The sequence below is a fragment of the Vipera ursinii genome, assembly GCF_947247035.1.
Source record: "Vipera ursinii genome assembly, chromosome: 2".
Taxonomy (NCBI): domain Eukaryota; kingdom Metazoa; phylum Chordata; class Lepidosauria; order Squamata; family Viperidae; genus Vipera; species Vipera ursinii.
The window spans coordinates 115,747,164-116,035,521 of NC_139513.1; the positions used below are offsets into that span (position 1 = coordinate 115,747,164).

Consider the following 288,358-nt stretch of genomic DNA (forward strand, 5'->3'; position numbering starts at 1 on the left):
ATCCAAGAAGCTCCTTGGATGTAAGGAAATTCAGAACTGAAGAAGCTTTTTGGATGAGAAGCAAAATGTTTTCAAGGAAAAAAAAATCATGAAAGTCAAGTTGCCTTTTGGAAAAGTGCTTTTGGAACAGCCATGACCTAAATGATTGAGACTCTCCATAGACACTTTTCATGGAGCTGCCTTTAACAACTTCTTGAAAACTGCAGTTGGTTCAAACTGCAGCAGGCTCCTTATTGACTGGCACTAACTGCTCTGAGCATATTACATGTAATTGGCCTGACCTCCACTGATTGCCAATAGACTAGGAGATGCTATTCAAATGCATAGTTCTCATTTGTAAAATCCCATCTGGTTTGGCACCTATATATTTCCAGGACTGTTTACTACCGCAAGATTCAGCCTGACAAAGGAGGTCTTCCCAGAAAAAGTTGCCTGTAGCACCCTATTTCCATGAGGTGAAGGGGACTGATAGTACAAGGTTCTGCTTTGCTATTATTATGTCTATATCATAGAATAGACTTCCTTCCTCTAGAAATGAGGCAGCAACACCCACCTACCCCCACCCCCAGCAATGGCTTTCTGGAAGCTTTGAAAGGGTGGACATTTCCAGAGAGCTTTATGAAATGATTGCAACTGTTACTTCTTGGGCATCCATTTTTTATTGTTGCATATATAATCATTGCTTTAATCATTAATTTAGTGTTTTATTTTAAGGTTTTAATGTTTTATTTTTCCTGAATATTTTTAGTGCATTTTAGTAGGCTGCAAACCAGTGTGAGTCATGACGTTTGGGTGGCATACATGTTTGATAAATAAATCCAAGAAATAAATCAGGCCTGGGGAGCTAGAGAGAGTGGTAGGGAGCTATGTCATTCGTTTGCCCTCTGGTAAATTAGTGACTTGTGATTGGTGATGGCCCTTTGACAGCTATTTTGTGAATAGGCAATCCCCCTCCCAGAGTAGTCATTTTATGAGAAGACACATGATCAAAATCTCCTGTGTGCTTTTCAGCCCTTGGTAATTGCCTACCTCCAGTTTACACAACCTAAAATCCTGCATATGATTACATAGGAGAGAATCCCACTGATTTCTTTGGGGAGACAGCGTGTACTTCCCTCAGTGTGTCTAAAATAAATTAACTGATACATCTGCTTGCAAAAGGTAGATATGTAAATAATTGTGCATGTCTGGAACAAAGTCAAAACTTCATCCCAAATCCCTCTTCAAGTTTCAGACTATATTTCAGGAGCAGAGGCATAGTGTCTGATTTAGTGTCTCTCTAGAAATTGTCTGCATATTGGCTGAACTGCTGAAAGGTGGTGTTGGAAAGTCTTCCAGAGCTTTGAGAATCAGGTATGTCTTCCCCTTTTCTGTTATCTCCCCAGCCTCCACTTAAGTTAGCAGTCGGTAGTATTAGCAAAAATAAAAATAATTGCCTGCTTTGGTTTGTCCAGATGAGATCCATCCTTGGTGGTGCCTGGCTTGTTCAGGATGCTCTTTGCACTCTTGACAGGAGGCAGCTGCTTGGCTCTTCTGCCTGCACTTGGCACCCTCTAAAAAAGCACATTTTTCTATCATTTGTTATGTAATATTTCTTCTACATAAGCCAAAAATGCAAACACCGCTGTAATAGATGGGATTCATCTTTTATCCTCCTAATGGGCTTCCTCTCTTAGAATTAAACAAGGCAAGGAAAGCATACAGGTTATGGCTTGTGGAGTTTTGTCCAACCCCTTGTCCAACAGTGGCTGTAAGAGGCATTTGTACTTCCTTCTGGGTATCCTCTCTATGTGTGTTGAGAGTATGTCTTCTCTCCCTTTATGCTGTGTTTGGGTGCATTACGAAACATAGGGCTGCTTACAAACCCTCTTCTCCAGGTCATGTGACCTGCTGGCAAGGGCCTAGATTGGCACAGTTGCTAACATTCCAAACCAATGCCCAGTTGCCTCTCCCATGGATTTTTTGGGATCTGGATTACAACTCTCAACCAGATCAGATCCATTTTTTTGGCTTCTTTCCACCACAACAAGCCTGGTCTCATTCTACTCTAAAAAGGCTGTCATTATGATTATGGGGAAAAAGGGACGCGGTGGCTCAGTGGGTTAGGATGCTGAGTCTGTCGATCGGAAGGTCGGCAGTTTGGCGGGTTGAATCCCGAGTGCCGCGTAGCAGAGTGAGCGCCTGTTACTCGTCCCAGCTTCTGCCAACCTAGCAGTTCGAAAGCCCGTAAAAATGCAAGTAGAAAAATAGGGACCACTACGGTGGGAAGGTAACAGCGTTCCATGTGCCTTTGGCATCTAGTCATGCCGGCCACATGACCACGGAGACGTCCTCGGACAAGCGCTGGCTCTTTGGCTTTGAAACGGAGATGAGCACCGGCCCCTAGAGTTGGAAACGACTAGCACGCATGTGCGGGGGAACCTTTACCTTTACCTATGATTTGGGGGGGGGGAAAGACCCACATCTTCTTCAGGTATTAAACTTTTTTATTTATTTTTATTCCTTCCTCTGTCTCTTAGTCCATGTTCCTTTGACACTGCTTTCACTCTTTGTTGGCCCACTCCTGGCTAAAACATTCTGATTCTTTCCAGCCTGCATATAAAATACACACTCAAATTACCAAGAAAAACTCTTTAACTGCAGTTTGGTTGTTCTTGATAAAGTACACAAAGGCACAGCAGCTGCCCTTGTACTGTTTATTCTATAAAAGGGATGAGATGCACTTGGGTGCTTTTAGCATATCTATTCCTTGTAAATGTTGGACTGATGTATTGGTCACAGACTAGTCTCTCTAATAATGATCAAAAAAAGGGTTCTGCAATATAGGTCCTTAATTTGGGAACTGACTTTTATGAGCCTCCAGACATGTTTGCAACAGTTGTTCACCATAAAAGTCAGTTCCCAAATTAAGGACCTATGGTGCAGAGCTCTTTTTTTGATCATTAGAGCATTATGGGAACTGAAGTCTCTTGGAGGGCACCAGGTTGGGAGAATTAGGCTAGCATGCAAGACTAACCTGATTGAATATGTTTACATGGAAGGAACTATTGAATACTTGTAGTGAAAAGCCCTTAATATCAAATCAAAGACATTATTTTATCTTTTCATCTTTAACAGATTTCCTGTGATCAAAAAAATGAGGAAAAATGAGGAAAAACAAGATTGCAAACACAAAAATTGAGACTGAGGATGCTTGCTTACCAATAAATCAATCACTCATAGAATTTCTTGATACAAATGTTAGTGAGAGTATGTTCTCAGTTTATATTGGGTGCGCAAAGGCTAACTGGACACTTAGTTTATGCATATGCATTTCTTTCTCATATACACATATACACTGATACCGTGTTAAGTTCTAGGATAACTGGGTTTTTTTAGCTGGTATCGGCATCACTTTTAAAGAGATCTAATGAGTTTAGAGTACAATAAATGTCTGATCTTTATGATGTTAGAGGTAGTCTTTGATTTAAGAACATTAATTTAATCTGCAATTTCAGTTGTAAGTGGTGATGCTTGTAAAGCCAGGTCGCCATGTGATGGCACCCAACTTTACAAATTTTTTTGTGGGGATTGTTAAGCAAACATTGCAGTCATTAAGCAAACCCATTATTTACTATGGTCGGTTTTTTGCTGGAAACCAGAAGTAAGTGACGATATCCGGCAAAAGCATTGAAAACACAGTCACATGACCATGGGACACTGTAAACAATTGTAACTGTTGCTTAGTTGCCAAGCACCCAAAATGCAGTCATGTACCACAGGGGGAGCCCAGATGTCAGATCTTCAGGTTTACAGGTTTAAGTAGCTTTTTCAGGATCTGTTGTAGCTTAAAATAGTCACTAAGCAACCTGTCATAAAATTGAGGATTATCTGTACTAGGCTCTTGTTTAGTTTTGCTACAGGAGTCCAACATGGCTGGTGTTCCTGAAATTTCAGAAGGAGGAAGCACTCAGAGACACTAAGAATGGTTTTATAGCTTAGGTGGTTCCTAAGGAAGTAAATTTCCTGTCAAGTACTAAGCTTTTCAGAAATATATGGCCTTGATGTTTGAACTCAGCCAAGCTAAATAGTGAAACTTTTGAGTGCAAGAGAAGAGTATCCCTTAAAATCCCAGAGCAGTCTTTTGCCTTAGGCTTTTTTGTCTGGTTTTCTGTATGGCCTGCATTTGGATTTCTTCAGCAGTTCATCCAATTCTCTCATTCTAAAGCTTTCGAAACATTTTCAGCAGGAGTGCCATCTGGAACAAATTGCAGTGGAGTCAGCCAAGAAACAGGCAAGGCATAGGTAAACGTGGCCAATTATCACTGTTGAACAGGATTGCAAGGTAGGCCAGTAGCATTTTACCCTGAGGGCTGGAAGGGACCTCCGAAGTCTTCTAGTCCAACCCCCTGCTCAAGACAAGAGAACTTATTGCATACCAGACAAATTGTTGTCTAATCTTTTTTTGAAGACCTCCAGTGATATAGCACTAACAACTCCAGGAAGCACGCTATTCCATTGATTATTTATTAACTTTCCATCTGCCTCCTTCTTTCCCCTTTGGACTGGGACGGACCTGGGCACAGGCCACAGTGGGAGAGTGGCCTGTTTTACATCGGCAGCCCCATAGAGGTGGGAGCTCTGTGGGTGCTGCCCCACCCAGGGTGGGCATTTTGGACCATCCCCGGGGGCAGACTCGCGCCCCGTTGTGAGAGGACGGGTTGTGGTGTGCCCCTGGGAGCATCCAACCAAGTGGCAGTTGGTTGGTGGATGGCCCAAATGTCCCACTCCTTTCCTTCGATCCTCCTGTTGGTTTTAATCATTGGACTGCCCTCTCTGGACTTGCTGACTGTATGCATCGATATTCCGATACGGACTTACTCGCCCTCAGGGGTGCCCCCCTCTCCTGGGTACGTCCCGCCTTCTTTTCTATCCCTAGTCTCGATGAGGGGCCCAATTGTTGGGACCCTGAGAGATGGCCGGGTAAGGCCAGGGGTTCTCGATATAAATTTAATAAGAGGCCCCTGGTTAATTTTTTAGTCAAATTTTTTAGGGGGTTGGGGAGGGGGGTGGGGGGTAGTGGTTGTCTGGCTGTGGGGGGTAGCCAAACAACTGTGTTGCAGGCCAGGCCTGGGTCTGACGGCGTTCGGGGGGAGCGGGTTGTGGTTACATCTGGGGCTCATGAGCGGGTCGTGGGATTACCAATTCCCACGACGGGGAAAGGCAGCAGGCGGATAGACAGGGGGCCATATCGTTACCGGGAGGGCCGTCTCCGCTGTCTACAAGCGGTGAGGCGCTCCGACCCTCTGGTTCTTCCCCGAGGTGCCGGGAGCGAGGATGTGCAGCCTCCTGAGCTCCGGCTGGTGTACCTGAATGCCAGGTCCGTGGTTAATAAAGCTCCCCTCATTAGGGATTTAGTTGAGGGTGAGCATGCGGACCTGGCTTGCATCACGGAGACTTGGTTGGGCCCAGAGGGTGGGGTCCCTTTGGTTGACCTCTGCCCACCAGGCTTCCGGGTGCTACACCGGCCACGAGCTCAAGGTAGGAGTGGGGGAGTGGCGGTTACCATTAGGGAGACCTTATGTCCGCGGGAGACCACCGTTCCTCAGATAGTCGGGTGTGAGTCTCTCTTTATGAGATTTGGTCCTGGGGCGCAGTTGGGCTTGCTGCTGGTGTACATTTCGCCTAGTCGCACAGCGGCAGCCCTGCACGAGCTGCTCGATATCCTCTCGGGTTTGGTGGTTGAGTTTCCCAAACTTATAGTTTTGGGAGACTTCAATCTACCATCCCTGGGAGGTTCATCTGAGCTAGCTCGGGAGTTCATGGCTTCCATGGCGGCCATGGACCTGACGCAAGTAATTTCAGAGCCAACTCATGAGGGAGGCCACACCCTTGACCTGATTTTTTTATCTAGACGGTGGTTGGATGATCTAGGTGGGGGCTCTCCATTTATTATGCCCCTGTCATGGACCGATCATCATCTCCTGCAGCTGGTCTTCCATTTTGCCACCCCCCGCCGTGGGGGTACGGAGCCAATTAGATGGTACCGCCCCAGACGCTTAATGGATCCTGATAGATTCCAAGCGGCGCTGGGGTCCCCACCTGCCTCCACTGCTCACAGCTCGGCTGATGCCTTAGTGGAAGCCTGGGAAAGGGCAGCCACTGAGGCACTTGACCGGGTTGTACCCTTGCGGCCCCTGACCCGGCGCAGATCCCAGCGAGCTCCATGGTTTTCCGCGGAGCTCCGGGAGATGAAGCGTCGGAAACGGGGCCTAGAGAGCTGCTGGAGGTCTAGCCGATCCGAACCCGACCGGTTGCGGTTAAGAACCTATATTAGGTCTTATCTCGCAGCGATGAGGGTGGCGAGGTGTAATTACTTCTCCACCCTCATCGCGTCCGCAGATAATCGCCCGGCCGCCTTGTTTAGGGTGACTCGCTCACTTCTTAATCAGGAGGTGAGGGAGGATCCCTTGCAGGGTCGTGCCGAGGAATTTAGTCAACATCTGTCGGATAAAATTGCTCGGATTCGGACCGGTTTGGACTCTAGCTGGGCAGAGTCAGGCGATCAGGACACGGGCGGTCTTGTCAATGTTATCTGGGAAGAGTTTGATTCTGTGACCCCTGATGAAGTGGACAGGATTATGGGGAGGCTGAGCTCCTCCACATGTTTGTTGGACCCGTGCCCTTCCTGGCTGGTTTATGCAGCTAGGGAGAGGACACGAGGCTGGCTCCAGGCGGTTATATCTGCTTCTTTGAGTGAGGGTTATTTCCCCACCGTCTTGAAGGAGGCGGTGGTGAGACCTCTCCTCAAGAAGCCTGCCCTGGACCCAGCTGTTTTGAACAACTTTCGTCCAGTCTCCAACCTTCGCTTTCTTGCGAAGGTTGTTGAGAGTGTGGTGGCGCATCAGCTCCCTCTAGTCCTGGATGAAGCGGATTATCTGGACCCCTACCAATCGGGTTTCAGGCCCGGGTACAGCACGGAGACGGCATTGGTCGCTCTGGTGAATGATCTCTGGAGGGCGCGGGATAGGGGATATTCCTCTGTCCTAGTCCTATTAGACCTCTCAGCGGCTTTCGATACCATCGACCATGGTATCTTGCTGCGGCGTCTCAGGGGATTGGGAGTGGGAGGCACAGTTTTTCAGTGGTTCTCCTCCTATCTCCTGGGACGCTCGCAGTCGGTGTTGGCAGGGGGGCAGAGATCGGCCCCTAGGTCTCTCGTTTGTGGAGTTCCTCAGGGGTCGGTTCTCTCGCCTCTCCTGTTCAACATCTATATGAAACCGCTGGGTGAGATCATCCGTGGTTTTGGAGTTGGGTATCATCAGTATGCCGATGATACCCAACTTTTCTTTTCGACCCCAAACCACCCCAGTGATGCCCTCGCCGTGATGTCCCGTTGCCTGGAGGCGGTTCGGGTCTGGATGGGGAGGAACAGACTTCAACTCAACCCTGACAAGACTGAGTGGCTGTGCATTCCGGCATCCCGGGACATTCAAAATGTTCCATCTCTTTCTATGGGGGGTGAGCTCTTACCCCCCGTGGATAGGGCTCGCAACTTGGGAGTCCTCCTAGATTCACGGCTTACCCTGGAAGATCATATAGTGGCCGTGACTAGGGGGGCTTTCGCCCAGGTTCACCTGGTGCGCCAGTTGCGGCCCTATCTGAACCGGGATGCCCTGTGTACGGTCACTCATGCGCTCGTGACCTCTCGCCTTGACTACTGTAATGCTCTCTACATGGGGCTTCCCTTGAAGACCACTCGGAGGCTCCAACTGGTACAGAATGCGGCCGCGAGAGTTGTCTTGGGAGTTTCCCGGTACTCCCATGTTACACCTTTGCTCCGCGAGCTGCATTGGTTACCAGTTGTCTTTCGGGTGAGGTTCAAGGTGTTGGTTACGATCTTTAAGTCCCTACATGGCATGGGTCCGGGATACCTCAGGGACCACCTGCTGCCGGCATCGACTCCCCTCCGCCCTGTGCGTTCCCACAGAGAGGGCCTCCTCAGGGTGCCGCCAGTCAGGGAATGCCGACTGGTGGCCCCCAGGGGGAGGGCCTTCTCTGTGGGCGCTCCGGCATTATGGAACCAACTGCCGGTGGAGCTCCGGATGGCATCAGACCTCCGAACTTTCCGTCGGGGCCTGAAGACCCACCTGTTTGAAATAGCTGGTCTGGCCTGATGGGGGATTATGGGTTTTTAATTGTTTTTTAAATTTGTATTATTGTTTTAATTGGGCATGGGTTTAATCTTTTTTAATTTTTGTATTGTCTTTTTTATATATGCCCTGTGAACCGCCCTGAGTCCCTACCAAGGAGAAGGGCGGTATATAAATCAAATAAAACTAAACTAAACTAAACTAATTGTTCTTACTGTCAGGAAATTTCTCTCATTGGATCTCTCTTTAATGAGCTCCCACTCACTGCTTCTTGTCTTTTGAAACTAAATCAACCCCCTCTTCAAGTACTGGATGACAGCTATCACATTACCCCTAATCCTTTTCTTCATAAGGTTAGACATACCTAATTCCACAACCGTTCATCATACAGTTTAGCCCACACACACCTTATCATCTTTGTTGCTCTTCTCTGCATTATTTCTAGGGCCTCAGCATCTCTTTTTGTATCACGGTGACCAGAATTGGATGCAGTATTCCCTGTGTGGCCTCACTAGTGAATTGTAGAATGGTACTATCACTTCTTATGATCTTGATGCTATCCCTCTGTTGATGCAGCCTAGGACTGCACTGGCTTTTTTGGCTGCTGGCTCGTGTTTAAGTGTTATCCACTAGGACACTAAGATCCCTCTCACAGTTACCACTGTTGAGCCAGATATTGCCTATTCTATATCTGTTCTTTTGTTTTTCCTGCCTAAGTGCACGACCTTACCTTTCTCACCACTGAATTGCATCTTGTTGGATAGGGCTCAAAAGTCAAGTCTGTTGAGGTTTTGATTTTGGAACTACCTGCCTTACCTGTCCAGTAAGGCTAGTATTGCAACGAGCCTGAACAAAGGACTTTCAGCACACAGCTCAGGTGTCTTGCTAAATGATTGCTTCTTTATGATGCAATCACAGATTAAGAAAAAAGCTTTAATTGGGAGTTCCCTTGCAGAACCACCTTCCTGATGCTTGTCCCACAGAAGTCTAAAAGACTTTTTTTAGGTACAGTATTTTGAGCCTTGCAGCCAAGATTGATGGGGGTGGGCTGACCCTCGATGGTCCATGTGGACGGCAAGGTATTGACTAAGGAGAAAATGGATGAGAAGGAAAAGCTGTTGTTGCTGCTGCTGCTGGTTGGTTTGTTTTTTGTGCACTGAGTCAGTGTTGACTTCTGGCAACTGCCTGGACTAGTCCCTGCAATTTTCTAGGCAGGAAGTTGCCTCCTTCCTTGGGATGAGAGAGAGCGGCTAGCTAGCCCAAGATCACCCAATTGGTTTTCTGCTAAGGCAGCACTAAAATTCACAGTTTCTGAATTACTAGCTTGGTACCTTAATCGCTACCCACCCCCACCCCCCCACCCCGCTCCCTTGGCAACTTTAAGATGTGTGGACTTCAACTCTCAGAATGCTGGCTGGGGAATTCTGGGAGCCAAATCTTAAAGTTGCCAAGGTTGAGAAACAGTGCACTACATACATGGGCTTTCTAATATCTAGTTGGGAACACTTTAATTCCTGTGTTTGAATGGGATTTCATTACATTCCTAGGTCCATTCCATTTCTAAACTTCCCCTAGCTTGAGCAGACCTCTGACACCATGGTACAAACTTTTGGGGACTAGGATTTCCTGGGCCTGAGAGAGCAAAGGGCTGAGGCAGAGCCTATCTGCCTGTTTCTTGTCCTGTCTGACCTGAACACCTTTCTGGAAGTGTGGATAAGGAAGGAGGGGGGGGCTCGTCGGGGACTACTCTTGTGTGCTTAGAAGAGTGATTGCCAGGTTCTGAACTTTTTAAGCTGATCTCTGTCAGCAGTGACAAGAGCTTTGGAGCATTGCTCCCAGCTTTAGGTATCAGCTGTGATAAACTAAGCTCAGACCACCTCTAGTCCCTGGAGTGTGTAGGCATCTCTGCTCCTCTTAAGTTCAGGATTGTCAGTCTGTTGCTGATGGGGAAAATTCAGAGAGGGGCTTTTCAATGGATGTGCAGCCGAGAGCATCAGCAGTGGGTGTTTCCAGCATCCTTGAACGCTGCCGCCTGCTGCCTTTACAAGAAGGCAGCTCTCAGGCAATGGGGGTGGACAGGCGGCAGAGAGCCTCGGCAGCCCTCTCGCTCGGCTTCATCTCTTTAATCTTCTCTATCACAGCCTTCAGCAGCAGCTACTGGTGTGAAGGAACTCAGAAGGTAGCCAAACCGTTCTGCAGTGAACTCGCAGGTGGGACCCACTGCATTCGAATTAACAGCCCAGGTGGGAATGACAGCAGCATGGTTCAGTACATCTGGGAGACAGGGGACGACAAGTTTGTGGATCGAAAGTTTCATGCCGGCATTTGGCATTCTTGTGAAGAGATGATCAGTGGAAAAGGTGAGTGCCCTTCCGGTAAGCAAGTCTCCCTCATCCTGATTTTCTTTGAGACACAAGACAGTTGTGTCTCTTCTTTCACATTTTGGCGGGGGCTGGGTGAAAAACAGTGGCTGTGGTGCAATCAAGGTTACAACTGCAAGAAATAAGGGCTCCCTGGAATCAAGCATGACTCCTGTTAACTCCCTAGATAAGTCTCTGTAGCTCTGTGTGTCAATTTATGGAAGTAGTTTGGTATTGCCCTCTTCTGGATTTATTTTTGGTTTATGATTTCTCAGTGGTCTCCTGTCCAAGTAATAATTAGATTTGCTGCTGCTTGATTTTTCAGGATCAGCCAGTCAGCTTGCTGTTTTCACCTGGCAAAAGCAATGTTCAGATTTTAGCTGTTTCATTTGTGGGTTGTTTTTTTTTTTTTTTGCTTTACTCTTCCATCTTTATAATGGAAGTATTTATTTACATCTAATCTACATCCTATTTATAAAAAAGCTGTTAAATTACACACATCGTGTTAGTCTATAATGTGATTTGATTTGGCTTTGCATATTATAGGACAAGGTTTCTCAGTCATGATTTATGCGCTAACACATGTAAATGTAACCATGATGATTTCATCAATAAATTGTGGATAAAACAAACCATGGCTTAGCGCATACCCAACCAATTCCAAAACAATCTTCAAAGACTATGAAATGCTTTGAGGATAAAATTTATTACCCGATGGCATCGGTTGCAAAGTTATTCCCCAAAGCTATGTTGATAATTATTTCTCACCCTTTTTGGCAACTCACAAATCAAAATTCTCTTGCTGTTCTAATATGAGGTTGGAAGGGGAGAAAGGATTATAGGGATTAAAATGATTTCTCCCATATTATCCTGATTCAATACAAGAAGGGACATCGTAGAATGCTATTTAGAGAGAAACGTGTGTGATGTGGCAGAAATTATACAGAGCCTTAAACTCCACTCACAATAAATATTTAGACTTTAAAGGGCCATAAGACACTCTATTGTTTGCAAAGAATACAGCAGAATTAACACTGAAATGAATAGTATTTGGGTGGAAAAGAAGTAATTAAAACTCCTAATGTTATCTCTTTCACCCAATTTATAAAATAACTAGAAAAGTGTTTAAAAGAGTAATCTCTGATGAGGTAGGCAGACATAAAAAAGTAAAAAAAATGGATACAACATTTTTAACTTTGTTTACAATTTTAGGACACACAAACAAACACAGAAACACACAGAGAGACTTTTATGAAGAAGAAGAATTGGTGCTAAATCTGTAGAATCCATAATTTGGAGGAACATATTTTAAAATATAGCATATGATTGAAAAAGATAAAACCTTGTTCCCTTTTTTCTTATTTATTGGGCCACCAGTAAAGATGGATTCTAGGAGAATCAGGGTAATTGCCTTTTACTTATATTAGTAAATAAGAGAGAAATGTTGATATTATTCATCATGTTTAATGCATGAAGAATGTAATAGCTTTTATTAGGTATATGGATTCTTCAGACTCTATGCAATACATTTACCAAAATATTAGCAGACTGATTCAAATTATAACTGAGCAGAATAGGAAACCTGAGTAGGCAGCCAAGGACAGAATTAATGTTGCAGATCAAGTGTGGGATTGCCAAACCTTTATTTTCTCTCCAAATAGAAGCTGAGTGCAAGACATTAAACTGTAATGGTCACTGGCAATTGCCACATAGCACTCTTTTGGTTACCTGTAATTGTTTTTCCTGAGCAAGAATAAGTCAATTTATGAGGACATGAGGGGGAATGAAGAGCACACATACAGATAGATGAAAATTAGGTTTGGAGAAGTTTTCAGGCTGATTTTTCTCTGAAAACTGCTGTCAGCTCTCTCTCTTGTCATGGATGCAAATATAAGAGGTAGATACATGTTTCCAGAAGTTTTAGAACTGTCATTTGCTGAAATGACCTATTCTTTCACTCATACAGCATAGAATGGGAGTCACAAAATCTCTTAGTCACCTCTAGTGTGATCATAGAATGGCAGTGCTGAGATGCCTAAGGAAATGATGTTAAAAAGCACTGAACTCTTGGAATGTGCTCTTATGAATGCTATGCCTTACTTATTTGTAGGAGGGAAGCAAACTAAATCTTCCTCCCTGTTTACTTTTAATGAAAAGGGCTTTTCTGTTTTCAAGTAAGTAAATAAATATGGTTTTGCTCCCTGAGTTTATGACCAACCTGTAGCCTCTGGAGACATGACTGACTGGCAGCGTGGTTTCCTGCCATTTTTAAGCTTGCAGCAATAAAAGCATTTCAGTCCAATTCTTTTCCCCTGATTAGAACAAATTCCTGAAATCTCTCTGCCTCAAACAAAAGAAACAGGAGAACTTTGTTCTGGCAAATGTGATGTGACTGTCCCCATTTTACTTCATTTTCCAATCCTCTGTGCCTCTTAACTCCACTATGGAAAAGCTGACCACCCTTGCTGAATGAATGCATAGCAAACCCATCTTAGTAATGGTATCTATAAATGCCCCAGACTCCCATAAATAAGAGAAGATTCTGAGAATTTTGGCTCCACCCATTCTTGACATCACTCTGTGGGACACAGATGAGATGCTGGAAGCCAGTTGCTAGTCCTGCCCTGAGTGGTCATTTTCTCTCTGGCAGCTTTCATTCAGCCCCTCACTGCATGCCTGAAGATGGAAGATACATCTCACTATTAGAGCTGCTAGTCTTAGAACTTGGTCTCCGGCCCATGGATCACAATGGCTTCTGAGGGTTTTTTTAAAAATCTTTTTTAACAATAGATCTGCTTTTCTTCAAGATGGTGAATTATTACACCAAAACACTCAGCCCAGTTGCTGCTTCTGCAAATTAACTGCTGTTGGCAAGCTGCTATTATTATTATTATTATTATTATTATTATTATTATTATTATTATTATTATTATTATTATTATTATTTAGTCCAAACATGTAAGTCCCACCATGCATTGGCAATCATTGTGAAAAAACAACATGTTTAACACCAAAACATTCAGGTCAAAGAAGTGCTTTATATTTAGTGCCTATATTATTTCTGTATCCTCTTGTACCATCCATACAGGAGATGCTTCAGAAAGTGCAGAGGAATTTAGATGTGGCCTCCAGAAGTGGGTGGGGTGAAACCATTACTGAGCCCTAAGAAGAAAGACTAAAAATCACCCAGATTTTATCTTGTTCTCTTGAAAAAGGAAAAAGCAAAGGTTGTGGCAGATTTACAAAATTCTGCTAATGTATCTCACAATAATAAAGTAGCCTCACTAGAATTCCAGCAGTATCCATTTCTTGACCTATCTCCAAGCAAATTTCATATTAGATTCTGTCCAAGAGGAGATGAGTTTAGAGCAGCCTATAGCACAAGGCCCACCCACTTTGATATTCAGATGATTCCAGCAACCAAATAAAGCAATGGACGTGGTGGCTCAGTGGGTTAGGGCGCTGAGCTTGTCGATCAGAAGGTCGGCAGTTTGGCGGGTCAAATCCCAAGTGCTGCATAACAGAGTGAGTGCCTGTTACTCGTCCCAGCTTCTGCCAACCTAGCAGTTTGAAAGCACATAAAAATGCAAGTAGAAAAATAGGGACCACTACGGTGGAAAGGTAACAGCGTTCCGTGCACCTTTGGCGTCTAGTCATGCCAGCCACATGACCACAGAGACGTCCTCAGACAAGCGCTGGCTCTTCGGCTTTGAAACAGAGATGAGCACCAGCCCCTAGAGTTGGAAATGACTAGCATTCATGTGTGGGGGAACCTTTACATTTTGCAGAGATAACGTCATCAACTTCACCGAAGGACAGTGGGCTTATAAACCAGTTACTGCAGAGGTAACACATAGCTTTGTCCTTCAGAAGACTGACTGCTGCTTTCCTTTCTACAGTGCATCATCTAATAGTGGAGCAGCTGTAACAATCTCAGATGATCATTACATTGAGAGAGATTTTGTAATTAAGAGCCAGAGAGAGAAATTGGACCAAATTCTGGGATTGAAAAACAAAGTTTCAACTCCAGATTATGGAGTAATCTTTGGCAACAGTTACATCATATTCAGCTGTGAAGTCAGAAGAGAAAGAAAATGGCTAAGGGAACTTGAAGAGCTTAAGACAGGGGTCTTCAAACTTGCCCCTTTTATGACTTTTGGACTTCAATTCCCAGAATTCCTCAGCCAGGCACACAAGTCATAAAAGGGACAAGCTTGAAGGACCTTGGCTTAAGAGGAAGGGAAGGGGTTTAGGATTGCAGTAATTTTTCTAGGAAGGGAAAGTCATTGAAGAAATTAAAATAAGAACAAAAGACCTATGAGATGAACTCTTCAGAGTTGGAAGAGTTTCATTCATGTACTCCAAAACCTAACCTGTGGAAAAATCCAAATTAAAACACTCACAGCAAGGGGTTGTCTAGCCTCTGAATAAACACATCCAGTGATAAGGAGACTGCCATCTGTCTGGTCACCGAGAGTACCTAAAGCAATGTTTCCATTTTTGTTATGATAATTTTATTACTTTATTAAAAATAATATTTTATTTAAAAAGATAAAGATAAAAAACTAATACAAACAAAGGAAATAAAAAAGTAGAAAGCGCAAAGCAAGAAGAAAAAAAGGAGAAGGGAAAATGCATTTTAAAAGAGATAAAAAAAAGAAATATAGAAAGAAATGGCTTTCCGCTTCCTCAATACAAGCACCAACATTTACTTAACGCCTTCTCTAATGCTTCCTCCCAAATCTCATCTTTTATCTACTGGCAAATAATAAAGCCTCATTTTGCAGTCAGCTTCATTTTTTAACAATGATATTATATATCCCTTGTTTTATACCCTTCATATGATGTCCAACAAAATTTATTTCTTTTCATCTTTTCTTCATCTTCTCTCAATTTTAATACCATAGCTTATCACTGTCTCTAAAAATACAACAAAAATTATCTTCTTCCCATATCTTATCTACAAACAACTCTTAAAAGCTTCATCATGCAGTCCTAGTCGAGAAAAGCTGTTAGAAAATGAAATAATCATATACAATCAAACCTTGATCAAATAAGCCAACTTTGTAAATATTCATTTTACTTTTAAACATCTTGATAATTATTCCTTTTAAGCAATGTCTTTTCTTTCTCTCTTTTCCTTTTCTCATGAATTCTTTCATAAGTGCAATATATCTCTTTTTTAAATCCGAAGTAAGAAAATTGTCCAGATCACTTTTCTGAGTTAAAACTCACTTATCCAAGTCACTCTTTTGATTTATTATTTGGGTGTCCGTTTTAATTCATAAAACCTCAGCCAATTTCATTTGTTAGTCCTGTATAACATCCTTGTTGTCTGTATTATTCTAATATCCTGTCAATTTTAAATCTGAATCCAAACCAGCCTGATTTTCAGTTATATTTTCTTCTATCTCTTCTTTAAGCTCATTCTTATTGTATGAGACAGACTAAACAGTAAATTGTTATCCTTGAATATTTCCAGAATTAAAATACTTTTTTATATTTTGTATTAGTGGATGTTCTCCTTTAATTATCATCTTTAATTTGTTTAAGTTGCTTCTAGTAATGAGCCTTGATGGTTTTCTCTTATCATGTTTTTCTCTCATCCAGAACATTTCCCCAGGAAAAGATTAGACTACTTCCTGTAGTTTGTTTAAAGTCATATTAAAATATAAATAAATATATTATTATTTAATACATATTAAAGATACATAAACCTCAGAATCGTTATATATTTCTAATATGATTTTAAACAGATTACAGAAAATATTCCATTTTTTAAAGTTTTGTTTCTAGTCAGTCTGGACTAGATTGTTAGTCCAGTTTTAAAAAAATCCCCAAATCCACATTTTAATTATGCTTTTTCCACTTATTTCCAAATAAAGAGCTTTTTAACCTGCATGAATCTTTCACTGAGGGTTGGAGGAAAAATCACCCAGTGTAATAAAACATGTTCTTCTGAAGATTCTTAGTATCAAAAAAGGAATTTATATCATTTCCTGTAAATATGATTAGGAGGAGAAGAGAGCAAATGGACCCCCTGTTTGGGCAAAGCCAACTCTCCCAGTTCCCAGACCTCTAAAATCCACCAGAGACCACTGTTTTATGGTCTTCTTGTGGGGACCATCTGTAAGAAGCACTCTGGGCAATCCCAAGTCCTCTCATTGATCCAGAGAGAACTTTGGGGAGCCAATTCCTTCACTAGTTCCATTTTCTGCTGCAATCATGAGCATTGTTAAAAATGAAGCTGTCTTTTAGTCCACTATTACTTCTTCAGAAGCCTTAAAATAATTTTTTTCCAATCTGTCTATGATGGGAGTTGTATGCAACCCATCTGGTTGTGGGGAGGTTCTTCTAAAAGCTAGAAAATAATATTGAAACATACCAAGGTTATTCAAGGTTTATCCACTGAGTTGTCTCTCTGAAGATGCTACATGTTTTGGTACAACTGCCTACATTTCCATAAATAGGAGATACAATCGGTTATTTGGAGAGTCTGTGCTACTGGGTGATAAACTCCCTCCCTCAGGGGAGTTTCTGATGAGATAATGTTATCCTGGCATTTGAGAACAAACATAAAAGTGCTGATGGATTATACCACCAACAGCCCCTTTTGTAAAAGTGCAAATAGCACAAGTGAGAAGAGACAGTCCAGATCAAAAGCTGCCTGGTTATATCTGCACCCTGGTGCCATAAACAAATACCAAAATAAGACACATGAAACCAGGTGGATGGATGCTTTTCCAAAAGATGACTTCCACTGGGATTTGGATAGTGGAACATCTTATCTCGGTGCTTCTGGCTTCCCCCACCATCTGCTTCCAACTTGCTGCTTGTGGGAAGCTCCTGTTCTTATAAATGTTAAGAAGATAAGAACCTGAGGCGGCAAATATGACACTTGTGTTTCTTTAAAAAAAATCTTTAATTTTCAAGTGCTCATTTTATGTGCCTTATAGGTGAGAAATGCAGAAGTTTCATCAGCCTGATACCCCCAGCAGTTCAAGGTAATTATATACTGCCACTGTTTCAAGTTCCTTCTATATTTATATCCAGTGTTCTGAATCACAGGGGAAAACAGTCTTTTAACACATACACATGCACACACGCACATCCAGGCTTTATGAAACATACATTGCCTTAGATAGATGTTCAGAATTTTTGCTGAATGTCAGATTTGGGCCTGGATTAGACAGTCCTTCATTCTCCAGACAGTCAGTGTATATGTCAGTTTAGAGATAAATCTTAAAGATGCCCAACCTGGCTTTCTAATTTGAAAGCAGGGAAAGCAAGGCTCTTCTGCGGGCTGAGTCCAGTCCTGATGGCAAATTGATGGCAAGCTGGATAGGAATGCTGATAATTATTGTCTCAAACATCTGAAGGGGTCCAGATTGGGGGAAGAGCCTGTACTCATCCATCTTTAAAATCAATTGCCAGCTCCTCTGAAAAGAAATCAAAATTGATAACCATGTATGTAGCTCTATTGCTGGTTTGTAGAAACAAAATATTACTTTAAAATGGTCACAGTGCACTGATTTGTGTGTGTGTGTGTTCCAGGAGTTCTATGGTTGTCCATTGCAGCTGAGATCCTCTATATTATTTTACTTCTGATGGGCATCACACTCATGTTGATTGAAATCTGTCATTCCATCAGCGTCCTGGATGGGCTGAAGCTTAATGCATTTGCTGCTATATTCACTGTTTTAGCAGGTAACCGTTTGGTATTATTTCTGTTGAGGGTTAAAGTCAGCCAAAGGAAGAAATGGTCAATAGAAAGAAATTATTTCTATACTAGGCATAGAAAGATTGGTTCTTAAGGATGGGAAGAGATGTCTTGTTCTAAGAGAATTAGCTGCTGATACTCAGACTCTCCACATTAACGGGAGTTTTTGTGTGAGGAAAAACTACCACCCTTTTCACCAAAGAAACAAAAGATTTCTGGGAAGTGATGGCTGCAATGACAGTCAAGGAATGGACAGAAAGTCCAAACAAGATGGAGCACCTGCTTTGAATGTAGAAGGTTCCTAGTTCTTTTCCAGTTAGTACAATTCCTCACACTAAAGACACGGAGGAGGATGGATTAGTTTTCTACTTGTCATCTTCTGCTTATTTATCTTTTATTCCCACTGTGACTTAGCAAAAGCTAAATCTGTTCAGATATGTCTTCCCCCCCCACCCCCCGGGAAATCCACTCAGTATTTTAAGTGCCCTAGCATCAATTCATCAAGGAGTAATTTGTTGAAACTATGATCGACTGTTACAGGTCTCCTTGGAATGGTGGCTCACATGATGTATACCACTGTATTTCAAATGACGGTAAATTTTGGCCCAGAGGACTGGAGGCCTCAGATGTGGGATTATGGCTGGTCTTACTGGTAAGTTCTGAAGCAAAATGTATCACAAAAAGATAGGCATGAGTCAAATCATTCTGAGGGAACCATTAACATTAAAGCTATCATATTTTTTTAATTTCTTATCTCAATGACAAAGTATTGTAGCCAGGTCTGAGAACAGAATCATAAGAACTTGCAGGCTTGCTTCTCAGGTGTATCAAACGGGTGCTTAATATTGATGGTGACATCTTAACAGCAACGGTTGTGTGTGAAGTTCAAAGATGAAAAATATCTTGTCTTACTCTCTGTACAGTAAGCTCTGTATTAAGTTGGCTTTCTCCTATCACTGAGGTTTTTCAAAAGAATGATTCAGTAACCATTTTCCTCCATATACTAGTAATACATTTGTTTGTGCAACCATTTTAATGTTTGGATTGGGATCCCCAAGAGGATTGTCAAAGGAAAGATGATCCTCATTCTTAACCAGCATAAATTGCATTTGGTGGCATTGCTACTGGTTGGTGGTTGAAATATCAACAAATCATCTCATTTGATGGATTGTTTTTCATTAGTTGGACCTCCTGTGGTGAATTAAAGAGAAATGCTAACCAAATGACAAAAATATCATTGATGAAGCGTAGTGCAGGGGTCCCCAACCTGTGGGCCATGGCCCACTACTGGTCCGTGGCCTATTGGCCACTGGGCTGTGGGACAGCCTGGCCAATGCACGCACTCACCCTCACTCATGCTACCACCACCGCTATGAAAACGGAGCTCTGTGTGGCAAAAATGGGGCAGTGCTAGGGAGTGTCATGTGGCCACTAGCACCATACTGTTTGTGTCGTGTGTGCCCACAGCCCCATTTGTGTGTGTGTATGTGTGCATGTGTAAAATGCTTCCACCTCTCTTTCCTTCCAGTCCACCAACCAAGAAAGGTTGGAGACCTCTGGCCTAGTGGCATTTCTACTTTTTGACTAGTGGCATGAAAAAACAGTGAACATGTGGAATGAATTTGCCTCTTCCCTCTGCAGAATTTCCTGTAGAGATGTTCATGTGTGATCTTTCAGCTCTACTTTAGAAGCAGTGAGAGATAAAAGCACAAATGTGAAATCACAGTGAGTCTTAATAGCAAAACAAGTCCAACAGGATGTTCTTACATGATGGAGAAATGGGGCTTTTTTTTTTTTTACATAGAACACCCAGAACCGAGTTCCGGCACCTTTTTTGGATGGAACCTTGTAGGGTAGGCAAGGCAGGTTGTATGACGTGTGCGAGTTCCAGCACCTTTTCTTTCTTTCTTTCTTTCTTTCTTTCTTTCTTTCTTTCTTTCTTTCTTTCTTTCTTTCTTTCTTTCTTTCTTTTTTACAAAAAAAGCACTGTGGAGAAATGTTTTAAAAGATAGGTTGTTTGAAATGAAATGTAAATTCTTGGACTGTATAAGAGATCTGAGGGCTGTTCAGTCTGGGGGGGTGGGTGGGCGTGTGTATGACTGTGTCCTGTCATTTGTTTCCCCTTTTTTTCTCAAATTGACAGCTTGGCATGGGTTTCCTTTGCCTGCTGCATGGCTTCCTCTGTGACCACAATGAACAGATACACAAAAACTATTTTGGAATTTAAATATAAACAGAAGAAACTGGAGAGAAGTCAACAAGCTAAATCCAAGCCTCCTGTTCCAGAAAAGGTTTGGAAGATGTACGTTAACACCCTCCAGAGCACAAACGAGGACTTCATGCATCCCTTAACAGACATTCACAACCCATCCAGTCCTATGGGATTTGCAGAGTTAAATAATATTCCAGTGGCACATTGTGAAGAATATTGCTAAGAAGGCAATCCAGGATTGTTGATTTTGTTTTGTGTTATGGAAAGTACCAATGTATGTATGTTGCATTTTTCTTTTGTATGTTAAGAATAGTGGTGATGACCTACAAAAGAAACACTTTGGAGAAAAGTCTTCTTTCTAATTTGGGATGTTCTCTTTTGCTTTGACAGCAATAGTTAGGTAGAGAGATTGATAGCATAACCCCATGCAGGTATCCTCAGAAGAAAATTCCACTGGTTCCAGTGGGACTTACAGTTCATTTGCACAGCCAGGTTGCACCAACATGAGTATGGATCAACAACCATTTCTTGAAGATCTGCTAATATCAGATCTGTTGATAGCTTTCTCTTTCCACACTAGCCCACCAGGTAGGTAACTTCTGTCTGTCTTTCTCTGCTGTGCATTGAAAGTAGTGGTTTCCGACTTATGCTGGCACAACAGCACTGTCAGCTTCATCAGTTGACCTCATTTCATTGTTGGCACATGGTTCCACTCCTGTTGGCTACCACATGCTATTACAGGAACCCTTCTTTTCATCTGCTCATTGACACTGCCTTCCCTGGCCATTTGTGCCAGGCTGCCAATCCACTTCTGAAGGGACCTCAACCAGGGGGACCTGTGGGTTTTTTGTACTGTTTTCATTCATTTCATCAGTGGTCCGGTGAAAACCAATCCTTCCTTCCTTCCTTCCTTCCTTCCTTCCTTCCTTCCTTCCTTCCTTCCTTCCTTCCTTCCTTCCTTCCTTTCTTTCTTTCTTTCTTTCTTTCTTTCTTTCTTTCTTTCTTTCTTTCTTTCTTTCTTTCTTGTAGAAAGCAGTATTGCAGACTGACTCTGCCCACAGCCATCGATCCTAACTGGTTATTAAATGAGGACCCAGATTGTTGGGGGCAACATGCTTATATCTGTAAACCATTCAGAGAGTCCTGTAAAGTGATTGCTATTGCTCTTTTCTTTTTTTCTTTTCTTTTTCCAAATGAAATGAACTATGAAATGGCAAATTTTTTTTTTAATCTTTCTTTTTAAACCAGATTAAATTGATAGAACTGTTCTAGCAGTTTCATCTCCTAGCCTAGTCATTTGGGAAAAGAAGTAAAATAGTATTTTAAATTTCTTACTGGTCCACTGATGGACATGCCAGATGGGAAATGTCTCCATGGAAAACTCATGTTCTACAGATCTGCCTGCTGGAAAGAAAGGGGCTAATGCTTGATTTCTTGACATGGGCCAGGCAGATGAAAAGCAGGAGGGGACCAATAGTAAGCATGGTTTATATCAGGCACCATTGTGACTAAAGTGGAGGAAACCAGCTTTATTTTTGTTAGTTTTTTAATGTTATGTTTATTATTTTTATAAATAATTCAAGATGGTGAATGTATCTAATACTCCTTCCTCCTCCTACTTTCCTCACAACAGCAATCCTGTGAGATACATTGAGCTGAGAATGGCTGGCCCAAAGTCACCCAGTTGGCTTTCAATCCTAAAGTGGGACTCCAGCCGATACTCTTCTGGTTTCTAGCCTGGTGCCTTAACCACTAGACCAAACTCACTCTTAGTCAGTTCATACATGCGAGTCAGGCAGCTAAAGGTTATAATGCAGAAAAGTCCTTGTTCTCTTTTAGTGAGTCTAGCACCTTTCCAGTTAATTCCTCTCTGCACAATGGCATTTTATCTTGACCAGATCATGCCATTATAATGAAAATTTACAGCTGGTATATTTGATGTGTATACCAGTAGTTAAGAATATTGAGAAAGTGCTAAATATTTCAAAAAGGATAGAAGAGTAAAAAGTACTCCTATGATTATTCATACATTTTGATGAAGCTAAATACAGAGCTCAGAAAACTTTTGTGTCTTGTTTTGTCTTGTTTTGATCTGTCCTTTTTTCTTCAAAATGTCTTTAGAGGATTCAACTCTGTGAAACTTCCGTAGACTTTTCTTATTAGAAGTGAAGTTTTATAATTTAGAATGGAGTTTCACTTCTCAAATCACCACACAATTTTAATAATGCCCAGAGAGGCACCTGCAAAAGTTCCCTTCCAGCAAGTAATTAAGAAAACTTTCATATTTTAACTTTTTAGGTGCCAAGAGATCCTTTCAGCAGGTAATTATTATCTGACAAGCAAATCTTACCAAATGGGTTTTATACTTTTGGCTGCAGGCAAAGGTGAAATAAACAAAGGAAGCAATTATGAAGTATTTAACAGCTCAATCTTGATGCCTTTCTTGGCCTTAGATAGAGTTCTGTAATTTTTGCTGTGAGTGACAGTTAAAGCAGCCTGTATTATTTGGAACAGTAGGACAAAATCATGAATCATCAAACTTTATCAAAAATATCCAAGGTCTTCTTACCATAACATAAAATTGGCTAAAATTTAAGCTTCTCTTCCTGAGCCAGGTTGCAGGACTGCCCTTTCCATTATCAGTTGGTATACAGTGCAGAGAAAACAGTAATTTGATTATAGAGGAAGAGCAGGATTTTTTAAAAAACTGACCAGGGTGCTTCTCCATGACAGTAAAGGAGAATATTTGTAACTCAAGGTTGAAATAATGGGTCCTTAGTGCTCTCTGATCTTGGTTGTTTTCTTGCAAACGTTTCATGAGTGCTAGCTTCAGAAAAGAACCTCTAATGGATTTCAGAATTCAGTAAAAAAAAAAAAAGTTCAAATCTCTCCTATGGGTACCATTTTTCCATCTTTGCATTAGATGGGGTAAGAAAACTCATCATTGTATTTTATTCTTACTGCGATGTGCCTCAGATGCCACACCCTTTTGCAGTTCCACAGCCTGGATCAACAAATGAAATACAGAATGTCAAAGAAACCATTGATCTGCAATATACAGAAAAAGAGTTTTATATATTACACCTAAAATCCTATTTTTGTTCTACTGAAATGCAATAACAATTCCTACAAGGCAACTTATATAATCAGACTATTGTACAGAGTTCTAAAATCCAGGTATCAGTCCAAATATAGCTTAGAGGAAATATTGTATGTTCCCAGATTTATGGACATGTGTAGCAAACTGGCAAACATATAATATGAATTATTGCTTTAAATGGGTTTTACTTTCAAATTATGTATAGGTTTAACTAGACTGAGCTTGTAGAAATGTTGAGGAATTTATCATGCCAGATGACACTGATATGAAAAAGAAGACATCACTGTTAGTTCTGCTTCAAAAAGTCACGTCTGTCACTTTTCAAGACATAGTGTAAAAGTTCTGTAATAAATTTTTTTTGGGGGGGAACTGTGCTTGATCTGCAAAATCCCTCCCACTCCCCCTTATATACAGTTTCCCACATGTTTAGCTGGATCTCTGAAATGATTGGAGGCCTATATTAACCTAAGCTGAATTTGCCACTTAAATTCAAATGTTCAAGTTATGATGAGTGTGCCTGAGGATTGAACTTTTTTTTTTCATTTCTTCTCCCTGTTTCATCTTTTTACAAGTATAAAAACCTTTCTTCACTTGTGATGCTTGGCAGAATTCGATTCTTGCTGTATAATAAAAAGAGCTGCCACTCTAACAGTGCCCTGGTCCCAATTCTCTGAACTCTTGTTGTGGTTTGAAATTGGTAGATGTTTTGCAGTATGAAAACATTTCCCTAAGAATGTAAAAAATCATGGCTGGGGATATGGAGTTAAACTGGGGTTGGCAAACTATTCTGGTATCAGTATGAGAAAAGATTTCAAGTCTAGATTCAGATCTTAAGCTCCTCCATTTGCAAACTGGTTTTCCCCTATATGTATTTTATCTTTTCCTTTATCAAATAAAGTCCATTAAAGTGGGGGGGGGGGATGGATGGATGGATGGATGATTACTAGCTGGATAAATAAATCAACCTTTATTGTCAAAGTACAACCATGTATACATTGAGATTGGCTGAGCCTCCCTTCGTGCCCCCACCCCAACTTACAGTGACACAAATCCTCCATCTTATTACACCATGTGAGCTAATTGCACAACACACAGGCCTAGCAAGTCAATCATACATAAAGTTTATAAAATTATATCCCATTCAAAAGCCTAACAGCCCATGGATAAAAGCTGTTCTTCAGCCTGTTGGTACGTCTGGCTATACTCCTATATCTCCTACCAGATGGTAGGAGAGTAAAGAGGTACCGTCCAGGGTGTGAGTCATCCCTGAGAATTTTCCTCACTCTTCCAAGGCAACGAGCCCTGGCGATGTCATCCAGTGGTGTCAGGGGACAGCCCACAATGTCTTGTGCTGTGCTCACCACCCTCTGTAATACTTTCCTATCTGCAGCTGTCAGACCAGCATACCAAACTACAATACAGTACGAGAGGACACTCTCTATAGTAGACCGGTAAAAGAGGGTCATTAGCCGTTGTTCTACCCTGAGAAAGTGAAGTCTCTGTTGGGCCTTTCTGGCCACCTGGGTTGTATTAACTTTCCAGGTAAGATCTTCGCAGAGGTAGACTCCCAGAAATTTAAAGGAGGAAACTCTCTCCACACAGTCCTCCTTGATGTAAAGTGGGACAGGTTCCTCCTTTTTCCTCCAGAAGTCTAGTACCATCTCTTTCAGCTTGCTGATGTTCAGGTGCAAATTGTTGTTACAACACCATATGGATAGTTTTTGTACCTCCACCCTGTATGCTGTCTCATCCCCACCTGTAATAAGACCCACCACGGTAGTATCATCTGCGAACTTAATTATCACAGTAGATGGGTCGGATGATACACAGTCATATGTGTACAAAGAGTACAGATAGGGGCTAAGCACACAGCCCTGTGGCGAGCCGGTGCAAAACTTCAGGGGGGTGGACAAAGCAACCTGACCCTCACTATTTGTAAACGGTCCCTGAGAAAGTCTTGAATCCAATCGCAGATGGAGGGGGGAAATTTCAAGTCAGTCAGCTTCTCGATGAGAGTGCTCGGCAAAATGATGTTGAAAGCTGAGCTATAATCAACAAAAAGCATCCTGACATAGCTTCCAGGTTTCTCAAGATGACTTGCTACAGAGTGCAAAGCAGTAGCTATGGCATCGTCTGTTGACCTGTTCCCCCTGTAGGAAAATTGATGCTTATTGAAATCCAGTGGGAGGCATGTCCTGAGATGTTGGAGAACCAATCTTTCGAAGCATTTCATCACTACAGACGTTAATGCAACAGGTCTGTAGTCATTCAGGCACTCAACTGCAGTTTTCTTGGGGACTGGGACAATGGTAGCTGCTTTCAAGCATGATGGTACACATGCCATTTGCAAGGAGATGTTAAAAATCCTTGTCAGGACCCCTGCTAATTGGTCGGCACAATTCTTAACCACTATCCCCAGCACCCCATCTGGGCTGCAGCTTTGCTGGGATTCATAGCCTTCAATACAGTTCTCACTTGGTCTTCAGATAGGGTGAGTTGCTGAAAATCAGAAGGCTGGCCAGCAGAGGCTACGGGGTTTGGTCTTTTTACCTCGTAGCGAGCAAAGAAGATATTCAGCTCCTCAGCCAATGAGGCATCGGTGTTAACCATGCTCCTCGTACTGCCCTTGTGGTTGATTAAGTGCTGTAGTCCCTGCCACACTTGCCTCGGATTGTTGTCTGCTAGATGGTTCTCCACCTTGTGTTTGTATTGCTGTTTCGCCATGCTAATGCCTCTTCTGAGATTTGCCCTGGCCTCTCTGTATGTGTCCCTGTCCCCTGCCTTAAAGACAGAATCCCGGGCTCTCAGGAGTGTTCGTATCTCTGCAGTCATCCAAATGTCTTGTTTGGTAACAGTATGAGTGTTTTTTCACAAGAAGCAAATAAATTCTTTTTTCATGTATTTTTCTGGTTAGTATGGATAAAGAATCCCCAATAGGTCTGGAATAACATTGTAAACAATGTGTGTGGGGGGGAGTGGGGAGTAGCCAAAATGATGTTCTGAAATGTGGTGTTCTCCAGAAGTATTGCTAGAGGAAATTTGGGAAATTGTAATCTCATAATACCAAAAAGAGAGCAGGTTAGAGATGGATTGGGCAAAGCAACCCTTCATAGTTTTTTTTCCCCATTTCCAGTTATTTTCCCTTTTCTATGGGTGATAAAATTCAATATTTCAGTAATTTTTGCAATTTGGGAATGTTAGCAATCTGCTTCTGTGCATAATACAAATCCTGCAATTAATTCTTGGTTTGTCATGGATGCAGACAGTACGCAGCGCAGTATGTTTTTATTCTGAAATCTTTTCAAGCCTCACAACAGGATGGTATGATGTCCCACTGTGCCTAAGAAGTATGCTAAGCTTCCGTCATCTTCTGTTATTGGAGAACTGGGGAAAATCCTATAGATTCGATTCACTTTTCAGAATTCTTTGCATGTGCACATGGGGCGAGAGAAAGTGACTTTGGCTTAAATTACTATCTTTTCACCAGAAATGTCCCATTTCTTGATGGAAACAACTGCAGTGATATTGGAAGTAATAATAAATCAGAATGAATATGCTCATCTCTTGGAAGATTGCATATTTATATTCTTCCCCATCCATTAAGGACAAAATGTACGTCAGATGTTTGTTCAAACTGGGTTTTTTCCCCCAAGTTCTTTTTGATTTCTAGCTTTAGTTTATGTTAGCAATAATGTTAATGACCATTTTGCATGAGAAAACATCATGAAGCATTTTGTTGGCCATTTAGGTCAGAAGCATCCTTTCTGCTGGATACTGGTACTCTGGAGCGAACATCTGCACCTGCTCAAGTTAGAGACCTACATACTTGTCTACCCTAGAAGTGGCAAAACTACTTCCTGGAGCTTGTTCCCTTACTAGTGGGGCAATATTGGGAAACCTGAGACACATATACTTTTTACTTAGTCTTGCTTCTTGTCAGATCATAATCATTTGACCATTTGCACATTTTGTTAAAATTTCTGAGTGCTGCAGCATGTCACTGGAAGAGGGAATGCAATTCTTATTTCCTAATGATTTTACTCATATCTTTATATGGCACTTTACAAATGGTTACACACTAAAGATGTTTATAGTTTCATGTTCATGTAGAAAAATCCCGAAGGATCATAGAAAATAAAATGATGGCTAAGTGGGAGAATTCGTAATTAGTTAAGCAGACATACATTGCATTAGCTGCAGCAAGGTATATGATTGATCTGGTCATTGATTGGCACAAAAAGAACTGGTAAAGTGTAAGTCATGTGACAACAAATAAACCAAAGGACCACACAATTTAAAAAAAAAGAATAACATGATGGATTACATTTGTCACCCACATTAAATCAATCGTTAAATCCAGGAAATGATGATTAACTTTCCTAGTCCCTTTTTCAGGGTTTTTCATGAGCTGAAAGAGAGAGAGAGAGTGGAAAGGAGGTCTGGCCGTCATATTGTTTGTACCAACCCCAAGATTCTAAGAACCTTTTCCTGCAGGTCTGCATAGATAAAAATATAAAGGATGAAATAATGTGCCGGGAAAAATCCTAGTATAAATGCAGAAGCATCCAGTGAAAATAATTGATGGGAAGGTAGCTTCTTTTTCTTTTCATCGACAAGGGATACTAAGCTGTAATTAAATAATTGGCATCATCATCATCACTGAGCCTTTTCTAAAAAAAAAAATTTCCCCTCAAACTCTACAAGCATACGTATTAAATAAAAGTGGAGATGCAACGAACCTCTGGATTTCTAGCCAAACCATTCAGATGGAACCGACTCCAGAACAAAGCAAAATGTTCTGCTAGACCAGTCCAATAAAACTCATCTGGTTCATTTTCTCATGGTGATCAAGCAAGAAGCCAGAATATCAACCCACTAGTACCTTTTGTCTTATACCTCTCAGCAAGTAGTACTGAGAAGCATATTATCTTTTATAGTATGTGAAAAGTGACACACAACCATCAGGGCTAATAACCACACTTCCCCATGCATTTCATTTTGTGTTGCAATGAAAAATTGCATCTGTCCTGCATGTCCCATCCTTCCATTTGTAAGATGACATGCATTTCCTATGATGGCTGAGAGTACTTTTGCATAGATCCTATGGGAATGAATACTAAGATACAATACTGGAAGAAGCTTTAACAGCAGAATAGCTTAGTAATCCTCTAATCATCACGTACACATATGGTCACTGAATTTGTTTTCAAGCAAGAGTCCTTTCCTTTCTTGACTGTCATTTAAAAAAAGCAGCAGTTGTTTGACTTATTAATGTTTATCAATCCATCAACTGGGGGAAGATATCAGTACTAGGGAAGCAAAAGCAACAGCCATTTTCCTGGTGGGTGTTCATCATGATGGTTATATGATTTTTTAACATAGGCAAAGAGGATCAGCCTGGAAAAATGATGATGGAAAAAGAGAAAGCAGTTGAGAGAGAAAGAACTTATTGAGAAAGGTGTTCTGCTAAAAGGACTGTTCATAGATTTACAACCCTGAGCGCTTTCTCCTTCACTGCATTCTCCGATCCAGCTTCCCTGGGCCAAGAAAGTCTGCTTCACTGGAAGGTTATTGACTTCTATCAAAATCCCTAAGAAAAAAATATTGTTTACTTAAAACAGCTGCAGAGAATAACTCAGAATGAAACAGACATCATAATTACATACATGGGGAGACATCTAAAGGTGCCCCAATGTACTGCAATATCTATCATCTATTTTCCTTTCTATTTATCTGTCTGTCTGTCTGTCTACCTACATATCTATATATCTATTTCTTTCTATCTATTTGTCTGTCTGTCTGTCTGTCTACCTACATATCTATATCTATATCTATCTATTATCTATATCAGGACTGTCAAACTCACAATGTCACCTGACGTGTCACGACATATTGCAACTTTTTTTCCATTGCCGGCAATGGGGTGGGTGTGGTTTCAGCATGATGCATCCAGCCCTTATCTATATCTATCTACACCTATCTACCTATCTATCCCTATATTCTAGCTCCTTATCCATCCATTGATTTATATCCAAACATTGTCAGGCAAACAGTCACTTAAAAGAGACATCATACATTAATTTCCAGTTGGAAAGGATACCCTTATAGGATCTGACTATAAGCAGCATGCAAGCATGGGCCTCTATGTATGAAAAAGAATTAGCAGAACAGAACAAAACCTGTATATTGTGGCAGTCGTGCTGGGTTCTGGATCCTGTTTCTCCTCCTGTTTTCTGCTCCATCAAACCTGTATTTTCATATTTTGATTATAAGCTGGACTCCAGAGCTACCAAGTCTATGAGTCTATGCCAAAGTACCATTGCTTGTCTTTTTGTAGGACTCTCCATAAGAAGGATATTGCCAGTGCATTTCAATAGAAAGGATGAAACTTAGAAATTTCGCTTAATTTTGCATGTCTCTACAGGGATTACTTTCACTTACTAACTGCAGAGTAAGGCAATACTGAAACTTCTTGCAACTGGCAGTAATATAGATATGATGAATCACTATATTCTGGAGAATGATTTTCATATACCTCTAGCTGCGCCAATGTTTTCAAACTCAGTTTCCCCAAACAGAGAACTTTCAGAATTTACATGTTCAGAAGAAGGAGCGAGGCACTATATCAACTTTCATGTTTCTTTACACTTAATTTAAGAGGAACTAATCTTGTATAAGGGATGCGGTGGCTCAGTGGGTTAGGACACTGAGCTTGTCAATCAGATGGTCGGCAGTTTGGCAGGTCAAATCCCAAGTGCCACGTAACAGAATGAGCACCTCTTACTCGTCCAACTTCTGCCAACCTAGCAGTTCGAAAGCACGTAAAAATGCAAGTAGAAAAATAGGGACCAGTACGGTGGGAAGGTAACAGCATTCCATGCGCCTTTGGCGTCTAGTCATGCCGATCACATGACCACGGAGATACCCTCAGACAAGCGCTGGCTCTTCGGCTTTGAAACGGAGATGAGCACCGGCCCCTAGAGTCGGAACGACTAGCATGCATGTGCGGGGGAACCTTTACCTTTTTAATCTTGTATAATTTAACTCTCCCCTGTATCCAAATGAAAGGATTTAATTCTAATTAATGTATTAAACTTTATAATATAATTTCACAAACACAAAAGGAATATTTGTTTCACTCAGTTCAGCGTGAGCTAAAAATGCACAAGATTAAGACAATTTGAATTCATTTTGTTGAGGCAGCTCTTACTTCAACTTTTCTGGCTCTCAGCATTGGGAGCGTGTCACTGTGGCTTTGCAAAGCCTACATTGGCTGCTCATTGGTTTCCAGATACATTTAAGGTGCTGGTTTGGACCTATGCAGCCCTTTAGGGCTTGGCACAGGACCACCTATTTCACCCAGTCTGACCAATTCGATCAAAGACAGAGAAAATAGTACAAATTCCACACTTCCAAGAAGTTCACAGGACTGAACAAGAAGGAAACAGAATAAGAGTTGGAAGGGATTTTGGAGATCTTCTAGTCCAACCCCCTACTCAAGCAAGAAACCCTAATTTATTTCAGACAAATGGTTGTGCAATCCCTTCTTAAAAACTTCCAGTCTTGGAGCATTCACAACTTCTGGAGGCAGGTTGTTCCACTGATTAATTGTTCTAACTGTCCAGAAATTTCTCTTTAATTCCAGATTGCTTCTCTCCTTGATTAATTTCTATCCATTGCTTCTTGTCCTGCCTTCATGTGCTTTGGAGAATAGGTTGACTCCCTCTTCTTTGATTTGTGTGTGTGCTGGTGTCAATGCAATGAAAAAGCTTTTCAAACTATCCCATTTTTGTTGACCTTTCAAAAACTTCTAAAGACAGTTTTTTCAGAGAAACGTCTCTGAATTATGCCTGATTATGCCATCTGTATTTTTTTTGGTAATTACCTTTATTATTCTTTCAGTTGGCATGGTTTGATGGTAAGTTATGATATATTTTTTACTCATTTTGAACTTTGTTGTGGATAGAACAGAACAGAATAACAGAATTGGAAGGGACCTTGGAGGTTTTTTACTCTAACCCCCGGCTCAGGCAGACAAATGGTTGTCCAATCTCTTCTTAAAAACTTTCAGTGTTGGAGCATTTACAACTTCTGGAGGCGAGTTGTTCCAAATTGTTTTACTATAATCTATATAAGCTGCCAAAAATCTTTTTGTTTGCAGGAGGATGGGAAAGTGTTTAATAAATAGATAAATAAAGAAACAAATTACTCTGGGTGAACTGCAGAGCTGTTCTGATCTGGAAAGGCTTATGGTCAACTCACTGTGCAATCAAACATTTTGCTGTGCCAGAGAATGCAATTCACAGTTTTTCCTGATGGTCATGTAATTATTTTTTCCTGATCTTCATGCTGACATACAGAAACTAATCAAGAAACAAATCTATTATGTAGAAATGAAAGTTTTTCATAACAAACAGTTAAAAAGGAAGGGAAACATCACCTAGTGATTCATAAGTTGCAAACTACTATTTAAAGATACACGGACAACTAGGGTAAAACTACATTGTCAAAACTTCATCCAAAAAACGCCTTAGGTTCACATGCAAAAAAGGGGACTTTTGAAACAAACCACGTATTTTAAATATGTTTTTATTTCCATATGAGCCATTCCATGAGCCAGTTTACTATACCTTACAGGTTCTAAAAAGAAGGAATTAAAACATTTTTGCACATTTTTTTCTGAGTTGTGAATCAATAGCAGAAAACATGTATTTAAAGGATTAAATGGTATTATAATATCATACAATATGTTATTCTTTACTATTCCACCTACAGAAGGCTCAACTGTAAGTTAAAACTGAGGTGGAATATATGTGCCCATGCTTGGTTGAGGAAAAAAAGACTAGCCTGAATGGATGTTACCAATGAATTTCTCCCTCCCCTTTCTCAGATCAGGTCTTTAATAGGCCCCAAGCTTCAAGAATCCTGCTAAAGAAGCACTCATCTCCTTCTCTAACCTCTTATTGGTTCTCTTACTCAAGCAAAAGCTGCTCCTGAATCTAATCTGGTTCAGAGAAATCAGCACATAAGCTGATATGTGTAGGTAAGAACTCTAATGGTTTAGTTCTTTGGTTTTCTCTAGGACATAGATCTTCAGCTAATTGTAACTTACTCAAAGGACATTCACACTCTCCTCAGTTACAGAAAGCGCAATATAAAATAGGTAAAAGCTCCTTAAGGCACTGAATGTGCAGACTTGTACTATATGCAGGTATTATTGAAACAGAAACAATTGTTTCACAAAGGCCACGGGGAAGAATTGAATAAGAAGAAAATATTATATTTAGCCAAATGGAAACCCGTCTTGAATGCCCCCTTGAAAAGGGAAATTTAGATACGGAACATTCATCTGCTTCTGCTGGTGCCCTTTTGTCAGCAGATCTAAGAAGATGCTCTCATTTTGTAGGTACCTTTTCTGGGAAGGAAGAAAATCTAGTCTTTATTTCTAGTAAATATAGTACCAATAAACTGACTAGTAAGCCTCTGTAGAGATCCGATAATGCTTGGCCTGGATTTTTAAATATGTATAAAAGGCTAAAGAGGAATCTTTTCAAGAACTTTGAAAGATCCTTTCCTTTACCCATCAAATGTTCTGTTTTCTTGGCTCACTACAGATATGGTGCTTATTCTCAACATCCGTTTCTGAACAGAGCTGAAGACAGCACCAGAGTCACGTCTTTGGAGAGGTTGTTTTCTTTCTTAATAATTTTCTCAGAGCACCCTTCACCTCCTTGTTCCTAAGGCTGTAGATGAGGGGATTCATCATGGGGGTGACCACTGTGTAGAACACAGACACGGCCTTATCCTGGCCTGTGGCAGAACTGACCGAGCTGGGTCTCATGTAGGCAAAGAGTGCTGTGCCGTAGAAAAGGCTCACCACCAGGAGATGCGAACCACAGGTCGAGGCGGCTCGGCGTTGGCCCTCAGCTGAGCGAATGCGCAAGATGGCAATCCCAATGCGGCCATAGGAAGCAGCGATGAGGACGAAAGGCAGAAGCAGCAGAATGGAGCCAAAGACAAACACCACTACCTCCGCCTCTGATGCGTCAGCAGATGCCAGCTTGATCACAGCCGGTACCTCACAGAAGAACTGATTGATGCGATTTTGGGTACAGTATGGCAGGCGCAGAGCAAAAGCATTGACAATGAGGGAATTGAGGAAGCCACTCAACCAAGCAGCTCCTGCGGTCCAGCTACAGAAGTACCAGTTCATGATGGTGGTATAGTGTAATGGGTGGCAAATTGCCACGTAGCGGTCATAGGCCATGAGACCCAACAGCACGCATTCTGCCATACCAAACACCAGGAAGATGTACATCTGGAAGGCACATCGGCCAAAGGATATGGCTTTATGCCTAGAGAGGAGGTGCGCCAACATCTGTGGGATGGTAACTGAGGAATAGCAAAGGTCCAGCAGAGACAAATGGAGGAGGAAGAAATACATCGGGGTGTGTAGGCGATGTTCAACCCCAATTAACATCACCATTGTGCAGTTGCCTACTAAGGTAACTAGGTATATGGCCAAGAAGAGAACAAAAAGCATGGTTTCGGTCATGGCCCCCTCTGCCAGTCCCAGGAGGATAAACTCAGCCACAGAGCTCTGGTTGCACTGCTCCATCACGTGTGCCAGCCAGGCAGCCTCTGCAGAACTGAAACAGGAAGAAGAAGAATCAGAGGGAAGTCATATCACTGCTCTCAATATTCACTCATTTTGCACAAAGGTGTATTGTCTCGGTCACCTACTTGCACAGTGTTTGCCTAGGGGTGACTCCAGAATGAGTGTCAAGCACCTTCTGATAAATAGTTACCTCCCACACTGAAACTCTTGAAGTTAATGTAAAATATGTCATTGTTTGGTTTCCAGTCTCTGGTGTAGGACACAAGTCACTCACCCAGAGATTTACTTTGCTCCTTTTATGCCCTCTCCCTGATCTCTTTGTTTCTGGTGATCCCGCTGCTTCCTCTCAAGCACTTTAAAGAGGTGTCTGTGTTTATTAGTTTTTAGTTAATTTAGTTATTAGCCTGTGTAGACCTTAGTCTATTTTTTCAACCCTCCTTCCCTTACTTGCATCATCGATTTTATTTCCCTATAGAAAGCTTGTCATCTATAAAGTAATAACACAAGGCATAAGACTCACTTCAGTAAGAGAAGGCTGGACCTGCTCTGGACATGATCCTACTTCAAAGTGGTCCTGCTTAAAATGGTCTCACCTTGACTTGCTGTTCTTCTGTTCCCAGAACACTCAGATAGCAACATGGCCATGACAAGCACAAATGTATGTTTAGACATGCACCTATGCTGATCTTTAAGAGGAAAAAAAAGTGTAAAGCTAATACCTTTCTCATAAGGGACGTGGTGGCTCAGTGGGTTAGGACGCTGAGCCTGTTGATCAGAAGGTCAGCAGTTTGGCAGGTCGAATCCCGAGTGCCGCGTAACAGAGTGAGCGCCTGTTACTCGTCCCAGCTTCTGCCAACCTAGCAGTTCGAAAGCACGTAAAAATGCAAGTAGAAAAATAGGGACCACTACGGTGGGAAGGTAACAGCATTCCGTGCGCCTTTGGCGTCTAGTCATGCCGGCCACATGACCACGGAGATGTCCTCGGATAAGTGCTGGCTCTTCGGCTTTGAAACGGCGATGAGCACCAGCCCCTAGAGTCGGAAACGACTAGCACTCATGTGCGGGGGAACCTTTACCTTTAATACCTTTCTCAACAATTTAACATTTAAAGCAGGGTTTCTCAAACATGGTAACTTTAAGATGGGTTAACCTCAGCTCTCAGAATTCCCTAGCCAGCTTTGCTACTAATTCTGGGAAATGCAGTTCATATGTCTGAAAGCTGCCAAGATTGAGAAGCGCTGCCTTAAAGATAATTTTCTTTCTTTCTGGGCACAGTTGCGTAGAATGGTAGCTGCTTGGTGTCTTTCTGAAATAGGTCACAACTCCCTGGCTTACAGAAAGAAAAATAGACAGACCTTTCCCTGCCAAACAGGCTTGTCCTCACCGTGATATTTTGTTCATACTAAAGATACAAGATCTGGCATAACAACGGTGTAATCTGGAAGAAATTCTGCCTGCTGCCTTCTAGAGGTAATTGTGTCTACACCTTTACAACTCTAAGCCAGCTTTTCCCTATCAGTCTGGCTGTGCACCAACTTTGCACAATCGCTTTGTAACTGGAAACACTGGCTGGGCAATTGCTTGCTGTTATTGATTTCTGTCACAATCCAAGCAACAAAATAGCTTATTTAAGGAAACAGCTGCAGACAAACAATTTCTTCCCCCTTCTCCCCCCCCCCACCTTTTTTTTGCACAAAAAAAAACATAAGCAGAGAGACATCTAAAGGTGCTTCAGTGTATTGCAACAAGCAGTGCCTTTGCTTTATAATATAAGTCCAGAACTGCAAGGGCAAACATATTGGTACAGTTGTATATCAATGTCCTGGTAAAGCAAGGAGGGACATACAATTGGCTACTCTCCCGATCTGTCAGTTTCAGATAAGGCCAATGGCAAGAGGTTGCAGAAGATTGCATTCTAAACATCCAAAAGTCACTCAATTGCTTATTCATGCTTGAAGTTAATTTATGTGTTACCTTCTAGTTCTAAACAAACATTCTTGGTATATGTGGTGAGATATATGTAAAATACAGCCATTTCTAAATGAAAATAAGGATCTGATCTCCATGCATTAGCAAAATAATCAATGCAGGGTCTCTTGATTGCAGGAGATCTTTTACACATCGCTCCTTTACATAATCTGCTTATTGCTTCTCATATGTCAGGTACTCTCTGCATGGATGCAGAAAATGGAGAGCTTTCCTAGCGAATATTTTGGGGATTGCAATAGCGAAGGATGAGCTATTTTGCCTTGAAGTAAAATGCACAATAGGAAAGTTGGTTGCATCCTGAGAACAGTTATACCAGGGGTCTTCAAACTTGGCCCTTTTATGACTTGTGGACTTCAACTCCCAGAATTCCACAGCCAGCGTGCCTGGCTAAAGAATTCTGGAAGTTGAAGTCCACAACTCATAAAAGGGCCAAGTTTGAAGACCCCTGGCTTATACTGACCAGAGCTAATGGAAGATGCAGTCAAAACATCCAGACATTTACCTGTGCTGCTCAATTCTAGAAGTGAGGCAATGACAGCTAGAAGAAATTATGAAATCTTTTCTAGAATAGGCTAAAGATCTGCCTAGGTGTCCATACCATAAGGGTCCATTGGATGCCTTAGTGAAATCCAGTCATGGAACAAAGGCAGTAATCTTTCCCCTACCTCCCCCAACTGAACAATTAATGGATGTAATTCCCTTTATATACATCTTGCTACTGCATCGGGTAATAATGAATTCTGTAACAAGGTATGTAGTTCTATATGCATCTTGAATATAGTGAGACTTAATTCTGAGAATATAACAGAATAACAGAGAATTGGAAGGGACCTTGGAAGTCTTCTACTCCAACCCCCTGCTGAAGTAGGAAACCCTATACCATTTCAGACAGTTGTTCTTTTAAAAAAACTTCCATGTTGGAGCACCCACAACTTTTGAAGGCAAGTCATTCCACTAATTAATTGTTCTAACTGTGAAGAAATTTCTCCTTAGTTCTATGTTAATACCAATACCGGAATAAGGAGAGCTGGTGTAGTATGACGTTAAGATGCTGGTGTAGGACACAGGTTCTTAAGACAAGACTCAGGTTGTAGTCCTTCTTTATGCACCAAAGCCATCTAAGTGCCTTTTCCCTCTTGCTCAGCCTGGGGGAATCAAAAATGTTGTCTTCATTGGATCAGCCTGAAAGATTATGGTCTCTACCTTAAAGCCACCAACCCTATCTTCTAGAAGATAGGACATCAAGTCTAATCATCCCAAGCCAACCAGGCCATGCTGATAGGGCAGAGGGAAGCCTGTTAGGAAAAAGTAATATATTAGTATGCAGGGAATGCAGTTATTCTTTTATTTATCTTGAACATAGTTCTCATAGGGAAATTTCAAAGTCTACCTTGTGGAAGAAGACAAAATAGAAAGAAATAGAAATAGAAAGACTGTGGCAAAGGCAAGCAATGATAGTACCAATAGTAATAGGCTCCTTGGGTGCAATCCCAAAACAACTGGAGCACTACTTGAACACCATTGGCATTGACAAATTCGCCATTAGTCAATTGCAAAAGGTGGCCTTACTAGGAACTGCTTCCATCTTGCAACAATATCTGTAATACCATCGAACATCCACATCTGGCTATCCCAGGCCCTTGGTAAGGACTCAATAGACAGACAAAAATGCCAAATCCAGTCTGAACATCTGGCTGACTGTGCAATTATTATTATTATTATTATTATTATTATTATTATTATTATTATTATTATTAATAATAATAATAATAATAATAATAATAATAATAATAATAATAATAATAATAATAATAATAATATCACTATTTTCACTCAATTGCTTGCTTTATGAATTCTCCAACACTGGAAGTTTTTAAGAAGAGACTGGACAACCATTTGTCTGAAATGATATACAGTTTCCTACCTGAGCAGGGGGTTGGACTAGAAGATCTCCAACATCCCTTCCAACACTATTATTATTATTAGTAGTAGTAGTAGTCTGTCTTTTCTTCCACTGTCTGCTGTACCCTTTTTGAGGTTGAGTGATCAGAAAAGAGCATAGCTTCACTTAGTTTGATATAATGATCTAATTTTCAATTGCATTTGTTTCTAATTTCTAGAATTGTTTATTTCATTATAATCATATGCTCCATAATTCCCAGATTTCTATCCTGATAGGGAAAAGGGATAAACTCATTGCTCTGTGACTAGAACTACTTTTCCTTTCCTTTTCTTTTTTCATTGCACTTTCTCTCCACATTTGCTAGTAGAGAAGCAGAAATTTATTAATATAGTTTTTGTTACTCATTATTTATTTATTTATTTTATTTATTAAATTTTTATACCGCCCTTCTCCCTTCTCTATTTTCTTTTATACCGCCCTTATCTGTTTCTTCCCTTACAGATAATGGTTCAACTGGGGCTACTATGGGAATAAGGAATAAGGTTTGGTTCTTTTTTCCTATGATCACATCTCTACCAAATTTTGGTCCTAATTTTATCTCTACTATCTTTAAAGTCACAGTGATTATTTCATTCATAGGTTTTAAATTAATATCTAACTTAGACCAATATGTTCCCAAACAAATGCTAAGCTTAGGCATAGATGACTTTGACCAAGAGACAGAGATGGAAAAAAAACACCAGGAAATCTTTTATAGCGTCACTAAACAGCACAAATCACATTGATATGATTTTTATTGGTTGCCCTGCAAAATCTGCCCTTCTGCAAATCTCTTATATTTATCTGAGCAACTAGTTGCTAGAGGAAGAATGTTATTGGCATTGGATGCAAACCATGTTTGATACGGGAGGTCAGAAATTTGATCAATGCTTGAAAGAACTGATCATCTGATTTTGGTAATGTCTACACTGTCACCTTTTTGTTTTCTGAAGTTAACCCTGTGCCCATGCAGCTATTTCCCAATGCCCCGCAGATATAAAACTTAGAATCTTGGGATGATTTCAAAATGAGAATTGAGAATTCTCAAGGAGTTATATGCTTTTCTTTGGCTCTTAAAACAAGCTATGATCATAGACAGAATAGTTGTAATCCCCTTGTAGATATGCCTTGTCATAAGGTATGTTCACATCCACTCCTATCTCAGTGGTAAATTGTAAGTCTGCTGCTATTTGAAAATCACATATGGAATTGACCTGCATAGTGATGGGATCAAATATGCCACTGAATGAATCAGAAAATGCCTGATGTGTAAAAGTTACTATCTGCTCTATTTTCCATTTCCCAAATATAATAACCACTTTCTTAAAATTCACTGGGAGAAATAAATGAAATAGAATTTGAGAGAGAATCTATATATTTTACAGCAATAATGAACTGTTTTTCAGAAAAGCCACAGAGGAATTTTTAATGGCAAACCAGGACGAAAATGAATTTGACTTAAGGTAATTACATCCAGTTAATACGATTACTCCTACATATAAAATATTTTCCTCCTGCTGGCACTTAAAATATACAGACTGATGAGATTTTTTGAAAGGACTTTAGGATCTATCAGAAATATTAAGCTCTGCACCTTTGGTTTATGATTAATAAAATCAAATTGCTTTATTCTTGGTAAAACATATTTAAATCAACACACTGTGCTATGAAAAGAAAAGCTTTTCTGAGGAAAAATTATGCTACAAATCTATAGGATTTATTTTTTTTTAAATCTATAGGGTCATTAATAATTGGAGATATTTCCGAATAAAATTCTTAGGGATTCCATGAGGTTTATGTGGAAAAAAATTGTAGAAAAAATACATTTGTCAAGGTTCACACAATTCATATGAAGACATACAATCATATTACAATGAAAGGAATCCATCATTTCATGATACTCAAGAATCCATTAAATAATACCTATTATCTGAACTATTACTCAGATAATCCAATGGTCAAACAATGCCTAAAGAAAATTAATACACAAAACATACTGAGCCCAACTATGAATTTACTTGCATTATTTTGGTTTTCCAGGTATACAGGCTTCATGAGATCCAGAGATGGAATGATTTCACTGCCGAAAGTATTTGATCTTTCAAGTATCAGACAAAAATGGAGTGATCATTTAGCATGAAGTCCCATGGCGTCAGACACAGCCCATTATAAGATGAAAGTGCTAGTTGGGAAGTCCCAAAGTGCAGACATACCTTTGTCACAAGATGAAGGACCAAAGCATCTCCTGGGGATTATAGGAACAAAGAAGACAAAGAACTTTGCCCTGCCTTTGACTCATATCCACAGCTAATAATGATGACAGGCTATTTTGAACTCTACAGGGGTTGGTTGAAAGGGTATGTGGGCTTTGGAGGTCTAATGCAAATATTTTAAAATATTCTTATCTACACATATAAATATTGTAGTCAGTTTCTAGTGGCATTTCCCCCATGTAAGTACTGTGAAAAGTAAACAATTCCATCTTGCACTTGCCACAAATGGGGCCAGAAACCTTGCTAATGGACTGGAGGCTCCTGCCAATGATTTCCATGTTAAATAGAAATTCCAAAAACAAGTTTAGAATTAATTCAAGGTTCCTGCTAACAAATAAATGAAGATCATTTCTTCCTAACATTCAGTCATTCCACTGTTCCAAGCTGCAGAAGGACTTGGAAGCCCTGTGAAACAAAATAGGTCAGGTATGTGGCTGAGACCACAGATACTATATTTACTTTTTTAAAGTCTGGGGTGCAGCTGGGCACTATACATAGCTGCTTTTGCTCAAAGGACTAGGCTACAGCTTGTGGGCTGCTTTTCTTTTCCAAAAATGTCTACACGTTTAATTAAACTTCTGGAATAAACCAGTTTTGGCAGGAGACACCACCTTATCAGCAGGCTGACTGCTTGCTTTCCAAGTAAGTTATTAGCTTTATTGCCGAACTGTAGTTGGATATCAAATGGGATTAATGTCTGAAGTAATTGCTTTTTGGCCTTTTATAATTGTAAGAGGAAATATTTAAGGTGGTTTTTTCCCCCCTCCAATCCTTTCCTTTCCTTTTTTCCCCCCTTTGCATTGCAATAAATGAATGGACTATTGCATGTAAGCTGTTTATAATATAAAGTAGAAAATAAGGAAATGAATATAACATAGATTGAAACAGATTTGTGTCATTGTCTTGATTTTACAAAATAAAATCTTGTGAAAATGGGTTCATTTGCAAAAGAAAAGAAATGCCTTGCTTTTCCAAAGCAGAAACAAACAAACAAACAAAGATTTGTGCAGTTTTGAAAATCTCCATATGCACTGATATATATGTGCACATAAATAACTTCCTATGGGGTTGATTCAAAATGTGTAATATATTACCAATTTTATTTTATTTTTTATTTTAATTCCATTTATATCCCGCCCTTCTCCGAAGACTCAGGGCGGCTTACATCCTGTTCACTGACCTCCATGAAAGTATATTTAGAAGAGAAAAATAATTCTGTGTAGAAAGTATGATGAACCTTCTGTGTGACTTTAATTTGTTATCTTTTTTTGCTAGGTGAAGATGGGCATTTGGGCTATTCTAATTCTCCCACTGCTTGTGGTAGGAATTAGTGGAGTTGTGTACATTTATCGGAAAGTTACTCAGCTGATGACAAAGTCTGCTGTGCGGAGCAAAGTTGTAGTAATCACTGATGCTCTCTCTGGTGTGGGCAAGGGTAAGTATAAATAATTCATATTCTATAGTGTGTGTGAGGGAGAGGGAGAGGGAGAGGGAGAGGGAGAGGGAGAGGGAGAGGGAGAGGGAGAGGGAGAGGGAGAGGGAGAGAGAGAGAGAGAGAGAGAGAGAGAGAGAGAGAGAGAGAGAGAGAGAGAGTGCAAAAATAGGAATTTCCTCCTAGAAATTTTAGGAATGTTTGCTTTCTGGAATTTAGCCATATGAAGCAGGACACATCCAGGATTCTAAGAACATCAGCATCCCTTTAAAAGAAGTAGGGAAATGTAAGCCTTTGTGATTATAAAAGAAAACTTGGAAATACAAGAAACATTAAATACTCAGAAACCAGTATTATAGACCAGAGTCAAGGCTTCAGCCCTGTAAATCAATATGAAAGCCATATTTGAGCAGAAAGGGCTTTCTTAAGTGAGTGTATTAGGAATTTCTCCAAATTACTATGTTTATTCTTATTCATCAACAAATTTCTTCCTACAGAACACAGTCTACTGTAGGTTCTCTTGCTCAATCTGAAGCATTGCCTTCTAATGGTCTGTGTGCATTCTGAACCTGCTTTAATACCTTGGAACAAATTACATTGTCTGCAGAATTCCAAATGTTGCAACTGAAATAAATTAGAGAAAGCAAACAGAGACCATGTGGCATGAAGACTCAAGAGGGAGAAGAGAAAGGGGAACTGAATTGTGTATCGAGAGTGTATTTTTTTTAATATTTTAAAATTTTATTTATGAGATTTATATTCCACCTTTACTTGTACAACTCAAGGTATACATAATATTCCTTCATATTATCTACATCAACAACTCCAATGACTGGCCCATGGTCACTCACCCAGCTTCTGTGCCTGAGGGAAGACTAGCAGTCTTTCTGTTTCACACCAAGCAAATTTAATACAATTAATTGAATATTGAATATTTTTAAATAGTTGACAATCAATCTAGTGCCCAAGAAATTAGATTCTACATTGCTTGGTTGTTTTTGTTTGGAGCCAACTTTCAGAATTCCATGTCATTAAAATTACTCACATTTTGCACAAACTGCAAACAGCAATAAAAGCTGTATTTATTTAGGGGCTGGTATCCACTTACTATCTCTTACAATGCAACTATTGAACAGTGTGTTAGAAAGGATAGTACTTAGACCCACAATTAGTTAGAAAAGTGCCTCCACACACTCTCTGTCTTAGGAGAGAAAATATCTATTTATAGGTGGCTGGCTGTGCTGTAATGGTGAGAACCATTTGCACATACAGGACTTATGAAGTGGCAGCAATCTGATATAAATAGCTTATTTCTGTAATCCCTAAATTATGCACTAGTGGAGAGCTTTAAGATCTTGCACCAAGCAGTTGAGGTACTGAGGTTTATCTTGAAGCAAAATTATTGGCAGTCCTTGTAGTGAAGACGTTGAACCTGCAGCCCTGGATTGGTGAATGGAGGAAAATCCTAGCCAGAGAAATGTCAGGGGAATGGAAAACGATTCCTCTCAGAGGTATGCAGGAGGTTTGCTGCTCTGCTGCCTATTGGAGGGAAGGAAACAGGAGATGCCAACTGAGAAATCATCAGGGTCATGTGCACCACTGGCAAACATACTGGGAGAAGTGCATCAAGCGATAGAACAAGACAATTTTACACTTTCATACCCAACAGTGAACTTTGCAGAACTCTTGTGTTTATTGGAGCTGGAACAGGATGGGAAGTGGAAGATTTATGAAATTCTTGATAAGAAGGTTGAGATTATTCTAATTTGTAGACAGATATCCTAGTCTACTCTATCAAATTGCGTAACTTTATTGCCAAATTTCCCCTATAAGAAGACTGGTCTATATGACTCATCCTATAAGAAGACTGTAGTAGGTATTTATGAAAGGGAGAATATTTTGTGCTTATTTTCACATAGAGAGAGAATCATATTGTAGTTGACTTCCTGCAACCCACTAAACTTAAAATTGTGTTAATTTTTAACACCTGTGTTGAGTAAACCCAGGAAATCAAGTTTGATTCAGTTAATGATTTTACTCTGGCTTTTGGACAGAAAACCATTCATTCCTTCCAAGCTGCCATTTTGTCTCTTCCCCTGCAAGACAATATTTCCTGGTTTTCTTTTCCATCTGGCATTCCATGCTGCAACTACTGAGCATGCTCTGTGTATCCTAGGCTATTTCTTGTGAGGATTTCCAGGGATGGAATTCTTTCTTTCAATCACAAGAGAACAATCATTGCAACCATCATCAGTTGATTCTCCCTTGGGCATACTTACTACTGACATACATCACTCAAATGCATGGAAATGTTGGCTTCCCAGGGTTCCCAGTCTTGCCTTCCCAAGATGGTGTGGAGAGACCTTTTATATGGAATATATTTCCAGCAATTCATTTCCAAGCTGCAACAGAGGAAGATAAATCTTTTTCACCACAACCTTTCTGGAAGATGCCAGAGACAGAGCAAAAATTCTGAACTGGTATCTCTTTGTATTTCTATATTAAATGGGGAATATTAACTCATTTTTTTACCTCACCCAGCATAGACATACAGCAGGCTCCTGTCCTTGCTGTAGCAACATGGCTGAGCTTATAGTTAACTGAGAGAAATGGTTATTTAAATCCTATAGCTGCAGGCCCCTAACTAAGCAGTGTTTCAAGCTTGATGATTTCACTTAACTTTTTTGCATACCTCTCTCACTACAAATGATCTGTTCAGTGGAAACATCATGACTTCCTTGCATTTTCAGATCTATAGCCCAACGGTAGTGGTCCTGAGTTCTAGCTGTTGACCTTAGTGCCAAGCACAAGACTTCATAGAATCCTCCAAGCAAATGGAGGTACAAATATATTCAGGCAATGTCTGGATTATACATTTGTTTAACCATCCACAAGATCTGTATTCGAAGCATAAGGAATTCCATGGGGGAGGAGGGTTTATCTGTGTGCTAATGCTGAGTACAGGAAGAATATTTTTTTCCCTTTTTTTAGGGTTGAAGGAATGAGAACAGATATAATGTATTACAATCCCAAATTAACTGAATTATTCCTTGGTTTATCTTCCAGAATGTACACAAATATTTCATACAGGAGGAGCAAGGCTGATTTTGTGTGGGAAACATCTGGACAAACTAGAAGCTCTCAGTGATGCTTTAAATAGCGTGGGCGATCCTACTGCAGTAAGACTCTTGTATATCCTTAAAGATCTTTCTATAAAGGCAACAAAAGAGACACTTGCTCTAGAATGGCCAAGCACTTTTTTTCAGGGTTTTTGAATTAAACATTTCTTCCTAACAAATTAATTACTCACAGGGTCAATCCTGCCATTAGGTAGAAGAAGGAGGGAGGTTTCCTTGTTTATTTTCACCTTACCTTGAACAATTATGAACGGCATACTGTTTCCTCTGCTTTCCTTAAAATTGCTCATTGGTCTTAGATGCAGGGGAGGAAAATGCTGGCCCATTACCATAATTGAACTAAAGGACACTTGCTACTCAAACTCAGGAAGGCAGATGTTTTTCCCTGGTTCTACTATAAGGGAACTTGAGGGATCAGCCTAAAAGTTGAGAAGGTACATACAAGTAAAAAGCAAGTGGTTGAAGAAATTATGGGACAACAGAAAATACATGGAAGATTATAAGATTATATTCCAGTTTTCCCCAGTCTGGAAACTTCCAGAATATTTAAATTATCATTTCCACATCTCCACCTGTGGATGAGGAGTTAGGGCAGCAGTATTCCAACAAGTTAGTTTTGGAAATTGTTGGAATGCTGAGGAAGGCAGTTAAGGATTAACTTACTGTTTTAACGACATTGACAAATTATGAAACCTGATTCTGTTCCTTTATTACTCACATGTAAGTATGTAAGAGATGGATCTTGTGTCATTTATTTATTTATTCATTCATTTGTTTGTTTATTTGTTATATTTCTACGTCACTGATCTTGCCAAAGAGATGCTAGGCAGCCTGCAATTAAATGATAGCATTTAAGCATAGCATAGTAATGATAGCAAAATGCATATTTTGCTTGCTGGAAAAAGACTTGTCTCAAATTGCTAGAGATGCACTTGTTTGAAGATAGTAGCAACCAAATAAAATTCATTTAATAAAATTCACATGTAAATAAGCATTTAATCTCTAATCTTGTTGATGTACTATAAAAAGATCCGTTAGGAAGACACATCATTTAAAAAAAAATAGAACAAGGATAACTTTCAACTGAACAACTCTTAGTGATTAAGGGATAGCAATAGACCATAGACTGTAACAGGCATTTTCAGAAAAAATATAGATTAGTATTCAATATTTCAAACAGTATGCAGGGCATTCAATGTAAATGTTGCAATATTTTTAGTGTTAGATCAAAACAAATGTATTTCCCAAGGCAATTTAAAATTAGTTTTACTGTCTGTCTTCTCAGTTGTATGCTTTTGTTGTCTCACAGTATTGTCTTATATAATGAATAATCACACTTTTCATTGACTGTTACTGCAAAATATCAAAATTAAGGTTAGTCTAATCAGTTTGTTTTTAAATGATGGATGAAAGATGCTGCTAGAGCTGGAGTATATCATTCACATATTTTTTTTCCCATAGAAATAATCACAACCAGTTATTTCCAAATTTAAGGCCAGACAATTACATAAATAGGAGATCCTGGATTGAAACAACGAGAGTACTACCAAATTTTTAAAACTGACACTTTTTTCCCCCTAAGGAACTATTACTAATTATATTTTTAACACATCAGTTCTTCTTTATCTTTGGAACTGATTTCCTTCTACATAGTCATGCTCATCTGATAAACCCCATTTCCTTTATTGTGTGAGCCACGTGACTGGGAATTTTGGGAGCAGAAGATCCAAAAATAGGCAAGTCACCAAATTGAGGAAAGTGCTTTATTGTCTCACATAGGAATTATCTCTCTCTTCTGTGTTGTTAAGTATTGTGCTTCAAAAAGTACTGAGATATCTCTGTCTTGTAGTAGATTAACCCCCAAACCCTCCTTCTTTTGTAGACATTTACACCGAAGCTTATCCTTTTAGATCTCGCTGATGTAAACTGTATCCAAGATGTAGCTAAAGAAATCCTGGATTGTTATGGATGTGTGGATATTCTCATTAACAATGCTAGCACAAAAGCCAAGGGGACAGTTCAAAACGTGTCACTGGAACTCGACAAAAAGATCATGGATGCCAACTACTTTGGACCTATAACACTCACCAAAGGTATACAGAAGACTGTCTATTTTATCGTATTATGTTTTAGGGATTCAGTTAGTCCTCGATTTACGATCACAACTGAGTCCCAAATTTCTAATGCTAAGTGAGACAGTAGTTAAGTGAGTTTTGCTCTATTTTATGGCCTTTCTTTCATCGTTGTTAAGTGAATCATTGCAGTTCTTACATTAATACCACAATTGTTAAACGAATCTGGCTTCCCCATTGACTTTGCTTGTCGGAAGGTCACAAAGATGATCACATGACCCCAGGACACTGCAACTGTCATAAATAGGAGTCAGTTGCCAAGCGTCTGAATTTTCATCACGTGACCACGGGGATGCTGCAACGGTCATAAGTGTGAAAAATGGTCATAAATCACTTTTTTCAGTGCCATTGTAACTTTGAACAGTCACTAAATGAACTCTTGTAAATCAAGGACTAACTGTACTATGTTTTTGCTCTTCAAAGGGAGGAATCCTTAGTCATTTTATGTATGTACATACAACAAACTATCTTAATTTTATCTCAGTTTAATTGTCATGCCTTTCCTCAGATAATCTCCAGGACATAGAGGTCCACACAAATCTAATTGCCTAAGACTCTCTGGAGGGAATAAAACGTATCCATAGGGCAACTTGCTTTCATTTCCAATAGCTGTTTCAACTCTTACTTGATTTGACGTGGTGCGTGTAACCACTTCAAACACCTCTAGTTACTGTAATCTATCATTTCACATGGAAAAGTGGAGGAAGGAGAGAGAATTGGAGGTGATTAAATCAAGAAAACCGAGGCAGTGACTTTAGCCGTTTGTGCTTACGTATGCCTTGATTGGAAACTTAAGGTGCATTGTGGAATTATTCCAAAGACTTGCTGAGTTTGATGAGAGATTTATTAATGAAGGGGATTTGGCAGAATATTGCTTGCTGGTAAAGCATTTTCCCCTAATGGTACATGTATCTAATGATTGGATTGCTGAGCTTAGAGTTACTGGAGGTGTTTGCTGTAGTGGGATTGAGTCAGCCCTGACCCCTGGGGACTGTATGGAAAAATATTTGTCATCTTAACCTTTCTCTGATGATAACTACAGCTGCTTTCATCTTTGACCATAAAATCAATCTGATCCATTCAACATGTCATTCAGTTGTTGACTGATTGATAATGCACAGCTCTTCCACAGAATTTCTAGTTCTAATAATAGCCATCTCTGGGGATGTATTAGTTACAATAAAAAGGAGCATACAAAGGGGCTTATGTGGTCCAAAATTGCAGCCATCTTTAAGTGCAGCAACACATAGCCTCTGTCCTAGGCATCCACCCAGAGTTTTACAGGGAATGTCACCCCAAGTGTACATTCTGAGACTGCTGTGTGCTGCAGAAGCCAAATAACATGTGGTTTAGGAACCATTGGAGGTGTCTGCCTCCAGCTAACCAAATGAAGCTTCCCTGTGGGTGGGGTGGGGGAGGTGTAGAATTCCATAGGTTCTAACTTACACATTTTTGTTAAATGTAATAAGAGTGTCTGAATCCACCAGTTCAAAAGCTGGGATTTATTCTGTGTGCTCTTCGTTGCAATTCCTCACCCCATAACTACACTGAGCACATTTACACCTTGCCCAAGACTATTCCATTTGCCACATGCCTCAGATATTTATGTGCTATGAACTAATCTCTGCAGCAAGAGTCCAACCTGTCGGGAATGTCATTTTGGAGTCCAAGGGGAGGTTAATCACATCACCTGGATTTGCTTGTTAATTTTTTCACTAACAATTCTCTGTGGATGAGTTCATTACAGCTTTAGGTCTGGCTTCTGAGGTCCTCAAAATAGTTTGAAATGAATACTAACTCCCCCAAAAATAATTACTATTCATCTGAAAATGTATCTCAGATGTGTGGTACAGTCACGAATATATAGAGATGTGGTTTATCAGGCAAAAATAAAAAAAAATGAGGAAATACATAAACTCACTCATACAGTATCACTCACCTTCTCAGATTACAGTACATCCTGGCTGTTTCAGATTGTAACTGGCCTGTATGTCCTGCCAGATTAATAATGTGCTTCCAGATCACATGGATCTAATTCAAATTTAGATCATAGTACATTTCCAAAGGTTTCCTGTTCATTTTATAATATATTCACACAATGTTATTGAGTGTCCAGCCCTCCACCTGCAATCCTGTATTTCCTCTACTGCATCTTCCATCTCTCTTCTCACTATAGGGCATCTGTTAAAAAGGTAAATGCCAGATAAATGCAATCTTTTTTAAAAAAAATTTGCTAGTGATATGAATCCTCCATCTGGCAGCATCCCAAACTCCTAAGTAGCAATTATAGCATGCAGAGACTCATTCTAAAATGAGAAATGATATGAAGTTTCCATGCAAAGGTTATGTCTTATGTCTGTCTCAGGACACAAGCTGATCAGCTGAATAATGCCAGTTGCCAGCTACTGCTGGTGCACAGAAAGGAAGAAAAACTTCCACCAGGTTTGCAGGCTTTGAAAGACAGTCTCTTTCCACTTCCTGTAGTTCTGCATTGGGCAGACAGTGCCTCCTGCCTTTCAGCAATAATTAGATGAAAGTCTCTGTGATTGGCAGTTGACAAAAAGAATGCAAAGGAGAAATGCACTGGTTTAGCATGCAGTGGGAACTGTTTCCAAAGTGAATGAGCTACGATATGGCACGGACAAGCTCATTGTGTCAAACTAAAGGATGCATATATGGTTGGTTGCATAATTATTTACTACGTGTAAAAGAAAGTACAGGGAAAAAAATCTGTAAGTAGCTTAACTGCAAGCAGCATGAAGAGCCCAGAGTCACCATTTAGGGGAGATGGGTGGCATAAAAATTTAATAAATAAATGAAAATTTTAAAAAAATGATGAAACCATGCTCAGCAATAAATCAGTTCTAAAAATATTAGTTTAGAAGAGACCACATGCTTTGCATACATTAACACATGCGTTTCAATACAGTTTTTTACAAGAGTATTCTTGGAAGTGGATGGCCTTCTCCATTTTTATTTACCTAAAAGATATCAAAGAGGAAGTACTTTTAGCCCTCCCATAAGCCAAGATATAAAACAAAATGTACAGTTTAACTACTGCTTGGATTATTTTGTAAAGCAGGCTTGTTATCAACTTTCAAGTTTGTAGATTACATGAATCACCCTAATAACAATTGACATAAATACTATTTAATAAAAAAAATTAATCTTCCTCAGTGGGAAGCAATTACTGCTACTAAAAAAATATATTAAATATTCAGATTTTTCATGTTGCTGTGATTAGACACTAATCTGTTTACCAAAAAAAGACAAGCAAAGATAGGAATTGTCATTTTTAAAAATAATTTTGTTGTTGTTTAGTTGCTAAACATTTTTAAAATGTGCAGAAATGAATTCCATCATTGTTATCTGGATAGCTAATGGCAGCGAATGTGAAGTAGGACAGTTCTGTAAGATAGCCTAGCATCATGATGATGATGATGATGATGATGATGATGATAATAATAATAATAATAATAATAATAATAATAATAATAATAATAATAATAATAATAATTTGGAAGGGACCTTGGAGGTCATCTAGTCCAACCCCCTGCTCAGGCAGGAAACCCTATACCTTTTCAGACAAATGGCTGGCCAGTCTCTTCTTAAAAACTTCCAGTGTTGGAGCATTCACCACTTCTGTAGGCAAATGCTCCAACACTGGAAGTTTTATGCCAATTTTGCAGGCAGGGGGAAATGGTATACTACTTCTACAACAGTGTTTCTCAACTTTGGCAATTTGAGGATGTGTGAACTTCAACTCCCAGAATTCCCCAGCTGGTAAGGCCTTACCAGCTGGGCAATTCTGAAAGCTGAAGTCCACATATCTTCAAACTACCAAGGTTGAGAAACAGTCTTACAGAGTTATCCAAGACTATAATTCAGGTGTCTGCCATACTATTATGTTTTAAGGGAAATGTAGTGGAACAGTTGAAATTAATTGTAGTATAAAGCAAAGACTCCCTCAAGCTGAGCTCTGGAAAATAGAAGGCCGTATTCATGTAATTTTCAAAACCTTGATATGGAAATAATTTGCCATTGCCTTGTTCTGTTTTTATTATTTATTTCCCAAACTAGCCTATAGCCATAGGATTTACTGATAGTTTCCCATCCGATTATGACCCAGGTCCAAGCCTATTTAGGTTTCTGATGGTTGGCACAGTAAACCAGGGCTTTTCAACCAGTGGTATGCATATCACTGGTGGTACTTCGGCACCTGGAAGGTGGTACGCATACGATGGGTTGAAAAACACTGTAAAAAAAGGATTAAAAAAAGTGTAAAAGTGGATGAGGTGAAGCAGCAGCAGCACTGCCCAGGCCTGTGGGAGATTCAGCTGGAGCTACAGTGTTGCCGGGGTTCTGCTGAGAGCCCAGGATCGGCACGTGCAGCTCCAGCTGATCAGCACTTCCAGTGCATCTGAAGAGCAAAGGAGGAGGAGGGGGGAGAGGGGGAGAGGATATAAAAGGAGGAGGGAGGAGAAGGGGAGGATATAAAAGGAGTGGGGAAAGAAGAGAGGATATAAAAGGAGGAGGGGGGGAAAGAGGGTGGATATAAAAGGAGGAGCGGGAGAGAGGAGAGGATATAAAAGGAGGAGTAAAACCAGTACTTTTTTCCTTTGTTTTACAATTCGTAACATTTTATTAGATTATAGAATAAAATACAAAAATACAAAAGTAAACAGTAGGACACAGTGGGGAGGGAAAAGGGAAAGAAAAGTGAGGGGGAGAAGGGCAAAAAGAAAAGAAAAGGCATTCCGACGTCTTCTGTTGCAATAGAACGAAGCATTAGCATTGAACTTTAACTTTTTTACTTTTCCATAATAGTATAAACTAGCCATTTCTAAAACAACAAATCAATCTAATCAGTAAAACTCCAAATTCCCCCCCCCCCTTTTTTTTTTTTTAGTCATCAAGTTTTTGACACCTTGTTCAGCACTGGTGGTACTCGAATATTGTCATGTCCTAAAAGTGGTACAATCTGTGAAAATGGAATTAAAATAAATAAAAATAAAAGGTTGAAAAGCCCTGACCTAGACTGCAGCAATGTAATCGGTTAAGAACTGAAGGAATTGTTAGGGCAAAAAGTGTCGGTGTTTAACAAGGCTGTAGATTTTCTTTTCCAATCTCCTGGAATGGGGTCTTTTCTCCCTTTGAGAAAATCTGTGTGTGGAAGAGGTTTTGTTGAAGATGTGGCTGCTTAATATGTTGTCTCATATTGTAAAGATCTCTACTGAGCATATTTAATCTCTTGTGGGTCACCTAGAAGAAATTAGATTAATTGACATTGAATTGATGAAAGCAACCAAGGAAATTATTTATTTCTTTATCAGATTTATGCCTCCTTCCCCCCCATGACATTCAAGGGAGTTAGCAATTATCTAACTGCTTTTTAATTGATCAGAAACATTTCTGCCTTATCTGCATTGTTCAGCAATGCATTTTTATTCATCCCAGGCACAATTATCAATTGCTCTTTTAGGACCTGAACTGTTTTCTCAGCTTTAAGTTCCTGAGGAATGTAGCTACAGGTAGAAAAAAAAATTATCTGAATCCTGTGTTTACCACTGAAAAATGCATACAGAGAAAAAAATGTTTCATAGTTTCTATATAGTGTAGTGTAAGCTGATATCATATTGTGATCCTTTCATTTGCTATTGGTTTAGAGGATCAGGAATTAGTATTTTCATATCTGTTAATCTGAAATGATTTTCTCTCATAATTTGCTCTCCAGCTTTTCTTCCCAACATGATCTCCAGGAGAACTGGTCAAATTGTGCTAGTCAACAATATCCAGGGAAAATTGGGTATTCCCTTTCGTGCAGCCTGTGAGTTTATGAATCTAACTCATTATTTCTTTTTTTATTTCTGGGCAATTAGAACAATATGAAACTTGAGGTCTTCCAGTTGGAGTCTAAAACCACTGGAGAATCTTAAATATTTTTTAGTTTCTCCGAATCTAGCTGTTATTAAGAGAAAGCCAAAGAACTTTAGTTTCACCAAGTAGGAATAGCCTTCAATTCTACCACATGCTTTCTTCACTGGTCTTCCATATTTGTCAGAAGATACAGATACAGATGGACTTGATCATCTGAATCCATGTATTCCTTTAAGTTATTACAATGCCACTGAACAATTATTTCAGTTGTCTGAGTACCCCATTTGGATGTAGGCAAACATGCAATTTGCCTGATTTTGATTAAATGTATAGACTATAGTTTAGTTAATAGTGCAAACACATTCCATTGTGGCTAACTCAACGAACCATAATTATACACATCACATTGCAGCATGATGTGGGAGCCTTGTCATTGCCTAGATCCTGCCTGATTCTTATATTTTAAGAAATCCATATAAAACTGGCATGTGCTAATAGTTTTGATTGTGTAGGTTATCTGATTGGTGGGAGGTTTTTGTTTTGCTGAAATGACTTGGGATAATGGATGCTTTAAGAAATCCTTAAGGGACTTTTGGAGAGACTCGTAAAGGTCCTAGCCACAAGTCCAGCAGTACAATGCATTGGCTTAAATTGTGTTCTTTCACCAATGAATCCAATTTTGCAAAAAGCTAGCAAATGTATTGTTCTTTCTTAATGCAGATCAAAATAAGGAAAGAAATTGATAGATTCCATTGATTTTATTTTCCCTCCCACCAAATGCCACACACTAATGGGAAATCCTCCTTAATATGGGATAAAATAAATTATTGTGAGCAGATGCTTGGAATGGCAGGTTTAGACATCTCTCAGACTACCCAATTGGTAGACTTGGAGAAGGACATGGAGAAAAACAGAAGGGAGATTTCATCTTGCTCCTGGTAAGAACAGCTCCTGTTCCAGACCTCAGAACCATCAGATGGGGAACCAAGAAAACCAATATTGATTTTATGTCCAACAGTCCCAAAGGAGGAGCCACTGGGATATTGTGATTGGCCAGTGCATAACAATAGTCATTATTTTGACATTTAACTTTGTCCAAATAGAATAGAACAGAAAAATGCCATCACACTCCCTTCAGGTATTACAAATAACAATGGTGAACTGCATGAACACTGCAAATACAATTGCATAATACTGGTTCTAGAGATAGGAATGGTCAGAAGATAGTCCTAGAACTTGTGTGTAGGTCCTCAGGAATAAATGTAGTAAATATAGTTAAAACAACAACATGTGAACTAGCAATACCCAGATGACAGAAGGCTGTCTGTAACCTGCTTTATACTGACCTTGAATAGAATAGACTGGAAGGGACCTTGGAGGTCTTCTAGTCCAGCCACCTGCTCAAGCAGGAGAACCTATACCATCTCAGACAAGTGACTGCCTAGCCTCTTCTTGAAAATCTCCAGTGATGAAGTGCCCACAATTTCTGGAGGCAAGCTGTCCACTGGTTAACTGTCCTCACTGTCAGGAAGTTTCTCCTTAATTCCAGGTTGCTTCTCTCTTTGATCAGTTTCCAACCATTGTTATAACCTTCTACGTGGCAGAGGGCTAGCACCTTTTTAGGGCATTATTTCTGTACTTCAAGATACAGATTGAGCATTTTTTTCAGGAAAGTGCTAAACTTGTGTGGTAAGGAGCCAGATATAAGACTTGACAAGTGCTGCAGCAAGCATTGGTTCAGCCTTATGGAATCAGATGTTTTGCAGAAGCCAGGCTTCTGGCCTCTTCAGCAGCATAAGCCAAAAAGAAACTTGGAGGAGGAAGCACGAACACGACATATATTTTATTCTTTTCTTAGTATAGGAGATCCTGAATCCAAACATTAGACAAGCTAATGTGGAAGGATGGATGGATGGATTTTTGGATGGATGGGTATTTGGTATATTATAATATGATAGTATGTTTCTTGCATGAATCTCTCTCTTTGTCCTAGATTCTGCTTCGAAGCATGCTGCTCTAGGATTCTTTGATTGCCTGAGAGCAGAACTGCAGGAATTTGGTGTTTGTGTCAGTACTGTGTGTCCAAGTTTTATATGTTCCGATCATAATCAGCCGCAGCCTAAGAACTGGGAAGGTGCCTCATGGAAAAGTAAGTCATTCACACTGGGATGGTGACCAGAACACAAGCAGAACTAAAAGATAAAAAAATACCAAGAAGACAAAGATGATTTAGGCAAATAACGTGGTGACAAAATTCAAAATCACCAATCTTTGGAGACAAAGACTTGCAATACATTTCCTCTAAAAAACCTACTATCATCTACTACTACTAGAACCATAAGTGATTATTTGAGGTTGGAATATAAGGCAGCACATTAACTAGAAACATAATTTTTTGCTTTCAAAAGTAGGGAATGCTAATGTTAACTCTTGGCATTCATACATATTTTTTTCTGTCCAGTTAATAAATATGGGCAAACCAGTTGTAAAATACTTAGAAAATACATTACTGCTTCGTTTCAGCACAGAAAACAATGCATTGGCTGTGAACCACTACTGCATTGTAAGTAACAAAAAGTGAATGCATCTGACATCCTTGTGCTAAATAATGCAGCTCCCTTCCTAACATGGCCACTAGCCCTTTAAAGAAAAAAAATGTCTTTTTTCCCCCTTTAAAATGTAGAATTAAAAGTAAAGGAGAATACATCCCTCATTTTGACTCCCTGGAGCAGTTTTTATCATTTTTTAAAAAAAAGTTTTGGGTCTTCTTTTTATTGTGTAGTTTATTAAAAGCAACAAACATTAACCTGTCTGCCTATTTTCCTGGAACAACATTTCACCATTTTATTTATTTTATTTTATTTTATTTTATTTTATTTTATTTTATTTTATTTATTTATTATTAGATTTATATACCGCCCTTCTCCTGAAGGACTCAGGGCGGTGTACAGGGCAATTAAAATACAGCATACAAAAGTTAAAATAGATTAAATTAAATTTGGCCCCAAATAAATAAATTTAATTATAAAATTTAAGACCCCAATCCCTCAGTCCACGCCGGCAAGCTCAAATAACCAGGTTTTCAGGTCGCGGCGAAAGGAGCGAAGGTCGGGAGCCATCCGGAGCTCCACAGGCAGCTGATTCCAGAGGGCAGGCGCGCCCACAGAGAATGCTCTCCCCCTGGGGGCCGCCAGCCAGCACTCCCTGATCGACGGCACCCTGAGGAGACCCTCTCTGTGGGAGCACACGGGTCGATGGGAAGTAGACGCCGGCAGCAGGTGCTCCCGTAAATAATCTGGACCCATGCCATTTAGAGCTTTATAGGTCATCACCAGCACCTCGAATCTCACCTGGAAGACAACTGGAAGCCAATGCAGCTCACGGAGAAGAGGCGTTACATGGGAGTATCGGGAGACCCCCATTTTAAGATTCCTTCCGGCACTTTTATTTATTTATTATTCTTTTATTTATTATTTTCCTTTGAACAAGCAGCTTCCTTTCATTCCTCCAAACTTCCTTCCTTCCCTGTCCCCACAATGGGCTTCATATTGTCTTTGAAAAGAGACAAGACCATGACACGTAGCAGCTAGTTATCTCTTTTAATGGTTTCTTGTTTGCCCAATTCCCAGACTTCTTCAGAAAGTCGGCTTGTGGTGTCCACCCAACAGAGGTAGCAGAAGAAATTCTGCGGACAGTGAACAGGAAGAAGCAGGAGGTGTTCATGGCAAACCCCATCGCAAAGGCAGCTGTTTATATTCGCACTTTCCTCCCAGAGATATTTTTTGCAGTGGTTGCTGCTGGAGTGAAAGAAAAACAGAAAATTGAAGTTGAAAACTGATACATCAAGCTCAGCTCCCTTGATAGAAGGGTTATGCCGATTCTCTCTTGCAGAGGCACCTTGGAAGAATGTTGTATAAATCCAAATGAAACAAACAACAAAGAAACAAAAAACCAAAGTTGTGTTTGAGGATCTGGAGGCAGTAGAATAGGATACAGCCTTTTCATCTATCATTAAAAGTGCACTGCTGGGCTATGAAAGAGAGCAAAGGACATTTTTTAGAGTGCCAAGTGAGTCATCTGAAATGGGGCCTCTGGTTTCCTGGACAATTGCTATTTCAATAGAGTTAATAGAAAGTGTGAATTGTCTGCAAGTTGGGTGAAGTGTTCAGAGCAGCGGTGAAGGTCAAGAGAATTGTAAACTAATATTGGAAAAATGAGGAATTTCAGCAATCGGGGAGAATATAAGTGATGGATGCATGGAAAAGAAATAGAGAGTATAGAAAGAGTATGAGGTTCTGGGTTCACACCAGAGTGCTTAGATGTTAGAAAGCAGATGGGTTTGACATTTAGGAAATTCTCACAGGAAACTGAAAAAGGTTTCATAGCCTTTGCCTTTTTGGTGTGATTAACTGACCTTTTCAAATCTGCAGTAGTGCTTGGTTTTGATAGCTTTTAGTTCTAAAAAAATAAGCAAATGCCTGGAGTGGGGATGAAACATTCCACATTTCAAAATGTTGCATTGCTTTCATTCCACATGGGTAGCTATGTCCAGTTTGGGCCAACTGCATAACTTTAAAAAAAACCACGCCCACAAGATAGTGGTGGGGAGCATATGATGAAACGCATATCATGATGTTATGATGCACATCTTCATGGTTTACCTGCTGGTGTCAGGTAAGACACCAGAACACAAATGTGTAAGAACAGATTATGTATCATAATGTCAGCATGTGTGTGTTGTCATTTTTACACAACTTGTAAAGCTTGCCGCAACTGACTTGTTGCGGACAAAGCAACTGATCACCACTGATAAATGCATGTTTTTGATGAATATTGGCACTCATCTTCTGACACTGCCTCCTTCTCCTCATGCAATGCTACAGGTTCATAGAAATCTCAAAATGTAAAGACATTACAGCTCTAAAGAGAAAAGTATCTTTTTCCTTAACATTTTTATCTTTGCTGTGTCGTTATAGTAGTATTACAAAGGCGGCAGCAATGCTCAAATTATCTCAGAAAGGTACTCCACCTTAAATTTGGAATTAGGGGCAGGGATGACAAATTCCAAGTCTTCTCTAATGTTTCAAAGTAGAATGGACTGCGAGTGGATATTTTCATGAGGCTAGTTATAAATTCAGTACATTGCTAAACCTCTAGCATCTATATTCACTGGTTATAGCTACGAGGTGATGTGAACTTTTATTGATCAGATAATCAAGCTGTACAGTTTCTTGGGATTTAAATTCTCAAGTCATATTTGTTGTGATGCACCTTCAGTCAAGCCCCCATACTGGACTGCAAGGAGAGGTGGGGGGGGGAAAAAAAACCACACCAAGCTAGAAACCAGGAGACTGTCTCTCAGTCCAATCACCTCCCAGGTTATTGTTGTGGGGAAAATAGGAAGAGGAAGGAGAATTGTGTATGTTCTCCATCTTAAGTTACTTATAAAGTAATAATGATGGGATAAAAAAAATCTAATAAATAAAATCAAGATGAACACTAGAAATCCACACATTATTAGTGTTTGCTATGTGTCTTTGTTGCCATCTAGTGGTCATTAGAATTTTTGGATTTGAATACTGCAGAGTACAATGTGTTGCATTTTCCCTCAAAATAATTGTTCCCCAGTCCCCCTACACACACACACACACACACACACACACACACACACACACACACACACACACGGTCAAGCAATAACTCTAGTCATTCCCAGTCATCATGGCCCACAGTAGCACTAATGTGGATGATAAGGGTGATCATGCAGGATCTTAAGTTAGGGGAAGCTTGAGACTGAGATAAAATCAGTAAAAAGTGAAGGCAGATGAGTGAAGTTTATCAAAAGGTTTATAGAGACTACTTTTTCAAAAAAAAAACCAAACCTGGAGAATATTGGCACTATCTTGGTTCAGCTATTTTATATAGCAAATCTATGGGAGGTTCATCTGGAGATCACCAGATTGGGCAAAGTGATCTGTTTACCACAGAAATGAGAATGCTTATATTCTTACTATATGAATATGGTTCGTAGAAAGACCATGCACACCTCTGCAAGTGTGAGGATGTCCATTATTAGTGAAAAATAATAGGAAGTAAGTGGGAATAAATGTACTCTTTGTGAAAGTGTTGCGTATGTGCCTGTATGAGAGGGAGGTGCTGAACTGAAAGATGGCTGCCGTTGGGCTTCTATTTGGTGCAACGTTTTGTAATGTTGGTTCCCAAACAATGTACCTTTCGGAGATGTGTTCAATCTTTCTTGACTCCTTTGCCTGTTTATTTCTCTCCCAATCGCCAGCTGACATTTTGTTATGCTCATCAATAAAAGCAATTGAAAACACGTCCATTGATTTAGAAACAGCCATGAGGGAAACAGTGTATTAGCATACTTAAAGTTGTGATCCCCTTTGCTCCACATTTCAGGGCCAACAATCTTGCCTTGGGGTGGTATAAATAAAACTCCTGTTTGAACAAGCTCTTGTCCTCTGCTCAGGGTTGTGTTTCTGCCACTGTCATGTAAATTTGGCCATTGCTAGTACAATGTCTCGGCACAGTGTCCTCTTTTAAACTGAGTGGGTACCAAAGTGGTAAAGAAAATAGTTAAGATTGGAGCTAATTTAAGCTCCAAAGGGAGGCCATACCAGAACTTAGATTATGAGCTCTGCAAAAGAAAATTAGTCTCTGAGAATCAGTCCCCACTCCACCCCCTACACCAATTCCTAAACATGGAGAACCATCAGCTGCAAGATCAAATTGGTTTGGGCTAATTTTAATGGGCAAATATAGTCTTGAAAGTAACTCGAGCCAAGCAATCAAGAGCTTTATAGGTTAAGCCTACAGAAAGCCAATGCAATGCCCATAGTTGTAATATATTTTCTCTGCTGAGCCCTGGATTGTACACAGGCTGATGCATTTTGAACCAATTGAAACTTACAAGTGATTTTCAAATGCAAGTCTTTGCAACAGTCTAAATAAGTGCAATGCAATGGTCTAAATAAACTGTAACGAAAACCTGATTCACTGTAGTTAGGGCCTCAACTAGAGTCAAGTAAAAGCCTTGTTAGCCATGGCTTCTACCTGTTATTTCAGCAAGAGCTACAATTCAGATAGATCCCCAAGCCATAGAGCTTCTGGTCCACAGGTCATGCTACCATACCTAGCTACCCAAGAATACTAATGGGCAAACTATAATGCCATCTTGCTAGGATTTAATTTTAGATTGTATTCTTACATTCAGATCTTCACAGCTTCTAGACACCAAGATCCCAAGAGTACAATCATAAGGCTCAAGTAGAGAGGTAAAACTATCATCAGCATACTGATAGTTTTGCACCCTGAAATGACAGGTGATCTCACCCAGTTAGTTCATATAGATCAGGGGTCTTCAAACTTGGCCCTTTTATGACTTGTGGACTTCCAATCCCAAAATTCCTCAGCCAGCTATGCTATGCTCGCTGAGGAATTCTGAAAGTTGAAGTCCACAAGTCATAAAAGGGCCAAGTTTGAAGACCCCTGATATAGATATTAAACAGCAGTGGGGAAAGCAACAATCTCTGTAGCACTTACAGGGGAAGAGTCATCAAGCCAACATCCCCTCTCCTAATATATAATCCTGGTGATACAGGATTTGCTATTAAACATGTGACATAATACTAACGTATAACAGAATCCCTAAAGAATTTTAGAGAACAATGTATAAACTAATCCTGAGATTCAGAATATGTGCCTGAGTTACATTTAAATCATCATTTTAGATAATACACTATTTTTAAATAATGTCCAAAGCCATAATATCCAAAGATCTAGAAGCTGTTCCATCTCAAAATCTATACTACAATTACCTGAACATCTGCAGCAAAAGGAAGAGGCAAATTATCTAAGACAAAAGATGAGTGCACTGGAAGCCTTTTGGTTTATGTGAAACATGCATAGATGAAAGATGAAAAAAATTGCCCTCTCTGTCCTGGGGAGAATTAAGTAGATTTTTGCAAACTTCCTATCTGCTGGCAGGCCTCCAGGGTGTGGTTAGTAGACAAAAATAGTGATTTGAGGAAATAATGCTTAAACTATGTTGAAAGAAAGGATGATTAAGATAGTATGGAGATAGTGGTTAAAAATATTTTTTGTTTTTGTCATAACATTGGAGTTTTTTGATATGTACTTTCATCCAATTATGTCAAGCATGACAAATGTTCTCCTTTTCATGGTATTGGAACAATACCTAAACCAAGGTTGTAATTTGTCCAAAACTTGAAGAAGGGAAGAGTTCCAAGTAATCCATGGTGAACTGAGCTATTTTTTGAATCACTAAATCTAGAGACAAGTCAAATCTATGTTCTGTATATACTCCTACAAGATGATGTCAGGCATAAATTTGAAAAACTTGTAATGAATTTCTCACAACTTCCAATGCCTTTTAGGTGGAGCCCCTGGTGAAGAATTCAAATGCTAGGAAACTGAAGAGACAGTGCAACAAATAAACAGAGAATGAGTATGTTTAAACAAAAAGGAAAATGAAAAAAAATGAAAAAAAATATGTCACTGAATTTGTTTATATGTTTCATCATCTGCTCTAAAAAGATCTGTTCCAAATACAAGATTATTCCTTAAAAGTCAATAGAATAAAACTGAACACTGCTTTCCACAAAGTAATGCAAAAGACATTCAAAGATAAAAAAAGATTTCTACACTTTCTAGTCTTCATACATCTAAAAAGGTACTGTTTTTATCACAAACTGCAACTTTCAAACTCTTTTTAATCAACTCATTTCTGATCAGCTGTGAGCAATATTCCTGCACATCCAGGGTGATTTTATTTGAGATTTAGTAAAATTCCTGCATATGTGTGGTGGCAGAATGGTAGCATTTCAACCCAGTTTTAGAGTGGTTTTAAGATCAGAAAGACAACCACTTAAAATTCTTGAGAAGCAAAAATAAATACATAAAAATCCAACTCCCAAATAGACCCTCATGGTTATATCATAGCATCACCAAATGGGTTTTCAATAATCTTTCAGAAGGTTATGCTTCCAGTCTTCAAACTGCCCATCCTCATGTCACCTAAACATGTCACCTAAAGGCAGCTGAATGGATGGATGAACAACACCTCAGAGCAGGGGTGTCAAACTGCCGGCCCGCAGGCCGGTTTCATCATACTGAAGCCATGCCCATCCCATTGACGGCAATGCAAAAAGAGTCATGACACGTCACATGATGTGGCGAGTTTGAAGCTTTGGGTAGGTAAATACAACAAAAATATATCAAGCAGAACATCCAGATTCAGTCACAGTTTTGTTCCATACAGTATCAACTTTGTGAACTCTCAAGCTTCCTCTTTCCTCTATGTATTCAAAATGGATAATGATGAATATTTATATGTATTTATATGTAAGAGTGTAGGTATATAAATATGTATGTATATAGCACGTCTACATGTGTGTTGTGTATGTGTACACTTTTGAGAGCCGGCAACAGAATTTCATTTTTAACGTGTGCCAGTGTGTCCGCAGTAAAAAATGACAAGAAAGATTATCTTATCTTATACAATAATGTTACAGTGTTAATGCTGTAAATCAGTAGTTCTTAAATTTAGGCATATCCTGGGGTTAATGGAGCAATTTGTAAGTACTTGCTTGTGAATCAAGCATTCACTTTGGGTTTGCTGCAGCTGAGACACTTATGTGTGCTGTTGCTGTTTGTGAGAATAATAGCATTATTTGAGACTGGGGAAAAGAGCAACTGGGACAAACTGTTTATTTTTAGCTTGCTGCCCATCTTGGAGTTTGAGGAGACTCCGAGTTTAAGAACTCAGTTTTGCTCTTTTTGCACATGTATCGTCATGTCAAGACATTTAAAAAGACAATGGCATTGTCATTTTAACAAAAAATTTCCAACCCTGCACATGCCTTTGGCTGGGAAAGTTGCTAAAAGACTTATCTCCCACCAATTGTTTTTTTACCTCTGTCAGACAGGTATATCAGCTCATTCTTTTTATTAAACCTTCTTTTTTTATTCCCCAGCTAACAAAGAATTCACCATATGTGCTCTATTGAGAAAAAGATGACTGGGAGAGAACCAAAGCCTGGGATAAGGCAAAAAGCAGGCCTCTTTATTAGGGTTGTACCAAGCTAGAAGCCAGGAGACCCTGAGTTCTAGTCTTGCAGCAGGCATGAAATTGGCTGGATGACTTTGGGCCATTCACTCTTCCCTCAGCTCAAACCACTTCATAGGGTTGCAGTTGTGGGGAAAATGGGAGGTGGAAGGGTTATTGTATGTGTTTGCTGCCTTGAGTTACAATATTAAAAGCATGATATAAATAAATTAAAAAGGGAACTTATGATTTATGGTTATGATGATGAGACAAGATAGATTATAGAAAGAAAAGAATAATGCTATAACCAGGGCTTTTTTTCTCATAGAACGCTCAGAAAGGCGTTCCGGCACCTTTTTTTTGCACACACACACAAAAAAAGCTCCCTTTATTGGCTTTAGGAGTAGGCAATCTTGGCTCTTTTTTATGACTCATGGACTTCAACTCCCAGAAATCCTGAGCCAGCCACGCTGAGGGGAAAGAGAGAGGTTTCCAAGCTGAGCCATGCTGGCTCAGGAATTCTGGGAGTTGAAGTCCTTGAGTCATAAAAGAGCCAAGGTTGCCTACCCTGCACTAGAGGAGGACATTAAAATTATTTTACAAGGTTACTTCTTTAAGAACTAAACTTTTAGAATCTAAAACAGCTAATTCAAAAAAGCCAACAGGAAAGAACCTCACATTTTTCATCTGCTTCTGTCTTTTGAAAGGCAAAATTAGATAACAAAATAATCTATTTCCTATGTTAACATCTCTGCAATGAAATCAATAAAGGTAACAGGAGAGAAATGAGAAACATTTTTTTCAATGTAATATGTCTAATATAGTTGATGCTAGAAAAAAAATAGTATCTTTTGTACACTCTTGAAAACTATTTTGAATCTATAACCATCTATTACAACTAAACCACTTTAAATTAAACAATTCTTAAGAATAAAATATTCTTAATTTGGACTTTACTTTTACTGTTTGGACTGTTGTGTGTTTTGAAAAATAGATTATTTAGAATCTAGTTATGTTGCGCTTCAGTCTTTAAATAATTAACCTAGTATATACATAACAATATATGATGTTTTCCATGGTGAGCTTAACATCAATAACAACATTTATTAAAAAGGCTAAAATAATTTCTGGTGGTATTATCTGTACATTAAAATTTTGTTTAGTCACAATCTTTCACTTTTCACATTCTGGACAAGCAGTGGTCATCTATCCTAGCAAAAGATGTTACATATGTGCATAAGTGTAGTCAGTAGCATATGCCTTTTTAAAAATATCAAACATGGAAAGAAACAAAAATAAGTCCAAAATATCTGTATTACATCCAGAAAAGCCAACTTTGCAACCAATATTTCTCATCCATAATTATGGCACCCTAAGGATACCTGCATACATGCAAATGCTTCTCTGGGATCAGCAACGTAGCAGGGATTGCTTTTTCCTTCCAGTAACAGATTGCTGGGAAATACCAAACATGGCCTTGAGAATTCCAATTTTGGTACAAATTTTTCTGGATGTGGTTGGAAAGAGGCTGCTTGGCGCCGGAGACCACTGCCACAAGGAACACAGCTCTGGGTCTGGGTTCGGAGCAGCTCCGGGTGGGGGCACAGCACGGGCCGTGGCGTGTGAACTGCGGGGAGGGGAATCCCCATGGCGGCTGTGGGGAGGGGAATCCCCGTGGCATGTGGCTCCAAGCCGCAGGGGCGGGGGTGCAAAGGACGGGCAGCGACGCAGTAGCAAGACACCAGCATCGCTCCCAGTAACAGCACCTCTGAGTTCCGGCACCTTTTTTTTTTTTTTAGAAAAAAAGCACTGGCTATAACCTTAAAATAAGAGGTAAATGTATAATTGTACTCATAACTGCTGTAAAGATAGAACTCATCACTGTGAATTTTTTTCTGTTCTATTTTTAAACCTTTTTTCCTCTCCTGCACTTTAAGCTTTCTTTCCTATATGTATATGTATATATATATATATATATATATATATATATATATGTGTGTGTGTGTGTGTGTGTGTGTGTGTGTGTGTGTGTGTGTATATATATATATATATATATATATATATATATATATATATATATATATATATATATATATATATGTTTTCTGAGGTTTTCGCGGGTGTTCGTATGTGGATCTTTGGTTATTCGGGTTTGGTTATTCGGGTTCGCCCCTACACCTTTAGTTCTACGCGGGGAAAAACCCGAATAACCAAAGATCCACATATATATATATATATGTGTGTGTGTGTGTGTGTGTGTATATATATATATATATATATATATATATATATATATATATATATATATATATATATATATATATATATATATATATAATCAGTTTGTTTTCGTTTTATCTTCCTTTTTAAAACGTGCACTACAATTACATAACAATAATAATATTGGATTAGATAATATTAAATTAAACACTTATTTAAATAAACATCAACACTAATTTTAAATAAATATATTATTTGTTGCCATGTATGCTACAGAAATCCGGACTGTTGGCTGAGTAATCACGGCCAGCAGCTGCAGGACTACTGAAAGAAAAGGTGTTGTGTTGTTTTTTTTAACTGTTGCGAATTTAAGTCCAAGGTGAAGAGGATATCTGAAAAGAATACATTAGTTCTGGAAAGAAAGAACTAGAGCAAAATCACCAAATACAAAGGCCTCGAAATAGAATCAGCAAACTGTAGAACGACTGTGGCAAAAGAAAGGAAAAGTAGTGTCAGTAGCTATAGGCACCTTAAGTGCAATCCGAAAACAACTGAAAACCATCCCCCGTTGTTCACTTGCAAAAGTCAGCTTTCCTTTGCAACAGCTCACATCTTGGGACACCTTTAATACCATCAATCAAAAGCAGCCGCTTATCCCAAGTCCTTGGGATAAAATCTCTAGGTCAGGGGTAGGCAACCTCGGCTCTTTTATGACTCATGGACTTCAACTCCCAGAATTCCTGAGCCAGCCATGCTGGCTCAGGAATTCTGGGAGTTGAAGTCCACGAGTCATAAAAGAGCCGAGGTTGCCTACCCCTGCTCTAGGTGAATGAAATCGCCAAATGTAGTCTAAACATGGGACTGATTGTGCCACGAACCATAATAATACATTTGGTTGACTGAGCGACCGGCCTCGACAAATGTCATTTCCCTTGGCTTGCATTCGCAACGTTGTCTTCTGTGCTCTTTATGAATTGCATTAGATTCCTCGGGTGTTTCTCCTTTCAGTTTTCATTGGTGGGTTGGTGAAGCGCTGAACTGGAGCAGGGTTGTTTTCAGAATGAAAGAAGTTTGATAGAAGTCGTAAGTTCGACGTTTTTAATTTGAACCCGAAACTTCAAGCCGGTTTGAAGACTGGAAAGAAGGGAAATTGTAGGTTAATTTGCGACCGCAATGTAAGTATGAGAGAATCGAAAACGTTCACGTCGTGGTTCCATGGTGTAATGGTTAGCACTCTGGACTCTGAATCCAGCGATCCGAGTTCAAATCTCGGTGGAACCTGTCGTGTGAATTTTTTTTTTAAACATAATTCCGGATTCCATTTTATAATATGGACGGATGGGCGGGGGAAAGGAAGAATTAAGAAAAGTATATTTGAAAACTATTATGTCAATATTTTTTCGTTTTGACTTTATGTATTTCCATAATGGAAATATAGTCGAAAAATCTTGGTGAATTCCGGTCGTTTGGTTAAAGGGCTTTTGAGTTATGCTTTTTAAAAGAACGGGGAATAGTTTTCCTTATAGTTTCTCAAATTTTTATTGCTCAACAGAGGATTGTCATTCGGAGAAAAGCTTTCTTGTACTAAATGTAACAGCAAAAAGCCATCCGGATTTCAAAGGGAAAGGAGGAGGACGTGCTAATGGAGGACTTTTCCGAAACAGCATCTGTCCTGTGGTTCTATGGTGTAATGGTTAGCACTCTGGACTTTGAATCCAGCGATCCGAGTTCAAATCTCGGTAGAACCTACGCTTGCAAGGCAACGTTTTAAGGGAGGTGTTTTTGTTTTTAGATAAAGGTATTTCTTGAGAACAAGAAAATGTGCCTTTATTTGAAAAGATCTTTGCAATACACGTACTACTACGGTATCTTATAAGATTTGCTTATTTGCTGATCCTACTAAATAAAAGGCAAAATCAATTGCTTGGGTGCAAAAAGTATAAACTGCAAACGTCCAGGGTCTGATGAAAACTCTCCGGCTGGGAAATTTTGCTGTGATATTGATTCAGGAGCCCAGTGAGACATGTGCAAGTCTGTACATTGGGGAAACAAAACAACCACTTCCTAAACACATGGCACAACATAGGAGAACAAACCCATCAGGATAAGATTCAGCAGTCCATCTGCATTTAAAAGACAAAGGCCACTCTTTCGAAGACAGCAAAGTCCACACTTTGGACAGAGAGGACCGCTGGTTTGAAAGAGGGGTCAAAGAGGCCATCTATGTCAAAACTGAACAGCCCTCTCTCAACAGAGGGGGAGGGATACGACATCTATCTCCAGTCCTTTCAGCAGTTCCAATAAGGCTCCACACCCATTTGCACTACAGGTGATCCTGAGAACACAGGTAAACCTCCAATTCTCTAAATTAAAGAATGCAAATGACCAGCTGCCTGCAAGGAATATAAATCCTTCCATTCCCCTCCATCCAGTCAGAGCTGAAGAAGCTTCTTGGATAAGAAGCAAAATGTCTTCAAAGAAAAACAAGAAAGTCCGGTTGCCCCTTGAAAAAGCACCCTTTGGATTATTCAGGAACGTTTTCTGGCAGACAAAAATCTGGAGGGTTTCCTCCAGACTTCTTGGCTGCTTGATTTTACAAGACAGCATTTTTCATAATATAAGCAAGGATCTTCTGGCGGTGTAACGGTGCCTAAAAAGCAGGTCTGCCTGAAATCTGTGTGTGTGTAAGGGGGAGAGAGAGTGGGTGGGTGGTGAGTGGGTGGGTGGGTGGCTATTCTCACCATGCTAATCCTCAGGATGAAACCTGTGGTGGAGAAGTACAAATGTGTATGTTATTAAGAACGATTTGGAAATCTTCTGATATAACTGTGATTATGAGCAGGATTAGGTTGGATTTCTTTTTTCGAAAACATGTTTTCTTTTTAAAATGTTTCTTTAATGCAAGGAGAAACATTCTCATTCTGCGAAAGTGATGACTGAGCAGAGACCACCGGGAAGCAGAGAAACTGCTCTCTGTAACTTTCTCTAGAGACAATCCATATATTTGGATTTAATTAAAGCTTGTGCAGTTGGGAAGCCTCCCTAAGCTTCTGCTGTTAGCTACCAAAATCTGGGCTAGTTAGCTGCATACTCATGAAGAGCACCACAAATGTGCATTGGAGCAGTCAAACATGAACAGAATGCAGCCAGATTCCTTTAGTTCAGGGGTGTCCAATCTTGGCAACTTTTAAGACTTGTGGACTGCAACTCCCCAAATTCCCAGAATATATTCCAGAATTAAATAGTGGTTAAAACCACCGAGCTGTGAGTTCAAGTTCAGCCTTGGCCATGAAAACCAGCTGGTTGACCTTAGGCCAGTCACTCTTAGCCCAACTCATCTCACAGGGTTGACGTTGTGAGGAAAGTAGTAGGAGGAAGGTGCATTGGATATGTTCGCTGGCTTCCCCAAAATGCCATCACAGCAATTTAAGAAAGTGGATCTAATGGACCAGGTGCACAGTTGACAAATGATATCGTTTTCTATAACCCTTAACTTAAAATATTTTTGTTATAATGCAATGATCAAAAAAGAGCTAGTTTCAAGTAAGTCCGTGAGTCCAATCTAAAAGAGGAATATGCTTCCAGTGCTTCTGCTCTAGACCAGGGCTTTTCAACCTTTTCACCCACTGTACCACTTTTAGGATATGGCAACATCCGAGTACCACCAGTCGCCTAGCAAGGTGTCAAAAACTTGATGACCAAAAAAGAAAAAAGGAAAAAAGTGGTGAAGTACAGGTAGCCCTCAACTTACAACAGTTCACTTAGTGACTGTTCGAAGTTACAATAGCACTGAAAAAGTGCCCCCCAAGCCACAGCCGAGCAAGACAGCTGCCTGCCCGCACAGCGGCGCTCTTCCTCCTGTCCGAGGTTTTCACTGTTGTGAGCATTTCTGTTGAGGATTGGCAGCAGGGGTGGAGTGGGGGGGTTGTTTGGTTTTTATCCCCCCCCCCCCGTCTGCTGGGTGGTTGCAGCAGGTTTTGGTCACTTCACATGACCCTGGGATACTGTGTCCATCCTAAATATGAATCAGTTGCCAAGCATCTGAATGTAAATCACAAGACCCTGGAGATGCTGCAACATTCCAGCTGATTGGTGCTTCTTCTGGGCTCAGAAGCACCAGGATCAGCACCGAGCTCCAGCTGGAGCCTGGTGCTGATTCTGGCACTTCCACTGAGCCCTGACAGCCCTGCAGCTCCAGCCATCTCTCGCTCAGGCTTGTGCGGTGCTGCCACTGGTTCAGCTCATTCCCCTCCCCGGCTACCATTTTTCTAGGATGTTTGCGTACCACCTGCCAGGTGCCAATGTACCACAGGTGGTACCTGTACCACTGGTTGAAAAGCCCTGCTCTAGACACTTAACGTAAGAAGCTCTCCCTTTAATGGTATTTGCTGAAAATTTCATAGAATGTTATGATCAATAAGTTTATAGTGTAAATAACTATTGAGTGTAACATATTTTGTAATGATGACCTCCTACAGGTCATATTTTGCATAGCCACAGATCCAGCATGTTGACAACATTTCCAATCTATGGCTTTTACTTTTTCACGAGTTTTGGTATCTTTCTGAGATGCAAAAAGGGTGACATTATCCAGTTTTCCATCCATGCACTGCAAAGGAAACAAGCTTTGCCTAGCATACTGTCCTATTTCCTACCAGGAAAAAACACAAATCGTTAGGAATTACTCTGTATTGTCTTTCATTGGGTAACTAGAGACCCTGTCTACAACAAGGACAAAAAGATCCAAGTAACCCTAGGAGGTGAGCAGTTTTTAAATACATCTGTTGCTTCTGTGGTGCCTCATTAGCCTGAGCAGGGACAAGAGTGGGAAACCGCAGTACCACAGATGTGACATGCATTAAGAATTTGCTTGAGTCAGTGACAGGACTTTTCCATAACCCTTGATTTACACTGAGCAGCTTCCATTTTGGCACAAAAAAGCTCCCCCCCCAACCACAGCCAACACAGTATATTGGAACTTATGCTCGCAGAGTATTTTGAACACTGGGCGTTTTTATTTAAAAATCTTTCACTGATATCCATATTTTTTAAAAGCCTACCATGCACATACATTACAAGCTTTTAAAATATGTATAACATCAAGTTAAATTATATAATAAGGGCTGCATATGCTTTGAAAATGATCCAGAAGACATGCTATGAATGTAGCACCTCTCCACCGTTCATTAAAGCAGCCTTTTCTTTATTCAGGTTTCTATGAGTCTGCAAAAAGATGAATTAAATAAACTGTTGACTATTAAAAGACCCACAAAATTTTAGTCTTATGCATTAGTGATATGGCTACTTTAATGAACACCAGAAATGGTAGATTTTCAAAATTTCTTCTGAATTGTCAGTGTATAAGCCCTAGTATTTAACATAAGATGTGGTCCATTTGTATATACAAACACATTAGAATGGAATAAAAAAGCCAGAATTGGAGGGTGGGGAACCAAATGTCCAGGGCAATTCAGTGAACAATTCCCCCGCCCCCAATTGAAATAAATTACATTGCCACCATAACTTGAAGTTATTAAAAACTGTGCTTCTATGCTTTTGCCTTGCTTCAGAAATTTAGGCAACCTTGGGTACATTCATCCAAACTTCTTTTCAATTGCATAACTGATAGTGTTGAAGGTATTCCTAGAAAAGATTGGTACTTTTCACCCCCAGAAGAATGTTCTTGTGATAAAAAGGAATCTGAGTGTGTAATTGCTGCCCCAAATTTGATACCTTAATGGGCTGATGTACTTGAACACCAAATGCTGTGAAAAAGTAGCATGAAAATGTCCTTTTTTATTTTAATGTTGCACTATGCCTATCTATATTTCGGCTATTTTAAATTCCTTTCCTCCATGCAGACAAATTTTAGTATGTATTTTTACTCTGGTATTCATTTTGTTACCGTTTTCTTGTTACAAGGATATTATGAATCTAGCCATGCAGTTTTATAGCCCAATTCACATGTTTAGTACATAAAATACACCTCCTTCCCATTAACTCTAGGCCAAAAAGCAAATCACTTTATGATTGCTTGAGTTCCTGTGTCTCTTTATTATTCAGGTAGTCCTGGGTAAAAAACTAATGCCTTTGTTGGGAACTGAGATACCACTGAACCACTAAACCCCCTACATCTCAAGGTTACATTTTCATAATGGACAACATAAAAGTCACAATATCCCTATTTTATGAATTTATAAACTGGTAATTTAAGAACATCCAAGAATTTGGGATTCTCAGCAAAATCACACCCAAGGTTACCCATGTTAAGGTAAGAACATCTAATGAAACAGAAAACAAAGGACAAGCCAAAGGCAGCAGAGTTTCAAAGGATCTGACAAAACAAAAGAACAACAGAAATGAAGTAAAGGACTCATCAATCTTTGTAGCACTTTTTTTCTTCCTGAGCAAAAGCATTCAAGAGGGTATCTTTGTATATTTGTTTGAAAGATGTGATTCAGAATAGCGGGAAAATGGATTCACATTACAATGTCAGAGCTTAAGAACTGCTGATCATTCCTTTCACTGAGCCTGTACTTGAAACTGCATCTCAGTATTGTACGTGCAGCTCTTAAAACATAAACCTATAATGTCTACTTAAAAAAAATATCTGGATTTACTGGGACATCTCCCAGGTTAAGCAATCTTCTTGGCCAAGTGCTGCATGAACGTTGAGGGTGTGACATCACATGCTAATAAACAGTATTTACATATTCAGCATATGATCAATGGAAAGAAGTCTTATTCTTCTTCTCCTTTTAGCAATTCTGCTCAAGAGTTAATTTATCCCAGTGACGTTGGCAGTGTGATGCCAGAGTAAAATGAATGTTCAGGTTTTGCCTGCTTGTGCACAGTGACTAGTTGTGAATGGAAACGTCCGCAAGTGATGAATAGAACTACAACCTTCACCACATATTAAGGCATCTCTCTTCGTATCTACCTTCTTTTAGAGAGATTATCAGTGACTGTTCTGCATGGACTCACAAGTAAAATTTAACAAGTCTCAGAAAATCCTAAAAAACTAATTAGCATTTCTAGGAAGAAGTCACTGAACCATCTTTTCTTAAAACATCAGCATTAGGCAAGTACATTTACTTAAATCAGCTCAGCCCTTTCTTTCAAATATTCTGGCTTTATCATGTCTGCCTATTCTAGCTTGACCTTTGCCCATTTGATTTAATGACCATTATCTGCATTTACAGTACTCTTTGCCTACCCAGGATTTACTAATTCACCCAGGACTGTTGCTGATGATACAGATCTCCCAAATATAGTTTTGAACTTCAAGGATTTTACCCAGTTGTCTTAAGGACCAGGATACCAATATTCTCAAGAAGAAATCAGTGCCAGTAAGGAGGAGGAAAGGACCCTGTTCTCAACGGAGTTGAAGAAGTTAAATAAAGCTGACCAAATGAACATTCATTTCTAGCAAAGGACAATGTTCCTAGACTGGTGTAAACTCAAGACATTCTTTTTGCCATAACTAAGAAAATAGGCCTGACATTGTAGACACTACATTAGTAGTAGGTGGTTTTTATCATATTTGGCATCTGACTATGTTTGGTAATAATATGAAGTCTTAAATAAGTGAACAATTTTAATCTGAGATCATTCTGAGCACATTCAAATGTATTAGATTCTTGGCACATAGGCCTTAAGTACCGAAGAGGTCAGCAATGAAGCATTTTGTAGCAGGCCCTGATTTTCCTTCCAATATACCTTAACAGGTATATTGAGGATTGGGCTAGAGTTTTGATTAAATAAAGATGCACCACATTTACACTGAGACCAGCTGCATTTTGATTCTGCATAATCCCAATGAGGAAACAAATGCAGTTCTAGTTCTGAGCATGCTTTACATGGTTGTGCCTCCAATCTCAGTTGCATAGCATAGTTGTGACAGTGCTGCAGGTCCATCAACCCTGATGCAAGTTTTATAATCAGATGGGTCACCATTTGATATCATAACTGTTGGCAGCTGGTTTTTCCATGCTGTATTTAGTATGCAAAGATTCTTGGGCTTTGCTGGACTCCATCCCTTCTAGCCATTCCTGATAAAGCATCTGCACATGCCCGTTGGTTTCAGGAATCTGAACAGGAACTGTGGCATATACATCCTCCATCTGTTTGAGCAGGGCTTTATCTGGTTTCCCATCTTCAGTCTGGGCCTGGCCATTTCCATTTAAACAACCTACAAATCAGTGACCAAAAACAAGGGAAGAAATTAGGTTTACTTTAAAACACTGAGTGGGTTTATCCACCATGATTCTGTATAGCCTATATTCAAGAGATCTTTACATCCCCATATTCATTCACCCCGCCTCTGACATGTTCGCATAAATATGGACAAATAGAGCCTCCCCACCTAAAATCTGATATATGCGGTTTCAGACAGTGCTTGTCTTAAATAGAATCAGCATCAGCAACATTAAAGAGCTTCATTACTGTATGTGTTCAGTTTTGTTTTTTTAACTGTAACTGTATAGGGAGATGCAGAAGTCTCAGGGTTTGGTGTTTACCTCCAGGACAGGCTAAAACTTCAACAAAATGGTAGGAACATTTCCCCTTTTTCAACTTCAGAATCATATTCTGGATATTTCGAAAGCCGTAGGCCGCTGCAAAACGCAGCACTGTCTCGCCATCCTTTTCTAGGGTAACCTCCTGGAAGTCTTTGTTTCTGAAAAGACAAGAGGAAAAAAAGATTTCTGGTTGGTCCCACACAAAGCAAGCAAGCAAAGGAATTTCCTGACAGCTAGAACAATTAATCAGTAGAACAACCTGCCTCCAGAAGCAGTGAATGCTCTAACACTGGGAGTTTTTAAAGAAGAGACTGGACAGCCAGTTGTCTGAAATGGGTTAGGGTTTCCTGCCTGAGCAGGGGGTTGGACTAGAAGACCTCCAAGGTCCCTTCCAACTTTATTATTGTTGTTGTTATGAATATGGATAGGATTTCCTATTTCGGCCTCTATATCTGATGTCCAGAAACACTTTCTACTAATTCTATCTTCTGCCACATTTTGTTGCTCACTTTTGGAAGGAATATAATTTCTCTCCAAACTGTTTCAAGATTTATTCTGAAAGTGATCGCAAATGCAATAAATATATACAAATATAGGTACAGGGGTGTGGGGTTTTTTACTGATTTAGGACTACATACTGATGACATATGCCCTTAGTAGCTCAGCAGGTAAAATAATGAGTAGTTCCTCTGTAAAAAAAAAAAAAAAGTGTGTGTGGGAGGGAGGGAAATGCTGGCAGCGTGGCCCTGCTTTACTGCCTGGCCCTGCATTGATTCTTCATGTTCTTTTCAAGTTTAATCCAAGATGTTTTTTTTTACATTTAATTATGTAAATGAAACGCTGTACTATTTCCTCCCCCCTCCCCCCCCAAAAAAAATTGACTGTGGTTTTACTATGATTGATGATATTTATATCAATCTAGTCTTCATAAAAAAGGGATGCGGTGGCTCAGTGGGTTAGGACGCTGAGCTTGTCGATCAGAAGGTCGGCAGTTTGGCGGGTCGAATCCCGAGTGCCGCGTAACAGAGTGAGCGCCTGTTACTCGTCCCAGCTTCTGCCCACCTAGCAGTTCGAAAGCACGTAAAAATGCAAGTAGAAAAATAGGGACCACTACGGTGGGAAGGTAACAGCGTTCCGTGCGCCTTTGGCGTCTAGTCATGCCGGCCACATGACCATGGAAACGTCCTCGGACAAGCGCTGGTTCTTCGGCTTTGAAACGGAGATGAGCAGCGGCCCCTAGAGTCGGAAACGACTAGCACGCACGTGCGGGGGAACCTTTACCTTTACCTTAGTCTTCATAAAGAAAGGCTAATAGCTGACCTTGAAGAATTCAGGTCTTGGACTTTTATAGCAAGGGGACAGACTTTGTCTCTCTAATTCAAAAAAGTTTTACCATGCAGGCAAAGAGGCCAGGCTATGAAGGTACAGAAAGTGGCCTTGTGGACAGTCTTCCCCTTTGGAACTCTTGTGCCTGAAAGCATCTGCAACTCAAGGGTCACAGCTTTCCAAAGCTTATCAGGTTTCTTAAACAGTGATTTAAAGAACAGAAATAAACAATGGCGGTTAAGCAATTGCACGCTTTATGTACAGTGCTTTAGAAACAAATCTAGTGCTGACCCATGAAGTGAAGGTTTGTATAAAAAAAAAATATGTAAATAAGGTCGGATCAAGGCTTGAAGTAAACATTATTCCCAGCAAAGTAGCCTAGCCTTCATAAAGCTGCACTGTCTTTGTAAAGTTGCACTGCATTAGCTGCACTGCCTTTTCAGAGGGGTTCTGAAGATTGCAAAGCTTTACAAACAGAGCTCAGAGTATAAGAAAAGTTTGCCAGAGAAACTGGGTCCAAAAAGGAGACAGCAAAGAGAGTCAGGTTCTCCTGCTTTGGTTGTGGCAGTTGGGTGCAAAAGGCAAAAGTTGGCATGGGGAACTTGGAGAGAAAGCAGCTGGGTAAATGAATGCTTGCTGGGGCTTGCTGAGATAGGCTGGGTTGCTTGAGGTTTCCTGGGGTGCAGTAAGCAGCCCCAGAACCATGAGGTTCTGGGGCTGCTTGCCATCCTGTAAAATGACCAAATGACCAAAATGGCACAGATGCTTGGGGGAGATAGGTGGGTGGGGGAAGTTGGAAGCAGTCCCTTAACTTACCGAGGCTCACAGCTGGGAGGGATAAAGCCCCAAAAGGCTAGGAGTGAATACTTAACAATTCTCAGTTAATGACCACCACAGGGAATGCTGAAATTGGTGCACTCACATGACATCTTGCTTTATGATCACACTGACTTACAATGGCCATCCTGCTCCCAACTGTTATAAATTGAGGACTATCTGTATGTGTGGCTTGAAAAGCAGCTATTTTCTCTTTCTTTTTAAAGCCACCTACTTTTAGGTAAGCATCTTACTTTAATATTTTGTAGGTGAGCTCCTTCACTTCAGTGTTGAATAGCTCCTTGGCAGCGTGCTTAAATATGTGCTCCAGGTAGCCATCTGATCTTCCATCACGCCGATTTAGCTCTTCTTTTATGCCACCAAACCTGTTAAATAATAAGGGAAGAGTCAAGAGGTAGGCAATCAAGGTCACTTTGTATAAATGGCAATCCTGGCCCCTTAAACAGGCCTGTTTATGCTATCATTCTCAGGCAAAAGGCTGATGCTGGCTGAAAGTTATGGGAGCTGTAGTGTAGCGTATCAAGATAAGGGAAGAACGTGCTGTAGACTTTGATACATACATGTGTATCAACAATTATAATACGCTACTTAACCATAAAAGGTAAAGGTTTCCCCTGTCCAGTTGTATTTGACTCTAAGGGGTGATGCTCATCTCCATTTCCTAGCCAAGGGAACCAGCGTTGTCCGAAGATCCTTTCCATGGTCATGTGGCCAGCATGATTATATGCTGAGGCACACAGAACACTGTTACTTTCCCACTGAGATGGTATCTACTTATCTACTTGCATGGGCCTGCTTTTGAACTGCTAGGTAAGCAGGAACTGGGGCAAATAATCCTGTTGCAGGGTGCTCGGATCTCAAAGCCGGGCTGTCAGCTTTCCAGCTGACAAGCTCAGTGTGTTTAAAAACTGAGCCATCACACCCCTACTTAATTACAGTAAGGGAATCAAAACTTCTCCCACCCATAGTCATATTATGTGGATATGTGCCTTTGTGTAGCCCTTTGATTGGAATAAATAATTGTTATATGTGCATGACAAATCTTAGTTTGGAAGAACAGCATAGAAAAGTTAAAAATAACAAATCAGATATCAGTGATAACTACAGCTGTGGATGATGATGATGATGATGATGATGATGATGATGATGATAATAATAATAATAATAATAATAATAATAATAATAATAATAATAATAATAATAATAATAAGAAGAAGAAGAAGAAGAAGAAGAAGAAGAAGAAGAAGAAGAAGAAGAAGAAGAAGAAGAAGTTGGAAAGGACCTTGGAGGTCATCTAGTCCAACCCCCTGCTCAGGCAGGAAACTCTATACCATTTCAGACAAATGGCTGTCCAGTCTCTTCTTAAAAACTTCCAGTGTTGGAACATTCACCACTTCTGGAGGCAGATTGTTCCACTGGTTAATTGTTCTAACTGTCAGGAAGTTTCTCCTTAGTTCTAGGTTGCTTCTCTCCTTGACTAGTTTCCATCCGTTGCTTCTTGTCCTGCTTTCAGGTGCTTTGGAGAATAGCTTGACTCCTTCCTCTTTGTGGCAGCCCTGAGATATTGGAACACTGCTATCACGTCACCCCTCACCCTTCTCTTCATTAAACTAGACACACCCAATTCCAGCAACCGTTCCCTATATGTTTTAGCCTCCAGTCCCCCAATCATCTTTGTTGCTCTTCTCTGTACTCTTTCTAGAGTCTCAACATCTTTTTTACATCGTGGTGACCAAAACTGGATGCAGTATTCCAGGTGTGGCCTTACCAAGGCATTGTAAAGTGATATTAGTACTTCACGTGATCTTGATTCTATCCCTCTGTTAATGCAGCCTAGCACTGTGTTGGCTTTTTTGGCAGCTGCAGCACACTGCTGGCTCATATTTAAGTGATTGTCCACTAGGACTCCAATATCCCTCTCACAGTTTTTGTGATTTATCTTGCATCCATATGATCTTGTGAGCATGTCTTTTCTTCCCTAGACTAAATTACATATTTGTCCTATAGACAAATATTTCTGAAGACAATGTTTCTAATAAAACGGGGAGTCGATGTTAAAAGACTTCCACCATAACATGATTCTTAAATGCTAAAGCAATACTTAAGTGTTTACAAAATGCCATTTCTAGTAGTATGTCTTCTGAAAGAGCAGTTGTTACTACTTCCAAACTATACAATGTTCGACAGTGAGGAGGCTTCCCACTTATGGGCTCTGATAAACATTCCATGCTTCTACAGCAAGTGCCTCTCAGGACAGGCAGGTAGGCCCAGTGTCAACCCCACAAAGCAAAGCGTATGTGTCCCAGCACTGCATGCTGGGCATGCCACTCCTTCATGTCCACAAATAGCACAACAATAACTCTCGCTTCTGCACTGCAGTTGAGAGCATACGGTGGGGTGACTGTCAGGGGTTGGGGACGCTCACATTAGCAGAAGTCAACCTATCTGGCAACATCAATATTTCACTTGGATGGGAACTGCTGAACTCCCATCTGGCTCGTGTCATCAACTCATATATTGAAGAGAGGGAAGGAGGGAGAACGGAAGGGAGGGAGGAGCTCTTGGCTGCTTCATTCTTTTCTTCTTGTGTCTGCTAGTAAATAAGATGAAGGGAGCAAAGAAGCTGGCTGATACTTTAGTTCTGCAAAGGAGAGCTACAGGACAGCAGACAACAAAAGCGATGGGGTTGGGGGGCCAGTCCAGTCCAGTTACCCATATATAAGCAGGATCTCTGGATACACAAATAATTTTTACAAGGGTGGCACACTGAAACAAAGCAATTTTTAACAGGATCATATAACGGGATCACACGAAGAATGGTGAAGGCCATAACAATTCATATTTGTGCTTGCGAAATGCTTTCATCTGATGGAGAAGTATTAAGGTGATTGTTTTTAGAAAAATCACGAAATAAAAAAAAAAACTTATCAAAGCTACTTACAAAGTATCAAAGGAGACCTCGCTTATTTCTTTCAATGATATTTTTCTTTGCTCCATCATTTGGAAGACTTCACCTGTACGGGGGAAAAAAAACATTCTTAAATATAAAACAAGGTTACTAAACATTCTCAAGAGAATTCTCTTCTTTTTCTAGAACAGGTTTTTTGTTGTTTTTTCCCCTCTTCCATCTGGAAAACAGCTTGCAGGGTCCCTGGAGGACTTCCATCCGAATATTGACTAAGTCTGAACTTAGCTGGCTTCTAACTGTTTCTTCCCTCAGGTGAGGTAGCCAAACACATTGTTTTTTTCACTCTGAAACTGAAAATTATGACCTCGTAACTCCCAATAACGAATGAAGACTCGTTAGTACTCAAGGGCAATAAAAGTATTTTGGCACTTGAAATAAAAATTATACTAGAGCTCTCGGCTGGTTAAAATCAGAAAAAAGAATAAACTATGTCAGAAATGTTACACGCCCATGGACATTCCACACTCTCCCCAATGACAGGGCTTACTCCTGTCATGTTTCAATTTAAAGAATATAAAGCACAGAAACATGACATAATAATGCAATGTAATGTCAAAGATGAAAAATATGAGTGTTATCACAACATTTCAAAATATAAACTACCCTGGCTGCCAATCCTTCTCCCCGTCTCTTAAAATACCCAATCAAATCTACCCAATCGTATCTTACTGTTACATGGCTATATGTCCTCATACAATGTCCTTGTTAAAAGGAATTTTTAAAATGAATAAAAGTCAATGCGGTATATTGTAAAGAAGATATTACCGGATGTTAAAACGCAATCTACATCTTGAGAGTTATACATATGGGTATAAAAGTCTTCTCGTAATGCTTCTAACTTTTTGTCATAGCAAGGGGCCACCATGATATGGAAAATTTTGTCAGGGGATAGATTCTGATGGAAAAAAAGAAAATACATTACCCACACACACACACACACACATACATAGAGAAACATTTTTTCAGTAAGCGTTTTTTTTTCAGAATTTGGATTTGTGGGCATCCTGATGCTCTTGAGCTTGACTGTTTGCTTACATATGCTTCATGGCCTAATTAGGCAATATTATCTGTGTGCACTGATGATGTTACCAAGTCGGATCATGAAACATCTGCAAGCAAATAACTGAGCTCAAAGTGCACCAAGCGGCCCACAGTTCAATCCCTTCCTGCAGTGGCTGGTGTACTGGACTGCAGCTTTTAAGATCCAGAACTATTTATGGCTTGTACTTTTATGCATTTATTAAATTTATATGCCAATCCATTCCCCAATAAAGCGGACCATAAAGTTTTACTGTTGTTGTGAACTGCCTAGAGCTGTGCTCTGTGATGGGAGACTATTCAAATCTTCTAAATAAATAACAGCATTCTAGCACCATTCTAAATTGAAGGGAAATTAGGAAGGGTCATCAAGGGGAATGCCTTCCTGCCCTGCAACCCAAACCTTGGCATTACAGGATTTAATGATAATTGTCTGGGTGCTGCCAGTTCAACATTATAGTTCAATATAGCAATAGCACTTAGACTTATATGCCGCTCCATAGTGCTTTACAGCACTCCCTGAGAGGTTTGCAAATATCAGCATATTGTCCCCAACACTCTAGGTCAGGGGTAGGCAACCTTGGCTCTTTTATGACTCGTGGACTTCAACTTCCAGAATTCCTGAGCCAGCTGGCTCAGGAATTCTGGGAGTTGAAGTCCACGAGTCATAAAAGAGCCAAGGTTGCCTACCCCTGACCTAGGTCCTCATTTTACTGATCTTGGAAGGATGTAAGGCTGAGTCAACCTGGAGCCCCGTCAGGATCGAACTCCTGGCTGTGGGCAGAGTTAGCCTGCAATATTGCATTCTAACCATTGCACTACCAGGGCTCTTTATATATAGGGATGTGGGGATTCTAGAGTGCTGGCACCAAAATCTTTCAAGGAGCCAAAAATAGAGCAGATAAGAACTGGCAAATAACTGAAAACAGTGAATAAACATACTTTGCTGCCCTTTATCAGGAAGATTTCACGTACACACTCTAACATTTCATCTAACATCAAGATGACTTAGTAGCAAGGGATGAGTGCTAGCAAAAGTCTACTTGCTCAGGAATACAAGCTGATGTTAGAGAAGGAGTTCAGGTTGGCCGAAGGCTTTTCAAAAGCTCCTCTTTACTGGAAGCAGACCCTTATCTTCGCTAAATGGCTAAAACCCTTTGTAAAGTGATCCCAGGAATGAGCATACAAGACCAGAATGAGAAAAGAACATTCGGCTCTCAAACAGTTAGAAGCACCCAAATCAGAAACTGCAAACCGGTACCTGTTGCCTGGCAAAGTAATTCTTCACAAGGGAACCCATGATCTGCTGTGGTGACTTTGCAGTGCAAATATGTGGGATTACCATGCTGGGCAGGACTCTCTCTGCATACTGGATCCAGCCTAGAAGGCACAAACAAAATTACTAAAAGAGGGACTGAAGTGGGTGGAATATTCCTAACCAAAGAAGTTAAAATTTAAATTAAATTAAAAAGACAAACACAAAGCCACCTTTTTTTTAAAAAAAATACTGTATTCTTGTATCAGTGTGGTAATGAATTGATAATGAAGAAAGAAATTGTTCAGCAAGCCAGGTGGATGTAATTAGTTTTGTTCTTCAAAATCTCAATATCACATCACCGAAGAACCATCAGTCTGTAGACAATATGAATTTGGAAAAATTCCCAAGACTCAGATTGTTACATGAGAATTGAACTAATGTGGTTGCTTCAGGAACAATCAGCTATAGAAACGATGAATGTTAGATTCATAAGGAAAAGTTTACATTTGCAATAGGTATTATTTCCAGGCTTGATGTCTAGAAAAATCCAACTTATTGCCATGTGTTTTCAGCAAACATACCTTCTTTCTCTTCAATGCCAGTAATTAGCATCCTGCAGTTCCTTAAATTATAGGGCAGAGGGTACCAAGCTAGATGCCTGGATTTAGCAGCCTCAACTATACAAGGCCACACACAAAGCTGTTGAATGCTTGAGAAAGGAAAATAGGCAGAAGGCAGGCTGTCACTATCAGTGAGGCTATCACCTTTTGCTTTTGCAGTATCAAATGTTTTCTGCAAATATTTCAGGGCTGCAAGAACATTTTCAAGACCTATAATAATATTTCCTAGAAATGTGACTTTTCAAATTTTTTCATGTTTTTTTATAGCCTAGATCTGAAACTTCTGCGACATCATTTTTAGATTTCTTCTTCTCTTCCTACATAATAACACTATCCAATTAGGGACTATATAATGAACATAATGTGATGACACTATGTTTCCAATCACATCTGACTACCTTATGACTTCATAGGGAGTGAACATTGGCTACCACATGACTCGGTAATTGAAGGAAAGCATGAACCTCAGAACTGGATTGGAACTCGCTGCCTTGCCACCTTGAACTATAGTAATATCAATGAAACAGGATTTCAGCATTCAATGTTAATATATCTTAACCTTTGTTTGGTTCAAATTTTTTAATTAAAAACCTATTGTTTTAATTGCAATTGCAGTATCTGATTTTAGGTTGCTTCAAAGTTTCTTTTAATGAGAAATTGTTTTGAATTAGTAACAACATAAAGAGCTGTCAAAATTCTAAATTAATCAAGCAAATCTTTGACCTCAACCATCACAGTAGGGGTCTGTATCGGGCACTCTTTAAAATTAAGAATAAACAGTCTTTTGCAATAGCAATCATTTCCCCCATCATGTTCTGGAATGATGGTATTTGTTATTTTTAACAGATGTTTTGATCCCATTTTGTAAGCTGCCTAGAATGCAGAAATAAATAAGCAAATAAAAGTATGCAAGGCCCTGTGGGAAAGCCAATATGGCTGATAGATCTTGGTCAGTGCTGAAGGATCACGTTTTAACATACCGTATATTTTTTTAAAAAAAGGGGAGGGGGGCAAAAGCAACAAATTGCCAGAGGGTCAAGTGCTGCACTGAATGGCATTCCACTCAGAATTCCAGTTCGAGCAAGATATATAGGAAAAACTTTATTGCAGACTGGCTGGGTTCCCAGGAAGCAAAATCTCAATTGACATTTGTTTTCAGTCATCTTAACTAAATAAGATTTTATTTTATTTATTTATTTATTTTAATTCCATTTATATCCCGCCCTTCTCCGAAGACTCAGGGCGGCTTACAAGCTTAGCAGTAGCCTTCATTCTATGTATATGCCTGCTTATTAGGGTTTTCACACACACCCCCAAGCGGCATTATTACAAAGTCAGCTTAATTGCCCCCAACAATCTGGGTCCTCATTTTACCTACCTCGGAAGGATGGAAGGCTGAGTCAACCTTGAGCCTGGTGGGATGCGAACCTGCACTAATTGCAGGCAGCTGGTGTTACTTAAGGAGGCATTAGCCCACTGCTCCACCAAGGCTCAAGATACTTAGAGGATCTGCTTCTTTCTTTAATAAAGGCTCTACTTAAGGTTCAGGTTAGGAAAAAGCAGAACTAAAGTATCAATCCGTCTGGAAAAAACAAATGTAATTTTACTCTTCCCTATTTGCAAATCTTAGTTCCCTTCTGAAAGCCTAGGGGCAAGCCACAAGCAGCCAGCTGACACTTCTGTCCAACTTATCTGAGCGTGCACTTGCTTTTCCTTATCCTCTCTCATCTTTTTTGGCTTCACCCCTTCCTATCTACAACATACATGAATTTCTGCTCCTTTCACATTTGCAGATAGAACGCTTCCAGTAGAGAAAGAAAGAGTGGAAAAAAAGTATCATGTTTAACATTGGGAAGGTGTTTTAAATTGAAAATAATCACCTGGTTGCAATACACTGGTACTCTTTCGAAACACATGTTACAAGTTATGTAAACAAAATACAACCTGCAATGCAGCTGTGGCTCCCTGAAACAAAGACGGTAATCCCCCAAAATGATTTACAATAACTCATCTCATCAAAGGTGAGCTTCAGAGCCTCCAGAGTCTTATAATTTCTGATCAAACAAGTCTTAGCAAAGTTTAATGAGCTGAGTTGAGAACCAGTTTATACCATGAGTCACTCTGTAAATTGAGTCACCTCCAAGTATCTGTTTTGATAAGAAGGAAAGCAGAGTTCATCGTATTGAGTCCAGCTGTGCAACTGCACATTTGCCATTGCATGATCACGCAGATTGTCTTGGTGTATAAGGAGAGGTGGCTGCAGAAGGTGTTTATCTTTATTGAAACAAGCACCCAGATCCAGGGCCTTTTCTGCAGAGTCAGCTCCAAGGCAGAACTCCAGAAAAGCCGAAGACTGAAGCCGGAGAACTTCCTTATTACCATATAGAAATACAGCCCTTCTGCTGTAGAGTCAGAGTCAGTGTTTGCCATTCACAACTGGACGTCCTGTGTGCTTTCAACCAAAGCTGCCATTCTCCCTAGCCAGAGTTGTGCCTCAGTCCAACTGGAGTGGAGAAGAGCTGGCTGAGAAAGAGATGAGGAGTCCCAGTGCCAACTTAAGAACGGGAGAGGAGGAAAGAAAAGGCCTGGCATAGAGGCTTCAGCTATTCTGGCAACAGTCTTACAGCTAAGATGCACAATTCAGCTGAAACCTCTGCTGGATAAACTGATAACCATCACAATTTGATTCTTTGGATGTGTCAAAAAGCTGAATGTTTCAGGCAAATGTTTTACATGTATCCAGTTGAAATTGCAAGGGGCTTTGCAGGAGTAATGCCTGAAGCATCCATTCTCACTTGTCCCAAATTTAGCCACGACTTATTTACTCGCTAGCCAAAATGTAAGGCAGAATACTAATTGTATTTTACAACTAATTGCACTTGATGGTTGTTCTTTCTATACAGTATGTCACCTAGTCTTTCTAGGGTTGTGTGGCCTTATAAATGTCTATATTAAAATAAACAAAGTGTGGAATAGTCTATGAATTTAGGTGTTATTGTCATATATATCTCATAAAATTGTTTGGCTTTCATTTTTGTCTATTCTGTCTCGGCTCAAAATTTATCTAGAATACATTTAGCTAGAATCAATTTACAGTATATATTTTAAAGCCTCTCCTTTCTTTCTTTCCTTCCTTCCTTTATTCCTCCCTCCCTCCTCTTACCGTTTGTGATATCCAAAGATACATTCCTGAAAATTAGTATATAGTACATGTGCATACTGGGATGCAGGACACAGATGAAAATAAATAACTTTTTAAATTTATGTCTTTCCAGATGGAACAGATTCTGGTTTCTGTCCATATGCTAAAAGTATTTCTGTATTATTCTATATAACAATTCTGTATTTTATTCTATGCTACGCTATTTTTTTTTTAATTGCTTTGGCAAGCAGTGACGTTAGGCCAACATAACAGTGATCTTTGAGGCAAATATAATGCAAACGATTGAAAAATAATTTTATTTATTTATTTATTTATTTATTTATTTATTTATTTATTTATTTATTTATTTATTTATTAATGGGACTTATATCCTGCCCTATCTCCCGAGGGATGCAGGGCGGCTAACAACAACAAAAATTAAAGGTCTCTGTACAGTAAATTAAAATTAAAAATTGAAATAAATTAAAGATTAGAGTTAAAATTGTAAATGCTTTTTTTTTAAAAAAAAAATGGGACGAAAACCCTAGGGAAGTGGCAGGAAATCAGCCCACCTGTAACCACATTCATTAAATGCTCCGTTACAAGAAAGCTAGGGAACACTGATTTGCTATAAACTATGTTATAGCAACATGGAAGGTATCGTTAGGAGAGAGAAGAATGGGAAAAAAATGAACCAAACAGGATATCCCCTTTGTCAGAATTTGGCTATTTGCTCTTTGCTACCAGCTGACAAGGACTGTTACAGAACTGAAACGTCTGAATGGAAAAACAGAAGTTCCTTAGCTGCTATATTTTTAAAATAAAAATTGATTTCCCAACGTGTAGATGCAACACTAAGGCAAGCCAGTTGAGAGAGTCACACTTCAGGAAACCCACTGCCTTTATCGTTATTATTTATTTATTTATTATTGGGACTTATATGCCGCCCCATCTCCCGAAGGACTCATTAAATGCACTCGTCTCCCATTACAGCAAACATTGGAAAAGTAAATTACAGCACGTCTGGATTTAGATTTCTCACCTGGACAGGCAGAAGAAAACATTGGCAAAACATGTTCTTCCTGATTCTGTTGGCGGTACCGTTGCACAAATTCCTTCTGGCTCTCCAGAAGACTGAAATCAGCAGCTATTGTGGTGTCAAAGACATAATGCACTCCTAGAGAACAGATCAAGTACAGAAAATGAATTGCTTTTTCTCTACCAGGCAACGCTGGTTTTTTGGCATGCATCCTAGGCATTCTCCAACCTTTATTTTCACGTGGAGGAGATTTAAATGGAACCTCTCCATCCACCCATCCAAGAAGCAGCCTAAAAGATCATCTTTAATTCTACAGAATATGTTAACAGACCTTCCTGCCTAGTGAGAAATTTGATCAAACCTTCAAATACATCGTTCCTGCTGTAGCCTACCACCCTTCCTACTTGTTCTAACTGCCCTTCCTACGATCCCTCTGCGAATTCTTCAACATTCATTAAGGCAAGGGAGGATGGAAAAAGACTCAGGGGCAGAGAATATTAGAGCCTTGGTGGAGCAGTGGGCTAATGCCTCCTTAAGTAACACCAGCTGCCTGCAATTAGTGCAGGTTCGCATCCCACCAGGCTCAAGGTTGACTCAGCCTTCCATCCTTCCGAGGTAGGTAAAATGAGGACCCAGATTGTTGGGGGCAATTAAGCTGACTTTGTAATAATGCCGCTTGGGGTGTGTGTGAAAGCCCTAGTAAGCAGCCATATACATAGAATGAAGGCTACTGCTAAGCTTGTAAGCCGCCCTGAGTCTTCGGAGAAGGGCGGGATAGAAATGGAATAAAAATAAAAATAAATAAATAAATATACATAGTCACGAGATCAAATTTCAAAAGTAAAGGACAGGGGCAACCTTTGTGGAGGACCACAAATTAAGTGCTTCTCTAAAGTAAGCAAGAGATGCTATGTTCTGAAGGGCAAAACTACAGGAAACACTTGGAAGCTGCCCTAAGACAAAGTATACACTATATATTGCCTTTACTGCCTAGTATTCTGTTTTACCCGATAGCAGCTCTTGAGGAAAATTATCTCTTAAGATCCTTTTAAATGGAGATGTGCTGGTTGCTCTGCTGTATCTTTTCAGCTGAAATACTGAAGACAATGGAAATCGTGTTGTATGGGAAACTGATGCCCATCTTTGGCTGCTGAAACCCAGATCAAGTCTGTATGACTTCCAAGGCAACTCTTTTAGACATCTGCAGCATGGGCAGGGAAGAATATTTGAAGGCTTAATAGCTGATCTTGTAACTTCACTGGCAAGGTAATTAACAATATAAATAAATAGTGATCCATCCACTGGATAAAATGTGAAAACAATGCAGGCTTTCAACGTATCCTCAGTTCCGTAACAAATTCCTCTTTTCCTGTGCCACAGCCCTCTAGGATACCAGCTTATAGCTGAATTAACAATAGCTTTTGCTTCTTCTTTTCCTTCAAGCAATGTACTGGATATATTTTTTTTTAAAAGTTGAAGAGACTATTGACTTATGTAAAAGAATATCTGTGTATGACATCAGGATCACTTTGTTCTTGCATTCAAATGATGTCTCCTTCCATACTGAATAGAGGTTGTAATCATATCATCTCTCCCCAGGCAAAAGCAGCAGTACAATCAAGGTGGCAGCATGTAGATGTCTACCCAGGTGCCAGCCAAAATGCCTAGAATGTTGGAATAAAGCCAGCAGGTAGGGCCAACAGATGCAGCAGTCCTGGTCTCTCCCTTTAAAACCTCTCCACGGCAGTCGACTATCTCCAGGGGATGTGCAATTCTTGGAAAGATTTAAAACTCTTATACTAGACATTTTTATTCTGTGCAAACAGCACAAAGGAACTTTTAGATGCCTTGATTATGAACAAAAACATAATGAAAAGATTTGCATGTGTTCTTGCCTTGTCTGTACTGCCTTAACTGCCTAATTATAGCCTCATTTATAACACTTGTGGTCATATCCACAAACAACTGTTATCTTAACCATCCTGCAACCCTCGCTTGTACCCTGACACACAGGCTATAAAAATTGTCTAAGGAAACAACTTTTTTTAAAAAAAACAAAAACAAAACAACCGTTTTTAATGCTGTCTTCAGCTTTCTTTTCTTTTTTATCTAATAGCAAACTTACCAAGACTTTTGAGGAAGCCACAAAGCCTCCTAGCTGCTTCTGTTACTGAGAGGCTGAATTTAGCAGCAAAATAAGGCAAGGACTGGGGACATATAGACACTGCCAATACTTTGTGTTTTGAGGTATCACACTTCTGGAAAGCAAAAAATAAATAAATAAATGGGTGTGTTAAGTGCAAACATTTAAATTGTAGCTTATACAAGAGATGGCTTGTTGCTTCATACAGAAATTAATTTGGCTTTTTACGCCTGGTGTGCCAATTCTTAATAAGGCAAAAGTTAGAATTAGGCAAAAACAAAACATCCCCATAATAACAAATTGCTAAATCAGGACAATATAAACAAACAACAAAAATAACAATGGAAAACAAAGATTAAAAACTCAGCCGTGGAAGGTGTGCAGCATAAAACATTCAGAATATACATTCACAGCTAAAAAGCTGCTCACAAATTCACACTTAGAAAACTATAGAAAAGAGGTGGGGAATCGAAAAGTAAAGCGAAAATAGTTGCCCCCCCATCTTAAATAAACAATTATTTAACGAGGTTAATCAAAGGAGTTTTCTGAATATAGGTAGGGCCAAAGGGAAAAAAAACATATCCAATGTGGGGGAGAAAAGGAATTTTTTGGATTAGAAAAGGAAAGTGGGAGTAGGAGGAAGATTAATGTTAGACGCAGGTAAGCTTGGGTGTGCTGAATGAAGGATGCTAGGGCAGAGTAAACAAATGAAAGGATCTGATTGGGTAAGGACATCCCCATTGCATGCAGGAAGAGATAAGGATACAGGGTAAAGGCTAAAAAGGAAAGCAAAATGGTGTGCACAGATTTCATATGAGGTCAGTTGTTAACCTGTCCAATAACTCAGAAAGAAATAAGAGAACCAGGATTTTGGCACTGAAATAAAAAGGCAGATGTTAGAATTATTCAAAATTTGATGGCAAGAGATTTAGTGATAAACTGGATGGAGGGTGTTAAAAAAACAAAGGAAATTTAAAAATAACATCCCATATCGTACGCCTGGGAAAACAATGACTGATCATCAGCAACATCATTTTTTTAGCACTAAGAAGTCACTGATTAGAAGCAATGGACTTGAAGAGTTTTGAATGTAAAGAAGAAGTAAAATGTCATGGTTCCGACCAATGAGACAAATCATTTATTTGTTTGGTTATGAGTATGGAAATAAGTATTGAAGAATTGAGAACAGCTTTTAGGGAAAAATCTGAGGATAAAATCTAAAAGTATCTAAAAGTAGGAAGCAGGGAAAGCAAAATAAAGAAAACAAGAAGTTGGATATACCACAATGTTTTAGAGTGACATGTTAGGGCAGAAAACCTCCTGGGCATGTATGGGCATATAAACACCATCCCCTTTACCTTATTAAGGTTCAGTACACGGAAGAACTCATTTGGATTCTGCTGGTAAACTCTGACTGCTTCCTCTGCTGTAATGCAACTGTCACATGCTAGGCAGTCACTAAGGAATATTTTAGCATTAGCCAACTTATGGAATTCACTTTTCTAGAAATGAACAAATTTTTTTAAAAAAAATCCATCAAGAAAATGTAATGACGAAAAAGAGAATACAGTGCAGTTATTTTTGAAATAAGAAGTAACAAACTATTATCACACAATAGGTTAAGTGTTCTCTATATAACGCTTGAATTATGGGGAAGCATGCACAGCCTTTAATTAAATCAGTAGGTCCACTAATTTTGCTCCCTCCATTTTAATCAAATTTGGGTTCCTCCCAGCTTTTGGGGAAAAAAAGTAGCTGGTTGAATGAAAAGTAAAGGAGAAAGGTTTCATCCTGTTTTCACCTCTGTAATGCTATTATTCAGATGAAGACAGAAGAGTACCCCACTTTAGTGTGTGTTAGTAAGTTTTCTTTTTTGAAGCAATCCTCTCTCTGCTGAATAATCCAAGTCTAGTTTGAATAGAGTCCTAGCAAGTTTTTTCTATTGAAAAGTTGAAAGATTTTCTTCCCCCAATCCCTGAATGAGCAGAAACCCTAAATTTATTCAATTCAATTCAGCTCAGTTCAATTCAGTTCAATTCAATTAAATCAGCTCATATTCCACTCATATGAAATTGGCTATCTCTGTTACCAATCCCTATCCTGTCTCTGTGCCTTTTGTTCCCAGCTACTGCCAGTCACTTGACTTTCTTCCAAGGCAATGGTGAACAAAGCTGCCAAGTTACATATGTTGAAGCTGACCTTGGAAAAGACCATTTTAACCCTGATACAGCAAAAGAGGATTTAACATTATCTCACACTAGGCTAGGGAGAAGATCAAGGCCACATGCTGGAGCAAGAGCAGACAAAACATGTAGTTGGCATAAATTTGGGCCACTGCAAGATGCAAGTGGGCAAAGGCAGCACAAGAAAACATTTACTTAGGTCACCTGGCCACATATTTCTCCACAACAATGGATATATCTGTGAAATATTCTGTTCCAAATGATATTTAGATTATGAAGGATCTTAACAATGAGCTGAGACTAATTCCTGTGACGAAAGATTTATTTATTTTGAGAATTAAGTGAGGTAAATAAGCATTAAATATTACCATGGGATTCTGGGTATGCTTTTTTCCCCAAAGAGCTTTCTTTAAATGCAGAATAATTTCATTAATCTTTAGATGGCCATTAGAGTGAAACATATGATTAGGAAATTCAGGATTGTAGCATGGTGGGAATTCTTCAGAATTAGAATCTTTTCAATAACCTGGCATTCAGAAATGTAACTTCTGCACTAGAAATTATAAAACTGAACAAGAAAAGCATGCTGGCTGCAAACCACAAGAGTGAGTTGCAACTAAATGCTGAAACTGATGGAGTAAAAGGGTTATCTTCATTTTGGCCACCTTCAGAAATGCTTAGTCAAGATTAATTTAAACTGTCTAGGGAGCAATGCAATTTAGAGATTCATCTAAAAGGAATTTACCTCCTTGTTTTCATCATTTGAATTGAGAACATCAGCTATTGCATTTTGTGGATCATCATTCTTCTGTTTTTTACTACATTCCTGAAACAAAGCATAAAACATCATTTGTTCAGAGGCAACACAATTACTGATCAAAGCCACCTGAGGTAGAATAAAAGAGGATGGGAAAAATTTGTCCATGGGGTCACCCAATGGCAACTCTCTCTATATACGTAGCAAAACTTAACCAAACAACTAATAATATATATAATCAGGGCTTTTTTGTCATAGAACGCTCAGAACGGAGTTCTGGCACCTTTTTTGGGTGGAACCTTGTAGGGTAGGCAAGGCGGGTTGTATGACATGTGTGAGTTCCGGCACCTTTTTCTTTTACAAAAAAAAGCACTGTATATAATACTATTGATACATAAGCTGCACTTAAGGCAAAGATTGAATTCTACTTCTGGTACACACATAGATATGAACCTGGTACTTTTTCCTGGCAACATCATGGACATTGTTTATGGCTGCCTTCTTCTGAAATGTTTTCTACAGGCCTGGGATTTAATGGAAGACTCCCATCTAAGTGCTAATCAGACTTGACCTTGCTTACCTTCACAAGAACCCACTGGAATAAAAGAAAAAGGACTTGCTGCCAACTCAAAGAGGGGGTAGCAGAGGGGAAAAATAAAAGGAAGAAAAACCAGGTGATGGGGAATAGACTAAGTATTTTTCTATCTTTAATGGCAGTAAATATGAAAAATGAGGTCTAGATCCAGTAACTCCCAATATACAAGGTTGCCAGCTAGCAGCCTCTATAATAAATGTCTCACAAGGTCTCTGGGAAGAGAGCAACTTACTGATTTCAGTCATGAAGCTCCTCAGCTTCTGCCTTTGCCAAATCATTAGCTAGCTCTTGTCACAAGGGTAAAATTTAAAAAATAGATATTACAGCAGGATATAAATGTCAAAAAAGATGATTATTCCTGAGTATAAACTCTTATGTTCAGAAACCTAAACAATTAAATAACACATTACAAAAAAACCAAACAAACAACAAAAAAGGACCAGCATAACTGAAAAGGTCTTCAAGGAAAGAGAGCAGAGATGTATTTGTTCTAAAGTAGTTGAAGTCAATGGACTTTGGCAACTTCCCTTTTCTATAAGAAGTAGAATAAAATTCTCTACCTTCTGGAATTAGGTTAGGTTCTTGTTTTAATTAAAATTCCCCTCCAATACTTTTCTGAATGTTTAGTATTCTCCCAATAATCCCTTTCTCTACTTAAATTACATATAGAGCTAATAACAATACTGACTACAATAGTCTGAAAAAAGAAAGGAAATGAAACACTTTATATTGCCTTTCACTTCCAAAAATACTTGTGTTGCTCTTGGTTCAAGTTCAATTAATGTTGCACATATAGTTCTTTAAAAACATGTCAGAGTAACTGGAATATATCATTTTTCTGTAGTTTAATATCTTGCATTTAAAGTAACATTATGAATTTATAATGTTAACTGAATTAAAAGATCTACATTTGATGCAGCACTAAGTGTTTTTAAGGAAAGCAATGAAAACAGTCTGTGTGATAGTTGTTTTCTAAAGTATTTTTAATGATTAAGAAACCAAATTTAAAATTTGATCTGTTGGCTGATGTAACTTTTTTACACTTGCATCCTGATAAACAAAACATATTATACATTAACTATTTCTAATAATATGTCCCACTCACATAAGGCAAAAAGAGGTTTAAAAAAGGTAGGTGGAAGGATGGATTATTCTTAACAGTCTGGACAAAATGATAAGACCCCATCCACTCAAGTGGTGAGACTGTGAAAAAACAACATTTGTGATAAACTACAAAGGAATTAGAACTACAAAAAGCAAGGTTAGCATACAATACACATATAGAATTGAGCTTGTCTTACCACTTACCACTCAATATGAAAGAACGTTCCAAATTTCTTACAGTACTAACTATTCCGATATTCATAGGAACCTAACATCAAGAGAAAGACTATGTACTGTCCTGGTCAGTTACAATACTGAACATTATAGAAATGAAGTTAACTCATGTAATTTGTGGAAATTCTGATGTTAAACAGTTAAAGCACTGATGCCATTTATTTCTTATTTGTGCAGAAGCTATAAATATACAGCAACTTCCCCTAAGCTGGTATTTTCCAAATCTTTCTGTAATTTCCAGCCAGTATGATCATATTGGCCAAAAACTATTTAAGTTGAACTCCAAGACTCTTGGAAGGTACAGTGTAGGGAAGACAGCTGTACAGAGTTGAAATGCAATTTATTTTTATATCATGCCATTAATGTACATATATACCTTTGCACCTCTTTGAATGATAAGTAAAAGTTTCCATAATACCATTGGTTTAAAATTATTTTATAGCACTTCTCATCCCAGTCATCAATTACATACTTTTTCTCTAATTCATAAGCCCAGTTTTAGAAATTAAAAGCAAATGTTTTCTGTTCAGATAGGTTACTTTTAATTATCACTAGCCATTTCTTTCTGGGTAGGAGGAACAACCGCCACAATAACTGAAAACTTCACCTTTATTTGCAAATATATTTTAGTAAATTCCATGGGGCTTGTTTTCAAAAAGTACACAGGTTTGTTTATGTATGAAAATATTAGATTTACTTCCCACTATTCTTTCAGGAGCATACTTACTGCTCTCTCCTGTTTTTCCCCCAGCACAACCACCTTGAGAGAGAGAAAGAGCCAGTCCGAAGGTTTCTTGCCCAGTACTTATGCATTGGGACTGTAGCATGATAATAAGTACGTAATAAAAACAAGACTCACCTTTTTGGTGCAATTTTCACACTTCATTGGTAGGTCTGTCTTTGGTACTTTTTATTTTGGCAAAATTGGGTCTCTCTTGAGTTGCTGCCAGATGTGCTCAGAAAAAGGAGCTAGTGTTCCTGCTTTCCATCTGTCTGGGACAATGAAAAGCAACAGAAGAGCTGTAGCAGATTTCCCTCATCATTATCCCAGTTTTTCAGCCCTATTCTGCACTTTCTTTTGAATGAGACTTTCTAGAGCCAATAAGAAACTCTGAAGGAGGGACCACCTGACTACTCAGCTGCCAGTCCCATTTCGGCTGAAAAGTGGAAGTTTTGAATTCTCTCACTTTGCAGAACTAACGAAAACAGCAATCAACTCTCGTGATGTGGAAAATCTGTCAAACCAAAACACTTTTTATTTCCTGTCAATGATTAACTTCAGGACACACCATTTTATTGCTGCCAATATACAAACACAGCATTTTGCTCCTTTGCTATAGGAACCCAAGCAAATGGTTGTTTTTACAGCTAAATGCATTTTTCAAGCCCAAAGAGGAGGGCAAAAAGGGAGAACTCCCCCCTCTTTTATTTAATGGTATATATCATGGATGACCCTGAGGTAACAAATGAAGCTGTGTGCATGTGTGTAAACTAAATCTACCAGGCTCTTTTTGCGCTTTACTCGTAATCCAGAAAGAGTTCAGCAAACCTTTCTTCTCAGGAATGGGGATGACTGCCTTTCAAATCTCAGATATGAAAACAGTATTGTACATAGAAAATGCCTGCAAGTCATTCTTGAATGTGGTACAGCAGTGGGATTCTACTCCAAGAGACCAAAGCACAAGACTGTCAGCTTCTTCTCAGCACTTTATGAACATCAAGATATTCTGCTATTAATGGAAGAAAAGTACTTCAAGATATCCCTAATGCTGCATGACAGGTGCACAGGGTAACTTCTCATCCCCGATGCCCTTAAGGCCCCAACATTTTTTTTTATGCTATGGGTGTGGAGCTTGTGTTGGACCACAATCCTCAACCATCTTGCTTTCTGGATGGAACTGAATGAAGCCAGAATCCCTTAATATCCCACCACAGGTGCTCCCACAATCACCTTACATCAAGTCACAGCTCCACAAAACAAGCTCAATCTCATTAATTTCTGAACCTTAAAATTCTGAAGACAGAACAGCACCACTCAGTTACAAGTTAAGAGTCATTTGTGACCCTCTCTCTCTCACTGTGCATAAACTGAACAAGCAGGATGCATACAAGCAAATGACCAGCATCCCTCTGAGGATTTAGGCACAGCTTGCATTTTCACAGGAGCAGAATATACTGATTTATAAAACAACGACTGGAGTACACCTGATTCCACAGAAGCGGATCACTTTTGATGAACCCACCCCTTCCAGTGGCAAAGGCCACGGGTGAGTTAATAGCAGGGAACGGTGCTAGATTCGGCAACGTGGATAGAGGAATGACTCTTCAGCTTGCACAACTGACACACTGGCTATTGTGTGCCATAAGGGTTTGGCTCTGCTGGCTTAAGCACGGGTTGCTTCCCTTCGCCTTGCCTCCTCCCAACCCCAAACCCAGTAACAGTAACTGTAGTTGTCTTCAGCTTTGCGAGGGGGCTTCCCCGCTGAAGCATTCAAGACGGTCCCTCTCCAATTAGCAGGGCCAGCCCAAGCGGTGCATTTTTGTCTCGGAGATTACACGCGACGCGTGCGAGCGGGAGGAACGGCGTCCTCGGCTGCCACAAATGCCGCGCAACGAGGAATCTCCTCCTGGGGGCCGCCCGCCAGGCGCTACTTCTCGCCCGCAAAGACCAAGAAGGCGATGCCTGCGCCCAACGAGGCCGGAAAAAGGAAAAAAGAAGATTCCCCACCTGCAGCAAAAGGGGAGGAGGGAAGGAAACAAAAGCAAGCACGGTACCTTGCGGTGAATCCCCCGGAGTCACCAAGGACATGACTTAGCGCGAGCCCCCGCGGCGGACGGCTATGGCCAGAGGAGGAAGGGGTGGACCGGGGCAGGAGCGGAGGGCGGGGGCCGTCCTGGAATGACAGTAAATGGGATGCAAACCGCTCTTCTTTTCCCTTCCTAATTTTGGGATAGTCTCGCTGATCTTCCCTCTTCCCCCGCCGCTCGCCGGCGTTCATTGTAGACCTGAGAGCTGTCACGTACTCTCGGGCAGTGGCGTGGCAAGCGGGGATCAGCGCCCCCTTGCGTCAGAAAGGTGAAAATCGCCCCGCAATGATGATGAGGATGGTGACGATTTAAAAAATAAATAAATAAAAAAATAAAATAAAATAAAAAAATACAGTAGTCTACTTCGAGAACCAGAGGCAGCACTGGAGAAATACAGGCTCTCTTCACTATTACGCCGGGACCTAAAAACCTGGCTCTTTGAGCTATCTGGTGTGGACTGAGGTGTTTGATGTTTTTAAATTGTGATTTTAATTTTTTTGCGGCTAGACTTAATTTAATTTTAATTTTATATTGTATTGTTTTTAAATTTTGCCTTGTAAACCGCCCTGAGTCCTTTGGGAGTAGGGCGGTATATAAACCGAATTAATAATAAATAAATAATAAATTACATTTCACCCAACCCCTGAGACACCTAAGAGATTGAGTCTGATTTCTCCCTTCTGGCTTATTAATTATTTCTGGCTCTCCCTTTTAGGAGTGCTTTTCCTGTGTCTTCTAACCAATCCTCCAATCTAATTCCCACAGTCTTTTTGCCCTTTGGATATTGGATAATGTGGGTATCCAAATCTTGTCCAAGGCAAGGAAATAGACTAAGGGACTTACCAGCCATTAAGCTTACAGTTTTCTTGTCTTTTCCTCTTCTGAGTTTATCTGGAACAAACATTATTTAAAAAAAAAACTTGCTTGAAGTTAAACTGGCATCTTGCCAATGCAAATCATTGGAACATTTGACTTAATGGAGCACCCGAAGTCATACAATTGCAATGTGCTGTCGTAGTCAGTTTGCAAATGTAAATATTACACTTCCTGGTTGCTGGAAATATTGGGCACTGTAGTCCCCCCAAAACTGGAAAGATATATGTTTGGGAAGATGTGTTTTATTCTTTAGTTTAATTCTAGCTCTTCAGAAAAGATAATTCCCCATTATGGTCAATACACAACTTCATATCACACACATAAACAAGATTAAAAATGTTATTTGATAATCAGTTGGCTTGTAACCCAAGCACTGGGCAAGTGAATTTTATTTATACTTCTTTTTTTAACTGCCCATCTCCCTTGGCGGAGGACTCTTGAGTGGTCTACAGTATCAATAAACTAAACATTAAAATCAGAAGAATTAGGATTAAAAGTTTTAAAATTACAAAAAAACAACTTTATATTTTCAGAAGGTGAATTCTAAGATGAGGGATTAACAGTTGTTAATACATGAGGGTGGGGTTCTTATGGGGCCAGCCAGCCCCATGGTTGTGTCAGCCTGTGTGTCCACTATACATATTGGAGTCATAGCTAGGGGGGCATTTGCCCAGATTCGCCTAATATACCAATTGTGCCCCTTTCTGGACCGAGATGCCCTACGTACAGTCACCCACGCACTCGTTACCTCCCATATAGACTACTGCAATGCTCTCTACATGGGGCTGCCCTTGAAAACCACCCGGAGGCTTCAGCTGGTGCAGAATGCGGCTGCACGGGTAGTGATGGGAGCTCCCTGATACTCCCATATAACACCTCTGCTCCATGAGCTGCATTGGTTACCGGTTGCCCTCCAGGTGAGATTTAAGGTGCTGGTACTTACCTTTAAAGCCCTACATGGCTTAGGCCCGGGATACTTGCAGGACCATCTGCTACCGGGAACGAATTCCCATCGCCCAGTACGCTCACACAGAGAAGGCCTCCTCAGGGTACTGTCGGCTAGACAATGTTGGCTGGCGAACCCCAGGGGAAGGGCCTTCTCTGTGGGAGCGCCAGTCCTATGGAATCAGCTCCCCCCTGAGCTTCGGATGGCCCAAGATCTCCGGTCCTTTCACCGCGGCCTCAAAACACTCCTTTTCCACCTGGCTGACCTGGACTGACAGGCATTTTAATTATGTTTACAATTTTTAATTTATTTTTAATTTTTAATTGTAATTTATTGCACAGATGACTTTGATTTTAATTTTATCTTAATTTCTGTTATATGTTATTGTTGTGAGCCGCCCTGAGTCCTTCGGGAGATAGGGCGGGATATAAGTCCCATTAATAAATAAATAAATAAATAAATAAATAAATAAATAAATAAATAAATAAATAAATAAATACAGGGCTACACAAACAAGTTTTGACCCTTTGTGGAAGGCCAGGAGATTGGAGGTTTGCCTTACCCTTGCGATGGATATGTTCCACAGTGCAACAAAGGCCCTCTTTCTAGACCCCGCGAGTCAAAATTCTTTGACTGACAGTCTGCAGCATATCTTCATTGCCTGAACCAGTGTGATGGACTGAAGTGATGGGGTGAAGCCAGTAGGTAGCAGAGCCCTATGCCATGTAGGACTTTTTAGGTGATGATCAACACCTTGAATTGGACTCGGAAACAAACTGGCACCCAGTGCAGTTCCCAGAGCAAAGTTGTTACATGTTTCCTTCTTTGGGCACTCAGTATGGATTTTGGAGGCTGCATTCTGCACTAGCTGAAGCTTCTGGTTACTTTTCAGGGATAGAGTACATAGAGTATGTACTTGTAGAGTACATTGCAATAATCCAATCAAGCGTGATTAAGCAGAGGGTCACCCTGTTCTAAGAAAGTTATCTTTCTTAATGCTAAATCAAAGCATCATTTTCAGACAAGGGATGAATAGCTACTGAAATTGAGCCTTTTAGGGTCAATTTTCTGAAATGTTTTAATGGATATTATCTATTAATGTCCATGTGATGTACTGTGCTAGGCATACATTGATATGTTTTAGCTTTTCTTTGGGTTTTTGTGGCTTTATTTCCTTGATTTCTTTAGCTTGTGTATTTGAAACATACTGTACTTTATTACATAGAAACACCTCCTGGAACTTTTTTAAAGTTTTCATCACTGAATAAAGCAAACTATAAAATATTACATTAGAATTGGGGAGTTCGTAATTTCTGAGAAAGGTTGAGGAAATTGACAAAACATTTTTTGCTAAAATAGCCTGGGTTTTGGTAAACGAGGTCATGGTCTTGGGATAATTACAAAGAATCAATTTTAGAAATTTAGATTACTGTAATGTACTCTACAGGGGGCTGCCCTTGAAGACTGTTCGGAAACTACAGCTGGTTGAGAAAATGATTTCACAACTAGCTATGGCTGTATCTCAGTACGAAAATCTGATATATCTACTTCATGAACTGCAGTTTGCAGTTGGTTTCTGGATGTAGTTCAAGGTACTGGGTATCATCTGTAAACCCCTTTTTTGTACAAGATCTGACTATTTCAAAGACCACCTTTCTCTCTATTGTATCAACTAAATTGTCAGTATGTTGATGTTCTATCAAAAAAGTAGCTGCCATATTGTGGGACCTAAAATATGCCTCCTTTGTGCTTCCTGCCCTCTAGAATACCATTCATCCCAAGGATCATTTGCCACTGACTCTTACCCTTATAAAAGCTTTCAAAGCTTAGCTTTTTGAATAGAGTAGTATTTCTCAACCTTGTGAAGTTTAAGATGAATGGACTTCAGTTCCCAGATTTCCCCAGCCAATCTGCTACAATGCTGGCTGGGGAATTCTGGGAAGTGAAGTCCACCATCTTAAACTGACAAAGTTGAGAAACAGCAGACTAGAGGCTGAGGCAATTTGGGATCCTGTCAGGTCATTAATGGGTAGTTGGAATTCTGCTTATTTTCCCAAAATGATAGTATTTCTGTAGTGACTTATGCAGATTTTATAACATTTGTATCTTTGAATTTTTTACTTATTATTTCTGTTTAGCAGCTCTATAAATCTAAATAATAATAACTATTAAAAATGCTAAAAAGAAATTCAGATTCCACAAACTGAACTGATAGAACATTCCTTATTTTTGCCTTTAGGATGTCTCAAAGTTAATTTGTTTGAGAATTTTGGATATGTAAACTTTTAAATGTAACCTTTGATCCATCTCCACCTGCATATGGTACTTTGAATTCTTCTCTATTTGTGTTATGATTTGTTACAATATAGTTTATGTTTCCATTGGGGAAATATAACTATGCAATTGGACTGAGGTGTGCAAGATACTGAATCAGCACCTATTTAAAGATTGTTTGCAGATTCTAAAGAGAAGTCACAGCTTTAAGGAAGTTTATAGGCTCCCCTAGAGAGCAAAGTTGCAATCTGTAGATCCTCCTGGACTCATGGCTACAGCTAAAACAATACCCAGGGGGAGGGCCTTCTCTGTGGGTGCGCCGGCCCTTTGGAACCAGCTGCCTGTAGAGCTTAGAACTGCCCCTGACCTTCGCTCATTCCGCCGGGACCTGAAGACCTGGCTCTTCGAGCTTTCTGGCCTAGACTGAGAGTATTAACTGGGGTTTTAATTGTATTTTTAATTGTAATTGGGTTTTTATTTCAAGGTTAGTGTAATTATTTTAATTGTTTTTAATTTTTGTAACTTGTTGCATTGTTTTAAAAAACCTTGTGAACCGCCCTGAGTCCTACGGGAGAAGGGCAGTATATAAGTTTAATAAAATAAAATAAAATAAATAAATAAAACAGCAGGTGAATGTTCTGGTTAGGCGGCGTTTTTTCAGGAACCTTGAGGGAAAGTGATCATGCAATATTGGAATTCAACATTCTGGAAGCACAAGCAATAGTACACAGTCAAACTAGTCTTGGACTTTAAAAGAGCTAATTTCAATAAACTTAGAGCTTGGGAAGGATTCCATGGATGAGAATCCTAAAGGGGAAAACAACTCAAGAAGCTTGGGAAATTTTGAAAAGTGAGATAATAAAACCCCAGTCTCACACAATACCAACAAAGAAGAAAAATAACAGCTCTCAAAAGAAACCAGCGTGGCTGCATAAAGAACTCTCTGATAAATTGAAAGATAAAAAGGACAAGTATAAAAAGTGGAAAGAGGAGTACATAACTAAGGCAGAATATCAGCAAATAGCCCGTGCCTGCAAAGATGAAGTGAGGAAAGCTAAGGCTTAAAATGAACTAAGGCTTGCAACCAAAGTCAAAAATAACAAAAAAAAGCTTCTCGCAACATGTAAAAAAAACAACAAAAAGTTAAAGAAATGATTGGTCTATTAGTGGGGGAAAGTGGCAAGAAGGTGACAAGCAACAGGCAGAAAGCAGAACTATTTAACTAGGTTTTTGCATCTGTCTTTACACAAAGGGAAAAAACAGTCCAACCTATCAAAAAGTGCCATAAAAAACAGAATAGAAACACAAGCTAAGATAGGCAAGAAAATGGTAAGTGAGCACCTCTCCAGCCTAGAAGAGTTCAAATCACCAGGACCAAATGGATTACATCCCAAGGTTCTCAAGGAACTGGCAGGTGTGATATCAGAACCAGTAAACTATATTTTTCAAAGATCCTGGAGCACTAGGGAACTACTGGAGGACTGGAAAAGAGCTGATGTAGTTCCCATCTTCAAAAAAGGGAAAAAATAGATCCAGGAAACTACAGACCTATCAGCTTGACCTCAATACCTGGGAAGATTCTGGAAAAGATAATCAAACAACGAATCAGTGAGCACCTAGAGGCAAACAAAGTCATTACTAAAAGCCAACATGGGTTTGTCAAAAACAGATCATGCCAGACAAATCTTATTGCATTCTTTGACCAAGTGACAAAATTAGTGGACCAGAGGAATGCTGTGAATATAATTTACTTGGACTTCAGTAAGGCATTTAATAAACTAGATCACAATCCTACTACTTGATAAGATAGAAAAATGTGGGTTAGACAGCATCACCACCAGATGGATTTGTAGCTGGCTGACTGGCCGTACTCAGCATGTGGTCCTCAATGGAACCGCATCTACATGGAGGGAAGTGTGTAGTGGGGTACCCCAGGGCTCTGTTCTAGGCCCAGTGCTCTTCAACATCTTCATTAACGATTTGGGCGAGGGGATAGATGGGGAACTCATCACATTTGCAGACACCAACTGGCAGGAATAGCCAATACTCCAGAAGATAGGCTTAAGATACAGGAGGATCTGGATGGACTTGAGCACTGGGCGCTATCTAATAAAATGAAATTCAATGATGAAAAAAGTAAGGTTCTACATTTAGGCAGGAAAAACCAAATGCACAGGTATAGTATAGGGCAGGGGTCGGCAAGCTGAAACAGTGAAAGAGCCACTCAGAACCGGTTCCTTCACAAAACAAAAAACTGGGAGCCGCAAAAAATAGTGCGCATGTGCACGCATGCGCAAAACAAGAGGCTGATCAGCGGTTGTATGCGTCCTCCCGGGAGCTCTGGCAACTCTGTAAGGAAAGCCCCGAACTTCACAAGTGGAAATTGAGGGAGATTGCCAGGAACACGAGATCAGCGTTTCTCAGCCTGCGCTGATCTCGCCCTTCTTGCAGTCCCCTCTCTGTTTCAGCTTGCTTTTGGCTACTTTTCTTTCGGGGGATCCAGTCTCTGCCACCCCCTTCTCTCAACAGCTGGATGCCCTGAAAGAAAAGCAGCCGAAGGTAGCAGCTCTGCAAGTCTCCGCCAAGAGAATGGGCGGCAAGCCTCCACCGCCCCATTCTCTCAGCGGAGCACTCCACCGCCCCATTCTCTCGGCGGAGCACTCCACCGGCCCATTCTCTCGGCGGAGCACTCCACCGCCCCATTCTCTCGGCGGCTTGCCATCCCATTGTCTCGTCTCGGCAGAGCCCAGCTGAGAGAAGTGGGCGACAGAGGCTGGATCCCCCGAAAGAAGTCTCTGCCAAAACGAGAGAATGGAGCGGTGGAAGCTTGCCGCCCATTCTCTCAGCAGAGACTTCTTTCGGGGGATCCAGCTTCTGCCGCAACGCACCGAGAGAACAGCAAGCCGCCCCGTTCTCTCGGCGGAGCGCTCCACCGCCCTATTCTCTTGGCGGCTTGCCGCCCCGTTCTCTCGTCTTGGTGGAGACTTCTTTTGGGGTGGCAAGCTGCCGAGAATGGGGCGGTGGAGCGCTCCGCCGAGAGAATGGGGCGGCTTGCTGTTCTCGGCGCGGCAGAGGCTGGATCCCCCAAAAGAAGTCACCGCCGAGAGAATGGGCGGCAAGCCTCCACCGCCCCATTCTCTCAGTGGAGCGCTGTTCTCTCGGTGCGGCGCGGCAGAAGCTGGATCTCCCTAAAGAAGTCTCTGCCGAGAGAATGGGCGGCAAGCCTCCACCGCCCCATTTTCTCAGCGGAGTGCTCCACCGCCCCATTCTCTCGGTGGAGGCTTGCAGAGGTGGCGGTGGAGCTGCGCACACAGCTCTCCAAACCGTCGCCGCCTGTTTGGAGAGCTGCTGCCTTGTCAAACATGGACGAAGGCAGCAGCTCTCCAAACAGGGCAGTGGAGGTTTGGAGAGCTGCGCGTGCAGCTCTCCAACCCGCCGCTCTCCAAACCTCCACCGCCCCGTTTGGAGAGCTGATGCCTTCGTCAAACATGGACGAAGGCAGCAGTTTTGCAAACAGGGCGGTGGAGGTTTGGAGACCTGCGCACGCAGCTCTCCAAACCACCGCCGCCCGTTTGGAGAGCTGATGCCTTCGTCCATGTTTGACAAGGCAACAGCTCTCCAAACGGGGTGGTGGAGGTTTGGAGAGCTGCTCACGCAGCTCCCCAAACCTCTGCCACCCCATTCTCTCAATGGGACTTTTTTACTCCCACTTTTTTTCCAGAATGGCAGAGCAGGACAGGGAGCCGCAGCAGATGGCTTAAAGAGCCGCATGCGGCTCCGGAGCCGCGGGTTGCCGACCCGTGGTATAGGGGGTACCTTGCTCAATAGTAGTAACTGTGAGAGGGATCTCGGAGTCCTAGTGGACAATCACTTCAATATGAGCCAGCAGTGTGCTGCAGCTGCCAAAAAAGCCAACACAGTGCTAGGCTGCATTAACAGAGGGATAGAATCAGGATCACATGAAGTATTAATATCACTTTACAATGCCTTGGTAAGGCCACACTTGGGATGCTGCATCCAGTTTTGGTCACCACAATGTAAAAAAGATGTCAAGACTCTAGAAAGGGTACAGAGAAGAGCAACAAAGATGATTAGGGGACTGGAGGCTAAAACATATAAGGAACGGTTGCTGGAATTGGGTATGTGTAGTTTAATGAAGAGAAGGGCAAGGGGTGACATGATAGCAATGTTCCAATATCTCAGGGGCTGCCACAAAGAGGAGGGACTCAAGCTATTCTCCAAAATGCCCGAAGGCAGGACAAGAAGCAACAGATGGAAATTAGTCAAGGAGAGAAGCAACCTAGAACTAAGGAGAAACTTCCTGACAGTTAAAACAATTAACCAGTGGAACAACCTGCCTCCAGAAGTGGTGAATGCTCCAACACCGGAAGTTTTTAAGAAGAGACTGGACAGCCATTTGTCTGAAATGGTATAGGGTTTCCTGCCTGAGCAGGGGGTTGGACTAGATGACCTCCAAAGTCCCTTCCAACATCATCATCATCTTCATCATCATCATCATCATCATCATCATCATCATCATTATTATATTATGTTGTTGTTGTTGTTTTTGTTGTAGTCTTGTCTGGAACAAGACATGTTGAGGGAAGTCACTCCTGTCTTGGCATCACTTGGCTAGATTACTGTTATTTGTTCTATTTGAGAAAGCCTTTGAAGACCATCCAGAAATTTCAGTTGCACCACACTGTAATGTCCATATGTTCACTGGTTGGTCACATTGCTGCCCTTTTACACAGCTGTTTCTGGAACTGCACTAGTAACTATTTTTCCAAATGCAGTAGCACACTGATTGCTATCGATAAAGCCTTACATAACTTGGGTTTGGGAATCTAAGAGACCACCTAGATCAGGGGTGTCCAACTGCCGGCCAATGGGCCAGATGTGTCATGCTGAAACCGCGCCCACCCAGCTCCGGCAATGGGGAAAAAGTTGCGATATGTCGTGACACATCACATGATGTTGCAAGTTTGGCACCCCTGATCTAGATAGACCCTACATGAATGGTTAAAGAATACTTGCTAAGAGTTCTCATGTACCAAAAGGTCAGTAGGGGGCTTGTTAGTGGGAATTTTCTGTGGTGATTGTTGTCTTTTTGAACTGTCTATTCCATGAATCAAGGGTGACCATTCCCCTTATGACCTTGTAGAAGGCAGTTATTACTTGGCTTCTCAGAAGGCACCAAATCATTGACACCAAATAGTTTTAGCATGTATAGTATTGTACAATATTAATTATTACTACAATTATATTGTTTTATTAGGAGTACTTGGACACTATCTTAAGACTATTTGGATTGAAGCAGTAAATAAACTACATGAACAAACAAATAAGGGTACCAATACTTACATCAATCAGACTGAACATTTCATATTTGTGACATAACTAGACAGCTCTGAGGAACAAAGGGATGGAACTGTATAGATCAGTGAGAATGCTGAGGCTGAAATGGAATGAAGGATATACCTTTGGTCATAGCATGCATGTTCATCTATTAAAGAAGTAGTTATTTTTTGTAACTATCAATACCTCTACTTAATGTTATTTCATAAAAGGTTTTATATGCTTCCATTTATGTCCTTCATCTATAACCATTGCCCCAAAATTTTCACTCAAACTCAGAAATAACTATGGAATTCTTTCACTGCAGTTACATTATTTTCTATCTTGCCAACAGATGACTTTTTTATGACGTCTGTTCCAGGTAATAAAAGAATATTCTTGACTTTGCATTTGTGGCATTTGTCTCTTGTCCCTCTTTTTGTCTGCTGCTAATGATAAAATAAAGGTAAAGGTTCTCCCGCACATGCGTGCTAGTCGTTTCCGACTCTAGGGGCCGGTGCTCATCTCCGTTTCAAAGCCGAGGAGCCAGCGCTTGTCCGAGGACTTCTCCGTGGTCATGTGGCCGGCATGACTAGACGCCAAAGGCGCACGGAACACTGAGCTTGTCGATCAGAAGGTCGGCAATTTGGCGGGTCGAATCCCGAATGCTGCGTAGCAGAGTGAGTGCCTGTTACTTGTCCCAGCTTCTGCCAACCTAGCAGTTCGAAAGCACGTAAAAAATGCAAGTAGAAAAATAGGGACCACTACGGTGGGAAGGTGCGTGCGCCTTTGGCGTCTAGTCATGCTGGCCACATGACCACGGAGACGTCCTCGGACAAGCGCTGGCTCTTCGGCTTTGAAACGGAGATGAGCACCGGCCCCTAGAGTCGGAAACAACTAGCACACATGTGCGGGGGAACCTTTACCTTTACCTTAATGATAAAATGTCTTGTCCAAAAATTTTTTTTGCCTTAAAGATAGCTGAAATAATTAGCCCAACCTCTCTGACAGGTTTATCAAAACACTGCATAAAGTGAAAATCAACCAAGCTACATTAAGTAAGAATAATATGCTGTAAATGCCTTCTAATTCATAGCAGATGTGCCAACAACTTATTTATTTCAAGATTTATAAAGCTGCCCAGTATAGACTTTTTCGACTCTCAGCGGCTGACAACATATACGCTATAATTTTTTTTTCAAAAAAAGAAAATGAATATTATTTACCAACAACCAAACAGAACAAACATTCAAAATCTAATATTATTATTCTTCCTTGATAAAATCGCTCCACCGTGCGCTCTTCACTCGTTCGCCTAAGGTGGAAAGACTCACAACTGTACAGGAAACTAGGCAGCGAGGTCCCCGCTTTGCCCCAAGTCGTTCCTGTCTTCTCTCGGCTCTCTTCGTTTCTTAGAACTTCTTCAATTTCTGCATCGCCTTTAGGGAAAAAAATAATAATAATAATCAGAAAAGGAAGTGAGCGTTGTGGGCAACTCTACCCTGTGTGCTTCTATTGAACTTGAGGCGCGGTCTGCCTTTCAAAACTCGCTGCCTACTTGGTTACAAGGGAGCTGTCTTAGTTCTATGATTCTTCGGCGACGCGTTTGTCGCCCGAAGGACAAACGGGAAAGCGCCGGGCAGTCACTTAGGTGAGGGATGCGTCGTCTGCGGGATGGAGACATCTGACGCCGTGCAGTTCTCTGAACGGCGATGGAAGGGATGGGAGGACCAAGAAAGGGAAGGCTCCCGGGGTTAAGCTAACCCGCAGGGGTCTTCAAACTTGGCCCTTTTGTGACTTGTGGACTTCAACTCCCAGAATTCCTCAGCCAGCATGGCTGGCTGAGGAATTCTGGGAGTTGAAGTCCACAAGTCACAAAAGGGCCAAGTTTGAAGACCCCTGAGCTAAGGGGCTAACACGTGCCCGGAAGAGTAACGTCTGAAGGGCTGTATAGAGAGCGAGAAAAGGGCGTTGGACCCTTCCGGCTCTTCAGGATTGTACTGTACTTCTTAGAATGGACCGCCGGCGGTGCAGCACAAAACGGGGAAGGAAGTAAAGCCACCTTCTTATTTCCCGTTTGCTAACTGCACCCTTAAAGCGCTATATATAAATAAATATACAAAATGCAGCTTATCAATTTGCTGTTGGTTTGGAGAGTGGGAAACGAGGGCTTTGGTGCTGTTCATATTGTGGAGGGGGGGGGAATGCATGTAACGGAAAATGCTGGAAGCATGGACAACTGTGTGAGGAACAGTTTCTACCAAACTGTAGTTTGGTCGAAAAAAAAACGACTTAGTTGGTTTCCTGCCTTGTTCTTTAGGTTTTGTGAGTGCTTTGTGGCACTATAACTTCCTACCCACTGTCAAAGATGTATATGCAAGTTGAAAGTCATTCAAACTCACTCCTTCACTTGAAGAGATCCCCAGGCATCAGATCTTGGTCGGTCCTTGTAGGTAAGCCTGTTTCTCCTAAACATCTAAAAGAAAGCTCAAATGACACGACTCCATTAAAAAAGAGAGAGTCAATTTTGACAATTTATTGCTCTCTCTTCAGGGCTGAAGCTTGCAGCAAATACTTTATAAAAACAAGACTGCTTGTTCCCATATCCTGGACAACAATTTGAATAGATGGAATTGGCTTTTGCATGTTGATTGTAATATTAATCCGAATTTTGACTTCAGGTCATTGACCTGGGATGTATTTATTGAGAATATCTCTCAGTTATTCTAATAAAAACTTTCACAGAATCATTCTATCATTGCAAACAGTTATTTGAGTCAATTCAAGAAGATAATGCAATAGTTGGCACTATGCTATTTCTAACTGTCCTTTCATTATTATATGTTAATCCTTTACAAATCCTTTTAACTCAGCAGGGAAAAAATAGTGGGAGAATCAGGTCAGAGTATTTTAATGTCTTTTTCTTTTAGAACAGGTGTAATAAAGATTTGATTAGTCTCTGAAATATTAGAATTGATCAGATGTGTAGTCAAATCGATGGAAGAGGACAAACTCTGGAAGTGATTGTTACGTTTTATGCTAACTAGCTCTAAAGCACCATAACAGTCATTGAATTGAATTCAAGAAAACAGCTAGAATTATTTTCTTTGAAGATTCTTTTGAAGTTAATCTACCTAAAATGCCTCTAAGCACAAAATTTTTTATATAGTTTAATTTAAATAGTAGAATTAAATTGTAAATTAATTTCTCTCCTTTTTCTCTATAGGGATCTCCTCCATTGGCATAGCTGCTGCTTATTATAGTGAAGGTAAATTCACCAGAAAAGTTTAGTTTCTTGATAATATCTTTAAAAAACACACATTTCTCTCAGCCATTCTTTAAATTTATTGAATTTATTATGTTCTGATTTGTGTTGTGCTCAACAGTTCTGAACTTTATAGTGTATACATTTCCATTTTTCCTAGACACCTCATAAGGAAGAGAGGAAGTGTGCAAATGTTAACAAATGTTGGTTCAATGAACATCCTCCCCCCATTATGTAGAATGACTATTTTTCTAATAAAAATGCAAGAGGCAAAATGGCCAATTTTTCCTTAATGTAAGAGCAAGTGTTGATGGTGTCTGCCTTCCTCTTCTCTCTTACATGGCAGCTCATGGTACTTGCTTCAATAGGCTCTGCACAAGTTTCTCCATTATTTTAGTTTGGTATATTGCCAGTTTAAAATATTATTACCAGTTGGCATGTATCAGCTTCTGTCATTACAGTCCTTTATAAGGGTACATTTATTCTCGTCATTTTTGTATTAAAGAACTTTTAGTGAGCCGCTGAAAGCATTTGTAATTGTTTTAATACTAGGTGGTCTTAAATTAGCCTTTACTCTTATTCTTTCTCCTTTTAGTTGGATGTGATTTTTATCTTCAGCCACATTTTCATACCTACAAATAATTTAAACAAAGTATAAATTAGAAATGTATTCATAACTTGAAATATTATTTTGTCATTCAGATACCCTGGGTTGGAAACTTTTTTATCTTGTTGGCTGTCTCTTTGTAGCTGCACAAAACCTGGAGGAGTGGGAAGTAAGTACTGTAATATCTTACAAAAAAGTTAGTTTAATTGGCCAGATAGTAAATTGGGGAAAGACAAAATATTCAGTAATGGAATGCGTTGAATCCAGAATAGATTGTTCTCAAACTTGTCTGATCAAAAAGTACTTCTAGCTTTGGAAAAAGCCATTTCAGTTGCTCTGGAAGTGATTCAACAAATAATAGTCAGAAAGGCTTTTAAGAAATAGTTCATTCCAAAATTGGAACAATCCAGTTTGAGATTCAGACTGAGATTTGAGATTTTTCTGAAAATGAGAGATAAAGAGTTTGATGGGAAATGTGAGATTTATGTACATTTTACTTTTTAAGGAGGATCTGAAACTAAATTTACTTACATGATCCAATACATGATATTGACTATTTTAATTATTCACATTATTAGAGAAAAGAATGTTTATACTTGTCTGACAACTGTTATTTTCCTCTCATCCAATAAATGGCTTCGTAAGGTGCTTTATTTCCCACAGGAAGCTATATTTGAAAAAGATGCAGGAAAGGTTTACTTAAAGTCATTCAGCCTTTACAAAAAGCTTCTGACCTTTTCAAGAGCTGGCCACGAACAAGGTAAAGCAACAAGTGTTTTTCTTAGTATGGTGCATGTTGTATAGAAAGTAAGATATTTACTTGATCCTGATATATGTACATATTGTAGTAAAGTATTATTTAGCTTTTCTCTTAATTGTGATTCTTTAACCTGTTTGCTTAGGCAGGTTAAAGTTTTGTCTCTGCAAAAACCTGAAGAAAATGACTCCTGCAGAAGCCACCATGTTGCTACAAATTTCTGTTCAGTGTTCTCTTTGGTTTTGAGATTAAATATTTTTGTTTTCATAATAACTAGTAGGTTGTTTGTTTCCAGTGGTTGCTGAGTTAAGAGTTTTGCAACTATTATTCATTTTGTCCTTACATGATGTGGCAGCATTGGATCACCTTGCTTGACTTTAAAAAACACTTAGCAGAATTAGACCAAGTTAGCACATGAAAGGGGATTCCCCAGGAAACCCTAGTTATCAGCTAGATAAGAATGTAGAAGAAACATCCCAGAAGGCACTATTCTTGTAAACCCCTGTAGTTCAACTAAACAGTTTTTTTAATACTTTTCTTAAATTCCGTCACATTTAAGTACCTAAAACATTTGCTTTATTTAAGTCATTTCAGGGTGTGTTTTTTTACAAAAAAGAAAGAAGCATATTACCGTATATACTTGAGTATAAGCTGACTCGAGCATAAGCCGAGACCCCTAAGTTTACCCCAAAAAACTGGAAAAAAGTTATTGACTCGAGTATAAGCCGAGTATAAGTATAAGCTTGGCCCCTTCTTAGCAACATATCTATATTCTGTGCCACGACGAGCCGCTCGTTGACTCTGGCAGCATCCCGGAGCTGGCTCGGCCACGGTTCGCAGGGTCCGCTCATCAGGCTGCCAGGCCACCCCACCCCTCTACTCCGGCAACCCACGCCCAGCTCCTCCCACCAGCGCCGAGATCCCCAGCGTGTAAGCCCTGCTTCCCCTCTACATTCCCAGGCGTGCTCCCCCCCACCGCCGCAACACCCTGCGCCATAACCATGGCCCCCTGACAGCCCCCAAAGCCCAGACGCAGCTGCACAGCACCCCGCGCTGCCGCCGGCTCGTGAAGCCCCCCCGAAGCCTGTGCATCCACCGGCAGCTGTTCCTGGCCACTGCTCAGCTGCCCGGACCGTGCGACCGCCGGCGGCTGTTTCTTGCCGCCTCCCAGCTGATGGAGCTGCGCGACCACCGGCAGCCGTCTCCAGCCTTCTCCCAGCCATCCCTGCCAGCACGTGTGCTCTGTGGCCGTTCATGGCCGCCCCCGTTCGCCCCCCCGACCGTGGGTGCGGCCGCGGGTCCGGCGTTCGCCCGCCGACCAGCTGATGGGCACGGGCGTGGCCGGGCTGTCCCCGGAGCTGGGCGGGTTCCACCGGCGTTCGCCCGCCGAACAGCTGATGGGCACGGGCATGGCCGGGCTGTCTCCGGAGCCGGGCGGGTTCCACCGGCTGGGCTCCCCACAGCTGCCTCAGCAGTTGGCGCGGCTGCGGGTCCGGCGTTCGCCCACCGAACAGCTGATGGGCGCGGGCGCAGCTGGGCCTTCTCTGGTGCTGGGTAGTTGCCACCGGTCGTGCTCCCCCAATCCCCACTGTGTTGTCGAGCCCGTAGGGCTTGACACCTGGCAGCACATCCCGCAGGGAAGGTCTGCTAGGGAGGCGGCAGTCAAGCGTTGTTTCCCTCCTCGTGCGTGTGTGTGTGTGTGTGTGTGTGTGTGTGTGAGACCTGCGGGAACGGCTGGTAGAGGTGGCGGCAGTCCGGCGTTTCCCCCCCTCATGCATGCGTGCGTGTGTCAGACCCGCGGGAATGGCTGGTAAGGAAGCGGCGTCCCCCCCCTCCTGTGTGTCGGGCCCACGGGGCTTGACACACAGAGAAACGCAAATGCCGGACTGCCGCCACCTTTACTAGCCATTCCTGCGGGTCTGACACACACACACACACACACGCACGAGGGGGAGAAACAATGCTGGACTGCTGCCACCTCTGCCAGCCCTGCAAGCCTCTGCCGCTTCTCCAACGTGGAGATTTCCAGAGGTATTGGACTTCCAAGGAGATGCAGACTGCAGGGCAAGTCGGCCGAGTGCCTTGGCGACATTCCAGCAAGGCAAAAGGCACAAAGGGGGCAGGGGTCCCTCAGGCCGGCTGGGGAGGGGGAAAGCGCGTGCTCTCGGCTGGCTTAACCCAGTTCCATTTTGCAAGGCAAAAAGGAGCCGGGAGAGGGAAGCAGGGAGGAGCTCTCCACCCTCCCTCTCTCCCGCCTTTCATTCCCCGCGTTGAACAGCGCGAGTACACACGCTACGTGACTGGAGACTCATCCCTCCCTCCGGCCAGCTTGTTCTGCTCTCGCTCGGTCCGTACAAAACAACTGTTATCCAGCTTTATTTACTCCTGCCCGAGCCAGCAGGGCTTACATTCTCCTCTTCTCCCCCTCCCCCTCACTGGAGCGCTGCCTGCCGCCTTTATTCCCCCCCCGCCCCCTCCGCAGAACAAAGGAATGCGAGGCGCCGAGGCAGCGCCCTCCAGCCAGCCCCTTCCAGCGCGCGCGCTTCTCGCCCAGTCATAACAACCAACGCCCTAAGGACTGCTGCGAGTCCTCCAGCTCCCTTCTCCGGTCGCCGCGGCCGCCGTCGCCCGCCGCCCCTGCAGAGGCTTGCAGGGCTGGCAGAGGTGGCGGCAGTCCAGCGTTGTTTCTCCCCCTCGTGCGTGTGTGTGTGTGTGTGTGTCAGACCCGCAGGAATGGCTAGTAAAGGTGGCGGCAGTCCGGCATTTGCGTTTCTTTGTGTGTCAAGCCCCGTGGGCTCGACACACAGGAAGGGGGGGAATGCCGGAATGCCGCTTCCCTACCAGCCATTCCCGTGGGTCTGACACACACACGTACGCACAAGGGGGAGAAACAACGCTGGACTGCCGCCACCTCTACCAGCTCTGCAAGGCTCTGCCGCTCCCTTCTCTCAGCAGCCTGGCCCGAAGGAAGGGACAGTTCTTTTTTTGTTCACTGGAGTATAAGCCGAAGTGGATTTTTCAGCCCAAAAAGTGGGCTGAAAAATTCGGCTTATAGTCAAGTATATACGGAATTATTTGGAGAATTCATCCCTCTTAAAGTGGTATATTCCAAAGTTTTTCTATTTCTTTAACCATATTCGAACAAATGCTTCTTTCTTTAGGTATTCTGTCTGATAGGTCCCATCATCTATTTTCTTAGTTTCCATTTTAATCTTTTTTCTTTACCCAGTGTCTTTCTTAATCAATGTACTTTGCTGAATCAAAAGATTTTTCCATTTAATCATAGGTATTACTGTAGATAGGGACGTGGTGGCTCAGTGAGTTAGGACGCTGAGCTTGTCAATCAGAAGGTTGGCAGTTTGGCGGGTCAAATCCCGAGTGCCGTGTAACAGAGTGAACGCCTGTTACTCGTCCCAGCTCCTGCCAACCTAGCAGTTTGTAAGCACGTAAAAATGCAAGTAGAAAAATAGGGACCACTATGGTGGGAAGGTAACAGCATTCTGTGTGCCTTTGGCGTCTAGTCTAGGCCACATGACCACAGAGACGTCCTCGGACAAGTGCTGGCTCTTCGGCTTTGAAACGGAGATGAGCACCAGCCCCTAGAGTTGAAAATGACTAGTACGCATGTGCGGGGGAACCTTTACCTTTACTTTACCTTATTACTGTAGATAAAGAAGGTAAATCAGTATCTTTGTTATGGGCATTTGCCCACTTCTTTTTATTAGGAATCTTTTTCCTTCCTTTTCTCTCCACTTCTCTTGTCACTTTTTGTCTCTCCAGTTCTGATGTTTTTCCTTGTATCTCTGTAGAATGTTTTTCCCAGTCCTTTTTCTTATCCTCAAATTTGCTTTGAAGCGTTGAAATGTAAGTTATCTTTTCTTCCACTTCAATTAAATCATATTCTTTTGTTTTGTAAAATTCCATCTTTACGTCCCTATCCTCGGAATTATGTTCAGACATTTCTGCTATATTTTCCTGAGAGTTTTCTTGGAGGAGAATTAAACTAGTTAATTTATACTTTCAAAGTTGTTCTGTATTTCATTGCAGTTTGAGATCATTGTCCTTTGAATTGGTTGCAGCTTATCATATATTTTTTTTAAATTCCATTTATATCCCGCCCTTCTCCGAAGACTCAGGGTGGCTTACAAACTTAGCAGTAGCCTTCATTCTATGTATATGCCTGCTTATTACGGCTTTCATACACCCCCCCCAAGCGGCATTATTACAAAGTCAGCTTAATTGCCCCCAACAATCTGGGTCCTCATTTTACCTACCTCGGAAGGATGGAAGGCTGAGTCAACCTTGAGCCTGGTGGGATGTGAACCTGCACTAATTGCAGGCAGCTGGTGTTACTTAAGGAGGCATTAGCCCACTGCTCCACCAAGGCTCTGTTATCTGTCTCTCATATATTTCCTCCTGTGAAGTATTCATTGTTTCTTGATAAGTATTTTCTATAAGTCTCTGATTTTCCATAATGACCAAAAGTCCAGATTTTTTTTCCTTTCCCCCCCTTTGGAAATGGCTTTGAAGTCAGAATTAAATAGATGTGTATAGTCCAAAGAGTTCATAAAAAAGTCTTTTTTTCTTTGTTTCTGTTCCCTCAGATTTGTAAGTCTCACTTTATCTAAACAGCTGTGTTTATTGAGAACTTTGAAGGTCAGAGGCAGAAATTTGTCCCCTAATAATCCTCGTCCACCAATAGGTGTCAGCATTGATTCATTTTTCAGATCTTTCTAATCTTTTCCTTCCCTAAAGGGTGAAATTTGCCACTTCCAATTGCCAAAAGGTGGGGGAGAAACTCCCTCCTTCTCTCTCAGAGGTCTTTTGTTTTGGGAGTTCTCTTCTTCAGGAAAGTAGGTAGGATAGAGAAAATCAATATTCTTACCCAGATTCAAATGCGCTGCTTACAATCAGCTTAAAGTAGAGCTTTTGACTTCTGTTGTTTGCAGCTTAGGCTAAACAATGGAGTTAGCTAGCCTTCCTTCTGTTGGTTTCTGGAAGGCTTCTCCTGGACCGATCGGGGAGACCACCATTTCTCCTAGGTCCCTTGGACTACCTTCATTTATTGCCACCTCTCCAGGGCGGCTCCTGGTCCATTTAGGGTCCCCAAACAGAAAGAAATTCAGCAGAAGGGCTCGGTATTCCGAATCCCTCAATTGCTTCACTGCTCACATGAAACCGGAAGACCAACTAAACAGTTTTTGTTTTATGCTGTGATTGCAAGAATACCAGAATGATTGGACATGTAAACTTCTATTTTCCACCAAGAGTTTGCTTATAGCTACTAAGACCATATTTGCTTCATATAGAATTAACAATAGTGTATATTGATTTATCGTAGGATTTTGAAGACACAAATATATTTAAATCTTGAAAACACAGAATTCCCTGTGTAATAGTTGAAAGTGGACAACTCTTCTATTCTTTGAAAAATTAGCAAATCAAGAAGTCTTAAATTTCTAAAAAAAAAACATACGTTCATCTTTCCAAAAGAATATTAACACCAACATGATGTTTCTAAGCTAGTAATCAGCTACAGAAACTCGCTTGCATTCATGTTGGAAGCACCAAGCCACTTCTGGGTTGAAAGGATTAGCTGGTGACATCACCAACTGGGGAATGCCCAGATAGGGGCTCCTTTCATGTCCTGTTAATGTGCCCACCAAAATGGTACCTACCTATTTGCAATTGAATGTTTTAACTGCTAGGTCAGCAGGAGCTAGAGTGAATGACGGGAGCTCACCTCTTCACACAGCAGCACTCTGGTGAACATGGGCTTGCTAACCTCCAACATCCGAACTACATAGCCACCACATTCCTCACTACAGAAACTAAATTTATAGTTTATGGTTTGAGGGATCTTGGAGTCTGTTGTTGCTTTAAAAGATTTTCACTACATCAATAATGAATTCCATTCTTACCTTGGAATCTACAAATCATCATTCAAAAGTGCTGGGAGGAGAAACTTAAGTGGTAGAGGAAAAAGAGAGTTTATGCTAGTATTTTCTGAGGAAGAATTCAGAAAGTCTCCTATCTAGGGTCAATCCTTGTTAGCTCTGTTGGGCCTAAAATTAATAGGAGGCAGCTGTGGGCATGCAAGGAGATCCAAATAGTTTTTACTAATTTTTGGTGTGAATTGTACATAGTATTGCTTGACATTATTTTACTAACAATTCATTGTTTGCTCCTTGCAAATAGTGGTTGTTCCATTGGGTGAAATACAGGCTGTGAATGTAGAAGAAGAGAAGGTTCGTTACTTTGGGAAGGGGTACCTAATTGTATTGCGATTTGGCACTGGATTTTCACACCCTCTCACACAGAGTGCAGTAATGGGCTGCAGAAGGTATGTATGAACTTTCTCTTTTGTGATTAATTAGAATATGTTAGGAGGTATCATTTAACCTGAGATTGGCAATCACATTCTCAAAAACCCAACTGTCCTTTTATTACTACTGTTCTTTTCAAATTCTTTAGTTGTGCATTAACTTACATTTTTTGGTTAAAGTTATAATGTTATGGCATTTTTATGACTGCAATTACTCCAGAATGAATTTAAGTGTATTTTATTTTGACATTTTTAAGTGTAGATGTCAGAAATGTGCCATCAATATTTTCAGTTCTCCAATTAAAATGAGTTTAGCAGGAAAAGCATAGTGCTTCAGGTAAATTAATGTAATACTTCTTAATTATATATCAGGAAGAGAATTGGTATCTGAAACCCATACAATTAACTTATTTTTCTTAAATAATTTTGTGATATCAGACTGAAATTTAATTCAGTTTGAAAATAAAAGTTAACATTAAAATCCTGTGATATTCTTTCAAACAGACATGGGAACAATAAAGGCCAGAGGTTTTGCTATACTTCCAAATATTTTCCCTTTACTAGATGGATGCAGAGAGTTCCATATTTTCATGACCAACTTATTGGATTCATTAAATCTTGCCTATTATTTTTTTCTTCCTCAGTGATGTTGAGGCTGTGGCTAACCTCATTATTGGTTTCCTTGATCTAAACGAGTTACAGATTGATGAAGGCCTTGAAACGAGTAGTGGAACAGATGTTAGTGATTAAGAAGATCAAGCAAAGGGCAAATAGTTGCATGAACTCTGTGGAAACCAAAAATTGTCTGAATGGTAGAAAACTTGAATCTGTTACATTCTTAAGTTCTAGAAACAACTTTTTAATTGTTAGCTTCCTGTGTATGATATTAACCAACAATCAGAAAGGAGTTTAAAGTCTTCCATATTTTCTAGAAAAATGGATCTTTTAAATGAAAGATTTTCAGATGGGAATACCGTTTGGACATAATTTAGACGATTATCTAATTCCTGATAAGTCTTGAGCCTACTTCTTTCCCCTTCTGTACTTCTTGTGATTCTTTTAAATTTCAATAAAATCCTCCAGCGAGAGTATTGAGGCCATAGACTTCAAATATGGACCGTGCTATTTCTCAACAACTGCACTTTTGCAGGAGGAGCAATATAAAAGGTTTTGATTCAGAGCAAACCAGTTTGGCATTACATCCAGATCTGAAACTCTTGTTTTTTCTAAACAAAAGGGGAAGAACATTCAAAAAGCAGGAACAACTCTGACTTGACAAGCAACAGACATGTTACATAGCACAGAACTTCTTCTAATTGTCTTAGCAATTCACGAGGTCTGTAATTACACATGGAATTTGTCCTGATCCCAAGTTGTTTTAAACAAAACTCGACTCCTGTTTGTAGTTAATTGGCAGTCTGTAAAATTTTGGTTGCCAGTCTGTAATTTAACAGTGAGCTTCTCCCTATCTAGAAAAGGACATAAATGGGATTCCAACCAAAGGCTAGCTGTCTAATCACAACCCACAGAGGTGATTCCAGTCTAATGGTAAATCAGTGACTATAATAAATTCTAAAATGTAGAGAGCTGAAATTAAATGTTTTAAACGCAAGTTTTCAAAAACACATCTTTGGCTTGATTGTTTGTGGTACACTATTGTTAGCTTTTCCACAGGAACCACATTTGATATTTCATCTTTAAAATTGATCAGCACAAAGGAAGTTTGTATGTGTGTGCACATGATTGTGTTTGTTTCCTACTCATGATTCATATTATTATATCGTTTTTTCTAACATTAGTTTGATGGTGATTATGGTTAATTTTCTACTGGGCCAAGTACCAATAATGTCTGTATTAAATTTACTGCGGTTCAAAGGAAACATCCAGTCTAATAGATAATTCAATGATGGATTTTTATTTTAAAAATGGGGGAAATGGTGTATGTCAGAGAAATCTTCCTGTTTAGAGGGTTTTTTAAAAAGAAAAGTATTAAAAAGGCTTATCGAGTATATTTAATTAAACTAAAAAGGTGTTAGGGTCTGTCATTGCTTTCCAGATATAAAAAGTAAATACCTCACATTCTAGAAATTCTCAAAATATATTGTCTTGATAATTCTTTAGTCATTTTCTAAGTGTCTTAGAGTAGAACACTAAATGTCAAAAAGACATTTTTGTTCAGATAGGTCAGGTTATTTGAAAAGTGTTAAAATGTTTGTTGGAAAGTGTGCTTTATAAAGTGGTTTTTCAGTTATATAATTTAAAAATTATTGCACTGTTTCATATTCAGCATTAATATTTCTTGTCAGATATCCAAATACTATATAAACACATTTTAATGCTTTCCTTTTTAAAACAATCTCTTGCTTTAAAAAATAACAATGGTTTAGGAAAAGTTATAAACTCCATTTTGTAAATACTTGTTTACTGGAGATAGGGCATTAGAAATTAAAAGTTTCTTCTTGCACAATTAAGCAATAGCACTGTGTCTACAAATATGTGCACTTTTAAAAACTGGATGATAATTCACAATTCACTGAAATACAATAGAAGAAATATCCATCTCAACAAGATTATAATTAGAACATTAAAATAATGATTCCATATCAAATTGAATCCAACATAGACTTGTATCTTTGAGATGGTCAGAGAACCTGAGCTGCATCTGGAAATTGAGGCATAAGGCTGTCACCTGTTTGGTAAATGGAACCTAATGCTCACTGCTCATCTCAGAACTCATTACAGATGGTATTTGGGGGTCAATATTAGGATATTCTGTTGGAATCAATTTTGAGAAATTCTTGGAAATGTGATTGGTATCTGACTAGGATAAGATAGGCACTCTTCTTTTATATAATTCTGCAAAAAAAATAAGTTCAACATTTACTTAGAAACATTTGGGTTGTAAACTAATCTCAACCAGGCAGTTTGATTTATTGGAAAATACTATTTAATTAGAGTTCTTGCCTGGATGAACCTTAATACTGAAAATGGAAAGGTGCTTGGCTTTAACAAAATTGCATATTTTTCCTGTATTAAATATCTGACAAAAGGAAGAGCTAGTGCTTTATAGGCTTAAATCACTAAATGTTCAGTTTCCAGAAACCGTGCAAATAAATGCACAGCTTAAGAAACAGTGTAACAGATGCAAGATTGTTTGTGGTACACTATAAACAGACTGAGTTAAATGGAAGAGATTATTCTTGTGTGCTTTCTTTTTCTCACACATTACAAATTCCATGTAAAGTTTGTACAAGCCCATTTTTAGGTTGTCTATATGCTAACTCTCACTATCTTATTTTCCTTAAAATTCTTGGTTGCATGAAGACAGTCCCTTTGCTGTTCCCTGGATGTCCTACCACTGTTTAATTAGAAGATTCCTAACCACTGTAGTACTCAGAGACAAATTTTTATAGTTAACTTTTCTCACACTTCAGGGAAAATATTCTAAGCATATTAATAAGATTTACTTAACAGATAAAATGTCTGCATGATTTTTAAATTTGGAAATTCTACACTGTGTACACCTTTACACAGAGGAATGTATAGAAGCATGATGGAATACTCATAGCCTCAGGTTTTTGTTGTAATGCCAAGCTTAATAAAATTCATTTGGACATACCCTATTATTTATTTGCTTGATTCTAGTTGAAAGTTGGGTTTCCAATTAGCAAAGTCATATATTAAAATGCTAAGAGAGTTCCTGTACTGCACAGTTCAAATCATCTACTGTTCCTTGAAGTCTTTGAAGGCTTGGTTGGACATTCTCTTCTATCCATTCTTCTACAGCAGAGGTGTAGAAAATCTTTTTCATGGCTGTTTGCAACTTTTCCATTAGAACAGTCCATTTGGTCAGAAGCCTAAGCGAAAAAAGTGATCAATATGTTGAATAAAATGCTACAAAGAATATGCACAGAAGAGAAGATGCAAGAAGGGGACTATGATCTGCCAGAAGTTTTCATTCTTCAGTTGATAGTCAGCATTAAATAGGACATTATGTAACATTCTGAAGATTAAAAACTAAAACATTACTTTTCCCATTACTTTTCATTTCATTGTGTTCCATTCCTATTTAAGCTTCCTTCTTGCCAACTCTATTTCTTCAACTGTTCTCCTCTGCACTGTGCAAGATTTGCTGATCTCTTGTTTTCTCTCTTACCTGGCTCTAAAAAGCCTGTTGAGTGTTACTGCAGTCAATATAGATAACGCTGCCTTGAGGGGGGCAACAATCTGATTAAATACCAGTTATTTCACTATGTTTCCCATTTCTGAAGTTGCTTGTGTTTCTAATTCTTGTACAATGCTATTTTCTCTCCTGTGTATTCAAGATTCTGAAGATCTGAGATTCTGCTCCTCAGCCTGTTTCTTTCTTCAGATGCTGTGTTTCTTTCCCCAGCAATTCTCTTATCATTTTCTGACATCTAGTATCCAGTCTCATTCCATATTTTTAGTTAAGTCTCAGCCTTCTGCTAATTACCTTACAGTGGGGGGAAAATATTTGATTGCCTGCTGATTTTGTACGCTTGCCCACTGACAAAGAAATGATCAGTCTATAATTTTAATAGGTTTATTTTGACAGTGAGAGATAGAATAACAACAAAAATTCCAGAAAAATGCATTTCAGAAAAGTTATAAATTGATTTGCATTTTAATGAGTGAAATAAGTATTTGACCCCTTCGCAAAACATGACTTAGTACTTCGTGGCAAAACCCTTGTTGGCAATCAGAGGTCAGACATTTCTTGTAGTTGGCCACCAGGTTTGCATACATCTCAGGAGAGATTTTGTCCCACTCCTCTTTGCAGATCCTCTTCAAGTCATTAAACTTTCAAAGCTGACGTTGACAACTTGAACCTTCAATTCCCTCCACAGATTTTCTATGGGATTAAGGTCTGGAGACTGGCTAGGCCCCTCCAGGACCTTATTGTGCTGCTTCTCCTTTGTTGCCTTGGCCATGTGTTTTGGGTCATTGCCATGCTGGAATACCCATCCACGGCCCATTTTCAATGCCCTGGCTGAAGGAAGGAGGTTCTCACCCAAGATTTGACAGTACATGGCCCTGTCCATCATCCCTTTGATGAGGTGAAGTTGTCCTGTCCCCTTAGCAGAAAAACACCCCCAAAGCATAATGTTTCCACCTCCATGTTTGACAGTGGGGATGGTGTTCTTGGCATTCCTCCTCCTCCAAACACGGCGAGTTGAGTTGATGCCAAAGAGCTTGATTTTGGTCTCACCTGACCACAACACTTTCACCCAGTTCTCCTCTGAATCATTCAGATGTTCATTGGCAAACTTCAGATGGGGCTGTACATGTGCTTTCTTGAGCAGGAGGACCTTGCAGGTGCTGCAGGATTTCAGCCCTTCACGACATAGTGTGTTACCAATTGTTTTCTTGGTGACTGTGGTCCCAGCTGCCTTGAGATCACTGACAAGATCCTCCCGTGTAGTTCTGGGCTGATTCCTCACCGTTCTCATGATCACTGAAACTTCACAAGGTGAAATCTTGCATGGAGCCCCAGACTGAGGGAGATTGACAGTTATTTTTTATTTCTTCCATTTGCAAATAATCACACCAACTGTTGTCACCTTCTCACAAAGCTGCTTGGTGATAGTCTTGTAGCCCATTCCAGCCTTGTGTTGGTCTACAATCTTGTCCCTGACATCCTTGGACAGCTCTTTGGTCTTGGCCATGGTGGAAAGTTTGGAATCTGATTGGTTGCTTCTGTAGACTGCTGTCTCTTATACAGGTAACAAGCTGAGATTAGAGTACTCCCTTTAAGAGAGTGCGCCTAATCTCAGCTGATTACCTGTATAAAAGACACCAGAAATCTTGCTGATTGAAATACTTATTTCACTAATTAAAATGCAAATCAATTTGTAACATTTTTAAAATGCATTTTTCTGGATTTTTGTTGTTGTTATGCCGTCACTGTTAAAATAAACCTACCATTAAAATTATAGATTGATCATTTCTTTGTCAGTGGGCAAACGTACAAAATCAGCAGGGGATCAAATAATCCCCCCCTGGTATCTCTAGATATTAAGATCTCTGCCTAGCTAAATTCACCTTTCAAGTCCCATGAAGGTACCAGCACTTTGTCAACATTCTTTGCTTAAGCCTTTTAAGTTGGCAATTTAAATTTCCCTGAATAATTCATAATTTCCAGCAGTCATGTAGTTTGAGGAAGTTCAAAAATAGGGGATAGATATATTTGTTTTTATTCATCTCCCTGCCTTTAAGAATGTTATTTGATACATACTCATACACACACCTACGAGTGAATCAATGAATAATTTATTTTTGTAATAAGGTAATAAGTAATATATTTTGCTATTTCTGAATTTGATTAAGTTTTGGACTATGCCAGCTGACCAAAATTTACAATAACATGTAACTATATCTGAGCTGATGCACTGAAAATGCAATGAGATATTTGTTATGACTAATAATATAAGTCCCATTAACTGTGGCTCTAAACCTGATTGAATCTGGAATGAATCCATAAAGAACATCACTTAAGTCCCAACATGGGACTGGCTATATTGATGGGTTTGAACAAGAGTGCAAACCTATAGCCATCTGTCAGTCCCAAACTAGTTTTAAAAAATGCAGACTTTATAGGAGATCACAGATCTTGAATTACCTTATGGCATCTGGCTGAAAGTGATGAATCATTATGGGATGGATCTTCTTTCTTTTTCTGTGATAGGGACTAAACCAGCCTGTAACATATCTAAAAATTCAGACTGATATGAATGAACAAAAAAACAATGACTTGAGAGACATCACATAAGTCCAATCATGCTATTTAAAATTTAGAAGACATTTATTTAGGACCATTTAATACAATGTTGATACTCTTTAAATGCCACGTAACCATGATGTAATATTTATTGAGTAATTTAGTACATTACAAAATGATACTGTATTTTATGCAGGTACAAATTCGATAATATGTAAGAATATATAAGAGTCAACTTTTTTTGGGGGGGAGGGGTGATTTCTCACCTGTTATTTTCCAAAAGTTCGTCTATTGAGGGTTTGAGGTAGAATGCAATTTGAGTCACAAGCGAGAGAATTTCATTTCCTGGGAAAGTCCCTGTGATGTCACTGTTCAAAAAGAAAATCTGCATCAGCCTTCATAATAAACTGCTAGAATAAAACATTTTAAGTGACTAGATATTATATTGTTTATTTGATTGTGAATCACCCTAGGTAGCCTTTTTAAAAGGGAATTTTAAAAATATATTAATAAAATATTGGGAAAGAATGAGCTTCCCGATAATACATTTAGGAGTTTTTGCATGATGCCTGAGCCCTATTCAAGTCCTTCGGGAGAAGGGCGGTATACAAATTTAATAAAAGTAAAGTAAAGTAAAAGTAAGTATCCATTAAATGAGGGAAGAGAATGAACCTTGGTCTTCTCTAATAAATAGAAGGATCAATCTTTGTAGAAGGAAAACATACAGTATATAGTTGTTAACTTCCTCACAATTAAGAACTTCAGTAGCAAAAACCTCACCTGGTTCAGATGTCCTTCCCATATTTACTGATGTCTGCTAATAAGATGTCATTAGTGAAAGAATGAATATTAAATAAGTTGTTAAAGCAGAAATGGATGGCAGTTTTCTATCCAATGACAATGAACAGATTCTATCAAATGTTCAGAAATGGAAGACATATTTTTGTGTAACAGCCAATAGCTATACAGATAATCCTCTGGTTACAAACAATTGGGGTCAGAACCAGAATTGCTATTGCTAAGCAACATGGTCATAAAGCATGACATCATGTGAAATGCATTGGTTAGCAATTCTGGCAGTCCCAGTTAAGTGAGGACCTTGTGACTGTGACTTCCTGCTTGCTTCCTCATTGAAATAGGAAGCCAGCAGAAAAGGTCACAAATTGTGATCACATAACCATGGACGCAGCAATGGTTGGATATCCGAGCCAGTTGCTGAGTACCTGGATCACAATCAAATGACCATGGGGATGCTGTGATGGACAAAATTACAACAACCCATGGTCAGTACCATTTGTTAGGCACCCTTATATCTTTGAATGGTTACTGAACAAATGGACATAACCCAAAGATTACCTGTTATTTAATTAAACTTGATTGGATTGCTAAATATTTAAGACAAGGATGTTAACTTGTGGTCCTATACCTCTTTTTTCAATGGCCTCTGTATCTCTTCAAGATGCTATTATCCTTGGAAATCCTTTCCACGTAATTTAAAAAATGTACTATGCAGCTTTGCTTGCTTCTAATTTAGGAGAAAAGATGTGCAAAACTAAGGATGGAATTTTTCACATCTTCCCCTCAAACCATGCCATTTTGGGTGAGGTTCAAAAGTTTTATGACTTGTGATATGTCAAACCACTTCTGCTTTTGGAGGATTTCTTCCTGAAAGAGCTGAACCCTGGAATGTCCAGCTGTCCCTGGAATGACACGATCATGGAATTTTGGCACAATTCTAAGGCAAAACAAAATGTTTTGGGGTTCTCTAAAATGTTCCACTCCCAAATCCTTATTCTGAAGATTAGTTATAGTAGATTTAATTTGTAATATAATTCAATAACAATGAAAAACATGGGACTTTTACCTCATGAAGGTGTTTATTTCCAAATGGGAGAGCCCCAGTAATTTTTCTACATCTTCTTTCAGTTTTTCTGAATAGCCACCTTGAAGATCCAGAGAGAATTTTTTTAAGCATAAAATTTGGAAAGGAAACAAAATTAGATAATTATCTTATAAGCAATTTATTACTATGGCAATGGAAAATCAAGAAGGAATGCCAAAAATGTCTCATTAGTGTTCAGACATGCTCTTGCTGCCTCATTTCAGGTTGGTGATAATAGCAGTAAAGGTCCTGTTCAGATGTTCCTCATTTGGACATATGACTGTATCAGTTTTCTGGATACACCTTACCCATCTGTTTCCTGTTGATGAAAAAGCTGTTGATCCTATAGACACTTTAACATTTGGAATCTGTAATCTTCAGATTAGATCTGTCTCTGAAGTTCTAAATAAATATGTAAAAAGCTTAACGTTATCTGATCTTTCCTATTTGATGCCATTTGATGCCAGGGAATATCTAAGATAGGGCTCAAATATTTAAGAGTATTTTCCTTTATCACTGCCTCAGATTCCAGTCTGTTATCTCACATGTTGGTAAAACAATTAGTCATATAAAGTACTAAATGTAGTGAAAGAACACAGCTGCCTATTATAAGTTACAAACCTAAAAACATGGGTTAAATTAGATGAGAAAAAGGTATTTTGAAGGAATGTAGAATTTTTGGTATTACGTAGTAAGAGATATCTTACTACACAGAGGAAATGGGGGTGAAAAAATGTCTCAGAAGGGACCCTTCCTAGTTCTCTGGAAAGGCAGAGAGAGGAGAAGTGCTAGTAGACTTGCAAGATTCTGTTACTATGTTACAATAAAGTTAGCGTGAGTACTCATGGTTGGAGTTTCCTGTCTGGATTACTTCAAAGAGTTGATAGATATTAAGCATGTGGTTTAACTGACTCAAGAAAGAATCATACTGTACCATTCCTTAATGCTCGGAGACATATAGCTAAGGATGGAATTCCCACAGGCAGAAGTTCACACAAAACGGAGAAGTGATCATACCTAAAGAAAAAAAAGCAAGCCTAGTAAGGCAATATAGCAGTAGCATCTCAGAATGTAAAAACTTTAGGACTACATACCTCTTCAGCTAACACAAATAACATATAACACATCTGAATGTGCTTTTCCAGTGTGTCTGAGCACCTTTATGCAATGCAATTATTAGGAGATGCAATATGAAAGGAAACCTCAGGTCTTAGGAAACTGGGAACCAAGGATAGTTGTGAAAATGATACAAACAGAAGATGCCAAAGAGGTTTAGACTCAATTGGAGGCAATCATCAAATTTAATGGAGAAAGTAGAAATTTTGTCTCAAGTGATAGCTCCAATACGATCAGGAATTTAAAGTTGTTTTTTTAAAGCTAGGGCTTCATGATGATGTATGATGATTTAATATGAAAAAAATTGGCCAAAACCAATTTTAAGACTGTTCTTCAAATTTTCAATATACTAATGATGCTATTATATATACCGATCTATATACAATGTAGTTACCTTTGCCAGCCAGTCAGAGTGATCCCTCTTATGATACCAACAGAACAGCTCTTGGCCACTTTCAGCCATTGCTCTTGGTTTTTAAGATGATGTCCAATGAGTGTCAAGCACTGGTTTACTCCAGTGGCTCCTTTAAAGGCACTAGCAAACCAGAATTTTGGAAAGTTACACTTCTGGTACTTTTCAATGAGACTGGCTGCATAAAAAAGAGACAGCAATGACACGGGTTACATGAACTATTAAAAGGGGAAATTTATGGGCAAAATTTATGAAAATTTTGAGATGTTAAGGTCCTTTTCCTACAGCTGATTTGCAACAAGTACAAACTAACTTCAGATTAGTAATGAAGTATTAAGAGATAGTGATTCTAAGGCTCTGTTCACAGAGCTGATCAACTCAGTTAAAATGTAGGATCTGAATTTGCCTAATATTATCTTCTTTTTTTTAAAAAAACACCTCCAGGTACTAATTAGTATTGAACACCAACTCTGTATTGTTTCAACTGTCTCACCTAGGCAATTGTTTTAAAACCTTTGAAATGAGTGGGGCTTTCCCTCAGAGTTTTCTTTTCTTTTCACTGATAGATTTATTATTAAAACATGCTTACTTTCTCTTTCCAAGATGTTTTTAAAAATAATTCTACAAATTGTTCCTGTTGAAATGAAACTGTAAAAAAGAATTAGAAGTAAAAGGCTAATTATTTCTTTACCTTAACATATATCAACAAATACAGTAAGTTTTCCTTTCTTGCTTATATATCTTGCCCATGAGAGTAATTGTGGTTTTTTTTTAAAGATGATAGAACAGATGCATACTAAGTCATGCAGTCTATTGCTTTGGCACATTATGCAAATTCAGACTGAAAGTCAGACCTTAATCAAAATCTATAATCATGACTCGATCTATATCTTATCCCAACCAAATAAATGGCTAGCTTATAATTAGAAGCCATTAATCTTTTGGGAAAACAGCAAAAAGGGCAGGAACACCAACAAATGGGATTGTTTCTGTAGCAATATTTCTGCTGCTTTCAACTATGCTGTGTGTGTGTTTCTGTGTGAGTCAGAAGCACAAAGGGAATAAAGAGCAGATAAAATGTTTTGCCATTCGTATTTAGTGCCTCCATACCCAATCAGGCCAACTGCTGGTTATTGTTAAAAGCTTGAGCAAAAAGGGACTGTTTCTAAACAAGCATACTCTGTGTTTATTCTGGCAACATCCAGTGACCTTCCTGACTAAATGGAAATTTAATCCCAATTCTAGTGTAACATACTATCTGCTGAATGCAGATGGGAAGCTGTATTTACTCTGATCATCAAGACTATGTATTTTAGTTACACTTTTTCCAGGTGAAAACATCCAATTCAAACCTTTACTCTCCACATCAAGATCAGGAGAATAATCCCAAATCATCAGCTCTGTCAGTTGTGCTAACCCAGAATCTGGAAAGAAACAGAAATGCCAATGATTATGATGATCAAACTTTTATGATGTTTGTTCTCAGGTTTGTATGAAAATTCCTATTTCTGTAATTTAGAGAACAGTGGCTAAGATTCTGAAAAGAAAGTTCTCTTGGAATGGATTAATAAAGCCAGGGATAAAAATGGGCAAAACAAGTAATTTTATCATTCACTCATGAAATTGTACAAGAACTGTACAATTGATCTCACAATACTGTTTCCTTTTTAACTTTCGTATTTTAATTTTAAACCAGTTTTGGAGAATTATGAATCATGTGAAGGTATACTTCATATACTTGACCCTAGTCCCAAATATGGTTTGTGAGGGCAAGAGTGAAGAAGATACAATTCTACATCAATTCCCCAGTTCTGCACTGAATCAACATTATTTACCTCTAATTCAACAATATCTGTTTGAATTCATTTCATTAATGTGTTTCTACATTTCTTGTTGTTTGAAGCAGGAGCGTTTATACAGTTATGGAATTTTTATTTTTCAGCTGTTTTTCTGTTCACAATAGACATTCTTTTTGGTGCCAGTTATAATGATTATAGGTTTAAATGCTTTGTGTGGTGTGTGTGTGTGTGTCTTTAGTGTTCCCAAAAGAACTCCACTTCACATAGCATAGCAATTTGGCTTTATCCATATTTTAAAAATTTATTTGGTTCAATGCTTACTTTTTTATGATGTTCATACTTGGTAGAAATAGCCACTAAACAAACATAGTAGCTTTTTATGAAAAATGCAAAAGGCTTTTCCAAAAGGTCAAAGAGCTTCATTATGCATTCAGAATAACTATCTCCATCGTGAAAAGAAAGAAGGGAAAATTTCCTTTACGGTTATAATTGGTCTTTCTTCTGCAAAACTACCTCAAGATCCTTGAGAGATTATGGGATTATAACGCTTATATTCTCAATAGAGTGCAAACAAGAAAGTTTGTTTGATATTTGTGTGTGCACTGGCTCTTGATTTCAAGCAATGCAATTACCAAACATCCATCTGTAGGTTTCCAAACAGCTAATCTTACCCAAATATAGGATGCATGTTCCTTTCTGCTCAATTTAGCTATAGATACTACCCATAATTTATTTATGACTATTTCATACAGATAATTTGAAAAAGAGATAGTTTCTATGTGAGACCCCAAACAAATATAGATAGGAGATCTGGTAGACAGGCTGCTTTGGCCTGCAGGCACTTTCACATTAAGCAAGCCTAATGGCTTATTATTTCGTGCAAATGTGACTGATGAAAAGTGACCTTTCAGAAATATTCCAAAGCTGCAGCTGGGATTACCTACCTCTCAGAGTTTCTTCACTCATTCTCCTCAGCATGTCATCCCACACAATTGGTTTCACTGTGGGATGGGTTGAGACTATGTGACTGGCCACTGCTTTCATGTGCGCTAGGCACAATTTTTCAACAGTATTTTCTTCTTGCTGCAGCCATTGCTTGGATTCTTCCCCTTCACCAAGGTAATACACCTGAAGATATAAAAACAAAACTTCTGTTCAATGGTATTTTTCTTTCATGTTGCTATGTCATTTGGAAACAGCTTTTCCGAATAATCACAGAACTGCTTTTCACATTCAGAATGATTATCTTTACCATGAAAAGAAGGGAATATTTCATTTATTACTGCTTTTCCTTCTGCAGAAGCACCTCAAGATACCTATTTTTCTTTCAAGTACCTTCTTTCATGTTGCTAATGTTATTTGGAAATCATCTAACACTCGTAGGCCTTTTTGAGCTCTTGGTCAAAAAACAAGATATAAAATCATTTAGTAAATAAAGTCAGGTCACGTTAAAATGGACTAACAAATGTGAAAACCAGCAAATCCCAAAATTCTATATCTGGAAAATTGATGAGGACAAGGCAGAAATCAAAAGAAATCTGGTTTTAACACACCCCAGGTATAAAATTATTGTACTACTTTGCACTAACAGTAGGCAATCAATCACTCTGTGTGGCTTCATTCTTGTCAGAAATAAAGATTCTAATTTAGCAAAACTGCATCTGAGAACCGTTAGCTATGTCACAGTGAGGAGTCAGGCTCAACTTTTAAGTGCTTAGAGATCTGCGATTTCCCTCACTGAGAAGCTTGACAAAATCCTGCAGGCATTATTAATTCTACTCCAATATTTATGAAGTAGTAAAGCTAAATTATACTGTGCAGTTTGTAAGAAAATATATCATGATATCAGACAACTGCAGGACAGTGGCAAGGATGGTTAGGCAAAATTATTATTATTAATCTAAGTACAGGTGTGAACACAATAAGAAAATACATTTTCTTCCAAATGTGAAAGAAAACATCATGTTCAAAGCTTTGGTTTTGAATCAGCCACTGTTTGGTGGAAATAAACCATGAAATTACTCTGGGTGTTGACTGAAACAAAACCCAGTGGAATTCTGTAGTCATTTTACAGGGTGACTAGAACAACGTTAGTGTGTGCTGCCTCATCTACTCTCTGCAGGGACTTTGCACCTTTGTGTGTGTGTGTGTGTTTTGTGTGGATCAAAACTGAAACACAGATATTTTGTTTCAGGAAAGCCGCTAACTGAAATATATGTTTTTTGTGTTTTCCTCCCTGTCTTGCAAGGAGGTTTCTTCATCTTCCTTACACCAGGGTAAAATCAAATTAGCAGAAAAATAATGACATGTGGCTAAAATGAAAGATAAGACAGTGTAAGTTCTTTATGCATAACAAAAGCTGATCAGAATGATCCCATGGAAGTTGGCATGAAGAAAAACATTAAAACAGTCTCGAGTAACCCCAGGGCAAGATAGGTGGCAAATAAATTTAACAAAAAAAAACCTCACAAGAAAATATAATAATGTGCCAATAGACTATGAGCACTGCTAAACGGCCCTGTCTCCCCTGATCAAATTCAGGCCCATGTTTCCAAGCATTACCTCATCACAGCCAATGTGAAACCATCGGAGATCGTCATGTAGTGCCATTACTTGCTCTATCATTGTGCTAATCAACTTCAAGGAATCCTCTTTATGAGGGTTCAGTGTGTTGGGGAACATTGCCACTTCCCGGAGGTGGCAGAATTTTTTGTGCTTCAGAACAAACTGCAGGAGAAGCAAGAACCAGAGGCGGTCATCCATAAACCAGAGCAAATATAATACAGTAATCCAGAAAATTGCATAACTTCAAATGCAAGTCTGTATACGGTAAGTAAAGCTATCAATAAAGCAACTCAGAATTACAGTACAAAAATTACACAAACTGGTGAAATGTCCCTATCTAGGAGCTGGCACTTACCTCCATATGTCCAAATGTCTGTATTAAGGGGATAACCTCTAAGTCATGCGACTTTGCCAGCTTTAAAATCTCTTTAACCTCAGAGGGACTAGAAAAAGAGAGACCTTCATTAATAAATTATACATTTAATACCAGTTTTTTTTGTTTAGAATTCCATCTTGCATGGACGTGTTTGCTTTGCATAGTGGACAGATTGCATCAACTTTACGTGTCCATACCTGCAGCAAATTTAAACAAAGTTTCTAAATATTAGATACTCTAGATTCTGAACTACTACCAAGTACAGAGCAAACAGAATAAATAAGCACTGAATGGGATTGGTTTTGAGGGATATTAAAAAAATAAAGTTTGCCTCTCAGTAGTAAATTTACATCAGTTCCAATTGCTTGGTAAGGTAAAGGTAAAGGTTCCCCCGCACATGCGTGCTAGTCGTTTCCAACTCTAGGGGCCGGTGCTCATCTCCGTTTCAAAGCCGAAGAGCCAGCGCTTGTCCGAGGACGTCTCCGTGGTCATGTGGCCGGCATGACTAGACGCCAAAGGCGCACGGAACACTGTTACCTTCCCATCGTAGTGGTCCCTATTTTTCTATTTGCATTTTTACGTGCTTTCGAACTGCTGGGTTGGCAGAAGCTGGGACGAGTAACAGGCGCTCACTCTGTTATGCGGCACTCGGGATTCGACCCGCCAAACTGCTGACCATCTGATCGACAAGCTCAGCGCCCTAACCCACTGAGCCACTGCATCCCCTTTGCTTGGTACAGCTCTATAAAACCTGGGATTTCAATGAGACAAGAGAACCAGAGACTATGTCATCTAAGATGACTGGCTGGCTAACATACCTGTATGCATCATTTGCTCGGAGTGGCGTCAGTTCTCCATCATAAGGGTACATATCCTCATATTCAAGGAGAATACCATTTGCACCCAGGACATGGAGCAATGGGAAGATCTGTTGGTTGCATAAAACATCTCAAATTTCTAGTCAGTGATGAATTGCTACATTTACTTTAATAAGGTAACAATGGCCTTAGAAAATGCCTCCCACGTATATTGATCACTAGATCTTGTGAGATAACATGTTTTAGCTCTTTTTTTTGCCCCATTTAAAAAAATAAAGCAAGCATAGAGTGGACACTTCCTTGGCATTCTCCTTTCTTATAGAGAAACTATAAACATTATGCATACAGTACAAAAATGGGGAAGAAGCAGCTTTTTTCTTTCAAAGTGCTAGAATCCATGTTCATACATTTCAAGTGAATGTGGGAGATTCAGGACAACTAATAGGAACAATACACAGCACGTATATAACCTTGCAATGGAAAGATGATGGTTGGAAAACATGGTCCCCAACATGGGAGGAATTAGATGAATTCATTCAAGATAATGGCTAATAGTCATGATGGTTTCATAGTACAGGTAGTCGTGGACTTATCACCAGTTGCTTAGCGACTGTTCAACGTTATGACAGATCTCTCTGGAAATTACTTATGACCCGGATTCAAAGTTTTGACGGTTACCTCACTGGACTTCAAGAGCTCAGCAGTGTCCTGTAGTCACACGACACTGTTTTATAACATTTTATGACATTGTAACATTTTTTGGCGAAAACTGGCATTTACTTCAGGTTTTTGGCAAAACTACGTCCATAGCAAACTATTGATTCACTTAATAACTGCAGCATTCGCTTAATGACAGCAGCGGAAATGGTTGTAAAAATCTGGTTAGTTACATGGTTGACTCAAATTACAACCGTCATCAGTTACAACCTGACAGGCAGGCCCCATTACGATTATAACTGCTACCAGCTTTTGAGAAATAAGTTGCTGGGAAAAACGGGTGGGAAATACTCCTATGCTACCAGAGACATTTACTTGTTTAGTGTGATACTAGAAAGATGACTAGCATAATCCAGCACAACTCTTGAGTTCTTCCTAATGTCACATTTCAAAGCCAGTTGTTGCTGGTTTAGAAGCTATTATTTCTAAAGTATTATTTTCCAGGTCTCTGTTCTTTTTAAGTGCACACTTAACTGAACTGTAGTAACACTGCAGCTACTCCATACAAAATAGATCTAGGAACGCTATTGTAATTGACTGACTGATTACATTTATCTCCCACCACGTTCCCACTGAAATCTTCTCAGCAGTTATAGAATATATAGATGGAAGACTACTTTTTTGAGCTGGGTGGAGCTAGAAATCAGTTCCTTGATCATACACATAAAGACTATTACCTCTGCCAGGTATGAGACTTTGGGTGGAGCCCCCTTGAGATCCAGATGCACCAGGTGCAATTCAAATGGAGACGAAACCATCATTATATTTTCTTCTGTCTTTGCTGTCGGCAGTAAACCAAATGATATACTGGAAAAGAGCAGTAGTGTTACCGCTTGCCTCATTTGCCCCATCATTAAATAGGATAATAAAAAGTTGCCACAAAACAACATTTTGTGAGTCTTTATACTTATAGGAGGGCACGATGTCAAAACAAGCAACACTCATATTTTCTTCATGGCTTTTACAAAGCAAATACCATAGGTGATCATCCTATTAAATCAGTGGAAGCATGCTTCTTAACACCAGATACAGTCTCATTTTTATGCTTTCAATCATTTTACCCTTACAACAGCCTGTGAGGAAGATTTAAACTGACAGTGACTGGATCAGCCCGTCCTAGTCCTAACTGAGCACTAGTGTGTGCCAAGTCAGAAACTAAGGATCCAAATCAGACTGGTCCATTATAATACAGTAATAGTGCGTAAGTTTCAACCAGTGAGTAAGTGCTGCTACAATGTAGCTTTCGGTCTGTTACAATGTATGGGTTAGAGAAAGAAATTCAAATTGAAACTTCAATATACATAGCCTGAGTCTTATTGTTGACAATCACTAGCTTTTTATTTTTTTAAAACCCTGTAATATCTTATGCCCCCCGAATCTCTGCCTGCAAGCATTCTTGTTTCTGTAATGGTTTGGGATAAGCCTGACAGTTGCCAGAGAATGTTACCTTAATGATTATCCTGCCTGCCACATAATTAAGAGACCATTTAGTTACCTAAAGCTCTTCACTCCAAGGATGATTCTTGTTCCCATAAGAAACTGATGTTTTGAAGCTGTCCTTTCTGAAAGAAATAGTTCAACCTCCTGTTATATGCCTAACCTTTCCCATTTACAGGTAGTACTCAACTTACAACAGTTAATTTAGTGACCTCAAAGCTCCAACGGCACTTTAAAAAGTGATTTATGACCCTTTTTCCCACTTGCGACCATTGCAGCATTCCCATGGTCACACGATCAACCTTCAGACACTTGGCAACTGATTCATATTTAAGACGATTGCAGTGTCCTGGGGAAGGCAGATTCATTTAACAATGGTGCTACTAACTGAACAACTGCAGTGATTCACCTAATCACTGTCAAGAAAAGTCATAAAAAGGGGGAAAACACACTTAACAGATGTCTCGCTTAACAACAGAAATTTTGGGTTCAATTGAAATCATAAGTTGAGAACTACCTGTATTCCCATTTCCTTCTCATCTTCAATCCATAAGCCTCATTCATTCCAAAGAGCAAATTTGTCACTTAGATCAGTATGTTGTTGTTGTTAGTTGCGAAGTCGTGTCCGACCCATCTCGATCCCATGGACAACGTTCCTCCAGGCCTTCCTGTCCTCTACCATCTTCTGGAGTCCATTTAGGCTCACGCCTACTGCTTTAGTGACTCCATCCAGCCACCTCATTCTCTGTTGTCCCCTTCTTCTCTTGCCCTCAACCTTTCCCAGCATTCGGCTCTTCTCCAGTGAGTCCTTCCTTCTCATTAGGTGGCCAAAGTATTTGAGTTTCAACTTCAGGATCTGGCCTTCTAAAGAGCAGTCAGGGTTGATCTCCTCTAGGACTGACCGGTTTGATCGCCTTGCAGTCCAAGGGACTCGCAGGAGTCTTCTCCAGCACCATAGTTCAAAGGCCTCAATTCTTTGGCACTCAGCCTTTCTTATGGTTCAACTTTCACAGCCATACATTGCAACTGGGAAGACCATATGCACTTTTGTTGGCAGGGTAATGTCTCTGCTTTTTAGTGTGCTGTCTAGATTTGCCATGGCTTTCCTCCCCAAGAGCAAACGTCTTTTAATTTCTTGGCTTCAGTCCCTGTCTGCAGTGATTTTGGAGGCCAGGAAAATAAAATCTGTCACTACCTCCATTTCTTCCCCATCTCAGATCAGTATAGGATGACATAAATTTTCCATTACAACTGAAATTGCTGTATGCATGTTTCTTTGAAAAAGTCACATCACGTTCAGAGTGTCCTCTCTCCAAGTAAAGGTCTCATAATTTTATTAGCATTCTGTGAAAGTTTAAATGTTACTGAGCCATTTTATAATAATTTAGCAGAAAATAGGTATTAGGGAAACAGTTACACTAATATTTTTAAATCTGACATATTGCCAAATCTAAAAGTTTTACGACATTTTACAATACACTGCAGTCAATAAAGGAGGATATTTGATATTTGATGCAGGAAACTGCTTTATGCCGAATTCAGAACACTGATAGCTCAGCAGGTCAACCCAAAGTCTCTTTTGAGTTAAAATCCTGGTGACTTCACAGACACATCCATATAATTTTTTGGTAGCATTATTGAACATGTTTGCTATGAAGTTTTTCTGGGAAGTTTTCAAATTCCCAAGCCTAATATTTCTTTATGGTCCCCAATTCAAGCACTAACTAGATATGATCCTTAATCTTCTGAGAACCAGTCAAGAAACTGGTCATGGATAAAATGCTGTAGCTCAACATATCTGGAAGGTACCATGTTAACTGAAGCAGCTTGCTATTCTCTCAGCCCTATCTAGAGATTCCAAGGATGCAACTGGAGATCCTGCAGTTATAAAATATGCGGTACATGGCAAATTATTGGGACATTTTTTGGGAAAATCCTATTTTAACAAATCCTTTTCTGGGTACACCTGCTAAAGTGAGAATTGAGGAATTAGATGATGGGGTGTATCAGAGGGAATATTTAAAAATTAAACACTTGTTTGAATATGGTTGAAGAAATTGAAAGATTTTAGTTTAAGAGGGATGAACTCTCTAAGACAGTATCTTTTTTTCTTTTGTTTTTCAATATGAGAACTATAAAAATGTGTGGGATGATTAACATAAAGGAAATGTTTTAGATATTTAAATGTAATTGATTTTAAGAAAATTCCAATGGAGAACTAAAAATGGGAAAAATGTTTTGAATAGAGTTAAAAGATTTATTAAATGGAACATTTAAAGATTAAACATAGGTTTAATTATGGGTAAAAAGAACAGAAAGAATTTGGAAATAAGTGTATACTAATTCAAGAGGGATACATATTTTAAGTAATATATTATTTTCTTTTTTTCTTCTTTCTTCTCTTTTTTCTTCTTTTTCTTTTTCTTTTTTTCTCTTAATTCTTTTCTTTTTCTATGTCTTTCTTTTGTGTCTTTTTCTTACTTATTTTTTAAGATATGAAAATAGATTTACATACTTTAAGATAATTAATTCTGGGAAAATTTTAACCAGTAGAAATGTTTTGAACATTGTAGGGAAAATAAATTTAAATACAAATTGTAAACAGGATTTGTGATGAGGCAACCAAGATGACCAGATAGAAAAGAAGCATGATATTGATGAGATTATTGATAGAAATTTTAGAAAAATCTTTATATTTGTTACCTATCAAATTAATAGAATTGTATTAATTTAAGTTGCAAAGAGAATATTATTGGAAGAAGAGAAAGTTATAATGTGGATTTTGGAATATAGAAATTAACCGTTAATGATTACTTTGTAAATATAAACCCAGACAACACGCTGTTTACGAAATATCAAAATGTTTATATTATAAAATCAATAAAATATATTTTTAAAAAAATAGAATGTATTTTCATTTATTTGTTAGATTTAGAAGCTACCCCATGCTAGAATGACTCTGGGCAACTTACCTTTAAAATAAAAAAAAACACAATTTTAAAAAAGAGCCTAAACATCAGAACAATCTGCACATCAAACAGCACTCACAAGAACTAGGAGAATAACCACATTCCGAAGACTTCCTACAAGAACTTAAGGATCTTTAAAATTAAAAAGCAGATCACAAATGGGAATAATAACTTTGTCCTCAAGGATTTCACACGTTACCCGTGTTAAGGTAACAGCGAGAAAGGGGTATCAGGGCTTTTTTTCTCATAGAACGCTCAGAACGGAGTTCCGGCACCTTTTTTGGATGGAACCTTGTAGGGTAGGCAAGGCGGGTTATATGACATGTGTGAGTTCCGGCACCTTTTTCTTTTACAAAAAAAGCACTGGACCGTATATGTATGAATTTTACAGAATAGCAGGTGACCTTCAATTCTGGAATAGCCGCAACTCGGACTAGCAAAACCTCCACGCCCCTCTCCAAGAGCAAACTAGCGTCCTGCATTCACCCCTTCGCAGGGTCCCATCTCCTTACAGACAGGCAGCAGAAAGCACAGGAAAAATAACCAGATTAAATGCAACCACTTAGATATATTGCTCATGACTCAAGCCCCGCCCCTTACCCTGCGACCTCTCCTTTTAAGCTTCTACACCTGCTTCCCCGTAACCTTTATAGCAGCGCACCCACCACTCCAGCAACAACTAACTGCTCACCTTTCCGCCTGCGGGAGCTAGTATTCGGCTGCTCTAGGCTGGATTGAGCATGCCTTACTGCTCGCGTTCTCTGGGATCAATTGCGCCTCCCTGAGTTTCCGGCTCGGGCTCTGGGAAAGCCTATTGGTCGTTGCCTCCCTCCGTCTCCTCCCGCGCGCTCGAAGGTAACATCTCCAGGGGTCCAGGTAGAGCTGCTCAATTGGAACAATGGCTCCTCAGCGGCGGCCGACCGGAAGGGCTCCGGAGAGTGGCGGTGCAGGTGCGGCGGTTCGAGCGGAAGAGCGTCGTCACTGCAGCAGGTACGAAGCTGCTAATACCGGTAGCTGCCCGTTGTGGCTCAGTGGTGCTCATGTGAGGAGGAGACGCTCTTTGCGCTTCATCTTCCCCAATCCCGCCTGGCTTTTTTTCACTCCTCCGCAGTGCTTTGCCCAGTCTGGCGCTTTCTCGAGGTGGACAATCCTTTCCAGACTATCCACCCAGATGAGAGGTGGCTGTTCCTTTATAAGTCCTTGGGGCCGGATTGAGGACTGCGGCAAAGTCAGGACGTATCCAGCGAGTGTCAGTTTGGAGTATTTTGTGTGGCAAGGCTCAGGACTTCTACCGGCATGATGAATTTAGAACAGGGGTCTTCAAACTTGGTCCTTTTATGACTTGTGGGCTTCAACTCCCAGAATTCCTCAGCCAGGCTGGCTGAGGAATTCTGGGAGTTGAACTCCGCAAGTCATAAAAGGGCCAAGTTTGAAGACCCCTGATTTATTATTATTATTATTATTATTATTATTATTATTATTATTATTATTATTATTATTATTATTACATTTATATACCGCCCTTTCCCGAAGGACTAAGGGCAGTTTACAGGGTGATTAAAAAACAAAGATACAAAAGTTAAAAACAAATTTAAAAAAATTATATTCGTTCCTGCATAAATAAAACCCCAGTTAAAATTAAGATTAATTCTCAGCCTGGGCCAGAGAGCTCGAAGAGCCAGGTCTTCAGGTCCCGGCGGAATGAACGGAGGTCGGGGGGCAGTCCTAAGCTCCACTGGCAGCTGGTTCCAAAGGGCAGGCGCACCCACTGAGAAGGCCCTATCCCTGGGTGTCGTCCGCCGGCAATCTCTTACCGGTGGCACCCTGAGAAGACCCTCCCTGTGGGAGCGCACTGGACGAAGGGAACTTGATGCCGGCAAGTTAGAATATATCACAATGCAGCTCTTAATCCTTTCTAATTGGACTGAGTTGGATTCTTGCAATATGGTAACAGGTTGGAATCTGCTTGTAAGATAGAAGGTTTCTTCTTCCCTTTCATTTAAAGAGGTATTGATAGCTGGGTTCTAGACAACACGGCCTTAGACAGGTAATCTTCAACCTAAGACCATAACTGAGCTCAAAATTTGTGTTGCTAAGTGAGGCATATGTTTAGTGAGTTTTCCCCCAACTTTCTTGTCACAGTTGTTAAGTGAATCACTGCAGTTGTTAAATTAGTAATACAGTTGTTAAAGGGTTGACGTGATGCTGGGACATTGCAACCATCATAAATATGAGTCAGTTGCCAAGGGTCTGAAGTTTAATCATGTGAACAAGGGGGCCCTGCAACGATTGTGTGAAAAATACAGCCATATTTAACTTAACAACTGCAGCGATTCACTTAACAACTGTTACAAGAAAAGTCGTAAAATAGGGAAAATCACTTTTTTCCAGTGCCATTATAACTTTGAATAGTCACTAAATGAACTGTTGTAAGTCGACTACGTTTATAAGCTCCCATGTTGAGAATATGATGCAGGAAAAGTAGGGGAAATTATAATATTTTAGCAGTGCAGATAAATACTCATGAGTCACATTCATGACATGGGTAGCTGCACAAAGAACTCTTCATGGAACAGTTTGTTAAGTTCTTTAAAACAACTTCAGCTTCCTTTTGGGGCTTGTATGTTTGTGCTGTTACTTGGCCAGTATTATCCTTTTATGTTTATTCTGGATCACGGTGTTCCTCTTAATGACTTCTGCCTAGTATCCTTACTGAACTAGCAGAGCACTGGATTTAAGCTAGAATTGCCTTAACTATTTCCTCACTCAGCCACAGTGTTTTTTGGATAATCTTGAATTATTTACATGCAGGCAAATGTCTATGGACATTCTCAGTCACCAAGGTCATGATTGTCCCAAAAGTGCTTTTTCAGGAGGCAACTGCACTGCCTTGTTTTTCTTTGAAGACGTTTCACTTCTTATCCAAGAAGCTTCTTCAACTCTGACTGGATGGTGGGGAATGGAAGGATTTATACTCCTTGCAGACAGCTGGTTATTTGCATTCTTTTAGAGAGTCATTGTGGCCATTTGGAGGTTTACCTGTGTCCTCAGGGTCACCTGAGTAGTGGAAATATCTGTGGAGCCTTCTTGGCTACAGGATGTTTTCTGCTCTGTGCCCCTTCACTGTTCAAGAATATGTTCAGGCGACTTAATCTTTATAGGTCCTTGTGTGAATATAAATAGGAAAGGCCAAGGGCGAAGAGCTAGATTAAAAATATATATATTAAGTACAATAAAGATAGTATTCTGCTTTTTATGTCAGCTGTCAGGGCATCTTATGTGGGGATATCTGCACATTTTATCTTCTTTGAGGTAGATTCTTTGAGGTAGATTGGCTAAGAGAGACTGAATTGTCTCCAAAGTAAACCAGTGAATTCTCTTTGTATGGAACCTTGAACCTAAGTCTCTCTAGTGCAAATCCAAAATCTAAACGTCACACTGTTCTAGCTCTCTATAGCACTTTATATTAATACTTCCTGCAACTTACTACAAATCACTGAATTTAAAGAAAACAGGTAAAATTAAGGTGTTTCAGTTCTCCTTGATATTCAAGAAAACATGTATTTTTAGTAAGCCATAACTTGTCAAGACTCAAGAGTAATTATCAGGAATTTTAATAGCTAAAGGCTATTTTTCCCAAGCCTGAGATTCAGAAAATGATATGTTTCTTGCTTGATGTAAATGAGGCCTATGTATTAAAGATGCAGTCATTGGGCCCATGTTACTGAATATAAGTGTACTTCATTAGTTTTGTGTTTAAAGAAGTGCAAATTGTGTGAATTATATTTATTACTTTTTAAAATGCATGTTCTGCTCTTCAATAAAACATTTTCCCAGATCAACTGATACTATAGTGTACTATAATCACAAGACAACCATTTTAAAATTAAAATAATGATGAAAAATAATACACAGTAAAGTATGAAGGCCAGACATAGGTTTTAAAACTTCATTGTAAAATCCAAAGTCAAAATATTTATTAAGAGAATAAAAGCAATTTTTTTGTTTTCAGTGATGTGAAAGATAATATTCAGAAAGATTCACGCCGAAAATGGTTAACAGCAGCTTTCCTTGTCTCATCTGCCACGCTGGGTTATCTTTTGAGTAGAAGCTACTTGTTCAGTGAAGATGGAGTTACAGAAGTATTGGCTTCTCATGGTGAAAGTATCCCAGACAAATTCATTGAAGTATCCTGCTCAGAGGATTATGACAGCCATAAACGGTTTGAAGGTATTGAATAATATGACCTGCATTGGTGCTTTTTTAATAGTAATTTTATTAAAAATTACAATTACAATGATAAACATTAATTCAAATTAAAAAAAGAAAAAATAGGTGCAAAAAATTAGAAAAGAAACAATAACACAATATGTGTGTGTGTGTGTAAATTTTTTGGTTTTACACAAATATGAGCTGTCACTTCTGTGAGTACTGCCTGTTGATGGCCTTGGGTTAGGCTGAAACAGGAAATAAGATTTGTCCCATGTTTGGGGCCTAGCAAAGTAATCTACCGTAAATACTTAACAAACATTATATATATATATATATTTTTGTTGTTGTTGTTAGCTGCGAAGTCGTGTCCGACTCATCGCGACCCTATGGACAACGTTCCTCCAGGCCTTCCTGTCTTCCACCATCTTCTGGAGTCCATTTAAGCTCACGCCTACTGCTTCAGTGACTCCATCCAGCCACCTCATTCTCTGTCGTCCCCTTCTTCTATTGCCCTCGATCTTTCCCAGCATTAGGCTCTTCTCCAGTGAGTCCTTCTTTCTCATTAGGTGGCCAAAGTATTTGAGTTTTAGCTTCAAGATCTGGCCTTCTAAAGAGCAGTCAGGATTGATCTCCTCTAGGACTGACCGGTTTGATCGCCTTGCAGTCCAAGGGACTCGCAGGAGTCTTCTCCAGCACCAGAGTTCAAAGGCCTCAATTCTTTGGCGCTCAGCCTTTCTTATGGTCCAACTTTCACTGCCATACATTGCAACTGGGAAGACCATAGCCTTGACTATACGCACTTTTGTCGACAGGGTGATGTCTCTGCTTTTTAGTGTGCTGTCTAGATTTGCCATGGCTTTCCTTCCCAGGAGCAAGCGTCTTTTAATTTCTTGGCTACAGTCCCCATCTGCAGTGATCTTGGAGCCCAGGAAAACAAAATCTGTCACTACCTCCATTTCTTCCCCATCTATTCGCCAGGAATTGAGAGGGCCAGATGCCATGATCTTGGTTTTCTTAATGTTAAGTTTCAACCCAACTTTTGCACTCTCCTTTTTCACCCGCAACAAGAGGCTCTTTAGTTCTTCTTCACTTTCTGCCATTAGAGTGGTATCATCTGCGTATCTTAGGTTGTTGATATTTCTTCCAGCAATCTTAATTCCAACTATTGATTCATCTAGCCCTGCCTTTCTCATGATGTGCTCTGCATATAAGTTAAATAGGCAGGGCGACAGTATACAGCCTTGCCGGACTCCTTTCCCAATTTTGAACCAATCAGTGGTTCCGTGTCCAGTTCTCACTGTTGCTTCTTGACCCGCATATAGGTTTCTCAAGAGACAAATAAGATGGTCTGGTACTCCCATCTCTTTAAGAACTTGCCACAGTTTGTTATGATCCACACAATCAAAGGCTTTAGCATAGTCAATGAAGCAGAAGTAGATGTTTTTCTGGAACTCCCTAGCTTTCTCCATGATCCAGCGTATGTTGGCAATTTGATCTCTAGTTCCTCTGCCTCTTCGAAATCCTGCCTGTACTTCTGGTAGTTCTCGATCCACATACTGCTGAAGTCTAGCTTGTAGGATTTTAAGCATGACTTTACTAGCATGAGAAATGAGTGCAATGGTGCGATAGTTTGAACATTCTTTGGCACTGCCTTTCTTTGGAATTGGAATGTAAACTGATCTTTTCCAATCCTGTGGCCACTGCTGAGTTTTCCAAATTTGCTGGCAAATTGAGTGTAGCACTTTTACTGCACTGTCTTTTAAGATTTTGAATAGCTCAGCTGGAATACTGTCACCTCCACTAGCTTTGTTGTTGCTCAGCTTTTCTAAGGCCCACTTCACTTCACATTCTAGGATGTCTGGCTCGAGGTCAGTGACCACCTCATTGTGATTATCAGGGACGTTAAGCTCATTCTTGTATAGTTCTTCTGTGTAATTTTGCCACCTCTTCTTAATCTCTTCTGCCTCTGTTAGGTCCCTGCCATTTTGGTCCTTTATCATGCCCATTTTTGCATGGAATGTTCCCTTCATCTCTCCAATTTTCTTGAAAAGATCTCTGGTCCTCCCTATTCTATTGTTTTCTTCTATTTCTTTGCACTGTTCATTTAAGAAGGCATTCTTATCTCTTCTAGCTATTCTCTGGAATTCTGCATTCAATTGGGCATATCTATGTTTTTCTCCCTTGCCTTTCGCTTTCCTCCTTTCCTCAGCTATTTGCAAAGCTTCCTCAGACAGCCATTTTGCTTTCTTGCATTTCTTTTTCTTTGGGATGGTTTTGGTTGCTACCTGTTGTACAATGTCGCGAACCTCTGTCCATAGTTCTTCAGGCACTCTGTCTATCAGATCTAATTCCTTAAATCTATTTGTCACCTCTACTGTATATTCAATAGGGATATGATTTAATTCATACCTGAGTGGCCTAGTGCTTTTCCCTACTTTCTTCAGTTTAAGCCTAAACTTTGCAAGGAGAAGCTCATGGTCTGAGCCACAGTCAGCTCCTGGTCTTGTTTTTACCGACTGTATAGAGCTTCTCCATCTTTGGCTGCAGAGCATATAGTCAATCTGATTTCTGTGTTGACCGTCTGGTGATGTCCATGTGTAGAGCCGTCTCTTGGGTTGTTGGAAAAGAGTGTTTGCTATGACCATCGTATTCTCTTGACAAAATTCTATCAGCCTGTGCCCTGCTTCATTTTGTACTCCAAGGCCAAACTTGCCTGTTATTCCAGTTATCTTTTGGCTTCCTACTTTAGCATTCCAATCCCCCATGATGATAAGGACATCATTTTTTGGTGTTAGTTCTATAAGGTGCTGTAGGGCTTCATAGAACTGGTCAATTTCATCCTCTTCAGCACTGGTGGTTGGGGCATAGACTTGGACTACTGTGATATTGAATGGTTTGCCTTGGATTCGAACTGAGATCATTCTGTCATTTTGAGGATTGTATCCCAGTATTGCTTTTCCTACTCTTTTATTGACTATGAAGGCTACTCCATTTCTTCTGAGGGATTCTTGTCCGCAGTAGTATACCTGATGGTCATCTGAATTAAATTCACCCATTCCTGTCCATTTTAGTTCGCTGATACCTAAGATGTCGATGTTCAGTCTTGTCATCTCTTGTTTGACCACGTCCAGCTTGCCTTGATTCATGGATCTTACATTCCAGGTTCCTATGGAGAAAAAATCTTTACAGCATCGGACTTTCCTTTCACCACCAGACACATCCACAGCTGAGCGTCCTTTCGGCTTTGGCCCAGTCGCTTCATTCTTTCTGGCGCTACTAGTACTAGCCCTCTGCTCTTCCCCAGTAGCATATTGGACGCCTTCCGACCTGAGGGGCTCATCTTCCAGCATCATATCGTTTTGCCTTTTGGTACTGTCCATAGGGTTTTCATGGCAAAGATACTGGAGTGGGTTGCCATTTCCTTCTCCAGTGGATCACGTTTTGTCAGAACTCTCAGCTATGACCTGTCCGTCTTGGGTGGCCCTGCACGGCATAGCTCATAGCTTCATTGAATTACGCAAGCCCCTTCGCCACGACAAGGCAGTAATCCATGAAGGGGATATATATATATATATATATATATATATATATATATATATATATATATATATATATATATATGTGTGTGTGTGTGTGTGTGTGTGTGTGTGTGTGTGTGTGTGTGTGTGTGTGTGTTGTGTGTGGTCATTCGGGTTTTTTCCCACGTAGAATTGCAGGCGTAAGAGCAACGTTTCGACGAAATCCCATCCGTCATCCTCAGGCTGGTGGCTTCCTTCTTCTGGGAGAAGCATGTGGTAGTGGCTGTTTGTTCCTCTTTTTTAAACTGCCAGAGGGGGTGTGTTCTGTGGGTGGAGGTGTGCTCTGATTGGGTGGGGGATTAGGTGTGTTCTGATTGGGTGGGGGTGTGTTTTGAATGGGGTGTGTGTTCTGATTGGTTGGGGGTGTGTTTTGAGTGGATGGGCTGGTCTCAGCTGCCAGCCTTAGAACTGAGCTGGTGAGTTTTTCTATCTCAATGGCTTCTCTGATTATTCTGTTGTTAAAAGGTTCAATTTTGGCGATAGTTTTGGTTTTTTTAAAATCAATTTCATGTCCGTGGCTTCAAAGTGTTGGAACAGGGATGAAGTTTGTTCTCCCTTTCTGAGTGAGTTTCTGTGCTCTTCAATGCGTGCACTTATTCTTCTGTTGGTCTGTCTGATGTATGTGGTGGGGCAGGTGGGGGCATGGGATTTCGTATACTCCTTGGTTTTCTAACCCAATTATGTCTTTGGGGTTTCTTAGGATGGTGGATTTCTGAGGTTTTCGCGGGTGTTTGTATGTGGATTTTTGGTCATTGGGTGATATATATCTATATCACCCTTCATCACAATTATAAAAAATTGTAGTAATTTATCTTCTCTTAAAATACAACAAATGGATCTTTTCTTCCCATATTCCATCTCTTTATAAACAAATCCTTAAAACCTTATCATTCCAGTCCTGATGTCAGCAAAAATTCCATTAAGAGGTTACCAGAAATAATACTAACATGTCTATTTTAACCTTGATGGAATGAAACCAACTCTTATTTTCCTTTCTTTATTTCTAACAGTTTTTTACAACTGTTTGTCACATGTCTGTGATTGATGACACCTTTACTGGAAACCAGTCTTTTTACTTCCATTTTATTGCAAAAACCAGTCATAGCAAATAATAATTTTGTTTAAAAACCAGTATAAAAAAGGTCATTAAAACAGGTCTAGTCACATGATGATCCATTTTATAACCAACACGATTTATAACCATAACTGCCAGGCTCAATTATAGTTGTAAGTCAGGGACTATAATTTGGTATTTTACAGTGGAAAATAAGATTCAATAATTTTTCATGATTTCTACACAATATCCTACCTTATGTCCAGGATTTATATCTGATTCAGAGATTTCTAAAAGTCCGTGACAATGTTTTTAGGTACCATAAAAGTCCAAAGGTAGAGTCTATAAGATCCTTACATGGGATTTCCATAAACCGAAGTAAGAAAGCACATACATGGACAGGACTACATAAGAATCACAAAATTTAATATTATTATAATGACTTTGAGCCATGGATCAATGTCACTACTCTGGATTTAGGTATGAGATTGACCCCAAGCCAAATCATTAGGTACTTTTCTGTCTGTAAACCACACAGATAAAATTGCTGATTTATTGTTACATACTACTGGCATGAAGCATGGATCCTTTATATTTTTACAGAAGATTTCACTCAAAATAACCTTTAAATTACAAATCATTTCTGTAATGATTTGCTGCAATGAGGCAAAAGTATAACAGATTTACTGGTGTCAATGGACCTTATATAGGATTCGAACTGGCATGACAAATCACATATGTAGTATGTTCATATAATTAAACCAAGTTTTAAAAATTACACAGTATATATTGTACATTGCAAATATGGCAGAAAATTATACATCCATTATGAAATCATAGACTACATCCATGCCATCATATGGATCTTCGTGATATTTACAAAAAAACTAAAGCGCTATTGTCAATGTTTCTAATTCAAGCTATGGCTCTTCTGGTTTTTATAGGAGTTCAAAGGCTGTTTTTTTCATAGTATGTGGGAGAAGGCCCTCACTTTTATGACTTCTGAGTGTTTCCTTTGGAGAATTATAAGCTATATTCATTCAGAGAGATGTTATAGTAAAAATCATGTACTATGAGCAATATGTAAGTGCAAAAACTCAAATTTCAAGTCATTATAGCCTTATTTGGGGGAGGGATTGTACAAAAGATTCCCCTAAAGGAGTATCAACTCACAGACTACATCTATATCTAAGGGATGCAGAAGGGGGTAAAAAACCCTATCCAGTCAATGCTGCTATAGCATAAAATGGGAAATTTGCAAAACAAACTTGAATCTATCACAAATATCCATGGTTTTACATACTAATGATGTTACTCACCAGTTCTGTTGAGTCTCTGGAGTCAGATGAGATTTTATGGCTGCATGGGGAAACTTTCTCATAAAATAAGCATGTAAATTTTAAACACCCTATGTCTTGGATCCATATTTTTTATATGATACCTCTCTGAAATACAGATCCCATGATTCTTATAGTTGTCTGCTTGTGCCAATATAATCTGATTCAAAAGTTCACATTCTCTAAAAATGAGTTTTCATAACAATTCATTATTCATAATCACTAAGTTGAAATCAGAACTAAAAATTGGAATCAAAAAGAGTCATTGGTGCTTTTAATTGTAGCGGTAGATACTTGATTTCATACAGAATGAAATAATACATAGGATTTATGTCTCACATTTGTGCTTTTGCGCTTGTTAGATATATGCACGGAATAATGTTTTTAGATTCATTTTTTTATTTTTGGGATCCAATTTTTACTGACAATTGGTTTTTGAGGGTGAAATTACAGTTTTAACATGCTTTGAAAGGAGAGGTTTGGATTTTCAATACTAAAAATGAATTTAATTTTAAAGTATTTTAACTTTTAAAAATACTTTATTTTGACCTATTCAAATACATATTCTTAAATGAATATATTCTGATCATACTCTGCTGGATCAATTCAGTCTATTCCTGAATGGCTGCTCGTTTTTTGCATTTCTGTTGCAATTTTCATATTGCCAAGTTTCCACTTGGGGGCACCCGTGGGATGCATTTGACAGTGTTCCCTATTCTGTAACCTGACTGCAAAGTTTCTTAAATATATCAAAATTCAGTTTGATGCTTGCCTAGATCACATCTACACTGTACGTTTGATGAGAATCCTGGGAGCTGTAATTTATCTCCAGTCTTTTTCAGGGTTTATCTATTGCTTTGGTAATTTACTGTAATAGTATTCCTTCCTAAACCTGTGTAATGCTGCTTTCTTTTATCTGCTTTAGTTTTGAGAAGACTACCTATGTCTGTAACTCTGTCTAAGATTCCTCAGGGATCTACATATAGTCCTGTTCATTCCTATTTAACATTTTTATGTACTAACTAGGTGAGCTTACCTGTTGTCATTGGGTTTAGTATCACCAATATACTGATGATACTCATGTATGTATCTCAACCCAGGGTCATTCAAGTGATGTTTTCTATCCCAGTATCTCGGGGTCATGGGAGCCTGGGTGGGGAAGAACAAATTTGAAAAGAAACTAAATTGAATGGCAATGGACTCCAGGGGGTCTCTGGGTACTCGGACCTCTATTTGGGGGATTGGGTTGCATTTCTCCAGACAGAACTGGGGTAGATTTTTGGTGTCTCTTGGATTTTGAAGAGCAGCAGAAGTAATAGTGAGAAGGACTTTTGCAAAAAAAAAACATCTTGTGTATTGGTTATGCCCCTTCTTGGATTGAAATATTCTGTTCATGGTCACTTATGCCTCGGGTACTTCCTGTTTGGACTATTGCAATGTGCTATGCCTAGGGCTGCCCTTGAAGACTTATTAGGTCCAGAATGTGGCAGCATAGGTAGTCATAGTCTGCAAAATGCACTTGCTCTCAGTAGACTTCTAAATACTTCAAATTACTGGTTACTACTTATAAAGCTCTTTATGGTACAGATTCAAATTACAGTTGCAAGAAAAAGTATGTGAACCCTTTGGGATTACGTGGAGTTTTGCATGAATTGGCCATAAAATGCGCTCTAAATGTCATGTAAGTCACAACAATAGAAAAACACAGTCTGCTTAAAATAATACTACACAAACATTAGCTGTTGTCATGTTTTAATTGAACATAAGATGGAAACATTCACAGTTCTGGGTGGAAAAAGTATGTGAACCTTTGGACTTAATAACTGGTTGACCCTCCTTTGGCAGCAATAACATCAACCAAACGTTTCCTGTAGTTGCAGATCAGACCTGCACAACGATCTGGAGTAATTTTGGACCACTCCTCTTCACAGAACTGTTTCAGTGTAGCAATATTCTTGGGATGTCTGGTGTGAATCGCTCTCTTAAGGTCATGCCACAGCATTTCAATCGGGTTGAGGTCAGGACTCTGACTGGGCCACTTCAGAAGGTGTATTCTGTTCTGTTGAAGCCATTGTTTTGTTGAATTACTTGTGTGCTTTGGGTCATTGGCGGACAGATGGTCGTACATTTTCCTGCAAAATGTCCTGATAAACTCTGGAATTCATTTTCCCATCAATGACAACAATCTGTCCAGGCCCTGAGGCAGCAAAGCAGCCCCAAACCATGATGCTCCCTCTGCCATGTTTTACACTGGGGATGAGGTTTTGATGTTGGTGTGCTGTGCCTTTTTTTCTCCACACATAGTGTTGTGTGTTTTTCCCAAACAATTCAATTTTGGTTTCATCTGTCCAGAGTATATTTTGCCAGTCGTGCTGTGGAACATCCAGGTGCTCTTTTGCAAACTTCAAACGTGCTGCAATATTTTTTTTGGACAGCAATGGCTTCCTCCGTGGTGTCCTCCCATGTACTCCATTCTTGTTTAATGTTTTCCTTATTGTAGATGTGTCAACAAAAATGTTAGCATGTGCCAGAGATTTCTGTAGGTCTTTAGCTGACATTCTAGGATTCTTCTTTACCTCATTAAGCATTATGCGCTGTGCTCTTGCAGTCATTTTTACAGGACGACCACGCCTAGGGAGAGTAGCAACAGTACTAAACTTTCTCCATTTGTAGACAGTCTGTCTTACCGTGGACACATGAACATCAAGGCTTTTGGAGATACTTTTGTAACCCTTTCCAGCTTCATGCAAGTCAACAATTCATGATCGTAGGTCGAGAGCTCTTTTCTGCGAGGCATGGTTCACATCAGACAGTGCTGCTTGAGACCAGTAAACCCAAAACAGGTATGTGTTTTTAAAGGGCAGGACAGCTGTCAGCAACACATCCAATATCATCACACTGATTGGAGTCAAGGGTGGCTCACTCCTGGCTCCAATTAGCTCTTGGAGAAGTCATTAGGCTAGGGGTTCACATACTTTTTCCACCCTGCACTGTGAATGTTTACATGTTATGTTCAATTAAAACATGACAACAGCTAATGTTTGTGTAGTATTATTTTAAGCAGACTGTGTTTTTCTATTGTTGTGACTTACATGATTTGGCTCATTTTATGGCCAATTGGCCAATTGGCTCATTTTATGGCCAATTCATGCAAAACTCCATGTAATCCCAAAGGGTTCACATACTTTTTCTTGCAACTGTATAGTTTAGATTGCCTGTCTTCAATAGTTTCTGCCAATTCCATATAGTAGGAATTGTGATTTTTCTGTCACAATACCTGCTGTATGGAAACTTTCCACCTGATTCAGATGGCCCTAACCCTGCTGTTCTTTTATAAAATTTTGAAAACCTGTTTCGTCCCCAAGCATTGGACCACGGGAGTGGATAATTTCAACTTATGGTTATGATTTCAGCCTTGCTGTAATGTGTTTCCTATTATTTTATCTTGTTGGTCTTTTTCTGTTTGGTTTTTAATTTTTTATAAGCTGCCTAGCTTGCAGACTGGTACTACATTTGCACCCCCAACATCATTTTAGAATCTAACACAAAATGCTGCAGGGTTCTCTGGTATATGTTTCAATACATATATTTTTCTTAAAATACCATGATTGCAGTTTCCACTGAAAACAGCTCATTTGTTTTCTCCTGTCATTTTTACTCTTTAAGAGTACAGAAAAAGTTGGTCTCAAGAGTCTAATTTACTCCAAAAGATCAAGCTTGTAACTCAGTGTTTGTTTACTTCACTTGAAGAAGTTGAATTAATGATTGTTCCCCAGATGCTCCTTGAAATGTAATAGTTTTGTAAATGTTCAAGAAGCAAAACCAACAGAATAGAATACTAACTTCAACTACTCCTAACAGAAATATAAAGATTTGCAAAATGTCTATGGAGATTCTCAGTCATCCAAGTCATAGTTATCACAAAGGTGCTTTTTTACGAGGCAACTAGACTTTCTTGTTTTTCTTTGAAGACATTTCACTTCTCATGAGAAGCGAAATGTCTTCAAAGAAAAACAAGCAAGTCCAGTTGCCTTGTGAAAAAGCACCTTTCGGATAAAGATTTACAAAGTTAGAGATAACTTGTCTTTTACATTCAAATAACATAAATATTTATTTATTTATTTATTTATTATTGGGACTTGTATGCCGCCCTATCTCCTGAAGGACTCAGGGCGGCTAACAACAATAAAACACAATAATACAAATGTTAAAAAAAGAGATTAAACTAACAAGCCTCAGTGATAAAATATTAAAAACATTTTTAAAAAACAAAAACAAAACCCTATCGTCAGTCCAGGTCAGCCTGATGGAAAAGAAATGTTTTGAGGTTGCGACAAAAGGACCGGAGATCTGGGGCCATCCGGAGCACAAGGGGAAGCTGATTCCACAGGGCTGGCGCTCCCACAGAGAAGGCCCTCCCCCTGGGGGTCTAGCCAACGGCACCCTGAGGAGGCCCTCCCTGTGTGAGCGCACTGGGCGATGGGAAGTCGTTCCTGGCAGCAGACGGTCCTGCAAATATGGGCTGGATATTTAAGAATAACTAGAATTCTGAGATTCTATAGTAACACCTTCTATTTTATATTTTTTTTCAGTATTGAAAAAGTCAGCTCATCACTGAATTTATTTCAGTTTGCAACATTTTCAAATTCTATATAGAATTCCTTTTTGCTAGATATCTGAGCAGCTCATAATTTTATAATCATAGTTTTACCAGAGATTTAATGTATTTAATATTTCTTTTAATTTTTATATATTGTATTTTATTGTATTGCCCTGTACACCGCCCTGAGTCCTTCGGGAGAAGGGCGGTATAAAAATTAAATTATTATTATCATTATTAATATACTATTCTGTCCAAACTTGAGGCATTAAAAATTGGCATTTACAGCCATCATTGGATTTTTCCAAATAAACCAGAATTCTTTTGATGGATTAGGCCAGACATATCAAACTCGCGACATCACGTGACATTGTGCAACGTATCGGGACAGTTTCGCTGGCAATGGGGTGGGCGTAGCTTCCGGATGACATGTCCGGCCTGTGGGCCGGGAGTTTGACACCACCGGATTAGGCAAAAAACATTACTTAGATTTGTTGCAATGTTTATAATTACAGCAGGATCATTCCTGGGAGAAAAATATGGACATTTTAAGAATAATTTATATAATTTGAGAATTAGAATGTCAGATTCTTTAGCTAATGCATAAGACCTAGAAAAATGGCAGAGGAAATTGAAATGGATAGTTGTAAGGTACAATAATTATTGTGAGAATTAAATAAAAGTATGAAGTATAATGATAGTAATGTATGGGTTGTTCTCAGAGTCTTAGTGCTGATGGATCAATCAGTTCAACCAATACTGCTGTATGTAATATCTTTAAAGACAGATGCAGCAGGGAAAAAAATATTTAAATACTGTCTTCTTTTTTCCTATGCATTATCTAGGCTGTACCCCTCGGAAGTGTGGAAGAGGGATAACAGATGCCATAATAAACAGGGAAGAAGCTGAGCAAATCCGTAGGTAAATATTTTTTTTTCCCAGACACAGAATGTCCTTGTTAAAAACTTCAGAATAGTGTGGTGATGGTGTTTTCTGTTTGATGTATAAATAGCATACAGTTATCCCCTTGCTGTGATTGCATTTATGATGACTCTGAACAAATGGTAGTTATGACTGGACCTTATAATTATGGATGATGCAACATCCCCAGCCATGTGATCATCACAATTTACAACTTTCCCTGCTGGCTTCCCACAAGCAAAGTCAGTTGGGACACTGGCAGGAAGTTGGAAGTTTCAATCATTTGAGATCTTTGTTTAACAACCTGTGCAGTTTTTTTTTAACAGTGACACCCAGGAGGGTCATCACTAAGATAACACAAAGTGGTGCAGTCACATAATTTTTCAGTTTATGACCATGTTACTTAACAACAGAATTACCAGTCACAATAGCATTGTTAAACAAGGACTTCCAGTACACGTTATTTTTATTTATTTATTTTTTATTTTAATTCCATTTATATCCCGCCCTTCTCCGAAGACTCAGGGCGGCTTACAAGCTTAGCAGTAGCCTTCATTCTATGTATATGCCTGCTTATTAGGGCTTTCACACACACACACCCCAAGCGGCATTATTACAAAGTCAGCTTAATTGCCCCCAACAATCTGGGTCCTCATTTTACCTACCCTGCCCATGCTGCAGATGTCTAAAAGAGTTGCCTTGGAAGACATACAGACTTGATCTGGGTTTCAGCAGCCAAAGATGGGCATCAGTTTCCCATACAACACGATTTCCATTGTCTTCAGTATTTCAGCTGAAAAGATACAGCAGAGCAACCAGCACATCTCCATTTAAAAGGATCTTAAGAGATAATTTTCCTCAAGAGCTGCTCTCGGGTAAAACAGAATACTAGGCACTAAAGGCAATATATAGTGTATACTTTGTCTTAGGGCAGCTTCCAAATGTTTCCTGTAGTTTTGCCCTTCAGAACATAGCATCTCTTGCTTACTTTAGAGAAGCACTTAATTTGTGGTCCTCCACAAAGGTTGCCCCTGTCCTTTACTTTTGAAATTTGATCTCGTGACTATGTATATTTATTTATTTTTATTTTTATTCCATTTATATCCCGCCCTTCTCTGAAGACTCAGGGCGGCTTACAAGCTTAGCAGTAGCCTTCATTCTGTGTATATGCCTGCTTATTAGGGCTTTCACACACACCCCAAGCGGCATTATTACAAAGTCAGCTTAATTGCCCCCAACAATCTGGGTCCTCATTTTACCTACCTCGGAAGGATGGAAGGCTGAGTCAACCTTGAGCCTGGTGGGATGCGAACCTGCCCTAATTGCAGGCAGCTGGTGTTACTTAAGGAGGCATTAGCCCACTGCTCCACCAAACATTTTCATACCATTCAAAGGAGTCAATAAAAAAAGCTTAAGAAGAATAGAAAAAGACATAGAACCTATTTTCTCCAGCAGCCAATAACCAGACAAGCACGGATGAGAGCACCAGCCAAACAATCGAGCAGAAAACAATCCCTAATCAAGGAACTACCAAGGAGAAAACCACATCCCCACTATTGCTGGCAGGGCAAGCTATTGTATAGAAACTGGGAGCAAACCTCATGCTTACTCATACTGATTTTTTCTATAAGAAAACAGTCAAGAGAGCACCAAAGACTCCACATTCCACTAATTTCCCCAGTCCTAGTCAAGAGGACTACCGTATTGGTGAAATATCTGGGGATTCTTGTTCCCCATTTAAAGAGACTTACATCCCTTCCCCTGATTTAAAGCTTTTAACATGAAACGTACTTTTTGGTCTGCATTCTATTTACATTCAAGCATGCTTTTGAAATAAGTTGCCATTATTATTTCATTTAACAGGTATGGAATTGAGGTTGGGAAGGCCAAAGGATCAAATGCTTCCTTTTAAAACATGAGATTATACCTCCTCTCTAGCTATTAACTTGTTTATTGACAGTGATACCAAATGAGCATGATACTGGCCATAATTTAAAACCAGGTTTCCAAATTGTCTCCATTGTATTTTCATATTTTGGCATTTGGATCTTGAAATCCAGAAAACCTATCTAGAATAGTTTGCTCCATCTTAGATACACCTCCCAAGGACACATACTGTACCTCTTTTAATGAGTATGTTTGTTTGTGTATATAAACACAATATTTACTTTATGGATATGCAGTTTTATACTCTGTGCTATATGCCTCTGTTTCAGCATGTGATATTCCTATGAGATGTTGATTGGCTCAGCATGAATGTATATTTTGGTCTTGTTAAACAGTATAGTATGCTGTTGAGAATAGGAGTCGTATTCACTATTTTCTCTCTTGCCAGCCCTATCCCCTGGATAGCCTAAATTGTTGTTCTACCTATATTTGAAATTTAATATTGTGGGGGGGAGCTAAGTTACTTACAAGATGCTAACCGCACAAAGATTATAGATTTATTTTCATGATTAATAATTATTAAACCCCTTTTTCCTGTTTCTGACACAACTGGTAATAGTACATTAAAGCTAATAGGGATTCATGTGTTAATAAAGTAAGGAGGGAATATTTGTTTTCAGCTGCTAAACTTTAGCTGGAAAAGTAAACCTTGACCAGCCATTATGTTAGTTATGCCGTTTTGTCGTTTTCACTAGCAAATGCTTTGCTTCTTTCTGAGTAATGTGTATGGCAAAGTGGCCCTCAATGGTAAACACAGAAAGAATGGAAAGCTTTAATTAAGGGCTTTTTCACTTTTTCCAGTAAAGATGGGCAGCTCTTTTCATCACAAAAGGTACTTCAGCTGCTCCCTTTTCATTCTCTCTACTGCATTTTTTAAACTCTTCTATTCAGCCTATAGATCCCCATTTTCCTATAGAACAATATTTCATTAATAATGAACTAGATTTTCCTATCCTTTGCTCACTTGTAATTCAAAATTTGTTGCTGACCTTTGGAGCAAGAAACACAATAGTAGCTGAGGCTGTTTCCCAGTCACACTATCTAGAAATGACTGTAAGCGTCGAGCTTTGGATTTTGTCGCTTTTATTAGCAAATGCTCCACCTCTTTCTGAGTAATGTGTGTGGCGCAGGTGGCCCTCATCATCTACAGTATTTTATTTCTATTTTTGTTAAAGGAAGTCCAGATCATGCAGGAAAGTTAAAGTAACTGTAGCTTGAAGCTTCCCCCCCCCCTTTACATGAGCACAACGTTCAGGATAGCTTTTGTCTGTGCATAAATTATCTATTTTTAAGGTCACATCTACAGGTTTTTTTAATCCATGGTTTGAGCCCTTGAGAATGAAGCTCCACAGATAATGAGGGCCACCTGTTAATGCTGATTTACCTGCTATGAATCCAAGGGGGCTTGCCTTTTCTGTTTCTTCTCTATCAACGGTGGGAAGTTGTATTTCAAAAGCATCTGTAAACAACTGGGGGAAAACCTGTGTTTTGAGATTGTTGTTTCGTCCACAGAATAGCAGAGAGGGGACTGTCCCTGGGAGGATCGGATGGAGGGGTGAGCAGTGTCCTGTTACTTTCTTACATACTTCTTGTATTCAGGCAAGATTCTTCAGATTATGTTTTACGCTGTCTTTCGGGGAGAAGTACCAGTCAGACAGAAACGGGAGTCCATCCTCATCTTCCATTTATCCAAATGTTCAGTTTAGTTACTAATAGGAATCTCAGTTGTCTGTGATCCAGTAACAATGAATCTCAGATTTTGCCATTCGATCTTAGTGTCTTTTTTATTAGGACATGTACACCCTATTCAACAAGGAATCAACATGTCCTTGCCATTGTTTGAAAGCCACAAAGTTTCTTGATCTGGAATAGTGAGAAGGACCCACTTTCAACCTGCCTTTCTGTTCTCTTAGAACTGTACATTGCCAGTTCTTTCCTTGCCCAAGGTCTGTCAAATAAGTTTCCACTAGGATATATTAGTTAGTTGCATCAATGTGCTCATTTGCTATTATGCTGAATGTCTTTAAGCACAGAATTTTAATTGCACTAATGATTGCATGATTGAACTTGATTGATTGGCTTAGGAGCTTTCTTCCATAAACAAATGTTATTTGTATGCTTAAATTGTAACATATTAATAGCACAATCATGATAAAAGAAGGAAAAGAATACAATTTCATGCAGTGTGATATTGATTAATTAATTTTACTATTGAATAAAGTATTTCAAAATAATATTGGGTTAATATTACAGTAATTTTAATTACTGGAATCATATCACATATCAATTATTAGTAAAAATAAGAACTGTTAATCGGAATAAATTGTATAACTTGTTTTTACCAAATTTAAATAATTTGTCTTTGTTAGCTAAAACAGACAAGATTTAAGTGTATCTTAAAAGCGACCCAAACTTTGCATATAGTACAAGTCTATGTACAAAATAACTGTTCATAAAGAGTTTTCAAGTTAAATTCAGAATTATTTTTAAATATATAGTTAATTTTAGCATTGATGCATAATCCACAAATTAGTTTACTAAGTCTTTTTTATGTATCTCATCTATTATGATGGCTTCTAGCTATGTTATTGCACAGTAAAAACCTAACTTTGATTTTATCTGCTAATGTTACTGATTTTGGATTCCAGCAATACAGTCCTTAACTTGTTCAGTTTCTGGTTCTTATTTCAGTAACAACTTAGAAATAAGCCCCAACAAATATTTTGAGTTTTGAGTTAACAAGTTTTTAAAATTCAGTCAAGTCTCTTGAGTATTCTTCCTTATTTGAACTATACTATCTATTTGGAGATATTGAAACCAATTAAACAATTCTAACCATTCTAAGGAGAGAATCTTAAAAGATTTCATTTTTATTTTATCAGTATGAATTTCCACTAGTCAATTTTTTATATATATTCACCCTCAGGAAAATAAATACGTAATATTGAAGCAAGGGTTTCGGATTAAACAACTGGTGTAATAATATAATTTAAGGTTTGATACTGGTAATCCATTTCTTTCACATCTTGCAAAATCTTAAATTTTATTGCCAGTTTTTTATTTGATCAAATAGAATTAATTATTCATTACAGATACACATTTAGTATCTTTTCTTCATTTTTTATTGAAATTATTTGAAATTGAAAGTTAATTCTTGGTAAAATATCCATTTTTACTACAAATATGCTTTCTGATCAGGACAAGTTTAACATTTAACATTTAAAATATCTGCCATTATGTTTTGTTTCCAAATGTATGAATAATTATTCTTAAATAAATCTTTTTATATTTCGTTAAGTAAAATTCCTAGGTACTTAATTGATTTAACAGAAATACTATACCTTTTTTTCTGACAGATTCCATATAATTCTATTGTCTTGTTTTGATTAATGTGATATCCTACAGTCATGGCCGAAATTGTTGGCACCCAAGAACTTTTTCCAGAAAATCAAGTATTTCTCACAGAAAAGTATTGCAGGAACACATGTTTTGCTATACACAGGTTTATTCCCTTTGTGTGTATTGGAACACAACAAAAAAAGGGAGGAAAAAAAGCAAATTGGACATAATGTCAAACAAAACTCCAAAAATGGGCCGGACAAAATTATTGGCACCCTTAACTTAATATTTGGTTGCTCACCCTTTGGAAAAAACAACTGAAATCAGTCGCTTCCTATAACCATCAATAAGCTTCTTACACCTCTCACCAGGAATTTTGGACCAGTCTTCCTTTGCAAACTGCTCCAGGTCTCTCTTATTGGAAGGGCGCCTTTTCCCAACAGCAATTTTAAGATCTCTCCACAGGTGTTCAATGGGATTCAGATCTGGACTCATTGCTGGCCACTTCAGAACTCTCCAGCGCTTTCTTGCCATCCATTTCTGGGTGCTTTTTGACGTATGTTTGGGGTCATTGTCCTGCTGGAAGACCCAAGATCTCAGACGCAAATCCAGCTTTCTGACACTGGGCTCTACAGTGCGACCCAAAATCCTTTGGTAATCCTCAGATTTCATGATGCCTTGCACACATTCAAGGCACCCAGTGCCAGAGGCAGCAAAACAACCCCAAAACATCATTGAACCTCCACCATATTTCACTGTAGGTACTGTGTTCTTTTCTTTGTAGGCCTCATTTCGTTTTCGGTAAACAGTAGAATGATGTGCTTTACCAAAAAGCTCTATCTTGGTCTCATCTGTCCACAAGACATTTTCCCAGAAGGATTTTGGCTTACTCAAGTACATTTTGGCAAACTAATCTTGCTTTTTTATGTCTCTGTGTCAGCAGTGGGGTCCTCCTGGGTCTCCTGCCATAGTGTTTCATTTCATTTAAATGTCGACGGATAGTTCGCGCTGACACTGATGCTCCCTGAGCCTGCAGGACAGCTTGCATTCCTTTGGAACTTGTTTGGGGCTGCTTATCCACCATCCGGACTATCCTGCGTTGCAACCTTTCATCAATTTTTCTCTTCTGTCCACGACCAGGGAGATTCGCTACAGTGCCATGGGTTGCAAACTTCTTGATAATGTTGCACACTGTGGACAAAGGCAAATCTAGATCTCTGGAGATGGACTTGTAACCTTGGGATTGTTGATATTTGTCCACAATTTTGGTTCTCAAGTCCTCAGACAGTTCTCTTCTCCTCTTTCTGTTGTCCATGCTTAGCGTGGCACACACAGACACACAATGCAAAGACTAAGTGAACTTCTCTCCTTTTTATCTGCTTTCAGGTGTGATTTTTATATTGCCCACACCTGTTACTTGCCCCAGGTGAGTTTAAAGGAGCATCACATGCTTGAAACAATCTTGTTTACTCACAATTTTGAAAGGGCGCCAATAATTTTGTCCGGCCCATTTTTGGAGTTTTGTTTGACATTATGTCCTATTTGCTTTTTTTCCTCCCTTTTTTTGTTGTGTTCCAATACACACAAAGGGAATAAACCTGTGTATAGCAAAACATGTGTTCCTGCAATACTTTTCTGTGAGAAATACTTGATTTTCTGGAAAAATTTCTGGGGTGCCAACAATTTCGGCCATGACTGTAATACTAAACCATAGTGTCCTATATCTTCCTGATTGAATGTAGGAAGTCTGTTAATTGAATAAGTTTAACTACAACTTTCTGTAACACTCAAGATTTTGGTAATGTATCTTTATAATAATGTAGGATTAGCCTATCTGGTCATATTTCCTGTCTGTGTCTGGCTTAGCTGGAATGGCTGACATCAATCTTAGAATTCTGAAAATAGGATTCTCCCACTGACTCCTTTACAGCCCCCAAAGCTAGATGGGTCTGAATCTTTGCCCACCTATTTTGCAACTGTGAACTATGCTGTCTCTTAACTGACTGTTTGCTGGACAAAATCTTGCAATATATTGTTGAATTATCATCAGGTCCTGGATTTTTTTTCCATTTTTAAGTTTTTAATTGATTTTTTAGTTTTGATTTCTGTTATGGCTTAAGAGCTTTTTGTTGATTAGTAAGATTTAAAATGATATGCCATTCAAATATTCAATTTTTGCTAGGTCAGATAGCTGTTTGCTATACAATTCCAAAAGTAATTGATGAATAATGTAATTTGTTGTAGAGATGTATTCATTCTGTCCCAAATAGAAGTTATCTTTTGTTTATGCCCTTCTCCTAAAATTGATAAGCTAACAATGTGTGTAGTTTATATTTTTGTTTAGGATGATTTTTATAAATTTCACATACTTCCAATAAAACAGGCTGATTCAGTATTGCTTTTATCTTTTTTCTCTAAATCATAGGTTGAACGTATGACTTCTTTTCAGTTGTTTCAGATCATTCAACAAGAAATCCCTCTGCTTTTGTATGGCTTTCCTTCTATTTGATGGAAGAGATATGGACAACTTTCTCATAAATGCTTTAAAGTATTAGGCAATCATATTTTAGTTAAAAGGCCTATCCTACTTCCCAAGTGAAGATTTTTAAAGTCAGATGTTATCACAAATAAGATTTTATTCCCTGTAACATAGTCTAAACCAGGTTCGCCTGGTGCGCCAGTTGCGGCCCTATCTGGACCGGGATGCCCTGTGTACGGTCACTCATGCGCTCGTGACCTCTCGCCTAGACTACTGTAATGCTCTCTACATGGGGCTTCCCTTGACCACTCGGAGGCTCCAACTGGTACAGAATGCGACCGCGAGAGTTGTCTTGGGAGTTTCCCGGTACTCCCATGTTACACCTTTGCTCCGCGAGCTGCATTGGTTACCAGTTGTCTTCCGGGTGAGGTTCAAGGTCTTGGTTATGATCTTTAAGTCCTTACATGGCATGGGTCCGGGATACCTTGAGGACCACCTGCTGCCGGCGTCAACTCCCCTCCGCCCTGTGCGTGCCCACAGAGAGGGCCTCCTCAGGGTGCCTCCAGTCAGGGAATGTCGATTGGTGGCCCCCAGGGGGAGGGCCTTCTCTGTGGGTGCCCCGGCACTATGGAACCAACTGCCGGTTGAGCTCCGGATGGCATCGGACCTCCGATCCTTCTGTCGCGGGTTGAAGACCCACTTGTTCGAGTTAGCTGGTCTGGCCTGAAGGGGTATTTGGGTTTTTAATTGGTTTTATTATTTCACTATTGTTATATTTTAATTTGGGCATGGTTTAATTTTCTTTTAATTTTTGTATATCTATTTATATATGCCCTGTGAACCGCCCTGAGTCCCTAGGGAGAAGGGCGGTATAGAAATCCAATAATAAAATAAAAAAAATAAAAAAATAAACCAGGGGTCAGCAACCCGAAACAGCAAAAGAGCCACTTGGCACCGGTTCGTCATACATTCAAAAAAGTGGGAGCCGCAAAATGTACGCGCGCATGTGGGCACGCATGCACATGCGCAAAACAAGCAAAAACATACACCACCCCTACACCCGCACCGCATCCTGAGCCGCACACACCTGTCGCTGCCCAGTGCCGCCAGCTTATGGGGGGGAGGAACAGACTCGCAGGCCGAGGAAGGAAACAGCCTTTCAGAGGATCCCGCCTGGCCCCCCTCGGAGGCAACGGGCCCTTCCCCGGCCGAAGGAATCCTCGCGAGTGTCTCCTGCAGCGCGGCTCCCTCAAGCCGTGAGGCACCTGTGCGACGGCGGCAATGGGTCTCCCTGGTGACGGGCACTGGGTTGCGGCAGCACCTTCAGCCTGGGCACCTTCGGAGCCACCCGAGCGCCCTGCCCCTCTCCCGGGACCTCCAAACCTCTGCGTTTGATGAACACAGCAGCTCTCCAAACATGGAGGCGGAGGTTTGGAGAGCTGCGCAGCTTTCCAAACCGCCGCCGCCCCATTTGCAGAGCTGCTGCATTCCTCCGCGTTTGAAAGAAACATGGACAAACGCAGCAGCTGTGCAAAGAGGACGGTGGCAGTTTGGAGAGTGCGCGCGCACCTCTCCAAACCGCCGCCGCCCATTTGGAGACCTGCCACGCTTGTCAAACATGGACGAACGCGGCAGCTGTGCAAACGGGATGGTGGCGGTTTGGAGACTGCGCGCACACCTCTCCAAACCGCCGCCGCCCGTTTGGAGACCTGCCGCGCTCGTCAAACATGGACGAATGCGGCAGCTGTGCAAATGGGACGGCGGCGGTTTGGAGAGGTGTGTGCGCACTCTCCAAACCGCCGCCACCCGTTTGGAGACCTGCCGCGCTCGTCAAACATGAACTAACGCGGCAGCTGTACAAACGGGACAACGGCGGTTTGGAGAGTGCACGCGCACCTCCAAACCTCCGTCGCAGGCAGCAGTTCTGCAAACTGGAGAGCTGCTGCCTTCGTCAAACATGGACGAAGGCAGCATCTCTGCAAACGGGGCAGTGGAGGTTTGGAGAGCTGTGCGCGCAGCTCCACAAACCTCCGGCGGAGGAGGACTGGGAGTCGCAGGAGATGGCTCAAAGAGCCGCATGCGGCTCCAGAGCCGCGGGTTGCCGACCCGTGGTCTAAACCATACTGAGTGTTATTGGTGAAGGGTGGTTGTTTGCTGCTCTAAAATTGTATGTGTTTAAGATAGCTTTATGTTCATGTGTGATCTGAATCACTTACAAACTGCTAATTGCTTTGCTATTCCCACAGATTAAGGATCAATAAGGAGAATATTTGTAGCTCAGGATTGAAATGAGAGGTCCTTGGTATTCTCTGAGCTTGGTTGTTTTCTTGCAGATATTTCATTACCCAAACTATGTAATATCATCAGTGTTCAAGATCAGACACCACCAAGTAACCCTCAGGTTAAGGATTATAATATTCATCTGCTATGACATAAGAATATATATATTTTTCATGCAGATCCTTTCACTATTTTTTATTTATGCTGGTATACTAATACCTCCGTGTCGGAAGCACCAAAGTGCTTCCATAGTGAAAGGATTTGCCAGTGATATCACCATTGCCTGGGAGATGCTAAATTGGGGGATCCTTTTGAGTCCTCATGAAGTTTTCTACTCATGGTTACGCACTTTTGAAACACTGGGTTGGCAGGTGCTGGAGAATGTTGACTAGAACGTATCTCATCCTGTGGCAGCAATGGGTTTCAAACGTGAGCCTGTCAATTGTCAGCCCAGCGTTCTAACCTCGTGAGCCACTGTGTTCCTATTTATGCTGATCAGCAGATTCTCATGAATGATTGTCTTTCTTGACCTTTTGTTTCTATTAATGCCCTTTGTACAGTTTTTGTAGAAACTGAAAGCTTTGTTTTTAATTTCCTTTGTCAGTAAATTGTAAAGCTAATTTTGATTATTATCTGAACAGGTTCCTATATAATCTGACCAAGGTCATGAAAGAGAATAGTACTGCTGTTGCTCCTAATGTTAATTTTTCAAAATAAATAAATAAATTAGATGTTCCATGGAGAATATAAGAAACTGATTCCTGAATAAAAATATACCATGGCTTTACCTTATTAAACAAATAACCTTTGTTTGAATTTTATTTCATATATAAACGTAGTATAAATAAAAATATAGTGTCAGGCAATTTTTCTTGGTGATGTATACTTCCCTTCTGGAAGGTGCTAATGTATTGCTCTTTATTGTAACATGAGACCACTTCAGAGGATTGTTCTTTTTCTGTCTGGAGGCTTATTCTGAAAAAAATTGAAGCCAGAAAAAATTCAGACCACTTAATTATAATTCATATTATCTCTTCCCATCTGCCACATTACAGTTCAGCAAAAAGTCAGGGTATGTGGAAAAGTTGCACATTCCTGCTGTACAATTTAGTTTGCTTGTTCATTTTATCCAGAGAGAAGAAGCAGAGTGATAAATACACAATAATTTGCAACCATTTGAATTGGCTAAGTATTGGAGGAGTTAATTGTTATTAAATATTTTTAGTTATTGAAGAAATTGTTATTTAAGTCATTAACCTGTTTCTTAACAGTAATATATATCATGGTTTAAATCACAATTTAAGTCAAATCCACTCCACTTGAAAGTTCATAACTTTTCCCCCTCCAGAAATAGTGGTAAGGCTCAGTGTATTCGTAATTGGTAACCATTGTGTATGAATAATTTACACAAATAATGAACTGTCGTAAGTTGTGACTATAGCCTGCGGATAGCCTTGGGTTAGGCTGAAACAGGAAAGAAGATTTAACCAGCAAGGTATTTAAAAGACTTGACAAATACTTAACACACACACACACACACACACACACAACTCAGAGTATGTTTGACTTTCCTTAATTCTTGGGAAATATTTACAATCAACACAATTTTAAATTAAGTTCTGAGAACATTGTAGAATAGGAATGTGACTTCCAATCTGTCTTCTTTTTAAAGAAAGCAACATGCCTTAAATATTTTCCATTGTCTGTATTTACATACCTATTTTATTTATTTATTCCTATTTCAGGCTTCAATTCTAGATTTGCACTCTGGAGCCCTTTCTTTGGGGAAGCATTTTGTTAATATGTACAGGTAAATTTGGAATTGCATTTTAATATATATACCTTTAGAATGATTGATCTTTGTTCTTTCAGCTTTCAGTCTGTTAAAGATGTATAAAGCACAAGCTAATCTATTTTTAGCAGTTTTTCTTCATTTAGCAAATAACAGGTGATAACCCTTTTGGGGATATTGGATGTAGAAATAGGCTCTTGTTCATTTTAGAATATTTTTTTAAACAAGCTGTCAGTTTTCCATAGTAATTTCTATTTACTAAAATTGATCTTGTGTGTTAGACTTACCGTAATAAGTATTGTTCTGAAATGTTAAAAATAATTGCTTATTAAAATTGTGATCTGAGTGAACAATTTAATTGAAAAAATATTGAAAGTAATTGCTTGGGACAAAGATTTAATCTGCATTATCTGTGAATTGGTTTCATGAGTCACTTTTTCCCCCCTCCAGATATTTTAATGATAAAATCCATGACATCTTCACAGAAGAGGATTTTCAGTTATACCAGTAAGAAAATCCAGATATTATAAAATTTTATTTTTGCTTTCTGCAGTCAGCCAGTTAGCATAACCTCATTATACTAGTACCCATTGTTTATTACTGTATTTGATCCGGGGTCTTGTTATGTAGCAGAGAAAGATGATTCAGTTTGCATTGTAGAACTATTAGCTCAGGAAACCTTTTAATAGCTTGAAGGGAAGAATCTTCGTGTTATCAATGTTGTTTTACCACTAATGAATGGAGGGATAGAGAACAGAAAGAATTTGGTTAGATGTAGCTTAAGGCATTCTAGACTTTATTTAATCCTAGCATTTGATTTTGGTACAGTCCACTACTTTAATGGCAAAAGAGAGAGAGAGTCTCTTGTGCAGCTTTCTTTTTAAAGATTAGTAATACTTAAGACTAGTAATAATTGATATGAAGATGCCATCATCTTCTGAGAGGTAGGTTAGGCTGAGAGAGAGTGACTGTCCCAAAATTAACCTGTGGGCTTCTGTGGCTGATGATGGACTAGAACCTGCATCTCCCTCCTCCTAATCCAGCATTTTAACCACCACACCACATTGGCCTTGGCTGCTATCAGTTGTTCATTGCCATTGGAGATGACTTGAGAAGGACTGTGGGATGATGCTTAAATAGAAACTCGGAGAGGGTGTGTGCTTAGTGAGAGCATTCTGGACCTGTCAATAATTTTCAGGGGAATATTTGTTATCTGATTGTTTTGGGAAGGACTAATTGTAGTTCTATGTGATATTTTGAACCCAGAAAAGATAAAGTAGTCTTAATTATATTAATCTGATTCATGAATGAATTCTAACTGTAGATGTTATGCTCGCCATTCAGTTTATACTGTGTATTTGCTTCTTTTACTGGATACTGCCTCTAATATAGCTAGTTCTAGGTAGAAGATTCATTCTGAAAAGGCAGATAAACACAAGTCTAAATGGTGGGTTGATATAAAAAATAACCTTTCATTTTGGATTATCATTTCTGGTCATGGCTCTGTTATTAAAGAGCATCTGATGGTTTTAGATATAATCACAGCTATTGTGTCAGAGAGCACAGAAGAAATTCTTAAAGGATTTTTAAGTACAATTCAGTATGTGGATAGCCTTCAGAATGGCAAGTTGAGGGAATAGCTGAAGAAAAGCCTTATTGTCTACTTGAGTGGCTGAATTGATTTTTGTCAAATAGACTATGTGAATAGAAATTAGTTATTGAGGAAGATTTTTAAATGATGGGAAAAGCTTACTGAAAAAAGAAAAAAAGCCTTTCAAACTGATTTGCTTTGGTAAAATAAGTTTCCTGAATAAACTTTTCTGAATAAACTTTTTTTAAAAAAAAGGTAGATCTGAGATTTGGAAAAGAAGTGTGGATAATGAAAGAAAACAGCATTTGTGTTATGTGCAAGTTTGTGCTGTTAGATCAGTGCTTCCCAAACCTGGATAAATTACCCAAAATTGGGTAAAAGTGGTTTTTCATTCAGTAATGACACACCAACCCATTATCCACCATAACAGGGACATTTAAATTGACTTAAAATTTGCCATGTTTATTGAAATACATTCAGAAATCTCTCAAAGTATTCCTGTTAAGATGAAAATCAATAAAAATGACAATGAAATTATTGTTGAAATGATATAAAAATGTTTTTATAACACCGGTAGTCCTTGAATTATTACCAGTTGTTCAAAGTTACGACTCACCTTTCAATAAGATTTTCTGTTAAGCAGTTTTGGGTTATGAAGAAAAAGGCTGGGAAGCACTTTTTATTGTGCTTGTTAGATAGACAATTTCTTTTCTTCTAAATCTTTTATCAGTGTTGATAAAAATTGAGAATATGGACACTGGCTTCTGTCACATGTAATGCCCAAATGGTCAACGGAGCGGGTGGGAGGGGTTAAAAAGGCAGTGAAGGTCAGTGGGAGGACACTAGCATGCAGGCCAGCATGGGCTGCAGAATATAGGGGGCCAAGGGGGCAAAGATGTGTTGGGGTGGGGGAGTTGAAGTGCATCTGTGGTTTTTAAGTGCAGGTAGGCTGCCAAGCACCTGAATTTTGATTACATGATTACAGCATTACATTACAGAGATGCTGTAATGGCTGTAAATTTGGTTGACAGGGCATAAATACCGTTCATTCAGTGCGCCTGTAACTTTGAATAGTTGCTGAACCAAGAGTCATAACTCAAACACTACTTAGAGTTTTACAGCATTGGCTTAAATTCTAAGTCTTTTTTTCCCACCTGTTTGAATATTGGCTGATTTTCTTCTGAGTCTTGAAAGTGAGAAATAACAGCCTAGTTTTTAGATAATACTTCTCTCACTGGTTCCCACTCTGCCTGCTTCAGGCCTTCCACCCAAATGTGACAGAATTTCTCTTGGCCTCCACTTCCATTAACAAAAGCGTTCGATGGGTGAAAAGCTTTTCCATGGCAAGATTGAATTCACCCATTGTGACTTATAAATCTGATTTATGACACATGATGTGTGAAACCGGGCACAGTTAGAAAAAAATAACAAATTACACTTTTTTTTAGATTGCAGGTAATAGTAGTAAAGTATAAAGTACAAGTCATATACAGTATTTGTATCATTGGAAGGTTCTGAACTGAACTGAACTGTGAACAAATTAATGCAAGCTATTCTCTCTAAGGCTGCTATCTACGATGTATTATAATTAATTGTGCTACACATATGTTAAAGAATATTTGAGACAATGTGAATGGATTTCTTTTAATCTGTATATGTTAGATATTGTGAAATAAAAGAATTATTTAAAATAAATCCAATGTTTTGTGCAGAGTTTTACTCAGTTCTGATGCTCTTTTCTTATTTGTAGTGATGTGAGGCTCAGAATTCAACAAAAAATAGCTCTTGCTTTTGGCATCAGCTCATCTTCCATGTATTTGACGAAACCAACTTTCTTCTCTAGAATAAATAACTCAGAAGCAAAGACAACCCATGATGAATATTGGCATCCCCATATTGACAAGGTAATGGGATATTGAAATATTATTTTCCTTACTATTCTTTTAAATGTCTACCTTTGGTATTGGTGTCCTGTGTGCTAGCACTCTAATTAAAGAGTCACAATAGTGTGATGTAATTTTAGCATGTAAGTACAATGTATACTTTCTCAGAAGTAACCCTTGCTGAGCTTAATAAAACGTATTCATAAGTAAATGGATATAAATAGAATGACTTTTAAATTTGTAGTAGTCCCATTTTGGTGAGTCAAAACTTAGAAGTTAAAAACTGGGATTGTTTCCGATTAAGTTACATAATCAATCTGGCCATTCTGTTGATTATTATTATGTTCTGCTGGATAATATAAAAATGTAGGAACAAAGAATAGCATCTGTAGCATTTTGTTCATTAGGAGAATTTTCTTATCTTGATAAGGCTAAAATATTTTTAGTATGTGACTTTGAGGAACTTATTTGGGGGTATTTTATTTTCTTATTTTTTTTTAGAATTTTCTTTTATCATGTTGGCTTTCTATTGCCTTTTATATTTGTACCATGTAGTCCATTATTTATACAGTTTACATTCTACTTTTCTGCTCAAAAAAGTAACAAAGTAGTAAAAATGTTTCACCAATAGGCAATCCTCCCAATGTAAGTTCAAATACTATAACATTCCAATTTATTTTTCTACTGTTTGAATGAGGCTATTGAGAGTAGCTTTGACATTTTCCTCCATCTAGTCATACAATAAACCTAAAACCACTCCAGCAATTTTTGCTGCTTTTCTTAGCAAGTTGTCATTCCTCTTCAAATAAAATGATAGAAATAGTTTGATTTGATTCAATATGATTTGTTCCAGTAAATCATACCATTTTGTAAAAACTTGCATTACAGTTTTCCACAAAATGTTTATTTTTTCAGATATTATCTTGCTTAATTTTAGTTAAAAATATTTTCATAATCTCCTCCAAATTTGTTGCTATCTTGGCACTTCCAAGGTTTTTTTTTTAAAGAAACATTTCATCCATTTTTTTTTTAAAATCATCTATCTTATTTTATTGAATTCAACATAGCTCCTGTAATAATAATAATAATGGAAGGATTGCATAGATGAATAAAAATGCTAAATCCAGTCTAAAAATCTGGCTGGCTGTGCAGCAAATTATATATTTTAAACTTGTATGTTGGCCAACATTCAGTGACAATGGACATTTTGCAACAATCAAAAATATTAAATAAAATCAATAAAACATAAAAAAAGAAAAAGATGTTAAAAATAATCCTAGTAGACAATGCTTTTTGAGGGCTTTAGTAATAATTATGTAGTAATAATTTGCATTATGCAAAGTCTGTGGAAAAACGAAAGGAATGAAAATAGTTTAAGTAGATAGGGTTTCCCATTATTTGAGCTTTCACATAGAGTGTGGTCTATTTCATTATAGTCTCTTCCTTGCTTTTAGAAGAAACTCAGAATTATATGCGTAGATTTGTTTTTTGATCAGTGTCTGTTTGTACCAATATATGCTTTCACATTACATAGATTGAACTTAATGATTCTATTAAAACTATGATACAGTAAGTCATTGGGTTTTTTTCCTTTAAGGAAAATTGCAGATCTTTAGTATAGATTTTCAACCCTTGATATGGAGATTCCTATATAATGTTTAGGTTCTAAAAATTGTTTCCTTTGTATGACTCGGGTAACATCTTTTCTCATGTTGTTATTGCAGCCTGTCATTTTTAAATCCACTGTCAAATTAGTCTTGATAGTTTCAAGTAGAACTTGTTCCTTTTCCATAACATTTTTAAATAATCTATCTATAGAGGCAGATACTCTTAAAATGAACTTCTGGATCCGTTGTTCGAAAATATCTTTAGATATTGTCCAATGTTAAAATATTTCGCTTAATTTTATAATTGTAAATTTGCATATTCTTTATTCATTATGTTTAGTTCATTTTAACACCTATTTTTAAAAGCTTTATTATCTTAAAGAAAAAAAGCAAAACAAAAGCATTTTCCCACAGGAAGGATTTTTATCATTAATTCCAAAATCTAATTTCATATTTAGCTGGACCCTTAGTCCATTTGTAACTTTCTAAAATCTAACTTTTAATCACCCTTTTGCTGTTTTTTTTTAAAAAAAAGTGTTTAAATTTTAGTTAAAACTTATTTGGCTAAGGATTGAAGAAAATATTTGGTGCTGTAAAACTTGCCAGGTTAAAGGTTCATATAATAGCTGAAAATAGTTAGCGAGTAATTTCTGAAAGTGATTAGAAAAGGAAATTTGTAAACTTAGTATCCTTACTCGGAATGGGACGATTCACTGCAGCCAGGTGGGCATGACTGGATGGATGTGGCTATCTGTCAGGTGGGTGTGGCCAAGTGGGGTGGCTGGGTCGACGCAGAGGATTAGGTGGAGCCGGCTCAGGGCAACTGACTCAAGGCAGCTGAGTTGGTTTAGCCAGGTGGACACAGCCACATGAGTGTGCCCAGGTGGGCGTGGCCAGGTGGGCGCAGAACAAGTCACCCTGGGCAACTGAATGTGGAGCCAACTCGATGCTCCACCAGAAGAAAAACCACCTGGAGACATGCTGGCAAACTGGAAACAGGGAAGCAGCAAAATTTGAAAGGCAAGAGGTGGATTTATCTCTCCTTCCCACTTGCAGCTTCATTTTTCTTCCTCCTTAACAAGGAGAGGTTTTTCTGCAAAATTTGAAAGGCATTTGCCAGAATGTCTCCGGGTGATTTTTCTCCTGGTGGGGTGTCCTGGCACACATCCACCTGGCCATGCCCACCCAGCCGCTCCAAGTCAGTTGTCCCAAGCCGACTGCATTTAATCCTCCACATCGACCCGGTCACACCCACCTAGCCATGCCCCCTGGCAGATGGCCGTGTCCACCTAGTCACACCCACCTGGCTGCAGTGAGTCATCATAGACACATCCTTACTGCCATGCTGCAGGCTTCAGCCACACACATGCATGCACACTTTCTCGGATGATTATCAGTTTACTAGGATGAAGAAGTTACAGTGAAACAAGGAACGTAAACAAAGCCAAAGCTTGCTTGCAAGGTTTGCTTTGGAAACGAGCATGCCGAAGAATTATCCACAATCAGCTCAGTGTTCAAAATTAGGTCAAGGTTATCAGCCACTCCAAAGGTTAAAGGCCCCAAAACCAAAATCACACACAAATGTTATACGTGAGCTGGATGTCTGGCATTTCCAGCAAAGAAAACAGGCAAAGTAGATTCTTAGATAGGTTGCAGCCAGCGGTCACCAATTAGAAGATTTACTTCTTTGCTTGGTGAGGAATCTAATAGACCTCCTCTGCTCTCTACTTGTCACATATGCGGGCTGGGAGGTCATATGTCATTTTCTGAATTTTCCAGATGCTCAAGTGTGCCTGTGTTTGATCAGCTTCATGTAATTTCTCCTGTCATACCACTGGTTCAGGTTGTTCAGTATCAGATTCAGACTCCATAAGTGAGTTGTAAGTGTGGTCTATGACAATTTCAAAGGCTCTGACTATGGTTTGAACAAAACAGCTATTCCCTCATCACCCAGAGCTTAAATCCCACAGGAGTCTCCTCATGAGTAGGAACAGTTTGGAGCACTTGTAATTTCAAATCTTCTTGTCTGGAGAAGAATTGTCAAAGAGGCAGTCTACTTGCCGGTTTTTTTTATCCTGTGGTGGTTGTTAGCTTCTTCAGTCCATCATTACTTCCCCAGAAATGGTATAAGGCTCAGAAAGATCCTGAAGTTATATTCATCAGGAGGAAAGTGGGCAGTTCTGTTCTAGATCTAGCCAAGATCTTTTTTTCTGAACTTTTCCGGTGATTGGAAGAGAGTAATTTATTACTTTCTACTCAACTAAATGTGAGTGACACTGTGGCACTAAAACATTTAGCTCAGCATTCTGCAACACATTTTGCAACTGAGATTACATTGATCTATAAAACTGAACTCTGGTAGATAAGGGTGAAAAACCACCTTTTCTGGGTTCCACATTTTTTTAAAAGTTTACATTTATTTGTGACCTTCAAAGCTTTCGTTCTAGTGAAAATATTTTTTTTCTCAAAGCTGTACAATTAGAAATACTGACTATTCAGTAACTTATGGAAAATTGGGTTTGAAACATCATGAAGACATTTTACTCTGTATTATTGATTGAGGAAATTGTGGATTGCTGACAAAAACCTTTCTAGGGATTTTTCCTGTATTGTTGGAATACATTTGCACTTTTCAGCAGAGGATAAGTGGTGCTGAAAATAGTTGCAATTTATTGACATCATTTTAGCTTCTTTTAAAAAAGACAAATATCTCAAACCTCATATTTGAAGGCAGTCCTATTCCCTTTAGTACATAAATTAATTTACAGTGGGAGCAGCAGGAATAAAAGTAGCAATACAGCAGAAGGCTCACTTGGGTCTTTCAGTAAATGATTAGGAAATTATGCAAAATAATTGATAACTCTCTGCAAAGATACTTTCATTTGCATATGCTACTTCCTCATCATTTCTTTCATTCTTAAACCAATGAAGGATATCAATTTTTAGAAGAAAATTATTTTTGTTTGGAACATACACCACATAACAATTTTTCTGTTGAAAAGAGATTGTACATGACATAAGTACTGGACACACCATATTGTCCCAAAGGTGCTTTTTCAAGAGGCAGTTGGATTTCCTTGTTTTTCTTTGAAGATGTTTTGCTTCTCATCCAAGAAGCTTCTTCAGCTCTGACTGGATGGTGGGGAATGGGAAGATTTATATTCCTTGCAGACAGCTGGTCATTTACATTCTTTTAGAGGGTCATTGAGGCCACTTGGAGGTTTGTCTGTGTCCTCAAGATCACCTGAATGGTGCAAATGGGTGTGGAGCCTTCTTGGAATTGCTGAAAAGATTGTGTTGTAGAAGACTGATGATAGATGATGTCGTATCCGTCCCCCTCTATTGAGAGAGGGCTGTTCAATTTGGACGTTGATGGCCTCTTTGACCCTTCTTTCAAACCAGTGGTCCTCTCTGTCCAAAATGTGGACTTTGCTGTCTTCAAAAGAGTGGCCTTTGTCATTTAAATACAGATAAACTGCTGGGTCTTTCTTTAGCTCTCTTTCAGTAGAGGGGGAGGGATATGACATCATCTATCTCCAGTCTACAACATAATCCTTTCAGCAGTTCCAAGAAGACTTCACATCCATTTGTACCACTCTGATGACCTTGAGGACACAGATAAACTTGCACCTGGCCTCAACAGCTCTCTAAAAGAATGCAAATGACCAGCTGTCTGCAAGGAATATAAATCCTTCCATTCCCCACCATCCAGTCAGAGCTGAAGACGTTTCTTGGATGAAAAGCGAAATGTCTTCAAAGAAAAATAAGAAAGTCCTATTACCTCTTGAAAAAGCACCTTTGGGACAACCATGACCTGGATGACTGAGAATCTCCATAGACAAATACACTATACTCTGTTGTTGTTGGTGTTTTTTTTTTTTAAAAAAATCAAATGGAGAAAATCCTATTCACTGTTCCTGGAATAAGTAAAAGAAAAAATTATATATGTTCAACATAAAAGGGAAAAAAACCTACAAATTATTATACCAATTGCTTAACAAAAATGGAAAAGGCAAACAGGAAATAACCTTTTTACCTGCTGTTTGGTTTGATCTTTTCTAACAAGAGTCTATGCGCTGTCTAAGGAAATTACAAAGAGCAGGATGAAGAGACTGAGCTACAATTTAACAAAACATAGTGAGAGGATACTTATTTACTTTAAAGGAATCTTACATCTCCGAGGTCAGAGGAATTGCATTCTTGGATAGCTGATGGTTTGACAAACCATTATATGTTATTTTTAAAAAAAATAATGAAGAACTGGTGAAATTTCATATGATTGAAAGAGAAAAAAAAATGTTCCTATCTTTGCAAAGGGGAAAGAAACCATCCAAGAAACTATCCACCAATCAATGATTATATCTCAGATCTCTATTACCTTGAAAATAATACGATAGTTACTAAACACAAGCATATATGAGTCATGGATAAGCCTTATTAGAATAACTTTATTTTTTTTGTTCAGTAACATCATTAGATTTCAGCAAACCAAGGATCCCATAATATTCTGATTAACAAATTGTCTGTTGAAAGGATGACATGATAATTAAGAGGTTGCCTAATTGACTTTAAAAAATCCCATTCAAACAGTGCTCATTCTGTAGAAATAAGGATGAAAATAACTAATATCCTTGGAAAAGTTCGATAAATCCATCTAAAGTTGCAGAATGAAATTTATTAGAGACAGATACAAAATGTTTCACGAAGTAAAAAATAAATCAGATACAAAGATATGGGATGGAGATACTTAGCTTAGTAATAGGGCTTATAAGCAAAATGTGACAAGTAGGTGATTGCAGATTGAAGCTGTATTGTGATGTGGCTGCAAAAGAAGCAAATTCAGATTGAGGAGAGCACTGCAAAGCAGTATACCCCATTCCTTCTCCTGGGGGAAGTCCAGGAAGATACAGTGTTTGAGAGTATCAAAAGCCGCTGAGATATCATTCAGTACCTGGAGGGATACATTTCGTGTCTCACCAGAGCTCAAACAGAATTCCAATCAGTAAAATCTTATTGCCATACTTGTGCTTAGAGCCCAATTGGAAGGGATCCAAATGGATCAATTTCTTTCAGGGTGTATGCATCTGCAGTCCCAATACAAACCCAAGCTTGTACAAAGAATATTCAGCACTTTATCTTTCCCTTGTAGGTAACCTATGGGTCCTTCGATTACACATCACTGCTGTACCTATCAGACTATGCAGAAGACTTTGGTGGTGGACGGTTTGTTTTTATGGACGAAGGTGCAAATAGGACTGTAGAACCTCGTGCAGGTAGAACTTTCTTTGCTTTACAGATCCTACTAGTCCATGCTCTGTTTTTAATATCTTCCTTTTGAACACAGCTCCCTACTTTGTGTGTCTGTACCTTCAGGATAGAAATAAATGAATTAGAAGGTCAGTAGAAATAAGTACAAATAAAACTGGCAGATTTTGTCTTAAGAGTTATCTAATATTTGCATTTATCTTACACAAATCTTTGTCAGTATTATACCTTTCATCATTCAAATGTTACACAAGTAAGAATTGTGATTTCTAGCTCCCATCTATTTCAAGAATAAATGAGAGGCAAATATGTATTATGTTACATGAGGAAACATGGTTTTGAAGAGCAAGATTATTTTTTCAAAAAAAAATAAATAAGCATGATTTGTGAATTGTTAATTTTCAAGCAATTTTGTTGATGGTAAAAATGGAGACTGCGTATCCTAAAGAAGACTGCAGGCCCAGATGGATTATACCCCAAGGTTCTCAAGGAACTGGCGTATGTGATCTCAGAACCACTGAACTATATTTTTCAAAGATCCTGGAGCACTGGGGAACTACCAGAGGACTGGAAAAGAGCTGATGTAGTTCTCATCTTCAAAAAAGAGAAAAACATCAGTATTACAGATTAACCATTATAAATGGCAACTGGCGGCCCCCAGGGGGAGGGCCTTCTCTGTGGGCGCGCCAGACCTTTGGAACCATTTACCGGTGGAGCTCCGGATGGCTCCTGACCTTCGCTCCTTCCGACGTGACCTAAAAACATATTTATTTGAACAAGCCGGCCTGGTCTGATGGGTTTAGGGGTATTTTAATGTTATTGTATTAATGTATTGAATTGGGCTATAATATTTAATATTTTTTTTAATTTTTATATGTTATATTTTATTGTATTGCCCTGTACACTGCCCTGAGTCCTTCGGGAGAAGGGCGGTATAGAAATTTATTTATTTATTTATTTATTTATTTATTTATTATTATTATTATTATTATTATTATTATTATTATTATTATTATTATTATTATTATTATTATTTGATAAAGTAGATCACAACCTACTACTTGATAAGATAGAAAAATGTGGGTTAGACAGCACTGCCACCAGATGGATTTGTAGCTGGCTGACCGGCCGTACTCAACGTGTGGTCCTCAATGGAACCACATCTACATGGAGGGAAGTGTGTAGTGAGGTGCCCCAGGGCTCTGTTCTGGGCCCAGTGCTCTTCAACATCTTCATCAACGATTTGGACAAAGGGATAGATGGAGAACTCATCAAATTTGCAGACGACACCAAGCTGGCAGGAATAGCCAACACTCCAGAAGACAGACTTAAGATACAGGAGGATCTGGACAGACTTGAACACTGGGCGCTATCTAATAAAATGAAATTCAATGGTGAAAAAAGTAAAGTTCTATATTTAGGCAAGAAAAACCAAATGTACAGGTATAGTATAGGCGGTACCTTGGTCAATAGTAGTGACTGTGAGAGGGATCTTGGAGTCCTAGTGGACAATCACTTCAATATGAGCCAGCAGTGTGCTGCAGCTGCCAAAAAAGCCAACACAGTGCTAGGCTGCATTAACAGAGGGATAGAATCAAGATCACGTGAAGTATTAATATCACTTTACAATGCCTTGGTAAGGCCACACTTGGCATGCTGCATCCAGTTTTGGTCACCACGATGTAAAAAGATGTTGAGACTAGAAAGAGTAGAGAGAAGAGCAACAAAGATGATTAGGGGACTGGAGACTAAAACATATAAGGAACGGCTGCTGGAATTGGGTATGTCTAGTTTAATGAATAGAAGGACTAGGGGTGACATGATAGCAGTGTTCCAATATCTCAGGGGCTGCCACAAAGAGGAGGGACTCAAGCTATTCTCCAAAACGCCCGAAGGCAGGACAAGAAGCAACGGATGGAAACTAATCAAGGAGAGAAGCAACCTAGAACTAAGGAGAAACTTCCTGACAGTTAGAACAATTAACCAGTGGAACAACCTGCCTCCAGAAGCTGTGAATGCTCCAACACTGGAAGTTTTTAAGAGACTGGACAGCCATTTGTCTGAAATGGTATAGGGCAGGCATGTCCAAAGTCCGGCCCGCGGGCCATTTGCGGCCCGCGGGGCGGTTTAATACGGCCCTCAACAGCCCTCCCTGCTGTATGTAAATGCGGCCCTCCCACGGCCCTCCCTTCTGATTGAGGGCCGCCCCTTTGGGAGCTGCTCCCGCCGAGGGGCTGCCCCAGGAAGCGCAGGCCGGCCCAGCTGCCGCCAGCCAGGCTCCGGGGCTCCACGCAGCTTCCTCCGCCTCCTCCTCCGCCAGGCCTGCTCGGGGCCCGGGGCGGCTCCAGTGCGCAGGGGAAGCGCGCGGAGAGTGGATTGCGCCCTCATCCCAGCCGGAGCGCAGCCCAGAGGAGGAGCTGCTGGGCCGGGCATGCCCTGAGCGGCCGGGGGTCTCCGGTCGGGCCATGCGGCGCTGTGGGCGAGGCGGGGGTGGCCGGCGGGGGTCTCGGCCTGCCCGCCCGTCCCGCTGAGCACCTTTCCTGCGCGCTGCGGCTGCCCATGGCGCCGGCTCCGGCTCCGGCGGCGCGGGGGCTCCGGCGGTGCCGGGCTGGCCGCTCTGCTACCACAAGGACCTGAGCCGGGTGGCGGCCGAGGAGTTGCTGGCGTGGGCCGGGCGGGCCGGCAGCTTCCTGGTGCGCGACAGCGAGAGCGTGGCCGGCACCTTCACCCTCTGCGTGCTGTGAGTCCGGGGACCCGCGGGCGCCGCCTTGGGGACGGGCCACGGAAGGGAGGGAGGGGAGGGGGCCAGGGCACGCCTGCAGAAGACCCCCCCGAGACTGGGCATTCCGTGGTGGCGGCCCCGGAGCCTGGAGCGGGGTCTGTCCAAGCCTCCGATTTCTTTCTCTTTCTTTCTTTCTTTCTTTCTCTCTCTCTCTCTCTCTCTCTTTTCTCTTTCTTCTTCCTCTCTCCTGCCTCCATTCTCTCTTCTTCCTTCCTTCCTTCCTTCCTTCTCTCTTTCTCCTTCCCTCCCTCCCCCCATTCGTCCTTTCTCCTCCCTGTCTCCTTCCCTCCCTTTCTCCCCCCCTCCCCCTCTCAGCCCTGCCTGGCGCTGGAGTCCCGGGGGTGACCTTCCGCCATGGAATCCGAGACGACTTTTTCGGCTGCAGAAATGTCAGCCTCCCGGGACGGGCTGGGCGACCCCCCGGCGGGGAGAGGTGACTCCCCTCCCCCTTCTAGTGGCTTTCCCGACTCTGGCCGCGCCAATCTGCCACTCCTCCGGTGGGTTGAAGGGCTGGCTGCCTGGCCGAACCGCCACGCTCTTTCCCCTCGCCCCGGGCTTGGCGCAGCGTCTGTGCCGGTGCAGCGAGGCTGACGGTGCGCGCCTGGCCTGGCTGAGCGCATGGCGGTTCGGCCAGGCAGGAAAAGTTGCAGGAAGCGGCCACCGCCTGGTAACGGCCCCCGGGCTCACAACGTGGAGGCGGCGAGCAAGCGCGCGCTCAGGGCGAGGCGGCCGCGGTCCAGTGATGGAAGAGCGCCGAGGGAGTGGCCGGCCGGGCTGCGCTGCTGCCGAGCAAAGCTCGGCCGGGGCGCCTGCTCTGCTCTGCCTGGCGCCAGCTCAGAGACTCCGCCCGCCAGGCCCTTCTCCCGCTCAGCCAGGCCAGGCGCGCACCGTCAGCCTCGCTATACCGCCTCCACATTGTGAGCCCGGGCGCCGTTACCAGGCAGAGGTCGCTTCCCGCACCTTTTCCTACCTGGCCGAACCGCCGCGCTCCTCCCCCCCCCCGCCCCGGGCTTGGCGCAGTGTCTGTGCCGGTGCAGCGAGGCTGACGGTGCGCGCCTGGCCTGGCTGAGCGGGAGAAGGGCCTGGCGGGCGGAGTCTCTGAGCTGGCGCCAGGCAGGCAGAGTGGGCACCCCGGCCAAGCTTCGCTCGGCAGCAGCGCAGCCTGGCCAGCCACTCCCTCGGCGCTCTTCCCTCACCGGACCGCGGCCGCCTCGCCCTGAGCGCGTGCTTGCTCGCCGCCTCCACGTTGTGAGCCCGGGTGCCGTTACCAGGCGGCGGCCGCTTCCCGCACCTTTTCCTGTCTGGCTGAACCGCCACGCTCCTCCCCCCGCTTGGCACGGCATCTGTGCCGGTGCAGCGAGGGCGCGCCTTCTTTGCCGCCGGAGCTGTCCCGGCTTCGAAGCCCTCTGGCTCCCCTGGGCGAAGGCGACGTCCAGGGAAGGGCGGGTGTGTGTGTGTGTGTGTGTGTGTGTGTGTGTGTGTGTGTGTGCACGTGCGCGCATTCTGTGTTTCACAGCCATTTTATGGGCTGGGATGTGGGGAGCTGGACAGGGGTAGGTAGGGCCCTGGCCTAGCAGAATTTGTGAAGTGGTGGAAGTGTGTGAGCTGTTACCAGAGAGTCTGACCTTGTCAAAGTAAGTTTGACAAGGTCAGACTCTCTGGTAACAGCTCACACAGTAAGTTTTTTTTAAAATTTATTTAAAATACATTGTGAAAACTCAGCTGTCAGTTGATCTTATGTTATAAAATGAAAAGTATGCCATTTGCAATTAACATGGCATAAAATAATTCATTTGCATTTAATTGTAATTGTTCAAAGAATGTTCGGAAAAATGTTCGGCCCTCCAGCATGTTCACTTCATCCAATCTGGCCCTCTTTGAAAAAAGTTTGGACACCCCTGGTATAGGGTTTCCTGCCTGAGCAGAGGGTTGGACTAGATGACCTCCAAGGTCCCTTCCAACTTTACTATTATGATTATGATTATATCCTAAAGAGGGATACACAGCTAATAACCTTGGAGTAATATGCTTAGAAATATTGCAGATAAAATACACAATCTGAACATTCAGATAGTTAAACTTCTATTTGTTTCGACTTCAGAGTTTTCAAAATGACTCACCCATGACTATCTGAATGACCAAGTAAAAAAAGACTCAGTGGACAGCATTCACAGAGCTTTCATTATCCTATTCAACTTTATAACAATGTAGTGCTACAAAGAGTCATCTAGTGTATCCTTCCCCAGCCTGGTGCCCTTTAGACACATTCCATTGGCCACACTGGATTAGACTTTTGGCAGTTGTGGTCTCAAGATATCTGGAAGATCCTGAGTTATGGAAAGCTAATCTGAATTATTTCACACCTCTGGGTGGCCTTGGGCCAGTCATGCTCTCTCATACCTAGGAAGGAGGCAATGGCAAACAGTGTCTGAAATGAGGCTAGTTAAGGCCCTTGCCAGAAATCAACTGATTTCCCCCTCTCCATCATCATTTCATCATTACTTAGGGCTTAATAAACATTTTTCTTGAAAAACATTTCATAGGAGTCTTAAAAGTATCTGCAGAGGAATAGGAAGACATGTATTTCTTGTATTTGACATGCCAAGAAACTCTTCTGCTGTTCTTCCTTTTTTTTAACCAGACCAATTCAAAACAAGAAGAAGAATTATCTTTCACTAAAGAGTGCAGATTTTTCCTTATTACCAGCCTTTGGCTTGAGAAAGGTTGAAGAAAAGGACTCTTTTTTCCCCCCTTGAATTTATGTAACAAAAATGTCTTCAAGCTTCCCTTTTCCCCATTTTCTATGAGATAAGTGAAATAAAATTCAGCCTTTCCCTTAAGCCAGGGGTGTCAAACTGCTGGCCCGCAGGCCAGATGTGTCATGTCAAAATCGTGCCCACCCCAGCTCCGGCAATGGGGAAAAAGTCGCAATACATCACAACATATCACATGATGTGGCGAGTTTGACACCCCTGCCTTAAGCCCTCTTACAGGCCCAAAAGTATTTGGAAGAAAAAGAGAGAAAGGCAAAAGCTGCAGACTAATTCCTGAACTGAAGCTTTTGAAGATCCTTAGGAGCCCATTTGGGCCCTGGAGTTCTTCTGACTCTTAATTGTGAACATCTAAGTTTAAACATACTTAATTTTGTGGTAAATTATGGCCAAGATCTCCAAGGGATTCTTGAGAATCTCTAAATCACTGAGACATCAGTGTTATAATCGTGTTGACATTTGTATAGCTTCATGTGTTGCCTCTATAGCGCAATCACAATCCTCATGCAGGCACCCTAATATGTATATTTTGCCATTTCAACTAGCTCTATAATGTTAACTTTTCACTACATTTTTTAAACAAAAGGGATTATAATGTATCGTGGCAATACTTAAAAGCATTAATAGCTTGCAAAAACTGGCACACTGGTGGTAGTTTAAACAGAGGAATATGTCAAGAAAAATGATATAATTTATAATAGTCGAAGGGAAAAGAAATGGAAAAAAAGGAAGGCACAGGGAAGGAAGTGGGTGCAGAGTAAAATTCTTAAATCATCATAATCATGTACTGCATTAGCAATATGCAGTTAAATAACTATAATTTTCCTGCGGAAGGAATTTTAGTAATTTGATCGTTTGGTCTTTGGAAACTGTGTCCTTTGCTGGATGTAATTGCTTTTCTGCACATATGCATTTCCTTTATGAAAAAGTTTCTGATTAATCAGGTCCTTTTTTTCCCCCCTGAGCATTATTTTAATAAAGTAAAACCTTTCTTTGCTTGTGGGAAACCATTTTATGCTGAAGGATGACATACAGAACATTACACTTGAGAGGTCAGGTCCAGGGGCCCCTTCCTAATGATCTGAAGCTGCTGATTCTATCTCTTTAAAACACGTCCTGAGGAAGACTCAGGTGTATGATCGGCAAGGTATGTACTTTCTCAGGTGATACCTGGAATAAGTTCATAATCTCTCCACTATGACCCCTGTTAGAAACTATTAATTGGCACATGTCCTATTATATAAAGCTGGATTAAATAAATTTTAATAAGGTTTTGAAGATGAGCATACTAAACTTAAGTGAAATCTTAAAGAGATCAGGCCTTCAAGAAATGCTCTTTGGATGTACCTTTAGGAATCACGTTATGACTATACAGGGATAAAGAAGAAGAACAACAAATAGCTGGAGAAAGAAAAAAAATTTTTTGTTTTAGTTCAACAACAAAAAACTTCGTTGAATAGTTCATGTTTCTGAACTATTTGTGGAGGCAAGTCCAGAACAATGATTATCTTTTTTTGCATTCCAAAAATACAATTAAATTAAAGCCTGTATAATTTAAGAGGGATGAAAGTATAATTCAGCAAGATTTAGAAGACATTTATGTTTCAATGCATGACATTGTTATTTGAGGTGCTTTTAAAGCATATGTACACGGTTTATTGTTGTTTATACTTCATGAAGCAATAAATAAATACAAACAAATACCGGTACTCAATTTTCATTGAATCACATGAAACAGAGAGCCTTATAAACTATTAGCATTTTGGCTCAAGCAACCATAATATCAGGTACTGAAAAGATATCATCCGAGAGGAATGGACCACTTTCCTTGAATTGGAGGTACTCAGAGAGAAGGTCTTACTTTTCTGCCAAACACATTTCATCCCTCCTAAATTTTACAAGATTTCCTTAAAAATCTCTGCTATAAGTCTTAGATGACAAAGATGTATTTTGTTGCCAGTTTTTCTTATCCAAAGGTTAATGATAAAACATCCAGTGATCTTAAGGAAGATGTGATGAACTTTTTTTTTACCACAGGTTGATCTCAGTTGGGATGGGTAGGGGGGGAGGGGAGAAACTGCACATATTTGACAGGAAAGATCTCTGTATAAGGTGACTGCTTAATAAATACTGCCTTGAGGCAAAAAATATCCAGAGTGCCGAAGAATAGGAAATAGCTTGGCTTACTTCCACACCAATCTGATTTTGTGACATTTCCCAGGGGTATCCCTTCGAAGCAGAGCCCTTTCTTCTTTATTTTGTTTGGGCAGTTGTTTTGAAAGAAAGTAAGACTAAGGGAACAAAGTCCGCTGCTTTTAAAATAGAGTCTTAGGCATGAGATTGACGAATTCTGCAAAGCTAGCCTTCAGAGCAGCATATAAACCCAGAGGTCAGCTGAGGTCCACTTTGAAGTGAATTTCCATTTCCAGTAAGCACAGTTGAACTCCCAAAGCTTATGACCAGGTTGAATCCGTTAGACTTCCTGAGATTTATAGGTAAAGTACCGGTACTGTTACTGTAGCTTGTTTTTGTGAGATGCCTAGATTTTTTTTTTCTAAAATAAGGTTTTTAAGTACCCTTATACCCGGAATCAGCTGCCGGTTGAGCTCCGGATGGCACCTGACCTTCGCTCCTTCCGACACGACTTGAAGACCTACCTGTTTGAACAGGCCGGCCTGGCCTGATGGGGGATGCGTTGGGGGTTTTTATTGGGGATTTTTTTACATTTTTCTACTGTGTTTAGTTTGGGCTCGTGTTTAATTCTCTTTTAATTTTTGTAATTTGTATTTTTATATATGCCCTGTTCACCGCCCTGAGTCCTTCGGGAGAAGGGCGGTATACAAATATAATAAACTTAAACTTAAACTTATAGAATTACGTAGAAAATACAATGCTCTTATGGTGCAAAGGTCCCATTTCAGAATTTGATATTATTTGCATTTGAACAAGCATTAATCACACTCATTTGAAATAATGATATTTTTTTGTGACTTACAATGTTGGGGTTCTCCCCTTTACCCTCCTCCCTGTGTCCTGAATAATAGGTTTGTAGCATAGGTTTTTATCTTATCATTGGAATTTATAGTTGCTTTTTACTTCTGGGGCATTTCCTCAGCCTTCTGTCTTCCCAGAGAAAGAGCAACATGCTAGCACATGCTATCCTATTATTCCCAGTAGCACGGTCAGGCTAAGGGATTCAAGCATTTTTATCTCTGGGTTACTTGCCATATAAACTAGGAACTAGACTATGGTTGCTCGGGAAAGGCAGGCCTTCCAGCTACCATATCGCAGGCCAGGCCTACAACCATTCGCGATGGTGAAAAACGAGGACCAGTCGCCGACAAAACCCAGTGGCGAACTGACGAACAACCTATTCCCAGGATGGTGGGGAACGGCAGAAGGTGCACAAACAGAGGGCCGTATCGTCACCGGGAGTGTCATCTCCGCTCTGTGCAAGCGGTGAGACACTCCGACCCTCTGTACTTCCCCGGAGGACCCGGGAGCGAAGGTGTGCAGCCTCCTATGCTAAGGCTGGTCTACCTGAATGCCAGGTCCGTAGCTAACAAGGCTCACCTCGTTCGTGACCTAGTGGAGAGCGAGCACGCGGACCTGGCTTGCATCACGGAAACCTGGCTGGGCCCAGAGGGTGGTGTCCCCCTTTTTGACCTCTGCCCGCCAGGTTTCCAGGTGCTGCACCAGCCTCAGACCCATGGGAGGGGCGGGGGAGTGGCAGTTATCATCAGGGAGTCCCTTAGCCCGCGAGAGACCACCGTCCCTCAGATGGTCGGGTGTGAGTCTCTCCTTCTGAGATATGGCCCGGGGGCGCAGTTGGGCGTGCTGCTGGTATACCTACCACCTAATCGTGCAGCGGCAGCCCTGCCCGAGCTACTCGATGTCCTCTCAGGGTTGGTGGTTGAATTCCCAAAACTCATGGTCTTGGGCGACTTTAACCTACCGTCCCTGGGAGGATCGTCCGAACTGGCTCGGGAGTTCATGGCTTCCATGGCGGCCATGGACCTGTCGCAAATAATTTCTGGACCGACTCATGAGGGAGGCCACACCCCAGACTTGGTGTTCTTGTCTGGACGGTGGCGTGATGATATCGGTGGGGGTGCCACGACTGTTACGTCCCTGTCATGGACTGATCATCACCTTCTACGGCTAGACTTCCCCTTTGCCACTCCCCGCCGTGGGTGCACGGTGCCAACCAGATGGTACCGCCCTAGGCGCCTAATGGACCCTGATAGGTTCCAGGCAGTGCTTGGGGACGCACATGCACTCCCTGCTCACAGCTCGGCGGATGCCTTAGTGGAAGCCTGGGAAAAGGCAGCCACGGAGGCTCTGGACCGAGTTGTACCCATGCGGCCTCTGACCTGGCGCAGATCCCAGCGAGCCCCATGGTTCACCACGGAGCTCCGGGAGATGAAGCGTCGGAGACGGGGCCTAGAGAGCCGTTGGAGATCCAGTCGATCCGAATCCGACCGATTGCGATTAAGAATCCTCACCAGGTCTTATCTCGCTGCGATAAGGGTGGCAAAATCCAACTACTTTTCCACCCTCATCGCGTCCGCAGATAATCGCCCGGCTGCCTTGTTCAGGGTGACTCGCTCCCTACTGAACCAAGAGGTGAGGGAGGAACCCTTGCAGGGTCGAGCCGAGGAATTCAGTCAATATCTGCTGGATAAAATTGCTCGGATTCGAACCGGCCTGGACTCCAACTGGGCTGAGTTGGAAGAACAAGACATGGACAGTCTTGTCGACGTCATCTGGGAGGAATTTGATCCTGTGACTCCTAAGGAAGTGGACAGGATTATGAGGAGGTTGAGCTCCTCCACATGCTTAATGGACCCGTGCCCTTCCTGGCTGGCTTATGCGGCTCGAGAGGGGACACGAGGCTGGTTCCTGGTGGTCATCTCTGCTTCTCTGAGTGAGGGTCACTTCCCCACCGCCTTGAAAGAGGCGGTGGTGAGACCTCTCCTCAAGAAGCCCACCTTGGACCCATCCTCATTGAATAACTTTCGTCCAGTCTCCAATCTTCGCTTCCTTGCGAAGGTTGTTGAGAGCGTGGTGGCGCACCAACTTCCTCAGGTCCTGGATGAAGCGGTTTATCTAGACCCGTGCCAATCGGGCTTCAGGCTGGGCTACAGCACGGAGACGGCATTGGTCGCTCTGATGAATGATCTCTGGAGAGCCCGGGACAGGGGCCATTCCTCTGTCCTAGTCTTATTAGACCTCTCGGCGGCTTTCGATACCATCGACCATGGTATCTTGCTGCGACGCCTCAGGGGACTGGGAGTGGGAGGCACGGTTCTGCGTTGGTTCTCCTCCTTTCTCCAGGGTCGCTCGCAGTCGGTGCTGGCAGGGGGACAGAGGTCGACCCCGAGGCCTCTCGCTTGCGGAGTCCCTCAGGGGTCGGTCCTCTCGCCTCTCCTGTTCAACATCTACATGAAACCGCTGGGTGAGATCATTCGCAGCTTTGGAGTAGGGTACCATCAGTATGCTGATGACACCCAGCTTTTCATCTCAACTCCAAACAACATCAGTGATGCCCTCGACGTGATGTCCCGCTGCCTGAAAGCGGTCCGGGAATGGATGGGGAGGAACAGGCTTCAACTGAACCTGGACAAGACTGAATGGCTGTACGTACCGGCAAGCCAGGATACTCAGAACATTCCATCCCTTAACATCAGGGACAAGTTACTACCCCCTGTTGATAGGGCCCGCAACCTGGGTGTCCTCCTAGACTCGCAGCTCTCCCTGGAAGATCACATAGGAGCTGTGACCAAGGGGGCCTTCTCCCGGGTTCGACTAGTTCGCCAACTACGGCCTTATCTGGACCTGGATGCCTTACGTACAGTCACCCATGCCCTTGTGACCTCTCGCCTAGACTACTGTAACGCTCTCTACATGGGGCTGCCCTTGAGATCCACTCGGAAGCTTCAACTGGTGCAAAGTGCAGCGGCACGGACACTTTTGGGAGCCTCCCGATACTCCCATATCACACCTCTCCTCCGTGCGCTGCACTGGCTTCCAGTTGCCTTCCGGGTGAAGTTCAAGGTGCTAACAATGACATACAAAGCCCTACATGGCATGGGTCCGGACTACCTACGGGAGCACCTTCTGCCAATGTCAACACCCCACCGCCCTGTGCGCTCCCACAGAGAGGGCCTCCTCAGGGTGCCACCGCTCAAGGAATGTCGGCTGGTGGCCCCCAGGGGGAGGGCATTCTCAGTGGGTGCGCCAGCCCTCTGGAACTGCTTACCAACTGAAATCCGGATGGCCCCCGACCTCTGCACCTTCCGGCGCTACTTGAAGACTTACCTATTCCAGCAGTCCGGCCTGGCCTGATAGCTCTAATTGGGGTCCCAGTTTGTTTTGTTTTGTTTATTGTTTTTCAGTACTGTTCATTATGTTTGCCTACCTTACTCTGTACACCGCCCCGAGTCCCTCGGGAGAAGGGCGGTTTATAAAAACAAATAAATAAAATAAATAAACATTTTCTGGCTTCTGGAAGAGGAAAGAAGGCTGCCTCTTATTTGGAGGGCATGCATAGATAGTGACTGCTGGGGTTAGGAAAAATAATGTTCTTTTTCTTCCAACCGGGGCAGGTTATTAGAAAGTTAATAATACATTTTACTTAAAAGCTTATACTAATTACAGAATTAGCAAGAAAGAACTATTCAGTAATTTTAAATAGTAGTTTTGCACAAGAGGAATTTTGTTTCTTTACGGGCATCAGTTACATCAAATCAGAAAACTCACTTAAACAGATCTTAATTTAAACTGTTTTAGAACAAGAGAAACATTTTAAAAAACGTTAAAAATTCAGATACTACAATCAGGTAGGGTTAAAAGCCCTCAACTGTGGCTGCTCATTCCCACCGAGTGTGGCCTCTCACCACTTTTCTTAGTGTTCTTCCCATCACTGACAAATGTATGCATCATAGCACAATCTCCTGCCTATGCCTTCAGCTACTGATCATACTTTTAAGACAGCAATTTTAGCAAAATTCTCGGCTTGATGTAATGATGTATTTAAATGCATAAGTCTGACACTTCCTGCACTTAACACTTAATCCTACTAATCATCATGCTATATTAAATTGCTCAAAACGCAGTCCCTGTATGGACTGATGGACTAGAATTTGTAGGCACTAATATTCATATTTTAACAATTTCCATACCTAGCTCTTCCGCTTAGCTGACAAGGAAAAGACAAACGGTGCTGCCACCTGCTGAGATAGCAGCAGATTAATTACTAGCTTACAGGTGCAAAAGTATAGGCAAAAATACAGTTTTCTCAGTCTTTTTAGCAACTTGCTTCCAAATTATTTTTTACTACTGGCTTGGTCCTGTAGCAACAGTAAATAATTCTACCACTGTAAAGGAAATCATTTTGGAGAACCAACAAGTAGTTACAACAGGGTAGAAGAGATGTGACTTAAATTATCTAGATAGATTATGTGTAATTAAGCTGGAAGAAGGCGAGTTGGTGATAGCAGGCTTGGCAAAGTAATCTCTGTCATTTACTGGGTTTTTCTTCTCCAAATGCTGCTTGGGGGGGCCCCGAAAGCCCTAATAAGCAGGCATATACATAGAATGAAGGCTATTGCTAAGCACATTGATTTGTGCTTCTTAGATTGTAAGCCGCCCTGAGTCTTCGGAGAAGGGCGGGATATAAATGGGATTAAAAAAATAAATCTTCGTATCAAGAGAGTGACCTTTTCTCATCAAGAGACAGGATGCCTGTTTGCTTTTCCAAGCTCGTGCCAGACTCTCAGTATACAGGGAGTGCAGAATTATTAGGCAAGTTGTATTTTTGAGGATTAATTTTATTATTGAACAACAACCATGTTCTCAATGAACCCAAAAAACTCATTAATATCAAAGCTGAATATTTTTGGAAGTAGTTTTTAGTTTGTTTTTAGTTATAGCTATTTTAGGGGGATATCTGTGTGTGCAGGTGACTATTACTGTGCATAATTATTAGGCAACTTAACAAAAAACAAATATATACCCATTTCAATTATTTATTTTTACCAGTGAAACCAATATAACATCTCAACATTCACAAATATACATTTCTGACATTCAAAAACATAACAAAAACAAATCAGTGACCAATATAGCCACCTTTCTTTGCAAGGACACTCAAAAGCCTGCCATCCATGGATTCTGTCAGTGTTTTGATCTGTTCACCATCAACATTGCGTGCAGCAGCAACCACAGCCTCCCAGACACTGTTCAGAGAGGTGTACTGTTTTCCCTCCTTGTAAATCTCACATTTGATGATGGACCACAGGTTCTCAATGGGGTTTAGATCAGGTGAACAAGGAGGCCATGTCATTAGATTTCCTTCTTTTATACCCTTTCTTGCCAGCCACGCTGTGGAGTACTTGGACGCGTGTGATGGAGCATTGTCCTGCATGAAAATCATGTTTTTCTTGAAGGATGCAGACTTCTTCCTGTACCACTGCTTGAAGAAGGTGTCTTCCAGAAACTGGCAGTAGGACTGGGAGTTGAGCTTGACTCCATCCTCAACCCGAAAAGGCCCCACAAGCTCATCTTTGATGATACCAGCCCAAACCAGTACTCCACCTCCACCTTGCTGGCGTCTGAGTCGGACTGGAGCTCTCTGCCCTTTACCAATCCAGCCACGGGCCCATCCATCTGGCCCATCAAGACTCACTCTCATTTCATCAGTCCATAAAACCTTAGAAAAATCAGTCTTGAGATATTTCTTGGCCCAGTCTTGACGTTTCAGCTTGTGTGTCTTGTTCAGTGGTGGTCGTCTTTCAGCCTTTCTTACCTTGGCCATGTCTCTGAGTATTGCACACCTTGTGCTTTTGGGCACTCCAGTGATGTTGCAGCTCTGAAATATGGCCAAACTGGTGGCAAGTGGCATCTTGGCAGCTGCACGCTTGACTTTTCTCAGTTCATGGGCAGTTATTTTGCGCCTTGGTTTCTCCACACGCTTCTTGCGACCCTGTTGACTATTTTGAATGAAACGCTTGATTGTTCGATGATCACGCTTCAGAAGCTTTGCAATTTTAAGAGTGCTGCATCCCTCTGCAAGATATCTCACTATTTTTGACTTTTCTGAGCCTGTCAAGTCCTTCTTTTGACCCATTTTGCCAAAGGAAAGGAAGTTGCCTAATAATTATGCACACCTGATACAGGGTGTTGATGTCATTAGACCACACCCCTTCTCATTACAGAGATGCACATCACCTAATATGCTTAATTGGTAGTAGGCTTTCGAGCCTATACAGCTTGGAGTAAGACAACATGCATAAAGAGGATGATGTGGTCAAAATACTCATTTGCCTAATAATTCTGCACTCCCTGTAGGTAGTCCTTGACTTACATTTAATGATCATTCAAAGGCACTGGAAAAAGTGACTTATGACATTTTTTCACACCTAGGATCGTTGCAACATCTCCATGGTCGTGTGTTCCAAATTTTGATGCTTGGCACCTCACTGATACTTATGAAAGCTGTGGTGCCCCAGAATCATGTGATCACCTTTTGCGACCTTCTGACAAGCAAATTCAAATAGGAAAGCCAGATTCAGTTAACAACCAGGTTACTAACTTAATAGTTGTCGTGACTCACTTAACAACTGTGGCAAGAAAGGTCATAAAATGGGGCAAAGTTCAACTTAACGTATATCTCTCTTAGCAACAAAAATTGGCTCCATTGGGGCCATAAGTTTAGGACAGCCTGTATATCCAATCCTTGTAACCTCCCCCCCCCTTTCCAGGTATTTTTCAGTAGAGGCTTTGATAATACAGACATCTTTTCCAAGGAGTTTTCAGAATTGTGACATTTTCTGTCAGAAAATAAGATCCCTTCTTGGTTCTGGGCTGTTAGTTTGATCTCCGAGGTTGGCAATTTGGCTGCAAACGTTTTGTCTCCATTCGGGAAGGGGGGGGGCATCTTCAGTGTGCTTTGAATTGTGCTTATCTGTCAGAACATTGGCCCTTTAAATCCCTTTTTGTGTGATGTAAATTGGTGTGGGTGTCATTTGTCCAAATGTTGCTGAGTCCTGGTCTCCTTGGTTCTGTCTGTACTTTGTCATTTTAGGAAACTGCATTTATTTATTTATTTATTTATTTATTTTATTTTAATTCCATTTATATCCCGCCCTTCTCCGAAGACTCAGGGCGGCTTACAAGCTTAGCAGTAGCCTTCATTCTATGTATATGCCTGCTTATTAGGGCTTTCACACACACACACACCAAGCGGCATTATTACAAAGTCAGCTTAATTGCCCCCAACAATCTGGGTCCTCATTTTACCTACCTCGGAAGGATGGAAGGCTGAGTCAACCTTGAGCCTGGTGGGATGCGAACCTGCACTAATTGCAGGCAGCTGGTGTTACTTAAGGAGGCATTAGCCCACTGCTCCACCAAGGCTCTTTTGGACTCATGATGGAGCCCATCCTCAGGGAACTTCTCTCTCACCAGAATGTGTGTAACTAAAGAAGAGGATTAAACCTTTGACCACGGTGACCCACCCAGATTGGATCCTGCAACGTTATCGTGAGACACGTATATTTGCCTTCATTCGTCAGAACAAAGCCTCCCAAAAGGGGGTTTCTGGCTTCACTCCTCAGGATGGAATGAGGAGGGCGGCAACCCTGAACATATTTATTCGTCGGTACACAGACGCAAACACTTGCCAGGAAGAACGAATCAGAGTATGTAATATAAAAATAATTTTTCCTTTAACATCAGAAAAGAATGGGGATTTTCTTCTTCCGAAAGCAAAGTTGCGACGGCGGCTTTAATTTTCCCCCCAAGAAAAAGCAGAGGAGAGCTACCGACTGCTGAAGCTTAAACTAGCTGCCAACTGCGCCTTGGTTCCTCAAGGAGAGCTTTTATATTACCAACCGTTAACATCTTTTCTCCCAATCCGACCAAGCTGGGAAAGAAAGGGCAGCGGCCGACCTCAGTCAGATACTAGAAACCTATTCGTCGGTAGCAGCATTGGAAACTTCGCCTGCTGCATCGCCACTCACCGCTCTTTCTTGCTCTGTCACCGCCCGTTTCTCGCCTGCTTTCAAATTTACCCGCCTATCGCAACATCCGTTTGCGTTAGCGTCCATTTAGAGATAGCAACATCTGAAAAATGTTGCACTGCAGTGGTGTTATTGCTCACAAGTAGTTAATTTAGAACATACAACAGTAGGGTTGGAAGGAACCTTAGAGATCTTCTAGTCCCCTGCTCAAGAGACCCTATACCAGGGGTAGGCAACCTCGGCTCTTTTATGACTCATGGACTTCAACTCCCAGAATTCCTGAGCCAGCTTGGCTGGCTCAGGAATTCTGGGAGTTGAAGTCCATGAGTCATAAAAGAGCCGAGGTTGCCTACCCCTGCCCTATACCATTCCAGACGAAGGGCTGTCCAGTCTGTTCCTGAAAATCTCCAGTGATGAAGCATGCACAACCTCTGGAGGAAAGCCGTCCCAATGATTAATTGTCCTCACTAAAAGGAAACTTCTCCTTAATTCTAGATTGGGTCTCTCATTGAAAGGTTTCCATCCATTACTTCTTGTCCTTTCCTCGGGTGCTTTGGGAAATAAGTTGACCCCCTCTTCTCTGTGACAGCCCCTCAAATATTGGAAGACTGCTATCATGTCATCCCAGTCCTTCTCTTCATTAGACACACCTAATTCCTTCAATCGTTCATCAGTTTAAGTCGTTGTTAATTTAAAAGCAACAGAAATCCCTCCAGGATGATGATTGAGCTCCTGCTTCTTCAGCCATCTCAGTCCGTATGTAGCTGCTTCTTCCCGTGCTTCCCAACCATTTCATCCACTTAACTGCCTTTCTACTTCTTTTTCTGGCCTTCCTCACATTCTTTGCCTACCTCTGCCCATCCTTCCCAAAACTCCCAATCCAGCTTCCCTGCACTACGGTATCTTCCTAAAAGATAGCTTTAAGTTCTGTAGTAGGAGAACTAGGATGTTGAGACCTCCCTGTTTGCTAATGGAAAGGAAAGAAAGTCAGAATTATCTCTCTTTTTAAAAAAAAAAAAAAAAGCAGTCTTTTCATGAATAAAAAGGTGCCTCTTTTATTATGGTTGTATTATTATAAGCCTCCCCACAATGATACAATAAATACAATTGACCCCATCACTTTTGAACTGCAACCCTTGAGCTGCCCGAAGTCGTACATCTTCATTGTAGAGGTTTGCTTTTTTTTCCTTTTTTTGTATTGTAACTATCTCTTCTTGAAAGCCATTCACTAAACTAGTGATGGTGAACCTTTTAGAGACTGAGTGCCCAAACTGCAACCCAAAACCCACTTATGTATCGTCGGGTGCTGGGTGGGTGTGGCCAATTGGGTGGGCATGGCTGCGGTGGTAACGGCAGACTGAGTGGGACTAAAAAGTTCAATCAATCAATTCCAACTTTGTGAGATCTTTTTTTTTTCCCCACAAGAAGTTGAAATTGATTGATTAAACCTTTTTTTTTTGCACATGGCAGCGGAGTCCTAAAGCGAAAAGGTTTTATAAAACCTAGCTAAAGGCCTAGGACTGGGGCAAGGGTGTGTATTCCCACAGAGAGGGCTCTGTGTGCCACCTGTAGGAGAGTGCAAATAATTGCTGTTTCTTCTGTTCTGGAAAGATCACTTGTGAAAGGTAGAAGACAGGGGTCCCCTCTAAGTCCAATTCAATATTGCAATATGAAACTGCTGTTCAATATCACATTCACTCCAACCATACAGAAGTTGCACAATCAGAAATTTAAATGATTGGGATTCTGATTTCTATTCTGGTAACAGAAATTACATTTCCTCTTCATAATGTGATGATTTTATAAGAATAGGAGATGGTTGAAAGTTAAGAGGATGTTGGCTAGAAAGACAGAGCTGTGGTTGCTAGCATTTTCCTACCCCAAAATGTTTTGCGCACATTGTTGTTTATTATAGCCAATTTGTTGAATGTGACTAATATTATGAAATAAAATAACAACGTACAAAATTTAAATATTTATTTTAAATATTTAATTTTATTTTGTGCTTGCTGAGTATTTTCTACCAAATCGGAAAAACATATATTCCAATTAAGTTATGTGTTGAATAATGAGAGATTACCCTGTTGAACCTAAGATGTTTGTCATATAACCCCATGCTTTTCATAGGAAATTCATTCCTTACAAAATATTTTGTTTAGGAAAACTATAATATGACAATATGGTTTGTGTCTCTTTGTCTAAACATTTTAGTGCTTATTTCTAATCATGTGTACAAAGCAAGCTTCTATTTATCTTCACAAAGTGACGCAACATTTATCTATCAAGTGGCCCGTCTGTGTACAGTTGGTGCGGTAGTCTTGTTATCACTGTTGTCTCCCTTGTATGCTTGTGCCCTCACAAAACTACTAAAGACTGGAACACACCTGAATTGATTGATTGTATCAATGTGGTGCTCAATATATAAACAAGCAGTCCAAGCATGTCACATAGCTACACAAATAGTCTAGTAATCCATTTTTATTGTGAGGTGTTAAAATTCTTTATATGCTAAAGTAGCTGTTTGGTAATTTTAATGCAGAATGTAAGAAAATAGGTAAACCAGATCTTTTCCTGAAGGTTTTATTCTAGAAAAAGCACACAGCTCAATCAAGGGAAAGTTATGCAGCACTTCAGATGGTACATGAAAAAAATGCAGGATCCAGTCTGGGTTGGTCACCAGGACCAAAGGACTTGTCTTTGAAGCTTTCGGACTGGTGTCGGAGTCCATCTGGTGGAGGAAGCTGGCCACCAGTTTGCAAGAAGCAGTCAGACAAGGAGACTTGAACTCATTGGTAGCCTCACAGTGCAGTGAACAAGGACAGACATTCAATTTTGCAGCTACTTAGATTGTTGGATGAGCAGGCACAAAAACAGCCAGGGAAGTGATTGAAGCCTGGGAAACAGGCGCCTCGTCAGTCAACAGGAGTGCTGATTTACCACCAGCCTATGAAGTACTTAGAAGGTGAGGGCTGGGCAGTACAATAAAATGACAGCTAATGACCTAAAAGCCAGTCATCAGCACACCCCAATCAGCATGTAAAAAGCATTTACAACAGACACACTATAAATACCACACAGAACAGCACACTCTGCTAGAGAGAAGTTCCTTGAAGATAGGCTCCAGCACGGGTCTAACAGCTTGGGAGACGACACCTCTGGTCCCGGTGACCAGCCCAGTTTGGATCCTGCAACATTATCCTTGGCCACATATATTCGCCTTCTTTCGAATGAAAAAAAATGCTTGGAGTGCTCTATTTAGTACCTCTCTGGAAGAGTTGGGTGTTTTCCCAGCATCACCACCTATAGTGGTTGATCCCAGAACAAGATTTACTTTGGTTTAAGGAGTTGTTGATTCGGGTTACTTTTTCCCCTTCAAGACCAAAGCTGTGCATGACCCTAATCCAAAGTCTTGTTCACTTAAGACTACGTGCAAATATTTTCTTTTTTCTTCTTCTTTGTCCCCTTGCCGAAGCCTTTCGTTTAATAATTCTAGGACTGATCATGTACATATTAAAAAAAACGGGCTTTCTTAAATCCTGTTAATTGCATAATGATATTTTGATCTGGGAACAGGATAGCTTTACCATTAGATAATGATCAAATCTTGGATGATTGAAGCTGAGTAGCTAATTACAGAATCCTAGGAATCAGCAGTCAAGTAAATGATGTATATCTTGCTCCCCTCCTGACTGTAGATTCTTGTTTTGCAGGACGGGTTTCCTTTTTCACATCTGGCTCGGAGAACCTCCATCATGTTGAAAAGGTCCTCTGGGGCACTCGCTATGCCATCACCATTTCCTTTACCTGCAATCCAGACCACGGTATCAGGGATCCTGTTTTAACATGACAGGTGGTAGCCAGATGGATTGGCAAGAGAAACTCTGTGTGGGAGGGGAAAAGAAACTTTTAAATTATCATATAAATTCCACTGAATTTTATCTAAAGTAAATTTTGTGTGTGTAGGTTTTTTTTTTTACTTCTAAGTGTTTCAAAATCAGTGCCTTAAGGCCCATATTTCTAAGTTACTTATAACATTGCTTTATGAGATAGCAATTAAAATGGTTTGGCTTTTCTTTTCCAACTCTTGGGTACTGCACAATAGGCCTGGGAAGCAGTACCCCTCCATCATTTAATCTCTTCAAATAATCCTTTTATCAGTTCTTAAAATTACAATTTGTGATGCCCTATGAAATATGTTCATAGACTCTGGAATACATTGCAAGGAAGCAGTATCATCATGCCTTGTTCCAGACTCCATAGAGTTGTTTATATTTTGGAAAATAGAAACCTGGAACACCTGTGAAGCAGCTGATTTATGGCTTTAGTCATTTGCAGTTCTACACAAGAGTATCCTACTCTTTACACAAGAGTATCAGGTTTTTCTTTTAAATCTTTATTTCAATATACGGTATTCTTCCTTGGAAGAAGCCACAAGGTTTGATGATTGGATTATCCCTGTAGAAACCCATTGTATATGATCTCAGCCATGGTTTCTTATAACCAGCTAAGAGGAGGCTGCTCAGAATAAAATAAAACTACTAAATAATGTGTTTAATAGTGGCTCAATTTCTCTATTTGCCTGGGGGAAAAGGCTCATTAGCTTGTTTAATCTTACAATCTTAAATTATAAATATCCATTAAAGTTTGCCTTTGAATAAACCTGGTCTTTGCTGCCTCATTTTTTCAGTTGTTGAGTAAGTGAAAAACAACTTCATAGTTCTTTAATTTTTTAAAAAATTCTGAAGATGAAAGTAAAATTGGTAGAACTTAAAACATATTAGAAATTGAAGCAATAGGTTTGATTCGTGCAAATTGCACTGCAATTATTAGAATAAATTTTTCAGTGGCATTCTTTCTACCAAAGGAAAATTTAAGAAGAACCTTCTTAGACTATATATTCTTTAATTGTGGGAAAAGTTTTCTAATCAAGCTATATAGGAAAGTACTGTGAATTAAACTTATTAGTTTGCATTCTGTCATATTTATGAGTGATATTTTAACTTTTTTTGTATTTACAAAGTTTACCTACTCCTGTGAAACACCTTTCACACAATATTCCTGAAATATTAGATGTTTGAATACTCATCAGCTTTAAATTTTAACAAATGTGGCACGATCTGACACAAAGAATTCTGGATGATCACTGCCAAGAATGGTATGGTGAGTTTCTGATTGAACAGGACTTGTATTAGACAATCTGTAAAATCATCTCCAGTACATACATTCTATGAGAAAACCAAACACACAATATTCCTTTTTAACAACCCTATCTAGCCCACCAACTAACTTTTTTTTATTACAGCAAAAGCTGCCTGATTTGATTTCCATTGGCTATAAGAAAATTGTATTCCTTTGAAAGGGAATTCTAAGAGCGTATATTTATTTATTTTCCAATGTTAGCTATTTTATTCTCTTCCCTAACCCACCCCTGAAAATCTCTGACCAAGTATGTTATTTTTATTAGATTTTTATCCCACCTTTGTTACTTTATATGTAACTCCCAAGTTGCAAAACATATCTAATGCTCTTTCCTCCTATTTTTCCTATAAAAAATAACCCTGTGAGGTGGCTTAGTTGGGCTTAAGAGAGAGTGGCTGACCCTGCTGGCTTTCATGCCTAAAATGGGATTAGAACTCACAGATGTCTGATTTCTAGCTCAGGATTCAAAGTTAAGTTACTTAACAGGGAGTCCTCAACTTACATCCATTCACTGGTGTTCATTCAAAATTACAACAGGGCTGGGAAACAAGGGACTTATGACTAGTCCTTGTGCTTATAACCATTGTAGCATCCCTATAATCACATGATCAGAATCCCGACAACTGACGACCATGTATTTACTATGGTTGCAGCATCCCAGGGTCATGTGATCACTATTTACAACTTTCCCAGGGGTTTTCCAACAACCAAAGTCAGTGAGGGAAGCTGGATTTACTTAACAATCGCAATGTTTTCCTTAATGACTGTGGCAATAAAAGCTTAAATGATCATATTGCTTAATGCAGGGGTTCCCAACCTGGGGTGCGAGGCGATATTCCAGGGGGTGCGAAAACTTACGTTTTCAAAATTATAGTGTATATGCATAATTAGTTGCCGTTATTTCAAACTTTCGTAAGGGGTGCGAGAATATATCAGAAGTATTTTAGGGTGCGGGCCATAGAAAAGGTTGGGAGCTGCTGGCTTAATGGCAGAAGCTCCATTCTCAGTTGTGATCATAAGTCAAATATCACTACCTGTATGCAGATCACTCAAGAAATACCTTCACATTTGCTAGATCACTTCAACCTTCATTTTGGTCAATGAGAAGTCAGGAGAAAAGTGCTTCAACCTCAAAGCCACTTGAAGATATGCTTGCAGTTGCCACCTTTAAACAGAAAATTTGCAATTGTGGAGGACAGTGACTTCTAATCAACATGTTTCAGTCAACAAATGAAGAATCCTTGATAAAGATCTTGTCAAAAATCTGTTGAACAGTTAGGAAAAAAAAGTTTTTTTTTACTGGCACTTTAGCGTTTTCTTCCCGCTTTGTTCATTGTTTTTATTGTCCAATTTTTTTCTGCCTGGAGCGAAGCATAATAAATATCAAGGAAATGTACATTATATATTCTGAATGGTCTCTCATTTTCTGACAAGATTAGGGCTTTCACTACAGATCTTCCACTCAAGCACTAATGAAAAAATTGTTTTCTAAACAGAATTTAATTTGCGTTCCAGAGAAGAATTAAATTGTCTCATAATTACCATTACAATTATCCATGTCTGATTGACATAAATTCCTTTGGCATATGCAAACAACTATGAACTATTCCAAGATCTATGTATAATTTAACTGACTCTCTTACTAAGTAATTGATGCTGTATATGTTTAGTGAAGTAAGCAAAAATGTTTATTTTTATTCACCATCCATTATGGGAGCCAGTTTGGTCTAATGGTTAAGACATCAGGCTAGAAAATGGGAGACCACGAGTTCAAGTCCCACCTTAGCCCTGAAAACCAGCTGGGTGATTTGGGGTCAGTCATTCTTTTTCAGCCCAACCCACACCACAGGGTTGTGGGGAAAATAGAAGAGGAAGATGTGTTGGATGTTCGCCACCTTAAATTATTCATAAAAATAATGGAGGTGTTATATAAATAAATACAAATACAAAATAAATGTTGCTGACTTTAAAAGTTTTATTTCACGTGGCTACAATTCTTTTAATGGTGAAATGTAGATATTTGAAAGTACACTCAGTCATATGATGTGCTCAGTCTTCTGCAATTCTGTGATGTGACTGATATATATGCAGAGTAAGAATAGGTGCTAATGGCTAGAGTCAAAGGCTAGAGCTGGCCATGAGAATGAAGCAGTATCTTTCTTTACTTGCATTGGAAAAACCCTTCTTAAAGTGAAACTGGATGGAGAGAGGTGGGGCTGCTTACCCTACATAGGAGAGAACCCCTTCCACTACTCAAGACAGTTGCTTTTGTTTTAATCTTAGTTTCTTCTTAAACTGCCCCCCTTTACCTGTTGCCTTGTCTCCCTCTCCATATATACTGTTGCCTTGTCTCCCTCTCCATATATACTAATTGCCCTGCATCTTCCATTCTGCATTTTCCACTCTGCTTCTTTATCTCTTATTGTCTTTCTTCCTTTATGCCAAAAAACACTGTAAAAGTGAGAGCATTAATTTTATGTGACAGGCTTTACTCCCAAAACTGACTGCCCTCTTCACGTCTACTTTGGCTCTGGGATATCTGCAGGTCCCTTTCCTGTTCATGCTGGCATTTACCCGAAGTTATTTTCTCCAACCTATTGTCCTAATACAAGAGGAGAGAAGCTTCCAGTGAAGAATGCCAAATTGATTCCCCATTGAACAGCAGGAGACCTTACAGCCCACAGGCAGTTGGATGCTGCATCCGAACTGCCAAATTCTCTCTGGAGGAAGGAGAGAATCACCTATAAGTACTCCAGACAGATGGGTTGTTTTGTGAACAGAGGGCAGATGTTTCTGCAGTCTCTTGCAAACAATTGGGATTCCATTAAGCTCAGAGCCATTAATGTAGCTTCCATATGGAGTCAAGGTTTGATCAAACTTCATTTTTTAAAATCACTTTGGCATTTCCTTTTCTTCCCTTTTACTGCTTGTTAAAACTGAAAATTCTTTGAAATTCATTCTTTTTAAAAAAAACTGTTAAGATTGAAAACCTTCAGAACTGCAAGTTGGTTTGTATTTGCTGGGTAAAAGAAAATTATGAGTTTAAAGTTTTGTGAGATTTTTTTTCTCCAGAATATACAGCAAAAGTAGAGTGCCAATTTTAGAAAGTTTTAAACGGATTAAAGGTTCAGATGGATCTGCATTAAAGAAAGACTTTGAAGTTAATTAAAATAAACCTTTCTCGTGGCAATTTTTTTTAAACAGCTAATAAGATGACTGAAGGTTGGACACTAGAGAGCACTAGAAGGTAATTAAATGTATCAGTGGCCTTGTAAAGGAAACTTTTGATGAATGGTCTAAAGCTATAATTATAATGCTATCTCTTATCAAACTGAAAGATGATACTGATGAGGAGAAAATTCCATTGAATAAAGCCCAAATTGAATTGAATATGGATTTTAAAATGATAGCTTGTAAGAAAGAGATGGAATAATGGATTTACAAATGGAACTTGATGCTGATTTATTATAATTAAAAAAGACTTAACAAACATCAAACCAGAAGAGTGATGTGGATGTCTTCTGTATGATGGATTTACAAAAAGGACTAGTTAGAACTGTCAAAGATTTTGTGAGAAGTGACAGTGAGAACATGAAGAGTGACGATAATTTTTGTTCACTGAAATCACAAAAGAGTCACGAAAAAGGATGCCAACACTTTTGAGAAGAAAAATATAGAGATTATGAAAAATTAAATGTTTGGACTTTGAGGGAGTTAAAGATTTTTGGGAGGAAAAAAAGAATTCAAAATTGGTTTATTTGGTCAGGATGAACATAAATGATCTGCTAGTTTCAGTAACATTTAATGGATTTTAATTAATATACTGATGCTTTAAGAATTTTTGTTATGAAGATGTTAATGATCAGATGTGATGCTTTAATAATTTATTTTAAAATGAAATGGACTTGTTTAAATAGAAAATGAGATATAAACTTAAAATGAAGGACTCTGGTTTTATTAATGTAACTTTTATAGTATGTTGCTTCTTAATGGACTTGTTATTCAGGATGGAGGAGGTGATTTTTTTAAAAAAAAAGAGATTATAATAAGCTGTTAATATTGATTATACTTGCAGGGGAGAAAGGATAATTATTTTTTTAATGGACCTTTATATTTTTTCTTCTTTTAAAATATATTTTAAAGAGTGTATCTTTAAAGCTCTTTCTTTGACCATGTTCAGGTTACAAACCAGATGAAATTAAAGTAGAGGCATTCTATTCGCTGTAGTAATTTGGTACCCACTGATAATTTGCTGCTTAAATGCCTAATGCTGATTTATGTCACTATTAAAATGTTAACAAGATAGTTGAAATTACACAACCCACTTTGGTTGCTTTTCTTTTGCATTTGTTCTTGCTCTCAGAACTGCCATATATCTCTCCTGTCATGCTGCCTAAGATCAGGACTATCTTACCTGTGTAACTGTGATAATAGACACATGCTTATATACATGGTTTTACATATAAGTCCATACAGAAAACATCTCAAGATTATTTTAAACTTCATTCTACATATAATCCATTTGAAAGGGTGGAAAAGTAATAATTGCCTATTATTATAATCTCTCTTTAATGAGGTCAAATAGGTCCCTTTTATAATTACAATTTTAAGTATTAAAAGACTTTAATAGAGTCATTTGATCTTTTTGATCAACACAATAATAACAGTAAAACTCTGATGCTACTCAAGCTAATCATGTAAATTTTCTTTGCTATTTTAGTGTAATCACTTGTTGATTCTGGCAACCCTGGCACGGTCTCATCAGCTCAGAATTTCATTTGGATGTCAGCCACCAGTGCAATGTCTCAGTGTCAATAATATCCAAAATGGATGGAAAGGATAAGAAAGAATTAATTTTCCGCGTCCTTCACAAAGTTTTCATACTTTCCAAAAGCATGAAAATATTTTGCATTGTGCCAAAACTAATAGTATAATAGACATTTCAATTCGAGTTTTATTTGTATCAGGTTACCATATTTAGCAGTGGTTTCTACTGGGACTTTTCCTGGATAATTAGAATATAGCTTTATCCTTCTTGGTGTCTAAGAGGCAGAATCTGAACTCAGGGCCTTGGTATGTGTCATACAAGCAGGTTAACCTACCTGTCCTGTAACAAGGCTAAAAAAAAACTTGCACAATCTAAATACTGAAATTTGGGTTGCTTCTAATCTAGACAGACAGCTCCTTGGCAAAGTTCCATATCAAAGATATCAAAAGACTTCTTGCAGCAATCCACTTTTCCCTCTGTAAAAAATAGGGAGAATTCAAATCCAAGAGCTTCAAACACGAAAAGACTGAAGGCAAGCATAGCTACAGTGAATGAAGCTTACCTGTTTGCTGGACAGGCTCAAATCCTCAATATACTTTTACAAAAAACAGAGATGTCCTTTGTCCATACACTACCCAAATCTCCTCACCACCACCACCCCTCTGGGAGACAAAATAAAGAATTTGGTTGTTTTAAATCTTGATACAGAATTTATGCAGAAATTCTGAATGGAGGGTGAGAAAAGTACAGCCTTCCTTACCACCCTCAGTTCTGAACTAGGAATTCAGAAAGTTCTGAATTTCAAGAAAAAAAGGGAAGAGTAGTTAAAAGGAATCGAAGATTTTTTTTTCCTTTAAGAAAAAAAAAATTTGTTCTATAGGAAACTACATGTTCTGGAAAAGGTTGGCATCTAGATTGTTTTATGTTTCACTGTGGTACTAAGTCAAGTTTTTTAAACAAATCTCTACAAACTAATTAATTCTAATTAATTTCAACTTTTACCCATTTTTCACACTGAACACATTGTTTGCAATCATGATGTTATGATGAATTGTATCAAATGGAAAGCCCTGCAACATCCATTTGAAGATTCTGCTGTGAAGATTCGTATTTGTAGCAGAGAAGCACCATATTGTCATCTGCTTGGAGTGTTATATTTTCTTTTTGTTTTGAATATAGCTATTTAGGGTTATTTAAAATTCAAAAGGGGTTTTTTTACAGTTTATTTTTCTAATAAATTTTCATCTGATTTATCTTCTGTGAGATTGTTTAATCTGCCATAGGGCAGAAATAAAGGCTGAAACCTTTAGTAACGCACATCTGTGTTACAAGACCACACATTTATATTACTGAAATTACTTACATTATATCAAAGTGTGCATTATTTTTCATTAGAGCAATAGCAATAGCATTTAGGCTTATTTATTGCCCCATAGCGCTTTACAGCATATTCTGGGCATTTTCCAATGTAAAAAGCATTATTTGCACAATGCCCCCAACAATCTGTGTCCTCATTTTACTGACCTCGGAAGGATGGAAGGCTGAGTCAACTCTGAGCCCCTTCAGGATGGAACTCTAGGCTATGGGCAGAGTTTCCCTGCAATACTGCACTTTAACCACAGTGCCACATTTATCTTTACAGGGTCGTTAATTAAGACTTCCTTTGGAACAGTACAACCTAGTACAGGTATTCCATATAACAAGTCTTCTCAACACAAAGAAGCTTATTTTTTTCTGGACAACTACGAGATTTCCAAATCTGAAATGTGGCAATATGGCTGTCATACCGACTTCACACATCTTCTTCCTGCTTCTTCTAGGCATGGCAGTCCCTGGAATGCATTTCCTTTCCATATGATTGTCAGTTATTTTAAAGGCGACCAACTGCTTGCGAGGTCACCACATGTCTCATCCTTATTTACCAGTCAGCTAAACTGGAGCAGCGCTTCAGTATTTGTCCAATTTGCTATTTTGCTATTATCTTGGCAGAAAAAAAAACATGCTACAGTCACACCACAAAAGTAAAAAAAAAATATTGGCAACTTATCTAAACCAAAACCAAAGAATTCTGTCTATGTATGCATAGGAACCAAAACAAGACATTTCCTGGCCAAAAAATTAACAAGCATAAATCTCCGAATTTAATCTACAGAGAGAAAAGGACACAGTTCTGTTTTTTTCAACAAATGGTAATATTTTCCCCATTTGTCTGCCATTAATGCAGCTTCCAAAAAAAGAAAAACAAAAAAATAACCAGCAAGGAAAACCAATCTAATAATATGGATTCAATTTCATATTGTCCTGAACCAAGCCCTACAGCCTTTTTCAATGGGTCGCTACAACAGCTTGCCAGAGAAGCTGATGCTGCTATCCTTGTAGGGGCTGAAAAGTGATATCTAACAACTCAGCAGGAGTCATCCTCCAATGGGCCCTTTTCAATTTTAAATATTCAAAATACCTCCATTCAAAACAGGTATAAGGTTTCCTGCCTGAGCAGGGGGTTGGACTAGATGACCTCCAAGGTCCCTTCCAACTTTATTATTATTATTATTATTATTATTATTATTATTATTATTATTATTATTATTATTATTATTATTATTTATTTATTTTTATTATTATTATTATTATTATTATTATTATTATTATTATTTTATTATTATTATTATTATTATTATTATTATTATTATTATTATTATTATTATTATTATTTATAATGCTCCAATATGAATGCTGCCATTCTTTTTTTTTCCTTTTAAAACTGTTCAGTGTTAGTTCTGATCCTTATGGTAAGTTGCTGGTTTGGTACTGAAAGTGCTGGACATTTGCACAACACAGAATTTCTTAAGGTGAAAACATTTTGTTTGTCCTTTATTATGTGGACATCTTGAGACTAATAAACTGTAAATGGCTCTCAACCTCCTCCTCCTCCTCCTCCTCCTCCTCCTCCTCCTCCTCCTCTCTTCCAAATGTATCAATTTTAATGGCTAACTGCTGAAAAACAGAATTCAATTTTTCATTATTTTGGGCAAAAGTTTTACAAAGTGAAGGCTTTATTTAAGGGTAAAAATTCAAAAACCTTCCCAAACCCCAGGAAAAATAAATGGCACTGACTACATCACTATCTTGACTGCTGCAAGATAGAAAGGCTCCAGCCACTCGCTGTTGTCATCCTGACCCCACACAGCCTATTTCTTCTATTAAGTATTAAAACCCTAAGAATTCACAGACTTCCAATTTAAGAATGCAAGTGGCTTCAGATAGAGAACAATCCTTGTAAAATATTGTGTGCAAGAATGATCTATATTAGTATTTCTCAATCTTGGCTGCTTTTTGATGTGTGGACTTCAACTCCCAGAATTTCCCCCAATCAACAAGACTGGCTGGGGATTTCTGGGAGTTGAAGTCCACACATTTGAAAATGGCCAAGACTGAGAAGCACTGGAAATAAATCTCATCCTAACTCTGCTGTCTTTATTGTTCATGTCCTGAGGGAAGTAAAGATTAAATATCTGTTCCTTAGAACATCCCACTTCGTATATTAATGAACAATAATTCCAGAAGACAGTTTTTGCTTTATGAATTTTAATGTTTAGGTTTGCAGCTATGAAAGTAAAGCTCTTATTTCCATGCAGATCTGAGGTAGATTCAATATAACAGCAGTAAAAAGATTCTGCTGTGTGTTAAATAAAAGTGAAATCTGGTATGCAGCTTTCGGAGAATAAATTTTGCTAAGTCAATGGGATTTCATATTGAAAAGAAAAGCACTGGATTGCAGCGGAAAGCTTTATAGTTTCCTGCTTTATTTATATATTGGATTTATAGCCCATCTTTTATTTGGGAACTTTAGGCAGCATTCATAATGCTATTCCTCCTATTTTTCCCTACAGCAGTACAATAAGGAAACCACTATCTGGGGCTCCATTCACTCTGTTTATTGTGGTATAGTCCAAGCAAGAAACAACCAACATAGAACCCTATTTAGTTAGACACTTCTCTAGTCTCCAAAAGCCATTGCCACCCACTCTCCTGGGAGGTTGAAATCTTTGGAGATTTTTCAAATGTTTTGCCCCAAATATTTTTTTGTTTTGTTTTTTTCTTGCTGAAATTCTAAGATTCTTTTGGAGAATTTACACCAGAAAAAGCAGCATATACATAATTCAAATAAATATATGAACAGATAATAAAAGCAATGGAATGAAATATACTTTGTTGGAAAATTACACAGCTGCAGTCTTGAAGAAGTTCAAATATCAAATTAACAATGAGCAATTGAAAGGGAGGAGAGGAGCAATTAATATGCAAGGCAGGAAAACAAGGGCTTGTATGACTGCAGGGAGAGCTGACAGAAGCAATGGTAAACTTAGCAAATGATTTTACCAGGTGGTTCATGTGGTATTAATTATAAATATGGTCATTCACTCTTACTGAGTGGATTACCATAAACACTTGTGTTCCATTAATTTTTAAGTTTCATTTACAAAGCTAGACTAAAAATATTAATGGAGCAGCTGGGTTGATGGTGCAAAATGTATGGGAAAAATGCCTTTTTTGCTTTGGTTGGATGCAAGTTATTTTTCTTCTTTTTTTCTAAATTATACTCACCCTATTTTAAAATTTAGAAATTTTAAGGGTAGGGTTATCAGTTTTGGCTTGCAGGTATTAAAACAACCACAGGGGTGCAACAAGATGTTAGTTTGGGAATGTTTCTCTGCTGCCATCTAGTGGGCATCCAGTTTTTGCTCTCTGGGAGGCTTGGCTCTTGCAGTTCCCCACCTGAAACATCTCAAACTTTAGTGAAACCCAGAATATGAAATAATTGATGAGCGAGGGTTATTTCATCTGGGTCACAGCTGGTCCAAACAGATCTAGAGAATTTCATGAACACAATGCTTTCCTTCCAGAGTCACTTCTAGTGAAATGGGTAGCCATATACATTCCGTTAATAAATCAATACATTCTAAAACATCATATAGTCAATGAAAATATATTCTTTCTATAATCGGTTAACGACAAAGTGTTTTACATTAAATAAGCAGAAAAGAGAATTCAAAGCACCTCCCTGTTTTTCTGATGAAAAAAAACACACACACCAAAGCATCAGGAGAAATACAGTAAGTTAAAAGGCGCCCCTTTGCAGATCAAGATAAAACATTCCATATATACTTAAAACAACTTGTGTTCTCTTTTTCAATGGAACGGGGCAAATCAGTGGAGTTGGTAACAAAGAACAAGTTTCAACCAACAAATCACCACGCAGGAAGAAAGGAAATGATCATTCAAAAAACCTATCCAAACCATTTATTTTTAAAATGAAACAAGATATTCCTTTAGCTAGTTATTACTTCACACCTAAGAAATAAGAAATGCATTATGTTTTATCTGCATGCACAGATACTGAGGAATAAAATGACTGCAGGCATACAGATACCACAATTCTCTCCCCACCACTGGAGGACTTGGGGATTGAGACTGTTTGAGGACAGAGACCACTGCAACCTGGGAGAACTCCTTGAGCCTAAGCTGTGAGTGGATTTGCAGACAGTGCTATATGCCAAGAAACCCTTTAGCAGAAGTACATCAGATAGACCAGCTGCAGCCCTTCTGGAGCTGTTAAATTTGGCAAGAGGTTTTTTTTTACACCTAGGATCAGCCTCTCCTTGGTTACTGCAATATGTTTGATATGAGGCTACCCTTGACACATTTCCAGAAACTGTTATTGGTGCAAAATGTGGCAGCTGGACTGTTAGTTGTGCTGAAAAATATGTATCTTTATATTTTATAATTCTGCAAAACAATTTATGTTTAGTTATCAATGGATCTCAAGTCATGTCCTTGAAGTAATTTATTCTAAGTCGTATTCCACAATCCTCATGCACGACAGCAAACACAGATGTTCCCATTTTCTTTCCAATACCATTTCAACATAGTTTGGTGAATTGCCATATAAGCAAACCAATTGCATCACTTAAGGAGGACTGCTTCAGGTATCATGAAATTGACTTGGAAGATGGATGAGAGAGAAAGAGAGAGAGAGAGAGAGAGAGAGAGAGAGAGAGAGAGAGAGAGAGAGAGAGAGAGAGAGATCTCAGATTCGAAGAAGACATACTGTTGTGCAGTTCATCTGTGAACTCAGAGATGGTTGTGCAGTGTGGCAGCGCAGAATGTAGCACAACGGACACTGGAAGTCCACTGTAATAGCTATGAATATTATTCTGTGGTGCTACTAATGGTTGTCTATTCAAAGCTAGTGGAGGCTTCATAACACAGGGCTCGCCAGCAAGTTGTGTCAGCAGCCATAGCTTCTAGTTCTTTGGCTGAATATGACAGCTGTGTAGGATTTCCTTCACAGCTTCTTCATAGCACATGTTGTACATATGTAATGACCCTGAGGTCTCTTTCCAGTCTCCAATACACTAGACTAGACAGCAACTGGCAGGGTATACGATGGATGTCTATTCGAATGACATTTCCCACCCATCATATCTGGGCCGTGATACCAGGGACTCAATGCTGGTAGAAGCCCTGTGATCCAAAACCTCTAGGCTGGAGACATGCCTTCCAACAAATTTCTCCAGATGCTTGATCTGTCATTGATACAGAATCCTGGATTCATATCCATAAAGGAGAACATAGATAACCACAGCTCTGTGGACTTTCAGATTTGTGGAGATATGGATATTGTGTTGATTGAGCATCCTAGTACAGAGTGTGGTTGGCCTTTAGAGTCCATTTTTTCTTCCAAAGACCCATCATTTGCTTCCCAAGTATTTGAAACTTCTTATGTTTATTAGCTTATATCATCAACAGTGATTTTTGGTTCAAATACCAATGGGGTTGGTATTTGAAACAGGTTGATAGAACTACCAGCTCTTTTTCAGGCAGATAGGCCAAAGGCATAGCAGTGTCTGAGAATTTGTTCAGTATAAACTCTCAGCCATTGTCTTTGTGCACTAGGAGCACAGTCATCAGCAAAAAAGTTTTTCTTGAATGACTTACGGAGGCACTTCATCTATGTGTTCAAGCAGTGAGGTCAAAGAAACCCTGGATGGCATGTAATAATATGCAAATGAAGAACAGGACTGTAGCTAACACACAACCTTGCTTCACCCCATTGGAAATGCCAAATGCAGCTGATGTATTACCATTGTAAAGGATCTGTCCAGTCATTCCATCAACTTCATGAATTTCCTTGAACATCCATAACATCTCAGGATGATCTACAGAGCCTTCCTGCTTACAGTGTCAGATGCCTTTGTCAAGTCAATAAAGAAAGAATGAAGAAGTTTGTTTGTTCAATGCACTTTTGATGGATTTGTTTCATGGTAAATACCATGTCTGCTGTACTTGGTTCTAGCCCCACACTGTATCCCTGAGTGGTTCCTTTCCAAGACAGTGACAAGTTTGTAGAGGAGAATGCAGGCAAAAATCTTGCTTGTGGTGGACAGCATTGAAATACCCTGTACTTTCCACAGTCTGATTTGCTTCTATTAGTTTTATAGAAAGCCACAATGAAGGCATCACAGAAGTCTTCAGGCATCTCGTCTATGAACCAGGTATCTGCCAAGATGTACTGGAATGCAGTAGTGGCAGATAGTGGCAAATATCTGTATAATCCTACACCCATGTACTGGAATATCTATAAAGAGTCTGAGGGCTTTGTAGATTTCAGCAGGAATTCTGTCCTGCCCTGTTGCCTTATTTGAATTCATATGTAAAATCACTTTCTTGATCTTATCAGTAGAAGGAGGCTGATCTAGGCACCCAAGAGTGGCAGCTGAGGAATCTTAGGCTTTCTGTTGTAAGACATCAGGATCAACTATTCAGTAGTTTGGAAAAGCGCTCAGCCCAGTAGTTCTCAGTTCTTCCTGATCTTTGATCTGGTTCAACTCCAGGAGATGACTACAAATGGGAACAGCCTGTTTTAGAAGCATCATAAACTGCTTTTATGTTGCTGTAGAACTCTCCGGTGCCATGCATGTCTGCATAGCATTCCATCTGCTCAGCAGGCTTCCTCTGCTACCACTCATCCTGCATTTATTGCAGTTTCTCCTGTACTTTGGACTGAGATATTTAAAGCTTTTTCTCGTTGAGACAGATTATAAATGCCAGTTTGCATAGGTTTTGTTTTGGCCTGGAGGGGTGCTGAAATGCCCTCATGGTTTTCATCAGAACCAATCTTGGTGCACCAGGTTTTCAGTATCACTACTACCATTGTTGCAGTCTGAGTGATGACATTTTTAAACTGCGTCCACTTTTCAGAACAGGTTCCTACAAGTGCTAAATTGTTGCAGAGTTGTTTTTTTTAAAAAAATATTAAATACATCTTGAAAGCATTGGACTTGACCTGGGTCCTGCAGTCTGATGGTGTTGAATGATGTGCTGACAGTCCTTTGGTGGCATACAGTGTAATGGGCTACATGCAGGTTGAGGATTGACCAGCCCAACCTGTGATCTATCAAATACTTGGTTAAGTCATAGTTCGTCAGCATGACCTTAGAGACGTCTCCTTCACCTGGAAAATATAACATAGCAGCTTTATGTTATGGTGTCACCCTACAGTTAACACACTAAAGGGATACATCCTTTCACAAGGATTGTTTCAACACCATTCTTCTTGGTAAGACACTTTGAAAACTACTCACCACAAAGGTCAGTGTTATCACAAATAGACAAATTTATCTTTAAAATCATCTCTATGTAGACTCCACAGTAAACAGCGCATATCACAGCCAGCTTTGGCACTTCCCATCTAGCCCCATGCAGTTCTATATTTCAGTATAAGAAGATCAGCAGGCAATCAGGCATTTGACTGCTGTGGCTTTCCATCAGGGAAGAAAAATCTAAATTGCTTCTTCTTGATTTCCAGTAAGAGAGAAACTTAGCAGCATGGGGCTAGTTGGAAATGGCCATCCTGATTCACTGGACAGCTGCTGGCTGGTGGCAAAAAAGGGGAAGGGAATAGATGCAAATTTACACCCTTTCCAAATGTATCATTACATAATTAAAACAATAAAAACAAACACATGATGGATTATTAAAGATAAACATATAAAACAGGTTCAAAGACTTATAAATATAACTCTCCAGAATATATTTGTGAAATGTCAGTACCAAGTAGCCTTTAAAAGAAATATTGCTATGACTCAGGGATTTCAAATTATTCAGGACTGCTATGTCAGAATTTGCATCGTTAAGTCTAATTTCAGGAACTTGATATCAGTCACATCAATTTTCCTCTTCATCAAAATCTGTATTTTACTAAGTTTCTTTTTTTAACTTTCTTTGATCCCGTCAGTGATCTAGAGTCTCCAGAAAAACCAAGATATGTAGCACATCTATAATTGCACAGAACACAAACCATTAAAGTATAAGTCAACAAAGAAGAAAAGTTATCAGCATCATTTTTCTGATAAGGGTACTGGAGAAAAAAAAAGTAGTGTAAGAGACAGAAAGAGCAGTGGCAGGATAAAAATAGAAGGAAACAGAAAAATGGGTGACATGTCCAAGAATATTATGAAGGATCCAGATGGACCCTTCAACCTGGCAGTCTCTTGGTTGATAATGGACAGTGAAAGCCATAGGCACTTGCTAACAAAGAATGAGACCTTCACCTACAGTATTTGATTGAGACTTTCTCCTTTGATTGTTCTATAACACGGGTGTTAAACTTGCCGTGTCATGTGCCGTGACATGACGTATCACAACTTTTTTTTCGTTGCTGGAGCTGGGGTGGGTATGGCCTCCGCATGATGCAACCGGCCCACGAGCCGGCAGTTTGACACCCCTGTTCTATAAGGACCAGGACCAAAGAAGAAGAGCAAAACAGAGAATAAGGAGAAGCCAGAGACACTTTTGTAATAGTTCAAGTGTTCCTGTAATCTGTGAACACTTAAAATTTGATTTAGGAGAATCAGTGGTAATGAATGATGACTAATACTGAAAAGATGAACTATCATTTTTTAAAAAAATCAGAATAAAGAGATTTATTGTTACAAGTTCAAAAGATCTTTATTGGTGATGGGGAGAACTCTGGATTTAATATGAAGAAATCCTGGGAGGTAGGGAAACAAAGAATTCAGAGGCCTTTAGAAAAATACAGAGAGAGGTGTAACTGGGAAAAAAGGCTCTGAGAAGAAAGTGAACATGTTACGGGTGCATGGCAGAAAAAAAAATCAGCGTGCAAAATTTCAGAAGTAGGGAGGCAGGAGCTAGCTGAGAAGGAGAAAGACAAAGCTGGGATGAGGGGAAGGGAAAATGCAAAGGGCAAAAGAGTAATAGGCAAGGCTTGGACTCCTTAGCCAGGCAGCAAATGAGTAAAAGAATTGTTAGCTTTCTATTCCTTTAAGGTGGGGATGGACAAGCTTAGAATCTGCAGGGCCAGACACAGCCTAAAAGCCTTGGACACAGCTGCAAACAATCTTTTAAAAGCTGCCACCAGGTTGTAATTATTAATGTAACAGAAAATAAGTGTGAGAAGACGAATGACAGTCTTGGTATATGGACAGCACTTGCTTAAACTTGTCTAGGCAGAGGAGCTGAGTAGGTTGGTCCTGGTGAAGATATGGATGGAAGGAATTAAAAAATACCAAATCTACAAGTTAAAAGGGGAGACAGAAAAATCCTATGAGGAAACAGGAGGCAAGTCAGTTCTATACTGTTGCCAAGGAAGAGTATGGATGTATCCATGGAATCACCTAGGAGGAGAGCTCAGCTTGAAGGACACTTTACCTTTTAATTATATTGGTTCCATCATTTGTTCTAGATGTTAATTAAAAATCAAATTTAGCCTTGCAGGATACTTAAAGAACAAAGATGGGCCTTAACCTTTACAAAAGTTGAACACTTGTTTGCAGATAAGCTTTGTTTCACCATCATAGCTCAATGTCAGCCTGTATAATAAAGCTTATCTCATCCATGACTTGATTGTAAATGAAAGGGCCAACCTGTCACGCTTTACTGAAACCTGGGTGGAGGGGACCCCCTCTTGAAGATGTGCCTTTCCAAATTTCAGGTGTTGCATCAGTAATGATTTCAGGACAGCAGATTGAGTACGTGACCATGGTTATCTGGCAGTCTTCGATGACTTTTAGAGATGCTGTCAGATAAAGCCAGATGAGAGATCCTGATCATGAAATTGGGCCATAAGGATCAGTTGGAGCTGCTGCTTGCCTACCTTCCTCTCTGCAGCAGACGGGTATCCATGCCTCTTAAACCATTAAACTATGTGATTTGTGCTAGCAAAGTCAATTAAGAAGGGATTCATCTTGCAATGAACTGATTTAGGACAGTATTACTAATATTGCCTGCAATGTCACTCTAATGTCATTTTGTGTTGTTTGGGAACGTGAATATACATATACTTTCATATTCAGCTGATGCTATATTGCTGGCTGAGAATCAAAATGATTTCAATAAATGTTAGCTAAACTATGAAACAAGTGGTATGGATCTGAAAATTAATGTATCCAAGGCCAAAGAATTTGTGTTTGACAGGGAGAATTCAACTGTTACAAGATATATAAATGGTGAAAACCAGAACAAAGTAATACATATGTGTATCTTGGTAGAATGTTTACTAAAGATATCGAGTTCTTGAAATATTACTCTTTTAAAAGATTAGCAAAATAATTTACCCTGCAATAACCTTTAGCCCATTATCACTGCTTCATTAAAGTTAATATAACTGTTGGTTTCAATATATTGACTACAAAGTAAAAAATTAACTATGATGCACCACTGTTCAGAAAGATTATAGAACAAATCGACAAACATGTAAACTATTAAGCCCTGTCATAAAACTGAATGATACATACTTAGAAGTATGTATGCACTCAGTTCAAAAGTACTTAATCCCAAGTAACTATAATATTGCAATTTAAATTGTGGATCTTTATTATTACCTTATGATCCTTAAGATCAGCTACTATATTAAAACATTCATGTATAAGAAAACAACAAATCTGAGACATATGGTATGTAGTCTTAATAATCTCTATGTATGGATATTTATTTATTTGCAAAGATTTCTGCCTATTCATATAATTCCAAAGGTTATTTAAAAAAAAACAAACCCAACCCTCTGCCCAAATTAAGGCATTATAATAGCTGTTCTCTCCAATTTCTACTATCCCATAGCTTACTACGTAGGGTAAGACTTACTAAGAATTATCTTAACGAGCCTCCTGATTTATATCCTTAAATTTACTCTAAAAACTTATGTATCACTTTTAAGTTTAAAATGTACTTTTGACTTTGAATAATACACAATTCTGTGTATACTTAACACCGAAGTAAGTTTCACTTCGAGGAAATAAAATTGTTCTCTTAGTTCATCCTGGGAAAATTTCCAAACAGGCCACCCAACTGGCCAACCTTACCTTGCCCAGGCCCCACCTGGATGGTCTTTGGAAACCGTTCCCAACAAGCAAGAGGGAGAGGAAGTTCATTTGCAGTCCTTCAGTGCAGCCATCCCCAGGCCCTCTGTCCCAGAATCATACTGGGTGCCGGAAGAGGAGGACCGTCTCCAAGAACAGTGCAAGTTGGAGCCCTTTTTCCGAAAGGAAGAGGTGAAGCGGTAGAACTTCCTATGCTGGTTCCGAAGATACTCGCGGTAGTTCCTGGTCAGCAAGATATAAAGGAAGGGGTTGATGCAACTATTGCTGTAGGTCAGGCAGGTGACCAGGTAGTTGATATACTTCTGGATGTGGAGCGGCAGCCCCAGGGGACTGTGGTAGAGGGAGACCAGCTGCCAGATCCAGAAGGGCAAGAAGCAGGCCCAGAAGACCAGCACGATGGTGAAGACCAGGATGAGGACTTTCTGGCGGGGGGAGCGCTTGGGCCCCGTCTTGCGCGGCGGGTTCTTCTGCGACTCCAAGTAAGTGGCGGCCAGGCGGGCGTAGAGGCAACCAATGAGCAGCCCGGGGGCCAGGATGCTGGTGCTGAAAAGAACCGTCAGGTAGAGGCGAAAGGCGTCGGGGCTCCAGGTCGGGGCACAGATATGCTTGCCGTCGCCGCTCTGGCTCAGGGTGACCATCAGCATCATGGGCAAGGTCAGGAGGAGCGAGATCCCCCAGACGGCGCCGGCGGTGAGCCTGCGGAAGCGCGGCGCCCGGTAGCGCACGGCCAAGGGCCGGGTGACGGCCAAGTAGCGCTCGGTGCACATGACGGTCAGGGTGAAGATGCTGGCGTGCATGGTGAGCAGGTCCAGGCTGAGCAGGAAGCGGCAGCCCAGCTCGCCGAAGTACCAGTCCTGCGCCACCGACGTGCCCACGATGAAGGGGATGGAGCAGAGGTAGAGCAGGTCGGCCAGCGCCAGGCTGGCAATGGAGCCGGACAAGGGCGCGCCGCGGGCGCTCCGGCCCGAGCGCCACAGCAGCGCCAAAGTGTACACGTTGCCCGTTACGCCGGCCACACACATGACGGAGAGGACCGCGCCAAAAACCCAAGTCGCCGCCGCCGCCGCCGCCGCCGCTTCCCCGCCGTTGACAGACGCCGCCCGGGAAGACTCGTTGCCGAGCCCGCCGCTCAAGTTGCGCTCCATGGCGCGCGCGGAGCGAGTGGGGCCCGTCGCCTCTTCCAACTTGCCGCGCGGTGGCCACCGCCTCCGGCTCCCCCGGCGGCGCTCCAGGCGGCCAATGGCTGGCTTCGCTCCCCAGCCTTGCCTGCCCCACCGCGCTCCGCAGCCGCCTGGGACGAGCCGCCTCCTCCTCCTCCTCCTCCTCCTCCTCCTCCTCCTCCTCCTCCTCCTCCTCCTCCTCCTCCTTCTTCTTCTTCTTCTTCTTCTTCTTCTTCTTCTTCTTCTCCTTCTCCTTCTCCTTCTCCTTCTCCTTCTCCTTCTCCTTCTCCTTCTCCTTCTCCTTCTCCTCCTTCTCCTTCTTCTCCTTCTCCTTCTCCTTCTCCTTCTTCTCCTTCTTCTTCTTCTCCTTCTCCTTCTCCTTCTCCTTCTCCTTCTCCTTCTCCTTCTCCTTCTCCTTCTCCTTCTCCTTCTGGTTGAAGGTCGGAGTTGAGCAAAAGCTTGAGCAGTCGAGGCTTAATGGGAGGGAGGTTTGGATGCGTGGGATTGTCTTGTGGATGTTTTATGCAGCCGACCCGCTTCTTCTTCCTCTGGAAAGCAAGTGGCCTCGGAGGGAAGGCAATAGGTTTACTTAGGAGACTTTAGGAATGTACCCCCAGTTTATCAAGTATTTAGGAGGTGAGAGCTTGGCAGCGCAAGGAAACTACAGCCGATGACTACTGTAAGTAGCCAGCCCTCAACTCCCTAATCTGCATCTAAAAAGCTACACGCAACAGCACAGTATAAATCCCACACACTCTGCTAGAGAGAAGTTTCCTGAAGATGGGCTCCAGCACGAGTTCCAGTCCCGAAAGTTCAGAAGATAAAACCTCTGGTCCTGGACCCAGATTGGATCCCTCAACCTTAGAAATAGCCCTTCTTCAATTTCATTAAAGTTATTTGCCATTCACCTTTTCCCTTGGGAGCTGCAGGAGGATCTCTGCTTCACTGTCATAAAAAGCTTGCTTTGAGGTTTGCAATTTGGCTGACAGGGAGTGGATGGCCCAAATCACATATTGTAGGAGGAGAGGCTATGGTAGCCAAAAATTAGGAGTCTGTCAGCAGCACCCTTTTAAACTAAGTTTGGCTTATGATTTATAAACTTATAATTTGATGTTTGAAAAGGTCTAAGTCACCAATAAGCATGTGGATTAGGCCAAGGGTCATCTTAGTCCAAGATTTGGTTTCTCACAGTGGCCAACCAGAAACAAGCAGGAGACATTGACATACAGTACATTTCCTTTTTGGTTTGAAAGGGGAGGAAAGCCATGACAAATCTAGACATCTTACTAAAAAGCAGACATTGTTATGTTTCAGGTTCAGACAAGCAGGAAAGACGCCAGACAGATGAGTACAGAAGAATACTTGCTTTATTCATAACTAATACTGTACTGGGGTTAGGGGTATCCATGCAGTCTTTATATAGTCTCTCATAGTCTTAACAACCAATCAGATTGAACCCATCATTGAACCCAATTGAACCCATTGAACCCATCATTGAACCCAAGTTAACTGCAGCCTGAACTGGGAAAGTCCTATCTGTGTTGCTGGAGAACCGTTAGCTTTCCAGCATACATGTGATAAGGTATTCCCTAAAGCTCAATACATAACAGACATCACCCTGCCAACAAAAGTGCACATAGTCAAGGCCATGGTTTTCCCCATTGCAATGTATGGCTGTGAAAGTTGAACCATAAGAAAGGCTGAGCGCCAAAGAATTGAGGCCTTTGAACTCTGGTGCTGGAGAAGACTCCTGTGAGTCCCTTGGACTGCAAGGCGTTCAAACCGGTCAGTCCTAGAGGAGATCAACCCTGACTGCTCTTTAGAAGGCCAGATCCTGAAGCTAAAACTCAAATACTTTGGCCACCTAATGAGAAGGAAGGACTCACTGGAGAAGAGCCTAATGCTGGGAAAGGTTGAGGGCAAGAGAAGAAGGGGACGACAGAGAACGAGGTGGCTGGATGGAGTCACTGAAGCAGTAGGCGTGAGCTTAAATGGACTCCAGAAGATGGTAGAGGACAGGAAGGCCTGGAGGAACGTTGTCCATGGGGTTGCGATGGGTCGGAGATGACTAACAACGGCAACACTTCCCTTACTGTTACTCCCTTTCTCTTGATATTTCCAAAAGTGCTATCTTGCCCTATCTCAGAAGTATTCTTAAAATAAATAGCCCTTAACACACCAGTTCAAGAATCTATCCAACCCTCTTTTAAAGCCATTCAAGTTTTGTTCCTTTGTTTTTGTGCTTACAAGTCAATCAGTATTGATGTATGGTGGCCACCTGGAAAAGTCCCTGCAAGTTTTTGTTTTCAGATCTCAGAAGTGGTTTGCCGTTGTCTTCTTCGTAGGGGTGAGAAAGTGAGTTACTGGCCCCAAATTAATACAGCTTAGGCTTCATCCAGGACTGGAACTTGCAGTCTCCCAGTTTCTAGCCTGATGCCTTAACCATTATCACCAAACTCACTGGTGATAGTGAATTTCTTTCTGCATGCCTGTCTCCTTCCAAACAGCTTCCTTAGCATTTTTAAGAAAAAGAGAAAAGCTTCTCTCTGCCCACTTCCTCCATGCTGAGAGTAATTTTATACATTACAATTGTGATCTTGATCAATCACCTGAATTTATACACTGCAATCATGTTCTCATTCAGTCATCCTTTTTTCCAGGCTAAAGAGTCCCAAATGTTTTAGCTTTTTCTTGTAAGAAAGGTATTAGGTTGCCTGCTCCTGGGTGTTTTTCCTCTCTATAATATCCTTTTTCCCCCAAATTTGGTGATAAACTATACAGAGTTTTCCAGATGTGGCTGTCCATTTGAATAAGGGCTTTACAACATCAGTTTTACTTTTACTTTACAGCAGTTTTACTTTCCATCTCTTTCCCTAACGGTTCCTAGAATGAAATTTGCCTTTTTTTTAATGCTTCCAACAAGTATGTCAGTGTCTTCACTGAACTATCCACTGTAGTCCTGTAATCTTTCCCAGGTTATTTACAGACATCTCAGTCCCTAAAGCTGCATGCAGACATATCTTTAGCTCTATATGTCAATGGTGTACTTCATCTAGTCTGTCTTCTGAATTCTGAAAGAATCTGAGGCAGAATTACATTTTCGTTTAAACCATGAATAAATTGTTATGCCTATTCCAGCCTGCAGCCTTAGGAAACAAATGTAAGCAGAGTATATGAGAAAAGATAGAGAGACCAGTGAGGACTTGAAAACATCAACAAAGTTCAGAACTCAGTTTTCATAACTATATACACATTACTCCCTTAGATCTATAACTTTCAGAAATCTGAAGTGCAAATTAAACACTTGGTACAAATGCATTAAAAAGCTCCATCAGAAAGAGGCATCCCAACATTTTCCGATTATTTTAGACTGCCTCTCCCACAGCTTCTTAATATTAACCAGGCTGACTGGATCCCGTGAGACTTTAAGTCCAAAACACTTTTTTTCCTTATTTCTTCAAGTCACTCTTGGCTCCTGGGAGCTTCTTTGACAAATCCCTGCAGTATTCTTGGATATGGTTTGTTCTTAGCTTTTTCCCAGGGCTGAAAGACAGTGAGTAGCTCAAAGTCACTCAGCTGGTTTCATTCCTAAGGTGGAACTAGAACTCACAATCTTTCAGTTTCTAGCTTGGTACCTTGATCAATAGACCAAACTGGCTTTCCCAAAACACCTAGCCTGCTCCAAAGTACCTAAACCTAGCTTACTACTTTGTCAGTGAAAATATCAGGAGATAATGATTTTTAAAAAACTAAATAGAAGAGTATTAACTATTTTGGCAGGGATGCGGTGGCTCAGTGGGTTAGGACGCTGAGCTTGTCGATCGGAAGGTCGGCAGTTTGGCGGGTCGAATCCCGAGTGCCGCATAACAGAGTGAGCGCCTGTTACTCGTCCCAGCTTCTGCCAACCTAGCAGTTCGAAAGCACGTAAAAATGCAAGTAGAAAAATAGGGACCACTACGGTGGGAAGGTAACAGCGTTCCGTGCGCCTTTGGTGTCTAGTCATGCCGGCCACATGACCACGGAGACGTCCTCGGACAAGCGCTGGCTCTTCGGCTTTGAAACGGAGATGAGCACCGGCCCCTAGAGTCGGAAACGACTAGCACGCATGTGCGGGGGAACCTTTACCTTTACCTTTAACTATTTTGGCATGGATGCAGTTCTGCTCGCTTTCTGTTGTGAAAAATTTAAGGTATACAAATATTTATTCAGAGATAAAACATCTGCCCTTTGCTGTTCAATAAAGCAATCTCTTCAGGCTGTTTTTCATAAAACAAAATATCCTGGATTTCCTACGCAGTCCAATATGTCACTGAAATAAGACTACAACAATATTTTCCCCCTGAAAGTGGCTCTTTCGGTATTTTAGAGGAAGATGCTCTCTCTCTATGTTTAAAAGGCATGCAACATTTTATTTCTTTATTCTTCTGGGCAGCATCCTTAGTATTTTAAAATGTTAGCTTAAAGATATTATATCTCCTTGAAGATTTTTTTTACACAGTTTTAAATTCAAAATTTGAATTCACAGCGATTCCCAAGTGTTTTAATGACTTTTCTTTATGGCTTTTAAACTATGGACCTAAACTAGTAGTGCATGCACATAAAGAAGTTTAATGTTAAGTGGAACAAAATGCATATACTCACAGCCCTTAGGAGTGTTGCTGGGGGGAGAGTGCAGGAGAATAGAAATTTATTTTGTAATTTTTCTTAATTATTAGGTTCTGGGGACATTCCTGATTGTGGTATATAACTGATAATTGACCAGCAACAATCAATTGATGCAAGTTTCATCATGGTATCTGTTGTAAAATGTTTGTCTCTATTTTCTTTTTTCATTCAATGTAACATTGGTTTTAGACAGGGCTTTTTTTCTCATAGAACGCTCAGAATGGAGTTCCGGCACCTTTTTTGGATGGAACCTTGTAGGGTAGGTAGGCAAGGTGGGTTGTATGCAATGTGTGAGTTCCGCCACCTTTTTCTTTTACAAAAAAGCACTGGTTTTAGATAAGAATAATCCACAGAGAGGTAAGTGCCTTATTCGGTTGTATCTCTAAGAACATATTATAAAATAACTCAGAAACAATACCCAGTATTTACTCTTGATCCAATTTTATTTACCTTCATTCCTAATATCAAAACTTATCAAATTCATTACATGAGACTTAATAATAATAATACCAACAATTTTTGGCTCCAATTATTGGAGTTCTATTAGATTATAAATGCCATCAAAATATCGCAGTGTCTACACATTGTCTTTATAGCCATACATCACTTCCTCAGCTCCTGCTTTTTCCTTAAACTGGTATATACATATGTCATCTTTACTATGTTGGCTTAAAGATAAGAGATCTTGAGCAAAGATTTGTGAAAACTGCTCAGGATAATCTGCCACTTATGTAATCCTTGAGCAAAGGAATTGCAAAGGCCACTTTCATTGGGAAATAGCTATACTAGAATGTATTAGAATTTTGAACAGCTTTTATTATGGGTTAAACAAAGCCGAGAGACTTTTATAGTCTGGGCATTAAATAGCTCATCAATGCATGCATGCCTATCATATCCAACAGGTTTTTTTATTAATAGCCATTATTTATAGCTTATTTATACTGATTGTGCTTTCTACATTTTATTACTGTCTCACATTCCTTTATTATTTCTCCCTCCTCCACAGCAAAGTGCATACTACAGTATTGTATACTCCATGTATTTTATGAAACAGATAATGATCAATGAAAGTTTATTTCAGTCTAGTAGATCTAGTAGTTCTTTGTTCTCTGGCAAGTCCTTCATCCTCACCCTTTTGGTCATCTTCCTCTTTCTGTTCTTCTGTTTGTGCAGTTGCTCCTTGAGTCCTCTCTTCTGTTTGTTTCTGCTCCTTACTCTTCCCTTGACTTAGTTTTACTCCTTCATCTAAAATTGACCTATTCTTCACTTCAAAATCTTCTGCTTTCCAAATTGAGTTCAGTCTATACCTTGTATTGTTCCAGTTTATTAAGATACCTTCCGGCATCAACCATCTAAAATTTATGCCATTGGCAATCACTTTTGTGGTCAAAAAATGGTACTGTCTTCATGTATCTCTAACTCTCTTAGGTATCTGCTTTAAGACCACATTTTTTTTATTTTTATATTGTATTGATTCATCTCTAACTTTCCGTAGTACTTCATCTCTTGTTGTCTTTTTTGTAAACCGTACATGTACTTCTCTTGGCAGCTTATTTCTTCTTGCATAGATTGAATTGAAGCGAAATATGTCATCTAACTCAAGTTGAATTTCTCCTCGATCTGCCTTCAAAGTCTCCTCCAGGATGTCAATAATCACCTCCGCTATGTTTTCTTCTCTATCCTCAGGAATGTTTTGAAATCTTAAATAATGTTCCGCTTTTTCCATCTCTAAAATCTTAATTGCATTCTCTAATTTTTCATTTTCTTGTAGTAACTTTTCTATCTTTTTATCATTCTCATCTGTTTTTTCTTCAATTTTGTGTATCTTCTGTTGATTTTTTATTATCATTTGATTCTGAGTTTCAAATTTTCTCTTTATATCCAAAGTTTCTTCATTTAATTTCTCCAGTTTACTTTGTGTACTTCTGTGATTTTCTTGCATTTCTAGATGGTTCCTCTCCAAAGTCTCTTGATTCTTTAACATAAGATCTTGAAGAAATTTTAATGAAGTCTGTGTTTCACTTTGAGCAGTACTTATCTTTTCACATTGCAACATTGCTTCAATAGATCCCTGTGTTGTAGGACTGGATTGTCCTACTGAGGGTGCAGAAGAAGTTTTCTTCATGAGTCTAGTAATATTCGATGAAGTCATTTTACAGCTTACAATCTAAAGCCAAAACAAATTTAGCCAAATTCAATAGAAGTAGCTTTGAATCTCAATCTCACAACAAGGCAGTCTTATCATTTGCAGGTGTCTTTTGTCAAGGTTAACTTCAGTCAACAACAGTATATCAGAAATTTTGTTCTTCTTTCACCACTAGATGTCCTCCTTGGCTTATTTATCAATGTCCGATATTTTTAACAAAGTCTTTCCCCCCATTATAATTACTCGTCGCTCTTAAATCTTCTGGGACCCTCTACTTTCCAGCCCTTTCCCATCAGGGGCTCAACATTTATAATCCTCAAGGAGAAGGAAAGAGAAAATCTTGCTCACCCAGCCTCAGCACGCAGTTGAAATTCCGCTGATTTATAGTCCTTTTTCTTCCTGTTGGAGACGGCTATGGCTGATAGATCTTAACAGCCTTTTCCTTCGTTTTTCCAGAGGGTCCTACAGTTTGCTCCGATCAGGTGCCCCCTGATCTGAGCTCCTGAAGTATCCCTCTTCCTTCATTGCCCCTCCAGGGCAACTTTCCGACCCTTTAAGGGTCGCTAGATGAAGAAAAACCAAGCTGGAAAGCCAAGCACCGGCTTTTCCCAGTTGTCCCGACAGCTGCCAAACAGGAAGTCTCCATGAAAGTTTATGTTGTGATCAAGCAGTTATCTCTTAAATGTTACAAGAATGTTCTTTGTCCCTTTTGTTAAAAAAACCACAAAACTAGCAGAGTTCAGATATCAAAAGTTTAGATTCTTCTAGCCACAAAATACACCTTTTCTTAACCATTTCCTTTCAGTGAATTCATTGAGCATCTGGTAATAAAAATGAACTAATTTCTAGGGTTATGATTCATTTCAGATTTGAGAGCAAAAGGGTGCATATGAACAGGAGGGTCATTTGTAGCTTCTTGGGGAAAAAAGATGGCTGCTTTAAAAAGTTAAGGTAAAGAAGAAAATGTTTTTAGTTTGTAAGAGGCATACACTTAACATTGTAGTGTGTTATATTAAAATGCTCATGTGCATTGTTCCATTGTCCTTATTCAATTTTATCAAAAAGAATTAGCTACTCTGGAAGCATGTTTCAAGAAAATGTTTATGAGTGGTTTAATTTTTAACTACAAGATTACCAAGAGGCATGTCTCTGTGTCCTAAATCATTCTTATTCCCTCGGCTTCTAACATCTATATTTAATCCCTAGGGAAGATATCACTAACAGCAGTCATTAGGAATTGGGTGGCATATTTATTTATTATTCTCTATTCACAACAATATGAAGTCACAGCTGCCGGTTCTTTAACTGGTACTGCACTTAATACCCATCAGGCTTTTCCTAAGAACCTAAAATGTTGTAATGTATCAATGTATGTGGATCCAGGCAGTGTAGCCTTTGCAATTGACAAATAGAAATTATGTCAATGTGCAGAATTTTTAGGTGCTGGTTTTTTTTGGTATAACACCCAGTTTGCTGATAAGTACTGGAACCATCATGGTTATAATCAGTTTTAATTTTCATATCTTGCTAATTTGTGATCATCTCCAAATGTGGTATTGTCACATCAATTATCCACATTTTCTTCTTTTCAATCACAGTTATATCTGTTTTGTAATGAGTCAAAATTTTATCAGTCTGTGTTCAGAAATACCACAATATTTTAACCTGTTCATTTGCAGGTTATTTTTCATTACTGGCACACGATAATCTTTACAGATATTCTAGCAAATCATTTTGACAACTATGTTAGATCATCTTTTATGATTAGTTTGTGCAATCTTCTTGCATGAACTGAGTACATGACCTGCTTCTTTGTACAATTTACACTGTGCTCTTGCACAGCCAGAATCGAGCCTTCAGATTCTTTTTTTAATGTTCCACTTAAAAACCATTGCCAAGTTTTATCTTTACTTACTTTCCCCTCAACTTTTGTAGAAATTAATCATGTAATATTTTTCTTTACTACCATTCTGTTTGTGCTTTTATTTCATTATTTGTCGGCTGGTGGCCCCCAGGGGGAGGGCCTTCTCTGTGGGTGCCCCGGCTTTATGGAATCAGCTGCCGGTTGAGCTCCAGATGGCACCTGACCTTCGCTCCTTCCGACGCGACTTGAAGACCTACCTATTTGAACAAGCTGGCCTGGCCTGATGGGGGATGCGTTGGGGTTTTTATTGGGGATTTTTTTACATTTTTCTACTGTTTTTAGTTCGGGCTCGTATTTAATTCTCTTTTTAATTTTTGTAATTTGTATTTTTATATATGCCCTGTTCACCGCCCTGAGTCTTTTGGGAGAAGGGTGGTATACAAATATAATAATTAAATTAAATTAAATTAAATTAAATTTCAATATTCAATTTTTCTTCCTGTAAGTTCCAAATTTTGTCTTGCATCAATGCTTATTCTTGGCTGTCTTTTACACAATCAGCAAATGTGTGCTTTTCTTCTTTGACAATTCACTTGACCCCAAGTAAACCTCTGTCTCCATTTCTGCAGGACAGGTATAATATATCAATATCTCTATGAGGATGTAATGCATAGTGAAATGTCAGCAGTTTTCCTGTTTTTTGGTCCATCTTGCGTCCAAACAATAATTCCAGCAGTATATCATATCACAGCCATGACCCAGGTATTGATAGTTTTGATGGTGTTTTTCACTGTTCAATTTTTGTCTCTAGCAATTTTCTCACTTTTTGGATGTATTCTTTACTGATCACATTTTTAACTGGTCCATGCTAGATGTTATCCAACTGTAAAAGTCCAAGATCAGGGGTATCAAACTGCCAGCCTGCGAGCTGGATGCGTCATGGTGAAACCGCACCCACCCCATTGCCGGGAATGGAAATAAAGTTGCAATACGTTGTGACATGTCACGTGACGTTCTGAGTTTGACACTCCTGTCCTAGATACTTGTAGGCTTCATCCTGATGGCTCCTGAAGGTTTGGCCATTTGACATTTCAATTCCATTACTGTTTGTGATTTTATCCTGCTTTATTGCTACATTTCTCTAGGAAACATTTCATTACTACATCTGTGCTAAAAATTCTTACAGTGTTTGTCTATGACTGGATTTCAATTTATTTTATTTATTTATTTATTTATTTTATTGGATTTATATACCGCCCTTTCCCAAAGGACTCAGGGCAGTTTACAGGGTATTAAAACAAAGATCGATACAAAGTTAAAAACAATTTCTGATTTTTCATAAAGCTTTGGAGCATTCATATAAAGCAAGCTGAGATTTTATTAGCATCTTTTGCCAGGATTTGTTTTTTTTAAATCACTGAAAGTGGGATCATGGCAATGAGAAATAATAGTAAAGGTGATTATGAGTTGTTCTGGAAGATGCCTTTTCTAACACTGACAATTTATTATTATGGTTTGTTTCATAGTCGTCCAGATGTTTAGACTGGATTTGGCTTTTTGTCCACTTATACAGTCCTTTGTCAGGACCTAGGATAGGCAAATATTGTTTGATGGTGTTAAAGGTATTGTTGCAAGATGTAAACTATTCCAAATACCTGCCTTTTGTATTTGACTGATGGGAATTTTGTCAATGCTTTGACATTTCTCTTTTCTCTATTCATCATTTACACTTTCTAGATTCGGTGTTGAGTAGCAATCCTATTTCAGATTATATTTTTTCCATATAGTTTCAGAACATTCATCTAAAGGAGACGGGATAGCCTGGCAGATGTTTTGATGTTTGATAGCCTGGCTTGTTCAGTATTGTTGACAGAGAAATCAGTGCAACAACAAACAATAATGCTATAAGTGAGTTGCCTTGAAAGATATTATTGATATTAATCTCTCCCAGTTCTGATGTTTCTGCTGACTCCTGTTATTTGATTATTCAGCTATGTGGGAGGGAATCAAATGCCTTCATGTAATTAATCCAAGCTACATTCAAGTTGGTCTTCCTTCTCTTGCAATTTTGCACAATTATCTTGTCAATTAGGAACTGATTTTTTTTACCCCCTCTGCTGTTTGAGTAGTTTCCCTGTATCAGCTACCGCACCAGTTAGCAATTGGTAAGAAGATTATTGGCTTGTAGTTGTCTGTTGCTCCTGTTTTTGTTAGATGTTTCATTATCAAGTGAGTTTCTCCAGATGTTAACCAATCTTCAGTGTTATCTGCTTACATATGTTGTTAAATTGCTTGGCAACAAATGGGTGTAGGCCAGTCAGATGTTTCAATCAAAAACTGTACAGTCCATCTTTACCAATTCTTGATTTTCCTTGCCCTTTTCTCCACCTTTTCTGCTGTTATTACAAGTTTTTTTTTCATTTCAGCTCTAAAAATATTCTTATCCATCTTATTTAGCTAAACTGCACTCTTGCATTTTTGGGTTTTTTTTCCATAGCTGCTCCCAGAACTGCAAAGTTTCTTCTTTGTCAGGTGCTGATCGGTTCATAGCAGTTTTTCTATGGAAGTATTGGTAGAAACATTTCTGATTTGACTGAAATTGGGGATTCTGCCTCCAGTCTGCAATTCAAACTTAGTATCTCTGCTCTGACTATTATTTGCTGCTTTGTTATTTTCAGGGTTTCCTTGATCTCCCTTGTTTCTCGGCGATCTTTCTTGTACAGGCATTCTTTGGCTTTCTTTTTCCCCAGATTGTTTTCTTTCATCTGTTCTAGATTATTTGCATCAGATCTTAACATGCCGGTATTAATTTTCCAGCCTGATCTTCCATTTTGATCTTTGGCTTTTTTTTTTCTTCCTTGCATGCTGTTTTTGCTTTCCAGATATTCAGTTATAACTGCAGCTATGTTATAATGTGTAACAACATTAATTGGCTGTTATTTTTCAGTTGGGTTTATCACATAGTCAGCTAGATTGTTCAGACTGAATCTGGCAGTTTAGACACCTATTGAGTCCTTCCCAAGGCCCTAGGATAGGCAGATGTGGATGGTTGATGGTGTTACAGATACTGCTGCAAGATGTAAACTATTTCAAGTAAAGGGGCCTTTTGCAATTGACTGAAGGTGAATTTGCCAGTGCTGATGGTGTCCAAGTGATGGTCCAGTTGTTTTGGGATTGTACTCAAGCTATTACTATCACTATTGGTAATAGTACTTTCGCTTTCTTTTGCCACAGTATTATTATTATTCACAAGAGAATTTATCCTGTGTGCTCTGTTCAGAACAAGAAGCTGGGGAAACTACATTAAGACTATTATATATGGGCTGCAACCTTCCAGATGACCATTAGATGACAGAGTTCAAGCTCTTTGGTTCAATTTAGTGTTTGTCATATGATTGCAGACTAGATGCGATAGCCTCACGTTAGGAAGTTGGCAATGGCTATTTCTCCATCAGTGGTCCAACTGTAACAAGTTCATATATTTCAAATTTGATTGGCCTTTTTTTAAAAAAAACAACAACAGAAGGCTCCAATGATTCTATCAGGTTTAACAATGTAAACTCAAATCTTAATGTAACTCTGTGTAAATATTTAACCTGTAGATAATTAAATCATTCTTCCACAGACTATTTGAAAAAAAAGATTGAGCTATATTTCCTGGTTGTTAGTTACATACTTATGGTAAAAAAAGATTTATCTCTTTCTTTTCTATATTTATTCTTCTGGCCTTTGAGGTAAAAGTGCCCAAATGTCTCTTTCCTTATTTTTTTTGCCTGAAACCATTACATGTTACTTAAATTTTAGCTTTAAGAAATTCTGTGAAATGACGATAGCTGACAGCTTTCTTTCATAATATTCTGGAGTTGGCAGATGCTTTCTGTTTGATTAAGAAATGAAGGGGAAATGGGATAAGAAAAGGCTGCTTTCTAGATTTGAATCAGACCTGTGTTATCAAGTTGTTCATCATGTTTGCTTGTATAAGAATGTACAGATCTTGCATCATTAAAATGAAAACAGACAAGCAGCTCAGAGAGTAAGATTTTATTATCTGTATTGGTCTGATAAAACTGAGAAGCTGGTGAAGGGTCTGTAAAAAGCCACTTAGTGTTCTCTTAAACTAAAATAGCTACAACTGAGCAGATGGATTTAATTAAGTTTTTACTGAAAGATAACTGTGCTTCCCACATACTTCAGATGAATGCTTTGGAGAAAATGACAGAAGAATTAATTCAGTCTTAAATTGCTTTTGATACTTGAAAATGTTTTTTTCTGAAAAACAAACAAACAAGAGGAACTCATATCTTCAGAAAGAGAAATAGCTCAACTCTACCTCCTTTTAGTATACCACTTTGTGTTTATCAGCTTAAGTACCACAGAGATGGATATATTTTTTCATGATCCATAAAAGGCATAGCTAATAACAAGGGATGCGGGAAGCTGTATGTAACTCAGAACTTAGAAGACACCAACCTGCCTTCCCTTGCCCTCTGCTCAGAGTATTATTTGATTTATACGGTTACAATTCCTAAACATTTGAACACATAATCAGTAAACAATTATTTTTAAAGCTTACAATAGACATTTTATTGTATTTGACCATGTGCAGACACACACACACACACACACGGACATCATACCAATCGTTATATTCCCCAGGCCAGCAAAAAACTATGTTTAAAAAAGTATGGCAAAAATCACTCAACCAAACTACTGTATAAATAAATAAACTGTCATTACATCCTATCTAAGCGTTTGGTTGTCAGAAAGGCTGATCAATGAGGCTAACTGACATCTGTAACATTTGAAATGTTTGGAATTTTGCTACAGATAAGGCATTCCCATTCTGTCCTTGTATCTGGTTAATATTTCCAGCCTCGCATAAAGTCATACAGCCAGTTTCCAAGAAAGAACAGGATTCCTGCACCACTAAGAAAAGTATAGGAGCTCTATACTGTTGTAAGCCACCCAGACTTATATACAGTATATGATATGAGTGCTGTATGAATTGAAATAAATAAGTATAAGAGCCATGATAGCACAGAGGTTAGAATGCAGGCTAATTCTGCTACTGCCAATTGTCAGTAGTTCAGCAGTTCGATTCTCACCAGCTCAAGGTTGACTCAGCTTTCCATCCTCCCAAGGTCAGTAAATAAGGAAACAGATTGTTGGGGGCAATATGCTGGCTCTGTAAAGTGCTTAGAGAGGGCTCTAAAGAACTGTGAAGCAGTATATAAGTCTAAGTGCTATAACTAAGTTCTATTTTTCATACGTAGCACAATAAGACAGTGCTCAAGATCTTGGGCTTGTAGGTTAGAAAGCCAATAGCCCAAGCATTGTGCATCTGTCTTTGCCTAATTCCTGTCCACCTAGCAGTTCAAAAGCATGCAACTTTAGTGGGAAGGTAAAAACACTTGGTGATGTCATGCTGGCCACATGACTGTGGACATGTCTCTGGACAGTGCTGGCTCATGGTCTCGAAATGGAGATGAATGCTGCCCACTACAGTCGGCAATGAGTAGCAAAGTAAAATACGGCAGGGCTCCTTTCCTATCCTATTCTTCATATGTATTAATTTGTAGGAATTTTAACTTATTTTGCATCTAGCCAACCCAACGCAGTAGGAAGAATGTTCTGAGAGATGGAGATCCTTGTCAAATCACACTTAACAGATCTCATAGTACTTCTACAGCAAATGGAAAAGTATGTATCCACCATGTACTTTCTCCAATTCTTCCTGTTTCCTCATTATTCCAATGCCAGGCTACTCTACAGGAATGCCATGAGAACTAAATGAGAATGTTATAGAAATAAACTCTGACAGCTATAGGTCAGGATGAAAGCAGGAAAGGGCTTTGACATATGGTGTTTGAATAATTTATTTGCTTGCTCAAAGAAAACCAGAATGAATAATATATTACTGGCACCATATGCAAAGGCCTATGAACTTCTATATAAGTTGTAGAAGAGATTTACCAGCATTATAAAATTTATACACTACTAAAGTTCTCATGTTTTTATCTGTTTGTATTTTATACTCTCATGTTAGCTAAATAGTGCATTATACTACAATAATATTTGAGTCAGAGTACCTAAAATCCACTAACTTTATGTGTAAAAATCTGGGACTCATTACTCCTATGCAGCTGAAATTTCCAAGATGTTCACACCAGTTTTATTCACAAAGTTGTGGCCATTGCAGTGTCCTGGTGGTCATGTGAGCATCATTTCTGACACTTGCCAGTTTCACACAAGCAAAGTCAATGGGGAAGCCAGTTGGAAGTTGCCCTTGCTCCCACTTCTGGAATGCTTTCAATTTGAACTGAATTCTATTTGATTTTCAAATATGAGATTATTTTGAACTTCGAGGCATAATTTAATTTTAATTTTCTATTCAACAAAAAATGTATATAATTTCCAAGCTGTGCATCAGAATTTCCTCCAATGACTCTTATCTTTCTTTCTACATATTTTTTACCTGAATTATTACTATAGTTATTATAAACAGTTTGATTTTATTTCAGCTAGTATCAGATTGTTTGTTCTTTCTGCAGTCCAAAGTATCCTCAGTAGTTTTCCCAGCCCTGCATTGGAAAGGGTTCTTTTTTCCTTTATTCAGTCTTTCTGGTCATCCAGCTTTCAAGCATGCCTATGAAGCAATATTTTTCCTCATGGCATGCATACTTCTATGTTCTAGAACATTCAGAACACTCTCCTGCTGAAATTAAATTTGTTATTTTATTTGATTTTTTAAAATTTATATAGTCACCCATCTTATAAAATTAGTGACTCTGGGCTCATACAATAAAGTTAAAAATAAGAATAAATAAATAATTATTATTCAAAATATTAAAAATCATAAAAATGCTGCTAAAGAAATAACTGATGGACAAAGGTATGTCAATAATAATGGACCCACCTCACTAACTTCCCATTTTTCTGGGGTTCTCAGACCTGCTGGCACAACTACATTTGAGGGAGGTCTTCAGAAAGTCAGTAGCAATGATGCCAACATAACTTCAGGGGGAAGGATATACAAAGTGGGCACCACAGCCAGGAAGACTCTCTGCCTAAGGCCCATTAAATTCTATTTTATTTATTTTATTTTATTAGATTTATATACCGCCCTTTCCCGAAGGACTCAGGGTGGTTTACAGGGTATTTAAAACCAAACCAATACAAAAGTTAAAAACAATTTTAAAAGATTAAATTATCCCTAAAAAATAAAAAACCCAGTTAAAAATTCTCAGCCTGGGCCGGAGAGCTCAAAGAGCCAGGTCTTCAGGTCCCGGCGGAATGAACGAAGGTCAGGGGCAGTCCTAAGCTCCACGGGCAGCTGGTTCCAGAGGGCAGGCGCACCCACAGAGAAGGCCCTCCCCCTGGGTGTTATCCGCCGGCAGTCTTTTACCGGCGGCACCCTGAGAAGACCCTCCCTGTGTGAGTGCACAGGACGAAGGGAACTTGATGCTGGCAGCAGGTGTTCCCTCAGATATCCTGGACCCAAGCCATTTAGGGCTTTATAGGTCATCACCAGCACCTTGAATCTCACCCGGAGGGCAACCGGAAGCCAATGCAGCTCGCAGAGTAGAGGTGTTACATGGGAGTATCGGGAAACCCCCATCACAACTCGTGCGGCCGCATTCTGCACCAGCTGAAGCCTCCGAGTGGTCCTCAAGGGCAGCCCCATGTAGAGAGCATTGCAGTAGTCTAAATGGGAGGTCACGAGCACATGAGTGACTGTGCATAGGGCATCTCGGTCCAGATAGGGTCGCAACTGGCACACCAGGCGAACCTGGGCAAAAGCCCCCCTGGTCACGGCTCCTATATGGTCTTCAAAATTGAGCCATGAGTCCAGGAGGATGCCCAAGTTGCGAGTCCTAGCAACGGGGGGTAACACCTCACCCCCCATCGTTAAAGGTGGAATAGTCTGGTTAACCCGAAATGCCGATATGCACAGCCACTCAGTCTTGGCAGGATTGAGACGAAGCCTGTTTCTCCCCATCCAAACCTGGACCGCCTCCAGGCAATGGGACATCACGGCGAGGGCATCGCTGGGTTGGTTCAGGGTGGAGAAAAAAAGTTGGGTATCATCAGCATACTGATGATACCCCACCCCGACATTGGCATGACTTACCTATTGAACTGGCTGGGCTGCAGCTGCTATCATGTGCTATCAAAAAAGATTTCTCTGTTTTGATATTTGTTGCATCGTGTATATTTGTTCATGCATAATCCCTCAGTCATCTCACTGCTAGCCAGACTCCTTTGTATATTCCAAGCTATTTTACATATTTTATCAGCAGGTTCTTAAAACACAGGGGAAAATACACATGAAGAAGAAATTTCCTGACAGTTAGAACAATTAATCAGTGGAACAACCTGCCTCCAGAAGTTGTGAATGTTCCAATACTGGAAGTTTTTAAGAAGAGATTGGACAGCCATTTGTCTGAAATGGTATAGGGTTTCCTGCCTGAGCAGGGGGTTGGACTAGAAGACCTCCAAGGTCTCTTTCATCATCATCATCATCATCATCATCATCATTATCTCACTGCAATGTATTTAAGGAGGACAGAGAACTGGGTTGTAATAATAAGTGATGTTGCCATCATCATCTCTGCAGAAATTCACAAAGGGCTAGTAGAAGCAACAGATTACCAGCTGTTTTTATCTTAAGAATTTGGCATTTATGCAATATTTTTTGTGAAGAAACTTATCTAATACTATGGGATTTCCCCAACAGAACCCTACTTTATTTGTCAAATGTATAAACCAAGTTATAAATGTGACTCTGTCTCTCATTATTGAAATAAAAGCTGCCAGGACTAAACTCACAGATGATTGAGAAGCTTCTGGTAGGGTTCATCAGTGACAGATGTTTAAAGGAAATTGTGAGGATGTTAAGAATATGATACTGCAGAATCCTATTACTATGATTGTCATTTTGTTATGGCAGAAGCTATTCCATTTGTTCCTATCTCTCTAAGAAAAAAAATCTGAAGCCCTCACTTTTGAAAGCCAGGATTAAGTATTACCATCTTTCCCTTATGAAAACAAATACAATAACCACTTTTTAGTAGCTCTCTTGATCAAGCATAAATGGTTAACTTGCTTGCTTAAATACATATTCTTAAGTCTCATTACTGTTGTTTAACAACTGTTAAACAACTCCTGTTAAGTTGGAATTGTGTCATTTCATATTCAACAGTCCAGATCTAATTGTCCTGCCTGACCCTCTAGAGGATTTTCCATCAGTCTACTTTTAGAGTCAAACTCACGTTATTTTCACCCCAAAGTTATGTAAAATAGACACAAACCTCTTCTAAGAAGAGGAGCTGCTATGTCACAGAAACAGTGTCAATCTTAGAGGAACTTTCCTTTAATCTCAGAACTGGAACTTCTTGGCATTGTCTTCTTCCCCTGGTTCATCACTGGTCTCCAAACCATGTTACTCTCATTTCTTAGTGACAGCTACTTATTGTTCTACGTCTTCTGCTGATCTGTTCCTAACAGTCTGTGGGTTTCTTCTGATATTTCCCATTGCTTCACAATCACAATGGGTGGCACACATTTGATCCTTATTACAGCTGTTTCATTGGCTAAAGGATCATTGTTCCATTGTTTTAAATGTGGTAGACAATTTCCCATTGGCTAAAAATGAATAAATAATAACTTTGATTAACCACAAAACCTAGGGCTGCCAAAATCCAGACAATTGCTGAAATAGTAGTAAAGAGATACAGAAGACTGAGGCTTTGCAACAAACAAATTAGCAATTGTCTCCTTTTTGTATTCTTAATATGGTAGCTCTAATTTAGCTATATACTCTGTCTGCTGAAATGTATCGCTCATACTGATAAACCCCTGGCATGCTAAATCAACTGAAGTCACAGAACAACATAAAGGATAGCACAGTAATGGAAACTTTGGGATGCCAGATAAGTTGGAATGGAGACTTTTTGAAAAATGGATTACATAATATAAAGAAAGCAAATGCAGTACAATAGATGGGCAGTTTTAATAAAGAACCTTCATTTTGTTGTAGAACATAAAAGTGAATCAAGGTATGATGGGTTTGGTGCTAAGAATGACTGGCCATTTGTTCCATTGGTATAATATCATATGAAATGTTACAGTTCTGTAGTAATTTTGAAATGTGCAGTTTAGGTTTAAATGAGATATTTTTAAAAAGCAGTTTTTCTGGCAAAATTGGAAATCTTGGCAAATCAGTGTAAGATCTCAGTGGAAAAGAACTGATATTAGGATTTCCATCTCATATGAAATTTCCCCAATGGAATCCTACAATGATGTCAGTTTCCCCTGGAAGAATTTGTCATAAAACTATTAGATGCTTGATACGTATATTCAAAATATGCTAGAAATTTGAGACAATTTTATTGTGATGATAATGATGAAGATGTAATTAAATTTGTATAAATTCCAACATACATGCTAACATTAATAACAGAGAATGCTTATAAATCTTTTTTAAAAGGTCTGCCTAACCCAGTGGTAAAGCATGACCATACTAAAGGAGAAGTGCCCAAGCTGCCTGCAAAATCATAGTGCTGTCAGAAATGACACACCTAGGTTGGAAAACCTTAATTAACAAGGTAGCACTTTGTAGTACTTTGTCAGAAATTAATTGGCATCACTCGCCAGTTGCTTTTTCTTCTCTAATGTGGCAAGTCTTATGTTTCTATTCTGTAGCAGGAAATACATAATTAGATACGCACCAAAAAGATTTTCGTTCTTCATCCCCTGCAGAAGTAATGATCTAGTTAAGTCACCAGTTTTGCTGCAGCCAATCTTTTGCTGACTTCAAAAAAAATCACTCCTATCAACAATTGAATCATTCAAAATCTGCCTAGTCTGCTGGGGGAAAAATGCTGTTCCAATGATATCAGAGAGATCAGATAATTTTCCTTCCCTTTTCTCAAAAACCTTGGCATTTGATTTTTAAAAATAGCATTGAACATTCTCAAAGTGCCTTTTCATATGGGAATCCTAAATATGTACTTGGAAGGATTCTGAAAATAAGAAATCAGAGACTGGCAGGTGGAAGTGATATGCTATGTACTGTGTTATGTGTGGGTACTGAAAGGACAGACCTTGAGGTGGAACATCCTGCGCTGGGGCAAGAGGTTGTGTGAATGAGTCATCTTTAATGGAGCAAACTTTTTCAGCATTCTGTCTGCAGCATCCCAGGGTTTGATGAAATTGCAAAGGAGGTACCAAGAGATAATCTCTCTCTTGGATTTATTCCAGTCCAAAAAGGCTGCAGAGCAGGGGGGGGAGGAAGAGGAAATTCCACCATTTTGCCAAAATAGAGTACATCAGGAAATAACCTGCAGAAAGTATTAAATCCTATAAATGAGATAGGAAAAATAAGCCTCTTTGTCATGGAAAGAAAACTTTCAAACACTGGGAAGCAGTACTATGTTTCATCTTCCCTTAAAAACATCTATTTTGAGGCAGCTGTCTTTTGGGAGTATCTGTGTTGCTGTTTATTTATTGGCTATAGATATTTGTTTTCTTTTGATTTTAAATCTGGTTGTTGTGTGCATTCTTAGGAGTCATGTTTCCTGGTTTACATTTTTTCTTTCTCTTTCTTTAGATACAAGGAAGTTAGAAAGTTAGATGCTTTTCTTTGAAACAATTCACTGGGAAGAAAAGAAATTCTTAAATGATATGAATGAAACATTCATTGTTTATAATTAAACAGGGGTCTACATCAGCAACCTCCAAACACCTTACATTTGAAATTTCCTTTTTCATCTGTAGTGAGGGCTACTGGAATATACTTGAAAGAAAAGCATAAAAAACCCATCTCCATCGAATTTAGTATCTGTTTCCTTTTGCAGCCCTATACACAAGAAGAACTTCTACTGAAGTCAATTCTAAGTAATTATATTTAAAATGACATATTTCTCTCTCTGTGTTGATTTATTCTCCATTCAGAAGAAAGCAGAACAATGGAGCATACAGTTTTTTGGTACCTCTTTACATCTTGTCACAATAAACTATCTGGAACCAAAATGGCAAGTGATGTTTTTCAGCATCAACCACCCCCCAAAAAAGAGTTTTGTAAAAATAATAATAAAGAAAATATTTGATGCACTGTTCACCTGTTTTCTTGCTGTGGAAATTCAAGGTATTAGTCATTACTTGTAACACCCTACAGGGCATAGAGCCTGGTTACTTGAGGAAATGCCTGTCTCTCTTAGTATCTGCCCAACCAATTTGCTTTGATAGGTTTGGTGTCCTCTAGATTCCTTCAATTAAACAATGTCAGCTGTCGAGATCTCAGAAATGTGTCTTCTCCGTAGCAGCATCTGCTATCTAGAATGAGGTTCTCCGCAAGATCTGGATGGCCCTCATTCTCCTGTTATTTATAACAGCATGAAAACCTAGCTCATCATTTCAGCCTTTGGCAAGAGGGAATGAGGCCTGTCAATTTTCTGTATTTTATCTTTTATTAATTTTAGTGTAATTTCTTGTTTTGAGCTGTCCAAACTTATTGGAAGTAAAGAGGCATCAAGTTAAAATTATTATTAAATACACAACAATGTGAAATCACAACTGCCAGTTATCAGCTGACATTAGCCTTTATACACATCAAGTTCTTCCCAAGGACTTTGGATGTCATGATGTATTAGCATAGTATATGTGTAGGTCCAAACACTGTGGCCTTTTCTATTGACAGATGGAAATTTTGTCAATGCACAGATTTTCTAAAGTGCCATCCAAGATTAGTGTGCTGATATATGTATTGTAACCATCACAGCCATAATCTTTCAGTTTCAATTTTCGGATCTTTGTGATTGTCTCCAATTTCTTTGTTTTCTATTTTACTCTTCATATTGCCACATCAGGTATCCACACTTTCTTCTTTTCAACTATATATACATCTGGCACATTATGATCCAAGCAGTGGTGGGATTCAAATATGTGAACAACCGGTTCTCTGTGTGGATGCTACTTCCGGAAGTCCATTCTGGGCCTGGGCGACAAAAAATTAGCTACTGGTTTTGCCAAAGTGGTGCAAACTGGCTGAATCCCACCACTGGGTCCAAGGCTTTATCAGTTTGTATTCAAAAATTCAACAGTATTTTAACCTGCTCATTTTTACTGCTTTTTCAATTCTATATTCCTACCATGTTTTTCATTATTGGCACAGGATAATTTTTACAGATGTTCCAGCAAATCATTTCAGTGACTGTGTTATGTTGTTATTTATAATTTGTGCAATCTTTTTTTCTAGAGACGAGTATATGTTCTACTGTTTTTTCTGTCTCTTCATGCAATCTGTACTTTGTATCATTGGATGATTTTTTAGTTCTGGCCTTTGACATCCTAGGTTATTGGGAAAAACCTGAAGCATACAAAGGCCAACACCAGCTAAAGAACTGACAGCTGTGATTACACATATAATGATAATTTCAGTTCCTTAGTTATAATTAAAGAATGTTTGGGAATCAGCAATGAATACAATAGTCAGATATATATATTTTTGTGGAACAATTTGCCATATCCACATATGGATACAAATCAGAACAATGAACAAATTGCTTCAGATATTTTTTTTTTTTAGCTTTGGAATTGTTTTAGCCATTTTACTTCCAGAGATGTTTTTCTATGACTGATGAATTTCCTTCAGGATTATCTCAGGAAATTTGCCTTTGGTTTCCTAACCTGCTGTGTCATTTAAAAATATCACCAACAGGAGACCATTTTAATAACTCTCCAAAAATGAAAGAGTGCATGGTTCAAGTACCAAACTACATGATGTATTATGGTAGCTAAATGTGTTTTGCACAGCTTTCAATGAGTCTCAGCTACAGATAGACCATGGAAGTAAGTTCAAAAGTACACACTTGCTTTCTCAGTGTGGCTGATGACATGGGGTTCCAAAATTGGACTTCTGGTGCTTTTTCTTCCCTTAAATTGAACATTGATTGAGCTAAGTGAAACAGTTATGGAAACCTTTTTATTTTATAATAAAAAATCAGCAACAAAAGCAGTCACCTTTTCTGCTCCTCTCATGGCTTCAAATAGCACCTTTAGGAATAGATAAAGAAAAATGGAGAGGTGGGGTGGTAAAGAGAAGAAGAAACAAAGGGGAGATACGAGGACGATTGAAAGAGTTCTAAGAATGACAACAATACAGTACAACTCATTGCCTAGGAGGCTCAGTATCCTCTTCACAGAGAATAGTCTGGACTGTTAATTTTGCAGTAATTTCCATATACTATAATCACCAACTTTATTATTATTTCGGAAGGAACATACTGGAAAACACAAATATGTCTTATGGCAGCCTTTAACCAACTTCTCAAATGGCAGCCCCTAGCCAAAATAGTCCTAGAGAGAATGACAATTCTCCAGTACATATTCCTGAGAGGTTGGGGATGAAAACTTTGTTACGTATAGTCCTGAAGTTACAACCACAATTGGGATCAGAATTTTCATTGCTAAACAAGGTGGTTAAATGAGTTCTGCCTAATTTTACAACCTTTTGGTTTTTTTGCCATGCATGTTAAATAATTGCAGTTGTTAAGCAAAATCAGCAAAATCAGCTTGTTGGAAGCCACAGACGGTGATTGCATGACCCTGGGACATTGCAATCATCATAAACACTTGCTGGTTGCCAAAGTCCTAAATTTTGATCACATGACCATAGAGAAGCTACAGTCATAAGTTCAAGGACTGGTTGTAAATCACTATTTTAATTTTGAACAGTTGCTAGACGAATGGTTGTAAGACAAGGACTATCTGTATAAGACAAAAGTGGGTGGGTGGAGCAGTTTAAACAGCAGCCGAATGGAAATTCTAACTAGCAACATTTCATGATTTGTGCTTCACTTAGGAGAGGATCCAGTAACACTTTTTTTTTATTTGGTTAGACCTATAGAAAGAGTTTGGTTTGTTACAGTGGTTTTTTTTTATTGTGATACTAAATGTTATATTTCAATATGTGAACCACTACTATACACTTGACATGTCTGAGTGAATATAATATAAAAGCATCCATGTAAAACATAACAAATAAACATAAACAACTATGCTCTTCTGGAGCACCTTTAACAAATGAGAAAACTTTCCACAACCATACTAAAACCATTTTGCCTTTACAAATACTGTAATAGCTGAAAGCCAAGGGCAGCCATAAAATCACCTTACCTCTAGGGCAGACATGTCAAACACAAGGCCCAGGGGCTGGATCCGGCCCGCAAAGTGGTTTCATGTGGCCCGCGAAGCCATCCTGGAAACAGTGAAGGAACGGCCCCCACTGCCTTGGCCCTGGCCCAGAGACCCTCCTTCTGCCAGAGACCCTCAGATCTGTCCCACTCCCACCCAGGCCCCCATAGGCACCCTTGATGCGAACGATGTAGAGCTGGCCACGCCCACCCAGTAGGCCATACACACTCTAGCCACGCCCACCCAGTAGGCCACGCCTACCCTGGCCATACCCACCCGGCCCCCTGAGGGCAACCGCAATGCTGATGCAGCCCTCAGTGAAATTGAGTTTGACACCCCTGCTCTAGGGTTTAATTGGTGCAAATGGTATGGTATGTTTATCCAGAGACATGCCTACCTTGCTTTCCCTTTTTATTATTGTAAACAAACAAACAAAAAAATAAAAAAATACTTTTTTTAAAAAAAAAGAGGGAAGGGCTCATGCAGGGTTGCCAAAGAATTTGTAGAAATGGCAACATTGACCTGATTGGTCAGGGAGAAAAGAACAAGTGCTTTCTTAAAACACTGGAAACCTTTTATGGACTTTTTGCTCAAAGAAGAAAAATATGAAATGATTTAATGGACTTAATGATAGAAAAGGTGAGAAATCAATAAGGGGTTGAATGGATTTCTGGAAAAGATAAGAGGAAAAAGAGGATGAGTATGTTAATATTGATTGAAGAGAAGTCACTGTACTTCATACTTGAGTTTTCTTTTTTTCTTTTCTTGCATTTTCTTCTTTCTTCTTTTCTCTCTCTCTCCTTTTCTTTAGATTTGTCTTTCATTTAAGAATATTATAATGATGATAAAGTCCCTAACACGCCAGATTCAAATATCCTGCTAACACACGTGTTATTTTATATCACTGGTACTTTTACTGGAATTTTACTAGTGGAAAGTTAAAATCTTCCCTTAATGAACTAAAACAGCTGGTTCTCCATGTAACACAATCCTGACAAATATTCTTCACTCTATTACCATGCACTGCTGGCTTCAAGAATCGGCAATAGGGCATAATAATTTGCATTTTTATGAACTTCATTCTGTGAGCAAATCCTATGATGAGCCACTTTACGTGTATGATGCCTGGATCATTATCCATATATAAAAGCTTGTAAAAAGCGTAATTGGAAATGCAGGAGAGAGAGAGATAGCTTTTTTTTAAAGCAGTTATTACCTGGTGCTGGGAATAATAACAATTGGCTCATGTGCTCAGCTGCATTCTTTCTCTGTAAATAATCTTCCAAAGTGATGCCATTTAAGCTGGTAATTGGGTTTACCCAGGTAAACATACAGATCTTCCCATTTTGATCAAGATAAAATTTCTGGGATATTTCTTTTAACCTTTTGGTTCTCATTCTAGACTTTCAAAGTGATATCTTTTTGATCCCTGACCAGCTTGTTCTTTCATCTTGATTCCTGGTTGGTTGTGATACCTGCTAATCTTCACTGTATCATTCCAATTTTAGTAAATGTGCTGTCGATACCACCTCTTGATCTGAACTTGGAATTTGCAAAATATTCCATTCCCAGAATGAAACATTCCAGAGAACTCCAGAATATTCTAGTATTCCTTTGGAGACCAGTTCATTCCAGCCATTCCAGTATATTAGGGATTTTCTTTAACATCAATGTAACAATATTCTTTTATGCAGTGCTTTTTTTGTAAAAGAAAAAGGTGCCGGAACTCACACATGTCATACAACCCGCCTTGCCTACCCTACAAGGTTCCATCCCAAAAAGGTGCCGGAACTCCATTCTGAGCGTTCTATGAGAAAAAAAGCCCTGCTTTTATGGTTTGATTACACATTTTGAAAATGTAAAAACTTTGGAGAGAAGAATGTTATGAACATATTTGTTTTATTAAATATAATACATAATTGTTTTGCTCTTCTGGTCTAATGGGAAATATTTCTTGAATTGCTGCATGTTGACTTTACATTAGAGCTTTCCTCCTTTGATTTTAACTACTTTTCAATGATTGCAACTGTCATAATATTGTCTGCTAAATTGTCTCATTTTTTTCACTAACAGCAAAATTCACATGCAAATGGATTCAACTGTACTGCTATGTTAATTTCTTTTACAATATAATTTTTTTTACAAAAGAGATCATAATATGAGCTATTTCTTGTTTATTTCATGAGTCCATGCAATATGAAACAATATTACACCTCTTCTTTTTCATGAAAAATTCTCAGTGGGTGAAAACTTGGATTGGAAATATTGGATTTGAAGTTACGATGGTCATCAACCCTCCCAGTCACATGATCAAACTTTGGGTGCTAGGCAACCAGGTAGCATTTATGACTGTTTGCAATGTCCCACAGTCACATGACCACATTTTACAATGGTTTTGCCAAAAAAACAGCATTTACTTCCAATATTCAGCAAAATCACCACACATAGTGAATTTGGCAGTCACTTTATGACTTTATAACCATAGTGTTTGCTTAATGATCAGCTGACCTATTTTGTGACCATCATGGCTTAATGGGTGCACTTCATTAATCCTTGTAAGTCAAGGATTACCTGTCAAATTTGAGGAAAACCTTTGGAGGATCCAATCTGGGTTGTCACCTGGTTCCAGAGGTTTAGTCTTCCGAGTTTTCAGACTTGTGCTGGGGCTCATCCTCAGGGAACTTCTCTCTAAAGGAATATTCTGGTAGAGGAAGTTCCCTGAAAATGGGCTCCCTCACAAGTCTGAAAGTTCAGAAGACTAAATCTCTGGTCCCAGGTGACCAACCCAGATTGGATCCTCCAAAGGTTTTCCTCAAATTTGACAGGTAATCCTCAACTTAAAACCTTAATGAAGTGTGCCCATTAAGCCATGATGGGCAACACTATCATGGGGCACATATATTTGCCTTCACTTGTGAAAACCTTTGGAAGCCATACTTGCAAGCTTTAGCTAAAACTTTAGTTATAATTCTTTGACATGGCTGATTACATATCAACATTCTATATATAAGTCTAAAAGCATATCAAATACAGCAATCCTATTGAAAACAACCAAAGTTGGCACAGTAAATGGTTTACAGACTTGTATGCCTCCCAACAGCTTAAGATACAAATTGGTACCATCTGTGACACTCCTCACTGATTCTACAATGGACTGAGAAGCAGTAAAGTACGTGATAGTTGTCAACTCAAATTTGGACATTTATTCAAATGTACTCATCAAAATTCAGTTTGCTGTTATAAAATGGCAGCTTTCATTCTACTTTACCCTTTAAAATTCTTGCTTGCTTGAGTTTACTTACATGATTGGGTTTCCCTTTCCATTTTTCCAGACATTCTGATTTGCATTCATCTCTTTCCCTCCCTCCCTCCCTCCCTCCCTCCCATTTCAAGATGTCATTCGGGTCATTTATTCATGATTTAAAAACTGGCACCTGAGTACTACTGGTTAAATGCAGTCAGATTAGCACCAGGTAGCAGCTGGTAATTTTCTGCAAGGAAATTGTTCTGCTCAGTAACAATAAAAATAATGGATCCACCATCCCTAATTTGTGTGCACGCATATGTGTTTGTGCAAGTGTAAAGAAATGGCCCACCTGTTTCTGAAGGTTGTTTTAAAAACAAAAAACAAAAAAAAAACAACCCATTTGCCTCTTTTGGATTTCCAAACATTTGTTGCAATGAGATTTTATCCTTCTGCTCTCTTATTTAATTTAAACTTGTAGAGCTCCGTGCAGTTATTTCAATTCTAGGCTAATTTGCCAGAAACAAAAATAGGTTTAGAACATGCAGTGCACTTACTTGAAAGAGCATGTATTTCCGGTACAATGGAGAGGGCGGTTGGCGACTTTCTATTTCAAGCCTTTTAGTACCTGGTATTCTGACAGAAACAAGTGATCTTTGGCTTTTTTAATGTTTCTGCCCATGCAGATTTCTAGGTACTGTTGTGCCTTCCTCAAGTTTGTGCTTTCAGATAGTCATGCCAGAATTGGGGATAATGAGAATCACAATCCAATCCAATCACAATATTTTTTGGGGTGGTGGTGGTGAGGGTAATCAGGCTGACAAAAACTTTTACAAGCAAAGAGCTTAAGTGACATAGCCTGTGCTAAAATCTCCACTGATATGTCTTTTAGATCAGCAGAAGGAATTTATTATTACCAGCTATAATTATAATACTACCAGTTATAACACCACCATTTTCTATTGTTGGTCAGGCTGGTTAGAATTTCTAGGAATGGCAAATTCAAATATTCTCTGTCTTGATTTTAGATTGATTGTCTGTAGTAGGATAACTAGAGATGCAATGCAAGCCTGCACCCTGCTCATGAAAAGCATGATCCTATGCAGTGGTGGGATTCAAATATGTGAACAACCGGTTCTCTGTGTGGATGCTGCTTCTGGAAGTCCATTCTGGGCCTGGGCAACAAAAAATTAGCTACCAGTTCTGCCGAACTGGTGCGAACCAGCTGAATCCCACAGCTGATCCTATGCAACCGGGCAAGCTTGTGCTTGCCACATGAATCATTTTCACCCAGGAGTCTATTAATGGAGAAAGGTAAGTGCAAAGTGTATATCATGTAACAGTATAAGACAAACAGTGCTGGATTAGACCAAAGACCAGTTTAGTCCAGATTTTGTTCCCAAATGGCCAACCAAATTTCTAATCAGGTCCACAAGCTAGACATGAACAAAGTAACACCCCCACACAAACACATGCACACATTGCTCTTGCTCATAGTCCTTAATAAGAATTGATAGCCCTAAGGCCTACTACGTATTGGCAGTAATGTACAGACACTACACAATACAGTCCATTAATAGTCATTATAAAGTTTTAATGTATCTGTGAGGGAGTGTGCACCTATAGAAGTACTGGGGGAGAGCTTTCCCAGAGAGAGGCCCAGACGAAGACACCACACAGTCCATACTGGAGAGGTCAGGAGAGAAAAGATTCAGAGTAGTCACACTCTAGAAGCTTTCAGAATATATCTAGAAGCTTAAAAAATTGTAGCTTTAATTTAGCAAAATTCTGTCCATTAGCCATCAGCAAATAAAGAATAGAACTTGATTGGATCTCACTGTGTCATTTTTGGCCTGACACTATCTGTTATAATGCCATCGCTACATCATATAGAAGCAAAGTTTGTAGTTTAAATATGAACTCTGTGAAAAAGTTCCTTTTACAGTATCTTCTGGAATTGGTGATCTTGGGTTTTAGTTTGTGTCTTTCTAATACCATCCACTTTCTCTTTTGATTCAAAGACATCCACTTTCACTTTATATTTCACAAGTACTTGTTGATTCAATATTTTATAGGAGTTTTAAAGCTTAACTTTGCTTCCATGGATTTCTCTTTATCACCAGTTAATATTCCAACTATCAAATCATTTCCGGTGAATCAGCAGCAAGTTTCTCTGGTTCTGCTTGTATAAATTTTCAGTCATGCACAATAATATTTTGCATGCTATTTGAAGATATAGCATCTGTCACAGTACTTGATTGATTTCTGCTTCCATCCATTAATATCATCTGACTGTGATAAAGTTGAGCAAAATAGCAACTTGATTGATTTATATACAAGATAATGAATTAGTGATGAAGCAGAAGGCCTTTTTAAAAAAAAACTAGATTGTAAGTGAAAATATAAATATTTGCCAAGGTGTGTCCTTTTCAAAATTATGACATTTTTCCCATTTTTAAGCTGCATTTTAATTCTTTATTCGTGACAGAATGTTACTTTCTCTGTAATTGTCAAATGTCATGTCAGTGCTTTGCAGTAAATCATAGTCATCCAGGGACTTAACCCTGTGGCTTGACTTGGCAGAAGACACTCAGACATGATTTAGCAAGATTTAAAACTTTACTGTAGACAAGAATGAAACATAAAAAAACTACAGTTGATTGCCCATTGTTGTGCAATCAAGTCAGAACTTCTCTGTCTCCTAAAATTTACACCTTAAGCTTCTTTCTCCCATCTTCTCAGCTAAGGGTAGTTGGCCAATCTCTTGATAGCAATGGAAGACAATTGAGATTTATGGACACAATGAGGCTGGGAATACCCAGTACCTGTCCTGCCAGCCTCAGCCCTTACCCCAATCCTTTTATTTTATTTTTTGTATATATGTTATTGATATTTTTAACATAACATAAATCATTCAGTAATTTGTAAACAGTATGTTGTCTGGGTAACATTTATAAGACAATCTTTAACAATTGATTTCTATAATCTATATTCCATATGTTAATTTCATTTGATTTCCCCTTTCCCCAAAGTATCTTCCTTTGCAAAATATTAGGTTAAGACAATTCTCATTATTTTGATTAACAACAATTAAGTATATATTTTTTCCAATAATCCTATTTGTCATTTTAATTGCCTTATTGTAAATCCTGTTACCGTGCTTATTTCAGCTTATTTCTCCCCCCAAATTCTAAATATTCTTACTAGTGACATTTTTCAACAATTAACCACATTTACATTGGTGGATTTAATTCTATTTTTCCATATAAGCCCTCTCATACTTTTATATTTCTTAATCAATAAGTAAAAAAGTAGAAAGAGAAGAGAAAAGAGGAGAGAGACAAAAAAGAGGAAAAAAAGAAGAAAGAAAAAAAGACAAAAGCACTGAGATACAAAAAATAACATACAAATTAAAATATGTATCCCTCCTAATTTAATATATGTTATTCTCTCAATTTCTTATTCTTTTTGACCATAGCTGAGAGTGTATTTAATCTATTTAAACTTTAAGCATTCTATTCAGTAGAACTAATCATCTAATCCTTTAACTCTCATTCAAAACACATTTTTAATGTTTTTCTTATCATCACATTTAAATAACTAAAACGTTTGCTTTGTTTAAATCATTTCAACACTATTTTTACAGAAAGGAAAAAAAAATATTGTGTTAATTTAAAAAAAAATCATCCCTCTAAGAGTAATATATTTCAAAGTTTTTCAATTTCTTTAGCCATATTCAAACAAATGTTTCTTATTGTATTTGTTAACAAAAAAAAGAAATTAATCTCTCTAAGAGTAATATATTCCAAAGTTTTTCCGTTTTTAGCCATATTCAAACAAATGTTTCTTTTTTAAGTATTCTCTCTGATAAGTCCCATCATCTATTTTCTAGATTTCCATTTTAATCTTTTTTCTGTGGCCATTGCCTTTCTTGATCAGTGTGTTTTGCTGCATCATTTGTTTCCCTACAAAGTATTTTTTCTCATTCTTTTCCTTATCTTCAAAGTTGCTTGGAAGTGTTGAAATATTTCCCATTTGAATTAAATCAAGACTTTTTATTTTATACGGTTCCATCTTTAAGTCTCTATCCTCAGAATTATGTTCAGTCATCTCTACTGTAATTTCCTGGGAAATTTCTTGGAGTGAAATTAAGTTGGAGATAAGTTGATTCATACTCTCAAAGTTGTTCTGTATTTCATTGTAGTTTAAAATCATTGTCCTTTGAAATTGTTGCCGCTTATCATATGTTTCCTTTTGTAAAGTATTCATTGCTTCAGATTTGTTACTCTCACTTTGTTTACACAACTGCATTTTCTAAGAACTTTGAGGGTGAGAGAAAAAAAAATCCTCACCCACCAGTAGGTGTCAGCGTTTGCTCATTTTTCAGGTCTTTCTAGTCTTTTTTCTCTCTCTAAAGCAAGGGTCTTCAAACTTGGCCCTTTTATGACTTGTGGACTTCAAATCCCAGAATTCCTCAGCCAGGCACGCTGGCTGAGGAGTTCTGGGAGTTGAAGTCCACAAGTCATAAAAGGGCCAAGTTTGAAGACCCTTGCTCTAAAGGGTAAGTTTCGCTGCTTCCGGTAACCAAAAGGAGGGAGTAAAATCCCCCTCCTTTTTTTCCTGAGATCTCTTATTTTTGGGACTTTCTTCTTCAGTAAAATAGGTAGGATAGAGAAAATCAATATTCTTACCCAGATGCAAGCATGCTGTTTAAAATCTGCTTAGTTTAAAAGCTTATGACTTCCATTGTCACCAGCTATGGCTGAACATGAAGTTAGCCAGCCTTTTCTTCTGTTGGTTTCTGGGAGGCTTCTCCTGGACCATTTGGGGAGACTGCAGTCTCTCCTAAGTCCCTGGGATTTCCTTGCTTCATTCCACCCCTTCAGGGTGGGTTCTGGCCCCTTAGGGTCCCCAACAAAAAGAAATTTCAGCTGCAGAGTTCGGCATTCCAACTCTTCAGACTGCTTGCTGGAAAACAGGAACCGGAAGTCTACCCCAATCCTTTTAATTTAGTTGCCAGCATGACCAAGGGCCTTTCTCACTTTGGGAGAGTAATAGTACTGAATAAGAGGTATTGATGAGCATAACAATTACAACTTTCAGTTGTTGGTCTCTCTTCTCCAGTTGTTGTTTTTGCGAAGTCATGTCCAACCCATTGTGACCCCATGGACAACATTCCTCCAGGCCTTCCTGTCCTCTACCATCTTCTGGAGTCCATTTAAGCTCATGCCTACTGCTTCAGTGACTCCATCCAGCCGCCTAATTCTCTGTCGTCCCCTTCTTCTATTGCCCTCAATCTTTCCCAGCATTAGGCTCTTCTCCAATGAGTCCTTCCTTCTCATTAGGTGGCCAAAGTATTTGAGTTTTAGCTTCAGGATCTGACCTTCTAAAGAGCAGTCAGGGTTGATTTCCCCTAGGACTGACCAGTTTGAATGCCTTGCAGTCCAAGGGACTCTCGACTTCTCCAGCACCATAGTTCAAAGGCCTCAATTCTTTGGTGCTCAGCCTTTCTTATGGTCCAACTTTCACAGCCATACATTGCAACTGGGAAGACCATAGCCTTGACTATACGCACTTTTGTTGGCAGCGTGATCTTTGTTTTTTAGTGTGCTGTCTAGATTTGCCAGTACACTATGCAAATTTCCAGTAGGGTAGCAAATGGTTTTCTTAGAAAAGTTAAAAAAATCAATATATCCTTTGTTGTATTTCAAAGATCTGGGATATTTAGGATACATACAGAGAACCATTGTATAAGAAGGAGCTGCTAAATTCAAGAATTTCCAGTTTGTTTTTTTGTTTACTTTCACTTAATGCATAAGCTCCAATGTGCCATGCTTGCTTAGCATCTGCAAAATGTTGTGAAGAACTTTAACCAAGATCTTATTTTGTTCTTACCAAGTATAAGAGAGAGGATTTTATCAGAGGCTGATAAAATGATGCCTCACTTGGCAGTTAGCAAAGGGCCCTTTTCAGCATGTCTTCACTCCCACCCCCACCCACCCCCCAAAAAAATTCCTGGAAAGAACAAAAGAAAGAGCTTTGTCATCTTCTTCTAGCTTCTGACAGAGATACTAAAATTCTGGGCCTGCTGCTAACGTTGAAAGAGAAAGTCAATCCAGTAATAATTCTTTGTAATTGCAGCCCCTAATATCTGCAGTTAAACTATAGGTTAGTAAGGTATTATAGTAAGACACCTGGGCTAGGTATGCAATATTTCCTTGACCATACACATGGAAGCATGGCCTATTCCTTCTGCTAATCCTTTTTCTTTCACATGAGATTGGCTCCACAGTTTTAAATTCCTATTTAGTAGGCAAATATTCTATGTTGTTTGTTCTGTCCACCCTACCAGAGGCTCAGTGGCTTAAAGATGCTGGAGAAGGTCTGTGCTCTGATGGTTTGAGTCCTAGCACCTCATGATGGGGTGAGCGCCTGTCATTTCCCTTGGCTAGCAAGCTAGCAAGTTGAAAGATACTGCCTTTGATGGGAAAAATAATGGTGCTTCATGTTGCCGTACCTGCCCAAATGCGATGCCTGAACATAAGGCAACATCAGTGGAGGGAAAAAGCCCTGGATGATGCTGTAGAACACCGTTAACCATTATGAGTGCAGAACTAGTTCATGCCCTGTGGTATACTTCTGGATAGCACATGAGCATGAACCAAACAGTCTTAGGCAGCCAAACAACTACCTTGTATTAACACTGTATTCTCCTGGTTAATGTACCATGGCGATACGCTAAATAAAATAATCCACAGTACCACCATTTGATTTTCTGCACTACCCACTGTAACAGCTCTAGGGCAACTTTGTCTGGTGTGCTTAGAAAAGAAACTCACGTACAGCAAGACTGAAGAGGAAAAGGTGGGGAGCCAGGACTGCCTTTACTCCTTTTGCACAAAAGCATTTTAAATTTATAGATGTTCTATTATCTATGACCAACATGTTCACTGACCATACTGGCTCTAGAATGGGAGTAATAGTCCAAAATGGGAGTAATAGTCAGCTTAGAGAGTGCCAAGTTGAATAAGAGAGCTATACTATATATGACAGGCAAGGACCAAGTGTTCCAATTACTGTTGTGAGACAGATGTGAGAAGCTGTCATTTTTATCTACTTTGGTCCTTATCTGCCATTGCATGAAGCAAGAACAGAAATGTATTTAAAATGTAAGGTATGTTCTATATCTTTTTTTAAAAAAAAACCCCTTTTAATGTAACTTTATTTTAATTGAGCCATTAGTATTACATTTACATTTTTGTAAATACACCATCAATGTTTCTCTTAATTACAATATACTAGACACATTGACTCATGAATATATTTGTATATTAAATGTTGGAGAGAGACTGGGAAGAAGTCAAATGGGGAATTAGTCTGGAATCCCTATATGGGCACAAGAAGGTAAGGTATGATCCCCCTCTTAACGGCTACTGAACCTTATTTAGTCTTAGCCAGGTGCAAGCCATCACACCGAGAAGATTCCTATGTATAACATGTAAGATGTGTAAGCCTGGGCAATAAAACATCTAACTGAATTCTTCACATGTAGATCTGGTTGTTTGCACCTTACATTAAGGTTTGTAAAAATAAGCAGGCATGAGTTGGAAATAGCTGAATTTTTTCACCATGGTTTCCCTTTTTAACTTAAGTATTTACTTAACATGTGATTAATAATTTCTTGATGACATGCAAGATTATATGATTTTACATATACCCTCAGGTTGTAAACATCCATCTTTCATACATTTTTCTCAATTGGTAAACAGATAAATGTGAATAAATAATGTCTTCCAACACTGAAATCTTTGTACCTCAGTACTCTTTACAACTATATTCCAACAGAAATATGCTATGGGTTTGATACCTTAATTACTGTGGCACTTTTAACTCTCTTTTGCTGATTTTATCAGATGTCAAAAATGAGGTATGCTTTCTCAAGATAATTTTTAGTTCTTGAACAGAAAGGGTTCCTGAATATAATTTGGCCTCCAGGACCAATTTCTAATGACATTGCTTTAGAGATTATGTGTATATGAGACATTAAATATGCCTTAGCAAATTAAATGCTGCTGCTTCTATCATAAGCATAGGCATTATTCAGGGAATTATCTTTCAGGTTTTATCTTTCAAAAGTTGCTTTTTTAAGTTGGTGACTAAAAAGGTAACAGGGATCTGAGAACAAATGGTGAATTTGGTGGAGAAAAATCTCCAATATCAGCCATTTCTTACTTTGGTCATCCCGTCTCCATGATCACACACCATGGTACAGAGTGCAGCTGCACGAGTTCTTTTGGGGGTCTCCCGATACTCCCATATTACACCTCTGCTCCGTGAGCTGCACTGGCTTCCAGTTGCCTTCCGAGTAAAATTCAAGGTGCTAGTGATGACATACAAAGCCCTACATGGCATGGGTCCGGATTACCTATGGGAGCACCTACTGCCGGCGTCAACATCCCTCCGTCCTGTACGTTCCCACAGAGAGGGCCTCCTCAGGGTACCACCGGTCAGAGAATGTCGGCTGGTGACCCCCAGGGGGAGAGCATTCTCGGTGGGTGCACCAATTCTTTGGAACCACTTACCAGCTGAATTCCGGATGGCCTCCGACCTTCGCTCCTTCCGGCGTGATCTAAAAACTTACCTATTCGAACAAGACGGCCTGGCCTGATGGATTTGGGTTTTAAAATTATTTATCTAATGTATTCTTATTTTATTGCTCTGTACACCACCCTGAGTCCTCCAGGAGAAGGGCGGTATATAAATCAAATAAATAAATAAATAAATAAAATCAGAGTGTAACATTAAGGTAGAATGCGACATTCTGTTTCAGTAGATATAGAATCTAAGTTTCTTTGATTCAAAAACTTCTCTATATTAATGTAGCATTAATATAGCTGAAAGTCCATTTCTATTGTTTGTCAAGCACCAGTGAAATCAGGAGATCCAGGCAGTTCGAAGTGTACAAAGATTTATTGTAAGCTTCAGCTCTCTACAAGAATCTGAACTATTAGTGGTCAAGGGAACTTAGTGGGAGTTAAAAAAATAGAAAGGAATTCAAGCTGGGCTGAACTTAGATCTCTTATGGCAGACATGTCAATCTCGCGATGTCACGTGACGTCGTGCAACTTATCAGAGTTTTTTCCCCATTGCTGGCAATGGAGTGGGCATGGTTTCTGGTGACACATCCAGCCTATAGGCCGGCAGTTTGATACCCCTGTCTTATGTGTACAAAGGGACTCATGACTGATGATGCATTTGACTCCTCCCTTGGGCTCAGACTGGTCATCTTGTAAGCCGCCCTGAGTCTTCGGAGAAGGGCGGGATATAAATGGAATTAAAATAAAAATAAATAAAAATAAAAATCTACTGTTTCATATTTTCAAATATTTTCAAATGTTTCATATTTTCACTTTCTAAATGAAGATTCCTTTGGAGCCTTTCTAGTAATCTTTCATTATTAGAAAGCAGCCTTTCCCTCTGAGATATTGGCAAGTTTAGGTCCATGGGTTAATGCTTTAATCCTGTTAGCCTGTCAAGTGGTGGTCAAAAGATTAAAGTATTTCAGTCAAGCAGGATTTAAAAGAAGGTATTTCTTTTACGAACATAAAAACAATTACCAGGTTGTCCCAAAGGTGCAGTCTGTGTTCGTCAGCTTCAGCCTGTATTCCAAAGGGAGAACTGAGATGAATTGCCAGGTATCTTGGCAGAACCTAGCAGGCAGAGGGGTATAAGAGTATTAAGGATTACGGCCATCCGCTCTCAAGAAATTGAAACCCAAGAAAGGAAGCCTGAAAGAGGTTACTCTTGCTAAATAACCAATTGAATGAAGTGAGGAAATTCACATCAGTGCTTGCTGTTTATTAAAGGAGACTTAACATTTTCCAGACTCCCACATGAGCCTGGAAAAAATATATATATTATACTGCTGCTTTAAGAAATTGAATCATTTGAGATACTATAGCCCTTAACCAATGGCACCTCTTTGCAGGGTCATGCAGAAGCCTGAAAAAAGTCGGGTTGCTTTAATGAATGTCAGAGAGATGCTGTACTCATTCAAGATATGAAGCACCTCTTTTCAATCATTTTTCAAGTGTTCATATCCCCAGCTCCAACTCAAGAGTCCTTAAAGAATTGATTGTAATCACAAAAACACCATGCCCATGTTCCTGCATGGTAACTCAAGGCAGTCAAGTAGTGTGCTCAAGTGCCTGCTTTTTGATTGAAATTAACTTCCATAACTATCCAGGATATGTCTTTGTATCTTGCCTGAAGAAATTAAATATACTACTACTGCTTTGAACTGTGGCATCTGATTCACATGTTTCAGACATTTTTTTCCATTTATCCTTTTTAGTTATTGATACAGAAAAACTGAATGACAGTAAATAACTCTTGACAGGTTGTTGTGTGGGTATGTGCACACACAAACTTGTGTTTGTTTTCATTTTACCCATTTCATTCTTCACCAGTAAGACTTTTCATGATCAGATAAATATATCTAGTATTCTTCTTGACTTCTTGGTGAAATTAAATGCTGGTTCTTTTGCAGTGCTTTTTTTGTAAAAGAAAAAGGTGCTGGAACTCACATATGTCATACAACCCACCTTGCCTACCCTACAAGGTTCCATCCAAAAAAGGTGCCGTAACTCCGTTCTGAGCGTTCTATGACAAAAAAGCCCTGTTCTTTTGTATGTATAAATGACACTAAATGGCCACATGAAGGCTTTTTGTTGTAGCCTTTGAGCAGTGAATAGTGCCGTTGTGGAGAGCCCTTTTCATGATGTGTCTGTCTTTAATCCTAGCTCAATTGGTTTTTTATCTTTGTAACACAACTGAGTATAAACAAAATGTACAGGCTACTTGAAAGTGCACTGATTAAGCTAAGATCACAATACAATATTTACAAGCACCTCTATATTTGTAAAAACTCTTTTTTCTGAATCATTGACTTCACCGTTGAACCTAATAGGCTTTTTAAAAATCTCTTAAATAGATTTCCCAGATGTTCACAGCACATCAAAGTAAAGGCCTCCTACTGTCTTCTGTCTTTGTTCCCTAAAGAGATCTTTAAGAAATAACAAATGGCATGCAATTCAATAAAGTTCTAGTAGCTAGAAAAGGTAAAGGATTTTTATAGTATGTGTAAAGTCGCGTGCTTCACATAGAGACGGACACAGAGTTGGGGTAAAGACGAGTTTATTCTGAACAGAACGAACTGGGGAAACAGGGAAGCCTGGCGTCTGTTTGTACCTGCCCAGGTGGATGGCATCCAATCAGTTCAAACCTGGGCTTCCTGCCAGTGCAGGTGACAATGGGTGTAGATCCTGGCTTCCCACCAGGCTGACCATGCCTGGGGCTGTCAACAGCTTAACTCATTAGGATTATCCTGAGTGAGCAGTTATCGCCCGGAGCTGTCCAACCCCTCTGCTGATCTGCACCATCAGCCTCCTGCTGTGCTGTCCTTTGTGTATGCTGGGAGGCATACACTGCAGTATGTATCTTACCACCCATGTTATACTGAATCTATCAAATCAGTACTATTATTGTGGTAATATAGGGTACCTTGCAAGACTTGAACATGACAGTTCCTTTCAGTTCAGTTCAATTAGTCCAAATTTTATAAACTGTGTTTGCTTCTCTGCTGCTGGTGCTTGTTAGATAATGTGACTACTGGGTCACTTTCAACTTAAGTAACATTTACCTGTGGTTTGGGGAAAGTGGCCTTTTGCTATGACAATATTTCCCTAAAACAAAGTTTTTCACCAAAATATCACATGCATGTTAGTATGGAGATAATTTATTTTAGTGACACACAACCATAAAAGTACTTATGATTTTCTAATAAGCACTTTCTATATATTTCTGTAGTTTAATATAGTCAAGTTGATCCACAACTCCCACAATCCCATCCCATTATCAGTTTCTGAGGGCTGAATGCAGTAAAAGCATAACACATCTAATAGGCACCAATTCCTCCTCCTTACTTGAATGAGTACCAAGTGTTCTTTCTCTCCATGTGTGTATCTTCACACTTTTCTCTTTCAATTATTTGCTGCTTAGCTTTGTTCAATATTAATTGCATCAGTGTATAATGGTATATATAAATCTCTTTTATGTGGGAAAATAAAATTTTATGACAGGGAAATTTGTATAAGATTAAAAACTATGGAAACATACAATGGAAAATAAAAAAAATAGAAATAAGTGTAAAAGAATAAAATAAAAAGTGAAAGATAGTAGGAGATACATACACAGAGATAGGGAACTTAAAAGGGGGCTTGCAGCACTTACAAGCATAATAATTACCATTTCCACTCTCCCAAATTACGTATCCTGGTTACATTCTTGACATAAATCATGAAATCATCAATTCATTTTTATCTATTTTCAGCAAAAAGTCCATAAACGTTTTCCAGTCTTTTAAAAGACTAATTGCTGTTCCCTCTTTAATTGAACAAGTCACTTTAGCCACTTTTGTGAACACTACCATCTTCACGATCCATTCCTCCATTAAGGGTATTTCTGTATTCCTCCATCTTTGTGTATATAATAGCTTCAGGGAAATTCCATATATCTTTATTGAGAAATAAGTACCATTGTGTTCAGTGAAATTGACTTCCAGATACATGTGTATAAGTTTGCAGCTTTTGTATTTTGTTGAATACATATTTTATTAGTTTCAGTTGATATTTAGGTGATAAAAATATATGGAGTGGCTTATTAAATTTTTAATAAACTTTATTTCCTCTATTGACCAAAATCCCAGCATAACCAATGTAAATGTCAGTCAATTGCTCTGTTTGAAAAAGGATTCTTAAGTGAAAAATACTGGTAGAAAATATTGTAGCTTTCATTCTAAAAGAAAATTATTACAATTGCAGTTCAAGGTTTCCCACTGCAGCATATTTTTTTATTGGAACTATGTTCTTTACTGATTGAAATGTCTTCCCATACACTCTGCAGTTCGTTTCAATTTATTTTTCTAAAATTGAGAATAGATTTCCATACATTTCCTAGGAGTTAAAATAGGAATTTTTGCTAATGAGTATAACTGACAAGTGAGACTTTGTATGTGGTATGTGGGAATGACCTTGGGAGACAGGACAAAGAGACTGCAACCAAGGGATAAAAGGATGTCAAATAAACAACAGCTGAGCTTGCAGCAGCAATGTGGGTAGAAAGCAAGAGGCTCAGAAGACACCATCCCTAATGTCTTGGACGGTAAAGGGAGTGGAAAGATGTAGTCTCAGACTTGCAAAATTCTGTTAATGTAACTCTGCAATAAATTAGAATTGTCTATCAGGTTGTGTTTCCTGTCCTGTCTACTTTGTAAGGTATAAATTGTGCAAGTAGTGAATTTGTATTATAACAGCTTTGAGGATAAACCTTTATAGACTTTACAGAACACAAGGCATTCTATTCTCCAAGGACGAAAGATGCCAGAGACCTGGAAAGAGATTAATATAACATTAATACCTAAACAGGTACAACATTTGATGTCAGGAAGAAATTACAGACCAATACCATTATTGAATAACAACTGTAGGTTGTTTACAAGAATTTTTTTTTTGCTGAAAGACTGAAAACAATTTTGAAAGAATTTAAACTTGATGTGAGTTTTTAGCTAAAAGACAGCTAAAGAACAATGTTATAACTGAGTTGGATATTCTGGAATATTAGGAACAACATATGAAAAACAAGCTGCATTGATGTTTTTAGATGCAAATTTTTAACAATTTGAATTGAAATTTCTTGTTTAAAGTTCTTAAAATAAGGATTTTGGAGAGAATTTTATAAAATGGGTGAAATTGATTTATATTCCATTGATGGCACAAATAATTATTACTGGAAATTTAACCAAACCATATGAAATACAAAAAAGGAACAAGACAAAGTTGCCCACTGTCCCTTCTTTTGTTTATTTTAGTTCTTGGAATATTGAATAGAGATATAAGACAAGATGAGAGAAAAAAAATAAGCTAAAAGGTCAAACAGAATCAATGAATACAATAGGTTTTAAGATTGAGAATAAAATAAAATACTTGGATATAACTATGAATTGTACATTATTTTAAAATAACTATGTGAAGACATGGAATGAAGTTTTAAAAAGTTATGTCAATATGGGAGAAGTTACAATTCTCACTGTTGAGTAGAATTTATGTGATTAAGTTGAATGTTTTACCTAAAATGTTATTCTGTTACAGACAATACCTGTTTTGACAACTGATTCCACCAAATAATGGCAGAACGCTGTATCTAAATTTGCATGACGGGGGAAAAAAACCCAGTAGTTAAATATAAGGTACTACAAACTGCAAAGAAAGCGGAGGATTGGGTTGATCACATTTGAAATTATAGTTTGCTGCTCCGATGAAGGAGTGGGAGTTGTTAAAAAATAAAGACTATTGAAGTTAGAAGAATATGATCTGATATTTGGATGGTATAGCTATTTATGGTATGTCAAAGTTAAGGCTAATGCAGATTTAAAAAATCATTATGTTAGGCACACTCTTCTTAGAGAATAGAATAAATACAAATTTAAGTTGTTCCTGGAAATATATTTGTGCCACAAAACATTTTATAGATGAAAAATGACACTAAACATAAATGGTTAACCTACCATGATATACTAGAATTTTTTCAAGGAGAACGTAAAATAAAATCAAGAAAAGTTTTGATAACAGAAGGATATACTTGTCAATGGTTTTCTTATGTTGTTGTTAGTTGCGAAGTCGTGTCCGACCCATCGCGACCCTATGGACAATGTTCCTCCAGGCTTTCCTGTCCTCTGCCATCTTCTGGGCTCCATTTAAGCTCACACCTACTGCTTCAGTGACTCCATCCAGCCACCTCATTCTCTGTCGTCCCCTTCTTCTATTTTTCTATTTTCTTATGAACAATTACCAAAAAGATTTAAAGTGGATAAAAGATACTATGGTCGTGAGGAATTTAAAACTTGATAAAGAACTATGTACCAATGGTGAACATGTTGTTGCTAAAATGTACAAACCTTGTTGAAATATGAGACAGAAGAACAAGTGAAAGAATGTATGATGAAATAAACTAAACTCTTTGGTTACAATATACAAATGGTTCAAAAGGGAAAATATTGTTTGAAAGGACTGAAATTTACGGTACAATATGTTATTTAATGTTACAATGAATTTCTACAAAGTGATGTGTCATTGGTATTTGTCACTAGAGAAATTGTCTACAATGTAAAAACGCACTTCAAATCTTTACTGGAAACTTCAGCAACATGAAGGGACGTTCTATCATGTTTGGTAATAGAATTTTTTTTTGAATAAAAATACATATATTAATTCAGATTTTCAAGACTAAACTACAGTTAAAACCAGAGACTTTTCTTTTGAAAGTAATGGACAGGAAACTAGAAAAAAATCATGGAATTTTGTTTTTATATATGACAACTGCAATAAGGCTATTATATGCTCAAATGGAACGGTTCAACACTACCTACAACAGAAGAATGATTGGCGAAGATAATGAAACTGGAAAAGATGGCCATATTAATTTCATAATTTAGAGAAAAGACAATATCTACATTCATGGGTGGCTGGAAGTCTTTTATAGACTTTTTCGATGAAATGGAAAAATGCATCTATAATCTGTAGTTTTGATGATTATTTAAAAAATTGAATAATAATTATACTTGTATTTGCTGAAAATCAGAGGCTTCCTCTTTCTATTTCTTTTTTATTGCACTTTTGTCCTTTTTTGCCTTGTTTTTTTAGTTTCTCTATTGTGTATTAGTTTTTTATGTTCTCTTTTGAAATTTTAATAAAATGTATAGATAAATAAAATCTTGTAAGTCTGAAAGTATCTCTCTCCTTCCATTTTCTTTACACCCCACATACCACATCAGAGATTTCATCGTGAACCTGTCAGTTTCAGGAGGGATAAACTATTGCACACTATTTACTTTATTTATTTTAAAGTCTGTAATATTATTCAACCCATTCTGGCCATAGAGCTTGTTCTTATGCTGTTAATTGCTGTTTGCAAAGTACAGGAAATAGACTGGCAATTATTTTCACAGATTTGATTATAATCTCTCTAGAGGAGGCACCTGCTAATAGGGCAGTTATTAAGCAATGACCCAAAACCAAATATTTCATGTTGCCATTTCTGTAAAGGTGACACATAATTCACATATGCTAAAAAGCCGAATTATATGGTGGATTCCTGTGTAGTTGAAGAGGTGAGCAGTGGATTATTCCAACAGACCAACCATTTGTAGGGAAAGGATTACATAATTTGTATACAGCACAGAAATTTTGTGGATAGAAATGCTTAACAAATAATCCTCAGAAAAAGTGAAAAAACATTGAAATGCTTGCTAAAATTGCTGATATCCTAGGGAAATAAATAGTGTTCAGTTTTACCTCATGGCAAGCAAATCAAATCTATTTCCATTTTAAATAATATTGTCTTGACACTAAGCAAATTTGCAAAATGGCCATACATATGCATACAATACTGTATGTACTGAAAACATGGGGAAAGGTGTCATTTTTTTAAAAAAAATATCCCATTTATATCCCGCCCTTCTCCAAAGATTCAGGGCGGCTTACAATCTAAGCACAAATCAATGTGCTTAGCAATTTAATCACAACTGTAAATAACAATGGCCCGAGGGGAGAGTTGGCAGAACTACTTGTTCCACTCCTCCATTGGCATGTCGCTGCCTGCAGTCCTTCACACTGTTCACATGTTGGGATAGCAGATTTTGAGTGGAGATTCTGCTTTAGACATCCACATTTTACCTATGATGCAGGATCCTATCATAACACTGTCATGAAAATGTCATGAAACAATCAATGCTCCATCTAGCTGATCAACGGGAAGAGTAAAAAAAATCCTTCAATCAATATTTTGCTCCATGAATTATGGCAACTCTTAGAATAATAAAAATCTCTTTCTCCTTTCTCCACATAGAGAGGAAAAAATGGCTAACATCCTTCCACATATTTTTAGCACATGTTGAATGCATATGTATGATCATTTTGCAAATTTGCTTAGCTGTCAAGATTATTTCTGCATTTAAATTCCTTTAGGAAGCTCTGATGATAGGCTTAATTTGTGTCTAAGTGCTTTCCACATATATAGCCACTGAAATAGTTGCTGTGTGAAATTTCTGCGTATGTCTGCCTGTCTGGAGGTGGAGATAATAATAGCTCAATTTAGTCCAATGGTTGGAGATGGGGGTGAGACCAAAATGTAATGCCTACTGCTTATATACGTTGGGAAAAACTTGGATAGTGTTTGTAGGGATTGTGAAATGACTAGAAACTGATAACTTAGGTATGTACCTTCTCAGTTGTCTGGAATAGCAGATAGGTCTGAAATAGCAGATGGGCCCTGATATCAGACAGGCCCTGACCCAGTTAACTTTTTGCACAATTATTGAGATCTGGTTGTTTCAAGGAGCCTTTCAGTTCTGAACGGCTGCTTCTGTCTCTCCGCTAAGATGTGTGCCATTGTTATTCCTAAGCATTTGGGTAAACTGTATTATTAGATTGTTGCTTTTAGTTATTAAATTCATTGCATTTGTAAGCTGGTCAAAAACAGGCATGATTTTCAGGGCACACAAATCTAATCTAATAAAATAAAGAAGAATAAATTGTCACTGAGCCGGAGGAATCAAGAGTTGGGACTGAGCTTGTGGGTGCATTATGGTAATTTGTGACTGATAGGTCAGTTTTCATCTTGGCTGCTGTTTTTGTTCTTCTGTGTTTTTTTTCCTGTTTTTATACTTTTTAAACATGGTTAACAACCTAAAGTCATGAACATGAGATGTGTGGCCATTCAAACTGAATGAACAAATAAACAAATATGGAAGTGTTGTTATATGAGATGAACCGTATCTGAAAATTACAGTCATTCATTTAGCCAAGAAAGATGGTCAGACATAATATAGGAATGGTTCCAAAGCTGTGGAATTGTGGAATTGCCCTTCAAAGAGGCAGTTTTTCTTTCTCTTCTAATGTTCAGATTTAGAACTGAAGAAATCCAGCTTCTTGTCTGGTCACAGTGCCCCTTTGATGATTTCATTTATGGAATTCAAAGCTGCTACATTCTTGTTCTTTCCCTGTTCCCTGTGCCAGAATGGCAACAAAGAAACTTGTTTGAATCCTATATGAGCATCAAAGAAATGGGTTCTTTAGAATTTGTCATTTTGAAAATGAGGAAGAGATACATTATTATTTCAGTGAAAGGCTGAAAGACATGTCGTAATTCAATGCTACAACATATGCTTTGCATCCTTTAAGTAAGAATCCGAGAACCCTAACCATCTACTTGCTGTTGCCTTGAAATACTTAACACTCCCCCGTGAGTTGACAGAAAACATATATGTTGGTATCTGGTGGCCATCTGGGAGACTATTGGCTCATTAGGATTCAGGGACAATAGTCTTAAATCAGAGTGAAATGCCAAAAATCATTTTATTAATAAATATTATGGATAAAGAAAAATATACTAATTTGCATTTGCATTTCCTTCTTTCACTAGGAACCCCACAAGTGCCAAGGGTCAGACCCACTACAGCTAATAGTTACACAATACTTCTTCCTGGGACTTTAAAGCTGTGCTGAGGTCTAAATATCTGGGCCTTTTGCTATCTTTTTTCTACTTTTCTTAAGAGATAGGCAGTATAAACAATAACACTTGGAGAGCATTTGGTAGCACAATGTATCAGTGAATTGGATCTTACTTAAGATAGTGGATCCTAATCCACAGATATTTTAAAATCAGAGAGGGACCCTGGAGATGGTCTGACCACATATCTTGTCAACTGACGATCTCCTAGACAAGTGTTGAATAAAATGTTGTCTCAATACCTGGGACAATATCTGGGCATGACCTGAAGACATATCTGGCCACTAACACTGTTCCCACTCCTTGAAGATATTAGATTAGGGAGCTCACACTGTTCTCCTTATCTTAATTGCTACAAATAGGAACAGATAAAAGATTCACAGCAGAGAGTGATTTTCTCATACAAAGATGCAATCTGTAAAGGAATTTATAGCACAAAGCTTGCTAATTCACACGTTGCAGTGTTATCTAAACACCCCCCCTTTTTTACACAGTTATAGCTATACAAAGAGGAAAAGGAATTCATATTACAGTCTTCCTGCCACTCTTTTGTGATGTCTGTGCTAGTACATAAGGCTCAGTGAGTCAGCACCTGCAATTTCAATAGATCCCTTTTGTGAATGCCTAGCCCAGGGGTAGGCAACCTCGGCTCTTTTATGACTCATGGACTTCAACTCCCAGAATTCCTGAGCCATTCTGGGAGTTGAAGTCCATGAGTCATAAAAGAGCCGAGGTTGCCTACCCCTGGCCTAGCTGGTATAGAGTTTGGCAACCGAGGGAAGTAGGAATAATTCAGCAAGCTGCAGAACAACAGCAGCTCAGATCAGATCAGGGGACAAAGAGACAAAACTTGTCCCCATTTTTATAACAGCAGCACCAAGATATATATCTCACAAATGAACATGATACTTGTGTCTGCCAACTAAAATGATGCACAGGTAGTCCTCAACATACAGCCACAACTGAGCCCAAAATTTATGTTGCTAAGTCATTTGTCAAGTGAGTTTTGCTGCATTTTACAACTTTTCTTGCCACAGTTGTTAAATAAATGGCTGCAGTTGTTAAGTTTTTAACATAGTTGTTAAGTGAATCTTGTTTCCCCATTGAATCTGGTTGTCAGAAGGTCACAAAAGGTGATCACATGACCACAGGACACTGCAACTGTCATAAATATGGGTCAATTGCCAAGCACCTGAATTTTGTTCCTGTGACTATGGAGATGCTTAATGGTCATAAGTGTGAGTGCTAAGTCACTTTTTTCAGTGCCATTGTAACTTTGAATAGTCACTAAATGAACTGTTGTAAGTCGAGGACTACCTGTAATTTCTGCCTCAGCTGTAGCGTATCTGCAGTAAAGGAAACATTTAATTTTGCAGGGCTGAAACTCTGTAGACCTTGGTGGGCATAGTGCTTTTCATAAGATGAGAAATTTTGCCTCATCTTATACTAGCTTCTGAGCTCAGGTTAATCTTCTTCTCCCTCTCCATGGAGGTTTAGCCACTATGAGTTTGGGCCAAGGTTAGCCCTTCTTTCATTTAGTGCTTGGTACCCCTGAAGCAATGAGAGAAGCTCATTTTACATTCTTATTCATCTACTCAGCTTAGGTAGTTATAGCTAAGGACGGCAGAAGCACTTGAACAGCAACTCGGAATGCATAAATATTTATATCACAAATGTTTATTTTATAAGTCTGGAGAATGTGGGAACAAATTCAGGTCCCTGAGCATACTCTCTCTTCTTCCAGCTCTTGAGGATCCTGATTTGAAAAAGAGAGATAAAGCTGATTTGTTCAAGAAATGAAAAGGTGAGCACTAATCCTATAGAGCAGGATTGCTGACACATTTTTCTCTCGGGACTCCGCCCCACTTTTAAAAATGATGGAGGACCTCAAAAGCTTTTCCTTGTACTGTATGTATTATGTTTATGATATTTACCATATTAAAAATTTAGGCATTTACCACCAGTACTACTTCTCATAATGGTTTGACGAGATTTTAATATTGTATTTTTTAAAAAACATAGGCTCACAAAATTTTGATTTTGTGGATCCCTGACGGGGACCCCAGGAATCCTAGAATTATGAAACACTGGTGTAGAGGCTTGACTGTGACTCTAAATCATCAACACATGGGCCATCTTCATCAATAGGAATATCTGCCACCCTCACCGCAGTGGGTGGTTGCTAATGCATTCTCTTTGCCTGACCTCTTTTCAATGAAGAACAAGTTTAGTCTCACCAGAAGTCAGTCAGAAGGCATCCAAAACTGGGTTAATACCAGGCATGAAAGCATAACTGCTTCCTTTGATATATTCTTCTCTATCTTGACATGATGAGGCTTATTATTTCCTATCCAGATAAAACTGCAAAAGTAAGAAGTTGTTGTTGTTGTTGTTAGTTGCGAAGTCGTGTCTGACCCATCGCGACCCTATGGACAACGTTCCTCCAGGCCTTCCTGTTCTCTACCATCTTCTGGAGTCCATTTAAGCTCACGCCTACTGCTTCAGTGACTCCATCCAGCAACCTCATTCTCTGTCGTCCCCTTCTTCTATTGCCCTCAATCTTTCCCAGCATTAGGCTCTTCTCCAGTGAGTCCTTCCTTCTCATTAGGTGGCCAAAGTATTTGAGTTTCAACTTCAGGATCTGGCCTTCTAAAGAGCAGTCAGGGTTGATCTCCTCTAGGACTGACCGGTTTGATCGCCTTGCAGTCCAAGGAACTCGCAGGAGTCTTCTCCAGCACCATAGTTCAAAGGCTTCAATTCTTTGGCGCTCAGCCTTTCTTATGGTCCAACTTTCACTGCCATACATTGCAACTGGGAAGACCATAGCCTGTCAGAACTCTCCGCTATGACCTTTCCATCTTGGGTGGCCCTGCACGGCATAGCTCATAGCTTCATTGAATTATGCAAGCCCCTTCGCCATGACAAGGCAGTAATTCATGAAGGGGAAAGTAAGAAGTAACACTTCCCCAAAAACAGAAATAGGGAATAGAGAATCAATATTATTTTCTGGTGAAAACAATGTTGTAGGTAGTTGGAGGAAGAGATTCTGATTAACCTGATGATGCAAAAATAGCTCTTCAAGTTTTGTATCCCTTCTTTATTTTAGTGTTTTATTGAGTCTTTTTTTTTACACAGTAGGAAACTTTCCAGGGGAAAGAAGATTTTGCTGTAACTCTGATGTACAGTTCCTAAAAGATTTGGCAGGCAGGATTTCCTTAAACCTTCTTCATCAAATTGAGTTAGAAAAGACAGAGTTGCCCAGGTTTCATTGTTATATATGAGTTTTATAGTTATTGTTTTGTGCCATGTTTCATCATGTTTTTATGTTTTACAGCGTTAACTGCCAGAAATATAGCATACCGGTATGATTACAGTGGTATGTAAAATTTAAAAAAAAAGTTAAGAATACATTTTCACAAATAATCTCATTTTAAAAGAAAAAGGAAAGATAATTCCACCTGATTTAACTGCAGTCAACTCTTCCTTGCCCTCTTCTTTTGGATTAACACATGCAAAATAAGGAAAATGAAAAATACATTTGCTAACAGCCAAAGAAGCCCAGATCCATCAAAATGGTTGAAAGACATAAAGACTGATTGGTGCTCTTAAAAAAAAGAAAGAAAAAAGAAAAAGGATGCTGTTCTTAAAAAACATTTTTAAAAATGTAAGAGTAAATATTGTTTGTGTTTGTTATAGCTGTTATCTGATAGACAGATGATAGACAGATGATAGAGCTAGCTAGCTATTGTAGCTAGATAGCTAGATATAGATAGAGAGATAAAGAGATGGAGATGGAGATAAAGAGATAGAAAGAGATAAAGATAGAAAGATAATCCTTTACCTAACCAACTTCTTTCTGAAAGCAGGCTGTGGGAAACTGCCACTTTCATGAAACAAATTAATAAAAACAAATACACAGACCTAATATTTTGTAAAAGTAGGATTTAAACTAATTTTTCGGGTATTTATGGTAATTATATGCCCTATAAACAGTTGGCCTGAAGCAGAAGGGTAAAAAATGGTAGAGACAGGACTTCCGGTTTGCTATCATATGCCGCCGTGGCTACTAGAAGGCGAGCTCCATCTTCTGTGTTTGATTTCGTTCCATTGGGGAACCTGGAAAGGGTTGAAAGTTGCCCTGTAGGGGTGATGAGCAAGGAGGGGACACCTGCCTGATCGCAGGATGGCAGCAGCCCTTCTGCTTGATCTGGGGCAGACCCCCAAACCAGCGGAGGAAAGAGCAGCCATAGCAATATGGCTCATCACTAAGCTGCAGACAGCCAAAGTCAAACATCTAAAGCAACGCGGATGAAACTGGATGAGACCTGATCTTCTCTTTAAGATCTTAAGTATTTTCTTTTCCTGTAAAAGCTGCCCAAAGTATCTTTTCCCCCTGTGAGGAGAGAGGGAAGGGAATTTCTACCCCACCCTCTAAGAATAGCGGCGACTGACTACCCAGGGGAGTTAAAGCACTAAAAGAAAATTTTTAATCTAATTGGATTTATATGTTTCTGAAACTTGGGGACCAAAAGTTTTCTTATTTTTACTGGAGACTTTTGTTTTTATCTACAAAAAAAAACAACAACAAATAAAACTGGAAAAAGGATTATAAAAAATTTGGACTTAAAAAACTTTAAACGGCATTGGTGACATCTTGTGGTGACATTTGGTATTACAACTTGTTATTGCCTAAAAGAGACTTGGCTTGAAGCCCAGACTTCAGATAAAACTCTTTTGACCTTGATAGATACCACCTGTGAGAAAATCAGCTGTAAAGAGAATTTTTGGGTGGCATAACTGGCCTGCTTAAACTATGAATGTAAACCTTTACTGACTTTCAGAGCTATATGTGGAGAATTGCTTTCCTATTTATTTATCTGAGAAACATTGGTTATTACATGAGATGATGAAATACCTTGGACTATAAAATCTTACTTGACAAACAACTTCTATAAAGACTACCTATAATAAATGAAATAGAGGTTCCATACCTAGTTATAAAGTTATTTTAAAGTCCTCAACTGAACATACTATCAAGAGAATACGGATGAAGACTAGGAAAAGATCTTTTCCATGTTGAAAACAATACATGAAACCATTCTTTCAGCTTGTGACAAAATAAGATGCAACATAAAAGAACAAAATGCCAGCCTAGAAATACAAACCCAGATTTTGACTACAATCAAAGAACTAACAATGCAGAAGATAACAGAAGAAGTGGAACAATCAAATACTAAGACAGAGGACTCAATTGATCAACAAATACAGTTAATGGAAAATCCAGAAAAGGGAGTGAAAACACTGGAAAAGACTTTCTATATAAATCAAAAGAAATTTGAGGGGAAAGAAGAACAGATTGAATGGAAGATATCAGTACAATCATGGGAATTGGAATAATAGGGAGATGATCTAATGAATACAAATGGGCTAGCCCTTATAAAAAAGTGGCAACTAAATGGTCTCTCTTATTTCAAATAATATATATATAATAATAGAGGGAGATCTATTTGATGATTTAAAAGCACTATCATGGAAGGCTAGTTGGCAAAGGAAGAAAGCCAGAATAAGGCTGAAGGAAATTGGGGTTTTGATTTATTACAGTAGAGGGGATTTCATATTACTAATTAAAGGGTTAAAGGGAGAAGTTGAGATAAGGGGAATTTTGGTCATTAAATGTAAAATATTTGGAAATTAGTTGAAAATAAGGATTCTATTTGTTTAATATTTAAAAATTAGTCCCAAAAGAAAAAAAGAATATGTTTGATTTATTGATTAACCCAGACAATCTATCTATCTATCTATCTATCTATCTATCTATCTATCTATCTATCTATCTATCTATCTATCTATCTATCTAATGTTTTTGATTTATTGAAGGGGATTGTTGTTGTTGTTGTTAGTTGCGAAGTTGTGTCCGACCCATCGTCCCTTTCTTCTATTGCCCTCAATCTTTCTCAGCATTAGGCTCTTCTCCAGTGAGTCTTTCCTTTTCATTAGGTGGCCAAAGTATTTGAGTTTTAGCTTCAGGATCTGGCCTTCTAAAGAGCAGTCAGGTTTGATCTCCTCTAGGACTGACTGGTTTGAATGCCTTGCAGTCCAAGGGACTCACAGGAGTCTTCTCCAGCACCATAGTTCAAAGGCCTCAATTCTTTGGCACTCAGCCTTTTTTATGGTCCAGCTTTCACTGCCATACATTGCAACTGGGAAGACCATAGCCTTGACTATACGCACTTTTGTTGACAGGGTGATGTCTCTGCTTTTTAGTGTGCTGTCTACATTTGCCATGGCTTTCCTCCCGAGGAGCAAGCATCTTTTAATTTCTTGGCTACAGTCCCCATCTGCAGTGATCTTGGAGCCCAGGAAAATAAAATCTGTCACTACCTCCATTTCTTCCCCATCTATTTGCCAGGAATTGAGAGGGCCAGGAATTGAAGGGGATACTGTATTACTAATTAGATGATTTAATATGGTGGGAAATAGATAGCTTTTAGAAAATAGAAAAAGACTATACTCAAATAGATAAGATGTGTATTTTGAATGTTAGATTCTGTTATGAATTGAGATAAGGGAAACTTTGGTTACCTAATGCTTGGAAATTATAAATATCAAATGTTAAATATGAATATAGATGGAAAACTAAAAATTAGGAAAAAACCAATAACAGGACATTGATTGTCTATAAAGATTGAATGTAAAAGTAGTTAAGATATGTATAAGCTAAACACTTATTGATAAATGTAATAATGATGTTTTGCTTAGTAGATATAATAAGAACTGTATTAGCTTAAATACAAGATAGTAGATATTAAGGGGAAAGGAGAGGAAACATTCAATGTTGTAACTTTAAATGTGTACTAAAGATTTTTGCATGTTATTGAACTATTGATTAACCCAGCCACCAGGGTGCTTTTTAAATACCTAAATGTAAAATTAGAAAACTAATAAAATGTTATTTTTTAAAAATGGTAGAGACAGCAGGGATGAGTGACAAGCCTGGGCAGAACAGATCCTTTGAGTTGACCCTGTGATGAACAAGGTGGAGATGCCCAGGCAAGAGACAGGAGATGGAAGCATCTTTTCTCCCATTGCCCTCTGTGCATGTGTTGGAGTGTTTTGAGCAGGAGGAGGGATTGTTCTTTCCCCTGTTGCTATTTGGGGAAAATCCAGCTGACAAGTGATAGTTAAATGACAAGTGTGAGAAAATTGCTATATATCAGTGGGAAAACAGAAGTGCAGGAGGACAGCAGAAAAAAAAAATCACCTCTTGCTTTTTCCTGGTTTGGCTGAGACCTCAAAAGCCCATCAGCTCATCTCGGTATGCAAAATGTTTCATCTGCAAAAATGTCCCATAAAGTCCCATTTGAAGTGCAAAACTTCTGATCTGATGCGAAACAAACCACAGCGAGCATTTTGCAAGTGTTTGGAACAGATTTCTTTGTTTAAATGGGACAGAAAATAAAAACCCTAGGAAGGTAAGAATTGAAGAATTGAAGAGAAATAAACATTGCTCCTTCCAATCTACAGATGAGTTCAGGGGAATATAATTTTATTTTTTTTAAAAAATAATAAGATAAAAATAATAAGATAAAAAACTAATACAAAGTAGGAAAATTATGAAAAGTAAAGAAAAGGGAAGAAAAGTTAATTTTTACATCATAGAAGGGAAAGGAATGACAAATTTGTTCATTCTTTACTGTTCTTCTAATGCCAAATACAGTGTTACAGGGTTTCTTTTTATTTTCTTTTTAAACACAGGAAGAAAGAAAAATATAGTTCTAGCTTAATTGCTGCTATTTTAGGTATTAATAATAGAGCTGGTCCTTTGCCCAGTAATGTTCTATCATCAGGTTTCTGATGGCAATGATCCTGAGTAGCAAAATGATGACATATTTACTGCAGATGATAAAAAACCATTTCAGTCAGAAGGTAATTGCACATTGGCCCTTCAGATGTTGTCAGTCCCTAATTCTTATGATTCACGTTAGTAGTGCCATTGTTTATGGTAATTGTAGTCCAGCAACATCTGAAGCTGGATTATTGCCCAGTCAGTCTGAAATGGAGAATTTGGGTCTAGGCCAATAATTATCCAAGTCAAGATAAACCAGATGGTCATTTTGGTTATTTAGGACAATAATTTAATACATTTGAAAGGAAAAGTTAGGAAAGAGTAAAGTGGGACATTGACAGTGTACAGCTCCTGTTATTCCACAAAAGTTTGCCTTGTAGATGATGATGATGATGATTTTATGAGCTGCCACAGGATTATTTTCACAGTGGCAAAAGAGCTATCCATGGAATGGAGTAGAGTAGAGTAGAGTAGAGTAGAGTAGAATAGAGTAGAATAGAATTCTTTATTGGCCAAATGTGATCGGACACACAAGAAATTTCACTCTGGTGCATAGGCTCTCTATACATACAAGGAACAAGTTATAAATCAAGATCATAATTATAATACAATCAACATAAATCATAAGATACAAACAACAAAGTGATATTCATAAGGCGCTAGAGGAATAGGTAATAGGAAAGATGAGAAGAATAACAGAAAAATAACCTTACTACATGGTTTGATATCCTAGGCCTTGGGCAGGGTTGTCAAACTCGCAATGTCACATGTGTCGCGATGTATCGCAACTTTTTCCCCATTGGGATGGGCGCGGTTTTGGCATGACGCATACGGCCTGTGAGCCAGCACTTTGATACCCTTGGCCTAGGGCATAAGACAATGTTGTGGGAATTAGGTTTTTTAGCAGAGTGATGGCATGGAGGGGAAAAAACTGTCTTTGTGTCTAGTTGTTTTGGCATGCAATGACCTGTAGCACTGTCTTGAGAAAAGAAGTAGAAGTAGTTTATGTCCAGGATGTGAGGTGTTGTAGATATTTTCTCAGCCGTCTTTCTGGATCATGCAGTATACAGGTCCTTCAATAGGAAGAGATATCACCTATATGACACTGATGCTTAATGCAAAACCTTTTGTTTACAAAGAAGAATTCTAGTATGGCACTCTAATTTCCCGAAATCATAGATTCCTTTATAAGAGAAGAAAATTACTTCATATTAGTTACAATTGCTTATATTCAATACTCATTTTGTTTTTTCATACATTCAGAATCTGAAAAGAATCAGTCAAAAAGTGTTTGCATATTAGGTCCTTGTTAACATTTAGACAAATACTTATTGTGAAATTTTCTGGTCCTTTAGTTAAGCTATCTAGGACATAAGCCAACTTCTCCTTATGCATTCTTTGCTTCTCTATGCAGTACCCTCTGTCAAACTTAGGTTGGTAGCAAATGTATAAAACAGAACACCCATTCATGAAGGATAGATAGAAACAGAACAAAAATAATTGTGGGGTTGTTGTTTTTGCTTCAACACTGTGTTTCCAAGCAATACTGGCACCTTAAATAACTTACCCGGTTTTTAATGACTTTTATGATCCATAAAAGGATAACACAGTGGCTATCCACAAGTGTTAACAAAGTTCATCTTCTAAAGTTTTATTAGCCAACATTTCTCTTATGTTGCTTGTTTGAAGCAGTCAGCCTTCGTGAACAACTTTAATAGGCAACAACAGTTTTGATAGGCTTTCAAACCATTTATTAACATTGGCTGATGGTTCCAGCTATTTTGCCTTAAATGGTAGATCTGTCGATTCCAATCTTACAAAGTCCAGCCATTTAAAAGGCTATGGAAGATATTTTAAGTGGTTTCTCTTCATAATGTATTTGAACAATCTAAATGTAAAATTGCCAGCACTGAGATTAATGATAACTGCCGCTATTTGCTGACAAAGCATCCAAAAGAGGAATTTTATCATGACTAAAATTGATTTAGTACACACATGTCTGTTTTATCCTGTTTCATGAACATATAGGTAACCATTAATTTAGCTACTGTTTAAAGTTACAATGACATTGAAAAAGATGACTTATGTCTGGTCCTCACTCTTACAACCATTGCAGCATTCCCACAGTCACATGACCAAAATTTGGGCACTTGGCAACTAGCATGTATTGATGACAGTTGCACGGTCCTGGGGTCATGTGACTGCCATTTGCAACCTCCTAACCAGCTTCCAACAAGGGTAAGGACCATTGCACCTAACAACTACAATGATTCGCTTAAGAACCATGGCAAAAAAAAGAGGAGATTGTTGGGAAATGTAGAAAATGTTTGGCTAACTTGAGATGAAACATTGTGAGGGTGAAGGTTCATTCTCCGAGTTTGTGGGTTGGTTTTCAAACGTTTCATTGCCAGGCTAGGTCATGTCTTCAGCGGAGTTTAGGGGATGTCAGAGTGTTCTTCTGTTTATAAGGGCTTCAGGTGTTGGTGTGTCAAGTGAGGGTCTTGTGATGGGTCAGGTGTGAGTCATCAGTGAGGGGCTTGTGGTGGGTCTTGTGATGGGGAGGATACATCAGGTCAGGGTCATTGGGAGGTGAAGTGCTGGTTGTGTGGGTTGGTTGAGGGTCGGGGCTGGCTGTGGCTGGCTGTGTGCTTGATTTGGATTCTGAGGGGTTTGTAAGCTGGTTGTAGGTCAATGTGTCTATTGAGGGAATTGCCTGTGGAGGGCCAGGCTTCGACAAACTCACAAGCGTGGCCGGGGGTAGCATGGCCGATGATTTTAGTGTTGCTTCAATCAAACTACATTGTTTTACTATGTTGTCAGAAAAGAAAGACGGCTGATTTGGTAAACATCATGCTTGGATGAAGACAGTCATAATATTTACAGAGTGATCAATGGAGGCACCTCATTTACTCAGTATGAAGTTTGCTTTGTCACTTAATGCTTACAGAAGTATTTATCAAGATACTCATTACTTTTCATTTTTTAAAATATAATTCTGTACCTGTATGTACCAGAATGGCATATATACAGTCCATCTTCCCTTATGCTCTTAAAGGGTTTAAGAGAAGATGAATAGTATATATTATTCTGGCATGCATACAGTATACCCTTCCTGCACCACCATTAATCACCAGGACTTGGGCAGCTCCTAAAGCTAATGTGCTCTGTAGTGACCTAAATTGACTGCGAATTAAATTCCTGTAGAAGGTTTGAACCCCATTGAATAATATATGGATTTATTATGTACTATTCATGCAAATAGGACAAAGTTACAAAAGTCATCACCCCTAATTCACCTCCACTGGTAGCAACTGGTTTGGTACTATGTATTGCTTTAAGCACTTTTCTTTATAGCACAGGTGGCACTTTTGACTGCCCCAACCTTGCTGGCCATCTTAAGGCCATTCTGTTCTCCCAGGAACATGGACTGTGGAATTTGGGGAATTGAAATCCACATATCCACAGATTATGGTGGAGCAGTGGGCTAATGCCTCCTTAAGTAACACCAGCTGTCTGCAATTAGTGCAGGTTCGCATCCCACCAGGCTCAAGGTTGACTCAGCCTTCCATCCTTCCGAGGTAGGTAAAATGAGGACCCAGATTGTTGGGGGCAATTAAGCTGACTTTGTAATAATGCTGCTTGGGGTGTGTGTGAAAGCCCTAATAAGCAGGCATATACATAGAATGAAGGCTACTGCTAAGCTTGTAAGCCGCCCTGAGTCTTTGGAGAAGGGCGGGATATAAATGGAATTAAAATAAAAAAAAAATCTTAAATTTTCTAACATTGAGAAACTCTGTTATATGATGATGTAAAGATGATCTACAGATGATCTCAAAGGGGGTTTAATAAGGGATCCCTGGTGATGCCTGAGCTTGGTGGTTTTCTTGCAGATGTTTCATTGCCAAATTGGGTAATGTCATGTGCTCATGATGTTACCTAGTCTGATAATGGAATGTCTGCAAGAAAACCACCAAGTTCAGAGACCATCCAGGACCCCACAGTTTAACCCTGAACTACAAATATTCTCTTCTATCAGGGTTTAATGACTATTTAGTCCTTATTCAGATCCATATACTATTTTTACCAAAATCAATTGCCTTCATATCCTATGAATGGATGTCCCTGAAACATTATTTGCAATATTTCAAGCTTTTTATATAATAGAATATTAATATTCTTTAATCGTATTACACAAACATCACTGCATTGAAATAATACAATTATCAAGACTTATAACAATATAATAAAAAGGAAAAAAAGAAACCATGAACATAGGAAAACTCAACTCAATGAAAAATGAAATGAATGGACTACACATTGATATTGAAAATACTGGAACTGAAAGCTTTCCATTTGAAGATCGTATTTTTTTTCTTACATAGAACATGAATACCAAAGAAGGAATGGTTTTGCTTTTATAGTCAGGAAAAATATAGCAGAGACATTACTTGGCTATAATATAGTCAGTGACCGCATAATATCAATTAAACATGTGGACACCCTTTTAATATGAAAATTATATTTTATATTCCAAACAGAAAAGGAGAAGGTGAATAGTCAAGTCCAATCTGAAATTGAGAGAACATACAAGCAAAATGTATTGCATGTGGCTGGAGAATTGGATGCCAAAGTTACATATACAGAAGTACTTAGAAAAACATAATTGCATTATATGGCCTAAGAATCAGAAGGAACCAGGAGAATTACATATCAGTTTCTTCCAACCTAATGATTCCTTCATTAATAATTCATTCTTCAAACAACCAAAATGCTGTTTAGATGCATGAATATCATCACAAAGAACATACAGAAATCATACAGAAGATGAGGAATCGCTTTGAAGTCCCAAATCTCATTGGCAGGGAACCAGAGAAGCCATAGAATGAAATTAAAGAAGCCAAAGCCAAAGATCTCAGGAAGAAATTTAACACAGATTTTTATAGAACTGTCAGACAAAACAATATTATAGTATTACAACATCTGTAAAGACAAAGATAAAAACAAACAAACAAGGAAAATCTTCCAAAAGATATTCAGTCTTAGAAGATGGTTCCAAACTCAAATTGGTATATCAAGGATGCCAATGGACTTGTATTAGAAGATGAAGTTAGATCAACACTGTAGTCATTACCAAAACAGAAGGCTACAAGAATTAGAGGAATATTTACAGAAATATGGCAAGCAAAAAAGAATATGAAAAGTTTCTAACCAAATTATGCTACCAATTCTGGATGATAGCACAATGGTCAAAGATTAGAAAAAGTCAGTCTATATACAACTAGCAAAGAAGAAATACTTAAAAGTTTGTACAAAGCTTTTATAAGGTAAAGGTAAAGGTTCCCCCCGCACATGCGTGCTAGTCGTTTCCAACTCTAGGGGCCGGTACTCATCTCCGTTTCAAAGCCAAAGAACCAGTGCTTGTGCAAGGACGTCTCCATGGTCATGTGGCTGGCATGACTAGATGCCAAAGGCGCACAGAACGCTGTTACTTTCCCATCGTAGTGGTCCCTATTTTTCTACTTGCATTTTTACATGCTTTCGAACTGCTAGGTTGGCAGAAGCTGGGACGAGTAACAGGCACTCACTCTGTTACGGGCACTTGGGATTCGACCCACCAAACTGCTGACCTTCTGATCGACAAGTTCAGTGTCCTTACCCACTGAGCCACCATGTCCCTTTCATACAAAATCCTTAATTTCACAGCATAGCAAAATAATGCTTAAGGTTATCCAATGGAAATTACAACAATATATATATAAATGAGATTCTTTTGAAATTTGGTGGAGAATTCTCCTAAGAATACCATGGACAGTCAAGAAAGCATACAAATCCAGACTTATCACTTGAAACACAATTGATGAAGTTCAAATTATTGTGTTTTGGACCTGTTATGTAAAGACTTAGCTCTCTGGAGAATTCGGCCATGTTGGGAATGGTGGAAGACAAATAACAGAAAGGTGGATGAAATCAATCACATTGGCAGAGGATGTACTATTTGAAGTTCTGAAGGGCTAAATTGGCGATAGATTGTCCTAAAGCAAATCTATCTATGTGGTGATCAGATTTGATACCAACTTGATGGCACATAATCAAGCAATCACTTCACTTCCAGTTTGATGGAACTGAGAGAAAATAGCAATAGTGAAAATCAAAACCTGGTATTAATAGGGAGATTGAGGGAAGGGAAAGCCAGTATTTGACAGAAGATAAGAAAAAGAAAAAAGAGATGTACTATTTCAGAAATCTGCTTGTGAGGATGAGGAGTGGCAGCTGTCCTACCCATGACACTGGGTCAACTCAATTTAAGCAGAGTGAAATGACTGCCTAAAGCAGACATGTCAAACACAAGGCCCGGGGGCCAGATCCGGCCCGGGAAGTGGTTTCATGCGGCCTGCGAAGCCATCCTGGAAACAGTGAGGGAACGGCCCCCACTGCCTTGGCCCTGGCCCAGAGACCTTCCTCCTGCCAGAGACCCTCAGATCTGTCCCACTCCTGCCCAGGCCCCCATAGGCACCCTTGATGCGAACAATGTAGAGCTGGCCATGCCCACCCAGTAGGCCATATGCACTTTAGGCACGCCCACCCAGTAGGCCATGCCCACCCAGGCCACACCCACCTGGCCCCCTGAGAGCAACCGCAATGCTGATGCGGCCCTCAATGAAATTGAGTTTGATACCCCTGGCCTAAAGCAATAGATTTGTGTGGCATGAAAAAACATTACATTATTAGTACATAATAATTAAAATTTTTGACTGCATCTGAAAAGTTTGGGCATAGACTAGCATCTGAAGGACTTTGCCCATAGGTCACATTTGTTCTAAGATTGAATTTTTCATGAAGTTATTATTTCTTTTAAATTCAGATCAAGTTTTAAAGTAGTGCCTGTACTTGTGGATGGACCAACTTAAACAGAAAGTTCAGTTGATCTCACTTTTTATAAAAGGCAGGGGGGCAAGCAAGGCTGTCAAATGCATATATTCAGAAACAATTTCCATATAACAACTGAAATGTCATCATTGGTCATGCAGTAAATTGTTACTGCTCAATTCTGCACCATGTTTGTTTGTTTTTTGTTATGACATGCAGAACTGAGGAAAGAAAAAATAGTTTTCTCATTTGAAGAAAAATATTCATATTGGAAAAATAGCGTTTTTTTTCTAGTTAAAAAGTATCTTGTATATTGATTTTTAAACAACATGTCATAAAAATATATTTTAGTTTTATATTTGACTTTAGCATATCAGTGACATTTTTGTTTCTTGTATCTTTTTAATTAGAAAGGGAACAGTTTCCATGGAGACAGTGTGGTTTGTTTTGATACAGAATGTAAACAAAGGGGCAAGAAAAGATTGATGTGCAATCATGGAATTTGTTTGTTCTTGCTAATTTTATTCCAGCATCTGTGAGGTCCACTGGTAGCACCAATGTTTGAGTTATTTTTCTCTCAGGATATGTATTTATAAAATAATTTCAAAAAAGAAAAATGAGTAGTTGAAAACTCGTAAAGTTAAAGCTCAAGTTGCAAAGAAACAACAAGGGCCTACTCACTATGTGTCCCACAACAATTTATTCTTGGTGTTAGAGGAACACAAGAAATACTTCTTTTTCCCCCTCTTTTTTATTTTATTTTTTATTCTTTACATAATTTTCCAAACAACGTGTGAACTGAGTTTATAATTCATTAATACATATACAAATCTCACTCTTTAATTCTTTTTTCCAACCATTTATAAAATAAATTCCAGCTTACATAATATTCTGTTTCTTCTTTGTCTTTTAGTCTCATAGTCTGTTCATCTCTGCGCATTCCAATATCTTCTTTATTAGCTCTTCTTCTGATGGTACTTGTTCATTTTTCCAGCATTGTGCATAGCTTATTCTTACTGCAGTTACGATATTTAGAACCAAGTATGTATTTTGTTTATCAGTCTTTTCTGGTAATATACCTAATAAAAATAATTCAGGATTAAATGGTACATGTTCTCCTAATATATTTTCTAACCAAGCATGTATTTTTCCCCAATAAGCTTTTACTTTATCACATGTCCACCAAATATGATAATATGTACCTATGTTTTGTTTACATTTCCAACATTTGCCTGATACATTTTTAAACATTTTTGCTCATCTGGCTGGAGGTAAATGCCATCTATAAAACATTTTATACAGATTTTCTTCGTATGCAGTTGACATTGTCAATTTGTAATTTCTCACCCATAATTTTTGCCATTCTTCTAACTCTATATTATAACCAAAGTTCTCCGCCCATCTTGTCATTGTCCCTTTAATTTATTCACTCTCCATCTCTAAAGTTAACAAAAAATTATACAAATTTTTAATTAGTTTCTCTGTGATGTCTAAAGTATTCCAGCTTCTTAGGGATTCTGCTAGACACTTGTTCTCAGCTTCAAGCTTCTGAACTTGGGCTTCTGGTATGGAAGCTGGAATTTACAGGATCGAATAGTTCATGGAGATTGCTCTGAAGAAGAAGAGATATTCTTGTTAACTGGATTTATGTATTTGGCTTAGCATTATTGGTGAACACAGTCTATGGCTGCATCTTTTCACACATAACCACAATTAACCATGTTTATTCAATGATTTTTTTAAAAGTAATTTTATTTTTTAAAAATTATAGACCATCAAGATAAAAACTAACCAATGTAAATAATCAAAAAGAGGGATGAATAGAGAGAGAATAAAGAGAAAAGATAGGGATGCAGAAAACACAAACTATATAAAGAAACAAAAGTATATAAAAAGAAAGTAACTTCCAACTTATTTTATAAAAGATTTAAACTAAAACTCAACCCTTAGAACTCAAACTTTCTAACTTCAGGCAATATATTGAGCCATAAACTAAATACATACATCAGATTTGCATGTCACTTTAGATGAATTTGTTGTCGTACATACATGTCCTCCCTGTGATAGAAGATAGTAAGCATCTCAGAGTATTAATTTAGGTTGAAGCTATAATTCAAATACCTTTGAAATATGAGACTTAGATTCACATTTTATATTAAGCTCAGGTTTGATTAATCATGGTTCAACAGATAAGCAGGTTGCCTGTGGGGGAATGTTGTGTAACAAACAGTATTTTGGCTTAGTACAATGTGTGAATCTAAACTGAGTGATTTTCAGTCACTGACCAGCTCTTAGCTAAGCTTATTTTACAAAATGGTAATAGACTAAAATGAGTGGGGAGAATGACATAACCCAGGGGTGTCAAACTGCTGGCCTGCAGGCCAGATGCGTCATGCTGAAATCACACCCACGCCAGCTCCGGCAATGGGGAAAAAGTCGTGACATGTCACGACACATCATGTGACATTGCGACTTTGATGCCCCTGACATAACCCTTCTCATCTATTTATTACTCCATGCTATTTTTTAAAGTAAAGTGTCATATCTAATTTGGATGTTGAATTTGGGCTAGAAGTAGATAGTTGGTGGAGTAAAACAGGTGGAAAATGCACCTTCATTTCAACACAATTTCTACTCCCTAGTGAGCCTAGGCCCTCAAATGCAGTTGGAAAATAAACTGTGGTTGTTTTTTCTTCTTCTGCTAACTAGTAGGAATAAACAGTGAAACACACACATACACACAAACCTTTATTTCCCCAAGTTCCAAATTAAATATAAATTCCTCACTCTACTCTGAGCATAAAGGAAATAAAATAAATTGTACATAATGCAGTATTCTTTGGCAGTATTCCTATCAAGAATCTGGAACTGCTGTTGTGCTTTCTACAGCATGCAGTATTTCATAATTTATTTTATTTATTAAATGTATATGCTGCCCATCTCACTGTCAAGTGACTCTGAATGGCTTACAACATAAAAAAGAGATAGAAACATGAACATTAATACCAAGGATTCCACAGTTCGACCCCAATCTACCTATATTCTCTTCTATTGGGCTAAGTAATGGTAATGTCTAACTGAACAAAGTTAGTATTTTGCCTATTTCCTTCAAATATAATTGCTAATGAATTGTTAGGCACCAAGAAAGGCACAGAGAGTTACTTCTAAGTAGGTTCCTCACATATAGATATAAATCTTGCCAAACTAAAGCAACTACTTGCATCAGTAAAGGTGTACTCTAAGATTTTCTAGGGTTGCACCTTTCTACCAATTAAACTATCTTTCTCTCTTTCTACCAATTAAACTAGCTAAACTTCACTGTCTCTTGGTCCTCTGGAATGCACTCCACCTCCTGAGAATTGAAAGTAACGTTCCACCACATTAAGGAATAACATAAATATAACCAATGAACATGGTAACAAATCTGCCTTATTCTTTTGCTAATGCAGATTTGTTATCACTAATTAGAGAGTAACACCTTTAAAGTTACTCTCATTAAAAACTAGCAGCCTGACAGGTGCAATCTGTGCCCACTGACAGGGTTCCTAACCTCTTTATCCGTTATAAAATTAAGTTCTTATATATAACCCAGGGACAGGTTTTTAATGTAGGTCTTTAGTAAGAACTGTTGCTGCCTTGGAAACCTATCTTTGTTTTACCTGTTGTGGGAGGAAAAAGTGTGGGAGAGACCAGCAAGAATTGTACAGCCAATTATCTCATATTCATGACAGACCTGGTGTCCTTTCTCTCCTCCACCTGCATTGGGTAAAATAGAGGTGCAAGAGAATTAATTATGTGTGTAGAGAACACATTTCACTCAGGAAATTGTAGGCACCCTGAATGCAATGGAGTCTGGCATTCTCCACAACTCTAGTGTTCTTTGAAGACAAGGAAAGACCGACATATGTGAGTATATAATTAATCCTTAATTTACAACCCCAATTGGGATTGTAAACCACTTGTAAAGTGACTGGACCTGATTTTACTATGATTTTTATTGTAGTTGTTAAGCAAATCATTGTGGTTGTTAAGCAGATCACATAGTTCTTAAGCAAATCAAGTGGTAATTAAATAAATTCAGCTTCCTCAATTGATTCTGCTTGTTGGAAGCTGGCTGGGAAGGTTGCAAATTGCAACCACATGTCTGCAAGACAATACAACAGTTGTAAATGCAAGCCGGTTGCTAAGGACCTGAATTGTGATCAATAGACTATGGGGGTGTTGCAACAATTGTAACTTTGAGGACAGATCATAAATCACTTTTCCCAAGGCCATCATAACTTTAAACTATCATTAAACACCCATAAGTTGAGGATTACCTGTATCTTGAAAGATCCTGAAGCCTTGTTTTACCCTAACATCTGAGAAGACATTTATGTTACATTCTACTTTGGGGAGGGCATTTTATGCAGGCATCCTTCTGAAACTGAACAACAGAACAGAATGACACAGTTGGAAGGACCTTGGAGGTCTTCTAGTCCAACCCCCTTCTCAGGAGCCCTATACCATTTCAGACAAATGGTTGTCCAATCTCTTCTTTAAAACTTCCAGTGTTTGAGCATTCACCACTTCTGGAGGCAAGTCATGCCACTGATTAATTGTTCTAACTGTCAGGAAATTTCTCTTTAGTTCTAGGTTGTTTCTCTCCTTGATTAGTTACCATCCATTGCTGCTTGTCCTGCCTTCAACCTGAAGATCTACTCAGCCCTTAAAACCCCATACATGGCCATGAGTTCTGTGATGGTAGAAGATGAGAGTTAACTAGAATTGCTGAGTCAGGCAGCCAACACAGTGGCTCTTGTGTATTAACCCCCTTCCCAATTATCAGTTTCAAATGATTATCCCCTCCCCTCCCAAAAAGAACTTTATTGTTCCACACAAGGGTCTCAGCAGCAGTCCCAGACTGCATCCTGAACTTGCTAACAAACCACCCCATTTAAGAGCCATTGGTATAACAGGGGGGGTGAGGTGTTACCCCCCGTAGATAGGGCTCGCAACTTGGGTGTCCTCCTTGATTCACAGCTCAGTTTAGAAGATCATATAGGAGCTGTGACTAGGGGGGCTTTTGCCCAGGTTTGCCTGGTGCGCCAGTTGCGGCCCTATTTGGACCAAGATGCCCTACGTACAGTCACTTATGCACTCGTGACCTCTCGGATTGACTACTGCAATGCTCTCTGCATGGGGCTGCCCTTGAGGACCACTTGGAGGCTCCAACTGGTGCAGAATGCGGCCACGCGAGTGGTGATGGGGGTCTCCCGATACTCCCATATAACACCTCTGCTCTGCGAGCTGCATTGGCTTCCAGTTGCCCTCCGGGTCAGATTCAAGGTGCTGGTGATGACCTATAAAGCCCTAAATGGCATGGGTCTGGATTATTTACGGGAGCACCTTCTGCCGGCGTTAACTTCCCATTGTCCTGTGCGCTCCCACAGAGAGGGCTTCCTCAGGGTGCCGTTGGCCAAGGAATGCCGACTGGCGGCCCCCAGGGGGAGAGCATTCTCTGTGGGCGTGCCTGCCCTCTGGAACCAGCTCCCTGTTGAGCTCCGGACGGCTCTCGACCTTCGCTCCTTTCGCCGCGACCTGAAAACTTGGTTATTTGAGCTTGCCAGCCTGGACTGAGGGATTGGAATTTTAAATTTTTAGAATGTGATTTATTTGTTGGGGCTAATTTAGTTTAATTTATTTTTAACTTTGTATATTGTGTTTTAACTGCCCTGTACACCGCCGCAAGTCCTTCGGGAGAAGGGCAGTATATAAATCCAAATAAACAAACAAACAAACAAACAAATAAATAAACAAACAAATAAATAAATAAATAAATATTTTGTTAGCTGTTCAAAGTAGATCAAACTAGGAAACCCATGTCATGGAAGTCCAAATTTGTTTCATTGTAAAGCCATAGGAAAAGACTCTTGCAAATCTGACTGTGCTTCATTCCTCCCTCCTTTCCACCTTTATCTTTCTGAGAACTAGGGAGCGGCATCTGCAAGTCTATACTGGAGAACTTTTCAATAAGAAATCAATGGCAGTCTTTGACTATCTCATAATATAAAATGACATCCATTTCATGGTCCCCCCCATCTCCTTTCTTGGGCCTCCTCCTCTACTGTCCACAGATTGATGAAGATGAAAAGAACTCTAATGAATGGTACATAATTTTGATTCCAATCATGAGGAAACTTTATACGGATATAAGCTGCTTTCCTTTGTAAGTGTTTTTCACAACGTCTGGATGTAAAATGGGGTAAAATGGTGAGGCAAAGGTTAGTGATGGCAGCTCATCTTTCTTTGGGCAGCTGCAATCTCACTTCTCTAAAGTAAAGAAAGAAACTGTACTGAATGGCTGTATTAAGGGCAAAAGATCTCCAGTAGCTATTTTCCGACTGTCTCAGAAAATGACTTGGGGGAGACCTAACTTTGCATAAAAAGTAATCTGTTCAGTGCGATAGGTGCTTTGTTCCTGACAGCCTACTGTGCAGTCTGACAGTATAAACAGGAATCTCCCAACTGCCTGCTGCATTGAGGTATTCATTATCTCTAATGATAATTGCAGGGCAAGAATTGGCATTTTAGGCAGTAATTACCTATCTTGTACCTTGGGAAGAGAGAAACACCAGGATAGAAAATGTAAGGGAGGGAGGAAAGCAAGAATCATACTGATTCAATCTATCAATCGTTTAGAAACCACCCATCTCTTGGATGACAGAGTTGACAAAGCAATTGCTCTGTCTGTGCAGCGACATCTACCTTCCTTGACCTAGGTTCTCCAGCAACAGCCAAGATACAACTCCTCATTCATGATCAAAGAATGTCATCTAAAAACTGAGGGGAGTTTAAAGGCTTTAAAATTTGAGAGACATGTATGCAAGCTGACATGTTTGCTTTTTTGAAAAAGGCACATTAAAAAGAGTGAGTGAAATTATTTCCCATTTAAACCTTCAGCTGCCTTTGCTTTGAAATGTTCCAAAAGCATTAAGCTAAAAGCCAAATGAGATGTGGCACTAGGGGCACATTTTAAAAATGGGGATAGCTGTATCTAATGGAGGGGTGGGGAGCCAGATATTAATGGCATTCTTTCTTCTCCAGCTGTGATCCTTCCAAAACCTGTTTGTTTAGGGTTATTATTTGCCTGGGGGGGGGGGAGAAATCTCATCGGCACTCATAACAAATCAAAAGTCTGGAACACTTATGAGCACTGTCTAGAATGCATGATATGAAAAAGCCAGTCTCCTGCTTCTGCTTGCTGTAAGACAGACCCAGCACTTTGCTTCAGCAGAGCAAAATATGTTCCGATTTTTCAGTCTGAGCTCTTGAAATTAAAGCAGTTGGATTTATTCTGCCTCATCCCATTAACAAAACAACCACAATCATATTTGCTCTTCACTGATTAATGATTAATTCCTGTTGAATTTCAAATGGGTTAATTTTTAATGATATTTCAGGTCCACTCAGTTATTGAAAGTCATTGAGATTAAATAATTCAGATTAATTATTTCAACTTAGTTGAATTGTGACCAGAATATGGTCTCTAACTTAATGAGACACAGTCAGCTTAATAACAATTCTTAATGTCATGGGAATTATTTTTATAGTTCTGGCTTTTTTTTTTTACATTTTATTCCACGCAATTCTGTTTGGAGAATATTAAAATGAATACATTTCTTGACATCTTGCAATGCATTTGAACAAAAGTAGCCTCTTAACATTCTGTGTTAGGCAAATGGCTGTTAATAGCACCGACCACATGTCCAAATGGGTGCTGTTGATTGCCAAGCTAAGACTTCAGTGCTCTGCATAGGAATGTTGTTTGCACTGAATTGTGCCAGAAAACAGGCATACATGGGTGCGAGTTAATATCCATTATCCAGCACTAACCAAGATGCTAAGTCAAATTATCCAGAAAATGAACAACTGATATGACTTGATTGCAGAATGAAGGCTAGACTGAACTGAACTGAATTGTGCAGCAAATAGCTGGATATTTATTGATGAACTTGACTAAAACATGACAAACAGACTATTACTCAACCTGGAGCAGAGTAGATATTATTTATTTAAAACATTTGATATACTAAACTCTTACCTCGCCACACATCTGGGTCAGCTTTAAAAACTTCCTATTTTCTTCCAAGGCCATTTGATTTCAAACTACCATGGTTTGCAATTAAGTAAAGAGAAAAGAAAATTCACCAGCAGGAAAATAAAGACCATCGTTTCTTCATTGTGGTGAGTTTCTTCTACATAATTTTTTTTAAAAAATGTTCTAAGTGCCAAGATTTCAAAAATGTGGGATAATTCAGATTCTATTCAGATAATAAAATCATTTGTCAATTATTAAATTTTACCAAAATATATGGGGCTGGATTTTATGTCACTCCCTGTAATTTGAAAATAATGGTTCATACATGTAAATATAAACTTCTAAAATAAAATTTAAAAATCCTATTTCTATGGTTCAGAGATGTTTTTGCTTCTGTGCTGAAGAAATTTAATCAATTTTCATTCAGCTCAGACATAAAAAAGAAGAAGCTTATGTCTGTTTAACCTAAATTTTATAAACTGAGGCTAGAAAACCATTCATACATTACATTCATACATTACATTCATATTTTAAAATACCTAAATCTGCATGATATGTAGAATGCACAATAGATGTATAATTGTACAGTATGGCTAAAGAAAACCAGAACTTTTTCAGGGTGCAAATAGCACATATGTTTATGCTATCTTGGTGCATATTTATATCTGAATTAGTATCTTCTTAGAATATTCTATTTTCTTTGCAACAGTTAAACAGCTTGTCATTGACATAATGACAATGCAAACAACTGTAAATCAATTATTAGATTCATCATTTATTTGATATAATTGAACATGAAATATATACTATTAATAATTTTCTCAGGTTCTGCATATTTCAATACAGTTCAAATGTTTAAACTGGATTTGGCATTTTTATCCATCCATCAAGTCCTTTCCAAGGACATGGATTAAGCAGATGTTGATGTGTGATGCTGTTAAAGGTACAGTATTGTCACCTGATGTAAGCTTTTCTAAGTAAAGCTGCCTTTTGCAATTGACTGATGGTCATTTTTTCAAAGCCGATGGTATTCAAGTGGTGCTCCAGTTGTTCTGGGATTGCACCCAAGATCCCTATTACTTTGCTTTCTTTTGCCACAATTGTTCTATTTCTGTTTAAAAGCCATTATATTTTGCAATTTTCTCTAGTTCTTCACCTTTATTGTTTTAAAGGATGCATTAAATCTAGATCCACAAGAGCCGTGGTGGCACAGTGGTTAGAATGCAGTACTACAGGCTAACTCACTGCTCACTCCAGGAGTTTGATTCTGAGCAGCTCAAGGTTGACTCAGCCTTCCAGCTTTTCGAGGTTGGTAAAATGAGGCCCCAGACTGTTGGGGACAATATGCTGACTCTATAATCCCCTCAGAGAGTGTTGTAAAAGCACCGTGAAGTGGTACATAAGTCTAAGTGCTATTACTTGTGCTATCCTTGACTCAGTTTACTTGATTTCCTGATGTAGGAAATGATTGCTGGACTATAAGTTGGAGTTTTGAGGCTGGAGTTCAGCAGGGTCTTCTATGGGCACTCCAGTGACCTCAATGTAGGGGATTGGTACCACAGGCACTGCTGCTGAAGACAAATGTATCGCACAATCTTCCCATAAATATTGAGCTTTCCTAGTATAATGTATAGCTCATTTAACAGGAGGAAAACAGGGATGTTCTGAAAACGTAGACATAATGCAAGCAGAAAACAGAAAAACAATAAGAGAATACTTAAAAATTTGTTCCCTGGATTCATGCACACACAGAAAATATACACTATACCCCTGCTGTCAGCCCACCACCACCAAAACCATACAAACAAAATGGATGCATGGTCAAAGTATCCAGAATCTAGGGACATTCTTAAAAATAAAGATGGCGCCAGAGACTGGTGACCTTCTTTACATCATGCTAGCCTCCCAATAAAATAGGTAACTTTTTTTAAAAAAAATGGAAGACCTCTGATAAGTTGTCTGGTGAGCTATAAGGAAGCACATTGATCCCATCCTGCTGTGTGACATGAGAAGCTCTAGCTAAAGGAGAAGGAGCTTATCTTTAGGTCAGCTGTAGATTCAGAAAGAGTGATGTTATTTTATGGAGAGGAATCACTGGGTTCCCCCACACATTGCAGGACTTTGAGTACTGTCCAAGCAGTATATGAAAGAGCTGAACTGCTGTTGCTCCATGTCCTCATTTAGAAAACTCTCCTATCTTTGTTGACAAAATAAAGAGAAGCAATTGCTGTATGAAGTAGCTCTGTACACAGTGGAATGGATTGAAATATCAAAAGTCATTATATAAGACAGATGGAAAGGCCATTATTAGAGAGCTTGATATGTCAATGTGGCTTAAGGGAAGGCCAAGCTGATATTGTATCATTCTGGTAAAAGGCAGCTGCTAAACTGCAAAATCTGTTTGCTCATAGAGGCATAGCATTTACATAACACTTGCATTCTGGATGGATGTATCTCTGGATTTTCAGGTGCATTTGGGAGGTTGCTTTGATTTTGTTTAAGTCAGTGCATGCCTTCTTCTGTTCTGAAAAGCTGGGGAACTAAAAATGATACCTTTGCCAGTAGTACCTGTGAACTACTGTAGATAATATACAGAATTGACATTCATGGCAAATCTTGTCCAAGGTTGGCATATCTATTGGTGGGCAACTAGAAAAGCCTGAAATTGACAATGTTTCCTCCTTGTTTCTAAACATCGAATGACTTTCTAAGCCAGTAATTCTTCAGTGATGTGAGTGTATAGTTCAGTTGCTTGAAAACAGCTTGTTAGGATCTTAAAGTCTAGTATTCAACCTAGTTGCTGTAATGCTTTTTTATTATTAACAGGACAGCTTAATGAAGTGCTACAAATGGCAGATGAGCCCTTGTGAGAGCGAGTAAGTAATCTTTTGCAAGTTGATTTGGAACTATAGGGGCTGCATTTCAGATGATGACCAGCTGAGCCCACCTCCCTTTTGAACTGGGATTTACACTGGGAAATACACTACTATTCCAAATAAGTTTCTTGAACCCTGAAAATATTCTTTTACAAAACTATTTTGCTTGGATTTGGAAATCAACTGGACAAATAAAATAAGTCTATTATTCTTTGCTTGGGAAAGGATACAAAAATAATTTCTAAAATCAAGAACTATTTGTTTTTATGTTAATCTGTTTGGAAATAGACTGCTTTGGAAAGGAAAGTAGACATCCATATCTTTATTGTATATTATTTCATAGCTTTTTTAAAAAAAAGAAATAGGGGAATATTTGAAGGTGGGATTAAATTCTGGGAAAAAAGACTTTTTTGAATTATCACATATTCTAAATAATCCAAACCTATTGTAAGCAATATGCTCCTTATTTAGATATTTTCCATTAAAACTTCTTCATAAAAGTTTATGTAACAAAACTAATGTAAACAAAAACCAAAAGAGTAAAGAAGTAATGAAAGAAAGAAAAAAGTGCATAAAAAGAGATTAAAGAATCTTCCAATCTCCTTTGCAGCAAATATAAGTACAATTACAAAATTATTTTTTACTCTATGATTACAAAATAGCTCACCTTTTTCTATTATCCAGTTTTTCCCCTAATCCTCAAAATTACAGTCATAACTGCATTTTTTTTCTGTTTCATACAAAAAGTCTTTAAGGGGTTTCTGATCAGTCAATAAATGTATTTTTTCTCTAATTAAAAAAAAGCTAATTTAGCCATCTCTACAAGCTCCATCATCTTTCTCAACCATTTTTCCATTATGGGTAGCATTAAACCTTTCCACTTTTGAGCATACAGTAATGTTACTGCAGTTGTCAAATAAAAAAAAACCCTTACATGCATTTTTTTGTGTAGCCTGCATTTTTTAAAGGCATTCCCTTATAAAACTGTAACTAGTTGGTATGTTAGGAGAACAGTGGGAATACTAGTGAGGTACATTTAAGTGTGGGGGGGAAACCAATTTGTATGAAGTGGAAACTATTTAACATCCATTTTTATATCTCTCTCTTTATTTTTCTGGTGGTTTATTTATTTATTTTTTAAAGACAAGCACAAGATAATTTGGCTGAAGTGCATTTCCAAAATTCTGGGCCCAAGCTGGTGATTTTCCTCCTTGCACTTTCAACCATTTGCTTATGATCACTTTATAACCATATAAGAATTTCTGAGTCTTTGAACATCAGTCAAGATCACTGGTGGGATTCAGATATGTGAACAACCAGTTTTCTGTGTGGATGCCACTTCCGGAAGTTCATTCTGGGCCTGGGCAACAGTGAATCCCACCACTGAATCTGCCAAAGTGAATCCCTCCACTGGTCAAGATTGCTTTTCATGATAGAGGTTAAGGCTGATGTGTATGCAGCTTGTTCAGCTTCTTCCCTTGGTGTCTGATGTTGAGCCTTTTGTTTACGATTTCTCCCATTCATCATCAGCCTGTATTTTTTCAAGTTCTGCAGCTGTAACCTTTGTGTCCTACAGTACCTGCAAGAAAATTTCCACTCATTCTTTTTTTTTAATAGAATAATAGGGTGATTGCTCAAATAAAATCCCTTAAGGATCATCTGGTATAAATTAAGGAAAGTGGTAAAATATTCAGTCATGTTTCTCTGCATTGCAAAATGTAGTTTGAAACTGAACATTCCTTCCTTTGCTAGTTTTTGCTTGCTACAAGTATGTCTCATAAAACAAAATGGAAAGGTAGATCCTGCCAAATTATGTGCACGTGTGAGAGAACATTAGAAAGGTTCTGGAAATTTTCAGTGCATTTTTTGGGCAAAACAAAACTTTAATGAAATCCTCCTTTTGTAGAAGGCAGACTTCTCCCTTGTTATTTTGCTTATGTATAAA

At 39.3% G+C, this 288,358-nt stretch overlaps 8 protein-coding genes and 1 long non-coding RNA gene across 13 annotated transcripts; 5 read left to right on the forward strand and 4 right to left on the reverse strand.

Moving 5' to 3' along the window:
• Positions 1–10,197: 10,197 nt before the first annotated feature.
• Positions 10,198–20,647, forward strand: GSG1L2 (GSG1 like 2; the record flags this gene model as incomplete). Its single annotated transcript, XM_083357044.1, has 5 exons — positions 10,198–10,492; positions 17,449–17,496; positions 18,047–18,199; positions 18,753–18,864; positions 20,356–20,647. 5 exons carry the CDS (start codon positions 10,198–10,200, stop codon positions 20,645–20,647), a joined length of 900 nt encoding a protein of 299 aa, XP_083213170.1.
• Positions 20,648–33,194: 12,547 nt separating this feature from the next.
• LOC310634856 (olfactory receptor 2D2-like) lies at positions 33,195–34,142 on the reverse strand (the record flags this gene model as incomplete). Its single annotated transcript, XM_083353393.1, has 1 exon — positions 33,195–34,142. One exon carries the CDS (start codon positions 34,140–34,142, stop codon positions 33,195–33,197), a length of 948 nt encoding a protein of 315 aa, XP_083209519.1.
• A 6,701-nt stretch (positions 34,143–40,843) lies between these two features.
• DHRS7C (dehydrogenase/reductase 7C) lies at positions 40,844–58,236 on the forward strand. The gene is made up of 7 exons (XM_083353601.1): positions 40,844–40,988; positions 41,622–41,781; positions 44,845–44,957; positions 46,798–47,008; positions 52,782–52,874; positions 54,918–55,073; positions 56,554–58,236. Exons 2-7 carry the CDS (start codon positions 41,628–41,630, stop codon positions 56,760–56,762), a joined length of 936 nt encoding a protein of 311 aa, XP_083209727.1. The 5' UTR covers positions 40,844–40,988; positions 41,622–41,627; the 3' UTR covers positions 56,763–58,236.
• An 11,988-nt stretch (positions 58,237–70,224) lies between these two features.
• Positions 70,225–96,443, reverse strand: NARF (nuclear prelamin A recognition factor). 2 transcript variants are annotated; one of them, XM_083357071.1, is made up of 12 exons: positions 95,770–96,443; positions 93,854–93,983; positions 91,050–91,130; positions 89,480–89,623; positions 88,104–88,236; positions 85,982–86,116; positions 81,181–81,299; positions 79,647–79,776; positions 78,855–78,927; positions 76,147–76,278; positions 73,751–73,908; positions 70,225–73,422 (listed from the first exon to the last, which is right to left on the reverse strand). In XM_083357071.1, the coding sequence occupies exons 2-12, from the start codon at positions 93,878–93,880 to the stop codon at positions 73,181–73,183; spliced, it is 1,374 nt and encodes a 457-aa protein (XP_083213197.1). In that variant the 5' UTR covers positions 93,881–93,983; positions 95,770–96,443; the 3' UTR covers positions 70,225–73,180. The 2 variants fall into 2 exon arrangements, with proteins under 2 accessions (XP_083213197.1, XP_083213198.1); XM_083357072.1 differs by having other exon boundaries at positions 93,854–93,987.
• On the forward strand, positions 87,014–88,208 carry LOC310636918. The gene is made up of 3 exons (XR_014491836.1): positions 87,014–87,244; positions 87,578–87,668; positions 88,095–88,208. It is a non-coding gene; the product is annotated as an uncharacterized lncRNA (long non-coding RNA).
• A 9,805-nt stretch (positions 96,444–106,248) lies between the features above and the next one.
• Positions 106,249–119,807, forward strand: CYBC1 (cytochrome b-245 chaperone 1). Of its 3 annotated transcripts, none has more exons than XM_083352372.1 (7): positions 106,249–106,886; positions 107,556–107,688; positions 108,462–108,503; positions 109,203–109,276; positions 109,753–109,867; positions 116,063–116,207; positions 116,834–119,807. In XM_083352372.1, the coding sequence occupies exons 2-7, from the start codon at positions 107,604–107,606 to the stop codon at positions 116,937–116,939; spliced, it is 567 nt and encodes a 188-aa protein (XP_083208498.1). In that variant the 5' UTR covers positions 106,249–106,886; positions 107,556–107,603; the 3' UTR covers positions 116,940–119,807. The 3 variants fall into 3 exon arrangements, with proteins under 3 accessions (XP_083208498.1, XP_083208500.1, XP_083208499.1); XM_083352374.1 differs by having other exon boundaries at positions 106,695–106,886; positions 109,771–109,867; XM_083352373.1 differs by lacking the exon at positions 106,249–106,886 and adding an exon at positions 107,203–107,287.
• Positions 119,402–137,645, reverse strand: HEXD (hexosaminidase D). 2 transcript variants are annotated; one of them, XM_083352369.1, is made up of 14 exons: positions 137,620–137,645; positions 134,109–134,175; positions 133,291–133,420; positions 131,897–132,006; positions 131,058–131,145; positions 130,700–130,864; positions 129,082–129,265; positions 127,691–127,762; positions 126,321–126,516; positions 125,745–125,827; positions 124,793–124,871; positions 123,195–123,296; positions 122,830–122,919; positions 119,402–120,046 (listed from the first exon to the last, which is right to left on the reverse strand). In XM_083352369.1, the coding sequence occupies exons 2-14, from the start codon at positions 134,144–134,146 to the stop codon at positions 119,878–119,880; spliced, it is 1,506 nt and encodes a 501-aa protein (XP_083208495.1). In that variant the 5' UTR covers positions 134,147–134,175; positions 137,620–137,645; the 3' UTR covers positions 119,402–119,877. The 2 variants fall into 2 exon arrangements, with proteins under 2 accessions (XP_083208495.1, XP_083208494.1); XM_083352368.1 differs by lacking the exon at positions 137,620–137,645 and having other exon boundaries at positions 133,291–134,200.
• A 181-nt stretch (positions 137,646–137,826) lies between these two features.
• OGFOD3 (2-oxoglutarate and iron dependent oxygenase domain containing 3) lies at positions 137,827–196,112 on the forward strand. Its single transcript, XM_083352371.1, has 9 exons — positions 137,827–138,009; positions 141,032–141,249; positions 152,646–152,721; positions 156,181–156,223; positions 164,512–164,576; positions 165,009–165,065; positions 167,900–168,053; positions 174,789–174,912; positions 195,192–196,112. The coding sequence occupies exons 1-9, from the start codon at positions 137,918–137,920 to the stop codon at positions 195,326–195,328; spliced, it is 966 nt and encodes a 321-aa protein (XP_083208497.1). The 5' UTR covers positions 137,827–137,917; the 3' UTR covers positions 195,329–196,112.
• A 16,898-nt stretch (positions 196,113–213,010) lies between these two features.
• Positions 213,011–214,991, reverse strand: LOC310633712 (urotensin-2 receptor-like; the record flags this gene model as incomplete). Its single annotated transcript, XM_083351577.1, has 1 exon — positions 213,011–214,991. One exon carries the CDS (start codon positions 214,989–214,991, stop codon positions 213,894–213,896), a length of 1,098 nt encoding a protein of 365 aa, XP_083207703.1. The 3' UTR covers positions 213,011–213,893.
• Positions 214,992–288,358: the final 73,367 nt, after the last annotated feature.

Bases quoted from the DNA above. Each gene is read 5' to 3' on its own strand.
- NARF (XM_083357071.1), bottom strand. From the start codon at position 93,880: ATGAAGTGTGAAAATTGCACCAAAAAG. The intron at 79,777-81,180 runs GTACCGGTTTGC...TTTTTCCATCAG, and splicing joins ATTACTTTGCCAGGCAACAG to AATCTATCCCCTGACAAAAT. The intron at 73,909-76,146 runs GTAAGATGCTTA...TTGTCTTTTCAG, and splicing joins CTCACCTACAAAATATTAAA to AAACAAAGACTTCCAGGAGG.
- HEXD (XM_083352368.1), bottom strand. From the start codon at position 133,503: ATGTTGTTTTGTGGCAACTTTTTATTATCCTATTTAATGATGGGGCAA. The intron at 130,865-131,057 runs GTAAGTGCCAGC...CTTCTCCTGCAG, and splicing joins AGACATTTGGACATATGGAG to TTTGTTCTGAAGCACAAAAA. The intron at 120,047-122,829 runs GTAATTCAAGAT...TTTTTCGCTTAG, and splicing joins TTTCAGCCAGATGCCATAAG to GCTTCTGACCAAATGGACTG.
- OGFOD3 (XM_083352371.1), top strand. From the start codon at position 137,918: ATGGCTCCTCAGCGGCGGCCGACCGGAAGGGCTCCGGAGAGTGGCGGT. The intron at 141,250-152,645 runs GTATTGAATAAT...TGCATTATCTAG, and splicing joins CAGCCATAAACGGTTTGAAG to GCTGTACCCCTCGGAAGTGT. The intron at 164,577-165,008 runs GTAAATTTGGAA...TCCCCCCTCCAG, and splicing joins CATTTTGTTAATATGTACAG to ATATTTTAATGATAAAATCC.
- DHRS7C (XM_083353601.1), top strand. From the start codon at position 41,628: ATGGGCATTTGGGCTATTCTAATTCTCCCACTGCTTGTGGTAGGAATT. The intron at 47,009-52,781 runs GTATACAGAAGA...TTTGCTCTCCAG, and splicing joins ACCTATAACACTCACCAAAG to CTTTTCTTCCCAACATGATC. The intron at 55,074-56,553 runs GTAAGTCATTCA...CCCAATTCCCAG, and splicing joins GGAAGGTGCCTCATGGAAAA to ACTTCTTCAGAAAGTCGGCT.
- CYBC1 (XM_083352372.1), top strand. From the start codon at position 107,604: ATGTATATGCAAGTTGAAAGTCATTCAAACTCACTCCTTCACTTGAAG. The intron at 108,504-109,202 runs GTAAATTCACCA...TTTGTCATTCAG, and splicing joins TGCTGCTTATTATAGTGAAG to ATACCCTGGGTTGGAAACTT. The intron at 109,868-116,062 runs GTAAAGCAACAA...CCTTGCAAATAG, and splicing joins AAGAGCTGGCCACGAACAAG to TGGTTGTTCCATTGGGTGAA.